The sequence below is a fragment of the Peromyscus californicus genome, unplaced genomic scaffold, assembly GCF_007827085.1.
Source record: "Peromyscus californicus insignis strain IS unplaced genomic scaffold, ASM782708v3 Scaffold_13__1_contigs__length_99412109, whole genome shotgun sequence".
Classification (NCBI taxonomy): Eukaryota; Metazoa; Chordata; class Mammalia; order Rodentia; family Cricetidae; genus Peromyscus; species Peromyscus californicus.
The window spans coordinates 97,176,789-97,465,146 of record NW_026294424.1 but is presented as its reverse complement, the minus strand read 5'-3'; the positions used below and the strand labels follow the sequence as shown (position 1 = coordinate 97,465,146).

Genomic DNA, 288,358 nt, shown 5'->3' with positions numbered 1-288,358 from the left:
GAAATGTATTGCCAGACAAATTGCAGTCTTGAGGGACAAAGGGAGGTGTCTCTGCTCCATCCACTGAAGCTTATTCTAAGGACTCTGTTGTAACTGTGCCCCACACCGGGTCTGACTGGGGTCCGGGTTTATGTGACACCTAGCCAATTATGCCTCTGTGTAAGTGAAGTCCCAGCAAACATTAGCTCAGGCACATTGCAAAGGGACACACATTCACTGCTTCTATTTTCAGAAAATTAATGAACGGCTTTAGTTATGGCAAAACAGCCCTGTAGAGCAAGGGTCAGTTTGCTCTTTTAATCAAGAAACTTTGCCAAATATTTACTAAAATAGGGCAGAGTCCTTGTAAAAGTATAAATAGTTTTGTTTCTTATTTAAAATAAAAAGGTCCTTAGCACCTTATATGGTCTGCTTCTTTGATAGCACTCAAGTGTCTCTATAGCAGGATTTCCATTGTGGCTTCTGCTGAGAAGAAAAGAAACAAAATCATAGCATAAGGTCTGAGAAAAGTGATGCTTCAGGCAAAACACGATAAAAATTGCAGAATAAACTGAGCAACGCCATCTCCAGAGGATGGAGCCTGTGGCCATGCATATGTGCACAGAGGCCATGAGAGCCGGGCTGAGTTATGTGGTTCCACAGTTGGCTCCTTCCTCACAGAACCTTCATTGTTCTGCTCCCCCCTGAGTGATGAACCCGGGGGCTCCTTGCTCAGCTCCAAGGGTGCGTTCCTCTTAAGCTAAGCATGGGAGTCTGAGGAACAGGCATGTGACTCGATTCTGTGCAGTGAGAAATGGGGGTTCTGGGGACATCTGGGAGACCTTGCTTCTAAGGAGAACCAAGAACAAGCAGACGATTCTGTCCTTGGCTGTCACACGTGGGCATGGCTGTGGTGGAGTCTATTACTTTCAGAAGAGAAGGAAGCTTGGGTGAGGTGATTGTGAGAATCGGTGAGAATGAAATCCTGCTGTATCACATCTGGAGCCCACCTGGCTTTGCATTTCTTGCCCTGTGAAATAATGAATTTCCTTAACTCAGTTTGGATAGGCAGTTCTTGCTGCCCAAAGCCTCCACACTGGCCTAATGCAGCTTCCACGTCCACATGAAGACTCTCCATCCATCTTTCTGTCACGCTGCCCTGAAAACTTCGCCCATTACCTTGCCAAAAAGTCTTCTGAAAGGATGAATTTCTTCAAATACTACAACAAAAAGCCGAGAAGAGGTCAGCAGGTCTACATGGTGATTCTCTGATGGCTACAGCCTAGTTTGTTTTCATAGCTCAAAACAGGAGAGTTGTGGTGGTTCCTGAAGCCTTTCCTGTGATAAAGATCATGCTAAGTCGGTAGCACACATGTTTCCTGGACTGTTGGGTGGGTCCACCCACACATGTTCCCATATACCACACGTAAGCAGCATCTGGGAATGTCAAGACAGCTGGTGAGGGCCAGGTTGGTGGGGAGCCAGGCCAGTGGGTCTTTCTTGTTTAAGCAAGATTCAAACCTCTGAGGAATCCCTCAGAAACAGAAGTCACAGATACCAGTGTAGGCTTCCTGTTCCCAATCCCCAAACTGGGATCTCAAGTCTTAGAAAAATCTCCTTTGCTGTGGTGATTTGAAAGATAATGGCCCCCAACGGGAGTGGCACTATTAGGAGGTATGATTTTGTTGGAGTGGGTGTGGCCTTGTTGGAGGAAGTGTGTCACTGTGGGGGTGGGCTTTGGGGTCTCTTTTGGTCAAGCTTCCCTCAGTGTGACTGTCAGTTAACTTGCCTATAAGATGTATCTGTCTCAGTTCCAGCACATCTGCCTGCACGCTGCCATGCTCCATCATGATGATAATGGACTGAACCTCTGAAACTGTAAGCTGCCACCCCAATTAAATGTTTTCCTTTCTAAGAGTTGCTGTGGTCATAGTGTCTCTTCACAGCAATAAAAACCCTAAGACAGGAGGTGTGGCTTTGTTGGAGTAGGTATGGCCTTGTTGGAAGAAGTGTGTCACTGTGGGCATGGGCTTTGAGATCTCCTATGCTCAAGCTACTCCCAGTGAAACAGTTCACTTCCTGTTGCCTGTGGCTCAAGATGTAGAACTCTCAGCTCCTTCTCCAGTATTTGCCTGTGTGCCACCATGTTCCACCATGATGATAATGGACTGAACCTCTGAACTGTAAGCCAGCCCCAGTTAAATGTATCTTTATAAGAGTTTGCCATGGGCCGGGTGGTGGTGGCGCATGCCTTTAATCCCAGCACTCGGGAGGCAAAGCCAGGCAGATCTCTGTGAGTTCAAGGCCAGCCTGGGCTACCAAGTGAGTTCCAGGAAAGACACAAAGCTACACAGAGAAACCCTGTCTCGAAAAACCAAAAAAAAAAAAAAAGAGTTGCCATGTCATAGTGTCTCTTCACAGCAACAGAAACCCTAAGACATTTGACCTGGGTGAAAAGTAAAGAATATGGAGTCTCTTAAATACAGTCTGAATATTCATGCTGCTGTTTTAGCTTGATCTCGAGTTTTCCCTTTGCGGTGAGTCAGCTGACATAGTTGGTAGCAGATGCACCTTTTACACTTAGAATTTATTTTCTCCTTCATTAAATGTCTTTGTACTTTATATAAAATTTTCCAGAACAAAACAACGCAGAAAAAGTAATCAGGATGAATTCTACTTTTTTTCCTAAAAAAGATGTATTTTATTTTTAGGTGTGTGTGTGTTTATGCGGGCATATGCATGTGAGTGCAGTTGCTCACAGATGCCAGAAGAGAGCATCATGTCCCCCTAGAGCTGAAATTACAAGCATTTGTTTGCCGTCCAACATGGGTGTTGGGAACCAAACTTGGGTCCTCTGGAAATGCAAGGAGCTCTCTCAGTCTCAAGCTCTTGGCCTCATTAACAATACCAGGTGCGGGTCCCATCTCACCGAGCAGGCCTTAAACCCAAATTTTTTACACAATGGTTTGACACACCCCTAATATGCATACCACTATGTACCAGTGGGCCTATCTTGTAAGCAGGCTGTTATTATAGCCACAGTGAGATTGCTGAGGCTCAATAGGTCACAGGCCCAACAGAAAATCTCCTGTTATTCTGCCTAAAGAACATAGTGATTAAATGACTCCTCATGACACGTGCTCTAACCACAGACCAGTGCCTCAGCCCACAGCAAAGAAGCTTCTTGTAGTAGGTGGTAATCAACACAGAGACCCACAGCTGGATGATGGGCAGAGCGTGAGAGACTTCGGGGTGTCCTTATCACACTCCTCCACTCACGGCTCAGGGCTCTCTGAAGAAAGAGGGGGCAGAAAGAGTTCAAGCGATACAGGTGGTAGGGGATTTTAAGGAAACAGCCTTTTCCAGGCACCCCAGAGCACGTGAGTGCACACATGACCTCACGTAGACTGCGACAGCACGCACAAGGCCTGCACAAGCAGGAGCCAGAAGAAATTGCCAGCACAGAGGAGGGGGCGTGGGCACAAAGTCCTACCCCTGGAGAAGAAATGACTCAAATCTGTCTGAAGGGAAAGAGAGAACCAGATTCCTCCAATGCAGTGAAGCTGGATAGATCAACCATGCTCCAGCAGGCCCCATACTCAAGAGCTGCCGGATGACACAGACAGGATTCCGTAATTTTCGTGGCTTTTTGTTTGTTCTTCTGTTTTTTGTTTTTTTTTTTTTAAGAGGGAAAGAACATTTAGTTAGATGGGTAGAGAGCAGGGACAATCAGAAGGAGCTGGAGACGGAAAAGAATATGATAAAAAATATTGTATGAAATTCTCAAAGAATACATACAAAGAAAAGTTAAAGTATGCGATAATAGTGATGATAAGCAGTGTTCATGCTCCAGACTCCTGAGCCATCTCTCTGGTCCAAGAAGAGTTAAAAGCTTTCTCCTGCCTATATCTGATTAGTGAAGTGGTCGGTCTTCAACTCTAGTTTCAATGATTCTGGATACACGCCGTAAACAGGACTTCTGGATTGGACAGCCATTAAGTCTTAACTTTACGAGGAACCTCTACACTGGTTTCTGCAGTGGCTGCCCCATTTGTATTGCTATCACAGGTGTGTGAGCATTTCAGTTTCTCCAGGTCCTTCCAGACCCTGTCTAACATCTGTCTTTTTCTTTTCTTTTCCAGACAGAGATCTCTCTGTGCTGCCAAGGCTGGCCTTGGACTTAAAATACTCCTGCCTCGATGTCCCTAGTAACTGGGATTATAGACTGCACCACACCAACACACACACACACACACACACACACACACACACACACACACACACACACACACACATATATGTATATGGCATCCTGACAGTGTGAGACAATTTCTCATGGTGATTTTGATTTGCATTTCCCTGATTATTAATGACAATGAACAGTTTTTCGGATACCCGTCAGCCACTCAGCACAACTTTTTTGGAGAAAATGACATTTTAAGCACTTAGCCCTATTTTTAAACTAGTTAGTAGATTTTTTTTTATTGAGTTGTTTGAATTGTTCATATATTTTAGGAATTAACTCCTTGTCAGGCATGTCTCTTTTTAAATTTTAACATTTGTATCTGTGCATTGCTCAAGCTACCTTCTGAAGACTAGTGTTTACACCCACAGACAAATGTTTCTCTCCCTCTTAATCACCGTTCTTCACAGAGAATGGCGGTGAATGTGGAGACATGTGACTGGGAAGGTACTCAATCCCAAACAGGACATTCATGCCACCACTTCTAAAGCTCAGGGAACAATGTGGAGGGCAGAGTGGGAAGGATGTGAGAGCCAGAGACACGGAGAAGGGCTGAGAACTGACCTCCTGCAAGCATGACACAGGCAATGTAATCACGCTCTCACAGCGCCCTGGCCACCTGCAAAGGGCCTGCAGAAGTCAACAGTCCATCAGAGACCAACGAGGGTCCCGATGGCCCTACTCTTCCCTGCTGAACTATGGCCGACTGACAGGTTCAGCAAGGGAGCAGACATTCTCTTCAGCTGTGTACCCACTAATGAACCCATCAGGCTTCAAGGAAAAGTTTCAAACCCATGGTCACACAGACAGCCCTGGTTACAGCACACAGTGGCCACAAAGCAAAAGGACATCAGTGTGAGAAAGGGGTTTGTCGGGAGGAAGATGAGGGTGAGAGTCATCACTGCACTCTCTACATATGTATGAAATTGCCATAGAATAAATTTAATAAGAGTTTTTTAAAAAACCAAACAGAAAATCTCACAAATCATAAACCGAATGTCTGCACTCCCGTAGTTAAAGTAGCCAGAGTCTCTGTGACTGCGCTGACATTTTGGTGCATGTGACCACTCTCCAGAGACTGTAAACAGTGTGGTGTGAGCAACGCTCAGAAAGAATTACGGCTCTATAAATGTAGGGAGGCACTGAGCGTCCTTCCCCTTCTCCTTCCTGGAAAGGTACACTGCCTTCCTTGTTTATTGCTCTGCACAGTATGACACACACACTTCATCCCTTAGCACATACAGCCTGACCCCAGATTCACGACTTCTGGGATTCTGCCCTGTGATGTGAAATCCAACCCCAGGGCTCATGAGCTGTGTTATCTGGGATTTCTGTCTATCGTTACATTTCGGGCAGAAGGAAAGCAAGTCAAAGCCATTACCCAAAGGCATGCAGGGCTTCTCCTGAGGCAATCATGTTCTCCAGGGCGTCCTTCAGTTTGCAAAACACTTTCCCGCATGTTATCTTAGGAGAAACTCTTAATCCCAGTGAGGTTCTATAGGCAGAAAATGCAGAGGAGAAATTTAAAAGCTCAAATTACTTTCTCAAGTTCACAGTCTGATACAAGGTTGGCACTTGCACACACCTCTTTACTCCAAATATTTTCCCCCATGATACCATCTTGGTCTTGCCCTGAGCATGGCAGATCTCTGAGTTACATCCAGTTCTGCTGTAGCACGGTGAACTGAGGGAAGCAGCTAAGCCTCGGGGCCTGGCTTGGCTTTCACACCTGTAAGACAAAAAACGACACCACATACGGCACTGGGTCTGGAGGTAAGAGAGTCGGTGCAGCCAGAGCACTGATCAACGCTGAGCACAATGCGTGAGGCTCGGGACTCCTCTGCGTACAGTCGCCATCAAACAAGCAAGAACTTGAATCTCGCTTAATGTGGTGGATTGCGTTGATTTAAAACGGCCTGTGAGCTCATTTCCTGTCTCCCCAAATCAAAACAACGGGGGCACAACAAGAAAAGCCCTAAGAATCGCTCTATATGATCTCTGAATTCCATATGAGGTTCTCCATTGTCTGGGGTACATGAAAGTGTGTGTGTGTGTGTGTGTGTGTGTGAGAGAGAGAGAGAGAGAGAGAGAGAGAGAGAGAGAGAGAGAGAGAATGTGAGAGAGGGAGTGTGAGAGAGAAAGTGTGAGAGAGTGTGTGAGAGAGAGTGTATGAGAGTATGAGAGAGTGTGAGAGTGTGAGAGAGAAAGTGTGAGAGAGTGTGTGAGAGAGAGTGTATGAGAGTATGAGAGAGTGTGAGAGTGTGAGAGAGTGTGAGAGTATGAGTGTGTATGAGAGTGTGTGAGTGAGAGAGTGTGAGAGTGCAAGAGAGTGTGTGTGAGAGAATATGAGAGTGAGAGTGTGAGTGAATGAGTGTGTGTGAGAGTGTGTGAGTGTGTGAGAGTGACTGTGAGAGAGAAAGTGTGAGAGAGAGTGTATGAGAGAGTATGAGAGTGTGAGAGAGTGAGTGTGAGAGAGAGTGTGTGAGTAAGAGAATATGAGAGTGTGAGTGAGAGTGTGAGAGTATGAGTGTGAGTGTGTGTGAGAGTGTGTAAGAGAGTGTGAGAGTGCGAGAGAGTGTATGAGAGAATATGAGAGAGTGTGAGTGAATGAGTGTGTGAGAGTGTGTGAGTGTGTGAATGTGTGTGAGAGAGTTGTGTGTGTGTGCACACACGTGTGGGGGTACACTAGTGTACTAATGTGTATGTTCCCTGGGTGTCTAGGGAGAAGGACTTGAGTATCAGATTTACTGGCACTTCCCTCATGTTAACATTTAGCCTACACCCAGCCAAGTTGTTAGCAATGCAGATTAAAGCGCAAAGGACATTTGGAAATGGCCACAGCTCTCTTGGAAAGTGTGAGAGCCACAGACAAAGCCACTGTTGATTTCATGGACTTAATTCTTGGACAGCAACACTATGATTTAGTAGATTTCTTAGGCTCACATCATTTGTTTAAAATACTGCAGGGAAAATAATAATAAATACCATGGGGACAAAGAAGCCAGCTGTGATATTCCAGCATCTGAACAAACAATAGGAAGATGAGAAAGTCAGCATGAGGGACGACTCTTACTCCAGTGCTGAAGAACCAGAACGTTTACAGCAGGGAGGATGCACTGTGTGCCACACAGTCACTCTCACCAAGGCCCAGGGAGGGAGCCACTTCAAGGGCCCTGGTCCTCAGTCCCAGTGCTTTTAAAGGAAACTTAGTATTTGCTGAAAGGAAACTTACTGCTTGCTGAAGGCCCACACAAAAAGAAAACAAACAGGACTTGGTGAAGATTCTCTCACAGGGCAACAATGATCCTTGAAGGATCAAGAATAGTTCTTGGCCAAGGGGACTGTCAGGGCTCAGCTCTTTCTGGGTGTGTGGCAGTGATGGGCTGCATCTGTGTGGCGATGATGGGGTACGTGTGGAGGGCAGCCACATTGTGAAAAAGTTCTTACCTGCCTCTTCTGGGGCAATGAGTGCCCAAGGCCTTAACACATAAGTAGGAGGGCCCAAAGAAGGCCTGCTGGGGTCTCTTCCCAAAACAGATCCTGCCAGCCTCATCCTACCAGCAGACTACCTGGTCAGTAAACAGCAGCTCCTGCGAGAGGACACCCTAACTTCCCCCAAACACGCCCCATTGCATTCACAGCACTGGCCACTGCGCTGGGGAGACAGTACTTGCAGCACAAGCGTGAGGCTTTGAGTTTCAGCCCCTGCACCTCATAAAAAGCCAGTTGTGGTAGCATGTGCTTGGAATCCCACTGCTAGGGATTCACTGCAGTTGGCCTCTACACACCCTGACCACACACACACACACACACACACACACACACACACACACACACACACACACAAAACCAAACACACACACATACCCAAACCTCATACACACACACACAACCAAACACACACACATACCCAAACCCCATACACACACACACACACACACAACCAAACACACACACATACCCAAACCACATACACACACACACACACACACACACACACACACCAAACACACACACACACCCCAAACACACACACACACACCAACCACATACACACACACCAACCACACACACACAACAACTCACACAGACACACCAACCACCCACACCCCAATCATACACACACACCCCAACCCTCCGACACACACACCTACAGTATGGTGCTGTGGGATGTTTTGTATGGCAAATGTGTTGCTGATTAGTCAATAAATAAAACACTGATTGGCCATTGGCTAGGCAGGAAGTGTAGGCGGGACAAGGAGGAGAATAAAGCTGAGAAGTGGAAGGCTGAGTCAGAGAGACACTGCCAGCTGCCACGATGACAAAAAGCATGTGAAGATGCCAGTAAGCCATGAGCCATGTGGCAAGGTATAGATTAATGGAAATGGATTAATTTAAGCTGTAAGAACAGTTTGCAAGAAGCCTGCCACAGCCATACAGTTTGTAAGCAATATAAGTCTCTGTGTTTACTTGGTTGGGTCTGATGGCTGTGGTACTGGCAGGTGAGAGAGATTTATCCTGACTGTGGGCCAGGCAGGAAAACTCTAGCTACAGTATGGTTTTCTTCCATTGGTTTAATTGATGTCTTCAGTGGTGTTTCAGAAAGTCTGCTCTGTTGATAGCTGCACAGTCACTTGAGATGTATGTTAAAATGCAGATTCCTAGACCCTCTCCCTGGCCTAATGGTTCAGAAGTTCTGGCAATCGGTCCAGAAATGGGCACTTCACCCGATTCTGATGTATGCTAAAGCTGACCATGGTCAGTGAGCACTTGCCTTTTCTGGTATTACCCATTCAGTTCCTGAAGACTTGCTGAACACTACTTATGCATCAGGAATGCTCTCAGCTCTGGAAGTGCAGGGGCAAGTAGACCCAGTGAGGCACATCTTCTAGATGGGGCAATGCTTGAAACAGACACTGCTGGGCTCTGAACACGGAATGTCCCTCAAAGGACTCATGTGCTGAAGAAAGCCTGGTCCCTGATGCAATGTGTAGAGATGAGACTTTTGTGAGGACTCTGATTTAATCAACGGATTAATTTGTTGGTGAATCCAAATTGTTTTTGAGCCCATCGGTGGTAGGGCACACCTTTAATCCCAGCACTCAGAAGGCAGAGCCAGGTGGATCTCTGTGAGTTTGAGGCCAGCCTGGCCTACATAGTGAGATCCAGGACAGGCACCAAAACTACACAGAGAAACCCTGTCTCGAAAAAAAAAATTGTTTTTGATTTTGAGACAGGTTTTCTTACAGCTGAGCCTGGCTTTAAGCCTGCTATGTGGCCAAGGATGACCTTACACTTCTGATTTTCCTGACTCTCCCTCCCAATCCTGGGCTCATAGGCCTTTGCCACCCACCATGCCCAGATGCAGTGCTGGGGATCAAACCCTGGGCTTTGTGCACACTAGGAAAGCATTCTTACCAACTGAGCCACATCAAGTCCTAGACTCATGTTCACATGGACCACCAAGAGGCATGGAGACTGAGAAAGATAAAGCCTGGGTAGAGAAAGCAGAGCACTGGTGATTAACCTCTGAAGGGCATATCTTGTCCCTGGCTCTTCCCGCTTCCTGTGTGTGCTTCCTGGCAGCCAGGGAGGGAGCGGCTTTGCTTTTGACGCCATCCCCACCATCATACTCTGCCCGCAGTCATGAGGCTAAGCAACCATGGACTCAAACTCCTAAAACCATGGTAACCAAACAACTCCCCCATCCCTTACGTTGTTTCTCTCTGGTAATTCTCCATAGCATCAAGAATTAACAAGATAAGCCATTTTAGTGTCAGGTAGTGGTAAGTATCATGAGAAAGATAAGATATGAGCACGGAGGCCACAAGATAACTGAACAATGACTGAAAGGTAGAAAGGGCCAAACACCCACATGGAGGGGACAGCCAGACGGGATGATGACTGTCTTGAAATGTAGGAAGCCAGAGGGAGTTGGGGACAGGTGTATGGGTATTGGATTGGAGAGGTGTGGGCCCACAAAAGGCCATGAGAGGACTTTGCTTTTCCTTTAAGGGTTATGAGGAGCCATAGCATGATCCAGACAGAGGAGAGGTGCTCTCCACATCTGGGCTGGAACAGGCTCTGCCTGCTGTGTGCTCTGCTGCCTCTGTGTCCTTCTCTTCTTCTCATCCAGTTCTGTGGCTGCTGAGTGAGGCCGGTTCAAGTGAGCAGAGTTCCTTCAGGACACAGGTCCTGCCATTTGTAGCCTTTGTCTACGTGTGGACGTGAAGCACCATCTCATTCAATTCTACAAGGCAGGCCGCGTGGCCATCCCTGGTGTGTTCATGTGGGAACTGCAACTTAGAAGTCACACAGCTTAGAACCAGTCGAGGCAGCCTTTAATCCAGTTTCTGATGTTTAACCAACATCTTGCACTCTCTTCCCTGACCTGCCACCAAGCCTTCCCTGCAATCCTGCAGGTAAAAATTAAGCACAAGAACAGAGGAATTCAGAAGGAAAAGAAGTGGAGCTCGATTCATGACCCCCCAGGAAAGGTTGAAACAAACATGCATTATCAGGACCCCAGGTTTTCAAATGAACCCAGGACATCATTTTACTAAACTCTTGTGTACTCGACTGTGAGTCATATAAGCCCAAAGTCATAGCCCAGAAAAGCTACCTAACCACAAGGAGTTGAATTCATCCAATTTCAGCCTGTTTGCATGCTCTGCCTCGGCTGAATCTGACCACATCTACATCCTGCTCTATTAACCGCAGCTCAGAGTTGCTTCCAAACCTGCTTGTTTTTCCTTTCTTCAAGCTGTCCTTTCTGCTTTTAGGGTGTTATCTCCCTACATAGCATGTGAGATTGGAAATCACAGTCTCTATTTGGTTATTCTCAGTTACCCAGGAGGTTGCAGAGAGCCCTGACCAGAGGCCATCTATCTCCATACTCTAAAAGACAGACCTCTGTGCTATGTGCCCAGGACACAGTCCTCTGTGCTATGTGCCCAGGACACGGTCCTCTGTGCTATGTGCCCAGGACACGGTTCTCTCTCTCTTTCTCCCTTCCCGTGTGTGTGTGTGTGTGTGTGTGTGTGTGTGTGTGTGTGTGTGTGTGTGTGTGTGTGTAGGACAGCCTTGGGTGTCATTGCTCAGGATACTAACCACACCTTGTTTATTGAGACGGGATCTCCTGCTGTCCTGGGATTCACCAGTGAGGCAAGCCTGATTGGTCAGCAAGATCTTGGGGTATAGGCCTCTGCCTCCTCAATAGTACATACCCAGCATTTTTTTTTGAGTCTTCTGGGAATAGAACTCAGACCCCTCATATTTGCAAGGCAGGTGGTTGCTAACTGAACTCTCTAGTCCAAGACAGCTTTTATACAGCATTCTGTAGGTGGCCATATTCAGCCAGTAGCTGTCTAATCCAAAGGCATCAAATATGAGCTGATAGTTTAAAACTTAAAAACAGGAGCTATTAAATGGTAAATTAATGTAACCAGCAGAAAAAAATTGCCAGGAAACATTCACCTTTACTAACACAGTGAAGTAGTAAAGTAGATTATTAGTCAATCACCTCCTAAATCTAATCCCTCAAATTCTGAATTAAATAAACTGCAGATATTTATATTTAACTTACTCAGATGTCAGTGAAGGTTTATATTTTCTTACAGCTGGTCCAAGAGCAGAACTTTTTTCTTTGTCACTTTTTTTTTTCTTGTCTACAGAGAAGGGAAAAGGTGAGAGAGGAGAGGACCTGGCTAACTCGTAGCCAGCTGCATTTCTTTCTTCTTCAGGAAGGGCCTCTGGGGAGGCAAGAGCTTGTTTAATCTCAGAAATGTAAACAGAAGGAAGCCTGTCACAATTAAGTTTGAATGTAAGCACTAATTGAGCCTGATGCCCTGTAACGGAGATTTGGATTTAGTAAATATTGATCCCAAGTGGCTCTCCCGTCTTTACACATCTCAAATTAACCTTAATATAAACCAAAGTGCATGTGATCTTTTCACAGTAAAAGTTGCTCATATCTACGTTCAAAGAGACATGAGATTGGAAACCACAAAGATTACATTTCCCAGGAATATCTGTGAAAGACCACAGCCTTGGAAACAGAGTTCTCTGTATTTCTACTCAGTTGCTTGGGGTTGGTCGGAACACACAGAGCAGCAAAAGATGGCTAAGAAATCCTGGGCAGGATTAAACATGCGCATAGGCACACACACTCGTGCACATAAACAAACCCAATGGGTTCCAGACACCAGGGATTTAAGACCTACTGACTAACTGGAACTGTGTGTTAAAAATATCTGAAAACAGTCGTATTAATCTACCCATGACTCCAGCTCCCATTTCAGTCACCCCGTGATGGAAGCCGAAATCCAGATCGCCTTGGAGAGTGAAGAGAAACACAGTTCTTGATAGTTCATCGAAAATCAGCTCTTTAAATGCCATTAAAGGAGTCGGTGGTTTCCCAGCTGACTTTGAGGCCATCTTTGCCACATTAAAAGTAAAGAAAATTCTTGTCAATGATTATTAACATGTAGCTTTGTTTTTATGCAGACATGATAGGCCTATGTTGTCTCCTTAAAGTTTAAAACAGTTGGCACCAGAGAGGCAAAAAAGATAAATGATTTTTCTCCCAAGACAGGAATTTTGTCATGCTAAATTGAATGGTTAGATCAAAAAATAATTTTGGCAATGGAATGTATAGAATCTTAAATTTTATATCAGAACTGAAAGAGCCATGCCCCTATTCTGGGGAGGACTATCTCTGGACACATTAGTATTCTGAACAGTTTAGATATAAACAAAAAAGCCAGACTCAGGTTGGGTGAGCAAGTGAAAGTGCTTGGCACACAACCTGGCAACCCGAGTCTGATACCCAGAACCCTCGGTGGAAGGAAGGGCCACGGCACACGTGATCTCCCCCCCCCACCTCTCTTTCTTTCACACACACACACACACACACACACACACACACACACACACACACAATTTTTAACTAATATGAATCAAAACAGGGGCATCTGTATGCTTCCGTTTCACAGACTGTGGCCACTTCTGTGAGCCCCTTGCACAGAAGACAGCTTGGATGAGACTCAGGATATGCATCTGCGCTGGCCAACTATACGTCAACTCAGTGCAAACTAGTGTCATCTGAGAGGAAGGAATCCTAGTTAGGAAAACGTCTCCATAAGATGTAGGCAAGCCTTTGGGTGCATTTTCTTGATGTTGGAGGGCCCAGCCCATTGTGGTGGTGCCATCCCTGAACTAGTAGTCCTGAGTTCTACAAGAAAGCAAGCTGAGCAAGCCAGTAAGCAGCAGCCCTCCATGGTATCTGCATCAGCCCCTGCCTCCAGGTTCCTGCTCTGTTTGAGTTCCTCCCCTGATTTCCTTGTATGATGGACTGTGATCTGGAAGTGTAAGTCAAATAAGCCTTTCTTCCCCAAGTTACTTTTGGTCATGGGTGTTTTATCACAGCAGTAGAAACCGTAACCAAAGGAAGAATCAATACTGGATGGGATGAATAAAGGAACCACTGGTGGTTCCCAAGTTTTGGGTTTGGGCAATTGAGTGGGTGCCAGAATCTCTTCCTGAAATAATGGTCACTGGGGGAAACAGCTGTGAAGGTGAGGACAAAAGGTTCCGATGGTTGTCTGTGCAGCAGTTATGCATCCAAATGGGGGTGTCAAGTAAGCATTAGAATGTGTGTTCTGGAAGCACAAAGAAGCTCAGGGCTGCAAAGAGAGCTAGGGAGGATTCCCGACAGAGGAGGGGAGGAGGGAGGGGCAGGCCTGAGGAGCACTGTCGGAGCAGCAGAGTAGAGATGCTCATATTTGGGGGATTATTTACAAAATATCATTTTAAAAAATTTAGGGGCTGAAGAGATGACTCAGTGATGAAGAGCCCTGCCTGCTTTTCCAGAGGTCCTGAGTTCAATTCCTGGCAACCACGTGGTGGCTCACGACCATCTATGATGGGATCTGGTGCCCTCTTCTGTCATGCAGACATACATGCAAATAAAGTACTTACATACATAAATAATTTTATTATTCATGTTGTGTGTGTATCTGTGTTGAGTATATGCCACATGTATGCAAGTGCCCTCAGAGGCCAGGAAAGGCTGTTGAATCACCTGGAGCTGGAGTTGCAGGCGGTTGTGAAAAACTCTACACAAATGCCGGAACCACCCTTGGTCCTTTGCAAGAGTAGAATGTACTCTTAACTGCTGAGCCATCTCTCCAGCACCTACAAAATATCTTTATTACTTTGTTTGCAGTTGTGGATTCCTAGGATAGAAATCATACCCACATTTAAACATGAACATAAACATTCCAGAGCCGCGTTGACGAATTTTGGAGTAATTGCCTTAGAGTTATTTTTTAAGCTTTACAAATCAAGAATTTACTGTAGCAATATTTTCATATCCATTTTAGAGTCAGACATCTAGGGCTTACATGCTAGGCAATACCAGTAAGCTGTGCGATCTTAGACAAATCAGTTATGGTCTGAGCCTTGTGTATTGGAGGAGCGAGATGATTTAAGTTCAAATACCTGGATCAGTTCCTAGCTCACACCTGAACCTCTCATGAAGTCATAGTTAAATGGATCATGCATGTTCTTCCAGACTTCCAAATCTGGTGAGGAGACAGATGCAACTAAGACATCCTTCAAGAAGATTTAAAGTAAGACTGAAAGAAATAAGCAACCTCCTGAAGACACTGGGACCTTCCAGCCAGCAGGAGTCGGGCCCCAGCCTGAGGGCAGCAGAGCTTCAGGAACCGTTTCTCTGTTCATGAAGGACATGGACTCCTCAGGACCAGGGGCTTAGGAGAGCAAGCTGGTGCCACCTTGGTCCCTTCCTGCTCTTGCAGGGATCAGCCTTCCCTCCTGCTTGCCCCTTATCCACCTTTGTCTCTTCCCAACAGGAGCCTTACTCTACCTTCCCAGGGGCACGCTTGGTTCTTGACATGCTGATGCTTCCTAAATAAGCAGCTTTGGTTCCAGCAATAAGGCCATAGCAACTCAAAGGCACCTTGTTCGGTCCAGCTCTGACTACTGGGTTCAGATTCTGCTGGGTCACCCTGATATACAGCCAGTCACTTGGCCTGGAGACACTGAGCTCCAAGGCTCTTGGGGGATCAGGGCTGAAATCCCCATTTTCACGGCCAACTCAGGTCTAAGGCATCGTCTTTTACTTTCACAGGTAAAGATTCCCTCCCCTACAGTGACATGGGCTTTTGTCCTTGCTGGACTTGGCTGTTTAGGCCACTGGCCTAATTCCCGCCGGACCCTAAAACCTCTCTGCTTTCTAGCCCTCACAGCACGCCAGCCGGAAGACCGAAGGACGAAGCCTAAGCAGGGACACCGCGTACTTCCTGACGTGCACTTCTGTCTCTGGCAGCCAATCTCGCTCCAGAGACTGAGGGCAGAACTCAGTGCACGGCTCAGCACGGAACTCAGCCAGTGCTGGGTAGCAAGGCAATGGGGATCCACAGCACTAAAGGCAGTGGGTGATGCGTGGCCCCAGGAATTTATAGCTTAGGGTGGGCACCGACAGCAAAATGCTCAAATGTAAAATGCTGTTTGCTGAAGGCAGCAAATATTCCCTCTAATAGCAGCTCCTAACTCGGTCCGTTAACATGACTGCCATTGGCTGGTTGACCGTCCTCTGGTTGGTATTGCCAGGTTTATTTTTAACTTCTGATTCTGATCTTGCTGCTTCGCTTTTCCACCCTGTGCTTGAAAAGTCAGCAGTGAGGCATCTCTGTGTGCCAAGGAATCAGGCCAAGCCTTGCCTCCTACCATCAGATACCATCAGACAAGGGCAGAGCTTGAGGAGGCCAGAGGTAGTTTTATTTCAAAGACAGGCTTAAACTTTGGACCCTTTTCTCTTGCACTGGCCTCTCCCCAGGCTCAGGGTCACATTTTATGTATTACAATTTGAGTTCTTTTTCTTTAAAGGGGGTAGAGAGAGCATGGCTTGAAGAATTCTGCTAGCCCATCCTGGGTGGCTGGGAAACCATACAGGGTGTGGTCTCCATGTCAACAGCACCCAGAGCAATGACCAAGAACCATATGGAATCCCAAGGGCTCAGAACTTCAGGGAAAAGTTTAAAATACTTTAAAACCAAGGGAGTAACCAAAGTGAAGTGCTTTTCAATAGACTATTGGAGCAACAAATTCACAGAAAATAAGTCTGTGGGCTCGTAATGTACCTTAGTTGGTAGAATGCCTGCCTGGCATGCACAGAAACTTGGGTTCAATCTCCCAACACCACATTACACTAGGCAGGATGGTGCGTGCCTGTAATCTCAGAACTCAGGAGGTAGAGGCAGGAGGATCAGGAGTTCAAAGTCATCCTCGACTATATAGCTAGTTTGAAGTCAACCTAGGACATATAAGAGACTCAGACCCAGGAACCAAAACAAAAATCAAAACCCAGGCTGTGGGGTGGTGCTGAACACCCACCTGCGGCTTTCAGGAACCTCTCCAGTGTCCCACTGGACCTCCTCACCTGGGAGGCCGACATTTAAGGTTCCTTGTTCTTTCTAAAACCCTTCGGTGTCACTGCTACTGCTGCTGTTTCTGCGGTTTCTGTATAATCCTAGTCATTTCCCCAGGACGCTTGCCAAGTTCCTAGCCCCGTGTTACCTGAGTGGAGAACAGGGAATGTAAATAGTATATAGATTCTGAACAACACCGTAAACGCTTTACAGACCATGTGTTCCAGGGAGTAGCTGAGCCATAAAATTGAAATTAAAGCAACGTGTTTACAGAAACGTGCCAATTATAAAACCTCTACTTTCTAAATGTAGTTTTTGTGATATGGGACTTTGGGTCCTCAGAGGGTAGCTCAGAGCTGGGAGAGGCAGGGGTCACTGGTAACTTTCTGTGAGCTCCCAGAAACATCTTGGTCCCATTTTTCCACAGCACTCTGGAGTGACTCTTCTTATGGGGCATTCAGTCTTCTGCGAATCTGTAATGACTTGGAGATGGCCCTTCTGATGTGCCCTTCACACAAGCAAGCAACTGCCTCCCTCTGAGTGACAAGCACTGATGTCAACCCCTGGAGCCATGGTCTCCACCTCCCCTCACCTAAAACTAGAAAGGCTTTCCTTCATGGGCATGCCCACAGGAAATGCCTTTGGGTTCACTATTACCGGAACTAGGAAAGGCAGCCTTCCTTCCCTGCTTCCTTCCTTCCCCTTTCTTCCTGTTTCCATGGTTCCTCTGAGTGCTCTGACTCATTTCCTACTCTCTATACTTCTGTTCATTCTATCATGGCTGGGCTCGGCTAGTAGTGTAAAAACTGAAAGCTGTCCCATGGGACACTCTCATACCCCAACATCTGCCAGAAATGGGAGATGGAGGCAGCTTTATATTAAAAAAAAAAAGTCTAACCATCCTAGCCTTGGCTGACCTTAGGCCAGTCACTCAGTCCCTCCAAGGCTCTAGTTCCTTCCTGCAGTGGATAATGGGGAAACCTTTGGATGCTAGTGTAGGACTTCAGGTCTACACGGTAGGTACCACCAAGTGGTGAGTTTGCATGATCACTTACATGATTTGGAAATTTTGTAAGAGTTCCAGAAGTTCAAGAGGAAACAACCCAGAGATGAGTTCTATAGGCCGGGCTTCTGATGGCTGCAAACTGGTGACAAGAAGCTAAACAGCATTTCAGGAACCAGCAAAAGCCAGAGGAGGCTCAACTCACAGGCCATCTTGGACTAATTTTGGCTGGTGACTCACTGAAGACCAAACCTGCCGAAGTTCATTCACTGGGAGCCAAACCAACAAACTAGGGTGGACACCGGCAGTAGCTGAGCCTATCAGATAGCCGGGTGTCCTTGTCTGTGGGTTTGTGGGTGCTGAGCATGCAGGAGCAAAAGCTCATGATGTTTTCTTGGTAGACTGTGTATAATAAAACTGAAAATCTCCCCTCCTGGCTGGAGTCTTTCTCCAGCAGTCATTCCCCAAAGGGAAATGCCTGCTCGTGGTGCCGTGTCTTCAGAAACACTGAAGTAGAGGGCTGCAGGGATACTCAGTAGTTCAAAGGTCTTGCTGATCCTGCAGAAGACCCGAGCTCAGTTCCCAGCATCCACACCACACAGCTCCCAACAGCCTGTAACTCCAACTCCAGGGGATCCAACACCCTCTTCTGGCCTCTGCAGGCACCTGCAATCATGTGCATATGCCCCCATATAGACATATGCATGATTTGAAAAGAAAAGAAATGATGTAGGAAACTTACAGGTATCTTTTTAGTGCCTTGATATAATTTGGATTTGGTTTGTCTCCCAAAGGTCCCCATTGTGATAATGTAAGAGCTGATGGGACCCTGAAGAGAGGTGAGGCCTAGTAGGAGGTCCTTCTATCACAGATGTATCCATCTACTGTGGTGATGTATTGTGTACCCCAATAAAGCTTACCTGGGGATCAGAGGACAGAGCCAGCCACTAAATTAGACAAAGAGGTCAGGCAGTGGTGACACACACCTTTAATCCCAGGAAATAATATGCCAGGACACAGAAAGATATATAAGGCGTGAGGAAACAGGAACTCACTCTCTTGAGGCTGAGGATTTCATAGAGGTAAGCTGGTTGTTCTGCTTCTCTGATCTTTCAGCTTTCACCCCAATATCTGGTCTGGTTTTTTATTATAAGACCTTTAATATTTGTGTTACAATCCACCTTCCACAGGAAACACAAGAGGGTTAATGTAAAACCTGGAGGCTGGCTTCATCCAGTTCACTGGCTTCCTATCTCAAAATGTGAATGCTTGTCCCTGAAAAGCCCCTGCTATCTCCATGAAGGATCCTCACCAGAACTGAAACAATCTGTAGAGGTGCCAGGGACCCTTGAAATTCCAAAGCAGCGGGCAAAACAAAACAAACAAACAGAAAAAACAAACAAACAAATAAAAACCTCCTATCTTTGTAAAGTCAATTGCCTTGGGTATTTTGTCATAGCAATAAGAGTTCACCAAGACTCCTGGCATGTTAATTATATTAAACCCTGGGTCCTCCTATCCTTGTTCGGGGCTTCCGTTGCCACCAAGGTGCTCACCTCTACATTCCATTTTATTCCCAGCAGAGAGTAGACCACACTAGGAAAAAACCTGGCAAACAAACCCCTAGGAAGAGATTAACAGTTAATAAAGACAGCATGGAAAAGCACTTTGCAGGGTGTGTTATTTTAAATATACACAATGATTCTGCTTAAGCTTTTTTCTGTATAATACTGTATAGGAAATTGAGAAAACTGAAGCACAAATGGGTATTTAATTTGCAGGCTGTACATCTCTAATACTCAGTAGAACTAAGATTTGAATTCAGATCCATCAGAGAGGGAGAGAGAGAGAGAGAAAGAGAGAGAGAGAGAGAGAGAGAGAGAGAGAGAGAGAGAGAGAGAGAGAGAGAATAAGAGAATACCTAGAGTCTTATCTAAAATCAAAGCTGCATGGAATAGAGATTGGTATAGTTACTAAAGAGGAATTTACATTGGATAGCCTAAAGTCCACTGTGGGGTCCTACAGTTGGCCTTCATGTCCTGTGGCATATGAACAATTGTATCGCTTTGGATAAATTTCCCCTCCTCGGTGCTTAAATCAAAAGGTAGAAGAACTCAACTTGGCAACACGGCAGTTACCATGGGCTATGGTCATGATGGCCATGTGTAGTGATATTTTATTTGTGCTGAAATGTGGTGATATTTTATTTGTACATTAATAAATAAAGTTTGCCTGGAGATCAGAGGTCATAGTCAGCCATAAACAAAAGTCAGGCGGTGGTAGCACACGCCCTTAATCCGATCACATGGCAGGCAGAGTCTCTGTGTGTTCAAGGACACACTAGGGAACAACCAACTGTGGTGACACACGTCTTTAATCCCAGTACCAACCATAGAGACCTGGAGGTCTGTATAGACAGGCAGTGACAAGGAAGTGAGGTGGCTGGGCTAAGAGCTAATGAGAAGGCAGAACAGCAAGGCAATAAAAGCGCTGGTTAGACAGGAAGAAGCTGGTTCTCTGGGGAAGCTATGGTGGCGTGGTGAGTAAGGTTAGCTGGTGACTCACTGTTTCCCTGATCTCTACGGCTTTCACCCCTGTATTTGGCTCTGTGTTCCTTATTTAATAAGACTGCTTAGAACTTCGTCTACAGTCATGAGGCATTAACAGGGACAAAAGCTGTTTCAGAAGGGATGCAGAAGAAATGTTTGGCACTCAAAGGAATTTCAGAGGAGTAAGATCACACACAGGAAGGTGGATCCAAGCCACCCTGGACGGCGTGGGCTTCAACCCCAGACACCTCCAGCCTAGATCCAGGTGGAAACCAAGATGCTTTCAAGGGTCCCCTTGCTGTTGCACACACGTTTTGTTTGTGTCTCCATGGGAGAGGAGACTAGAAAGTTGGTCTGGGGTGTTGTATGATGGAGCTTGATGGTTCAGAGGCTGGGGGGGTCCTGAATCTACTTTCAGGAGTGTGTCTGGGTAAGTTAAGCTCTTCTGCTAGATGTGAGTAATTTCAGTGATAATGTACCTGTATTTCCCTAGGGTCTGTGAGGATTAAGTGGCTAATATATGGAAACATTAGAGATTTCATATAACACATATCTCATATATGCCTAAAAAAAAAGAATGATGTCTTTATATAGTAGAGCTGTTTCAACTAGAGGCAATTTTGCAACACCTCCCACCCACTGTAGGACACTTGGGAATGTCTACTGGCATTTTGGTTATTACAAGTGGAGGGTGGCCGCATCTGGCCTCTAGTGGGTAGAGAGGCCAGGCCTACGATACACAGAACAGCTGTGGCACTCAAAGAATGGGTTATCTAACCTAAAAATGAGGCGGTCCATAAAAATCAAACTTTGTGGGGCTGTGTCTCCTAGGCGACTCTAACTCCCATCAGCCCGACAATGAAAACCAATGATCACACACCATCACGCCATTTCCAATGTTAGCTAATGCTAACTTCAACGTTAGCTTCATCTTTCAAATCTGCTTCACACTTTCACCTCCTGGAACTTCATCACTGGAGCTGGAATTATCTCTCTCTCAGTCTTCCGAAGTCTTTCTTCAAGGTCTGATCACACCCTGCCCTAAATGGAAGCAATCTGTGAATGTGTCTTTCTCCCCAACCTGCCTGGGAGCTGTTTAAGCTCCTTTTTGTATTCCTTGTAGCAAATGATGAAATAAAAATATGAGTAAATAGCCATACTGGTTCCCACAGAAACACTGCCCTGTCGCAAGCCACAGAAGTATAGTCGGGGGGACCTGTGCCCAAACACATTCCTCCACCAGACATCTCCATGGTACTATGTGTCTTTGACAAAGCCATTTTTTTCTTTTATTCTTTGAGAAAACATCCCAGACATGTGGGATAAAGGTCACCCCATCACGCAGAACAGTAACCAACTGAATTTATGTTTCTGCCCCCAAGTTCCATGGAGCCAAAGTGCAAATAGGGCGGGTCCCAGAAATACGAGGAGATTGTGGTGTGAATGCTAGCAGTGTAGAACACTGGGGACCCTGCCCTCTAGGCAGCCAAAGGGCACTGCCCAGTCTCTATGGGACTCTTGTTAAGGTCCAGAGAGTGTTGTGTAAGTGTCAAAGGAAAGCTCACATTTCCATGGAAGGCCCAGGGGCCAAAGAGAGAAATCAGACGAGTCTGTGGGGCTTCTTTCTAACTGTTCTTTGTCAAAACCCACATGTGGCCCTGTTTCAGTCTGGTGGGTATCTATCTGCATGTGTTCCTGGGTGGAGAGCATACTGTGCAGCTGGCCCCTGAGTAATGATTCCGGCCTTCGACCATGTCGCTAGACAGGGCTGCCTTCTGCTCTCAATTTCCAATCTGGCAACAGAAACTGCATATTCATCTCAAGTCCGGAGAGTTAAGGGCGTTGCCACCACATTCTTCTCCCTTCCCACATGTCTAAGCCGTGAGGGAAAGGTTTTGACTGCATTTTTCTGTGATGCAAATTCATGGCTGAGGTCAATGCCAGTCTAGTGCCTGGTACATAGTAGGTGCTGTTTTCAAACTCTTTACTGTGGAAAATTCCAAGAATATGGAAAGGGTGAGTGAAGGTTCGAAGCATCAGAAAAAGGCGGCTCAACCTGACCAGTTCTGGATTCATGGCTGACACTGCTTTTCATGTCCACCCCACTCGCTTCCTCTCCGGTCTGCACGATTTTGAAGCAATCAGCAATGCAAGTTCCTCTGTAAACAGTTCTGCATGAGACCCTAAAAGAGGTCTCTTTTAAAACATAGGTATGATGGATGTTATGATTACATCTAAAGACTAATTAATATACTATTCAGACTTTTAAATAGCTTCATAATTGTTGTGATTTAAAAAAAAAATTGCTTATTTGATCCAAGACCCAGACAAGGTTCATACATTGTTGACTAGCTGCTATGTCTCCTTATTCGTTCTCATTTTCTGTCTGTCTGTCTCTCCTCCATCCCCTCCCTCCCTACATTTCTGTGGTGTCATTTTAATATTCTTTATCTTCTACTTTTCTATAAACTGCTAATTGGATCTTTTTGAAAAAATTAAATTTTAAAAAAGTGTGTATAAGTGTTCTGCATACGTGTATGTCTGTGTACCGTGTGCCTTGTACCATGTGCATGCCAGGGAAGGTTATGCAATTGCCTGGAACTGGAGTCACATGCTGTTACAGACTGCCGTGGGGTCCTCTGGAACAGCAGCCAATGCTCCTAACTGCTGAGCCATCTTTCCAGCCCCAGACTAGTTGGACCTTGATACATCTTCCCCTCTTAATTCTGGAAATACTGCTTCAGTGTGGTGATGTGGTCCTCCATTAGCATGCAACACTTGGCCTCTCTCTTTTGTGATACTATCAACCATTGAGGATCACTTCCTAGGTCTATTGACTCATTAAAAGTTGATTTTTTATTTATTTATTTATTGCTGTGATCCTTATAGGAAAGAGAGAAAAGTCCCACCTATACTTGGTCACCCTCTGCAATTTTTCCTCTAGGAGAGGTAGAATAAATGCTTGTGGGGTTTTTTGTTGTTGTTTTTGTTTTTTGTTTTCTGATTTTGGGGTTTGTTTGTTTTTTTACTAATTAGTAGACAAAAAAATTAAAAAGAATCACAGCTTCCTATGAGAGTGATAAGTTATCTTTTTAGAATTGTCACAAACTCAAGATTTAAATTTTTCCTATCACAGTGAATGTCAATATTGACAGATTGGCCAGTGAGAATCTGTAAAGTTAGTCATTCAACATAGTTCTAGCTGTCTTTGGTCCCGTTCTTATAATCTAGGGCAGCAAATGTTTCAGGGACTTCTTGAACATTCCCTGCTCTAAAAGTGGGATCATATTTCTCCTGGAGTCCCTTAGTCCTGTTAGACTTGCAGTGGTTCTCAACCTGTAGGTCAAAACCCCAAAGACAAACCTCTAGCTCCAAAAATATTTACATTATGATTAATTAACAGTAGCAAAATTACAATTATGAAATAGCAATGAAAATTTTATGGTTGGGGTCACCATAACATGAGGAACTGTGTTAAAAGGTTGCAGCATTAGGAAGGTTGAGAACCTCTCACTGTTAGAAGAAGTAGTATTCTAGAACTCACTGTGGGCCACGGCTGCACGGTGTTATTGCTAGGTCTTTTCTGTAGGCTGAACTAGGATGCGTGTTTATTTCTCGCAATAAAACATACTGTGAGTTCAATTCTGATGACTTTGCTGAGCAGTTTCAACCCAGTTTTCTCCTTTGTCTGGTGGCAAAGAATATCGATGTTCAAATATACATTCTCAAATAATTGTGTAATCATCCTAAACACACACACACACACACACCCCTTTTGCAGAACCAAGTACCAACATTTTCACACTCTAACACAATCCATGCCAAGTGGGTTTTGTTTGGTTCTGTCCCCTTGTGGTCCCTGGGACTGAACCCAGGCATTGCTCGAGCTAAGTCTTCTACCACTGATCACTTCCTGTTTGGAAATAAGGCCTAAGTTTTCCAGGCAGCACTGAACTTGCCATCCTCCTGTATCAACCCCCAAGTAGCTGGAGTTACAGGCCTGGACCAGACCAAGCCTTGCTCTTGCAGTTCCTGTTGCCAGCAGGCTGCAGGCAAGTGGAAGTCTCCTGGAACAGCTCCCCTCAGTGTGTTATACTAATCAGATGTAGGTTCAATTGTTTCGTTATAGTTTTCGCAGACACACAAAACATAAAGTGTTCATTTTTAAAGATTCATTTTTTATTTGTGCGTGTGTGTGTGTGTGTGTGTGTGTGTGTGTGTGTGTGTGTGAGAGAGAGAGAGAGAGAGAGAGAGAGAGAGAGAGAGAGAGAGAGAGAGAGAGAGAGAGAGAACAGGTGTGGAGATTAGGTGTTGAGAACAGAACTTGGGGCCTCTGGAAAACAGTACTTTGATCTTAACAGCTCACTTGTCTCTGAAACCCCTTAATATTTTTAAAGTTTTTGATGATTACATGAAACATTTACGTGATTCCAAAGTCAAATCTACCAAATCCAGTTATAAAGAGTCTAAACGTTTGTTCTTACCTCATTACCCGATTTTTTCTTCTCTTACAGGTAATCATTTTTTTATTTTATAGTTCATATTTCTGGTCTCTAATTTTAAAATATTACACAACACGCACAGTTTCCTTCCCTGTGTGCGCACACACAGTGCTGTATAGTTGGCTCTTTTGTTTATTATATCCCAGAGGTTGCTCCATATTGATACACAGATGCTTCCTATTTCTTCTTAGCATGTACATGTGCAATCGTTTACTTAGTTCAGTTAACAACAAAAACCACTCAAACTCTTTGCATGAATTAGACTGAGAAAAGCCTGTGTCGTTAACTACATTTGAATGGTCTCTTTCTTGACAAAAATAAGAGACTTGTCTTCTCAAAATTATGGATTTGGGTCTGATTCCTGAAAATGGAATACAGAATAGTCACTACCTTAAAGGAAACTTACAATAGTGTTCACCTGCATGTTCACACAATTCTTAAAGGCAGGAAGTAAGCACTGGTCCATGCAGCCTTCTAACCTGCACTCCACTCAGCCTTCACCAACCCCCCTCTGAAGCCAAAGGACACCCGCATCCCAAGCTGATGTCACATCCCTTTAACATCTGTCCTTTTAAAACAGTTCCCTTGCTTTGCCTTTCATGACTTGATAGATTTGGTGGTTACAAATCAATTATTTGGTTGTACTATGTCTGTTCCTCGATTTGTGTTTAAAATAAGTTTTTTTGAAGATGAGTCGTGTTAATTCTGACCATATTACTATTAGGATTAGACCTAGGACCTTGGTGGAGAGGGTGGAGCAGGATGAAGGGAGAGAAATATCCAGAAGAGAGGGCCTGTCATCCTCTTTGTAAATGTGCTTATCTCACTGTACACAAAGGAAGGGGACTCTTTAACGGAGAGTGCTGGTGGGGAGAGGAAGCCCTGTAGATAAGAAATCTGGGGCTCTGTAAACTCATCGCTTCCGTGGACTTTTTTTTTTTTTTTTAAATCTTCTCTCCTTAGTTTCCTCAGTCCCAGTCAGATCATTCTGGGCTAGGGGAGGGGCAAGATCCCTCAGCGAACCTTGGAAACGGTCAAGACAGCTGCTTAAGAAACTAGGCTGCTGGGGTCAGGTGTGGTGAGTCCAGAGCAGCGCGTGATGGGCAGCAGCTGTGTGGACAGGGTACTGCACCCCTTCCTCCTGCCGCTGGCCTCTCCCACTCATCTCCCTCACACCCCTGCTGCCGGACACCCCCACTGACACTGCCTCCTGAGTAGGAGCTGGGTTCTTTCTTGTCAGAGCCAGGCAAGGGGAAAGGTGTGTCCGGATCAGCTTCACATTCCCAGGTTCTGAGAGGCCTACCCCTTCGGTGTTCTTCTGGGGCAGAGGCGCTTAGGGGGGACGCAGGAGCAGCCTGGGCATCTGGAAGGAGAGCCTGACATGCATATACTTGATGCTATTTTCAATTCATCCCTGAGCCCTTTCATTTCAACGGAATTTAAGGGGAGAAGGAAGAGAAAGGCAAACAGGAAGTTAAAGAATTTGTGATTGATTTCCCTTTCAAGACCAGGATGCTGATGATAGCAGAGGAGCCTAGTGTAGCCAGCCTTCTCAGGGGTCCCCAGGGCCCCAGGCAGCCAGGCTCACCAGGACTCCACGCTCTGAGCGCACCTGGCCCACACAGTTTGGTGAGGAAGAGAGGAATTGATCTGAACCGTCCACGCCCTTTGTTCAGCCCAGGTGTTTGTACAGCTTGACTCAGGTAGCACAGATTTGGTTCCCCGAGGGAGCAATGCTGGTAGTCTGGGGCTTGGGATTTGTGCATATCTAAAAGCCCCAAACTGACCAGAGGCCTCCTGTAACTGGGTTGGTGCTTCAGTCCACTCATCAAGGAAAAGAAACAACCCAAAGAATTCCTTCAAACAACAGCTTTGTGATAACCTCAAAGGTTCAAAGGCCAATATTTGCTCACAGGAACTCTGCAAGCTTTCCTCACACTTCATCCTCGGGTCTTTAAAACCCCTCTGTGGTGTCTAGCTTATGGAGCAATACTAATCAAAGGTCTGTATGGTGCCTCCACTTGCCCTGTTTGGGCTGAGCACTTAACCCTCTTGTGACTGGTATCCGGGTAAAAGTTGGAGCTCTCAAAGGTTTTGTTTATCATTTTATGAACAGGACAGCGATAGTGAGCACAACATTGCCAGGGTGGCTTGTGGATTTTGTCAAGAGACTCGATATTTGAAAGACCTTCTTGCTTTGAAATGAGCCTTTGAAAGGTGATCCTTTTGAGACCCTGTGGTTTCAGAGGAAGCGCTCAGCTTTGAGGAGAAATGATTGCTCTCTCCCCTGGTCCCACAAGTGAACATTTATCACATCCATGCACCCCTTCGCCGGAGCCCTCCGCTTCCTGACGCAGGAATCGGATCATTTCAAGGAACTATGCTGAGTGGGGAAAGTGGTTTTTCTGTGCCTGCCTGTGCTCTTTGGGATTACCTTGGAGCTTCTCACAGCCCAGTCTTTGACCTTCTGAGGGTTACTATCCGGAGAGCAGAGGTGGCCAGCCGGATAACGGACACGCTGTAACTTCAGCAGCTTTTACTAGCATGGGGAGGGGTGTTCCCCACATCTGTTACATTTGCTGAGCCCAGAACCTGACAACACGGAGGCAAACAGTCAGATTTATCAAATCTAAGTCAGATATTCTAATCTTATCGACTTCAAGGAAATCTTGCCAAGAAAGAGACGTGGGGGCAGGGGAGTTGGAGAGACAGCGTAAGAGGTGAAGTAATAACCCCAGAAGGCATGGAAAGACAAGGATGTGGTGGGTCAGGTTTATAATCCTGAGGAAGGGAGAGAGTTCCCTGGCCAGCCAATGTAGCCTTAACCTTTGAATTCCAGGAAAGAGAGAGGGAGAGAGCCAGAGAGCTCTTCCCTGCCCCCTCCCCCAAAAGGTGTCTTGTGCCCGAATAACTGTCCCCACTCTAGAGGCAGTGGGATGGGGAGAATGGAGCCCAGCATCATACAGTGTACGCTCTGAGGGTTAAGAGGTGCAACATGCGTGAAGCTCTCATGAGTTCAAGCTGTGTACAACCACAAGGACAAGCCAGCTGGCAAAGCACGTTCTCCACAGAGGGTTAGAAAGGGTATTTAAACGTTTAATTGAATAACAGCAGCAAGCAATAATGAGTGTTCTGAGGTAAACTCACTTCTATCCGCTACACCTGGGAGAAGCAGGAAAACACATTCCAAGAACAATTCCACATTTTGAAGAAACTGAGGCCACAAGACTCTTGTCTTGTTCTCTTGGAGTGTTCTCACAAGCACTCAGTCGTCTCCTCACATGACTCCACTCCTGGACCGTGTTCGGAGAAATAACACCTGACGTTGAAAAAAATCCTCTCCCAAATATAACAAAAGTAAGAGATGCTAAAAGGGGGTAAATCTGTGTCTTAAAATGAACGAGACCAATCACAAAGCAAAGTAGGAACTGCTGAGAGAGGTCTAAACAATTTGTGGATTGTCCAGAGCCAGGAGCACCGAAGGACAGCTGGGTGGGCTTCACTAAAGTAGGAACCGCGTCTGGGTAAAGCAGCTGAAGACCCAGTGGGGCACCTGCCACAGTCACGCGGCAGAGATCAGCAGTGTGCCTCTCTGCACACTCAAGCTCGACTCCTCGGACCCCACAGTGTGATCAGCCACCAGGAAGGTGAGCCACTCTCTGTGCGAAGAGATTAAGTGTGACTGTATGTGCCTTACCGTTTTGTGACCTGGATCCTGTATACACCAGGACGCACATATTCATAAACAGCTGGGATAAAAGAGGTTTCATCCCAGCTCACAGCTGGCGTTGGCGAAGGAGCGGTTCCTAAAGATCAAATCAGATTGATGGTTCTGAGATTCACAGAGTCAAAAACAGGCAACAGAAGGTGTTTGAAATCTGTTTTGTGTTTGTAACGAGAAGTGAAAATGATCTCTCTTGGGGAGGGTACAGTTAAAAACAAAAGTGGGGTCAGAGGGGCTGGAAGATGCGTCAGCAGTTAAGAACACTGGCTGCTCTTCCTGAGGACCCAGATTGGATGTCCAGCACCCACGTGGTGGCTCACAACCATCTGTAACTGTAACTCTAGTCGCAGGAGAGATCTGACGCCCTCTTCTGTCCTCCTTGGGCACTGCATGCACGTGGTGCACAGACAGACATGCCTGTAGGCAAAACAAACACCCACCCACTACATAAATATATATATGCACATATATTTTTTAAAGAGAGAGAGAAACTGAGCCAAACCAGTTTGCCTTAATTATTCTGCATAATACAAATATTTACTTGTTGCCTTCTCTTTGTAGGCCTCTATGCTGGGTTTGGGAGTAAGACAGTCCTTACCTGATGATAGAGAGGTAAGGAAATCATCGATCAAGTAATGACTCACATAACTAACTGTACTTGGTACTAATGATCTATTTTTTAAGCCTAATTTCAACTAAGACAGGATAGATGGGCCTGTGTGTACAGATCTGAAGATGGGCTTCAGCCCTACCGTGTTCCTGCTGAGGTTGCCCTAGGGGACAAGTGGAGCCCATTCATTAATACTTGGGCAATGAGCTGGTTCTTTCTGATGTTTCAGAGGACATGTGCTCCCTCTGGTCTCCTGGCTGGCCTGGAAGGTCCTTGTGCGCTCACAAACACAGGATTGTTTGCTCTCTCTGGCCAGGATAGCTGGGCTGGGAACCAAACTGGCCTACAAACTCAGGTTTTCTCATTTTATTTCAAGGACAGCCAACTTCAGGCCTTCAAAACAGGCTTATGGCAACACTAGAGTGATGCTGAGGTGAGCCAAAGTCAATGCCACCAACAGGACTTGCTGCCTTCAGAATGATTTCCCAGTCTTTGAAACAACTACAGAGGCATTGCCAGAGCCTCCCAGAGGGAAGGAGCTGGGATGGCATTAGCGAGGAAGTTGTGCATTGATATGATAAAAGTTTCCTAAGAATCCCTGACCTTGCTTATTTCTTAGCATGTGTTTGAGTTCTCCCTATAATTCTTGAGGGCACTGTGAATTTTAGCAAACCTATTAATCAGTTCAATACAGATACATGCTAATTCACTCTTTGATTTGCCTTAATCTTGGGTTGTGGTCTATACCCTTCTTTCTACCCAGACTGCTGTGTCAACCCTATCTAGATTTCCTAATGTGGGTCAGGAGAGGAGGTGGGATAGGAATGGCTATAGAACACTATAAAAGATGCATTTATTTTTTCTGAAATATACAGGAAAACTGCATTTCACACATTCCCTTGGAAGTTCCTTGGAGGTTCAGACCGCAAAACTAGATTCTAGCCAATTGACTAGAGAGAATATGGTGTATATTACTGCTAGGCCCATACATTACAATTCTCCATGTTCTCACTTTCCTTTCTGGAGTGACTCTGAGCCCAGAAGTCAACAATGTAAGATGACAGAAATGCAGACCCCTGAGTCAACACTTGAAGGAGATGCCCCAGGATGCTCGTGGCCTATGAATTATATACTCTAGCCTAGACTTGGTTTCTCAAACTGTGACATACTTTTTAAAGGTGGAGATCTCCAAGTTTAATGTTGAAGAACAGAAACAATAATCTAGGATAAGTCAGGCAAAATGACTATTTTAAATGATCCCTTTCCCACAGAGGAAAAAAATGATATGTATAATAATAATAATAAACCTCATCATCATCATCATAGCCAGCCTACCAGGCAAAATATTGCAATGCCATTTCCAAGTTTTCCATGAAGCCAGGTTTCTGCCTGAGTTGTGTTCACTAAGGTACAGACTACAGAAGTTTCTAGGAAAATTCCAATTCACAATTTGGAAAGTTTAAACAAGACTGGAGGAGGGAATGGATCTACATTCTCATGGTAACAGTGGGTCATCTAGAGCTGAAGATGGCTCAGTGGTTAAGAGCACTTGCTGCTCTTTCCAGAAGACCTGAGTTCAGATCCCAGCACCCCTGTCAGGCAGTTCACAACCACCTGTAAGCTCCAGGGGGTCCAGTGCCCTCTTCTGGCCTCTGAGGCTACCCATATACATTCAACACACACACACACACACACACACACACACACACACACACACACACACACACACACACACACACAAATAAATCTTTAAGAAAAGAATCATCTAGTTTTCTTTTCTCTCAAGCTCACAATTTAATGAGGTAAAACAGAAGAAAAGAGAAAGAACGTTGAGGTCTTTCAGTCTTAGGGCTTTAGACCTGGAATTTTCTCACCCAGGGGAGATTCTCCTTAAATGTGGATGTAAAGTTCACTGTAACTCAGGCTGGTCTCCAACCTCCTGCCTCAGCACCCCATGTGCTGAGATTAGTGGCATGCACCGCCACACCCAGATTAAATAGATTCCATTGAGTGGAACCTGTGAATACCAAACCTTTGCATTATAATATTTCTAAGGATGTATATGTCTTATATACAGTTTTTGCTATAGAAGCTAAAAGAAGCAAGTTCCACTTTCAAGAGAGATGAAGTCTTGGGCCTGAACCTGCTATACTTGACCTAACATCTCTGGTTCCTCCTATTGCAGACCTGAGTTATCAAGAAGTCATTAAGATGTGGCCAGAGACTCCGTTCCATGACCTGCGTTCAGATAAGTAACTACAATATCAGTTTGAACATTTTATCTGAGAAGAGTGTGAATTCAAAGGACATGGTTGCAATGCTGAAGACAGGAGCTATGATCAAAAGACATGTCCTAGTTAGCTTTGTCAGCTCCACACAGCCTGGAGTCAGCGGAGAGGGGCGTGTTTGAGGGGGGGGATTGTCTTGTTTATGAATTGATGGGGGGAGGACCCAGCCCACCATGGATGACTCCCCATCCCTAAGCAGGTGGTCTGGCCTGAATAAGAAAGTGAGCTCAGTGTGAATGAGAGTCTGCCAGAAAGCAGTGCTTGCTCCTCCCTGGTTCCTGCCCTCAAGTTCCTGCATGAGTTCCTGCTCTGACTTCCTCAGCAATAGACTGTGGCCTCCCTCCCCTGAGGTGCTTTTGGTCAGGGTGTTTTATCACAACAACAAAAAAAGAAACTAGAACATAGGTCAAGAAAAAAATACAGCCAAAAAATGCGAGGAGCTTTGGTAATCTAAGAATAATCTTTGCTGATCACAAAGCAAGAGCTTCTTGGGGAAACTGAGGGATTCACAAAGCCCTACCCGAGTGCCTACTATATGCCAACGACCCTACCGATGGCTTCACAGCCGTCGTTTAATTCCTCTCCTGTGTCAGTGAGGGAAGTAGTAGAGATTTCTAGCTAGAAAACTGAGGCTAATTGCTTTGGCCAAGTATCAAATTCAGATTTTTAGCTACAATCTCTCCAACTTTAGTGGTTTTTTTTTTGTTTTTGTTTTTGTTTTTGTTTTTGTTTTTCGAGACAGGGTTTCTCTGTGTAGCTTTGCGCCTTTTCCTGAAACTCACTTGGTAGCCCAGGCTGGCCTCAAACTCACAGAGATCCGCCTGGCTCTGCCTCCCGAGTGCTGGGATTAAAGGCGTGCGCCACCACCGCCCGGCTCAACTTTAGTGTTTTAATTCCCCGTTTGGAATGTTGCCCCCCTTAAACAAAACAAAACAACAACCAATGCTTTTAAAGTTGGGGAGAAAGGCAGCATGGAATAAGAAACGAGCCATATTTGGGATAATAGCATGCCCAAGTGTCTGTGTACTGCCTCATTTCTACGTAAACCATTAGCATGGTTCCTATTGCCCTCTTCTCCATGCTCGCTGGCCTATAAGTGGGACCTACTCCTGCCTTGTATTTCAGTCCTGAAACATCTGTCTAAAAGAACTAAACGGTGATGGCTTCTAATGTAGGTTGTCTAAATGGCTTTAATATTTTAACTTCTAGAATTCCACAATATAACCAATGTAATCACAATAGAATCTACAACCCATCTGCATGACAGGAAACAGAAGTCATTCTTGGTGCTGTGTACTATGCTCTGTGCCTTTGAGGATGAACAGGGAAATCATCATATATCCATATCAGCGTTGTGAAGGCAGCATGGGGTAGCCTGGAATTGAAGTTGGCCCAGGATCTCACTGGCAGCCACTGTGGGAAGCAGCTGGTGTGGTATGGCAGCCAGGATGAGCCTTATCTATCCACATATACGCTTCAACATCTTCATTGTCTTTGGTGAAAAAAAAACAAAAAACAAAGTTTTGAGATGCTTCTTTGCTACTTCCTGATTGGAAAGCTTCTATTAACTCCCCATGTCCTTTAACTGAGGCAGAAAGGGGTCCTTGTGTGGATGCCTTACCCTGAGACGCAGGGGTGAGTCGGGGTGAGCCTCAGACACAGGGTTAGGCCCTTTGTGTTGCTTATAGGTGCTGAGTAACCGTGGTCTTGAGGAGGCTCTGGGGATGAAGGGTGGAACCACAGAGATGATTCAAAACAGCATTTACTTCCTTCCATGGATGATGATTGTGTGGTAGGGGAAGACCCATCAAGGGTCCTGGAACCACAGTGTCTGGAGCACCGCAGTGAAGAAGGCATCTTCTATAGAGTGGTGTGCTGCTCTGTAAGGGGGAAACGCTTTCTGTACACAGAGTAGTGGCTGCCTGCTCCCCCTGCACTTCCAGGTTACAAACATCAGTTTCAATAAGGCAGATGTGTGAGGCACTCAGACTGGACTTAAGTTCTATCTGTGTCATACAGAGCCTCCGGTCCCGGGAAGGTTTACTTATCTGAGCTTCAGCTTTGTGCTCGAAGTGGGGACAACTTGGTTATGATTATGAAAATGGAGTGAGATCACATCAGTTAGCACTGAGCACAGTCCCTGACTGCACACACAGGCTGAGCAGGGGAGTGGGATGAGGGGACCGGACACAGACATGGACACCATTCAAGGCTGCTGACTCTCATGGGCCTGGGTTGTATCTTACATTGACTTTGAATTTCCTGCTTACCAGTATAGTAGCGATGTTAAGGGAACCGCCTGCTGAAGTTTGGAAGGATAATGGAAGAATCAGATAGGAGGCTGGGGAGATTCCCTTAGGGAGCAAGCTAAAAGTTGGGAACAGGACTAAAAGCTAAAATGTTAAGGTCTAGAATATTAAGAAGCAGGGCTGGAGAGATGGTTCAAGAGGTTAGGCAGAGGGTCTGGATTCAGTTTCCAGCACCCACCTGGCAGCTCACGAACTGCCTAAATTCCAGTTCCAGGGGCTCCCAATCCCCTCTTCTGGCCTCTGTTGGAACTACATGCACATGGTGTACAGGCATACATGCAGGCATTCACACATACACAGAAAATAGAAATAAATGTTTTTAAAACCTAGTAAAGCAGAAATGGAATTTAGGATGGGAATGCTCACAGAGCGAAAGCTACTGTGGGAAGGATTTGAGGAAGGCCTCTGCACAGAGTGGTGGGTGTATGGATGAGTATGGATGCATGAGCTGCCTTTCCCTGAGAGGCATGCTATAGCCACAAGGCTGTGGCTGACTCGTGTATGTAGCTGCCCACACAGGCTCTGTAACACTCCCCATGATCCTCCTAAATTTACTTCAGAACACACAGCTCAGCTACAGTCAGATGTCTGCCTACCTGCCGTGAAAAGTAGTAACAGATACAGACTCTCATGCCATGCTGGGTGAGAGGACCTAGAGTTGGGGCTGTTCAAACTTCTTTTCCCTCCCTGAGTTTCCTCACCTCCTTCTTCCTTACTAGAAAGGGGGCCATGGTTCAGGTTGCCCCAGTTTAGAGTCTTGTCACAAACACGCAACAGTTCTTATGCTGTAGTGTGTGTACTAGTCACCAAGGAGTTTCAAAATGTAGGCCTGTGTGAGGCCTTGATTCTGCATTTCCTAATCCAGAGTGATGCCATTCACCTGAGACCCACGCTTTCAGAGGAAAGGTCTGCCAGTGACTGTAAGCAGGGTCACTGCATGTCCAAATCACTTGATTGGAGTGTTTCCTTTTGTTGTTTGGAGGTGACTGGGTCTAGGGATTGAGCCTGGGCCCTGAAGCATGCTAAATATGGTGTTCTGCTGATGAGCTACACTCCCAGACCATGTGTTTTTTGTTTTTTGGCTATATTTTTCCACCTTATATTTCATCTTTTAAAAATATTTTATTTAATATTTATACATACATATTTGTTTGGATCAAATCCGCTCTCAATTCCCTTTTCTCCAATTCCTCCACTTTTTCCTCCCAACCTCATGTTCTATCTATCTATCTATCTATCTATCTATCTATCTATCTATCTATAGATTGATCTATCTACTATCTCCATCTATCATCTCTATCTATCTATCTATCATCTCTATCTATCTATCTATCTATCTATCTATCTATCTATCTATCTATCTATCTATCATCTCTATCCATCCATCCACACACATATACTGATTACACTTGGTGCTGCCTGTATGTACGTGGGTGCAGGACCATGTACTGGAGCATGGGTAGTATCATCTCAGGGCCCACATCCTGAAGAAAACTGACTTCCTCCCCCAGCAGGCATCAAGTGTGAATAGTACCTGGACTAGGAATGGGACTTCGTAGGCTCCCCACATTTTGGTTTTGGTTTTGGTTTTGAAGCAGGGTCTTGTTATGTATCCACAATGGCCCAGAACTCAGAATGATCCTCCTGACTCAGCCTCCTGAGTGCTGAGGTTTATACAAATATACCACCTGACTAAAATAAATAAGTTCAATTAGTTAAAGTAATAATCACACACTGAAAGGCACATTATTTGTTGTGCCTCAGTGACTTGGAAAAAACTGCACGGAACTTAGTCCTCTTCAAGAACCCCCACCCATCTTTTCCACTGATGTTTTCTTTGTTAAATGGGTAACACCAGGGAACAGAGGGCAGCTGGGTGCTGAGAACCTGGGGGCTGAAGAGGATGAGCTTAGAGAAGAGGCCCAGTCAATTGATTTGCAGGGGCTATCACAGGGGACTCTGGGTAGAGCTGCCCAGGGAAAGGAGGGGCCCCTATGCCAGAAGGAATAAGCCCCAACAGAGGCCTCCTGAAAAGACATCCGGTTTTAAAAATGGGAAAGAAATGCCTCCATTTGACAAGTCTCAGAGGACATCGTCCCCTCACAGCTTCACAGAAACCAGACCCATCCTGCCCTCTAGCCCGTGGCGGCACCCCAACACACCCGGTTGCAGATGAAGGGAATTCCCCAGGAGGGTGACTTTTGGTGGTTCTTGCTCAACCTATGAATTGCTGCAAAGTGTTCCAACTTCCTCCCTCCCTCCAGCATCCCCGTACAGACTGAGGGAAAGGTGGGAATAAGAGTCAGACACCCAGTTGTGCCTGGAACAGACTTTCTGCCCACTTCAGAGCAGGGTCAAGTGAAAGGCACAGTTGGGGTTCTGAGGGAGAGAGGGGAAGGGCGGGGAGAGGGCCGCCTCTCTGCAAGACACAAAGCCGCGGAACAACCCTGTCTTTGCTTCACTGACAAAGGAGAATGAGGGACTGGAGCCAGGCTGGCTTGAACTGACTGCAGAAAAGCCACTTTTGTAACTCACAGCCCTGGGGCTGTGATGGAAACACTGGCAGGGCAGCTAAGCAGGCCTGCACTCTCCAGGAAGCGAGACCGTGAACTGTCCCACTATTAGAGGCTTTGTGGTTGTGGACAGGTTGCCCAGAGCCTCGGGGACTTCCAGGATGTGGTAGGAGTAAGAGAGCCCTCCAGCCCCTGGGGTCCCAGGGTCCTGGGTATACCTGTCAAGTACACCTGCGCCTAGTGTCCTGGCAGTGAGGCAGTGTGTGGGCTTCAACAACTTCCTGGATTGTTTGTGGCCAGGCTAGCCAATGCATGGTCCCTCAGAAGATGTCCAGAAGGCATCAAGGTGCTCCAGGACATTGCTCGGCCAAGGAGAGGCACAAAGTCTAAGTCAGTCGATAGACAAGGATGTAGTGGGTGGTACACTCACTGCTCAGCACAGCTGATCCTTGGCTCCCATTGCCTTCCAATCCCTTTAATTGATACAGAATATGTCAGATCTGCCCCCAACAGATGCTATAAGAATTTCAAAGAGAAGGTGGCATCTGTCCTGTTGGTTGACAATGGATTTCTTATCAGCATTGGTAGGTACATCTTTGTATCCAAGTCATCAGACTTACCTACCTAGCACCACCCTGCTGTGGTCATGTGGTCAGCTGTGCAGAGATGGAGAGGTCTCTGGGGTCCAGGAAGAATGAGTTAGGTGCTGGCATATGGGTGGGATGTGGACAAGCAGAGGAAAATGGGAATGGGCAATACAACAAAAGACTGAGGTGAGTATGGTGGATTTGGGGGCTTTGGGGTTCAGCAGGTGCTCTGGAGAGGCAACTGGGGTATAGCTTGTGGCAGGACACCACAGTGCTCGGGAGGGCACTAGCTTGGCAGGACACCACAGTGCTCAGGAGGGTACTGGCTTCCAGGGTCTTGAGGCTCATCCTAGTTCCTCTGAGGTTAGGAAGATCTTTTATCAGGGTTCCAGACTTACAACCAGAATTTATAAAGGATTCTAACATGAAAAATGAAACCATAACATTTTCGGGAAAATGGATGTAACTGGAGAGCATTATGTTAAATGAAAAAACAAGACTCAGAAAAACAAACACTGGATGTTTTCTCTCAGTAGAAGCTAGATTTTAAAATAAATGATATGCTTGTGTACGCATGTGTATAAAAAGGAAGTCTAACAATTCAACTGGAGAAGTTGATAAAAATGGCCAGGGTTTGAATGGATATCACAGCAAAGCAGATCTGATGATCAGCATCATTATTTACCAAGGAAATGCAAATTAATACCACTACTATTCACCACTAGAATTCCAACAGCCTAAGATTGATGTTTTCAAGTTTGGGCAAAAGTTGGAGGGAACTGGAACCATAAAATGGGACATTTAATCTAGGTAATAGTTTGGCAACTTCTTAAGATGTTAAACATATTTGCCATATGACCCAGATATTCCACTTCTACGTATCTACATAGGTATACGAAGTCATATAATTACATAAAGACTTAACGTGCAAAAGTTCATAGTCATACAGTATAATAGTTCACACTGTAAATTTTTAATTTATGAACCTGTACATACATAAAGGGGATAGCCATACAATGAACTACTATCCGCAATAACAGCGGAACGAACCACTGATACAGGCAACAACATGAGTGAACTTCATGTCACAAGGTCAGTGTTAGATTTTATTGATTTGCCATCTCTGGACACCGAGAAAGTATGGAAACAGAAGAGCTCACAAGAGCAAGGGCATCAATAGTGATTGACTGCGTAAGGGTAGGGGAAACTTTGTGGGTGGTAAATGTTCTGGACTTGGATACATATTACTATTATACTGACTGTACAACTGTATAGATTTACTTAAGCTCAAGTATATCCTTATAATGGGTGACCTTGATACATAAATTATACTTCAGGAAAGGTACTAAAACAGAGAGCAGAAAATCCTAGAGGCCTTTGGGAGACAACGGTTGGTGTGTGTGTGTGCGTGCGTGTGTGCCTGCTCACAGGAGAGAAATCACCTATAGAAGATGGGTTTAAACCTGAGTGCTGTGGGAAAACAGACACCTTGCTGAGTCTGAATTTGGTTGTGCCATATGCTAACTGTATGAACTTGAGATAAACTACATATTGTGCACACTCTATAGTAGTAGTGAGCATTGACGGCAACGTGTTAAGTGCTAAGCCCAGAGCCTGTCACCACAGAAGGTGCTGGCTGAGGGAAAATTCTGAACTGATTTCTTCTACAAAAAAAAACTCAAGGATTTGTTGAAACCACAGACTTGTGGGCCCTCTGGCTATACTGTAGTAGATTCCAAGACACTCACTGACCTGATTTAGCAGCCTTAGTAATGACAAAGCCTGGCACTACTGTCCACAGACCAAAACTTTGGTTTCCAGTACTGGTTCTGCCAGAATGGCTACATGTGAGTATACCATAGTTCCTTACCTTCTCTGAATTCCCAAGACAGACCCTTCCTTCACAGTGGGGTTGTTAAAAGAAGTCACAAGTGTCCTGTGTAAGGTGATAATGGCACAGAACACAGGGAGCCCGGCACAAAAGGCACACAATCTAGCTGAGCACTGCGTCTATGGGCTGGAATATGAAGGGTAGCACAGCAGGAGGCCATGGAAATTTTCACAAACCAAAATTGGCATTTGGAGCTGAGCTGGAAAGTTGTGAGCACAGGATGTTGCTGAAAATGGTGGCGGGCAGGGCAAGGCTGCCACCTGAGGTCCTGGCAGGCTTCATCCCTGCCAGTTGATTGCAGGAGGATGTTGGGTCATCAGGAAACAGGGATTTGAAATAATCCCACAGGAAGGTGTGAACAACAGAAGTCACTGGGGGGCAGGGCGCCCAGCAGGCATTCAAAGATGGCATTGTGGTAGATTCTTCCACTTGCCCCCCCCCTCCACTAACCACACATCCTGGAACGGGGAGGGGGTAAACTCATTCCTGGCTCAGGATGCTGGCAGCCAGCCTTCCATGTAACTGTGCGTGGTGGACACTTGTTATTTATTTTGGATCCCCAGTACACGCTTCTACTTTTTCTTGTAACCTCACTTGAATTGTTTTGGGGGGAAATTTCCTCTTCCCCCATTATGTACAATACAGGAATGCTGCCCTCATCTGGCCAATAAAATACTCTCTTGGAACTCCAAATAAGGCTGAATCGTGGGCAAGAACTGAAGAAAACGCTAATGGAAGACCTGACGTCAAGGCCTTCACTCAACCTTTATTTCTCATGCTGGAATCCCAGATCTCCTCCAGTTTCCTAGCTGGTCTCACAGCCCATGACCTCTTGACACTAGTCCATCAACTTGTTTAGCTAAAGGGGGCTGTGGTCCATTCTGTTATGAAGAACAGACCTGGGATGGAGATGTGTGTGACATTTGCTTGGTGCAGTTTCCATGGGCATGCAAGGGGAAAGAGCCCGCCTCTAGCGACCCGCCTTCAAGCTTCCGATTCCTGACCTGGATATGTGAATATGGGTGAGCCGCTAAATCCTACTGAGGGTCAATTTCTCCTGTAAAATGGAAACGCTATTACTTCTCAGCATTGCCAAGATTAAATGTACTTATGCCTCACGTTAGTGCTATAGGCCCAGTGGCCTGGACACCTGTGAAGAAGCAAAAGAGACATGAACAAGATGGGCCTAGTCTTCATGGATCGTACGCTCTCAGAATGGGAGAGGGACACTGGAAATATGTTTGTAAGTTTGGTAATGTTAAGAGAGAAGTTCAAGGCACTGTGGTGGTTGTTAGCAAGAGGGCCTAAGGAGCCTGGGAGAAGAGGGCTCCTGAGGTCCTCTTTTCATCACGACATTCTACATCTCGAGAGCATGTTTTCTTCTTCATCGACCACTCATGCCCACATATTTGAGTCCGTGAATGAAGGCACTCCACGGAACTCCTGATTTCGCTCAGTGGCAGATAAGCAGCTGCCTATTGTACTTGAATCCTAGATTCAAACCCACTCCTTTTAACAGGTGAGCCTGTTGGCAGGGGAGGGCGGTCCTTAATCTGAGCTGAAGGAGAGTCAAGGTTCACAGAAGGGGAAAGGCACAGGAGACACTGAGGTCTTTAGAACTGACTTTCTCATTGACACGATCAAGATGGAGTCCTTCTAGAGTTGGCGCTGATAAAACCATAGTTAGAGTCAGAGCAGGTGGTTGCTAGAGCCAGGACACCTGCAACAAGCCTTTCTTCTGGGATACTGACTGGCACTCTACTGAGAGTGATGGCTGTAGGCAACAGATTTCCACCTGGGAAGGTGAGTTTATATCATAGGGGATATTGGTGGTAATAGGTAAAAATATCCCCCATTAGTGGGTAACTCTGCAGATGCAATAAGCCAATAAAGCTGAATTAATAAGTCCAACTTTAGTAAACGGAGCAAAGCAGCTCCCAGGTGACTCTCAGAAGGCAGACGAGGAAATCACTTGGCAGGTCTGGTGACCAGGTCTTAAATACCCTGTAGGCATGGTCTTGAGCAGCCCCAGGGGAGGAGCTGACCCTTGGTGGGCTTTCTGAGGGGCAGGGTCTGGAATGGGAGGAGTGAGACCTGAACAGAGATTGCCAACATGTGGCCATACATCTTTCTCCCCACCTTCTCTCCTGCCTCCAGCTGAGGAATCAGAATTTGGCTGAAGGTGTGTGCTGTGAAAACATTCCCCTCTGTCAGAGAGCTATAAGAAGGGATACCAACTCTGCCACAGAGCTAGAAGAAGGGATACCAACTCTGCCACAGAGCTATAAGAAGGGATACCAACTCTGCCACACGGGTCTGAACTCTCCCCAGATTCCCCACCACGGTCATAGCTCTTCTGACAGACCTGCCCCTGACAATCGGTCTCAGCACCCTCTTAAGCCCTGCATCCAATGCCTTTCAAAATTAAGGACAGGTACCCCCTGATCACTAAGCCAGCAGTTCTCAACCTGTGGGTCTTGACCTCTTCGGGGTCAAACAACCCTTTCACAGGGGTCACGTATCAGATAATCCCGCATAGCAGATATTTATATTACAATTCATAACTAGCAAAATTACAGCTATGCAGTAGCAACGAAAGTAATTTTATGGCCGAGGGTCACCACATGAGGAACTGTACTAAAAGGCTGCAGCATCAGGAAGGTTGAGAACCACTGTACTAGGCACTTCTCTAGCATCACATTTCAAAATGTCAGCACACCAGAAAACGCTCTTAGATGGTCCAGAAGACCCACTATTAACAGATGAGGTAACCATGGCTCACTGGAGTTGAGGCTCCTATCCATGTCCACGGTGTAATCTTGGGACACCTTTAGACCTCTGCTAGCATCTAGAGAGGCCAGATTATCATGTGATGAAGTCCTAGGGAATGTGCCCCTGGTAAACACCCAGAACCACGAGAACCAGAGGAGCGTGAGGCTCTGTGCTAAGCACTGGGGAAAGACAGAAGGACAGTGAGAGGCGAGTACTCTAGGGTTCTGGTAGAGCTGGAACATTGACACAGTGTCAGATATCACACAAGGCCCCATGAGCAAGAGCTGTCTGCCGAGTGTGGTCCAACCAACATGCCTGAAAACAAGTCCCGGGTTCCTGCCCACGGATCTCCAAAGCTGGAGGTACCTTATCCCCAGACACTTGTGTGTATTAATAGCAATAGAATCTTCTAGCCATAGATGCTTGAAACACTGCAGTCAGCTTTTGTTCCCATCTTTCCCTTAAGTCTACATCTAGTTCATTACAAGGTCCTATCGGTTCGGTCCTTAAATTCTACTCCACCTCATCCAGAAACACCAGAATTGCTTTCCTGCCAAACAGCTCTTGCTTCATTTCCCTGCTTAGAATTCCTGGGGTGTTGCAGAGCACCATCCATGGAACTGAAACAAAACTCCTTAGTTTAACATCTATATTCCTTTTTGAATTAGACTCAACTCCCATTTCCTCCCTCGTCTTGGTACTCTCCCACAGGAATGTGTTCTCCTCCCTCACTGTACTTTAACACCTGCTGACTCTCAGGGATCACTAATCATCCTAACAACAGCAAAGCACCAGCCTGGCGCACACCTTTCGGGGGACCTGTGCAGAGCCCACGCCTTCCAACACTGGGATCTCACAGTCAGACCACCAGCCACTTCCTCTAATCGGCCCAAGGTCGGTCATCAGATAGCTCACATTAGGGAATTCCTGGGCCTTTGAGCTGGCTGCAGGTATTCACCCTCGCCAGTCTGGCACCCATTCCTTCTTCCCTGCCCACCCTTTCTCACGCCCATCTCTTCTACTGTAAGGAGTCAAAGATTTAAGAAAATTATTGGGGAGTTTGCATAAAACGGCTCCAAAGCAAAGCAAGTTTTACACCAACAAATAGTCAATGAATGAATGCCAGCTCTAGGCAAAAGCTATGCTAGATACTAAGTGGGCAAAGGGATCTGAGATCTGAAAATTAACACTACCTGTCAATTGTTCAAGGATGATAGGCATGTAAACCATGTTGCTGCTTTGAGGCAAGATGAAGAAGGCTCTGTTCCTAAAGGGTACAAAAGTACTGCGGCTTCCCAGCACACACACATTACGCTGGAAATGGTGTAGCATGCCTGGAACCTCACTGGGGAAAAGCCTGGGGAAACAGTCAATAGCACAGCAACAGGAATCCTATCCCCAGAACCTGCAGAAGAGAAGCTGAGCATAGAGAGGTGTGGTGGCGCAGGCCTTTAACCTCCGCATTTAGGAGGAGACGGAAACATAGAGCTTTGTGCATTTGTGAGTTTGAGGTCAGCTGGTCTGCATAGTGAATCCTAGCCCAACCAGAGCTACATAGTAAAACCCTGCCCCCCCTCCCCCCAAATCAATAAATACATTTCAATTTGCCTGGTGTGGTGGTGGCATGCCATTACTCCCAGCACTTGGGAAGCAGAGGCAGGTGGACCTCAGTGTTCGAGATCAGTCTGGTCTACAGAGTGAGTTCCAGGGCAGCCAGGGCTACACAGTGAGACACTGTCTCAAAAATAAAGAAGAAGGAAGGGAAGGGAAGGGAAGGAAGGGAAGGAAGGAAGGGAAGGAAGGAAGGGAAGGAAGGAAGGAAGGGAAGGAAGGAAGGGAAGGAAGGAAGGGAAGGAAGGAAGGAAGGAAGGAAGGGAAGGAAGGAAGGAAGGAAGGAAGGCAGGAAGGAAGGAAGGGAAGGAAGGAAGGAAAGGAAGAAAGGAAAAGTAGTGAGCACCTTGTAATCTCAGCAGCAGGAAGCAAAGCCAAGCAGATCCTTTGTCAATCATCCTAGCCTACTCAGTTCCAGTCCAATGAGACAGCATACCTCAAAAGGGTGGGAGGGAGGTGTGTCACCCGAGACCTGAGATTGTCCTGGCTTCTCCTTGCACATGTACACATGTATATGCACAAAGAAAGAAAGGAAAAGAAAATGCTCTAGAGTTTATACCCAGCGAAAACTACAAAGCCAAAGGCCATATTTTTCTCCTTATTCCAAATTTCATCATGTGCTGGAATATATGAACACAGTGTTCTAATTCCCACCTACTGCATGCTTCCCAGCTGCCAGTTCTAACATCTGCCATCCCTTAAAGCATCAGGCTTGAGGGCTCGCACAGAATTGCTAAGCCCCTACTTGGACTGATTGTATAAATACAGTCTCTGGGGAGAGAAAAGAAATCACCAGAGGAGCCTTACGTCATCACAAATATTCTTATGAATATTACAGATGTCCATTAGGCAGAAACTTCTGAAAGTCTGTGTGCACAAGGAGAAAGTACTCCAGATTTCTCAATGGCAGGGTTAAAGCTAGAGTTCTTGGCTGATAACATTGCTATACAAGGAGAGTTTGCCGCAACATTTCATAACTCAAGAGTGCAGGCCCGAGGCCACACTCTTACAAAATAGTTGGATTCATCTCATATTGTGATGAGAGAGTGGGAGGAATTTAAACATTCTTAGCTTTGTTTGGATTATCAAAACAATTCCTCTTTGTTAAGTGCACCAAGGTGTATCTCATGACTTGTCAAGGGCAGAAGACAGGTTAGGAGCCGATGTGGAGGTAAAGGCTTTCTTCCCTTACGACATGGAGGCGCGAATAGAGTAGGGGCAAAGAAGTCCAGAAAGGGGAGGCTGCAAATGAAATGAGGAAGAAGGCAGGTGGGAGGGAGGAAAGCGGAAGGAAAGACCTCAAGGTGCTCTGGACGTCCTTGCTGGAGTTAGCATGGAGACAGTGCAAGTCAACTGCCAACTCTGACCACAAGCAGAAGGGGGAGGGGGAAAGGGACCTGCCAAGCCTCAGGAGCAGCTTCCTTCTAGCTGTGAAGGTAGGGCAGGGAAGCTTCTAGCATTTATGTCCATGCCCAAGGACTTAGAAAGGCACCTCACTGCCTCAACACATATAACGTATAGCTTTGTTCCTAGAAGTCAGCTTTCTTTTAGCTTAGTGTTCAGCCTCCACTGCTGGGTTAGAGAGCTTAGAACCTTCTATTTAGAGGTTGAGAGCACACACACACTCCCACACACAGGAACATGACACCCTTAATCCTGAGGCTAATGTCAGCACTGGAGTTGGGGTGGACTGTTGTGGAATATTTGTTTAACTATGCAAAGATGCCTTGCATTTGTTCAGCTATGTAAAGGTATGTTGCTGTTTTACCTTGTCTGCCTAAGGCACCTGATTGGTCTAATAAAAAGCTGAATGGCCAATAGCAAGGGAGGTAGTTATAGTCGCGGGAGAGTAAGGAAGAGGAGGAATTTAGGCTTGAAAAAGAAAGGGAGACACAAGAGGCCGGCCAGCCAGCCAGCCACGGAGGAAGCAGGAATATAGGACACACAGAAAGAAAGAAAGGCAAAAAGTCCCGAGGCAAAACGTAGATGAATAGAAACAGATTAAGTCAAAAGAGCAAGTGGGATAAACCTAAGCTAGGGCTGAGCATTCATAACTAATAATAAGTCTCAGTGTCTTTATTTGGGAGCTGGTTGGTGGCCCAAAGAAAATGCCAACTAAGGTGGACAGGGCTCACTTGGCCAGGTCCTTAACGTCACTAAGAGTAGGGCATAAATACACTTCTCATATTCATCTCTAAATGGACTACTGTATTAAAGAGCTACTGGGAGCATTACTGGCTGCTTAAGATGTGTCTTTTGAAGGGGTTCTCATGTTAAGTCTGGTTCTTTCTAACTGCTGCACTCAGCCTCCTTATAGCTAACTGTCTAGATCAACATGGGTTCTCCTAGTGGATATTTTTATATCACCCACAAACATCTTTCTATGGCCTCCATAAATTCGTGCTTTGCAAGTAATGTTTAACTTCCTACAAAGTCTGTGATGAATCCTTTAGTCACTGAAAATATAAGCCAGCATAAAATTCTATTTAGACAACCGCTGTTGTATCTTGCTTGACTGAGCATAGATGCTGTGGTAGCTAAGAAAGGCTGCTGCAGGCTTCTGGACCATTTCTCCTCTGCTTCACTGACCTCAAAGAACAAACCACAAAAAATATACCTCATTGCAGCTGTGCCATGTGCCGACGCAGAGAGAACCACATAGCTTGTGTGTGCTCATCTGTGTACAAGTATTTATTGAGGCCTGATTGTTTCAAGGGTTAGAGACACAAAGGTACATGAATAAGATGATAGAGCCTTATCATTGGGGTCACAGTCTTAAATGATAGGAGGGACTGGTAATACAGTCCTGTAAGTGTCCAATAGGAAGGGCTAGAGGCTACCCTGAACTGTGGGAACAAAGCCATTCCTTACCATGGGTTGTTTACTTGTGCCAAAGAAGAGATGTTAAATAAGTAACCAAGATGTTTGAGAAGGCAACATTTGAGCAGGGTACTGAACCACCGGCTTTGTGTTCACAAGAGGGATAGAAGGGGAGGACTGGGCAGGAATGGGTGTGAGGTCAAGGAAGTCTTCCTAATCACCATCAGTGATGCCCAGAGAATGAAGAATTCAGGGGCAGAGCCTACACCTGCAGTCAGCCAGGTGCAGGAGGCTGAGGTTTGGTGAAGCGCTTCAGGCAAAAGGCATCTGCAAAAGCCCAGAGAAGGAACAGAGAGGTGAGAAGCTGTGGATATAAAGTAGTTAAATCCTCACTAGGTGTTTGCCTGAAAACTTAGTTTTGTGTGAGAGTCCATGTTTTGTGTTTATGTCTTCAAAGTCTCACTGATACACCCATCCTAATGCTCTGGACAGCGGCCTCACAGAACATGCCAAAGGAATTCCTGCCATCTGGTGGACAGAGAATGTCACAGTACATAGCTCCAGGGTCATAGCATCCAGGATTCCATAAGAAGTCATATGTAGCTGGCTGCGGTGGCCCACATCTACAACCTCAGCACCTGGGAGGCAGAGGGTCAGGAGTTCAAGACTAGCTTTGCTTACACAAGCTCTTGTCTAAATTAAAAACAAACAGTGAGGGGTTTGGAGAGCAGATCGGCCACGCAGAGTACTTGTTGCTCTCGCAGAGGGCCTGGGTTTGATTTTTCAGTACTCCAGTTCCAGGTGGTCTGACACCTTCTTCTGACCTCTGTGGGAACCATACACACATGTGGTATACAGACATACAGGCAAAATATTCATATACATAAAATAAAATTTAAAAATAAAAAACCCTAACAATAAATAAAATACCCTGATGTTCTTTATTCTTTTATCATTGTTGTTAGATTTATTTTTAATTATGCATGTGTGTCTGCATGTGTGTGTCCATGTGCATGTGAACTTCAGTGCACATGGAGGTGCCCAACATCGGTGCTCAGAACCGAACCTGGGTCCTCTGCAAAAGCAGCAATTGCTCTTAATTACTAAGCCATCCCTGTAATTGCTCTTAATTACTAAGCCATCCCTGTAATTGCTCTTAACTACTAAGCCATCCCTCTAGCCCCTCAGATGTACTTTTTAAAGAAGCTAAGGAAGATGCTCTCTTGTATGAAAGCAAACAAGGGGGACGGAGAGGGGAGAAAGGACAGGGAGCCCACTACACAGCTGTGCTGATGCTGTACAGGGGCGCTGTAGGCACAGGAACCCTGCTTTGCAGCTGAGACTCCTTTACTTCATGATCCTCTTGTCATAGTTTCTTTGTCAATCAATAAAGGGTAAACAAGGAGGCATTAAAACCTTTCCCAGTTATGCCATTTATACTTTTAAATATAAATATAGAATTAGAACACTTGAGGCCCCATTCAGTGCCCAGAAGACACTCAGTGACACACGTCAGTCAGTCAGTCCCCAGCACAGACAGCTCAGATGGTTCAAAGTCAAGTTGGAATGCATTTCTAACAACTTTAATATACTCCCAGTTGAGGGAGACAGTTTTATAAACGCAACTTGGACACAGAAATGTTGATTTCTCAGAACAAACAAGCTTTTGGAACTGACACAGTACTTTTAGAATTGAAGCTATCTTAGAAAAATTCCAGAATAAGCGGCGTCCTGCATGTATGAATTATACTAGCAAGGCATAATCAAGTGTGGACATTATGCTTTTCCATGGTATTTTATACATGCTTGAATTTTTTTGTTATGGCATTTGACACATGAGCAAGAGTTAAGAAATGGGACTCTACTAGAGAATTACGGCATTTTTGCTCACTGGTATCTAATACAAGACTGTGAAGGGTTACTGTGGATAAAATGTCCACCAGCTGTTTCTCCTCTGCTGAGGTCAATGTTCTGGGAACAAAGTACCAGCAACTTGGAGAGGAGAGGAATTAGTATTGAGATGGATGGACTATGGGGGAGCTGGGAAGTCACGGGACAGACGGTTCATCACGGAAAAACAGTATAACCCTTTAGATGTCTAAGAATTAGGGACTATCTTTAGACTGGAGCTGTTCTGATGGGGCTTGCACTCTCATGGGATCAAGTTCCCAGGCAACTCTAAAGTTTAGACTGACCACTTGAGTCATTAGCAGCAAGAAATGTGAAGCAATGTTAAATGTGGTCTCTACCTTCACGATAGGTCTTCAAGGAAATTGCTGTTTGGGCTGGAGTGACCATGGTAGGCTTTATAGAGAAAGGTGGGCCTGCCAATGGCCAGCTATGAGCAAATGCATTTGGGACACACAGACTGAAGGGAAGAAATTCCAGGTAATGGTAACACCAAAGTCCAAAGGCCCCTTTGGTTTCTTCTGAACTGAAGCACCACCCTGGAATACTGCCTTGATTCAAGTTACATTTTTACCAGGAAGGGAAGACTATTGGAGCAAGCAATTTCATTTTTCTCTCCTTCCAGTTTCTTGTCTAGTGTAATCATATACTAGTTTTCAAAAAAGTTACAGAGGGGCTGGAGAGATGGCTCAGAGGTTAAGAGCACTGGCTGTTCTTCCAGAGGTCCCGAGTTCAATTCCCAGCAACCACATGGTGGCTCACAACCATCTGTAATGAGATCTGGCGCCCTCTTCTGGCCTGCAGGGATACATGCAGATAGAACACTGTATACATAATAAATAAATCTTAAAAAAAAAAAAGTGAAAAGTTACGGAGGGAACGCACACAAAGGATAAATGCCTCAGTGGAAAACATGCACTCTGGCTGAACATGGTGGGCATGCCTGTCACAGCAGCACTTGGTAAGAGGCAGCAGATCAAGGGCATCCTTGGCTACACAGAAAACTCAAGGCCAACCTGGGCTACGTAAGACTTTGTTTTCAAAAAAAAAAAAATCAAAACGGAACACAAACATAGACACTCTTGTCAAGAGAGGTTTGACAGACAAAGCAGGCTATAGTTATATATTTAGGAATACATATGCAAACAATTAAAGGCATGAATTTGAAGAAGAGCAAGGAAGTGAATGTGGGAGGGCTTAGAGAGAGAAAAGGGGTAAATGATAAAATTGTAGTCTCAAAAAACACAAGAAATAGTCTTTAAAAAATAAAAAAGAGAAGTTTCTAGTCTGGTATTATTGCCAAGAAAGCAAATTAATTAACAAGTGCATTACTTCAAGTAGTATTTGTCAAGCACCTAACTCCACATGTGCCTGGCTCCTGGCTCCTCAATGTTTGGACCAATGAAAGGATGCTTTCTCAAAAGCCAGGCGGTGGTGGTACACACCTTTGATCCCAGCACTCGGGAGGCAGAGCCAGGCGGATCTCTGTGAGTTTGAGGCCAGCTTGGTCTACAGAGAGAGATCCAGGACAGGCACCAAAACCCTGTCTCAAAAAACCAAAAAAAAAAAAAAAGACACAGAAAGAAGTGTAGAATGCTGAGGTGTTTTTAACTGTAACAGAACTGACTATGCTTCTTTCCTATAAACAAGCATTTGATAGGAGTATTTACTTACTGGGTTTTAAAGCAAATCGTGAAAGGTGCCAAAGGGCCATTGAAGTCAGTCCCCAGAACATAACTACGGAAGATTGTCCTCATGCACCATTTAAATAAACAAACACAATGATGAATTTTAAAGGTGTGCATCAGAGACACTACTCAGGCCCCAGCACCCATGTCAGGTGGGCTTATAACTCCTGTAATTCCGTTTCAGGTGACCTCTTTTGGACCCCTGCAGACACTCAATTCACCCACACTCAAGACACACAGAGACCGGTTGTGATGGCACAAGCCTTTAATTCCAGCACCGGGGAGGCAGAGGCAAAGGAAATCTCTGTGAGTTCGAGGCCAGTCTTGTCTACAAAGAAATCCTGTCTAAAAAAGAAAAAAAGAAAAGAAAAAAAAAGACATGCATATACATAATTTTTTAAAATTTTGCACTTGCGCGTGCATGTGCGCGCGCACACACACACATGCACATCAGGCATTTATTTCACCACCTTACAGAAAAGTGTATGTTAAGGAAACATTGGTGATACTTTCAGAGACTACTCACATACCTCCATCTGCAGTGTGGCTGGTTTTGTTTTTAATCAGAGCATTTGAGTAGAGGAAGACAGGAATCAGCAAAAACCACGAGAAATATAAAAAGAAGCATAACTCAGGGTGTCGAGACACGTGGTGGCAGCTGGGCTCCCCAGACCCTGCCCTGTTCTTGAAGACTGAGCTAAAACAACACCGTGAGGCTACGGAGCCATACATCTGCTTCCAATTCACTTTCACGGTCTTCTCCCAGTTGGAGTCACTTCTGCAACACATGCTACGGTTTCGGCAAAGTTACAGAAGAAATCTACACACAGGGCAAACAATTAAATAAACGCGAAAGCACATGATGGTGAGTTCAAAGCGGACACGGAGCATGTGCATCACTTCTGATTAAAAATAAGCGATCCAACAGTTCTTTCACATTCTAATGTGTGCTCCTCACCCACAGCTGACAGAATCTAGCTTTTACTCTTCTGGTTTGGGGTGTTCTGTCTTTTTGGCTCCCTGATAGTGGCACTGACATTGTCTGAATCTAGCACCAGAGGTGAGGTTATTAATTTTCAACCTTCTTTCATGTGTTGGGATTAAATTTTCTAGTGCAAAACTTATTACTTTTCTTTAAAAAAACATTTTAGGTTTATTTTCATGTGTAAGAGTTTTGCCTGCCTGTATGTGCACCACACGTTTCTGGTGCCCACCAAAGTCAGAAGAGGGTGTTGGATCCCCTGGGACTGGAGTTAGGGATGGCTGTAAACCATGTAGGTGCTGGGAACTGATTCTGGGTCCTCTGTAAGAACAAGGAACATTTTTAACCACTGAGCCATCTCTCCAGCCCTGTTACTTTTCCTCAAGCATTGCTTCAGTGGGGTCCAGGGTGGAACGAATCTGCTCCATGGTGTCACCTTCAAAAGGATATTCTGCTCACAGGATATGCTTAAAAATAAGTGCAAAACCATTCACACGTCTGTCTCTTAGTCACCGTTCCTGCCTTACAAAAGTTAGGAAAACACTCTTCAAATAGGTTTGAATGTTACTCCTCCTTTTGAACTCTTTTCCATCAAGTGTCAGTTTCTAAAGCACTAAAAACAAAGTTCAAGGACAATTTTATCTGTTTAATTTTCTTCCACTGAGAAAACAAATAGCTCATATCAAGCTCCCCTCCCCCCCGTGTGTGTGTGTGTGTGTGTGTGTGTGTGTGTGTGTGTGTGTGTGTGTGTGTGTGTACCATCTGCAGGGTTTATGGCCTACTTCCATCTCCACGTCTGTGTGATTCTCACCTGATCTGCAGTTGCTCTAAAGACCATACTTTTCCACTTGAGATATCCAGAACACCACTGGAGGCGGAAGCCTTACCTTATCGGTGACTCTGGTTATTCTGATGAAAGCCTCAACTACTTCTGATTGCTTATCTGGACCCCGAGGGACAGGCTACCCCTCAAAGAAAGATGGAAGTTCAGACACACACACTGACGAAAATCAGGGAACGGCCGCATCAATTTTAAGATGAGGAAAAATTCTGAAGCAGGATTTGACACGACTGTCTGGAGATAGTGCCCTTTAGAGACCACGGATGACATGCATACGTGTGGGTGGAATCAGCACATCTGCAGACGCCGGCAGGCAGCATTACTCGCCAAACGTGGCTTTTTTTTTTTTTTTTAAGATAACTTTACAGTGACGTGTTAGGCTGCAATTACATAAACAACAGAAAGTACTAGGACCTAAGCCTACAAGTTTTGTGGGTCTCAAGACCTTATGCAATCAATATTCTGACATCTGTAATGCACATCTGTTCCTACAATGCTCATGCCAGAAACTAAGGGATTAACATTACTTGATGAGTTTTATTCAGATTTTGAAACAAATTCAGTTGGACTCTTTAGAATAACAATCCTTGAGCCACTTTTTATTTTTCTTAATTTGAATCATTAAGAAAAGCATAATCATCTCCTTATTAGGGAAAGTTTCATTAAGAAGGTTTGAAGTTCAGCCTGTTTCAAAAACCAGCACTTGTAGCTTATGTTAATAGTTCTAAATGTCTAAAGGCCTATTAAACGAAAACAACCTTAATAACCCCAAGTTCAAGCAGTAAGAATTTTTAAAAAGCTGGCCATGAAGAGTAGTCAAATATTCCAGGAACTTTTATAATAAGGAAACATTCAGTCACTTTGAGAGTCTTGCTTACGAAGCCCAGGCAAACCTTGAGCCTGTAACACCATGCCAACACAACCTCCTTAATCTTCCTTTAGAAATGACTGTTTTGCCTGATTACCTGAGGGAAGTATAAGATGTGTTAACCACAAAGGCGCTGTAACACCATGCCAACACAATCTCCTTAATCTTCCTTTAGAAATGACTGTCTTGCCTGATTACCTGAGGGAAGTATAAGATGTGTTAACCACAAAGGAGCTGAGGAGACAACTCAGTGTAACGCTTGCCACTGAAGCACAAGGACCTGAGTTTGGATCCCCAGAACCTACAGACAGAGCCGAAGTCAGTGGCAGGCACCTGTAATCCCAGCGCTGGAAGGTAGAGAAGGGCAGACCCCTAGTGCTTGCTGGCCACTTAGCCTCACTGTGTTGCTGAGCTCAAGGTTCAGTGAGAGCCCGTCTCAAAATATAAGGTGATGCTACTGAGGAAGACATATGATGGCAACCTCTCTCTCTCACGCACACACTCACTCATTCACACACACGCATGCACAGACATGCACTCTTATTCACACACATGTGCATGCGTGCGCACACAGTCTGTCTGTCTCTCTCTCTCACACACACACACACACACACACACACACACACACACACACACACACACACACACAAGTATATACATCGCCATACGTACAGGTTCCTTACTAATTCTGATTAACATGGTGGGGATGTTTCCTCAAAATTGATGAAACATCCTGCAGATTCCCTGAAAACTAACCTGTAATACCGGCTGTCTTTATTAACATATTTTATCTTTAATTCTTGATGTCAATCAAGTCCTGTCCTAAAGTAAGTTGAAACGACAGCTCTGAATTCTAAGTTTCCTGAGACTGTTGCTCCCTCTTTTGGTAAATTCTTTTATCTTCTGACTCTCCTGATAGTCAATTTGTGAGTTAAAACTGTAGCTGGAATAGACTTCATTTTGACTATTAACACAGTGCTTTACATTTTGAAAAACCTGGTAATTAGGTCAAAGAGCACATTGCTACAGACACTTCCATCTCCTCTAGCTTAACTCAGCTAGGCCAGTATTTGTACATTTACTATCCACTGGGTTGCACATTAATCTCAGGAGTAAAAATAATTTTACTTATACTATATACACTATACAGCCCTCGCTGGCCTGGAGTTCAGTATCCAGTCCAGGCTAGCTTTGAACTCAAGAGATCTGTCTGCCTTTGCCTGCTGAGTGCTGGGATTAAAAGTGTGTACCACACCATGTCTGGCTGGAAAAAAAAAATGTACAAGTTGTTTCTTTTTTTTTTCTCCTCCCCACTCTTTGGCTCTCTCCATGGCTCAAGCAACCTGGGCAGACTACAGACACATACCACATGTGCCTGGCTAAGTTATCATTCTTTAAAAAGGAATAATCTGACATGAGAATCTAAAAGGAAACGTTTATTATTAAATACATATCCCCAAGACATTCAAGTTTAAAAAAAATACAGCATAAGACAAAATGTGTATACACCATTGATCTATCAGTGTTCAAAACAGGAAAGTGAATTTTCTGGGTGAGTAACAGTTCCCTAGAGCCTGTGATCATACAAAGGGGACTCCTCAGCAAGTCTACCCTCCCGACCCCTGGGAAGCCTGGCATGCTGTCACAGACACAGAGCAGGTGAGTGTAAAAATGCACAAATGCTGTGCACGTCCTTCGTTACTCTGTCTACTTCATTATCTTTCTTCCCAGTCCACCCGAGACTCCAGGAACCATTCTTCCCTGAGCAAGGTCAACTCAGAACAGAATGCAGAAATCTGGATGCTCCCGGCAGACAACACCCTCAGGTTCCCAGGTGTATGCTCACCTTTCCTTGTGGTAGCTACCTAATTAAATAAACTAAGATGGTGAGAAAAAAATGGTCACAAAAGAAAAAGGAGCACTTCTGTCTTATCAACAATATGCACATTATTAGGCTCCCAATATAAATACATGTAACACTTAAAAAGCACCAGAAACTCTGCAGTAAGCACCGCATGACTTACAATGACTGTCTGAAGTGGTGTCATTTGCCCACATCTCTGCAGTCATTGTTTGTGTTTATATATATGCACACCTATAGGAAAGATCATGTCTCTCCTACGCACCACCAAGAACAGTTCCCCATGCACACACAGCATAGACCACACCGATCTGGAAACAATCTTTTTCACTCTTTACTCCCTGTCATATCTGTGAATCATATGACTTGTTCCTTGAACCTGTGCCTCAGGCTAAGGCTGCTCCAGAAGCAGAGAAAACAGGGAACTAAAGCTCTGCCTCTACTTGGTGGTTTAACTAAAGATCATGTTAAGGACTCCCCTGGACATTTAATAATTCTTAATCTGTTTACAATTTGACACCAGAGCAAACACTATAATTTGAAAATAAGTTATTCATCCTCCCTGGAACCTGTGCTCAGCTACCCCACCTCACAACACATAGCAGACGTGAAAGGAGACCGCATCAGGAGCGCATATCCTTAAAGAACGGATGCAGTAAGGCTGCTTCTGCTGTTATTCTAGAAGCTGGGTTTAGATCCAGAAGTTTATCAAGCAGGTCATAGGCTTCATCAGGTACTGTGTCCCAGCCTTCCAAGTCGGCAGGACACTCCCTGGGACGACTCCCACAGCCATCACTGTCCCTTTTATTCAAGGAATCCTCTGAGGGCTGTGCTGGAGATGTCTGTACGTGGTAAGAAGCTTTATGGTCAGTGTTCTCTGGAGAAGTATAGCCTGGTGGATTGACTGCTAACTTGGGAGTGTTAGGGTCTAGACCCCTTAGTCTCTCACAGAGTTTCCTCAAGTCTTGTGCTGGGACTTCTTTGCTACACAAAATTGATTTGCCTAAAAGAAAAAAAAAAATTACCTGAATATATCACAAGAATTCATGAGAAACATGTAGGTCATGTGCCTTATGAATGTATTCAACCTTCACACTGAAAGCCAGATTACCAAGTAGGGGATAGAAAACAGAAAGCAGGGATTTATGGAGCTGTGCCAGGCATCAAGCTGACTGCCAGCTTCTCTCCAGGCCTCGGTGTGTTAAGATAGTCCTGTGTACATTCTCTGCTTGGCGCAATAATCGTATTTGTGAGGTCTGTATTCAGAAAGTCCCTGCTCAGTTTCTGTTCATCAGGGAGGGTTGAATTGTTACCTTTACTGTGTCTGTCTCACCTACAAGGCTGTGAGCTCCTTGAAGATTAAGATGTTATCCAGCTCCTGTAACCTATCCATTCCTGTACACACGAGATACTGTCTGTTGTGCTAGATCCTTTATTTACCGGGATATTCTGGATGCTATTCTAGAACAATCTATCCTGAAGAGTAGCCGAATCCTCTCCATACCCTTTCTTTTTTCTCAACACTTCATCTGTAACAGTAAATGTTTCCTTGGACTAGGCCTTAAGATCTATTACTGCCAGCTCACAATAAACAGTGCCTGGTACCCACCCCAGGCACGTTCATGAATAAATCAATCAACAAACCAGACCTCAGGTTTTTTCAAAAAGATAAATGTCAGGCTGGGGAGGTAACTCAGTGGAAAAAACACTTGCTGCACTAAGTGTGAGAACTGGAGTTCTGCTCCCCACAGCCCACACAGATGCCTAGTGAGTGTGCGGCTGCACTAAGTGTGAGAACTGGAGTTCTGCTCCCCACAGCCCACACAGATGCCTAGTGAGTGTGCGGCACATCTGTAATTCCGGTGCTCAGTGAGCAGAGACAGGAGACCTCCCAGGGCAAACTGACTTGTAAGACTAGCCATATCACCAAGCCCTGACTCCGTGAATAAGGAGAGCAAACGAGGAAGGCTCCTGGTGTCAACTTCAGGCCTCCACAAGCACACACAATTTTTTAAAAACATAAATGTCTTTAAAATAACCTGCCATTAGCTTATTATCAGAATGGGCAAAAAAGGACAGAAACAGGTAATCATGAACTATATATACTTCCTTATTAAGCAGAAATGCAGCTTTAAACAATGAGATGCACATGGAGATTCCCTGTTGAAGGATGCAGCTTGCCAACAAAGCAATCTTGGTTCTAAGAGCCTCCTTTACATACCCACGATAATTACTAGACAGAAAGAGGGTAAGTGGGCAGGAAGGGAGGGAGCAAAGGAAGCAGTTAGCACAAGCTGAGCTTAGTGAGAACGTAACACCCGAGTCCATTCCCACTTTCCAAACACACTTCTACTTTCCTAGGAGATCCCAGCCCGAGGAGGACAGCCATACAGTTTGATTCCTTAACCTATCGCTGGTTCTGATATAAGAGGAAGTTCAGCACGTCCTAGGCTCTGTACACACAAATTTTAGCACGTGACCAAGAGTACGTTTAAATAAAGTGTTGAGGGAAACAACCTAACGCACACACTCAGCCAGGATATACTGTGTCGGGCACTGTTTTCAGCTCCGAGTTTCTTTGAATTTATTCAGTACAACTCCACGAGTATTTACTGACCACCTACAAAGGGAGGCTCTGCACAACACTGGCAAGTCAGCACCGTCACGAAACAGCACATCGGTGGCACTGATCTGACTGCACTAATTCCGTAACTGGCCCTCACTATAATAACTTGGACTATCAATGAGGGAAATTCAAACTTTTCAACAAAATGTTTGGTACTGGCTGACAAACTCTGGATCCCCAACCTTCTTTTAAAGCTGCTTAATGGGAGGTGGAACGTTTTAAGTAGTTGAGAACGAATGTAAACATGTTCTATTTTTTGTAATGTGATCTGAATTTCAAGATAACCATGTCACTCTTGTGAGCACTATTTCAGCCTATTAGTGCGGAACAAAACTTTCTTATGATAGGTTGGCAGGCACAAACTGCAGAGTCAGTGTTGCTGACATACTTTTTGGCAAGTCTGTTTTGAGACACTCCTAAAGACCACCACACAGTTTTTCTGGCACATTAGACCTTGGCAACTGGTATTCCAAAGCAAGGGCATTTTTAAGAGTCATTATTCTAAACAGAAGCAGTCCTAATAAGCATTCCATTTTTCTAAATTGTATTTTCCATGTAGGCAGGGTAGGGACAGACGTATGCAGCTCTTAAAGCTTGTCAGTCAATCCTGATATGTATTCCTGTTCAAGGACCACTGGTCCTGGGGCTGGGCACACAGCAACTTAGTTACTCGTACCATCCACCGACAGAAGGGCACCTAAGCTGGGAAGTAACAACTACAATACTACCTGGAGAACAGACACATGGTGGGTTCTGAGTTTGGGCTACTAGAGCAAAGGATGAAGTAATTCTCAGGTACCCCATAGATTGTGTTATCTCAGTCTTAACCTGTGCTGTTAATATTTAAATTCAAGAGCTGGGTGTGGTATCACACATCTGTAATATAAGCACTCAGAAGGCAATGGCAGGAGGCTCTCTGTGAGTTCCAGGCCAGCCAGAGGTATACAATGAGACCCTGTCCAAAAACTAAAGAAATGACATACACATAAGACAATATGCCGTAAAGAAAGGTCTACCTGTTTTACTCTCGGCCACTCTAACCCAAGGAAACTAAGGACTAGTAATACACATTTCTATTATCTTCCCTGACAGTGGTCCTTACTTCAGTGCCAAATACCTGATGTTTAATAGACAACAGATTAAAATTTATTATTAAAAACAGTTATATAATAAATGTCAAGTTACAATCAAAGAGTTAAGATTACAAAGCTGATTTCTTCTAGCTAGTTGACAAAGAAATGTAAAGTCCAGCTTTTAATACCAGAGTCACTAGTACTCTGTAATAGCAAATGATTTTGTTTTAAAGAAAATAACTGTTTTCAAGCAAGTGAATAATTTCCTAAGAGTAGATGACTTTATGCATACTGAGCAAGTTTATTTGCAAGGAGAATTTTATAACAATTTATTTAGCAATTTATAGGTGATAATCAAAAGAATCTGCCTTATTCTAGGATATAGAACTTACCAAAAGCTTTAGCAGCCTGGATGGTTTCCCTGGATCCCCGAATTGTCATGATTTGAGCCAAAGCAGTTAAGTCATCGCTGGCCTTGTAAAATGGGTACCGCCCACTGAGCAGGGAGAGGAAGATGATGCCTGCAGACCACATGTCAATCGCTGTGACAGAAAATAAGCTTTAAAAACCAGCCTGAGGCCGGGCGGTGGTGGCACACGCCTTTAATCCCAGCACTTGGGAGGCAGAGCCAGGCGGATCTCTGTGAGTTCAAGGCCAGCCTGGTCTACAGAGTGAGTTCCAGGAAAGGCGCAAAGCTACACAGAGAAATCCTGTCTCGAAAAAACAAAAAAAAAAAACAAAAAAACAAACAAACAAAAAAACCAAAAAAACCACCAGCCTGAGCTTGTGAACGTGTGACCATCTAAGCCGGTAGCTGCAGACCTTTACTGCGAACTAGTATCATCCTAGGAGCCGTAAAAGTTAGGATACACGGGCTTGAATCAACAGAATCCCCATCAAGTAGTTCTGGAATAGGTATTTAAGTTTCTTGGGAGATTTTAATGTATAACCACAACTCTAATTCAATACTCTTCCTGCGAAATAGTTTTCTCTCTTGAACTAGAATTAGAAATATTTCATCATTAGAAAATTGTAGGTAAATGTACTTTTTATATGTTTAAAGGAAATTTAACAATTCAACATTCAGGAAGACATCCGGATACTTTTCAAGATGGCGCCTTGGCAGTGCAGGTGGCCTCCTCTCAGTGAGACACTTCCTCCTGACTGTCCCAGTACGAAGTGCGGCCACTCAGCACTGTCCTTCTTAGTTTCGTTTGTACCATGGTCTGCTCCCTCAGTGTCTTCTCCTCCACCCTGTGCTGAGGTTCCTCAGCATTCCAGTTTCTTCCCTGCATGTTCCCCTCAGGCTCCACCCACTTGACAGCGGCAGCTGTATATATATCATATATATATATCTCATCACCCACACACCGGTGCTCAGCTGCGTGTCCATTCCTGCTCTTCCCTGACTCAGACTGAACTGCTCCTCTGCAGGACATTCTACTGGATGTGCCATAAATCTCAAACCAGCTATGGCTCAGTCCAATTTTACCTGTCCCTATAAACCAGGCTCTCCGTATTCTCTATCTTGTTTCTGGGTACACATCTACATCCCTCAGGCTAGTCACACAAACACCCTGATGCCTTTCCCCTCGGTACCCCACACAAGTTTTGACAACCAACACCTACTAACGGCTGTCAATTCCTTACTCAATTTTTCCATTCCTGTGCCAATGCCATCATTCATGTATCCCTCACCCCTCACCTGGACCACTCCAGGATACTAGCCTCCAGAAGCTGCTCTTCTGCACATCTGCAGGGACCTAGAGCACAACCCTCACGGTCTTCCTTGAATGGCATCGACTGGCCCGCAGGCCGGGCGGTTTAACACACGGAATCTGTGTCTTCCCAGTGACTTCCAGTCACCTCCTGAATTCCACTTTACGTTACAAAACACTGAACTTACGGTTTCCTCTACAGCTAGACTATGTTGTTTCTGGAGTTTCTCAGGTCATGCTCAATGCCAATCTCCAACTCCACAGTATTTCCTCAGAGGTCATCTTTTCTATGAACTTGCTTTCATACCCCTTTGGGTGAGAACAGATGCCCCTATAGAGTTTTATCACCACATTCAACAAGTCATTTTGTAACTATGACCATGTGTGTCCTACTACAATGTAAACAGAGTCGTACTCATTTTTACATCATTGGCAAGCACAGGACAGGTACATAATGAATGAATGATTTCTTCAAAGCCCATGATCCAAGTGAACAGCAGGAGTCACCTCGTTCATCTAACATGGTGTCTCCAGGTCCCACCTCCACAACAGGAGTCACCTGTACATTGACAAGGTGTCTTCTAAGTTCTATGACTTTCTGGATTCTAGAAACCTTTTCTCTTTTTCAAAATCTGTTAACTGCTATTGCATTATTTTCGTGGTAACAAAATAATTAATCAAAAAAAATTATCTGTACCACAGAAAACTTCTGAGGTATTAACAGGTAAGTGCTATAATTCTGATGCTGACAAAAACTACTGAGCAAGCCTCCCTGATTGATATAGTATGTCATTTAAAAAATACAGCATTCAGATCAGAAAGTTGCATACAGAAACACATATCTCAAAGTGGGAAGTTGCACTAGCAGGGCTCAGCGTCAGGCACCAGCGATGGTGACGAAATAGTACACATCTGGGAGAAGCAGTGTGAACAGATCCCTACTTGGGCTGTGTACCTGTGGTCTGGTTAGGACACTTCGTCAGGACCTCCGGCGCTCTGAATCCTGGTGTGCCTGCCCGAGGGGCAGCCTGCTGCCGCCTGATGAGGAGGAAATAGGACACCTCGTTACGTTAGTGGGGCATGGTGGTGCACGCCTGTAATCCACCCGAGCTTGGGAGTCAGAAGCTAGGCTGCTCTACACAGATAAGAACTCCAGGACAGCCTGGTCTACATTAAGAGTTCCAGGACAGCCAGGGCTACATAGAGACCCTGTCTCAAAAAACAAACAAACAAACAAACAGAAAAACATTGAACTATGTTAAGTCCAAAAAATAAGCTATCAATTTAGTTCACATAAAATTCTGTGTCAATATAAATAAAATTCTTATAAGCACTGAAAACTGACTTCGATAAACATTCTGGATTTTTGGGGCTGGAGAGATGGCTCAGTGGTTAAGAGCACTGGCTGTTCTTCCAGAGGTCCTGAGTTCAATTCCCAGCAACCACATGGTGGCTCACAACCATCTGTAATGAGATCTGGCGCCCTCTTCTGGCCTGCAGGCGTACACGTATACATTGTATACATAATTAATAAATAAATCTTTAAAAAAAAACAAAACAAAAAAACATTCTGGATTTTATTCATTCTCCCCCCCAAGCCCCAAACACTGGCCTTATCCCAGACAATTTTAACACAAATTCCAAGTATAAAAACAGATGGTAGATAATAAAAACTGTAATAGAAAAACAGAACACAAAAGGAATTTATATAAAAATTGTTTTTTTGGGGATCTTGAGTTACTGATATACTTATTCACATGTAGATTTGAGTTAATCAGGAAGTATCTATAAAAACCAAGTCTAAAGGAAAAACTTTCAAGGCAGAGAGGAGTAAGAAGCATTATTTGGTCCTGGTTATTCAACACAGGCTGGAGTAAAGCTGACAGAAACAAGGGCTTCTGCAAGAGATCTCTCCAAGAGCCTCCTCCACCCACCCTCAGCTGCACGCGAGAGCAAACGTGTTTTCATCAAATGAATACATGGCAACTGTTACTTGTCTAATGGATTGCTGTGCACCAGCCCACATTTACTCGCTTTCACTCACTAAACCAATATCCCACCAGTTGTTTCCAGTTCTAATGTTGTCTGGCAACGTGCTGTGACTCTACAGAACGTCAACACCTTACCTCGACAGGCAAATGCTGCAGACTTTATCTGTCCCGTAACAGTCACAGGTCAGGACAGCCAGGCAAGAACTGGCAGTTTTCCTCATCACACTAGTCACAGCTTTTGTAGAAATGGCCACCTTTTTTGTTGCTAGCTTTCTTGAGATTATATCCACAGTCTTTGATTGCTTTATGAGCTAAAAAAAAAAAAAAAAGCTGTATTTTCTATTTCCACGACATTTAACATGATGCCTTCAAATGCTGGCATGGTAAAAGCATTATCAAAAGCATAAACTTCATTCAAAACTGCTGCAGGAGCTACCAGACTGCAATTCAACAGCTCTCTATTAAAATGTTTTAAGGCCACTGGGCATGGTTGTACATGTTAGTAATAGCTGAACTAGGAAAGCTGAGGCAGGAGGATTCCAAGTTTGATGTCAACCTAGGCTATATAGTAAAACCCTGTCTTTAAAAAAAAAAGGTTTGGCTTTCTGGGGTTTTCTGTCTAATAACCTAGTTAGCGTGGCAGGTATTTGAGACTGTTAGAACAGTTCTCGATATACTAGGAGCACTACAGCAGTACTAACAATGACTAATTACCAAGGTCTAACTCCAGTTCAGAACTGTAACTGCAGTACACTACGTCATCCATTGTTTGAGCTCTGGCTGTCACAGGGTCCTTAAGTCAACTTGAAATCACCTAACCTGAAGGCACTTTACAGGTACATTTACCGACTGTGTGGGGACTGTGAGGTGCTGGGAACTCGGGAAGTGTAACCCTGTTCTCAATGCTCCTCTAGAGAAAGAACAGCAACAGCTAATCAGAATTAAAAACTCCACCAAAAAAGTTCAGGAAAAAATTAAAGACTACTGAATTGAGTAAAAATACCTTCTGCCAAAGCCAAACTCTACCACATGCTCTAGTGCTAACTCTAGTGGATCCCCTGAGCTCCTCAGCGTGCGGCTGACTGACGCGTGACTACGAAGCTACATTACTTACTTTCTCTGCAGGGCTCTCATGTGAAATGGAGCTGTGTATATTGAAATTTCTTTCTCCAAAAACAGAGCGCTGGGCAGAAAGGCCTACAGATCCCTCCTACAATACCAACAAAAACAGGAGAATAAGGGTCACATCTGTAACACTTTCTGCCAGCTGTACTCTGCCGCAGCTTTAGAGTTAAGTGACGGTGACAAAAGAGCCGCATCCAAGCCATTCCCAGGCACCAAAATACTGTGAAAGGAGGGAATAGTCTAGACAACTAGTAACACACACACACACAATGTCACCACAGTCCACACTCAATGTCACCACAGCCCACACACAATGTCACCACAGTCCACACTCAATGTCACCACAGTCCACACACACAATGTCACCACAGTCCATACACACAATGTCACCAGTCCACACACAATGTTACCACAGTCCACACACACAATGTCACCACAGTCCACACACACAATGTCACCACAGTCCACACACACAATGTCACCACAGTCCACACACACAATGTCACCACAGTCCACACTCAATGTCACCACAGTCCACACAATGTCACCACAGCCCACATACAATGTCACCACAGCCCACACACACAATGTCACCAGTCCACACACACAATGTCACCACAGTCCACACACCATGTCACCACAGTCCACACACCATGTCACCACAGTCCACACACACAATGTCACCACAGTCCACACACAATGTCACCACAGTCCACACACAATGTCACCACAGTCCACACACACCATGTCACCACAGTCCACACACACCATGTCACCACAGTCCACACACACAATGTCACCACAGTCCACACACACAACCTACAGTCTCTAAAGTCACTTGCAGAAGCTTCATTCTCCTGTGAGGCTAAGATGGAGGCAGACACTTCAGAATTCCTGTATAATTTACCTCTTTCTTTAAAAAGGAGAAAGGACATCTAAATTTTGAACATACAGGGAACCTGCCCCCCTTTATCATATAATGTAACTTACAACTGCAGAGACTAAGTTTGTCAAGTAGGGTATTTTGGTCTGAAACAGAGTACAATCTCAGTGAAAAAACTAACCAACGGAAACATGCAACAGAGGTTTTTTAAATCTCAAGCACCACCCTAGCACTGCATCCCCTCCGTGGCTGGTGGACAGCACTCCTAAACGTCTGTATCTGAAAATGTAAAAGGCAGAACCTTTCCGTCTTTCCCTTGCTTAACGTGAGCCTGTGCGCTCTGTGTGTTCGCGTAGGGTCTCTTGACAGAAGTTTTTGCGGCACACTGCGGATCCAGATTTTTAGGTGCTGGGCGGCTCAGGGAGCCCTTGTGTCCAGTGACTCCATGGTACTTGTTTCGTGGACAACCTTCCTGCTGAGCCTCAGACTGAACAAACTTGAGAAGCTCTATCTTTGTGTCATGGGTTCCTTGGGCCAAACCAAAGTCCACCAAGGCATACCTAAGAAGCAAAATTAAGTATTATCACCCTGCTATAGCAACTTAATTAGTAACACTGTACTGCTCTCAAACCACATTCAGAAACTAATTGACTCCAGAAGAAATAAGAATGTATAATAGGGGATGGGGGCTGGAGAGATGGCTCATCGGTTAGGAGCACTGGCTGCTCTTCCAGAGGACCCAGGTTCAATTACCAGCAACCACACGGCAGCTCAAACTGTCTATAACTCCAGTTCCAGGGGATCTGACACCTTCACACCAATGCACATAAAATAAAGTTAAATAAATTAGTAAAAAAGAATTTATAATAGTCAAAAGCAAAAAACAAAAAACAAACAAAAAAGAAAGAAAGAAAAATTCTCAAGAACTTAATAGCTAAGACTGAAAATCAGAGAAAGATGAACCCTTAAAGTGACCAGTCAGTTAAGCACTTTCTCTCTACTTAGGTCCTGCAGAGACAAGGCAGAGGAGTGATGAGTAAGAGACAGAAAGCAGAATCCTTGGCTGTTCAGTATGAAAAAAGGGCATTACAATGGGTACTTTCTAATGGAATAAGTATAAAGAAATTACAGAAGACACAGGGCTACAGAATTAGTCTGAATTTCCTTACCATACTAAGTATAGCACATAATATACTGTTTTTAGCTTGTAACATCTCTTCCATATTTAATCAACAAAAATACACATATAACAACTTTGGTGTTAAAACAGAAAGCTGACTATGTTGTCCAGTGTCCCATTTACTAAAACAAGAATACGATGCCGGGCGGTGGTGGCACACGCCTTTAATCCCAGCACTCGGGAGGCAGAGCCAGGCGGATCTCTGTGAGTTCGAGGCCAGCCTGGGCTACCAAGTGAGTTCCAGGAGAGGTGCAAAGCTACACAGAGAAACCCTGTCTCGAAAAACCAAACAAAAACAAAAACAAAAAAACAAACAAACAAAAAAAAACAAGAATACGAAGCCTAGAAACAAGGGCTCCAAGGTCAGAATGGGCCAGATTCTAAGTTCTTTTATCTAATTGCACATCTCATGATGTACATTGTTATTAATATAATTTCATTTTCCTCATTGCATTTTCTCTCCCCAATCACAATAAAACCCTGAACAGAAACCACGTGAACACTGTGGTTGTTCACACTGTATGTCTGAGAGATGGACTCCACAGTGCAAATTCAACTGTGTTTTCCAGGATTCTTCCCACTTACTTTTTCAGGCGTCTATTATACAAAAAATTGCTGGGCTTCACATCACGATGAACAATACCAAACTGATGAATCCGTTTCAAAGCTATGAAGAGATTAAACATATACTCTCGTACTTCTTGAAAGGAAAGAGAATTCAAAATGTCCTAAAATAAAGTTATGAATGAAGTCACAAAACTATTCAACTAAACAATTAGCTAATTAAAGTTACCAAACTATTAAAACCTACCAAAAACGACTCATGTTCCAGATATGGCATGGCAATAACCACATGATCGTTTTTCCTGAAGCAGTACTTAACTCCCATGACGTTGTCCTGCCCCCTGGTGGGAAACGCACAGTGAACTTTAGAGGGAAAGTCAGATGCACTGTAACTTTATGCCTTAAGAAATGAATTATTTTAGCAATACACATGTACTTACTACCAGAAAATGCAAAATCACATTAGTGAATATAAGCATTTAACTGACATATAAAAGAAAACTTTCGAACAAAACCAGCACCAGTTACAAGGTTACTGTAACAATCCAAACATGAGGTAGCTGCAGTTTTAACTGGGAAAGTGGCAGATAACAAGGCTAACTGGCAGATAAAATATTTCCTGCAATAGGTTTTAAAAATAAATAGCTGGTAGTGGTAGCACATGCCTTTAATCCCAGCACACGGGAGGCAGAGGCAGGCAGATCTTTGTGAGTTGGAGGCTAGCCTGGTCTACAGAATGAGTTCCAGGACAGCCAGGGCTACATAGAGAAACCGTCTCAAAAAACTGAGAAAAAAAAAAGTAGCATTCATTGACCATCATTATAATCTGCCAAAGCTCTGAGAGATTCTGAAACACTGAGTCCTAATGGGATGCGTCCATCAACATCTCCTGTCAGGGCCCAGCGAACAATGCTCAGGAGGAGGCAGAAAGACTGCAGGAGACAGAGGGGGTGGACGACTCCAAAGATGCAATGCCTTCCACACAGTGACTGAGGCACGTATAAACCACAGGGCCTGCACAGGTTCAAGCCAGATGGGGTCCCAGAGACGTGGGGGAAGAGGGGCAAGATGCAGGCTCCCAACCCTAACCAAGGAGCTGTCCGCAACTGACACCCCCGTGCAAAGGAAAAATTAGTTCCCATAGAAATTAGATGCCAGTGGAATCTCATGATATATTAACCACACTCAGAGCGGCCCATGCCCAGCAGTAGATGGTTAACACAAAAGAAACTCAATGCATTTTTATAGACATTTTGTCTCATATTTGTGTGGGCATTTTTTTTTTTTTTTTGGTCTTACTAGCCTTTTGCCTATATATTATGGTTTCTATATATTATGGTTTCTGACCTTGAATTTTTGTGGGTTTTGTTTGGGTATGTGTGTGCATGTTTCTCATGATTTTTCTGTTCTTTTTCATTCACTCACTCACTCACTCACTCACTCATTCGGAGATCCTCTTGCTCTGCCTCCCAACTCCTGAGATTAAAGGTGTGCACCACCACCCCTGGCCTTAGTCTGTTCTTTGGTTTGTTTGCTTTCTATAGAGAGAGAGTGTGGAGTTGGGGGAATGGGAAGGTCCTTGAAGGAACTGGGGGAAAAGGAAACCATGATCAGAATATATTGTTTGAAAAATTTCTCAGTTAAAAGACAACCCCTACCCCCAAAAACCCAAAACCTCAGTCTCACGACACCCTCATGGAAAAAGTCGTCCTCCACCCCATTTTACAAGTGAGGAAACGAGGCAAGAACTTCCCAAAGGAGTTAAGGAAGGAAGGTACGATCAAATCCAGGCAGTTCCTCTAGAGATGTACTCCTACTCACTACTCCAGACTTCTCTGTAAAAGATGGGGAGGTCAATGTAGTCACCAACAGAGCAGAGAAGGAAGCATCCTAAGCCAAGCTGACCACACATTAACTACCGCATCTTTCAAGATGGGAAGCCAAGAAAGGCACTGAGGACGGACTTGCAGAAAAGATACCTTTTTTTGGCTTAGGATCTCACACTATAGTTCAGTCTGGTCAAAAAACTCATGGAGATAACTTCTGCCTTGGCATTGTTGGGATCATAGGCATGCCAGATTTGGGTGATGCCAATTTAGGAGTGAAATGAAGACACTGAGGTTGGTATCTACGTGCTGGTTTGAGCAACTGAGGAGACAGATGTAGTGCCTTTTACACATAGGCAGGTGAGAAATTTGCTGGACTGGTTGTTCTGGCTAGGCAAGACAGGTTAAACTTTAGGGATGTATGTACACATCTGGGTATGGGTGCAATACACAGAAAGACAAAAATTATCACATTATCTTATTCACATCTGGAAGCCAATAAAGAGGATCTCACAGAAGCAGGAAGTAAACAGGATCACTAGAGGGCAAGGTCAGTAGGCAGGGCACACAGGAGGTTGGAAAATGGTTATCAAAATACATCTAGCTAACAGCAGTAAGGCCTCGTGCTCGACCACACAGCAGAGTGACTAGAGTTCAGAGCAATTTATTTACACATTTCATCTGGGGTTTGAAATACAAAAAAAAGATACATCTTTAAGGAGACAGAATCATTACTGGACCTGATTGGATCATTATACATTATTTGCTTGTATAAATCATTATATCATACTGTATAAATGTGCAATTACTTTGTGTCAACTAAGAAAGTCAATTATGTTCAACAAAGAGAGCAACACTGAGTGTGCAGTCAAAGAGCAGTGTGTAGGTAAAAATGGCCCATGTGAGTAACTGAAGAAATCCGGCCATTGCAGAGCAAGGACAGCAGTGCGAGCAGAGGACAGGTCAGCTGCAGGCGGGGGAGCACGGTCACCACACCCAGATGTTGACAGGACTGACCTAGCAGAGAGAAACGACAAATGACTCCGTCCTAAGACTATCACAGGAGACAAGGCTGTCAGTTCTCGAGATGCACACAGTTCTTCCCACTAAGACAAGCCCAGGTCATAAGCCAAGGCTGACTATTTGCCAGGAAGGAAGGTTACAAGTAGAGGTGGAATACGAACAGGAGGCCATCCTGGACCTCAGGAGAAATCCCCTCTAAAAGGATGAATGGAAATTTAACCATTGCAAGGTATGGGGCAAAGCACAGGTGACTGGAAACTGTAATTTAAGCACAGCCTCATTATTCTTGTTAAACTACCGTAAATATAAACCACGTAGAGTCAATTCAGGTGAAACGCCTTTAAATTGCCTACCCCGCAACTGTCAGACACTGAAGTTCTGCTGCGATTCTTACAGGATGACTTGTTGGAATTAAGTGTTTCAGTGCAATTTTCTCTTCATGTCCTATTTGCAACTGTGCCGTGGCCAAATAAACAGAGCTGAAGGTGCCTATGAAGCAATTGAGTAGATTTTTCATATTAGGCTTTAAAAATGTTACGGTAAACAATGCTATAAGATTAATAAATATCTTAATGGAATAATACATTAAGTTATGACTGTTTGTTTTATCCTAAATATTTATTACTTTCATTCTTTCCAAGGGGGAGAAAATCTGTTACCATAGTTACCAACATTATCATGGTTTCAACAGTTTAACAATAGTAAAATACACCCTTAAATTACCTTCTCCGATTTTGTCCTTAATTTTGAACACACTGACAAGCTGTGGTACAGCTTCACAAAGCTTCTCAATATCTTTTTTAATGCCTATGAAGGAAGGAAAAATTTACAGTTAGCATCTGTAACGACAGGTAGTTAAGGTTTTTGTTGTTGTTCATGTTGGTTTTGGACAGGGTCGCTGCCCCTCCCCACCTCCCTGAGACAGACTTTCTCTGAGTAACAGCCCTGGCTGTCCTAGGACTTGCTCTGTAGACCAGGCCGGCCTGGAACTTACAGAGTGCTGGGATTAAAGCCGTGTGCCACCACTGCCAGGCTTGGGCAGGGTCTTGTGACAAGGGTTGTGATTCTCCCACCTCTGCTCTCAAGTACTAGTACAGGAATTTGCCATCACTGCCCAGCTTATAATTTCTTAGGTTCAACGATAAATCAATGAAATACATTTTACACCAAGTAATTAACCACAAAATGATAAACACTAAAACCTCAGAGTTGCTAAAAAGTTTCAAGTTGCAAAACAATAACTAGCAGGAAAAATAAAAAGACAGCCCCAAATTAAACACGGCACATTCCACTGTGTGGGAGCTACACCCTAAGAGATACACTGCTAGTACATGTTTGGCCTTTAAGATGAAAATGCTAAGTTTAAAGCAGAAAAAGACCTAAAGCGGGCAAGGTGGTGCAGGTAGTAGTCCCAACTGCTCAGGGCACTAAGGCAGGAAGACCATTTGAGCTCCAGGAGCTTAAGGGCAGCAAGGGAAGAGAACAGTGGAAAAGTTAAAAAAAAAATCTGTAAGGGGGGTGTGCTAGTACATGCTGGTACTTCCAGCACCTAGGACATGGAAGCAAGAGGATTAGGAGTTCAAGGCCAGCCTCAAATACATAGTGGATTTGAGGCCAGACTGTCTCAAAATAAACCCCCAAAATATAAAATGAAAACACTAAACACGCACTGTATGCTGTGATCACTAGATGGTACAGTGAGGGCACAATGCAATCATCTTGAAAACGACTTCCTCCATCAGACACAAAACCTTACAGGCGGGAAAGTGTTTGGCACAGAATGGTCAGTCTATCTTAGGAAGACAGTCTCCTAAGGTTCTCTAGTTTGTGGGGGAAAAACTCGTTTAATGTGTTCCCAAAGTTAATGGCATCCTCTATTTTTGACCCCAGAAAAACTGCTAATTTTAGCTAAATACAAAAGTACACATAGCTACAATAAGTGGAAGCAGTAATGTAAAATCTAATAAACTACTGATACAAAAAAGAACCACCTAAGAATCTTCAGACTCTACTGTAGAATCGAAGCCAAGCACGAGCCAGTTTCAGTAATTATTCATACTCAAAGCTGAAGGCATTTTCAAAGTGCTTTCACATGCATTACTTTCTCAGATGTTTTTTTTTCTCTCTGCAGCGGTGTGGCCAGAACTCAGGGCTCACACTAGGCAAGCACTACCCATCCTGTAGCTCCTCGTTTCTGACACAGTCTTGCTATGTAACTCAGGCTGGTTTCAAGCTTGCAATCCTCCTCCTACTTCTTCCGGAATGTTGAGACTCCAGGCACATGCCACTGCCTGGCCCTCAAATCTTCGTAACAGCACTATGATGTTGGCACAGTAAGAATGAATATCTGGCCAGGCATGGCGGCATAGCACTTGGGAGGCAGAGGCAGGCATCTCCATGAGTTTGAGGGCAGCCTGGTCTATATAGCAAGTTTGAGGCAGCTAGCTAGAGTGTGCAGAGTGAAACCCTGTCTAAAATCAGATACAGGTATCTAGTCAGAGAAGTTACATCATTTGCTCAGCATCAGAGAGGTACCACTGATGCCTACAGACACTCACTCATAATTACTACCTTTTAAAACGTTCTGCAACAAGTACACTTTTAAAATGAACACAGTGGTGCAGTTGGGCTCCCCCCTGATTTTAGTCTAGTAGAAGAGACAGACATTCTTACTCTCTTTTCTTGTTTTTTCTTTCTCTTTTTTTTTTTTGGTTTTTCCAGACAGGGTTTCTCTGTGTAGCTTTTCGCCTTTCCTGGAACTCGCTTTGTAGACCAGGCTGGCCTCGAACTCGCAGAGATCCACCTGCCTCTGCCTCCCGAGTGCTGAGATTAAAGGCGTGCGCCACCACCGTCCGGCTTTTGTTTTTTTCTAAGACAGGGTTTCTCTGTATAGCTCTGGCTGTCCCGGAACTCACTCTGTAGACCAAGATGACCTCGAACTCATAGAAATCCACCTGCCTCTGTCTCTTGACTGCTGGGATCAGAGGCATGTGCCACCATCGCCCAGCTGTGTTCTAATGTGGAAAAATGAAAGAGAACATTTGCTGTGTATGCAGAGACACTGAAAAAGGAATGAATGATTGGGGTGAGAAGAGTTAATGAAACACAATGAAACCTAAAAGGGCAAAGCAGAGAATAAGTGAATGCTATACAAAGTTTAAAGTAGAAAAATGACAAGTAGAAGGCAGATGTGAAGGGGACCATCAAGAGTCAGAGGTGACAGAGCCCAAGGAGAGCCAGTGCAGTGTTCTCTCTGCCACAATCACCCACTTAACGCACAACTTAGTCAAGCTGCCCTCACCGTGGTGAGATGGAAACTCCACACGATTTCAATACAGGAGGCAACGTAACACAACATTGGAGATGGGGACCTAAGTCGGAAACGTGGAGCCACTGTATACCATCTCATCTGTGAATCTAGGTTTCCTGTCTGCAGGTACACATATCACTATTATTATTATTGTGGTGTGGAGGATCAAACCTTGTGCGTACTAGTAAAGCGCTCTACCACTGAGCTACATCGCTCCATAGCTGTTTTTTCTTTTTTTTTAATTAAGAGATTTTCTATTCGTTTTACGATAGCTGTTGTTTTATCATCTACAGAAGAAAATAAAAGTTGGGATAAAAAGGCTGTAATAGTTTCCATGTCATTTGATTATTTAGAAGATTAAAATAAATGTGTACACACACTTTACACAAAGCTTGTCACACGGTAAATGCTAAATGTATGACTATAATAATTGTTACTATTCTAACTATAATAGTTACATTGGAGGGGCGCTTGAGACAGGGTCTATGCAGTCCCGGCTGTCCTGGAGTTTGCTATGTAGACCAGGCTGGCCTCAAACTCAGAGATCCTCCTGCCTCTGCATCCCAAGTGCATGAAAGGCTGTGCCGCCACTTCCAGCTATATTTGGCTTGAGAACATTAACTTATGCTTTAATCACTGATTTATCTCTGACATCTAGAAAAATGCCGGCATATAACAGATACTAAGTATCCATCACTTGGGTATGTTTTCGATCTCATCATGGAGTAATAGCATAGGAGTATGTCATGTTTATTTTGGGACTTTTATATACTGACTTAATTTCCTATACTTAGGGGATCATATAATTTCATACAAGCTGGAAATCTTTGAAGAATAAAAAGAGAGCATTTGTAATTATGTTGTGACAACAGGTATAAACTGTCATGGACAAACCAAGATGATGCCTGTACCCACTGTAAAAGCATGCACTCAGGTATCCTGTACCCACTGTAAAGCATGTACTCGGGTATCCTGTACTCACTGTAAAGCATGCACTCGGGTATCCTGTACCCACTGTAAAAGCATGCACTCAGGTATCCTGTACCCACTGTAAAGCATGCACTCGGGTATCCTGTACCCACTGTAAAAGCATGCACTCAGGTATCCTGTACCCACTGTAAAGCATGCACTCAGGTATCCTGTACTCACTATAAAGCATGCACTCAGGTATCCTGTACCCACTGTAAAGCATGCACTCGGGTATCCTGTACCCACAGTAAAGCATGCACTTAGGTATCCTGTACCCACTGTAAAGCATGCACTCGGGTATCCTGTACCCACTGTAAAAGCATGCACTCGGGTATCCTGTACCCACTGTAAAGCATGCATTCGGGTATCCTGTACCCATCGTAAAGCATGCACTCGGGTATCCTGTACCCACTGTAAAGCATGCACTTAGGTATCCTGTACCCACTGTAAAGCATGCACTCAGGTATCCTGTACCCACTGTAAAAGCATGCACTCAGGTATCCTGTACCCACTGTAAAAGCATGCACTCAGGTATCCTGTACCCATTGTAAAAGCATGCACTCAGGTATCCTGTACCCACAGTAAAGCATGCACTTAGGTATCCTATACCCCCGTAAAGCATGCACTCGGGTATCCTGTACTCACTGTAAAGCATGCACTCGGGTATCCTGTACCCACTGTAAAGCATGCACTCGGGTATCCTGTACCCACTGTAAAAGCATGCACTCGGGTATCCTGTACCCACTGTAAAGCATGCACTCGGGTATCCTGTACTCACTATAAAGCATGCACTCAGGTATCCTGTACCCACTGTAAAGCATGCACTTGGGTATCCTGTACCCACAGTAAAGCATGCACTTAGGTATCCTGTACCCACTGTAAAGCATGCACTCAGGTATCCTGTACCCACTGTAAAAGCATGCACTCGGGTATCCTGTACCTACCGTAAAGCTTGCACTCGGGTATCCTGTACCCACCATAAAGCATGCACTCAGGTATCCTGTACCCACTGTAAAGCATGCACTTAGGTATCCTGTACCCACTGTAAAGCATGCACTCAGGTATCCTGTACCCACTGTAAAAGCATGCACTCGGGTATTCTGTACCCACTGTAAAAGCATGCACTCAGGTATCCTGTACCCACTGTAAAGCATGCACTCGGGTATCCTGTACCCACTATAAAGTATGCACTTGGGTATCCTGTACCCACTGTAAAGCATGCACTCAGGTATCCTGTACTTACTGTAAAGAATGCACTTGGGTACTCAGACCCTCTACTTGAACACTATGAGGAAACACTTGGCATATATAATTTAAACTTCATTCTTTTTTATTTATTTATTTATTTTTTTTGGTTTTTCGAGACAGGGTTTCTCTGTGTGTAGCTTTGCGCCTTTTCCTGGAACTCACTTGGTAGCCCAGGCTGGCCTCGAACTCACAGAGATCCGCCTGGCTCTGCCTCCCGAGTGCTGGGATTAAAGGCGTGCGCCACCACTGCCCGGCTTAAACTTCATTCTTTCATCAAATATTTTTTTTGTCCTTAAACTTGGAACATACAACATAAAAAACAAGTTTGTTGAAACAACAAGCATTTAATCCAACTGCTGCCTGGCACCTATGCAGTGCAGCATTTTTCTTAGTAGGGAAAAACTGAAAATGATTCAAAGCTTCAACAATAAAAAGAAATGACAGCATATTAAACAATGAAATTTAAACGAAGATGTAGAATAGTTAAGTATCTAAGAAATTTTCAAAATATATACTAAGCAAAATAGAACAGAGGAGTTGGGTGTGGTGTTCAGAGGTGGGGTACTTGCCTAAAAACACAAAACTCTGAATCCTACTCCTAACACTGAGGGGGAAACAAAGTTAGAAATATGTTATGATCCCAACTTAATTTTAAAATATATATCCTAGGCCCAGGAAGATAGCTTAGTTGGTAAATGCTTGCCTTGAAAAGTATGAGGACCTGAGTCTGATCCCAAAACCCATGTCAAAAAGCCAGGCATGGTGGCCCACACTTTTAATCCCAGGGCCGGAGCAGTGGAGAAAAGCGGATCTCTGAGGAACGCCTGCAACCCAGCTTAGCCAAACTGGCAGGCTTCAGGCCAAAGAGACCCTGTCTTAAAAACAGAAAGGGTGGCAGTACTTGAGGAATGATGCACAGGCTGTCCTCTGGCCTCTACATACATGTGCATATGTGTGTTCTATCTACACGCACACACAACTAAAGGACTAAATACTGGAAATATTTTACTTAGGCTTTCTTATTTTCCTAAATTTTCTTCAATAAGCATGAATAATTTGTTGTTATTACAAAAATTCAACAATACTACTAAACAAAGACCTTTGCTATTCATCTGCTATACTAGGCATTTATTTTATATCATTTAATACTAACAAACCCCTACTGTGGGCTGGATCCTCTTTGGTTCTACATATGCAAAGATAGACAAAAAGTCCCAAAACCCCCACCAAAAAAGCTGAAACTTCAATAAGGAGTTAAGGTAATGTAGGCACATAACTGCTTCATGATCTATCTCATCTGACTTATGGTAAGCCTGGACCTCATCTACTAGTCTTTCCTAAAGTGGTATTTCTGACATGGCTTTCGCTTTTATTAAGAGTCACAGTAAAGAACTCATGGATAAAATTTCGGCATGTTTTATAAGTTATCATGGGCACTATTTGCAATGGCCTAAGTTGGGTTGCATAACAGCTACAAAACTTTTGAAACCAGAAATAAAAATCACCCCCCTAATTCATCCCATTTTCAAGATATCAGAAAAGGAGCATTCCTCTGAAAATAATTCTAGAACCAGATCAGATTCATGCATTCACACACTCCAGTCGATGAAAAATGTGAATGAGAGGCCAAAATGAATACGGAATGCTGTGATACAAGAATATGACTATGCTATTGCGTATGTATGTATGTGTATTTATTAATTAAAAAAAAAGCCAGATGCCGCGTGGTGGTGGTGCACGCCTTTAATCCCAGCACTCGGGAGGCAGAGGCAGGAGGATCTCTGTGAGTCTGAGGCCAGCCTGGTACTATAGGTCTACTGGTCCTGAGTGAGATTCAGGACAGGCACCAAAACTATACAGAGAAACCCTGTCTCGAAAAACCAAAAAAAAAAAAAAAAAAAGCCAGACTGAAAAATAAGTTATTTTAAAAAATAAAGGACAGGGGAAACCAGGCAACAGTAGTATTTTAAGATCAATCTAAAGCATATAAAATGGACTGGAAATCTAAGAGGAACGGAAGCAGACAGTTTAGGTTAAAGAAGTTAATGGTACTTCAACAAGGAAGGGAAGAGGAGCCTCAAGCTTTTAAATCACAGTAACAGTGGTGTTCATCACCATGGAGAGGGGGGACACTGAGAGGGGTTCTCATTGTGACAATAAATAACAGTTTAGTTTTAGTCAAGAAATCAAAAATACAAGCCCGGCGGTGGTGGTGGTGCACACCTTTAATCCCAGCACTCGGGAGGCAGAGGCAGGTGGATCTCTGTGAGTTCGAGGCCAGCCAGGTTTACAAAGTGAGTTCCAGGAAAAAGCTCCAAAGCTACGCAGAGAAGCCCTGTCTCAAAAAAAGAAACCAAAAATATGTGACATTATGCTTTTTAAGTGACATTAAAGCTTTTGGGAGTTTACAAACTACAGAGGAAAAAGTAGTAGGATCATTGTGTCTAGGATAAACATTAGAATGAAATAGTTGTTTTCACTGTATCTAAGGTAAACATCAGCATGAACAGTTGTTTTAAGTACTTAGACCTTAAAGAAATCAGTGCAGGAAACGGTGATTGTTTTCTGTTATCTCTAGAGTGTTTTTCTGAAGAAGCTTTGTGGTCTTGCATGGCTCTGGCCACAATAAGGCCCTGGCACACCTGGAGCGTCCTGCTTTACTGGGTACTGCACACAGTGCACAGTAAGAACTAGAGTTGCAAGGGTGTGATGCTTCTTTCAGGAAACATACAGATTAGATCAGGGCGTTGGTATGAGGAACTTGTCCCCCCCCCTACACACACACACACACACAACCTTTTGTGTAACAATCCATAAATACAGCTGTTCGGGGTTCAGTTCATAGAAACTGTTCCTCCCTGATGCAACAGAGCCTGAAGTTAATCTGGAGTGTCTCTTAGAACAGCGGACAACAAATAAAGTGCATACCATAAATCAAAAGTCAAAATTAGTATCTTCTTGGACAAGACTAAATTTTCTTAGGACAAAGAGGATGGCTAGATTTTAGGAAAGAATACAGTCAACTGGGACTCTTCTGCTTAAAAACACGTATGTTAAATGAACACTGACACATGGGCACTGTGCACAATTTTATGAAGACATACATTGTTTCTGGAGGTGGGGCTGAGACAGGGTCTCAAGTAGCCCAGGCTGGGCTTGAACTCCTGATCCTCGTGCCTCCACCGCCACCTGAATTTATGGATGTGTACCACCATGCCCAGCTGAAGGGGCACGTTTTAGTTCCTAAGATCCCGTACTTTCAGTCATCATCTTGAATCGTGAGAAGTGGTGTTCCATCACTGCTACAAACCATTCCATTCTGTGAATTGTTTCTGAATACTTAAAATTCCTTCCCTATCAGTTTCTAAAACCAACACAACCTGTTTCCCTAGAAAGTCACTAACATTTGGACCTAACCAAGTTCATCTAAAAGGACAAAGTTGGATTCCAATCCCTTTTTTTTTTTTGGTTTCCCGAGACAAGGTTTCTCTATATAACAGTCCTGGCTGTCCTGGAACTCGATCTGTGGACCAGGCTGGCCTTGAACTCACAGAGATCTGCCTGCCTCTGCCTCCTGAATGCTGGGATTAAAGGTGTGCACTACCACCACTTGGCTCAATCCTCTTAAAATGCAATCCAATCCTAAATCTAGATTTCATGAATCTACATGGACACATGAAGACCTAAGAGTCAGGTGTTCGTGTTTTGTTGTTGTTGTTGTTTATTTCCGAGACAGTAATTTAATTTGAAGGGAGCTTCTCTTTCCTCCTAGTTTTTAACGAATGAGAAAACGCAGACTCGCCAGCCGCCCGTGCATACCTGAAAGTTTCACATTCTGCTCATATCTTTTTAACGAGTCGACAGCAGGACTCCTGTCACAGCCAGGCAGGGAAGAAAACGCCATGGGCTCCTCCATCTGAGTACCCTAGGAGGCTCCCACCACACACACCTGGGGTGCAGAAGGTCAGCTACAACACAGGCATGTCCACCGGGGAGTGCAGCCGCTGTGGGAATCAGAACACTGTGAGGAAGGCGAAGTCACTCGCTGACCCAGGCACGGGCACCAACATTAAAATCCCCTCTCCCCAGGGGTCCCAATCCCAGCCCGGGAGGCGTCGCTGGCCCGGGGCTGGGCGGGAACTCCCGCGGGCCGGGGTGGGGACCCGCCCGCCGGCGGCTGTTGGGGAGGGACCGCGGTTGGACCCGAGAAGCCCCGGGAGGAGATTGCACGCCGGGAGGCTGGCCCACGGCCCCGCTCAAACCGGCCCAGGGCGGCTCGGTGCCAACCGCGAGCGCCCGGCCGGACCGCCGGGGCAGCGAAGAATGAATGGGCCGGCCTGGGCGAGCGCGGGGAACACCCGCACGGCAACGGGAAGCGCAGTGCGCAGGCGCACCTCCTGCCGCCGCGGGAGCCCGCGGAGAAGCTCCCAGGAGGCTGGCGGGGCGACAGAACCTCAGTCCCGGTCGAGAGTCCGCTCCTGACCCCTCACAGTCCAGAGCGGTGGCGCACACTGTCAGAGACTCACGGTTCACGGGAGCCGGGACGTCCACGGTCGCGGCCGCCGGGAGCGCCGGCCGAGCCAGTCCCCGGACGCGCCTGCGCGAGTCTTCCCGCGCCGCTTTGAATTGCTCATGCGCACTCGGCAGCCCTCGGCGCCCGCCGAGGGGCGCTGGCGGAAGAGGTGTGGTCCGTCTGCAGGCCCGCGGGTCGGAAAGGGCGGCCCCACCAGTTAGAGCTCGGAGTTATCCTGCAGAGAACACGCCCAGCCCAGCGTCCGTCCGCGGCGTCCGCCTCAGCCGCACAAGCTGACACCGACGCTTCCCGGGTCAAAAAAAAAGCACTTTGTGGAGTCCGGTTTTACTTTTCTCCACTAAAAACAAAAGAGTAACTGCTGGTTGTTTGTGGCTTTTATAGCAGGGAAGAACAGTGTCGGTCAGTGTGTGTTGATCATTTAGCTGTGATGTAAGCCAGCCTTCAGGGGCTGAGCTGGTAACAGCGGTGAACACGGCAGTCAAAAGCCATCCCAATTTCGCGCCTTTTTAAAACAGCCAACTGAGTCTACATGTGCATGGGTGTGGGACGACCATGCATAGGACTCCCTCCTACCACGGGTTACATCCTCAACGATCTTCTTCACCTGGCCATTTCCCACTTGCCAAGAGCTCAGCAAGGGGTGGGGCCCGGAAATTACCCGCCCACTCTGTGCTGGCACTTTGGCTGGTCTTGTGCAGGTAAGTGCAGCTACTGAACACCTTGCCATATCCAGAAGGGAGCATTTCACAACACTCTTTACCACCCCCAGCTCTTACATTCTTGGGGGACAGCCGACTTCCACTAGACCAGCCTAGCTCTTGCATTCTTACCGTTTCATCTTTCAGTAAATTCCCTGAGCCTTGGTGGAGGAGAAGGGTGTTGATACAGATTTCCCCTTTAGGGCTGATCACTTGATCTCTTATTCTCAGGACTTTGACTGTTCTGTATCTCCGTAAGGACAGCTGTTGGGCCAGATATTATCTAAGCATATATAGACAGATAAGTGAGCTCTGAGCGCTTACAGCATTTTCTGGTTGAGCAGAGAGGGCTAACAAGACTGAGAAAGAGTGGGCCTGAGAGATTAAAATAATCATAGAAATCAAGGAAGGAAGTTTTACAGTTACAGGGGAGTGACCAAGAGTAGCAATTGCTACACGAAAGTTGAGGACACGGATTTAGACCCTGTGGCACCTGGCAGTGGTGGCGCACACTTTAATCCCAGCACTTGGGAAGGAGAAGCAGGCCAGCCTGGTTTACAAAGTGAGTTCCAGGAAAGGTTCCAAAGCTACAAAGAGAAACCCTATCTCAAGACAAAACAAAAAGATAGACCCTGTGGCAGAAAGTTAGGCAGAAACATTTTATATTAAAGCATGATTTAAGAAGAAAAGACACCCGCTCAACCTTTCTATGGTCCTAGGAAAGGTCAGAGGGGCTACAGGAAATGAATTTTCAATATAGCCGCAGAATGGTGGCTCAGAGGTAAGTTGTATTTGATTCCAATGAATAAGGAAATGTGTCCTCTTGGAAGAAGCTAAAACTGCCTGACAAGTTCCTGGGACAGTGAATAGGCATGGGTGTAATTCCAGTGGGGCTTCTTGTTGATGATTTGTTCGTTTTCAGTGTTTCTGCAGTGTGAAGACTTAACCAGGGCTTCATGCATTCGAGGCAAGTTCTCCATCACAGTGCTACATGAACTGCAGTCAAGTCCTGTGCAAGGAGGGAGTGAGCTGGAGGGAAAACTAGCTAGTGTTCACTCTGAGCTGTGCCATACAGACCAAGCACCACCATGTTTATCCACTTGTTGTTAAATGTCTGTACTTAGTCAAAATAGTTGTGGGTTAGCTCTGCTGGGGTGAGGACAAAATCCACTGTATGTGCACTCTGAACCCCTCGGAAGTTACCCTAACTGCCTGGGATGCTGCAGAGGGAAGTTTCTGTCCCGCTAGCAACTCCCAAATACCCAACAGCTGTTTCCCACGTAAATGATTCAGAGGCCTAATATGAATTATAAATGATTGGCCAGTAGCTCAGGCTTATTACTAACTAGCTCTTACACTTAAATTAGCCCATAATTCTTATCTATGTTTAGCCACATGGCTTGGTACCTTTTCTCAGTATGACATGCTCATCTTGCTTCCTCTGCATTTGGCTGGTGACTCCTGACTCCGCATTCTTCCCAGCATTCTGAGTTTGACTTTCCTGCCCAGCTACTGGCCAATCAGTGTTTTATTAAACCAATTTGAGTGACAAATCTTAACAGTGTACAAGAGGGTTATCCTGAAGTAGGACTCTGTTTCCTCATTTATACAGTGATGATGACTAGTGTGTCTGCAGTTATCTCACAGATTGGTGAATTGATAGGCTTGTGTCACATCTATTCACCAAGAGGACCATGATGGTAAGATTCCTTAGCAGTCACTGACATGTTAGGAAATGGTCAGGACATACTTCTCAAGTGTTGAGTAAATGTGTGTGTATAACAAAATACGTGATGGGGAGAGAAATGACTAACTTTTTCTGAATTGAAGTCCAAACTGGGTTTTTGAGAAATTAATAGGAGCTCATGCAAATAGAAAAAGGAAAGGTACACTTCTGTAAACAGACATTTCACTGTCTTAAAAAGCCTAAGTTATTAAAGCATTTAAATGCCATATTCTGTTGGTCTTTGAAGTGTTTGAAGATTACCTATCTATCTGAAATATATTTCTGTATACCTAGAAAACCTAACTAACATGACCATAAGTTTGCTAGATATGGGTGACTATTATAGATGACTATTAATCTGTATTTTTTTAAGGTTTATTTATTATACAATATGCCTGTATGCCAGAAGAGGGCACCAGATCTCATTATTGATGGTTGTGAGCCACCATGTGGTTGCTGGGAATTGAACTTAGGACCTCTGGAAGAACAGCCAGTGCTCTTAACCTCTGAACCATCTCTCCAGCCCTAATCTGTATTTCTTAATTATACATTATATTTTTAATTGAGCTGCATAAACACAATACTTTAAACAAGAGTAGAAATACACATACAGTATAACAAAAGTAACTTTAAATTTGTATCAACCAACCAAAATCCATACTAATGTAGAATATATAAGATTAATAGTTGTTTTTTGGATTAAAGTAGATTCAATAATCTACCCTTTTATCCTATCACTTCTATTTACCCTTTTCTTTTTAGAATGAGATCCATAAATCTAATCTCCTTTGTTCAGCTTTTTCCATGACCATTATCAGTAACAACTTGTAACTAACCCCTCTTAAATGATAATAAATATCCATAACCCATTTTTTGGGAATGTGGGCATAGTTTTCTAGACTACTTCCTATTGATTGGGGGTGCTGATAATCTCTGGGGGACTTTGAGAAAATTTAGGATTATGGTCAAGTCCTGACTGGAGTATTCTGTGAGGCTGGATCATCTCAGCCAGCAGCCTGGAAGCTGTTCTGGATGTAGAACTCAGAGGAAATTGTAACGGAGGTGCTCTGAAACATTGGGTCATCTGGGCCATCCACTCCCATTGGAGATTTTTCAGGGAGTCATCCTTGATCAAACCTTAACCCGGAATGAATCTGCAGTCCCTCATTTCCTGTGGAAAAAAAAAAGCATAACCTCTCCCCCAAAGTAACATATCTTTTGACTTAAATTTTGAAGTCAAGATAATTTTTAAATATATAGGTCAGTTTACTATAGCAGTTTTCATGATCCAAGGTCTCTTAGCAGCCAGAAATTTTAAAGACAACACAATAATACACATAACCCAGACTCTGTGTTTTCCATCTTTAAATGGCTTATTATGTTTTTATTACCCTATTTCTTTTTTGAGTACTTTATCCTTTTTCTTTTCTCTCCCAAGCCTACGTATATTTTTAAACACTCTGTGACTCGTTTAGAGGCTCTTTTTGTCTGAATCTGTCCTTGTTGTACATCAGTAACCTTTTCTGTCTGAATGAGCAAAAAAAAAAAAAAAAAAACTGTTCTGTAACTTAGATCATGGCATCTGGTGCTGACTCCACCCCCTCAGTTCCCTGAGAGTCTGTTCTCATGGCAGAGGTATGTTTATTGCCAGCTCTGGGAGCCATGTTTACCACCCCAACTCGGTGAAATTTCTGGGTCCATGCGGCCACCAAGTAATGTGCTGCAGACTCCTCATAAACATCATGTAAGTGTTTGGTAGTAGGACCTCTTAAAAAAACCACCTGTTTTTGCCACTAGCACTGAGCCAAGAAGCTGTCTCTTAAAGGAGCTGTGCCTCTGCTCACCGCCAGCAGACAGAGCCTGCTAGAGAAAAGGCAGCTACCAAGAAGCCGTGCTTGACTCTGTTCTTCTGTGTCTAGACTCCTTTTTTAAGCTTTATCAGGTTTTATTTGGAAACTTTGGCCCCACATTGGGCACCATATGTAAACAGACATTTCCTTTCCCTATCGCCCAGTCCTGAATAACTTACTCAGAGGCTTAAAATGAGTTTTAAATGCTTGACCGATAGCTCAGGCTTGTTACTAGCTAACTCTTACACTTAAATTAACCCATACTTCTGCCTATGCTTTGCCACGTGGCTCATGGCTTGTTACCTCATTTTTTACACTGCATACTCGGTGGCTGGCTGGCATCTCTCTCGATTCCTTTGACTCCGCCCTCCTTCCCATCATTCTCAGTGTGGCTTTCCCGCCTAACTTCCTGAGCAGCTACCTGCCTGTCAGCTTTTTATTAACCCATGAGAGTAATACATATTTACAGTGTAGAAAAGGATTGTTCCACAGCACGCTTAGATGTTCTTATAGGGCTGAAGCAGATCAGGACATCTGGAGAACTCGCGTCAGAATCGTTTCTGCTCCAATAGTGGAGAAAGACTGGCCTGAGTTGACCTAGAGAATAAGTGGGGGCCTCATCTTGAAATTTCTGTGTGTTCTCTTCTCAAAATGATTGATGATATAGAGCATCTTTTTTATGTCTTCATTGGCCATTTGTATATTTTGTTGAGAAATGTCTATTCAGGTCCATTGCTGTTTATTGTTTTAATTGAGTGGGGTTGTTGAGTTTTAGGCATTTTCTACACGTTCTTAATATTAGTCTCTTGTTAAGATGTGTAATTAGCCGATAGCTCCTCCTTCGGGTAGATGCCCTCTTTACTTGGTTGCTAACATCTCTTTTTGTTGAGATGGAGAGGGGGCAGTCCTGGAGATTCGACCTAAGCATATGCCGGACAAGTGCTCTACCACTGAGCCATACCCCAGCCTGATGTGGTTTTTACATCCTGAGACAAAGTCGTGCGGTTACCCAGGTTAGTATTGAGCTTGCTGTCTAACTTGTGACCCTTCTGCCTAAGCCTCACAAACAGCTGAGTTACCAGGCTCCCGTGCAGACAGCCATAAAGTTTACAATTTTCATGGAGTTTGTGGACTTTTTTTGTTTTTATTTTGTTGTTATTGTTGTTGCCTGTGTTTCTAGTGTCCAAGAAATCATTGCCAAGTTTAATCCCGCCCCCCCACCATATTTCTTACTTTTAGCTCTCATGTGTAGTTCTTTAATCTATTTTGAGTAGTTTTTTAAAGGTGTGTGTGTGTGTATCTGTGTGTCTTAGGGTTTTATTGCTATGCAGAGACCATGCAATGACTATGGCAACTCTTATAAGGAAACCATTTAATTGGGGCTGGCTTACAGGTTCAGAGGTTTAGTTCATTATCATCATGGTTAGAAGCATGGTGGCACACAGGTAGATGTGCTGGAGAACACAGGTAGATGTGCTAGAGAAGGAGTTGAAAGTTATACATCCAGATCAGCAGGCTGCAAGAAAAAAGAGATACTGGGCCTGACTTGAGCATTTGAAATCTCAAAGCCCACTCCCAGTGACACACTTCCTTCAACAAGACCACATCTCGTAATAGTGCTCACCTCTCCCTGGTGACTAAGCATTCAAACACCTGAGTCTATGGGGCCATTCCTATTCAAACCACCATAGTATGTACGCATATTGCTTTCAGCTCAGAGGCACGTTCTTTAGTAGTCCCAAATCCAGGTTTATTTAATACCAGACATCTCCACCATGCTGTCCAAGTTAGACTCTAACAAGATCAACGCTGTGTACCTGAGGTGCACTGGAGGCGAGTTGGCACCACATCCTCCTTGGCCCCCCAAATTGGTCCCCAGAGTCTCCAAAATAAGTTGGTGATGACATCACCAAAGCAGCCCCTGATTGGAAAGGTCTGAGGATGACAGTGAAAGGGGCCACTCAGGACAGACAGGCCCAGATGAGGTGGTTCCCTGCTGTGGGATGGTCTGTATGGCAAATGTGTTGCTCTGATTGGTCAATAAATAAAACACTGATTGGCCATTGGCTAGGCAGGAAGTGTAGGCGGGACAAGGAGGAGAATAAAGCTGGGAAGTGGAAGGCTGAGTCAGAGAGACAATGCCAGCTGCCACGAAGACAAACAGCATGTAAAGATGCCGGTAAGCCACGAGCCTCGTGGCAAGGTATAGATTTATGGAAATGGATTAATTTAAGCTGTAAGAACAGTTAGCAAGAAGCCTGCCACGGCCATACAGTTTGTAACCAATATAAGTCTCTGTGTTTACTTGGTCGGGTCTGAGCGTCTGTGGGACTGGCGGGTGAGAGAGATTTGTCCTGACTGTGGGCCAGGCAGGAAAACTCTAGCTACAGTTCCCTCTGTCTCTGCCCTAATCAGCAAAGCCCTCATGGAGCCACCAAGAGACAGAAAGAAGCAGGAAAATGATAAACACGGTGGAAATACCGCTTTTAATGAGAGTTTTCAGCATTGCCCAACAGATGCAGCGCTGGGCTTTAGCCAGAGAACTTCCTAGAACTATTAAGGAGACACTGGGCACTCCCGCACGGTTCACAGGCAGCATTGTGTGGCCACCACCTCATGGCGTCCCATATGACAACAGCGGTGTAGTGGAGTGTCCATTCCAGTTACGAAACAAGAGAAAAATGGCTCAATTTAAAAATCATCTCACAGCACAAACGGCTTACTTTTTATTTACTTGCATGAGGGTTTGCCTGAATGCGTGTATAATCACTATGTGCATGCCTAGTGCCCAGGGGGGTCAGAAGTGGGCATCTGACCCCCTACAACTGGAGTCACAAGCAGTTGTGAGCTTTTGTGTAGGTACTGGGAACCAAACTTTAGTCCTTTGCAAGAGCAGCAAGTGTTCTTAACCACTGAGTCCTTCTATAGCTCTTGAGTCAACTTTTACATATGTTTGATAAGGGTCTAGTCTTGTTCTTTTTAAAAAACACTATTCTTTTGTCTGTACTTGCTCAGTTTTACCAGTACACTCACCAATGTTTTTGTTTTTTGTTTTTTTCAACATAGGTAGATATCAAAATGATTACCTTAAATTCCATTAAATGTACAAGTAACTTCATTCTCTATAGTTAGGATACTCATTTTTGTCTTATTATTTTATAACATGGTTGAAAGAGATACAAATCTCAGGATTAAGTTCAAAACAACTTGTTAGAAGGAAGTCCAGTTATTATAAAAATCATCTGTCTGCCTTGTTTGTTTATCTATCCTTTTATGTGACATCTGTGGGTAAATGTGACCCAGTTTCAAAAATTAAAAACATGAAGACTGGGAAGTTCTGAGAGAAACATCTAAAAATCTAGCAATGCAGAAAAAAAAAAAAAAAGAAAAAATACTGTGACTGCAATTGAAGGTAACTGTAGTTCACAAACTAAAAATAGAATGCTCCCCCCAAAAACAAATATCTCAAACACTGGAAAAATTATGTTATCATTACTAAAATTTAGAGATGTGATCAAATTCACATTTAAATACTCAAATGTAAACATGTGAAGATGGAGGCTGGGGTTCAAGACTGTTCCTCACACTCAGAGGCCAAGCATCAAGATCTGGAGTGGCAGGCCTCCTTCCCAGGTTCCCAGGGACTGAAAGTTGTTCCTCTGGCTGGTTCTGACACAGGCTGGCAGTTTCAGTTCAGTCCTTAGTGCGGTAAAACAGTACCCACTGCAGTGAACTCATCATGGCTTCACTTCCAAAGTGCTTGTCATCTTTAAAAGGGATTGTTTAAGTTTTTAAATATTCCTAAAAACTCTGAGGTGAAGGTGCCCTTTTGCTGAAAGAAATATGCCTTAAGGTCACATCTTTTTAAGCATATCAAATATTGTATTAAACTTTTAATATTCTTGTGTGTTTTCAAATTCTAGCTAACTTTAACTTATAAAATTTAAACATGTGGATGCCTGTTTATTAAGACAACTTATTGAAACACAGATTTATACAATAACGTTGACTGAGGCATACAGCTAGTGTTTCCCAGAAATAGAACAATTATCTTCTTGGTTTTAGCTTTTGAAAATGAAAAATTTCCCCAAAGAAGTTAGTCTGTAAATGTCTGCCTCCAAAACACTAGTACTGGATATGAAATGAAGACAGGGTGAAACTCACTCTGAAGCTTTACACAGAGAGATAATTCTCTTTAGTTTGTCATTGGGTGTCACAGAGGCACAGAGCTCTGAGAATTAGATCACATTCTTCCATGGCATTCCCAGGTTGCTGCCTGCTTCTGTACACACCGCAAGTAAGAATGCACATTTTTAATTGTTGAAGTTTTAAATGATTGGATTTTTATATAATCTTTTGTGTTGCATTAAAATCTTTTTTTTTAAGATTTAATTTATTTATTATGTATACAGTGTTCTGTCTGCATGTGTCCTTGCAGACCAGAAGAGGGCGCCAGATCTCGTTACAGATGGTTGTGAGCCACCATGTGATTGCCGGAAATTGAACTCAGGACCTCTGGAAGAGCAGCCAGATGCTCTTAACTGCTGAGCCATCTCTCCAGGCCCGTATTAAAATCTTTTGAAATCCAACCTTTAATATCCATAAAGTTTTACTGGAACACAGCCACACACATTTGTTGTACATACTTCCTATGACCACTTTTACCCTTCAGTAGTTGAGTTGAGTGCTTGTTATAGAGTTGGGTGGTCTTTAATATCAAATTCATAGTTACTATTCAATATCAAATTCATAGTTACTATTTGGCCTTTTGTGTGTGGGTATATGTGGTGATATTTTATTTGTGCTTTGATAAATAAAGCTTGCCTGGAGATCAGGGGGAAAAGGCCAGCCATTTTAAGTAAACAAAATCAGGCAGCACACGCCCTTAATTCGATCACTTAGCAGGCAGGGCCTCTGTGTGTTCAAGGTCATACTAGGGAACAGAGACAAGTGTGACACACGCCTTTAATCCCAGCACCAACCATAGAGACCTGGAGGTCTGTACAGACAGGCAGTGACAAGGAAGTGAGGTAGTTGGGCTAAGAGTCAAGGAGAGGGCAGGAAAGCAAGGCAGTAAAGGCACAGGTTAGACAGGAAGTAGCTTGCATTTGGAAGCTGCAGAGTTGGTGAGGTAAGGTTGGCTGGTGGCTCTCCCTATTTCCCTGATCTAAGGCTTTCACCCCTATATTTGGCTCCCTGTTTTTTATTTAATAAGACTATTTAGAAATTCGTCTACAGGTATACATGTCTGTGGGTACATTTATGCTCATGGTCGTGGAAGACAGAGGACATCTAAGGATGGCCTTCCTCGGGTACCATCAACTTTGTTTTTGGGACAAGGTCTGTCATTGGCCTTGGGGCTTGCCAATTAGGCAAGAGTGGTTGGCCACTGAGCCCCAGGGATTTGCCAGGCCCTTCCCCCAGAAGCTGGATTATAAGCATGTGACACCCTGCCTGACTTTTTCTTTTTAAAATATGGGTTATGATAATTAAATTCAGGTCCTCGTGCTTGTAAGGCAAGTACTGCCTTAGGTTTCTATTGCTATGAAGAGACACCATGACCAAGGCAATTCTTATAAAAGAATTTATCGGGGGCTTGCTTACAGTTTCAGAGGCTTAGTCCATTATTATCATGGCGGGAAGTGTGGTGCTGGAGCAGCAGCTGAGAGCTTTACATCCTGACCTACAGGCAGGGAGAGAGAGAGAGACAGAGACAGAGAGACAGAGACAGAGAGACAGAGAGAGACTGGGCTTGGCATGTGAAACCTCAAAGCCCACCCCCAGAGACACAATTCCTCCAACAAAGCCACATCTGCTCCAATAAGGCCACCCTTCTAATCCTTCTGTTCACCAACTGGAGACTGTATAACTACATGAGCCTGTGGACCATTCTCATTCAAACCACCCCAGGGACTTCATTAACTGAGCTATCTACCCCCCCAGTCCTACTATCTGGCCTTTCATGGAAAATTTTTGCTAGCTCCTGAAATATCATGATTGCAGTTTTCATGCTATAGATCATGTGCCCATGACATGCAGGTGTGCTTGTGTGTGTAAAGGCATACATAGTAAATGAATATCACAAAGGAGTGTAGACATATTATCACCATGCATTAAGTCAGTTGATGTGGAGAAAGGTCACAAATTTTTATTTTTACTTTAGCATTTTAATACAGAATTGCAATTAGTGTTTTCTGAGAGTTTGTCATTTCCTTCTTTCCTTCCTTCCTCTCTCTCCCCTTCTCCCCTTCCCCCTCCCCCCTTTCTTTCTGTTCTTTTTTTTTTTTTTTTTTTTTTTTTGAGACAGTGTGGTGGTTTGCATGGGAATGTCCCCATAGGCTCAGAATACTTTGATTCTGAATATTCTGTCCCCAGTTGGTAGCACTGTTTGGGTAGGTTTAGAAGGCGTGCTTTGAAGTTTCAAAGCTAACTGAAGTTCCCAGTTTACTCTCTGTTTACTGCTTGGGATTTAAGAAGTGAGCTCCCAGCTGTTCCTGCTGCCATGCCTGGTGCTTGCTGTGTGCATGGTGAGGGTGACGGACTCTTAACAGACCGGAGCTGTAAATCTAAGTAACCTCCCTCCTATAACTGCCTTGATCACGGTGTTTTATTACAGCAATGGAAAGTGACTAGCACATGGAGTCTCATGGGACTCAGGCTTGCCTGAGACTCATCAAGTAGCTGAGGCTAACCTTGACTTCCCCATCCAACTGTGTTCTCGGTCCCAAGTGCTGGAACTACAGAGAGTACCAGCATGCCTGGATTCAGTGCCTCTATCTATCGGAGGTCAGGGCAGAGATACACTGAGGCTTCCCTTGCTGCTGCCTGTGTAGCTGGGAGTAAATGCTAAAGCCGATAAATTGCTGCAATAGCAATGATTCTAAACTGTAACAATTCAAATCCTACACTGTTGCTTTTCTTCTGTGATAGTGACTTTATGAGTGTTTTGCCTGAATGTATCTTTGTCCCCCATGCCGCATGCAGTTCAGTGCCCATGGAGGCCAGAAGAGGGAGTCAAAACTCCGGAACGGGAGTTACAGATGGTTGTGAGCAGCTGTGTAAGTGCTGGGAATCAAGCCCGGGTCTTCTGTAAGAATGAGTGCTATTTCCCACAGAGCTGTCTCTCTAGCCCTGTTGCTGATATCTTCTAATACGTTCTCATTCCTCTGGTCAAGTGGAAATTGGAATGTCACATGATCTGACATTGGAGCTAAATTATGATGCCCCTTTACCATACCAGAAGCTGCTCTGCATACGACAAAGCTACACTTAGACTTTTGCTCCTAGAAATACCTGCGTGTGACTATTCCTCCAAAACAGTAACTTCGAGCTCAGAGAAACTGCTGTATATAATAAGGAAGCCAGTTGGGGGTCAGGGTCTCCTGGAAGATCTTGAGTTAAGTACTTTATATGTGAGTGTCTGCATATATGTGTGTGGGAGGGTGCATATTAGTGTGCGTGTGGGTGGAGGCTGGAGGCCATCCTCAGGGTTCATCATTTCTCTAGTTCCGTCTACACTTTGTTTTGGTGAGACTGGGCCTTTCACTGACCTCGAACTCACCTACTGGGCCAGGCCTGCTGGATCCATCTTCCTCTCTGTCTTCCTGGTATCGGGAACACAAACTCCCAACACAAGCCCTCTCTTTTGAATGTGGGTTCTTGGGATCCAGTTCAGGTTCTCCCTCTTGCAGGACAAGGACTTTACCCACTGAGCCGTCTCTCCAGCCCAAGCGACACACTTCAAGAGTATAATGACTTCCTGTAGTCATTACGTAGCTAAGAAAGGAGCTGTACATGGGGACCAAGCCAGAGGAGAAAACAGAGGCCCACAAGTGAGAGTTACTAGTGCCTTCTTAGAGACAGTGTATAAAGCAGAACATCTCAAATGTCAGCCTTAAAATTAAAATTAGAAACCAAAATACATTCTGGTTTTCAGACCTAGAAAGAGACGACGATTGTCTAAATACTCTTCTCTCTCCCAGAGGTTACGTCTCTGGGACGGTGTTAGGTCTCACGGTCTCAGAGTTTCTGGTCATGTGAGTCACATCTGGAACTTGTCAAAGCAAGTTAACTTTACAAGGTAGCTGCTTGTAGCAACACCTCTGGCCAGGGCCCTCCTTCTGTCACACTCCACTGTTTCCCCTTGAATAGTCACCATGAATATTAAAAATGAGGGGTAAATTCCCTTAAACCTCAGGCTGTGCTTGGAAAAAAAGTGGGAAATAAGGGTCTAAGAATTGGCATTACAAGTTGGTTTTTTTTTTCTTCTTTTAACAAATGTGTTCTTGTGATCTGCCCTCTTCCCTCTTTGTGGCATTTTTCCTGGTTATAACTGTATATTTGCTCTTCTACAGTGTGAGATTAGGAAATCCTCTGAACAAAAGCAATAGAAGGACTGTTCAGTTGCCGGGGCCCTGCAAAGCTGTCACATGCTGTAAGAACCCGGAATCCCAGACTGTTGGCACTAGACCCCTAAGTCCCAGTGTGGATGCATCAGTAACTCATCAAACACTCAGAATGTTAACTGTGCCTGCCATGAGTCAAGCTCTAGTTCACTCTTCTTCCTGTAATATTCTAGCAAGCCTCCTTCGCAGATAGTGCAGCATAGGGCAACAATTTGTAAGGTCGGTCAGGCCCAGGAGGGCCCATCCCGCGCATTCCAAGAAACCACTTTGTGGTATGAGAAGGGAACAAGGTATGACCAGGGACTCTGCCTGCTGTGGTTCGTGTTTATTCATTAGTATCAAAGACCTCAGGATCATATGGATCATAACTGACATGGAGGTCCTGAGGTAAAGGAGGAGGAGTTCCTGAGTGGAGTCCTTTTCCTCCTAATACAAATGGCGTCCAACGTGGTGGCAAGAGTTTCCACCTAAAAACTGAGAAAAAAGATTCTAAAATGGAACTAAAAACAGTTCCTAATTGTCTCTCTCAAATGAGCAGCAGCTGCCGGTTTGAGCTACTGGCGGGTTCCTGGCGTGCACGCTCAACCTACAGTATGGCGGGAATGAGGCCTCTGCAAGTGACACATTAAGCTGTGTGGTGGATTTAGACTTTGCTAGTACAAAATAGTACAAAACAAACAAAAAAAAAAAAAAAAGAGGTTTCTGGGCTACACGCTGCTTGGATAAAAGCGTAGACCCACTATTTCTGAGACTTGATGGCTCCCAGAGCTGGCAGAACCACCATGTTGGGAAGCTAAAGTGGGCAGAGCCAGCAGCCACAGTGCAGTTTCAGGCTTAGAAGGTTGCAATTTAAAGCAACAGGTTCACAATAAGACTGATTCAGATGAAATAGTTTCCAATGTATATAAAAATGTACGTAGGCTTCAAAAAGAGATAAAAAGAAATATATACAGTTATATAAACAAATAGTTTTTAAAAGTAAAGTCTTTAAAGAAACAATAAAGGTAATAAGGCACATAAAGATGGCTATCACACAGAGAATCTGGATTGTGTTGTCTTTGATATTCGTAACTGAAGAAAAACATTTGATTGCAAAAGCTGTTGAGTTATGCCAAAATGTATATTTTAAAGGTACCTTGACTTCAAAATTTGGATGTAAGGATATGTTGCTTTGGAAAGGAGGCTCTGCTTTTGTTTCCACAGAAAGCCAGAGGCTATGGATTTGTTTCAGATTAAGATACATCAGGTTTGACCAGCCAAGACCCCCTGAAAGGTCTCCGATGACACCATGGCCCAGATGATCCAACATCCAGAACCGTTTCAAGGCAACTGGCTCAGACGATATGCCCTCATGGACTACTCCATAATCCTAAAATATTCTTTGTGTCCCCATAAGATACAGCGCCCCCCTCCAGCAGGAAGTAGTAAGAGAAGCTACGCCCAAATTCCCAAATATACCAAGCTGACTTTGGAGATGTGTAAAGGTTAAAACCTTCCTTTTTAAGAAAAGAAAAGGGGAAGTGCTGTGGGATGGTCTGTATGTCAAATGTGTTGCTGATTGGTCAATAAATAAATCACTGATTGGCCCATGGCCAGGCAGGAAGTATAGGCGGGACAAGGAGGAGAATAGAGCTGGGAAGTGGAAGGCTGAGTGGGAGAGACACTGCGAGCCGCCATGATGAGAAACAGCATGTAAAGATGCCGGTAAGCCACGAGCCATGTGGCAAGGTATAGATTAATGGAAATGGATTAATTTAAGCTGTAAGAACAGTTAGCAAGAAGCCTGCCACGGCCATACAGTTTGTAACCAATATAAGTCTCTGTGTTCACTTGGTCGGGTTTGAGTGGCTGTGGGACTGGCGGGTGTCAGAGATTTGTCCTGACTGTGGGCCAGTCAGGAAAACTCAAGCTACACAGTAGTCTTTCAACAACAAGTGATAATAGAGCAGTATATCCAGTAGGTTTGATAAACACTGTACAGCTCATTCTGCTCCTCCTGTGCTCCAGAGCTGGTTTTGGGAAAGGAGGCCATAAGCATAACTCACTACTGATCCGGGAACCAGTTTACATGGAGTTTTTCTTGTTGCTTCACATCTTCCTGTTTCTTGGCTTTAGAGAAAGGATTGTTGGAGCCCTTTTCCAGACTTCATTTGTGTTTATACTTCTTCTGATATCCGTTCCCCTCTTCCTGACCAGGGTAATCTTTCTCCCTATCCACTCTTCTTAATCTCTTGGTTTTTATACCAGCGGCGTACAGTACAGTGAAGCACCAGATTCCTGACCACCTACACTCGGCCTCTGTAGAACTCGCTGTTTGATCTCATGTAAAATATGTAAAATAATGTGTAACATGATGAACAGCCCTCCCCCCCAACACACATACACACTGGTTTTCTACTGCTGTGATATTTTGTTGTTGTTTTTCAAGACAGGGTTTCTCTGTGTAGCCTTGACTGTCCTGGAACTCACTCTGTAGACCAGGCTGGCCTTGAACTCAGAGATCTGACTGTCTCTGCTTCTCGAGTGCTGGGATTAAATTAATGTATCACAAACAGTGATTTAAACAAACCAGACCTATTGCCTTATGGCTCTAGAAGTCACAAGTCCAGAGGGGGTGACAGAAGCTGTATTTTTGTTTTTGTTTCTTCATTTTCTACACTTAATCTTAGCTATGGGGCCGGGTAATTACACGTTTTTCCTTTTCTAGAGTCCACCTGCATTCGGTAGGGCTCTTCGCTGCATCCAAAGGCACTGGGCTCTCTAACTGTGTGTCCACGCTCTCTGCGTCTGTTTCCAGTTATATATCTCCCTCGTACTTGACTCTCCCATGCTCATTCTGACCTGGATAATCTAGGCTAATGTCCTCATCTTAAACTTCTGAGCCTAATTATATCTGCATACTTTCTTTTGATCCATAAAGTAACAAACGTATCTGCCATAGTTGGGGGGGATTAGGAGATGACATATTGGTGTGAGGCATTACTCTGCCTCCCCTACCATCTAACATTATTATTACGAGGAATGAGGTGAAAGAATGCATGCTAACACATGCTCTGCTAACACATGCATCTTCTCATCTAGGCCTGCAGTACTCAACTGGTGGGTCCTGACCTCTTTGAGGATCATGTATCAAATATCTTGCATATCAGATATTTACATTGCTCTTCATATCAATAGCAAAAGTACAGTTATGAAGTAGCAAGGAAATAATTTTATGGCAGGGGGTCACCACCACACGAGGGACTGTATTAAAGGGTCACAGCATTAGGAAAGTTGAGAACCACTGCCCTAGAGCTTCTTTTCTGAGAACGCGCTTGTCTGGGGTCTCCTGGCTTTTCTTTCTACTCTGATTTCCTCTTGTCCCTTCCTTCTCACCAAAATCCCCAAGAAGTTGTGTAAATCCTGGGAGAGACAGTACAGTCAGAGCTGGGTACAGTGAGGCGTGGCATCCTGAAAAACAGTCCCATCCCATCACAGGAGGGTTGCTTCCAATGTTCCTACCTTGGAGAGTGTAAGCAGTGAGGCGCAGTTGAGAGAGGCTGGAACTCGACCCTGAGCTGAGGGAGTCCTGCTCGTTCATCTGAAAAGAGCCACCTGGTCTTCCTGGGTCCTCGAGAGCTGTGCTGGCTTGACCCGGCTAAGGCAGGACTGCAAACCGTCAACTCCCAAACGACAAAAAGTGGGCATGGAGATCCGAAGGCCAGGAAGGAAATTCCTTTAAAATGCTGGGAAAATGTAAGAATGCATTCTCTGAAACAGGGCTGCGAAGTCCCCAGAGGGAAGCTATGTCTCATTTGTGAAAAGTCCTCTAGAGGTTAGAAGCCTGGGCCTCGTGGGAACCGAGGAGTGGCTCCAAGGCTTAGAGTGAACACGGAAGAAAGGTGTGGTTGCAGGGAAAGAAGAAAATCCGTTCCTGTACGGTTGAGCAGCTGCATGTGCTGTGGGATGTTCTGTATGGCAAATGTGTTGCTGATTAGTCAATAAATAAAACACTGATTGGCCATTGGCTAGGCAGGAAGTGTAGGCGGGACAAGGAGGAGAATAAAGCTGGGAAGTGGAAGGTAGAGTCAGAGAGACACTGCCAGCCGCCACGATGACAAACAGCATGTGAAGATGCTGGTAAGCCACGAGCCATGTGGCAAGGTATAGATGAATGGAAATGGATTAATTTAAGCTGTAAGAACAGTTAGCAAGAAGCCTGCCACGGCCATACAGTTTGTAACCAATATAAGTCTCTGTGTTTACTTGGTCGGGTCTGAGAGGCTGTGGGACTAGCAGGTGAGAGAGATTTGCCCTGACTGTGGGCCAGGCAGGAAAACTCAAGCTTCATGCGTGTCTCTAGGCCGGCAGAGATGTCTGGTACTCAGCACTGGTCAGTAAGGGTCACTGGTTAGACTTACTATGTCCAGGGCCAGAGGCTTGGGACTTAATGGCTTGTTGTTGATGGTTTTTTATTTATTTGTTTATTTATTTTAGGTAGGTTCTCACTATGAACACATGGTAATTCTCCTGCCTCAGCCTGTGCCACCATGCTGGCATTGTTTTATCTTTAATTCTCAAGACATTCATTGTGTTACAACATTATTTCGTTCTACGTGTGGAGCGTCAGCTGAAGTTTTCCTTGTCTTTAAACTGGAATGATCATGTTGTGTTGTCGTACAATATTGCTGGGATAACTGGGTCTGAAAGTATATGCTGACAGACTTGGTTTTGATGTTCTGTTTCAAAAAAGCACAATATTAGGAGGCTCACAGCATAGGGAAAACTACTTTAAAAAACTGATCAGATTATTTTTAATCAGAATTTAATGTTACATATTTTAGCACAGGATACTTCTTAAAAAGGGTACTTCTAGGCCGGGCGGTGGTGGCGCACGCCTTTAATCCCAGCACTCGGGAGGCAGAGCCAGGCGGATCTCTGTGAGTTCGAGGCCAGCCTGGGCTACCACGTGAGTCCCAGGAAAGGCGCAAAGCTACACAGAGAAACCCTGTATCGAAAAACCAAAAAAAAAAAAAAAAAAAAAAAAAAAAAAAAGGGTACTTCTAAAACCAGAATGGGCATTACATAATTAGTTCAGTGCTGAGGGTGTGTACTCTTTTTTTTTTTTTTCAAGAGTCTTGCCAGTCCTGGAGTAAGCTATCATACCCACCTTCAACACACTCTGAAAAACGGTGGGGAGCCTGGTCATGGGGTGCTTCCCCAGTGTGTGCATGGCCTTGATTTCTATCCTCAGCACTACAGAAAAAATAAAAATAAGGAGAGAAATGGCAATTGGGAAAAGAGATTGGTGGGGGGGCAGGGCGGGGTGTGTGTGTGTGTGTGTGTGTGTGTGTGTGCAGATCTGGTCCATCCTATGTGATCATAACAAGGAGGGAAGTCTGCCCATGAGATGGGAATCGAAAGCAGACTGTGAAATCTTACCAGCACCAAATGTGAGAGGGAATCATTGAAAGACTGTGAAAGTCTTCCCATGTTCAGATTTGTGGTTTAGAAACATTATTTAGGTGATAATATGGAGGGAAGAGACACAATACCCCATGTGGAGAGTCAGGAAACAGCTAGGTTACTGCCTGGCCACTGCACATAGGCAGGTCCAGGTTTCCTGGCTTAACTATTTTATGGCACATGGTAATAGACAACTCGTTTAGTCTGTTTATGTCTTGGCTTTCTTTTTTTTTAAAAAATAATTTATTTAACTTTTTTTTAAAAGATGTATTTATTTATTATGTATACAGTGTTCTGTTTGCATGTACCCCTGCCCGCCAGAAGACTGGTGCCAGATCTCATTACAGATGGTTGTGAGCCACCATGTGGGTGCTGGGAATTGAACTCAAGACCTCTGGAAGAGCAGTCAGTGCTCTTAACCTCTGAGCCATCTCTCCATCCCCTGTCTTGGCTTTTTTTTTTTTTTTTTTTGGTTTTTTTTCGAGACAGGATTTCTCTGTAGTTTTGCGCCTTTCCTGGAACTCACTTTGTAGACCAGGCTGGCCTCGAACTCACAGAGATCCTCCTGCCTCTGCCTCCCGAGTGCTGGGATTAAAGGCGTGCGCCACCATCGCCCGGCCTGTCTTGGCTTTCTTAACTGTGCAATCAAGATAAAAATATTGCAGACTTTATAGGTCCAGTGAAATTTGACAAGAGTTAATGAAATATTACAAATATTGCAGTGCCCGCTGTATTATGAGAGCGAATATGTTTTCTTACATTGTCTGTAGATTAGAACCGATGAGAATCTGGGATAAGGCAATGATGTGACTTTGGAAAGAAGGGGAGGGCTTCAAGGGAATGGAATTGAAAGGACTGGGGCTGAGCTGATTAAGTTGGCTTTAAAGGGAATGGAGAGTAAGGATCAGCTTCCTGGCTACAGTTGGAGTTTAAATCTGAGACTTTGTCTTAAAATAAGTAAAACAAAAACCTGGGGGACTGGAGAAATTGATTGGCAGTTAAACGCATTTGTTGATATTGCAGAGGACCTGGATTTAGTTCCCAGCAATAACATGGAAGTTCACAGCCACCCGTAACTCCAGTTCCAGGGGATGCAACACCTCTTCTGACCTCCGCAGCCACCAGGTATTTACATGGTGCACATACATGCAGGCAAACGTTTATAAACATAAAAATAAGATAAAGGAATCTAACTTTTAAAAGAATTATCTGGTCTATTGAACATATTAAAAGAAAAAAAGGGCTTGGATTTTGTTCATTGTTAGAGAACATATTGGGCGTGGCGGCACACACCTGTAATCTTAGCTTAGGACTCAGAGGCAGAGGAATCTGGAGTTTGAGGTCAGCTTGGGTTATGCAGTGAGACCCTATGAAGAAGGCAAGGAAGGAAAGAAGGAAGGAAGGCAGGCAGGAAGGAAGGAAGGAAGGAAGGAAGGCAGGCAGTAGGCTCAGGGGAGCTATTTCAATTCACTGGGTAACTGTGGGACTCTACTCAAAACTGTCCTGGTTTGTGGTCTTTTCCATACCTCTTTTTGAGTAAGTTGTACAATGGCTATCATCTTGCTTGAATTTTCTGTGTGTCCTGAGTTTACATCTCATCCACAAATATAGATGTGCACAATATTGAACGTTTTTCTCTTGCTAGATTCAGATATTGTTATTGTTGTTTATAGTCTTTTCCTTGGGTGATATTAGTCAGAGTTCTCTAGAGGAACAGAACTGACAGGATGAATCTAGATACATGAAAAGGGGATTATTAGAGTGGCTTACGGGCTGTGGTCCCAGTAGTCCAACAATGGCTGTCTCCTGATGAAAAGCCAAGAATCCAACAGTTGTTCAGTCCACAAGGTTGGGTATCACGGCTGGTCTTCAGGATGTTGGAATTGCAAAGAAATAGGTTCTAATATTGGTGAAGGAATGTCCCAGCAGTAGGATAGATGAACTGCCAGTGAGGGTGAGGATCAACAGGTAAAGAAGAAAAGCTTCCTTCTTTCATGTCCTTTATGAGGGCTGCCACCAGGTGTGGCCTGGATTTAGGGTTGGTCTTCCCACCTCAAATGATCCAGTCAAGAAAAGTTGCTCACAGATGTGCCCAGCTGCCTGGGTTTAAGTTGATTCCAGATGACAACCGGGATTAGCCCTCACAGGAGGCAAAAATGTCATTTCCGTTAACTTCCTTTTACCATTGCTATGCATGTACTTATGTTCCAGGATTGCCAGTGAATACTTTTGGGGTTGTAGATTAGCTCCTTGGCATTGTCTAGCCAGGCTAACACCCTCTGGTCCTGCTACGACCTTCAGGTTCACTGCAAAGCCCATTTGGTTAAGGCCTCTTCTCAGAGGTATGCAGCAATCTGTTTTTCTACAGCATAGTCAGGTGATCTGTGACATGCTCACTTAAAATTCATTCAGCTCCGCATCCTCCTGCCTCTTCCTGGGATCACAGTTGAGTAGCACACTCTGGTTAGTCTTTGGCCCTCTAAATGCAGTCAGAGTGTCTGCAGACCCCTCACTAAGTCTCAGTTCCACCTGACCAATGCGATAAGGAAGTCCAGGCCCCCTTTTCTCAAGGATGAGCACCTAACTCTCATGACCTCCCCCTTAGCTCTCCCTCCCTGAGTTTCCAGGCCTAAAGCCAGATTCCTGTGTTTATTTATTTCTTTGTTTGCCTCTCTCTGTTTCCAGTTGCTGCAGGTCTGTTCAGGTCCCCCCAGGGACTAGAGTTTGGAGTTCAAAGGTCATGAAAGAAGGGAAGTACTAACCGGGAGGGGGAAGTACCAAAGAAAAACAACGTATTAATTCTTCACAGGTGTTTTCTGTCTATATGACAGACAATCTCTTCAATCTTTTCTGCAGTTGACAGTTTGGCCGCTGTTTGACTTGTTAATGCTGAACATGGGCAGGGTAGAATGTTGCCAGTGAAGCCATCCCTCGAAAACAAGAAAGGGCCGGTCTTTGCATTAGAAGAAGTCAGTACTGACTTAGGGCCATGGGGTGGTCCAGCACTCAAACTAGGAAACACCCGTGGAAGCTACGATGAGACCTGTGTCTGGCTGGACCAGAGGGAGCCTTCACCCTGTTTACCAGGACAACACTAGCTTTTTCCTTTTTCTGTGAGCCACCTGGTTAGTGCCATCTCAAACCAGCATGGATGAGACCGCCAGTCTCTCTGTTTCTAGGTCATACAACCCTGTTCAAAGCTTGAGAGAAGACTCAGTCAGTGAAATGCCAGTCCTGCAGACATCAGGACCCGAGTCCAGACCTCCAGCACCCGCATAAAGCGGTGCTGACGTGTGTCTGTGCCCCAGCACTGGGAGCAGAGACAGACAGATCCCAGGAGCTCACTGGCCAGCCAGCCCAGCCAGTGCCAGATTCGGAGGTGGTGGCATCTCAGAAAATAAGATGGAGAGCAAATGAGAAAAATGCCATTGTTGAAAAAAGTCTTAATTTCCAAGAATTTTTCCCCCACATGTAGTGAAGTAAATGAAAAATATTTATATAAGTCAGCTATATAAATAATATTTTCAGTATAAACAAATAAAAGTATGCCATTGAGTCCCCTCTCTTTTGCATCATCATTATTTATTTATTTTTGAGACAGGGTCTCATGATGTAGCCCTGGCTGACCTAGAACTTGCTGCATAGAAGAAACTGGTCTCAAACTCCCAAAGACCTGCCTGCCTCTGCCCTCTGCCTCCTGAGTGTGGTTTTCAAGGTGGTCGCCGCCACCGCCAGCCGTCACGCACATTGGTTTTTGCAGTGGTTTAAAATTTCTTCAGTTGTCTCCTGCTGAGTGTTTCAGTCTTTCAGTTTGGAATTCTCACTGTCTGTGGTAAAGTGAAACAGACCCTTCCTTGATAAAAATTGCCTTTTCCACCACTGATGTGGTCTTTCACTAACACGGTTCCTAGCAAATGATCGAATTCCCATGTGCCAGTCTTGGGTTTGTATATGTGTGTGCGCGTACACTGCAGGCCCTGGGTCTGAGAGTCCAGCTCCCTGACTCTGTGTGTTTTGGGAGAGAAGATGAATGCTGTATCCTCACATGGTGGAGGAATGAGGAGGCAGAGATGATAAGGATCTCAGTCTCATCCCTGAGGGAGGATCCCTCAGGATTTAGTCTTCTAAAGGCACCGACTCTTAATGTTGTTACGTTTGAGATTACGTTTCAGCACAAATTTTGGAAGATTCCATTGCCTGACCTTATTAAAAATCTTTACTTTTGTCTAGAGAATGCTATTTTCAGCTGTATTGTTAGGAAATACGATTCTTTTTATCTTTTAAATGTTCTTTTATAGAACGAGTCATTATATTCTTAATAGCAATTAGGTTAGAGAGTAGATGGGTCCAGGCTTACTCCTCTTATCACAACCCTTTCCAAGAAGAATCAAAGGAGTCGCATGAGAGATACCTCACTCCCCATTCCATGGTCTGAACTCTTAAAAGGGCTACCACCTTTCAGTGGTGCCACCCCCAGAACCACGTCTTCAACCACAGTGGACCTTGAGGGCCCCAACTATACTCACCTCAGTCCATGAGATGGGAGAAGAAGCCTGGTCTTTTGTTTGAGAATTTAAGAGAAAGTTCATGAAGGCAAAGAAAGGGTAAGACTTCATGCTTATCAGAGCGTTCTGGAAGCAGGTTCTGGTTCCTCCGGCATTGAGTAGCTGAGTCTTCCTCCTCTGGAACTTGAAACTCAATTTCCTCTGCTTCCAAGACCACATATATGCCAGATTCTCTTTTGGTTTGGTTTTCTGGTTTATTTATTATTTGTTTGCTTGTTTGTTTATTTATTTATTTTGTATGGTTTCATGAAGCCCAAATCATCCTTGAACTCCCTATGTAGGTGAGGCTCCTGATCTTGCCTCCACCTCCCGTGCACTGGGATGTGTTGGGATTGCAGTATGTGTCATCATGGCTCACTATGACTGTCCTCTTTTCTTTCCCAGCTCCTCTTTCCATCTTTCTTTACACTCTTTATACTGTCTACTCATTCCTATTTCTAAATTAACTTCTCCAACATTCTCTTAACACATGTTTAGTCTGTCTTTATTATATGCTAGATACTATGTTAAGTAACAAAAACATAAATCTATCCAAAAAATACAGTCTAGTACGGAAGACATACTAGTCATTAATTATAGCATAGTATGGTAGGACCTGTGAAAGGGCAGGCTCAGAGTGGGCTGGACCAAAAAAGGTCAGAATATAAAAGGGTGTGTGCGTGTCTTTGTGTGTGTGTGGTGTTTAAAAAATCAACTTAGAAACTAAGAGAACCTTAGAGAAGGAGATCTTGAACTGAATTCTTCAAAGAAGGTTGGGATGAGACAAAGGCATGAAGGGCTGGAATGAAGACAGAGTGACACTCACTGAAGCTCTGTTACCATTTGCTGAACTAGAAGCAGGTCAGTCAGTTTGGGGTGTGTGGGAAGAAGTACTGGGAGCTTGTACAAGGGGATTCACAGGCCACAACAGAACTGTTTATAGAGGCTTTCCAGATAAAGCCAGCAACCAAAGCAGTCTGAACTAATTATACCGGAGCGCAGACTGGCAGACCAGAGGACACGTCTGCTGTCCAAACGGGCAGCTGCTCCTCATTCCAGCCCGATGCTGCCATTGGCTCCAAAACTGCCAGACTCTTTTTGTCGTTTTCCAAGGGAAGGCTAAAACTGCAGGTGCGAGAACTTCCCCAATTATTAAAGAATCATGGAGCCAGATAGAATACATCTGCTTGCAACATCCAAGTCAAATAATGACTTGTATGTGGAGATAAAGACAGTGCACTTCCTAAACACACCAGCAGGGCATCACTGGACATTTGAATGTGGGGATTGACATCTCAGACTTATGCTTTGCAAAGATGACAGTGCCTTGTACAGGATAGGTGGGAGAGAGATTAGAAGATGGTTACCTGCTACAAGCTTGTGGTAGGAACCCCAATACAGCAGTGAGAGAAGAGGCCTTTCTGGGGGAGAAGGCAGGTGTGAGGTCAGTGTGGGATCTGCAGTGGGTGGTGGCTGATTAAATAGAAAAGATAAAAAGAGAGGGATGGGATCCCTAATAAATCCTTTGCTCTGTGGACAGAAATCATTTGTAGAAGCCCATGGACAGTTCTTTTGGAAGAAGAATTGGAAGAAGAGATAGGAAATAGTAAAAATATTCCATAAAGTTGAGTCAGGGTTTGTGTGTTGAAATACCCAACAAGAGTATTTGTGAGTACTTTATGAACCCAGTGGAGGGACTTTGCTGGGCATAGTGTCTACTCTGCGTGGAGCTGATTATACCCACGGAGTCAGCTAATTTCCACTAGGCAGTTTTCCTTTCAGAAGGTCCTGGTGTCAGTTCGGTTGCTGTGGCGTATGGTTACAGTCTTTCATTGATAGAGAGGTTAAGGTAGAAACTCAAGCGAGTTAGTCACATGATATCCACAGACAAGAGCAGAGAGAAGCACATGTGCCCCTGCTGACTGCCTGCTTACTTTCTAGCTTCCTCTGCTCTTATAGGTTCAGGACCCCTTGCCTAGGGAACAGCGTTGCTCACCATGGGCTCAGTCTTCCTACGTAAGTGAACAATGAAGACTGTCCCCCACAGATAGGCACCCACAGGCCAACCGGACACAACCTCATTCAGACTCTTCCTAGGTGACTCTAGGTTGTGTCAAGTTGACAGTTAAAACTAAACAAAATAATGCCCTTTATTTTTTTATTTTTTTATTTTTTTGTTTTTCGAGACAGGGTTTCTCTGTGTAGCTTTGCGCCTTTCCTGGAACTCACTTGGTAGCCCAGGCTGGCCTCGAACTCACAGAGATCTGCCTGCCTCTGCCTCCCGAGTGCTGGGATTAAAGGCGTGCGCCACCACCGCCCGGCTGATAATGCCCTTTAATACTTTTGCTTAATTCTTTATTTCAGTTGTACTAGGTGTGGAGCCCAGAGCCTCACGTGTGCCAGACAAGAACTTACCACTGAGCTACATCCCTGGCCAGAATGTCTCTTTCATACAGCAACCAATTTCGTTCACATCCCCAGGCCCTGGTTATGACAGTGGCAAACTCATTAAGTCTTCTTGATTTCTAGTCTCCATGCTCTAACTAGTCTTCAATGTAAAACTTCTTTCTGATTATATCAAATTAAACTCCTTCTTCCGGTTTGCAAGGCCCTCCAAAAATCCAGCACTGACACTTCCTGTGAGTTGGGTTTTTTGTTTTTTTCCAGGGCTGAGGACCAAACCCAGGGCCTTGCGCTTGCTAGGCAAGCGCTCTACCACTGAGCTAAATCCCCAACCCCGTGAGTTGGTTTTCTAATTCCTCCTTGAAACTGTTTTCCCAACTGTGGCCTGATCTGTACTTCATGCTCTCTCTAGGCTCGGCTCATCAAGCCTGCTTTTGTCTTCATGACCTAACTTTTTGGTCTGTTCTCCCCTTGTGTGCAGAGTTGGATCCTTCTTCCTGGAAATCCTCTCCGTACTTTCTTCTTATGCGGCCTCTGCTGAGTGAGCTGCAGGAAGAGGCCCTGAAGCATTGAAACGCCAGCCTTCTTTTTCTCTCTGTGCACCCTGCAGCCATTTTAGAGGAGGAATTCTGTGAGCCCAACCCAGTGTCACAGTCATAGCTGGCTGGACCAGGTGCCTTCGGCTAAGCCGCCTCGGGGGTTATTTGCCATGACCTGACCCCATCATGGCCAGTCTTCTTTTAGGGAAGGATAGCACGTTAGAAGAATGGCTTATTTGCCGTTGGCGTATCATGGAAAATACAACATTCTTGATTCTTCAAGCAGCCACTACATCTCCTAGTACACGAAGAGCACCGAAGCCAGGTTCTCTGAATGGCCTCAGAAGCAATTCCCTCTGCTACTCCAGAGTCCCACATATCTTTGTTAATAATCTCGATCAACTGCAGTAAGCCTCTGCATGTCTTTTATTTAAGTCAACACATTTTTTTTCCTCAGAAATATTTCAAATGGAAAGCACATGGATAACTCCAGGCAAGATCAATTGGCTGCCTTCCAAGAGACTCCACAAGATAAATTATCTTGGTGGATTTATCACAGCCCATGCTCTGGTTCTCAGCCTACAGATTTAGATTTTTAGAAACTGGATTTTATCAACATAGCAGATCTATTTGTCATTACTGGTATACATTAATCAGCTCTCAAAGACTGATAGAAAAAGCCAGTATATCTATATATTAGTGGCTTTCCCGAAGACTGGAATGCTTGATGGAACATCATATTCAGCAAAGATTAGAGTAAGGAAAGCCTGTGTGTTATAACATCCATGGAGGGGGAGGTAGAGTTAATTCCAGGAACTGCTCGTAACCTTCAGCTGATATTACTGCTGGGGAAGCTGGTAACAAACCGCCCTCTACGGTAGGTCCGCTCCAGAAGTGATGATCTTTCTTCAGTTCAGTATTTGGCGATGGATCATCTGCAAGAGAGATCTATACATTCCAGGGACAAGGCTCTTGCATCTGTGTCCAACGGTACTCTCTCTCTCTCTTGGATGATGACAATAATAATAAATATAATAATAAATCATACCTAAGAAGTTGACTCAATAATTGGGTCCAGGAGATTGAGGTAGAGGCAGGAATTAAAGATGTCCTCTCCCAGTTACGTGATGACTCAAATATTTGGATGCATAACAGAGCCATTTTATTTATGTAGCGATAAGACTGTGGGTCCAATTTTGGACACAGAGTGATATAGGGGTGCCTTTGATATTTCCAAATTGAACTGTAGTGGAGGCAGTTCTCTATGCAGACCTGTTACTCAGAATTGGGAGCTGTGCCAAAGACAAAAATTTGGGAGTTGTCAGCATATACATGGCTGAAGTCATAGGGGTTGATAGAGGAGGCCATCATGTTTTCCTCGGGAATACACAGAAAACAAAGAGTAGAAGGCATGATTCCGAGCCCCCGATGTTTAACTTTTGGGCAGAAAATGAGAAGCAGACGTAAGAGACTAAGACAGAGTAGCCAACAAATCTGCTTTCATGGAAACAAAGGTCTGAGACTATTTCCAAAAGTGTATAGTTGTTTCGAATGGACATAAGTTCTGAGTACACAGCAATACCCAGGTACTGCCACGAATAGAGTGTCCTGGGTTTAGCACACCAGCCACTGTTATAGACCAGACAGTGCTGCCCCGCCGCACCATGATGCATCTGCCCTCTACAATGGAGGCCACTTCAGTTATTTGCTACACACAGACCGGAAGACCAGGAACTTAACAGGATTAGCAACAAAAGAGCAACAACAGAAAGAGATGTTGCCATTGGTGACCTTGCAAGAAGGAGCATCAGCAGCAGTGATGTGCTAATGAGGGTGAGCGCTGAGTAAGCTGAGGAGACCAAGGCTTGCCTAGAAGAAAGAAGCACATGCGAACCTGCCCCAGTGCATGTCAGAGAGACAGTCCAATGTTTGTTACTGAAGAGTGTGTGTGTTGGGGGACTAAATCAGAGTACTGCACAATACCCTTTTGATGGGTGGAAGTTGGTGTGGGAGGGTCTTGGCATGTAGTCTAGGGTGGCCTTGAGCACACTATGTAGATCAGGCTGCCCCTGAACTCACAACCCTTCCTGTCTGCCTCCTTGGTGCTGGGCTTACAGGTATACATCACCATGACTGACTCAAAATACCCTTTATATATTATTATCCAATCATATTATTTATTTATAGTGTGTGTGTGTGTGTGTGTGTGTGTGTGTGTGTGTGTGTGTGTGTTTGTGTTTGTGTTGTGTGAGGTGTGTGTGGTGGTTGTGTATGTAGGTGTCATTTAAGTAAACATGCATGAGTGTGCTTGGGAAGCTGGTGTCTTCTGAATCACTCTCCACCCTATCTTTTGAGACAAGGTCTCGAACTGAACCCAGAACTCACCAGCTGGCTAGACTGGCCTGCTGACTAACCCTAGAGACCCTCCTGCTTCTTCCCCAGCCCTGAGAGATCACACTTAGGTTGGGAAGCTTGAGCCACAGGCATTTTACCAAATGAATCCCCACCATCCCATAAAAATACCCTGTACGAACTTACTTTGTAATTTAGCTGTAGGAACTCTAATGTGTAAAGTAGAATTTGCTCTTTAAAACAGTGGATCATTAATCACTTTAAAAGTTAAGTCTAGAGATACTAGACTGTTTTCTGGAACTATTTGATGTCCAAGGCAAGCAATTTGGAACAGTGACAGCAGAGGACCTCAGAGACCATCGCTTTAAAGTGAGTGACTGCATCCTGATTCTCCTGAATAAATTAAGGTCAAAGTTTAAAACAGGGTAATATTGAACACAAACTTAAGATGACATTTGACAACCTCCGTGTGCAGCATGGAACGCCAATAAACTTAAGGGACCATTTGCCGCACTTGGCACACGCTCCACACCACTGCTATCCAGATCCGGCTTTCTGGGCTTGAACTGGCAAGCAGGGACATTGAAGCATTCTACTCCATAGCATTTCCTCTGGGAATAAATTAACTTGAAAATTTCCAGAGGTGCTATTCAGTGAGGACCGGGTAAAGAGAAAATGAAGAACAACAGGTTAGTAAGTATTTCTTCCTCAGAGTAGAGAGGAGAATGTCTCTTTAGACAGTAATCCCAACACCCATACACTCAACACAGACTATAATAACTGTAGATGTCACGTAGATTCTCTCTCTCTCTCTCTCTCTCGACAGTTCTCACTATGTAGCTCTGGCTGGTCTGGAACTTATTTATGAAATTTACCATAATTAAGAACAGCTAAAAAGCTGGGCAGTGGTAGTGCACGTCTTTAATCCCAGCACTCGGGAGGCAGAGCCAGGCGGATCTCCGTGAGTTCAAGGCCAGCCTGGTACAGAGTGAGATGCAGGACAGGCACCAAAACTACACAGAGAAACCCTGTCTCAGAAAAAAAAAAAAAAAGAAAAAAAGAAAGAAAAGAAAAAAAGAAAAGAGAACAGCTAAAATTTTTATTTATTTATTGTGTCCGGGTGGCGTGTTTGAGATGGCATATGGGATCAGAGGACAACTTGTGGGAGTTGGTGTTCTCTTTCCCCTGTGTGAATCTGTGGATAGGAATAAGGTGTCATGGGGCTGGAGAGATGGCTCATCAGTGAAACCTCTGCTGCTCTTCCAGAAGACCTGAGCTCAGTTCCCAGCACCCACTGCCAAGCATCTCACAACCGCCTGTAACTACAGCTCCAGAGAACCCAGTGATCTCTTTCTGGCCACTGCAGGCTCCCCCATACACATAAATAAAAATAAAATAGAATTTTAGAAAAGAAATCAAGCTATCAGGCTTGCTGGCAAGCTCCCATACCTGCTGCGCCAGCTCTCCAGCTGTCACAGCTGTTTCTGATGCTTTCTTGATCTGCGGCCATACCACCATGAATGTGCCCAGTCTTGCTAATATACACTTTCCTTTTTGTTTCATTTGTTGTTGTTTTAATGAAATCATAGATAGCATCAATGAACCTCAAATATAAAATTTGAAGGATCTTTATAGAGTTTGACTCTGATTTCTGAAAAGGTGAAAATTGAGGTTTAGAAGTTTAAAAGACAGCTACCACCACTCCAAGACCTGAGCTAGCATTTCCTGAAAGTTGATGCTGTATCTATTTTAGAAATTTGGTTGGTACTACATGTTACCGAGTCCCACTTTGTATGCATGATGATTATAGAATTAAATATAATTAATGATCAATATTCTATGACTAGAGATTTTAGAATCTAGAAGTAAATAAGCTTTAAAAATTATATGATAATATGAATGGTGAAAATTATTAAAATCAAAATTTTTGGAATATAATTTTGATTTTTAGTGAAGAGAAAAATATAATAGAATAAATAATAGAATAAATTTAATTAACACTATCAAATATTTTATTTTCATTAATTACTTAAAAAAATTAATTTATCAGACTCCTACTGCACTAATATAGCTGACATTGACCATAAATATGTAATTCTCTTACCTTCTACTTTATAATTTACTCATTTAATGAATATTTATTAACAACACTAAAGTTTGGTTAACATTTCTTGGGGCTAGAGAGATGGCTCAGTGGTTAAGAATGTACATTGCTCTTCCAGATGATCCGTGTTGGCTCACAGCCATCTGTAACTCAAGCTCCTGGGGATCGGATGCCCTTCTTTGGCCTTGGTGGGTATCAGTGCTCAGGCACGTGCGCGCGCGCACACACACACACACACACACACACACACACACACACACACACATAGAGATAAAAATAAATCTTTAAAAAATAGTGGCATTTCTTGGGGCAGAAAAATGGCTCATTCAGTTATTTGCATGTTGCACAGTATGAGGACCCAAGTTCTGATTTCCAGATGAGGCTGGGACCCATCACCAGAGAGGTACGGACAGGAGGATCCTAAAGGCTCCCTGGCCAGCCCATCCAGCAGAACGGGGAGCTCCAGGTTCAGTGAGGGCCCCTCAAAAAACAAGTGAGAGCGAGTAAAGAACACTTACAATGTTGGCTTCTGGTGCCACGGGCACTCGTGCACATGAAAATGTGCATACACACACCAAAAAAAAAAATAGTATTTCTTTGACAATAGTGTACTCACAAACTGGCAAAAACCTTTATGCTTTGGTGATTTTTTTAATGTTTATAATTCATTATGACCTCTCAAAAGGCAGATATAGAAGAACAAAGGTCCAAAGTACTTTGTATCTATGACAGAAAAGAGCTCCTACAGCACAAAAAACATGTTTTATCTCAGCACCAGCATTGTCCAGAGGACAAAAGCTCCTAGAGGCAAAACATTGCAGTTGGTCCCACAATTCAGCCCAAGTTACTGGCACCTAGGAAAGAAGGCTGGATTTTGGGATACAGAAAATTTTGTTTTTCTTAGATTCAAACCATCAGTTCATACGAAATAATTAGGATGTTTTTCCTTCCTAGTCTGGACTCTACTTTTAGGAAAGGAAACAAACAAAAAATACTCTCTTGCTGGTATTTTGGTTTAAATTTTAAACCAGGTCATGAATGGGGTCAGAACAGGTTTGGTGTGATTTCTCACATATCCCATACAACCCCACAGTGGAAATTGTTCAGGCTTACATAAATCAAATTAACCAAACCAAGCATTATCATGCATTCAGTATTACCAACAACATATGCATGTTGAGCCATTGTAAACAGGCTCACAGTGCCATTCTGTGCAGACCACTCGGACTGTGGATGGGGCAGGTAGGCTCACAGTGACATTCTGTGTAGAGCACTTGGGGACTGCAGATGGGTTGGGCCTTCATGGCATCTGATCCATGAGAGAAGCAGCGAGGGAAGATTCAGAGTGCTCTGGAGTCTGACTCTGAGAGGCTGTGACTGTCAGCTAAAGAACTGAATTTTGAGAAAAGGAGTGTTTGATTGTGCCATGTAGAAGCAGCATGCAGGCTAGTGCCTGCCTCCCTGTTTGTGGGACCACACTGCTAAACTGCCCTTCTTCTGAGACAGTCAAAGTAATTTGCAAGGCCTAGAAATATAAACTAAGTCACAACCATGCGTGAAAGTTGAGTTCAGTGTGTAAGGTAAGTGGTCAAAAGTAATAAAGTAGGAAGTGACCAGGGCACACACAGAAGCAAGAATGTAACCTCCAGGAGGTGATAGTGAATGAAAGAAGTCTGAGGTGGGATTGGAAAAAAAAGGAAAAGGGATATCCACCTGTCTTGCAGGCCATGAGGGGGTAGCAATGGGAAGGGAAAGAAGGGAAGAATGACCAGGATATAATGTAGGAGGTACCACTCAGTGCCCCTCACCATGTCTCTTTTCTTGAGAATGTAAGAAGGTCCCCAAGGTCACTGTATTTATGTTTCTCAAGTCTATGCCTATCCATAGGCAGCTAGACCAGGTACAAATCTCTGCTCTAAACTGAGCTGTAGTAGAATATTATTTTAAGGTGTGTTACTTTTGTTTCTGCTGCATTTGTTTAACTCCATGAAGCTGTGTTACTGTGCCTGTCTAAAACACCTGATGTTCTAATAAAGAACTGGCCAATAGCAAGGCAGGAGAAAGGATAGATGGGGCTGGCAGGCAGACAGTATATATAGAAGGAGAAAACAGAGAGATCTAGCAGCCAGAGGAGGAGGAGGATGACTCCAGGGGCCAGCCACCTTGCTACACAACCAGACATAGAGTAAGAGTAAGATTTACAGAAGTAAGAGAATGGGAAAAGCCAAGAGGCAAAAGGTAGACAGGATAATTTGAGTTAAGGAAAGCTGGCAAGAAAGAAGCCAAGCTAAGGCCGGACATTCATAAGCAATAATAAGCCTCTGTGACTGAATTTATTTGGGAGCTGGGTGGTGGGCCCCTCCAGAAGAGAAAAAACAATCAACAACACTGAGTTACATGTCTTGAAAATTTGGAATTTGAATTAAGACATCTAGTATGTTTGAAATCTTCCCATAAATGGAGGCAGTACTAATTTAGAGGCTTTATTGTCTATGTAGATAAAAAAAAAAAAAAACAACCAGGGAAGCTTTGAAAGAAAAGTTGTGGTGAGTTAGGTATGTCTTATTTTTGCTGCAATTTGGGGAACTGTGTCTTGAAGGATACTAAGATTGGTGCTAGGGAAAGAGGCAAAATCAGGGATACCATCTGTCTTAGGGTTTCTATTGCTGGGAAGAGACACCATGACCACAGCAACTCTTATAAAGGAAAAACATTTTTGGGGGGATGGTACGTTTTCATAAGTTTAGTTCATTATCATGGTACGACATGGTGGTGCATAGGCAGACATGGTGCTGGAGAAGTAGCCAAGTGTCTTACATCTTGACTTGCAGGCAACAGGAAGTGATCTGAGATACTAGGTATCTTGAACATAGGAGACTTTAAAACCTGCCCCTATGGTGACACACTTCCTCCACCAAGGCCACACCTACTCTAACGAAGCCACACCTCCCAGTAGTACCATTCCCTATGAGATTATGGGGGCCATTGACATTCAAACTATCACACCATCCATGGGTTGGGACAAGGAGGTATGGAATTAAGGTTTAGAATATAGATAAAAATGTATAGGGCCTGGAGAGATGGCTCAGTGAATAAGATTAAGGGCCGATCTTTTAGAGAACCCAATGCAGTTTGTAGCTTCCAAGTCCAGTGGCTCACAACCTCCTGTAACACCAGATGCAGGAGAGCCAATGACCTTTTCTGACCTCCATAGACATCTCCACTCATATGCACATACCCCCACACTAAGACACACATTCAAATCTAATTAAAAATAATATATATTTTTAAAGTGGACAGAGAGTAAGTTCTGGGCTAGCCTAAGTCTAACTCAGTGAGAACCTGTAAGTGTCTGGATTACTGCTCAACAGTAGAGTGCTTGGTTGGTATGTATAAGGCCCTGGGTTACATCTCTAGACACACACACACCAGCTTTATATAGTAGACTATATAAGAGTTTCTTTGATTAAACTAAATGTTAAAGCATGCAAGTTGCTTTATAATGGTTAAGTTTTAGTGTAACAGATATAAAATTTTGATTTATACATAGCAACCAAAAATATAATTCCAAATAACCAAGATTTATTAATTGAATATTGATCAAATAACTGTTAAACACTGGTTACTCTGTGCTGGGGACAGAAATATAAGCACTTAGCAAATAGTCTAAACTCAGTGGCTGGTAGACATGCAGTGGTTTTATTTTCTCTTTACCCTTGCTTTCTCAGTGGCATCTATGACAGAGGCATAGGCTTGTTGTATCAAACAATTGGCCTAGTCATCTTAAACACCAGTCTTTTCATCATTATTATTATTATTATTATTATTATTATTATTATTTTGCTTATAAACCTCAGCTTGTTTGTAACTCAACAACACGGTCAGAGAAGCAAGAGCTTCGTTACCTCCACCGTCTGCTCCCTCATCCTCTTCCAGGTTTCTGGGCTTGAGGGCAAGGAGGAGAAACGAAGCAGAAAAGGCATTATTATTTTTACTTGGTTGAACCCATTGCTGAAAATTCTGTGCATGATTGCTCCTCTCAGAAACGTTTCCTGGGCATCTGTGCCCTCTCTGCAGCAGGCTTCTAACAACTGGGAGACCCTCATGGGAATTATAATATCCTGCCCCTTACTGCTGGCATCCCTTCGTACCCATCTAGCAGGGATACCCACAGCATCACTCTAGTCCTTCCGCACTCTTAAATTTCATCCTTGGGAAACATGTATTCTTCTTTTTTTTTTTTCCATTTTTTTCAAGACAAGTTTTCTCTGTGAAACAGCCCAGGCCATCCTGAAACTCACTCTGTAGACCAGGCTGGCCTCGAACTCACAGAGATCTGCCTGCCTCTGCCTCCCGAGTGCTGGGATTAAAGGCGTACAACACCACTGCCTGGTGAAACATGTATTCTTGTTATGCCTTTGTGAACAACATCTCTCTGTCTCCATCAGTTGATTTATGTAGTTGCAGAGTGGGCTAATGAGACCTTGCCTAGGAAAGCATCCACCTGAAGAAGGAGATTCTAGTTTACCTGCTTTGTGAGTGCCTCAAACACTCAGGCTCTTTTCTTGGTACCCATGGCTTGGGTGGTGTGTGCATCATGAGAGTTTCGAATCCCAGCACAGGGAGGCAAGACTTAGATGGAAACTGAGAGTATAAGTTAAGCTTCACTCGAAAGAATTTCAGAGAGAAATGATATGGTGGGGGTAGGAGAGAGGTGGGGAGAGGGATGGAGGGAAGAAGGGAGAGGGAGAGAGAGAGAGAGAGAGAGAGAGAGAGAGAGAGAGAGAGAGAGAGAGAGAGAGAGAGAGAGATTCAGAGAGATGTGTAAAGGGTCCTTTCAAGTGTTTAGCTGAGTACTGATAAGCACAGTTATTGAAGGGAAGATGCACATTTGCCAGGGTTTGATTGAGAGACCCTGGCTTAATGAATAAGGTGATTGTGGATGATTTTTCAACATCAATGTCAGGCCTCCATGTGCATGTATACACACTCATGCTCCCATACATATGCAAAACACACATATACATGAATAGCACACACATGAAAATGGAAAAAGAAAATAACAGCTTTCTCATGTTCATATCACATGTAGAACTCTTTTAATATACATAAATGAATAAAGACATACCTTCATATCTACAGTAAAGCCTAAGTTTTCATTTTGAACATGTAATACTTCAAATATTTGATAATAATGCATTTAATAACATAACTACCCTCACAATGTAAGTTACTGTGCTAGGCTCTAGTTGGGTAATTGCAGTTTATCCACATTGTTTGAGGTAGGTATTGCTTCTTCTGTTTCATAGGTGAAGAAATTGGACACAGTGGCTTCTAGGAGCAATGAGTTCCAACATGGTCTAGGTATCGCCAGAGCCCACAGTCTTCAGTCACAGCCTGTCTCTCCCCACAGCCAATCACAAACTCGGTGATAAGTTAAAACAAATCATTTGCCCACTAAGCATTACTCCAAGTCCATAAGCATTCAAGGGTAATCTAAACACAATGATGCTTCTGTGAGGAGAAGGAGGAACTTCCTTATGGTCTCAGAGGAAGTTTATTAACATGAATTTGTTAAGCATCTACTGTGTGCACATTTTGGAAAATCTCATTTCAGGTTGTAAGTTCTCCATAATAGATTTTGGTTAACTTAACTTTCTTTTGTAAGAAATCAAAATCTATGAACTTTTCAGTCATAAAGATTATAGATTTCAAAAGATCTATTGTAGTGCTTAGGTCAAAAGTGAAGTATAGTAAGATTTCTACTTGTTTTTCATCCACTTCCAATAACAAAAAATGGTCTGAGGACTTATAAGAAAATTATTTTAAACCCTGAGATGAAAGAAAGAAGCACACTGAGAGAAAAACCCAAATCCAAGAGTTTCATAGAAGTGTACATGGATCCTGGCAGCACATATGAGATGTTCCTGTGAACCCAACAGACGATGAGCTGAGACCCCGGGACCTAAAGCAACCATCAAAGCAGGAGTCGTCCGGAGGGAGCCGAGTAACCCACCCCTCTCCAAAGGTGTTGAGCTTAAAATATTAACGCCGAGGAGGCAGTGCTTTAGGAAGGACTCTGCAGCTATTGTGAAAACAGACTTCGCTCCAGGCCTGTGCTTTAGCACACCAAAGCAGCTGCTCCCCGAAGCAGTTTTATCCTATGCTGTTCTTCTGCTCTGGGAACACTATGATTAAAGGGCTACAGAATCACAGAAAACTCAGGCTTGTTGGTTCCCCTTCAGATATCTCTCAGACAGAGTTGTGCAAGACATATTTTAGAATTAAAAAAAAAAGATTTGTTGAGACCCCAAGTTTCAAAGAGATTAGATGTAAATAACCATTACTTCATGACCTTTTCAGATGTACTATTGTTTATGTTATGACTCTCTCATACAAAAGTTGTAAGTATTATACTTTTTCTGTTTATATATATTATAGAAGAATTCATTGACACTTAGTGCTGGCGACTATACTGTGCATCTGATACAGCCCTTAGTGCCCCATTCTGCCTCAGACTCAGGAGGCTTCCCTCCCCTGTGACCCTGTGGAGCCTGGACATGGCTCTGTTCTAGCTTGGACTATCCATACTGTTGTACTGTTATTGTTTGCTTTTATTTTTCCCTAAAAGGCGTTGTTGCCCTCTGCACAGACCTGTGGGGTCACTGTAGGATCTAGCTGGTAGAAACTGGGTGCATCTTAATGTCTGAGTCAGACGCAGCACTTTCCACTTTCATCTGATTTAACTGGCAGGAGTTCAGGCACATCGGAGCTCCTCATCCCTTCCCTGGCATGAGTGTGTCCAACTCATTCTGCATCTTGAGGGCATTTCTGTCCTCTTCCTCTCTCTGCCCGAAAGTCCCGCTATCTCTCCTGCCTAGCTATTGGCCATTCAGCTTTTTATTACACCAATCACAGCAAAACATCTTCACACAATGTACAGATACTCGGCAACAAACATGGTTCAGACATCAAAGATTTCTTGTCAGAAGCCACAGTGGCCACAACATAACACACTAACACGGTCTTAGTCAGGGTTACCGTTGCTGTGATGAAACACCATGATCAAAAAGCAAGCTGGGGAGGAAAAAAGGGTTTATTTACATTTCCACATTGCTGCTCATCACTGAAGGAATCAGGACAGGAACTCAAGCAGGCAGGAACCTGGAGGCAGGAGCTGATGCAGAGGCTGTGGAGGGGTGGTGCTTACTGCTTTGCTCATCATGGCTTAGCTCAGCTGGCTTTCTTATAGCACCCGGGACCACCAGCCCAGGATGGAACCACCCACCATGGCCTGGGCCCTCCCACATCAATCAGTAATTAAGAAAATGCCTTACATCTGGATCTGGTGGAGGCATTTTTCTCAGTTGAGGTTCCCTCCTCTCAGATGACTCTAGCCTGTGTCAAGTTGACATTAAATGGACCAACACAAACATCTTCAAAGTGCTAGTAGAACAAAACCTGAGAACTCTATATCCAGAGAAAATGCTTTGGAGGCCGAGACAGGATTACAGTGAATTCAAGGCTAGCTACAGAGCAACTCTGTCTCAAAAAACAACAATATAATAATAATAATTTGAAAAGAAGTTAGAATAAATGTATTTTCAGTTGAAGAACCCTAAGGAAAATTCTCTTCCAACCTGTGGTACAAGAACTACTAAGGGAAACTTCAAGTAGAAGCACAAAACCTTGACTGTGGGGGAGAAATAAGGAGCAGGAAAAGTGCTGAATACGTAAGAAAATTTAGAAAACTGAGTTTTCTGTGAGTTCTTCTAAAGCATACATGATTTTGGGGAAGCAAAAATGACACCATTGTATAAGGAATTTAACAAATATATAGAAAAGGGGGTGGTGGTGCATGCCTCTAATCAAAGCACTTGAGAGGCAGAGTCAGGGGATCTCTGTGAGTTAGAGGTTAGCCTGGTCTATACTCTCCAGGCCAGGTCAGCCAAGGTTACATAGTGAGACCCTGTCTCAAATATGTGTGTGTGTGTGTGTGTGTGTGTGTGTGTGTGTGTGTGTGTGTGTTATGGAATAATCTTTTTGTACACTGTGAATATGTGTCACTCTGATTGGTTTCATAAAAAGCTGAATGGTCAATAGCTAGGCAGGATTTTGGGGGCAGAGAGGATGCTGGGAAGATGAAGAGTGGAGAAGCCAGATGTGGAACAAGTCAAACACCCAAAATGGGATAGAGGTAAAAACCACATGGTAGAACGTAGATTAATAAAAAGTATGGGTTAATTTAAGTTATTAGAGCTAGTTAGAAACAAGCCTAAGCTATTTTGTAGCTGGATTTTTCTGTCCCACTTGCAAGCTCCCAAATAACCACATGGAGACTTCTTATTAGTTATGAAATCTCGGCCAAAAGCTTAGGCTTGTTTTTAGCTAGCTCTTAAAACTTAAATGAGCCGGGCGGTGGTGGCGCACGCCTTTAATCCCAGCACTCGGGAGGCAGAGCCAGGCGGATCTCTGTGAGTTCGAGGCCAGCCTGGGCTACCAAGTGAGTTCCAGGAAAGGCGCAAAGCTACACAGAGAAACCCTGTCTCGAAAAACCAAAAAAAAAAAAAAAAAAAAACTTAAATGAACCCATTTCTATTCATCTATGTGCTGCCCCAGGCCTGTGTACCTCTTCTACACACCGCCATCCTGCTCCCTCTGCATCTCATGGCTTCTCTTTGCAACTCTGTCCTTCTTATTCCATAACATGTGGCACTGTGGCTGTGGAGATGGCTTAGTAATTAAAGTGCTTGCTCTGCAAGTGTGATAATACAATCTTCAGATTCCACGTGTATATTGGGTGTCTCAGCTGTCATTCAAGCCTTGGAAGGCAGAAACAGGAAATCCCCAAGGGAGGTGGCTAGTGAGACTAGTCATTGCTGTGGAAGGGCAATCAAGGATAATTCTAGCATCAACCTTGGACCTCCACATGCATTGCACTCAAGTGCATGTGCACCATAACATGTGCATACTGCACCACACACACACACACACACACACACACACACACACACACACACACACACACACACGAAAATGAAAACATATGTAGGAGTAATGCAACAACTATAACATGAAAAATGGTGGGGTTGGAAGTAAAAGGGCCTAGGTGGCTGCAAGCTCCTATATTAGCACTAAACAAACTGTATAAAATTTAAGAATCCGGGCTGGAGAGATGGCTCAGAGGTCAAGAGCACTGACTGTTCTTCCAGAGGTCCTGAATTCAATTCTGAGCAACCACATGGTGGCTCACAACCATCTGTAATGAGATCTGGTGCCCTCTTCTGGCCTGCAGTCATCCATGCTGTATACATAATAAATAAATAAATCTTAAAAAAAATTTAAGAATCCATATCAAAATACTCAAAGCAACTACTAAAATAATCATTAAAAAGCTAAGATATAAATTAAAAACAAAAACCCAAGACTATTTAAATAATCTCAAAGAAGGGAAAACAGAAAAACAATTGAGATGACATATAGAAATTAACAAAAGAGTAGACGTGGATACAACCTTACCAATAATTACATTAAATGTAAATGAACTAAATATTCCAACAAAGAAATTAAGATGATCATAAGAGGTTAAAAAGCAGAACTAACCATCTGCTGACTATAAGCAGTGTTATTTAAGTTCAAAGATGCACTTTGGATATAAATATATGATAAATATGTAGGTACATTAATAGAAGTAGGTCCCCAAACTGAACTACAAATAGCTTTTATCAACAGGAAAAAGGAAATAAACAAACACTTCTAGAAACATGGGATATTTGTATGAAAGCAATGACAAAGACAAGCTAGTTTTACTTTACACTGTGTAAAATTAACTCAAGTGCTTGGAAGACCTAAAGATCCACGTGACACCATAAACCTGCCAGAAAATAGAGTAGAAAATATCTTTGCCAACTTATGGCTGGCAAAACCCACAAAGTTAAACAACCATGAACCAAACTTTTCACAAACAAAATGTTTTCTCTTTTATAGAGGAAAAGGAAGCCACAGTGTAGGTGAAAATATTCTCTATCATACTCCTGTATCAAAGGACTGACTGGTATTCAGAAAAAAGACTCAACAAGATCACAACTCACTAGCAGCTCGTAAGGTTATGTTGAGTAAATGGATATGTCTTTAATTTCATTAATTATCTGAGACATGAAAAGATGCCATTGCAATCATTAGAAACATCCTGGTCTACAAAGCAAGTTCAGGACAGCTAGGACTGCCACACAGAGAAACCCTGTTTTGAAAAGAAAGAAAGAAAGAAAGAAAGGAAGGAAGGAAGGAAGGAAGGAAGGAAGGAAGGAAGGAAGGAAGGAAGGAAGGAAGAAAGAAAGAAAGAAAGAAAGAAAGAAAGAAAGAAAGAAAGAAAGAAAGAAAGAAGGGAAAGAAAGAAAGACAAAAAACAAGAAAGAAAAGGGCAAAATGAAAAAGCTTGACACTGCCGGGCAGTGGTGGCACATGCCTTTAATCCCAGCACTCGGGAGGCAGAGGCAGGTGGATCTCTGTGAGTTTGAGGCCAGCCTGGTCTACAGAGTGAGATCCAGGAAAGGTGCAAAGCTACACAGAGAAACTCTGTCTTGGGAAAAAAAAAAAGCTTGACACAAGAAATGCTTATTAGTTTGTCTTAGTTACTGTTCTATTGCTGTGCAGACACACGGTGACCAAGGCAACTCTTATCAAAGGAAGCATTTAACTGGGGGGGGGGGGTTTGTGTGTGTGCTCATTGCTTCAGAGGGTTAGTCCATTAATTCTGATCCTGGACCTTGCATGAGCTCTTGAAACCTCAAAGCCCACCCCAAGCAATACCTCATCCAGCAGGGTCACACCTCTTAATCTTTCTCAAACACTTTATCAACTAGGGACTAAGCATGCAAACATGAGCCCATGGGAGCTATTCTTACTCAAACCACCACACAGTTGAAGATTAACTGGAATGTTTTACACTTGAGGCAGGAATATAAAATGACATGACCACTTTGGAAAACAATGTAGAACTTTCTTAAAAAGCGAAGCATACACGACTGTACAATCATTCATTCTAGTCTAATGTAAACATAAGAAAAATAGAAACATATGGCCATGTAAATACTTTCACAGAGGGCTGGGGTGATGACTAGTGGGTATGGACACTTGCCATCGAGTCTGACTTATCTGAGTTTAATCCCTCAGACTCACATGGTGGTAGAAAGAGAGTAGAAGGAGAGAACAGACCCCTGCAAGCTCTGCTCTGATCTGTCTTCATACACGTTCAGGGACATGTGTTCATCCTCCCCCGACCCTGCACATGCACAAAATAAATTAATAAAAATGGAGCAAAAAATTTAAAAAAAAAGAAACCTTTGCAGCTTTATTCATAATAAGCCCAAACTGGAAACACCTAGCGGTGAATGGACAAACACACCAGTGTATCCATACGAGGACTGTGCTGGTCAGCAGTAGTAAAATGAAGAACACAGAACAGCAGTCGTCCAGAGGAATGAGATGCCGGTATACAAACAATAGGGATGGAGCAGAAAACAAGTAGACAGAATGAAAGAAACCAGATCCAAGACACAGATCCCACTGATAGAGAATGCAAAGTGTTCCTTATGGATAAGAAGCAGATCATGGGGTGCTGGGGGCCCAGGGCAGACAGGGCGACTGACCGAAGGGGAGGAGGATCTCAGGGGTCCTGGAAATGCTCTGTGGTGTTTTCTGTTAAAGTGGGGACTTTTGAATATATACAGCTGTTATAACTCATTGAGTCGTACTTTTAAATGGATATAGTTTGAGGTGCATAAATTATTTATCCATAAGTTTTATGATTAAAAACCAGAAAGACCTTGCTCATTACTCTTCTGGGCTGCAATCTATTTCTCATTCAGCCTTGGTTTTGACTCAGTGGTTCTGGGTCTGCTTTCAGAAATTGTGCCTATGAAAGCATGGCCAAAGAATGTTTATGCTGCTACAAGAGTCCCTTGAACATTTGAAAGAAGCCAGCTATTTCCTGAGTCTTTCCTTCTCTGTATTATATACTGCTGGATTTTGTCCTCCCAGCCCGTGTTTCAGATATTCTTTAAGCCTTGGGCTGCCTAGCTTTCCTATTTTCCCATGGTAGTTTGCCAACAGTTCTTATAGAACGACTCACCCAGGCAACACTCTGGGAATTATCTGCTGAGTTTTGCTCAAGGAGAGTAGCAAAGGAAGAGCCGGGGCTGGATAAAAAAAATGTGAGTTTTCTGGCTCTGCCCATGACTACTCTTTTTCCATCTTTATAATAATTTTATTTTAATATTTTATGTGTATGGGCTTTTTGTCTACATGTGTACCTGTGCATCATGTGCATGCCTAGTTTCAGCAGAAACCAGAAAAGGGCATAGGACTCTCTGAACTGGAGTAATAGACAGTTGTGAGCTACCCCATGGGTGCTGGGAATCAAGCCTGAGTCCTTTGGAAGAGCAGCCAGTGCTCTTAACTATTGAGCTATCTCTCCAGGTCCTAATTTTTTCATCTTAAAGAAATTAATTATTATAGAATTTTCTGTGTAATGAAGGAGTTTTAGTTATTCCTTTGGCTTAAGTTTTTACTCCATTTTAGAATCCAGAAATGAAAGTAGATAAGAAAGTTCTGAGAAATCTTCTCATTTAGGAAGTAGACTCCACAGAGATAAGCTGTTTATAAGGGAGGCCTAAACACTGGTTTTGTGGCTTGAAAAGGGTTGTTTAGCCTTGTGTGACCTGCCGAGGTGTGTGTGCATCCCTCATTTGCGACACAGCTCCTGCCTCTTGGAGCTTGACTTCCCTGCAGCTCGCTGCTCTTGCCTTGCTGCAGAGGCCAAGAAGCCATGACCTGGTGCTTTATACTGAGGTGTGCAAAGCAGTCTCCGTGGAAGGGAAGACTCAAAGCATATGGTGGCTTGGATGGTTGGCTGTGGAGAATAAAATATTAACAAATTTCAGAGGCTGCTGTGACACATGTTTTATGTGATCTGCATATGACTTGTTTGGTGAGCAAAGCTGCCACTTCGGAATAAAGTCAAGAGAAAAAGCACTTTGTATATTTAAATCTACCCCAAATAACAGCAGATGTTGCAAGTATAGTGGAAATCTGTTCAAAATTTTTAAACTTTTTTGTTTTGTTTTGATTTTTGAGATGGTTTCTCTGTGTAGCCTTGGCTGACCTGGAACTTGCCCTGTAGACCAGGCTGGCCTCAAACCTACAGAGATCCGCCTGCTTCTGCATCCCAAGTGCTAGGATTAAAGGCGTGCGCCACCACTGCCCAGCTTCGATTACCAAATATTTATTTCCTAACTTACCTCTGGATAAAATGTTTAAACTCAGTCGAGTAGCTTACAAGAAGCAAAGTCACTTCTTTATTTTGCTTTGTTTGTTTGTTTGTTTTAAAGATTTATTTTGTGTTTATTGGTTTTTTGCCTGTATGTATGTCTATGTGAAGATGCCAGATCCCATGGAACTGGAGTTACAGACAGTTGTGAGTCACCATGTGAGTGCTGGGAATTAAACTCAGGTCCTCTGGAAGAATAGTCAGTGCTCTTATCCACTGAGCCATCTCTCCAGCCCCATCTCTCTTCATTTGAGACAGGGTCTTGCTGTATAGTCCTGGCTGGCCTGGAGCCCACTCTGGAGACAAGCCTGCCTTTGCCACCTGAGTTCAGGGATTAAAAGCAAGTGCCACCATGGCCAGCAGAACAAATTAACTTTAGTCCGAACCTGCTCAGGGACTTATGATCCACAGTGTTTTACTGGAAGGCTCTCAGTAGCAAGCCTGTGTGAGTATAATAGCAAGTGTGAACAAAGGTTTCCCCACATGGCAAAGCTTCTCTTCAGTTAATGTTGTAATTTTTTCTAAGATGGCATATTTTAAGAGTACAATTAATTAAAAAACCAGGATATTGATGTATAAATTACTGATCATACTTTATAATTTGAGGGCTTTCACCATGGTTGTCCAACTTTTTCCCTTAATGTACATTGAATTATTGAGCTTTCACATTTACTAGTCTCTTTTACTTTACCGTGGACTTCTATGGGCTTATTTCACATGGAATGTTTAGTTTCCTCGAAGTCTTCCTTTGTCCTTTGGGGTGTGTTGGGCCATTCTTATCTCGGCTTGTGTTAGGCCTTCTGCTGCTTGGGTACAAACCCATTCTCTGTCCATTCGGTTCAACCCCTCTCCCTCCCCTGCCACCCGATTTAAGGCATCTGCTTTCTTACCCATCACTCAGGCAAGCACACACACCATTTATAAGAATTCTAAGGTATTTCTCACCATTTATTAAATGAGAAAACGTTGTAACTTGTTGAGGGCTCTCTCAAGTCCTTTTTGTGACACTGGTGTCTCCTAGGGTACCGATCTGAAGTAGATAAAGCCAGTAACAGTGGGGTTAAGTCTTTTGCTCACCAGAATCAAAGAAACCAGCTATTACTATGGGACCATGCCCCTTACTTGTTGAAATCCTAAATTCTCTGGCGCTGATCCCCAAAGACAGGCCCCCTAGCTTTCCAGATACCCACCCCCAGGGGAAGGGCTTGATGTGCTCTTGACTCCTGCAGCCTGTCCTTCTGTCCATCATAAATAGCATCTGCTTCCATAAGTCAGTGGCATCTCCCTGGTTGATTTCACAGATCCCACTTTTAAGCTGTGCTACACTCACCATGTTAAGGGTTGAACGCATAATGTCTCTGAGGCTCATGATTTGTCTGCATGGTGAGTAGATGGAGGGGCTTCTAGAGAAGTTCTAGAAACTTTGAGAGATAAGTTTCCTAGTTGGAAGAAGTAAGCCGCTGGGTGTGGGTCTTTGGGGATGGACCATCTCTACCCCACCTCTACCCCATCGCAGCTCAGTCTGTCCCCTGTCCACTGTTACATAAGGCCTTCTGAAACCTTCAGCCACAGTAACCCCTTCTTCCTTGTGAGTTGTCTGCGAAGGTCACAGGAGGGCAAAATGAACGAATATGCATGGTGACCGTTCATCACCTGCCTACTGTTATCATGGTGACCATTCATCACCTGCCTGTTCACGGTGACTGTTCATCATCTGCCTACTGTTATCACGGTGACTGTTCATCACCTGCCTACTGTTATCATGGTGACCGTTCATCACCTGCCTACTGTTATCACGGTGACTGTTCATCACCTGCCTGCTGTTATCACCGTGACTGTTCATCACCTGCCTACTGTTATCACGGTGACTGTTCATCACCTGCCTACTGTTATCACCGTGACCGTTCATCACCTGCCTGTTCACGGTGACCGTTCATCACCTGCCCACTGTTATCACGGTGACTGTTCATCACCTGCCTACTGTTATCATGGTGACTGTTCATCTGCCTGTACCACAGCCTTTGCTTCAGCAGTGTTTTCTGAGGCAGTGGGTTTCTCCTTCGCAGAACTTGACTTTGGAAGTTTTGGTAGCGGAAGCTGAAAGAAAGCCCACCGTTGACACCACCTCCTAAGCTGGCAGCTTCCTGGTGCTTCTTCCTTAGGATTCCTGAGCTGCTTTTGTTTTGTGTGCCTGTACCAGACGCCTTTCCTCAAAGAAGCTAGCTTGTGTTCTTGAGTCTGGTGTGAGCCATGGACAGCCAGAATTTCCAGAGACCCTTTCCAAATGTAGTTCTTTCCTTTCTCTGGTGGTGACCAATGCTGGCAGCTGTCTGAGAGAGAAATAGTCTACTTCCCTTGTGCTAGACTTACACTCCTCCAAGATAAGGACACAGAACTTCAGCTGTGCTCCAAGGCTCACCCAAAATGTTAAAATGTCTGCTGTTTTAGGCACTGCACTTTCTCCATGCTGTGACAAAATTAAACATGAGATAACTCATGCTTAAATACATTGTAACTCAACATATATCATAAGTGAAAATTATGTCAGTTGTAATAGCATCTCCCACTGCCCTCCTCTCTTCTTGAAAGACTTCCAGGCAAATGTGTTCTACTTGCATCTTCATGGAATTTCTTACTTATGTTATTCTGTCTATATCTCAATGCATGATATTTCTAAGCAAGTCCCACCTAACCTCTTCCTACCTAGCTATTGGCCATTCAGCTCTTTATTAAACCAATCAGAAGGCACCTTGGCAAAGACACATCTTCATAGTGTAAACAAATATTCCACAACAGACGTGGTGCTGGAGGAAGAGCGGACAGTCCTACATCTTGCAGGCAACAGGAAGACACTGGGCAGTATTCTGAGCATAGGAAACCTCAAAGCCCAACCCCACAGTAACATACTTCCTCCAACAAGGTCATACCCACTTCAACAAAGCCACCCCTACTAATAGTCACTCTCTATGAAATTAATGGGGGCCATTTACTTCAAACTACCACAGAAGGGGTTCTTGGGAATAGAGAAAAGTTCAGAGTTATATTTCTATATGGAGAAGCCCAAAGCTACCTATACATTTAGTAGGTCCTTAAATACCAAAGGGATGATGGAATGAAGTACAAGTCAAGGGATAGTTGTTAAGATGTAGTAATTATGTAACCAAGAAAATAGACAAAGATTAGAAATGATTCAGAAAAGTTTCACTGCTGAATGATATTGCATAAGACTATCGTACTCATATTTAATTTTTTCCCCTGGTAGAAATTTACCCCTCCTGTTACATGAAGTTAAAATATTGTCTTGTTCTGATGCCTATTATTCATCTTTTAAATTCCCTGTTTTTTCTGGAAATCATATCTTCCCCTCTTGATCAGTGCTAAGGACAGGCCCGTCTCAAACAAAATCAAGTGGAAGATTTTCTTCAATGTTTTCTTCTATGTTTAGGTTTGATCTATAGGGAGCTCGTATGTGCCAACTACTATGAACTGTCCATGGAGTCAAGTTTTTTACTCAAAAGAAATAGTCAGGCCAGGCATGATGGCACATGCCTTTATTCACAGCACTCCGGAGGCAGAGGCAGGTGGATCTCTGAATTCAAGGCTGGCCTAGTCTACAGAGTGAGTTCCAGGACAACCTGGGCTACACAGAGAAATCCTGTCTGGGGACGGGGGGAAGGTTATGAGTAGGTTTCTCAACTTACAAGGATTGATTTTTATAGTCCAAGAGAGTTGAAAGAAATTGATATTATTGAGCATTTGTTATGTATTGAATCTTTGCAAGAATATGAGTTAGGAAGTAATGTCATTGAGGATGACAAAGTTCAAGTTTTTTTTTTTTTTTTCCCAAAAAAGGTTCAGGTTATAGGTTATATAACTGTTAAGCAGTGGAGTCGTAAAGAAAAGGAAAAAAAAAAGGAGTAAGTCAGAAGAATTGTGTGGATCCTAGTGGACAGAGGAAGAGGAGTTTTTTAAAAGTCTAAATATCTCTGGGAGAAAAGTATCAGTGATATTTTACCAGCTACAAGATTTCCTATGAAAATATCCCCTACCAGTGGTCAGAGGACAACTTTGCTAAAGACATTTAAAAAGGTAAATTACATTTGTAATTGAGTTTGCAGCTTAAGAACACACCATTCTTGACTTTGTCATTCATCTTTAATCAACTCAAATGCACTGCGACTTTTTAACTTTTTATTTGATTGATTGATTTTGTTTTTTTGAGACAGGATCTCACTATGGTTGTCCTGGAACTCCCTGTGCAGACCAGGCTGGCTTTGAACTCACAGAGACCCACCCGCCTCTGCCTCCCGAGTGCTGGGATTGCCACCGCCCGGCTGCACTGTGACTTTTAAAAATATTTGTTTCTGAAATAAAGTTGTCACGGTAATAGTGACCTAATGGTTGTCATTTTAATCAGACACTTAGGTCTGAGAAACTGGGGTCCCAGAGCGAATGCTATGGCAGGCTGGGCTGTGCAGATGCCGCGGTTAGGGTGGTGGAGCATCTTGGCGTTTGACTGAGCGGGGCTTGGAGGTTTGGGGTCGTTGGAGGAGCCGGGGGATCGGCGCTCGATAGATCCGCAATCGATGGATCGGCGCTCGGCGTGAGGGTCAGTGAGTGGCTGCGGCCTGGACGCGCGTCGGCGTCGGCGTGGGGACCAGGGGAGCGACGCGGGTGGGTGGGGAGGGGGCGCGGGAGGGTGGGGAGGGGCGCGGGTGGGAGGGTGGGGAGGGGGCGCGGGAGGGCGCGGGCCACCCGTGGGGCAGCTTCGCCCGGGCGCCATCTGCTGGGCAGGCGGGCAAGGGCGCGCGACTCCTGCGCATTCCTGTCAGAGGGGCCTGAGGGAGGCCTGAGGAGCGGAGCTGCCCTGGGGGAGGGCCGGGGTGAGGGGTGAGGGGTGAGGGGTCCCCACGCGCACCACATCAGCCGCTAACCGGGAGCCGCGGAGTCCTGTTTGGTTGGTTTTTCCGAGACAGGGTTTCCCTGTGTACTCTGCCTGTCCTGGATCTCGCTCTGTAGCCCAGGCTGGCCTCGAACTCACAGAGATCCCCCTGCCTCTGCCTCCCAGAGAACCAGGTCCGTTTTGCCCTCACCTCGGGATGGGATGCCGACCGCGGGCGACCTGGAGACGCGGTCGTTTGTGGGGCTTGGCCCCGTCAGGGCTGCTTTACTGACCGGTGATTTCTTGTGAGTCAGTGTTGTGTGTGTTCGTTGTTTGAAACAGGCCCCCCACGGCTAGCCGAGGCTATCCCGGAATCGCCTTGCAGCCCTTCCTGGTTCTGCTCTTCCACCTCCTTCAGTGGGAGTTACTGTCGGGGACCACTCACATCTGACAGTGTACGTGTTTAATGTGAAAATGGGGACCCACAACCCAGTAATTTTATACAATAAGTAGAAGATTACGGAGAATACGATAGTAAAGTTGCCGACAGAGTTAGAGAGAGGTGTGTGCTAACTTCTGTAAGCAACAAACTGTACTTACGAAGTAAAACTACTTTGTGACTGATTACTTACTGAGTTTTGCACTGTATTTTGTGGTGAAACCTGTTTTTTGTTGTAGCCCCGGCTGACCTCAGCTGAGACCAGCCTTGAACTGACCCCCCTGCCTCCACTTTCCCAGGGCTGGATTTTAGACTTCTACTACCACGCCCAGCTCTGAAATAAGAACTTTGTGATAAATTTAAAATATCTCAATCTAAACCTAAAACTTTAATTAAAAATTTATCATCTTACATCAAATGTAACAAGGTTTATTTTAGATATTATATATATATATACTTTTTTTTTCCGAGACAGGGTTTCTTTGTGTAGTTTTGGTGCCTGTCCTGGATCTTGCTCAGTAGACCAGGCTGGCCTCAAACTCACAGAGATCCTCCTGGCTCTGTCTCCCAAGTGCTGGGATTAAAGGCATGCACCACCACCGCCTGGCTAGATACTATGTTTTTTTTTTTTTAAAAAAAAGATTTATTTACATGATGAAAGTTCTAAATTCATCATCTTTTAGAGCCTTAATGGTGTGATTACATGAATCTTGAGCTAGGAGAAAAATTCAAAAATTTAAACTTAACATTAACTGTGGGTAATCAGTTAACTGAAATTGTTTTATTTATAGTTGATTGCTAGTGCATTCATTCTACATTGAATTTTTTTTAAGATTTATTTATTTATTATGTATACAGCATGTATGCCTGCAGGCCAGAAGAGGGCACCAGATCTCATTATAGATGGTTGTGAGCCACCATGTGGTTGCTGGGAATTGAACTCAGGACCTCTGGAAGAGCAATCAGTGCTCTTAACCTCTGAACCATCTCTCCAGCCCCCCTCTGCATTGAATTTTTATGGATTATCTACACTGTCAGGAACTGTTCTAGGTTTATTGAAACATATAAGAAAAAAAATCCCTTCTTTGCTTTGCAGGGAGAAAGATAAACAACTAAATACAAAGTTCCAATTATAGATGAATGTTATAAAGAAAAATAATGCAGGATTGAGGGATAGAAAATTCTAGATAGTTTTTTTTTTAATCCAGAGTGTACACACACACACACACACACACACACACACACACTTTTTTTTTTGGTTTTTCGAGACAGGGTTTCTCTGTGTAGCTTTGCGCCTGGAACTCACTTGGTAGCCCAGGCTGGCCTCAAACTCACAGAGATCCGCCTGGCTCTGCCTCCCGAGTGCTGGGATTAAAGGCGTGCGCCACCACCGCCCGGCACAATGTTTTTATTCTGTACTAAAATAAGTTATACCACCTTTTGTACTAGAACTAGAAAAAACGTTCTTGTGACAGTATTTTCTGTGTATATGGGAGGTCTTTTTGTATAGTGTAACATTTAAAGTTAGTTTTAATCTGTTTTGTTGTCTTATTTCCACTTTCTTTTAGAATAAAGAACTTGATCATACATGTTAGTAATGCGATTTTCTACTTAAACACTGAGGTAGTAGAGCCCTGTAAACCTGGTTTGATGGGTTTTACTTCTTTAACCTTTTGTTGATTAAAATATAGTTCTGACACTAGACGGGAAGCATTTTGCAGCTTCTTGGACAATACATACAAAGTTGATTAGCATACGTTTTTCAGATAACTGTTTTCAAGTTCTGAAATTGTTTCATAAGTAGATGTAAAGATCTGTTAGTGTATTTCAGAATGATTCCCTTGTACCTTCTGCCCAGTTTTCCTTGGCTTCTGTTTATCATGCAGTCAAATTGTTTTAGGTGTTTATAGAATCATATTTACTTGTTTTAGTTTGGGCTACTTCTTTTTGTTGGTGACTGAGTGATTAATAAATTGAGAAGAGTATTAAAAGTAAATATAACCCAAATAACTAAAACAATGAAAAATCCACAGTATTCTGGTTCTGTAAGAACTGTCCTAAAATGTGTGCAGGATTTAGCCTCTTGTGTCATTTTGTCAAGAGCTGCACTGGAAATAGCCTTCCTCCTAACATCACCCTACATGTGTTTTATGTCTTCACTAGAGAACTCTCCATCTTGGTAACATAGATTCTAACTTGGTAATGCACTTTTGCTATGAGATGGTGTTCATGTAGTTTTTTAAATTTGAATTTCTGTCCTGAGGACAAATTTGCAGTATATTGACTATCACATAAGAAATGGAAATGTGGGCTGGAGAGATGGCTCAGAGGTTAAGAGCAGTGGCTGCTCTTCCAGAGGTCCTGAGTTCAATTCCCAGCAACTACATGATGGCCCACAATCATCTAATGAAATCTGGTCCCCTCTTCTGGCCTGTAGGCATCCATGCAGACAGAATAAATAAACCTTAAAAAAAGGAAATGTAATTTATGTTTTATGATTTGTGCATCTAATTTCATGCTTTGACCTATAGAACACTTCATTATGTTTCAGAATTTAGAAAAATGAGATATAGTTTTGATGTGCAGGGGGTGATAATTGAAATGAAAAAGGAGCAATGTATGCTTTTAACAATGGTGACCCACACTGAAGGATGTGTTAGGAGAAAAATGGAAGTACATTCTAAGCATTAGTGCAGCATAGAGAGGGATACATGTGGGAAAACACATGAATGAACGGAGAATAATGTGTTTCATAATGAGGCTTTTTCAAGGAATTTTCGGAAGACAAAGCTAAATAGTTTTCTGTGATTATATTTTAGAAAGCATTCTGGGAAATTAATGATTCTCATTTATTTGTCCAAAATTGTTTTTTTCCTGTAAATGAATATAAACTGCCTTTTTTTTTCTTGTAGATTTCAGACAAAGTCTGGTTTTCAACAATGCTGAAATCAAACAATTGCTTTTTTTCCATGGATAATTTGTTTTTCAGTAGCCCAGATGAAACTGAAAAGTAAGTGTGCCTGAAAGAAGGGTTATCTAATGTATTATTTTCAGTTTTATAATTTTAGGGACTTTTAATTCTTAATAGTTACAGGAATAATCTAGAATATAATAATAGTGACATTTACATGTTGATAGCCCATGATTTTAGGCGCGGTATGTCACAAGTAATTTGTTGTATGCAGTACTTGAAATGCTAACGTTTGAGTGAGGAGAAAATGAGGTGGCCTCACAGCTGTCATTCAGCCAGCGTTCCTCATACAGCAGTGTGCATCAGTCCTGTGACACAGGGGAAGATGTTGAGAGCCTTGCCGTACATGCAGGGATAAAGCAAAACCTGACAGTTTGTTTATGGAGTGTTTGTCTAAGAGTTTGTATTTGAGTAATGTTTAATAAATGGATGGTTTTTGATAGCCTGTCCTTATTAACATATATTTACATTTTGTTTTCTGTGTAGCCTTCCAGTTAAGGAAAAATCACTGGATTGGTTTCTCCCTCCAGCTCCACTGATTTCAGAAATTCCAGATACTCAAGAGTTAGAGGAAGAAATTGAAAGTTATAAACTATTAAGTAAGTTGTTGTGTTTCTTGTGGAGCCAAACTCATGTAGTTTATGTCAGTTTAAAAAAGTCTACTAATGTATTAAAGTATTAACTCCTTTTTTGCTTGTGCACCAAATCTCAAGGTCTAGGGCATTTACCTTCTCTACAAACACGTTCACACAGTGCATACTACATTATCACGTATTTGTCTGTACTGCTGCTCTGTGAATACTAAAATTTTGCTAATGCAGTTCTGTTTTGTCTTGTTCTTTACAAAAAGTACAGTTTTCTGAGAGCCAGATCTCTGAAGTGTTCTCAGTGAAAAACACCAAGATGCAGAAGGTTATGTATAATATGAGATTATTTTAAACATTGTTAAGCTAATGATGTAGCAGAACATGAGCTTATCATACAGGAGGGCCTCAGTCTTCCCCAATACTACAAAAAATTTCTCCCCCAAAACAAGCATGTTCAGTGTATGTTTCTTATATGATAATATTCAAAACTTTAATGTTTTATTATGACTCATAATTTATATATGTTTGCATATGAATTTGTATAATTATGTTTTTTATGCAGGGCCTCACTGTGTAGCCTTCGCTAGCCTGAAACTCACAATGTAGATGAGGCTGGCCTCTAACTCACAGAGGTCTGTCTGTCTCTGCCTCCAGAAATAACCATCTTTATTTCATGACTACAGTAGTACAGATTATCTTATTATTGTATTGATTCTTTTAATTTTTGTATTTATCTAGTAAGCTCTTTAGAAAAATTTTAATTTTGTTATGTTTATTTAGTATCTGTGTTTAGCGGGTACTACCACAGTGTTTGCGAAGTCAGAGCACAACTTGGAGTCAGTTCTCTCCGTCCACCATGTGGGTCCTCGGGGCAGAACTCAGGTTTTCGGGCTTGATAGCAGATACTTTTACCCACTAAACCACGTCACTGGCCCTCTTTAGAAACTTTTAATTGAAATTTTCTGTCATTATTTAGAAAATTTCTTTTCACAAAGAACATGTAATATGTAATAATTAATAATTAGTGTATTTCTCTTATCCTAGGCCAAGGAAAGATGCCAAAAATGATAACATCAAATCTGAAGATCATTAACGAAGACAAAAATTGTATTTCACCAACACAAAACTTCCATTTTCCCTGTAATGTGCGTAAACAGGATTACCTGAAATTAGGAGGATCAAGTATCAATGACTCATCCCGTATTGCTGGCACACTGTTCTGTGGCTCTTCCCAGAAGTATAAAGATCACATGGGCACTGAGAATCCACCTGCAAGGAGTGGTCCTGGGGATCTGAAATTCCCTGATGCTGCAGAAGACAGAGGAGCGTACACATCAGCACTCAAAAAAGGGTAACTAATTAGTTACATAATACGCCGAGCAAATCTGAGTATTAGGTGTACACGGAAAAGAATTAAATTTAATAGGAGGTTATTGAGAAAAACAGTAGCAACAAATAGTTTATGTGCCAGACACTACCAGGCCTGGGGTTCTACTCACAGGAGTCTTCAGTTATCATCTTTCAGGAGCTTTAAACTTACCGTAAAGGCAAGGATAATGAGCTGCTAAAACTAACTCACTGAATGTTTCATAATGTGACAGTTATTTTAACAACATACATGATTAGAGCAAAGATTCCCAAACTTTTCTTATTGGTACACTTTAATACTTAAAATTTATCTCAGTTTTTCTTTAGGTGGGTTATATCTGTTAATACTTAGCCATACTGAAAGTTATAACTGAAAGCTAAAATATGTTGGTTCATTTTAAAACAGAGTGAAACCTGCTTCTAGCTAACCCTACACACACACACACACACACACAGGTTGTTTTATTTTGAGACAGGATCTCATTGTGTAGGTGAAATGGAAATCACTGTGTAGACACAGATGAGCTCAAAAGTATAGACATCTTCTTGTCTTCACCTCCTGAGTACTGGCATTAAAGGCATGTGCTGCCATGTTTGGTTCTAAATGATGTATTTTTGGCTATACTCCAAAATGACCCTTTTCACAAATCAGTGGATGAATAGATTAAAAGTAATGTTGCAAACCAGGGACGGAGACTAAGTATGTATGTTGTATGATCTCACATGTGTTAGCATCCTACTGCTTTTAACATACATGAGAAAACAACATGAAAACAATAACAATTTACTTTAGCAGACCACTTTTGTCCTACTTTGCTCTTGGTCTTTCTTGATTTTGAGAGTTTCTCTGCCTTAGCCTCCTGAGAGCTGGAGTTATTTTAGATTATATTTTTGATTGTATTTTTTTTTAAAGATTGTATCTTTTATTGTGGTGATATATTTGTATCAAATAAAGCTTGCCTGAGGATCAGAGGACAGAGCTAGCCAGGAGATTAAACATAGAGGCCAGGCAGTGGTGGCACACACCCTTAATCCTCTCACTCAAGGAGGTAGAGGCAGAGATCCAGTGAGTTCAAAGCTACACTGGACTACATGAGATTGATTCTGTCTAGGAGAGAAGCAGAGCCAGGCAATGGTGGCACACACCTTTACTCCCAGCACTTGAGATCTCATGTCTTTGCTACCAGTATTTGGGAAGCACACACACCGTTAATCCCAGCACTAGGAAGGAAATGAAATGGCTGGGTGAAGAAAGGTGTATAAGGTATGAGGAAACAGGAACTAGAGTTTTTCAGCTGAGGACTCAGAGGCTTTCAATCAGAGGATTTGTGGAGATAGGATCTCACCTTCCATTCGGCCTGAGGATTCAGTAGTGGTAAGAAGTTTCTCTAGTGGCTTGTTCCTTTGTCTCTGATCTTTCAGCATTTACCCCAATATCTGGCTCCAGGTTTTTTATTATAAGAACCATTTAGGATTCATACAACATTTTATTTTTTGAGATTATAATAAATTACATCATTTTTCCTTTCTTTCCTCACTCTTAACCTTCCCTTTACTCCTTACTCTCTTTCAAAAGCATAGTCTCTATTATTTTCATTAAATGTTGTTATATGCATAGATGTATATGTATATATTTTCCTAAATACATAAATACAACTGTTGTTGTTTTTGCTCTTTTGTGGGGGGTCTGCCACCCAACTTCCAGTCACACACAGAGGCAATCATAGATGCCTGGCCTTAGCTTGGCTTGTTTCTAGCCAGCTGTTCTTAAATTATCCCACCTATCTTTTGCCTCTGGACTTTTACCTTTCTCTATTTCTGTATACCTTTTCTTTCCTTCTTACTCCATGGCTTGCTGTGTAGCTGGGTGACTGGTCCCTGGTGTCTTCCTCTTTTCTCTTGCTCCTTGATCCTTTTTCTATCAGGTTTCTTCTATTTATTCTCTCTGCTTTCAGCCCCACCCATTCCTTCTCCTGCTTTTTATTAGACCATCAGGTGTTTTAGACAGGCAAAGTCATACAGCCTCACAGAGATAAACAAATGCAACACATCTTTGCATCATTAAAACAAATGTTCCACAGTATAAACAAATGTAACACACCTTACAATAATATTCTACATACAACCTGTTCAGTCTGATTATGTTACTTGTATGTATGTTTTCAGAGCTGGCCAGTGAGTATTGGATGACCAGTTGGTTTGCCCTTGTCTGGGGAAGACTGTTTCTCCTATTCTCAGTATTCCTTAGTTGCCTGTAGTTCTTGGGTGTAGGACTGAGGCCTCCTGGGATCGCTCCCATATCCCTCTTAGCATGTCTGTTGTCCTTATTCAGCTCACGTTTTAGCAGTCATATTGGGGAGATTTTGTGGGTTGTAGCTTCTGACATTCCTAAGAAACAAAATCTCATGACAAACACCCTAATCTTCTGGCTCTTACAATCTTTCTTCCCCCCCTTCCACAGGATTTTCTGATACCTGGGTTTGGGAGTGTTTTGCAGATGTATCCATTGAAACTGGGCTCCACAACTCTGCATTTTGATTAGTTTTCTGTAATGGTCTCAGTCTGTTGCAAAGAGTTTTCTTTTTTTTTTTTCTTTTTTTTTTTTGGAGACAGGATTGCTCTGTGTAGCTTTGCGCCTTTCCTGGATCTTGTTCTGTAGACCAGGCTGGCCTCGAACTCACAAAGATCTGCCTGGCTCTTCCTCCCAATTGCTGGGATTAAAGGCATATGCCACCACCGCCCAGCTGAGAAGTTTTCTTGATGAGGAATGAGGACTACATGTTTTCTGTGGGTATAAGGACCAAAAAATGTTTTGAATGATGTTAGAGATTATGTTGATTTAGTAAAGTAGTGGTTGTGGGTTCTCCATCAAGATCCATGACTTCACTAGCCCTGGGTAGTTTGTTGGTTTCCTGTAACAATATGATATCCCTTCTGTTGAGCAAATCTTAACATCCAATTAGAGATGTAAGACCCACCAACAAGTATGAGTGCCACTAATGCACCCTTAGGGTTATCTGTTGTATGAATTCTAAAATGGTCTTATTATAAAAAATGTGGAGCTAGATATTGGGGTAAATGTTGAAAGATCAGAGAGACAAAGGAACAAGCCATAGCCACCTCTTACCTCTAGGACTCCTCAGCCTGAAAAAGCCTTCGTTCCTCCTTATACCTTACACACCTTTCTCTGCCCAGCTATTTCACTTCCTTCCTAGAGCTGGGATTAAAGGTGTGTGACTTCCCAAGCAAAGGCATGAGATCTCAAGTGCTGGGATTAAAGGTATGTACTACTACTGCCTGGCTCTGTTTCTCTCCTAGATTGAGTCAATCTCATTCCAGGCTGGCTTTGAACTCACAAGTGCTAGGATTAAAGGTGTGTGCCACCCCTGCCTGCCCTCTATGTTTAATCTAGTGTCTTGTTCTGTTCTCTGATCTTCAGGCAAATTTTATTAGTATACACAGTGTATCACCACTGTTATCATGCCATGCTGGTGTTGTTGGGGTTAATAGATGTCATAGCTGGGTAGGACTGATGGTTCCCTTGTCATAATCCAGCTCTGACCTGTCAAAAGGTTCTTGTTGGGAGGAGAGAGGAATGAGTAAGTATTAGATAGAAATATAGGCAGAGATGACAAGAAAGACAGAGACAGAGGATAGCTTCGGGAGGGCCCTGGGTCAATACCCAGCCTCCTTGAGGTTTATTCCAAAGGGCTTTTTATATAATGCTGAGGGGCGAGGCAAAAGACCTCCCCCTTTCAAGATCAAAGCACAGTGTACAGCCAAGTGTAGACCCTTCAAAACACCTGATAACCACACCTGTGGCCAAATCATCCCATTATTCAGCTCTCCTGGGTAAAGCAAGCCCAGATTCTCTGACCCTGAGTAAGGTCTTACTAGGAAGCCTCTGTGAGCCTCCACATTTCTTCCCTCCTATGGGAGTTTGTATGGCATCTTCTGGTACCAGGAAAGCTAGTCCTGGGGGAGGAGGATTTTGGGTCAGATCCAATTTGTATATTTCTTTATGCTTTTTTCTTTCAGTCTGCCTTTAGCCAGAGCTCCATCCTTGTTCCTTTTGTTACCTGCTTCTGTTTACTTTTACCTCCTCAATTTCTCTTTCTATAATCCTAATATTAACTACTTGTTTTCTCTTTTAGTTATCATACCCCAGTAACTTCTATCTTAATAAACACAGTACTATCAGTGTTTCTCTATTTCCTACAGTGATTGGAGTTGAGAAGATTCTTTTTCATTGATGATTACTGTATTTTCATATGGAGGCTGTGCTTTGACTCCCTGTGACATTTTATTTAAAATACTAACCATAAATCAAAGGCATAAAAAATAAACCTATCAGAATAGTAGCAGACTTCTCAATAGAAACTTAAAAGCCAGAAAGCATGGAATGAATAATTTTGATCTCTCAAAGTCACTAACTGCCAATACAGATTACTATATTCAGAAAAATTGTCTGCCATAATTGAAGGAGAAAGACTTTCCACAACGGAAACAAACTAAAGAATTCATACCACTTAGTCAGCACTGTATAAGATACTTGAAGGAATTCTCTGGATATAGAGAAACATAAGCATATCCATAAGGCTATAGGGATGACGGTGGAGTAGGAAGCAGCTGGGCTTTCCATGCCTCTGGCTCCCAAGTCTTTATTTGATAAAATAGAACAATAGAGACTTAGTTAGAAACAGCATGAATTAAATAGCATCAAAGATCAAAGACCTCACAAACATCTACAGAAATTCCATCCAAACACTGCTGAATATACATTGTCAGCAGCCAATGGAACATAATTTGAAATATGAAATTATTTCAAAACTGAAATAATTTCTTATATTCTATCTGACCATAGAACAAAACTATAAATCAATAGCAAAAGAAACTAAAGAACACACACAAACTCATGGAGATTGAACAACAGACAAAACATTCCTGAATCAAATGAAAACAAAATATTCTTAAATCAAGTGAAATGAAAACACAACATACCCAAACCTATTTAATACAGTGAAAGTGGCCATAAGAGGGAAGTTTATGCTTCAGATGCCTACATAAAAGAAAACAAACAAAAACAAAGATAACTCAGGCACTAAGTGACATACCCTGTAATATGAGCAATCAAGAGGCAAAGGCAAGAGAATCACCACATATTCTACAGAGCATGCTCTAAGCTAACCAGGGCTACACAGTGAGACCATATCTCAAAAATAAATAGATGAAAACCAGATTTCAAGTAAACAGTGATGAACCCTAGGTCCTTGGAAAAGCAAGCCAAAGTCAACATCAATATCTGGAAAGAAATATCAGGGCAGAAGATGAATAAGCAACAACATTCATTCTTAGAATCAATTAGAGTTCGTTCTTAAATAAATAAATAAATAATTCCTAGTCAAATTAGCCAAATAGAAAGGAAGGATGCTACCAAACTCTTACCAAAACCAGTATTTCCCTGATACCAAAACCAAAGACACTACAAGAACAAAAGAGCATAGGTCAGTTGTGTATACAGGCCTTAAGTGTAATGTATCACATAAATGGACTCAAAGACATAAATTACCATCTTTTCATTGAATGCAGAGGAGGCTTTTCAGCTAAATCTAACCTCTATGATGAAAACCTAAAGAAATTAGACTATCTCATCATAATGGAGGTTATACATGAAAACTGGTAGCTAGTATTATACTGATTGGGAAAAACCTCAAAGAATTTCCACTAAAATCAGAATCAAGACAGTGGTGTTCATCTTTTCCACTTTAAAAAATATTCATTGTTATTATTATTGTTATTATTATTGGTTTTTTTTGAGATAAGATTTCTCTTTATAGCTCTGGCTGTCCTGGAACTCACTTTGTAGACCAGGCTGGCCCTGAACTCATAGAGATCCATCTGCTTCTGTCTCCCTAGTGCGGGGATTAATGGTTCAGGTTCATTTTGTTTTAAATCTTGTGATGTGTGTGAGTGTATGTCATGGGTGTGGGTACCTGTAGAGGCCAGAGAAAACAGATCCCCAGGGACTGGAGCTACAGGTGATTATGTGTAGCTGAAGTTTTCCTGTATCTACCCGGCTCCTGCAGCCACTCAGACCCAAGTAAACACACAGAGGCTTATAAACTGTATGGCCACGGCAGGCTTCTTGCTATCTAGTTCTTATGTCTTAAATTAACCCATTTCTATTAATCTGTAAGTTGCCACATGGCTTGTGGCTTACCAGTACTTTTGCATCTTGCTTCTCATGGCAGCGTCTGGCAGCGTCTCCTCTGTGTCTAGCTGGTGACTCCTGATTCAGCCTTCCTCTTCCCAGAATTCTCCTTGTCTGTTTATCCCACCTATACTTTCTGCCTGGCTACTGGCCAATCAGCATTTTATTTATCAACCAATGGGAACAACACATTCACAGCATACAGAGCACCATCACCCATCAATTGTGAGTCACCTTGCATTGGGTGCTAGGAATCTAATTCTGGTCCTCTGGAAGAGTAAGAAATGCTTTTAACCTCTGAGTCATCTCTCCAGTCCCTCACTTTCTCAACTCTTATTCAAAATAGTGCTTAAAGCCTTAGCTAGGGCAATAAGACAAGAGAAGGAGATAAAATGATACAAATAGGAAAGGAAGTCATCAAAATGTTATTTGCAGGTGATATGATTCTCTATGACTCCAAGAACCCCACCAGAAAACTCTTAGATCTAATAAATACTTTCAGAAAAGTAGCAGGATACAAAAGCAATGTACAAAAGTTGCTTGCCTTCTTGTAACCACCAATAAACATGTTACTGGTAATGAAATCAAGGGGGGAAAATCCATTCACAACTGCCTCAAAAAAATTAAATACCTTAGAATAAGCTTACCCAAAGAAGTGGAAGATGTCTGCAGTGAAAAGTGGAAAATACTGAAGAAGAAACTGAGGGAGACACTAGGAGATGGGAAGACCTCCCACACTCACAGATCAGGAGAATTAACACTGTGAAAATAGCTATACACTCAAAAGCAGTCTATAAATTCAGTGTAATCCCAATCAAAATTCCAGTATCATCCTTCATAGAATTAATAATAAAATATTAAATATCAAACCTATAGAGCTGTAGCCACTTGATGTTTTACAAAGATGCTAAAAATACACATTAGCGAAAAAACTACTTACTAAACAAATGATGCTGGGCAAACAGGATTTCCACCTATGAAAGAATGAAACTAAGTATCTCTCACCACATATGAAATCCAACTCCAAATAGATAAAGACTTTAATGTTAGACTCTGAAACTATTAAAGGAAAAGGTAGGAAAAGCATTTTATGATGTCAGCAAAAGTACACACATTCTGAAAAGTCCAGTTGCTCATGAAATTATGCTCATGAAATAAATAATTGATACAGAGGAAACAATCAAAAGATGCAGCTTACAGAATGGGAAATTTTTGCTAGCTGTATACCTGACCAGATTAATAGCTAGAACATATAAAGAACTTAATCCAATTCTTTGGAACAAGCCATTCAGCAAATGGGCTAATGAAATGAGTAGTTTTCAGAAAAGTACAAATGTTTAATAAACATAGGAAAAGTGTACAGTACTAGCCATCAGAGAATTGCAAATAAAACTACGTTGAGATTTTATCTCACCCCAGTCAGAAAGGCAGTCATTAAGAAAACAACAAGTGGTGGCACTCGCCTTTAATTCCAGTGCTTGGGAGGCAGAGGCAGGCGGATCTCGGTGAGTTCGAGGACAGCCAGGGCTATACAGAGAAACCCTGTCTGAAAAAACCAAAAGAAAAAAAAAGCAAATGCTGGTGGAGATGTGAACAAAGGGGAAACCTTATACTCTGCTGGTGTGAATGGAAGCTAGTCAGCCATTGAACAAATGCCAAGTTAACATATCGGAGAGATAGTTCATAATGGCTGCTCATAATGGCTCTTAATGGAGCAAACCTAAGTGTCTGCCAACAGAGGACTAGATGTTTAAAAGGAGGTATATATACACAGGGTTTTTGTTTTTAGCTATTAAGAAAAATGAAATGTCATTTGAAGAAAAATGGATTCTGCTGGAGATAAATTATATTAAGCAAATTAAGTGACAACAGGTCACTGAAGCCATGTGAAAGAGGATGGATTAGAAATGAATTGCCTAAGAAAATGAGAGATGTATTTTGAATGTGTCTGCATGAATTTTGAAGTAATGGGACGATGGCAGATTATAGCATGAAGAAAAAAGATTCTAAAGTAACCAGAAACTGATATGTGGCAAACGCTAAAGATACTGATATTTATAGATAGTATAGACACCATGGTTAAAGTGGACTAAAGATCTAGATTTGGAATAGAGAAAACAAGTCTCAACCTTCGAGTACCCGAGAAGTGAAAGAACTAAGGGTTTCCACAAAGGATTTTTAAGAGGCAAGAGCTTTCAGGACAGAGCCATGTTTTTTAAGACTGGAGAAAATAAAGTATCAGTGAAGTTGAAGACATAAAGGACTGCATGGAGAGGCATTTTCAGAGGACTAGAAAGCTCCATAGAATGTTGGCAACTGGAATCTAAATAATACCTATATAGTTTATTAAACTTATTTAAAACTATAATAACTTTAAAATCACCCAGCTAAAAAAATGGATGAGGTTTGTACTTAATTCCAGATTTGCCTGGTTCCAGTCATTGATTTTAACCAATATCACGGTGTGGTGTATGGAGTCACCCTAGGGCATAAGTTATTTCCCATTCCCAGGATCATTTTATAATGGATTCTGTTTATCACCTATCTGTATTTGAATTTTCTGTCTTCAGTGATAGAATTGTCAGCAGTTGAGTATGAAATTTCACAAAGTTTATTCTAAATTTTTGTGTAGATTTTTTTGAAAGATTTAGTTTTTTTCTTACACAAAAAAAATCAAGACTAAGTAAAAAAAATTAAAAATTTAAAAATTCTGTCTTTGCACAGTGCTCCTTTGTATTTATTCCCTATAGATTTTTTTGTATGAAATTTTTTGTTGTTTTTCAAGACAGGGTTTTACTGTGTTGTGTAGAACACAGATTTAAAATTCAGAAATCTGCCTGCCTCTGCCTTCTGAGTGCTGGGATTAGAGTTGTACGCCACTACCGCCTGGCTAAGTATGATAAAACTTTAGTGAAAAGCTTTAGAAAACAACAAAAAGAATTTTGACATTTACAAGTACATATTTCAAAGTAATGTTGGCCATATTTACTTTGGACAATAGGAAAGCACTATTATTTCATTCTTTTCTCAATCCTTACTCTAGACAGTTTCTATAAGTTGTGAGTATCATATTAGGAACCCTGATGTTTACTTTATGTTAAGGCTATCATGAACAAACTATTTTGATCAGTTACATAACAAAGAATAATTGTAAAGATGGTGTCTCCTTGTTTTGAAGAATTTTATGAAGAAATATGGATGTGTGTATCAGTTATTTTTCTGTTGGGTAATAAAATGCCATGACCAAGGCAACTTACATAAAGTATATTTTGGCCCCTAGTTCCAGAAGAGTAAGAGTGCATCCTGAGAGCTAACGTCTTCAAATGTAAGCACAAAATAGAAAGAGAAACCTGAAGTGTCAGGCTCCAACAAGGCTGCATCATCTAAACCTCCCCAAACAGCTCCACAAGCTGGGAACCAAGGGTTCAAATATCAGAGTCTATGGGGACGTTTTTCATTCAAATCACAATAATATTTGGGTAGTTTGGTTTGTTAATATACTTAGTTCATGGAGCTAGAGAGATGGCTCAGTGGGTATGAGCACTGACTGCTCTTCCAGGGGACCTGGTTCAGCTCCCAGCACCCACATGGTAGCTAACAACCATCAATAACTCTAATTTCAGGGGATTTCTTCTGGCCTCCATGGGCGCGCGCGCACGCGCACACACACACACACACACACACACACACACACACACACACACACACCACACAGATACACATGTTGGCAAGACACCTGCACATACGAAAAATTTAAAAATATAAAAAATTCTTTAAATAAAAAAATAAGACTAAACTTAGTTTACTTCTTTTCCATTTGTAGGGAAGGTAAGTTGGGTATACAACACAGATTTGGTTGATCAGGAACTACACGTATGAATGTATGTATCAGCATCTTCTGGCATAAATGGCATGATTGATAGTTATCATATGCTTTACAAATGACAAGTTTTGCTTGTCAGTAATACCCTTTACAAATGTAGGTAACAGGCACCTTCTTTGTCTGGTCATGGCTGGGGAATCTCTCCAGAGAAAACACACACACACACACACACACACACACACACACACACACAACTGTGTTAAAGATAAAATTCTGTTTTATTAACCTAAAATCCTGTTTCAACCTAAGGCTGAAAAGTGAAAAGAAATATGACTGAAAGCAATTTGTAAAAATGTGAGGAAAAACTGTCCCCTTAGAGCATTGGTTCTCAACCTGTGGGTCATGACCCTTCTAGGGGTCGAATGACCCTTTCACCGGGGTGGCCTAAGGCCATCAGAAAACACAGTTATTACATTACAGTTCATAACAACAAATTTGCAGTTATGAAGTAGCAATGAAAATAAATGTATGTTTGGGGGTTACCACTGACATAGACCAAAAGCCCCTCCATCCATGCAGCTGTTCATAGACTTGCCAGTGAACCTGTCTGCTTTCTAACTTCAAGCTCAGAAAGTGTTGCTCCCTTTCCCTCCTCTTTCTAGATCCTTCCTCACAGTTGTACAGACAGCATTCTTAGCTGCCTTATTATTCTCTCCAATAAATCATCATCAGATTCCCTTCTGCGCTCCTTCTGAATCCTTTTATCTACAAGGTCAGGACCCTACAAAAGGACCTTTGCATCCTACAGTAACCTGATTAGAGAAACTGCTGTTATTATAATTTATTTAGTGGGTGTCCCACCTCAGCACTTAGCTGATTTCCATCAGTTTAATTAGATATCTATTGCTGTGAACAAATTACTCCAAAATGTAATGGCTTAAAACAACAGTAAGCTTTGTTAGTTTTGATAGTTTTTTTAATGAGTTAGGATCAAGTTAATTAGTAGTTTGAGTCTGGGGTCTCCCATGAAAAAACATAATTGGGGTTTTGCAAGGGGCCACAAAACAAAATGCCATGTTGTATGTGGTTACCTGACACTTCCCAAGGACTCTTGGTCTGTTTTTGTCAACTACTCATTTTGTCTGTCAAGTTGGTGTTGACTGTTGGCAGGAGTCTTCAGTACCTCTCCACATGGGCCTCTCCAGGGTTTTTAAATGTTTCCATGGTATGCTAATTAACTCTCCACAGCATGAGCTATCCAGAATCCCTGTGGGAAGGGAGAGTGTCTCTGTGACTTAGCCTTGAAGTCACCTACTTACAGTCCTACATACCAGGGTGCTCTACCAGTTACAAAATAGTTCAGTTCTGACGTAGTGACTCTGTTCGTAGACCATCAAAGCTGTATCTACCTGGAGACAAGGATCACTGGAGCCATTGTGGAGACAAGCTGCCACAAAAATCTTAGATGAGTTTTAGGAAAATGAAGAGACATAAATCCATGATAAACTGTAGTTATGGATGTTTTTAAGTGGATATCTTGTGCTAGTTTTTAAGCAAATGTTAGAAGCAGAAACCATGGTGTTTTTTTTTTCCAGATTATTTAGAACATGTGACAATATACATGAATGTGATTATGCTAATGAAAATATAAACTTGGATTCTCATATTAGCCCAGTGAAACTAGCCCAAACAAAAATAAACAAAGAGAAATCATGGAACAGTAGCAATAGTAAGCAGAAACTTCAATATTCTACAAATAAATTGAAAGCAAATGATGCTTTTTCTGCTTCTGAAATTGGAGAAAACATATTCAAAGCACCATCCTTTTCCGTTGCATCTCAGCCTCATGACATTCAAGGTAATTTCTTATTCAGTTGCTTTTTGTGAAAATACAAACTAATTTGCATTTATTAGCATAATGGAGAATACAAAATAGAGTAAGTTCTCTCTCCATGTAGAATTGATGCATTTATTATGTTGCATTGTTTTGTAGCTGTATCTTTATATCTTAACTTCTCAGTAAAATGTTATACAAAATTTATTGGAGCTGTTTTATGGAAATGGTTTAAAATATCCATATAAATATGTAGTATCTTTTGTTTTTAGGTATAACCCCAAATGGCTTGGGTTCCTTGAAGGCTGTCACAGAAATCCGTATCCTTCATTTTTATGAAATTATATATTTAAAATGTTTTGTTTCAGTCGACTCCTGTGTGTTTATTTTAGTTAGCATAGAAAAAGATGGAAAAGTAAATCTTTTGGGTCATGTTAAGAGATACATTGTATGATAGTCAGTGCTACTTCAAGTGTGGTCTGCAGGCTGGTCCAGTTTGAGAATTATTTCAGTCTGACAATTTAAACACAGAAATTTACTTACGTATAAAAAATTTCTTTTGGTGGAATAAAAATAGAGATATTGGATTAAATCAAATAGGAGAACTCAAAGCAAATGGGACATTTTGTGGATTTGAGGACATTTTTACTGTTTTAGAAGAAACTTCATTTGAGGGTTATGAATGGGCTGGGCAGTGGTGGCGCACACCTTTAATACCAGCACTAGGGAGGCAGAGCCAGGTGGATCTCTGTGAGTTCAAGGCCAGCCTGGTCTACAGAAGGAGATCCAGGACAGGCACCAAAACTACATGGATTAACCTGTCTCGAAAAACCAAAAAAAAAAAAAAAAAAAAAAAGAAAAAAAAAAGAAATGAATAGTCAAATTTGCATGTTTGAAGTATTTCTGATGTAAATACTTGAGTGTATTCAGAATATTCTGGTGGTAATATCCCTTTTACATCTGAAAAGCAGAAAGTGAATTTCAGATACTGAGCAGTGTCTTGGTTGCTTTTCTATTGCTGTGATAAAACACCGTGACCAAAGCAGTTTATAAAAGAAAGCGTTTAATTGGGCTTCCAGCTTCAGAGGGCTAAGAGTCCATCATGTCAGGGCAGAGTGGCAAAAAGCAGCAGGCATGTTGGTTGAAGCATCTGAGAGCTCACATCTGGATCAGCATGTGGAAGGCAGAGAGAGAGCCTGAGAATGGCTAGCGCCCACTCCCAGTGACACATCTGCTCTAACAAGGCCACACCACCTAATCCTTCCTAAACAGTTCCACAAACAGGGAACAGATCTCAGAATCCAGTAAAAGCTGGATTGGCACAGCAGCCTGTCATGGAACTAGAGAGGTGGAGACAGAATCACCAGAGCAAGCTGACTGGCTAGAATAGCCTGGAACAGCAAGCTCTAGTTTTAGCAAGAGAGCCTGCCTCAATGTATGAAGTAGAGAGCTAAGAAAAAGCACCTGCGGTCCACTTCTGGGGTGCCACATTGTGGTGGTTTGAAAGAAAATGGCCCCCAAAGGGAGTGGCACTAGTAGAAGGTATGGCTTTATTGAAAGAAGTGTGTCACTGTGGGGGTGGGCTTTGAGGTCTCCCATGCTCAAGCTGCTCCCAGTGTCACAGGTCACTTCCTGTTGCCTGTGGAACAAGATGTAAGGACTCTCAGCTCCAGTACCATGTCTGCCTGCACGCCGCCATGTCGCACCATGATGATAATGGACAGAACCTCTGAAAATGTAAGCCACCCCAATTAAATGTTTTTCCTTTATAAGAGTTGCTATGGCCATGGTGTCTCTTCACAGCAATAGAAACCCTAACTAAGACACACGTATGTATTTGCACCAGTAGAAAGGGAACATAAACAGTTTAGTAGTAGGCAATTAACTATTGTCTAGTTAGACCTAAATATCCCATCTCTGAGGACTAACTTTCATAGTACCAGAAAGTACATGCAAGCTTCCAAAAGAGGGAGCAACCAACTGATCAGCTATGATGTCTATGAACCACATCAATAAGCAGCATGGTACAATAATCATAAGGGTGCAGTAATGGCACATGTACCTTGGTGGTACCCAACAGCTCTCTAATTGGACTGAAGACCTACTCAATAAGAGGGAGACCATGCTGGTACTGGAAATTTAGCTCCCAGCTCAGTGTTAGTGAAGTCGTGGATCTCAGAGAAGAACCTGCAGCCATCACTTTACCAAACCAGCATGATCCCTGAGACTCAAAGAGTATTGTGGAATAGGAGGCATTAAAATTGTAAGAGCCAGAGGACCAGGGAGTTTCCTGTGCGAGTGTGACTCCTATTAACATTGGAAACTATACTCATGAAGTTTGGGGAACATGACCACCCAAACATGAGCTGAACAAGGATGGCACCAATGGACATGGCAAAGTGGACAGGGAAAAGTCCAGGAAACCTCAACCCTACCCAAAGAACTATAGGCAACTGAGGAAAGCTGGGAGTAGGAGAGGTGGTCTCTCCCCTTGGTTGTTCAGTGCCAAACAGCCCTGAAAACATACATATAAATAACATTATACAGACTGAGAAGGTTATATTTAGAAAAATATATTATATTATGTTCTATTATTTTCTGTTATGTTCTATTCTATTCTAGTATATATACATGCATATATGCATACAATAACATTGAAAAAGAGGCCATGAATTTGAAGGGGGACAGGGAGGGGTATATGAGAGGGTTTAAAGGGAGAAATGTAATTATATCTCAAAAATATAATTAAAATATTGTTTGGTTATTGAAGCATAAATCTAATTAATCTTTGTTTTTTAAAGATTTATTTATTTATTATGTATACAGTGTTCTGTCTGCATATACACCTGCAGGCCAGAAGAGGGCACCAGATCTCTTTATGGATGGTTGTGAGCCACCATGTGGTTGCTGGGAATTGAACTCATGACCTCTGGAAGAACAGCCAGTGCTCTTAACCTCTGAGCCATCTCTCCAGCCCCTAATTAATCTTATTAATAAAAAGTCAGGAGTCAGATATTGGAGTAAAAATCAGAGAGAGATCAGAGAAGCAGGGGAGCAGCCACAGTCACTTCCTACCTTTCCGATTCCTCCCACCAAAAGGGCTGAGATCCTCTCCCAGCCCTGCCTTACCACTTTCTATCTCCTCTCGCTACCGTCCTCCAAACCTCTATGGTCAGTTAGTGACTAGCTCCACCCTCTGACTCTAGGCAAGCTTTATTTGTCAGAACACAATCAAAATATCACACAGCAGGGTATCTGTATGATGGGATGTTCTTCTTTTGTTAGAAAAAATTTCCATAATTTAATACTAGCCTTTGAAAAGTTTTAAAGATTTTTCATGTTACAGCTCCCTTCAGTGTGCTGCACACTTCAGTGGTGCTACAAAGACAGATGTCTATACTTGTATCCATTGGTTTATTTTTTAACAGTTTCATATATTGTCAAATTCACTGACCTGTGTACTTTGTTATTTGAATGTGTTCAAAGTAGAAGACAAGCGTTTGTGGATTGCTTGGACACGGATCCTTGCAGGTCTCTCTCAGTGTGCTTCTCTAACTGAATCTTTAGGACATGACGAGTGCAGTCAGATTGCTGTGGTACTGCCTTCCTCGGTTGTGCAGACGCCCCCAGTGTAGCAGATAAGTGCAGCGGTGCTGCAGGGAGTTCACGGACCAAAAGGAAACTTGACTTCGAGTGTTGACAGTGACCATAGATGATGCAGTTAACGGCGGAGTGTGTCGTGTACTGGGAGACTGACTCTGCCTCTACTCTGAATCAAACACTCGTTTTTGTGAATATAAATTGATGCAGACCTGTCTAATGAGAGAAAAACCAGCATGATAGGCCACTTCTAGGCTTGTTATAAATAAATATTTTATATGGAAAAACATTCCTTGAGGGAAAATGTGGTTCTTTAAAAAGCTGATGGACTCTGACTAACTCTAAATTTTGTTTTTATTTTGTCACATAATTAAAATGTATATTTTAAAGTTTTTATTTTCACTTGTGTGTGTGCTTGTCTGTATGTATTATGACAATATTATGACATGCTGAAAGTCAAATGAAGATTTATAAATTAACCATGTGGTTTAGTAAGTGCAAACGTACATTAAGTTAGGCACTGTTCTGAACTTGTGGAATATGCCAATTAAGAACAGAGGTAGTGAGTCCTTGTCCTTGAGTTACTGCTAATCTTACAATGGAAGATGGGCTGAGGTAGATCTGAACAGTAACTGTAAAAAATGGGTCAGATGATATTTTAGAAGGTGATGGGTACCATGGGGAAAGAAAACATAGAATAGGTAAAAGAGAATTAAATTGAGACTGCTGGAATTGAAGGCTCAAGATACAGAATTCAATAAAGTAAACAGGGCAAACCTTCTTAAGATGTGAGACGTAAGCAATAAGATGGAAGAACAAAGGAGACTTGAGAGGAGAATGAGGCATAGAGGCAGAGGAGAGATGTCAGGGCAGGTCCGTGGCTGACATAGATGTCAGGGCAGGTACATAGCTGACGTTCTGAATAGCAGAGCCCGTTATAACTAGAGGAGAAGAGTTTGAGGTTAAAAGAACAGGATCTGAAATCAGAGCAATAAAGGCTGGTGGAAGATTGGAGGGAGAGTTGGGAGATAGGATGAGGGGCCTTGTAGCCATTTTCTTAAAGGGAAAGGGGGAAATTTAGGCAGAAAAGTCATATAATCCATTTTAAAGTTTTAAAAAGCGTTACTACAACAACCTGTGAGTATTTAAGTACATCATAAAAATAGAGTTTTTAGACAACTGTGTTCTTTCAAATATATATTTTAAAGTTTTTAATAATTTTCATTTGTGTGTATGGGTCTGTACCTGCTTGTCTATATATGCACTACCTGCATGAAGATGACCATGGAATCCAAAAGAGGGCAATGGATCCCCTGGAACTGGATCACAGGTGTTTGTGAGCTACATGATGTTGGTGTTAGGACAGAATTCCAGTTCTCTGCAAGAGCTGCAAGTACTCTTAACTACTGAGCCATTGTTCCTGCCCCTAATAAATCCTAAAGGCCTCACTTGTAGGAACTCATTTTTTTGGAGTGACTTAGATCTAGTAATAAATTTGCATATGGCGCTAATAAATGTAGTTGACCAATTGCAACTTCCTAAGAAGAGTGCTGTTAATATTCCTGAATCTGGCAATAGAGTCTCACTTTAGAGAATGGGGTGATTTACTATCCTATTAATATTTTTAAACTTTCTAACAGGGGAAGTATAATCCAAGTTCATTTTACTGAGCAAATATGCTGATAATTAAACAACACAAATAATATTAAAAATGCAGAGATTCAAGATTAACTGACCAGAAACACTTCTATTAATGAAATGAATCAGTCAAAATCAGTTAATAAGTGAAAATTTGAAAATTAAAGACAATATAAAAATGTCTTAGTCAAGACAAGTAAGAAAAACAGACTAAAAATAGCTCTTAGGCATGTCTCTATATATTCAGATCTCCTTCATCATATTTAACTCACAAGTTATATTCCTTATGTAACCTTTTGTTTTCCCACAGGGATTTTAATCACTTATTTTTAGAATAAGGAATGTGGAAGCAGAGTAGAATTATTTCCATTATCTTTTTTTATTAAAAAATCGTATTTTATTTGTATGTGTGTTTTGCCTGCATGTGTGTATGTTGTACCACATGTATACCTGGTGCCTGACAATGTCAGGAGAAGACATCAGATTCTGTGTACCTTGTATGAACCACCATGTAGGTGCTAGGATTCAAACCCAGGTTCTCTGCAAGAACAAGTGTTCTTAACTGCCTGGTCATCCCTCCAGCTCCCTTCCATTAAATCTTAGATGCTAAAATAGCAAATGTTACAGCCTTATCATTGGATACTGTGAGAGTCAATAGAATTAAAACTGAATTTTTAAATTAAAAGTAAACATTTTTTTAAAATTCTGAAACATTTAACTCCTTAATGTTATTCTAAGCGGCAAAATTTAGAAGTATATTCAAAGAATTCCCTTACTTCAACTACATACAATCCAAAGCCTTTGATGATGTAAGTATCTTATAATTATTTACTTACCTTTCTTTTCTCAATAACTGTGGCTCTCTGAGGAGAGTGAATTGTCACTACCACATTTAATTAATAGTGCATTTTAGGAGATTAGAGAATACTTGTTAAATGAGTGCATTTGAGTCACATAGGTGGATTGGCTTGTATTTATTAAATTTATAAGAATTTCTCTTAAGGGTAAAGGATAATTTTCTCTTAGGTCCAGCATTCATTTTGACAAAATAGTATGATATGACAAAATGTGTTGTTACTCAGGTTGAAATGTCTAGAGCAGGACTGCACTTAGGAATTATAGAGGTAAACACATTTGAAGCTATATTCCTAATCTTCTTAAAGTACATTTTCTAGAAAATTGAGAATGTATGTAAAAATTCTATATATTAATAATCAGTTGACTTTTTATCTCTTAGCTTCTTTACACAGATAGGAATTTTGTGATTTGTGCCCCCACTGGTTCTGGGAAAACTGTAGTGTTTGAACTTGCGATAACAAGATTGTTAATGGAAGTACCATTGCCATGGCTCAACATGAAAATTGTTTACAGTAAGTATATATTGTAAAAATGTTGATTAAGTATAGTCAGAGAGTGAAGCAGACATGAAGTCAATTCAGAGCATAGATTATTACTTGGTAGCTTGGTAGCTCATACATTAAAATATTATTAATTTATTTAGTTGTGGTGCTGTGACTGAACCTATAGACAAGTACTATGCCACCGAGCACTACTAACCTACAGTCTCCTGTTTCTGCTTATGTGTGTATGTGGTGCCAGACACTGAGCTCGGGGAGGGCCTTGCATACACTAGGTGAGAGCTCCACCACTTAGCTGTAACCCTAGCCCTCTGGGCAGTTTAATAAAGACATGCCACAATTGGTTTCATCTGTTACATTAAATTTGAAACACTTTTCCCAGAGTTGTAAATAGAAAATAATATATTTGAATTAAGGATTTGAACTTTACATTAAAAAAAGAGGACAGTCAAAATGAACAAATAATCATATATTTTACAGTTCTAGAATTTTACATAGAAACATCTGTTCTCATTTTTTGGGGATGTGTATTTCATAAAATTCCATGAAGTACTGTATGTACACAGTTTAAAAGAAATGACTAATCACAAAAGACTTCTTATGAAAAATCAATAATCTCTTGTTCCGTCTCTTCCCATGTTTAGATTCCCTGAGCAATCACTTGTGTTTCAGTTTTTAGTTCTTCCTGGTGACCACTTTAATAGCTCACTATGTTTGTGTTTTTAGCTTTCACTTTATCAGTGTTACACAGCAATAAGCATGTGTTTTTAGACTAATTTTATTAACTAGACCTTGAGAAAACAATTTTAAAATTACACTGGTGTTTAAAATAAATATTTTAGTGGCACCAATAAAAGCCCTTTGTAGTCAGCGGTTTGAAGACTGGAAAGAAAAATTTGGACCAATAGGCTTGAGTTGTAAAGAACTTACTGGAGATACAGTAATGGATGACCTATTTGAGATTCAGCATGCCAATATAATTATGACAACTCCAGTAAGTATTATTTATGTTTCTTATTTACTTGAGAATATTTGTTTGTCTTCATTAAGAGAGATCGTTAGAAAAATACAAAGTACAGGCATGTATTTGCAATGTAAACTAATTACCATAAAAGTACTATTATTCAGGATATGGAGAGAATATCCATAGATAAAAAGTGGAAGAGCAATTATCACATATATGAACAGTGAGTAAAACAAACCAGTTTGTAACTGTGGACAATCTATAACCATGTTCCCCTTATAGTCATTTATCCAAGCATATATTATAGAAGTGATGCCTTGATAGGGCTTAGAGGATGTAATCAGTGGGCTGGAGAGGTGGCCCAGTGGTTAAGAGCCTGGGCTACTCTTGTAGAGGGCCTGAGTTTGATTCTCAGCCCCCAGTCTCAGGAGATGTGATGTCCTTCTCTGGTCTTCACGGGCACTGCGTGCAGATGTCGCACAGACACAAGTGCAAGCAGAACGTCCACACACATCAAGCCTGAAGAGTGTGATTAGATTTGACTTGTGATTATTTCAAAGATGAAGACCTTGTGTTTTAGGACTCTTAAAATCATTTAAGTAACTTTTAATCCTCAACTCTTTGGGGAGATTTTAAAGAATCAACTGAAATGTTGCCCTTGTTTGTAATAGGTCTGATAAGGTTTATCAGTATCTTAAACAATGCTTGTGATTCCTTATTAGAATAAACCACTTGCATTTTTTCCTGTAGGAAAAGTGGGACACCATGACTAGGAAGTGGAGAGACAACTCTTTAGTCCAGCTGGTTCGACTGTTTCTCATTGATGAGGTAGTGAACGCATTCACCTTCAGAGACAGACACAAAATGATGTTTAAAATGGATGGAAAGAAATGACATTTTAAGTAAAATAATGTTTTTAGTCTTTCAAATTGGAAAAATGCTTATTTTTCTAAGTAAAAATATTAATGTTGTATATTTTAATTGATTAAATAGATCTTTTCTTTTATAGCTAATGATTCTCTCTTGATTTCTTACCTAGGTGCATATTATAAAAGATGAAAACCGTGGTCCAACTCTTGAGGTTGTAGTTAGCAGAATGAAAACTGTACAGTCTTTATCCAGGGCCTTAAAAAATGCCAGCCCTGTTCCTATGAGATTTGTAGCTGTATCTGCAACAATTCCCAATACTGAGGATGTAAGTCACAATCTTCACTTGTTTAATTTTTTATTATTTATGGACTATTTAGTCCAGATCTCAGAGAAGAAGGCATTTTCTGTCAGTCACTTAATAAATTTAGTGTATGTAGAAAGTTAGTGCTAGATTTCTGCTATTTGCTTTTATCTAAAATTCATAGTTTTCACTTATTTCAGACACTTTGTTACTTGGCTAGTAATGTGTCATGATCATTGGATGAGCTGACTCTTATTTATTGTTTTTTTTGAGACAGAGTTTCTCTATGTAACTGCTCTGGCTGTCCTGTAACTCATTCTGTAGACCAGGCTGGCCTTGGATTCATGGAGCTCTGCCTGCCTCTGCCTCCCCAGTGCTATGTCTAAAGGTGTACCACCACTGGCTAGATGAACTGACTCTTAATTGTATCAGTGTGGTGGAGAAAAAAAAAACAAAACAGTGGCTGGGGTGACCACCCACTTTCCCTCAGTTCTATGTGCCTGTATTGTGGTAAGCACTAGCGACTATTTCTAAAATGCAGATATGTGGACTTGTCCTTAATATAACCATAAAGATGATTTCATGGTTATTGGGGCATGAATGTGTAGGCCGACAGTTGTTTGGAGTATTATACTTTCTATAATAATATATGACTTTTTCTTTAATTCCTAAGCAAACTTCTTTTTCTTTTATTTTATTATCCGATTATGGGTGTTTTGCCTGCATATATGTTTGTACGTGCTTGGTGCTCTTGGAGGTCAGAAGGTGCTAGATCATTTAGAATTGAAGTTACACCAGGCGGTGGTGGTACACGCCTTTAATCCCACACTCGGGAGGCAGAGGCAGGAACTGTGAGTTCCAAGCCAGCCTGGTCCACAGAGTGAGTTCTAGGACAGCTAGGGCTGTTACAATGAGAAACCTGTCTCAGAAAAAAAAAATGAGAACTGGAGTTACAGATGCTTGTGAGTTGTCATGTGGGTGCTGGGAATTGAACTTAGGTCCTTCAGAAGAGCAACCAGTGCTCTTAACCTATGAGCCATCTCTGTAGCCCCTAAGCAAACTTCTTAAAAACAAGTATATAGTCTTATTCTTTCTCACTCCTGTTTACTTGTCAGCCTGTTTATTTGTTTTTTGGTACTACTTAGAAATTATTTTTGTACATAGTTGCTATATTGTCTGTTTCAATAGCAAATTTTGTTTTTATCTCTAAATTTCTTTTAAAAATTACAACTGGTTTTGTTCATGTTCAAGAACAATATAGAATTTTTGCTCTTTAAACATGTAGACAGGGTATAGATGGCAAAAACTCCTGTGCACAGAGACAAGCACTGGAGAAGCTAGGAAAAGTTAAGCACACAGGTTCTCTTCAAAGGAATGAGCTGCTTAGCTGTTTCTCCAGGAATGCTTTAGAAGAATGGAGTTTATAACCTGGTGATCCTTTGTTATCTGTTGAGCCAGGTTCTGCCCATATTCCCCTAGGCCCTTTCCCTCTAAATCTTGAGCATTACTTCTAGGCCATAAAACTCATTCTTATTGAAAAGTTTCTGTACCTCGATATTAAGCCTCTCCACCGATGCAGTAAATCAAATCAGGCCAAATTAATAAGTCCAGGTTTAGTCTGAGCAAAACATTCCCGGGCAGTCCTGGGGAAGAGGAGAAGCCAGGAGGGGAACCACTAGGGGAAGGCTGTAGGGCAGACCTTAAATGCCCTCTGCGGGAGGAGCTGCTGCTTGGTGGGCTTTCTTTGGGTGAGGTCTGGAGAGGGCAGCTCCAGAGAGAAGGGGCAGTGAGACGGGGCTGGGACAGGAGTGCAGAGCTCCCAAACCTGATGAGGGGCTACTCTGGATAAATTTTGTAGCGATTTGGGATCAGCAACGGTTCCCAAGCCTTTTCCAGACCTGAAGTCAAAAGTGCAATGCGTCGGTTGGGATAGGCTTTTGGGCTGTGTAGAGGAAGATCCAAGGCCTGGATGTCCCAGCATCCCAGGCATCCAGGGAGGATCGAATTGAGTGGGAAGGTGGGATGCCCCAGGCACAGCCACGTCTTGACAAGGATACCCCAAAATTGGGAGGAGGAGCGTCCTGGACCCCTAAAGGTAGCGACTTGGAAGGGGCAGCTCTCCAGGCTGAGAGACGATGTAGTCTGGCAGAGAGATGTATAAGTAGTGGAGTGGTTTTCCCATGTGGCCAGGGGCCAGTGCACCAGATGAAAAGTTTCTGTACCTCGACATTAAACCTCTCTGCCAACTTAGTAAATCAGATCAGGTCAAATAAGTCCAGGTTTTATCAGAGCTGGGATTACAGGCCTGCAGCACCAGACCTAACCAGACTCACCCTTTCCTAACAACCCACTCTCAAGAGACTTACTCTGTAAGGCCAGGGTTACTCTCCTCCGGGGCAGCGTCCTCCGTGACATACTCACCTTGCACTAGACTCTGTTCTTTAAAGATTCCCTCCCTGCGTTGTTGCTGCACTGGGGCCAGGTTCTAGCATGTAAACCCTTGGGAGACGTTTACAAAGAACATCTTAGCCATAGCAGCGTGGAATCATACATATTTTTTGTTGTTTTACCTATAAGCATTTCCATGTTATCAAATAGTCTTGACTTTTTGTAGTTTGTTTTTATGTATTTATCTAATCTCATAATATAGTGTTATTTCCATTCCTCTGTTATAAACAGTGCTGAAGTTAATATATCTTGGAGAATATTCATATTCGTTTTCTTAGCATACTATGATAAGTAAGTGAAAGGCTAGTTTAAACCTTCAGGGGACACTGCCTTCAATAAAAGTTATATTCATTTATTTAAGAAATCATTTCTCTATTCCCTGTTAGCAGCCATTTTTTGTATCCTAACATTAGATAACATAATAATGAAATTATTTTTATAGTAATAAATTTTTCTCAAATGTACATACTTATTTTAAAGATTTTTACTTCATTGACTTTTTTTTACTGAGTAAAGTATTTTAATATATTTGTCAACTACATAAAATTTTTTAACCAAGTCAGTGATGCCCTTTTCTTTTTTCATTTTACTAGTTTGTAGCAATTCTTATAAAAATACCATCACATTATTGAAACTTTCTTCAGTTGTGATAATCACTGGATCTGTGAACACTGGCTTCTTTTTGTTTTTCCTTTCCCTCAATATTCCTCTAAAATAATAATCCTTATCCTTGGCCACCCACTCCTCTAGAAATGCAAATTCCTGTGTGTTCGGATCCTGTCCCATAACAATCTTGCAACTATTTCCATATTCCTGCCTGTCCAACAAGAAACCTTCCCCCGACAAGAGGCAGTTTCATGGCAAGGCCTGAAGCCCAGTTACTAACTAGAGCAAGGAAGGATGAGGACCTCTTACCACAGACTCAGGCACTAATTAGTAATTCTAATACTGGGTCTGAATTACTACCATCTCTCAAGAGTTTATTTGGGGTCTGGAGAAATGGGTCAGAGGTTAAGAGCACTTGCTGATCTTCAGAGGACCACGGTTGAGTCATAGCACTCAGGTTGGGAACCTCACTGACTCCAGCTCCAAGGGATATGATGCTTTTTTCTGGCCCCCTCAGGAACCCACACACTCATAGCAGATACACACACACATACACACACACACACACACACACACACACACACACACACACACACACAAATAACGTAATTAAAATGAATTATTTTTACTAAATATTTATTAAATTATTTTTACTATTTATTTTTAACTTACTATTTATTTATTTTTAAAAAGCTTATTTGTTCTTCGGTTAGAAGACCAACATATTTTGGTTGGTAGCTCTGCTACTATGTTGCTAGTGTTTAGGGAAGTGCAAACGTTTCTGTCATTTCCAGGAATAGTTCTGAACAATAACCAGCAATGTGGTGCCATGGGAACTTTGATTTTTATGACCAATTTGATTTTAATTCTAGTTTGGGCTCTAATGGGGCAATGTCAAACAAAATACTAATAACTAGTCAGAACTTTACCATGAGAAAGTGTTTATGGTCTGGAAACACTGCTATTGGTAGCATTTACTAACATATCTATAGAGCAGTGTTGGTAAAATCTGTAATGATGAAAAAGATGCTTTGATTAAATTCTTTCAGAACCTGACTTTGACGTGGTCTAGAATTGTCTTGTTTTAGCTATAGAACTTGACTAGAAAAAGAATGTAATGCACACGCGTCTGTTTTTCTCAGATCGCAGAATGGCTTTCGGATGGCGAGAGACCTGCTGTATGTCTGAAAATGGATGAGAGCCATAGACCTGTGAAACTTCAGAAAGTGGTCCTGGGTTTCCCCTGTAGTAGTAACCAAACGGAATTCAAGTTTGACTTAGCCCTCAACTATAAAGTTTACAGTGTTATACGAACATACTCGGATCAGAAGCCCACACTTGTGGTATGGATTATTAGTTGCTGGTTTGTGTGTGGTGTTCAGTTTTTAACCTGATTGATTTAGAGTTCACTAATTCATTTTCAGTTTTGTGCGACAAGGAAAGGTGTGCAGCAGGCTGCTTCTGTTCTTGTAAAAGATGCTAAATTTATTATCACAGTGGAACAGAAACTGAGGTATGTGCTCTAATTTCTTCTTGAAAGTGGGAGTACTTTTGGGGATCACTTTGGTGAAATGAGAAAGTGGCTCCTCCCTCAACCTTGGCCAGGTTACTTGACAGCTTCAAGCCTAGCTTTTTACCTGTACAATAAAATAGCAGTGGCTTTACGGATTGAGTGAGGAAATGTAAAAGTGGGATTAAAAACAAAAGTGTAGGTACAGGGAGAAGAGGCCATGCGTAGTTGTAAGTAGTTTGGGGCCCTTTGCTTGTTGGGCGTGGACACAGTGACCAAGTTGTGCACTGTCCCCCGTAGTCACAAGTATGACCTGACCACTAAAAACCTTATCTCCTGGCTCGCAGACTAATTCTGAAAGCAGTTTTGGAAGATGTGTGAAATTCTTGTGCTATGGGAGACTCATTTGCATAGACTCTTGTCCTCTCAGGCAAACACTAACTGCTATGGGAGTGAAATACACAGGCGGTAGGCTCCCTTAGTACCAGGTCACATGTCACTTGCCTCCTGTCTGCCTGCTGCACACAGTGGAGTCCTTTATTTCAGATAATCTTTTTCTTGAACAGAAGCGTATGCAGTGTTTTAATTCCTCTTCCCATTCTCATTTCTCATCTCATTCTCTAAGGAAAGTTCCTTTCGATCTTTCCTCCCTTCCTTCCCTCCTTCTTTCCTTCCTTCCTTCGTTCCTTCCTTCCCTCCTTCCTTCCTCCCTCTCTCCCTCCCTCCCTCCCTTCCTCGCTCCCTCCTTCCTTCTTTCCTTCTTTTTTTTTTTTTTTTTTTTTGGTTTTCTGAGACAGGATTTCTCTGTGTAACAGCTCTGGCTGTCCTGGAACTCACTCTGTAGACCAGACTGGCCTTGAACTCGCTGAGATCCTCCTGCCTCTGCCTCCTGAGTGCTGAGACTAAAGGCATGTGCCACCACCCACCCAGCTCCCACCACTTTTTAATCTTTATTCCTTTTTTATAGTTTTGAAGTTTTTTCAGCAATGAAATGCCAGAATTAGAAGTAGTGTGACATTAGAGACAGACTTAAGTCACAGCACTCCACTGTCCACCTGTGTGCCATCGGGCACATTGTTTCTCTCAATTTCAATTTATGTCACTTTCTCTTTTCTTTCCTTTTTGCGTTATTTTTTTTCAGCACTGTAGATGAAGCCTAGGACCTTGTTCATACATGCAAGCAGGCTGTCAGGAGTTATATACTCGGCCTTCCAGCTTCAATGATTTTTTTTTTTTTTGAAACAGAGTCTGAGTAGGCAGCCCTGGCTGCCCTCAAATTTGCAATCTTGCCTCTGCATCCTGAGTGCTGGAATTACAGGTGTATATCACCATTCTTGGCATCAATTAGCTTCAGCATCTTCACTAGGTCTCAGTATGAGAATAAACTACCTTATCATAATTTGATAATCACATAAGGCAGCATTTCTAAAGTTCCTGTGTGTAGACAGTTTATGCCATGTAAGCATGTCTTTTTGCCTACTGTTCATTTTGTTGTGAATCCTTAAAGAGAATTGTGACTATGAGAAAATTATACCTCATAGTTTCATATCTGCAGTTAGAAAATAGAAAACAACAACATGGTTTTTCTTACACATACTTAAGAACCAAGCTTGCCAACTGTCTACATCCCTGAGAGTACCCAGAATTCCTTTCCAAAGTTATCAAAGCTCTTTCAGAACTTCCTTCTCCCTTTTAACTCAGTTTTCTTTACAAAGTAAAAATGTCTTTATGAATAGACGCCAATGGCAGGGAGAAACGTACAATGCAATACAAAGTTAGGTCTGTTTTTGTTTCACTTACTAGTGATGTAGTAGTATTAAAAGTTGACACTGGGGCCGGGCGGTGGTGGCGCACGCCTTTAATCCCAGCACTTGGGAGGCAGAGCCAGGCGGATCTCTGTGAGTTCGAGGCCAGCCTGGACTACCAAGTGAGTTCCAGGAAAGGCGCAAAGCTACACAGAGAAACCCTGTCTCGAAAAAAACAAAAAACAAAACAAAACAAAAAGTTGACACTGGGAATTGAAGTCGGGCCGTGTGTGGAAGGCAGGGCGTTACTCCTGACCGCCTCCGGCCCTGCCTTCGCTTTTATTTTGCAGCGCGGACGGGCACTGCTTGTGCATGCAGGCCTCCGCCTCCATCTTCCACGCTGTCACCAGGACGGGCTTGAAACTCCTTATTTCTTACAAGCATTACTAGACAAATTATGGGGTAGCTTTCTAGTTCTGACTCCGTGCACACAGTAACCATGTGTGGAAAATGAGACGTTTCCTTTTTTCTAAATTTGTGCTTTAGAAGTGAACTTAAATGTTAACAGCTAATACATTCTGAATAGGAGAGCTAGATATTCTGTGCTATCCCTGTTGGCATGTATTTGTAAGGGCATTTCATATAGTGTGCTCTGTTTCTTTCTCTCCCTACACCCCTCCCTCCCCTCCTCCCACTTCTCTGTGAGCCAGTCCCTGCCTTTAAAGACAGCTGTCAGGACTTCCACTGCTACAAGTAGCTGCCACTGCCCAGGGGAGTCCCTTACTGTTGGAAACATGCCAGGACAGACTCATAGAAAGGACATGGGGGAAGTTTTCCTTTAATAAACCTGTCAGAGCGTGGTTTTCTGTTTGTTTTTTAAAGATAGCTTTCAGATAACGGCATTGTGAAGATTTCTTTATTTTTAAAATAATAAACTATTTCAGAATTTCCTGATGTTACAGGGTATAGCTTATTAATTTTATATTTAATAGGTTACAGAAGTCTGCATATTCTATAAGGGATTCAAAATTAAAAGGTAGGTTTAAAGACAATTTTCTTTTTTTGTTCTGGAAACTGAACTTGGAGCCTCAGGCATGCCAAGCCAAACATTCTACCACAGTACCACATCTCCAGTCTAGAGATAACTTTTGAATAGCATGTTTAAATATAGACAGAAGGGTCCGTGCTGGTGAAGTGGTAGCACGCGTTGACAGGTGGTGTATTCCTGCTGAGGATGTCTTGGTGTAGGTGCTGGTTAGCATCGTGCTGGCATGGATGATGAAGTAGTAACAGTGGCTGACTGGTTTTAGTGTGTGGTGTTGGTCATCATCCTGGGTAACAATGGCTGACAGGTGGTGTATTCCTGCTGTAGATGTCTTAGTGTGTGGTGTTGGTCATCATCCTGGGTAGCAATGGCTGACAGGTGGTATATTCCTGCTGTAGATGTCTTAGTGTATGGTGTTGGTTATCACCATGCTGGGATGGAGCTGTCAGATAGGAAACTGGTTGAAGGACTATTTACTTCTGGAGATCTCCCAGTTCTTTGTAAGTAAAACATATTTCTTGTGTATATTAAAGTATTTTGGAAATTTATTTTTAAGAGAAAAAAGCTTAAGTATTCTCATTCATTTCTTCCAAGAACTGAAAAAGAATTGTGAATATATGTATTATATTAAAATCTTTGGCAAAGTTTAATTCTTTATCATTTCATTCAACTTAGTACAATTTGAAAAGATCTTATTAGCTACTTTATTTTTAAGGTACATTATTATTTTAGATTATAAAGTCCTCTATTCCTTTTTCTAAATTTCTTAGAGATTTTATTCCATTTACATCACTATATCTTTTATAAGAAAATGTCTTCCCAGGATAATAAAGTTCTATGGCTTGATTATTCTTCAATCTGGTAGTCACTACCAGCACTCTAGCTATGGGAGTGAACTTGCCGGCTCACCTGGTGGTGATAAAGTCTACAATGCACTACAGTGGAGGCATGTTTGAGGAGTACAGCGAGACGGACATCCTGCAGATGATTGGGAGAGCGGGCAGGCCTCAGGTAAGGGACAGTGGCTTTTCTTCTTAACATTCCAAATGTAGCCAAGAAAGGGGCTGTGTGTTTTTAATTTGCATTTTATAATGAGATTGAATAATGACATTTAAAAATCAGCTTTAATGGAGGAATAAACATAAACAAGACTCACTAACTCAGATTATAAGAGTATAATGTACTCTTCCCATTCCAACTACTCTCTGAATGAAAGGGTGGATGTGTAAATTAGTGTACTGGTAAAGGAATTTTAAAGGGATTTTTCATCTTATTTTTAGTCTGAATAAATATGTTTTGTCATTATGTGTGTTTATTTTAGAAACTGTATCTCTATATGTAGCCTAGGCTGGACTTGAACTTGCCATCTTTCTGTTTTTGCCTCCTAAATACTAACATTGCAGTCATATGTCACATGTCTAGTCTTGGCATTTTGAATGGGCAGTTTTTCATTGAAAAGGGTTGTTTTGCATTATGGATCATGTAACATCCCAGGGTTGTAGCACTAATGTTACAATTAAAAGTCACCCCTATCTTTCTCAAAATATGTCTCACAAGTGTTTGAATGAGGAAGTCATTCATTTAGATACTAAGAGAAAATTCAGGAAAATTTTTCAAAGTATCAAAATGTTATGTCACACAAGTTTTTAATTTTAGAGGATAAATTAAATATATCAAATTATGTAGTGTCCTAGTTAGGGTTTCTATTGCTGTGATAAAACACCATGACCAAAGGCAACTTGGTGAGGAAAGGACTTATTTGTGGTACATTCCACATCAAGGTCTATCATCAGGAGTCAGGACAGGAACTCAGCAGGACAGGATCCTAGAGGCAGGAGCTGATGCAGAGGCTGTGGAGGGTGCTGCTTACTGGTTTGCTCAGCCTGCTTTCTTATAGAACCTAGAACCACCACAGCCCTGGGATGGCACCACTCAAAATGGGCTAGATTCTTCCACATCAATCACCAATTAAGAAAATGTCCTACAGGATTGCATACAGCCCAGTCTGATGGAGGCATTTTCCCAGCTGAGATTCCCTCCTCTCAGATGACTTTAACTTGTGTCAAGTTGACATAAAACTAGCTAGCATTTATGGAAAGTACATTAAATCTTAAGTTTTTAATTCAGTTTAGAAGATTTGACATTAACATTGTCAAAATTATGTTATTATTGAAACAAAAGTGATATTTACAGTTATACTCTTGAGAATTTTTTTAAATGAAACTTTTTGTTAATATTAAAATTCAAAAGCAGATTTTAGTCCTTTTGGCCCACTATTTAAGGCAAAGAACCATTCAGTGTGAAATGAAGGTTCTGAGGAAAGGGTTGTCCCTGTAATATGGTCTGGTCTTTGCTAATCTCTGTGCTTTGGTTACTGTTCCAGTTTGACACTACAGCTACTGCTGTTATTATGACCCGATTAAGTACAAGAGAGAAGTACATTCAGATGTTAGCTTGTAACGACACCGTAGAAAGCAGGTAACAAAGGACAGTTCACAAAGAAAATTAAACTAATATCACTTGTTGTTTTTTCCTTAATACATGGGAAGGAAGTTTGGTTTGGAGATTTTCTTAGGTTGTTTTCTTGAAATAGTCTAACAATTAAACTATAAAGCATTTGTCATTGTAGGAATTAAATAGATTTATTTAAAGACAATAGAGTTTTATTTGGTGATGGTGCTTGTTATTAATCCTAGCCACTTCTGGAGTCACATGACTGCTCATGCGCTGTGAGCAGTCAGGCAGAATGCTTAGTCACTCTAGGACCTTACGTCCTACGTAATCCATGTGCAGTATGGTCATGTATGCACACAGCATAATCATGTAATCTACCGCATGCATGGCGTAGCTACGTAAGCCCGGATGAGCCCGTATGCTCAAGGTGACCGATAGAAGCAGGCTCTGCTCGCTCCCCTCTCTCTCCCTCTTGCTCTGGAGTAGTCGTCCCCGCTCCGCACCTGTCCTTTAGGTCGGCCTACCCACCCCCACTCTTTCCCTCCCTAATGACAAAATGTAGTGGGTTCCGTAGTACCTCGTGTTTCCTTGTACCTGGTAAATAACACGGACAAAAAAATAACAGTTGTTAGCACACAACAGGACATATCTTTGTTGTAAACTCCTTTATTAATTATCACTGTCTTATAATTTATGAGTATTAATTTTGTAATTACTCACTTTTAGTAAGAGAAATATTTTCACACCTTAAACTTTTGTTTTATAATGAGAGAATATGACTGGGATTGTTTTCAGTATGTCATAAGTACTCCTCTTTGGGGAAAATAGGACATTATCTACACTACTATCACTGTACTGACTTTCTTATACAAAAATGTATCTTCTAGAACTATGAAGTAAGGAGAAATCTCAATTTTTTAAGATGTTAAACTGACTTTTTAAGATTTTCTCTCATATTTTTTAAAATTACTTTTCATGAATTATTAAAGTAGCAACTAATATACTATATATTATTAAAGTTTAGAAAATAAGATTTATGTTCTTGAAATTCACATTAGTAACACAGAGTTTTTTCCTCATTAGTTTGCACAGACATCTTATTGAACATTTAAATGCAGAGATAGTACTGCACACCATCACAGATGTGAGCATTGCTCTGGACTGGATCCGATCAACCCTGCTGTATATCAGAGCTCTGAAAAACCCATCTCATTATGGTTTGTTACTTTGACCTGGAAATATAGTGATTTTTTTCAAACTAGTGGGATTTCTATTTATACTATTAAAGAATAGTTTACAGAAACTAATAAGCAACAGGAAAAATAGTACCAGTCACCAATGTATTCAGAGGCAAGAGTGTACAAAAATGAGAACACACTGTCTGCTCTACACCTAGTCTTTTGATATTTTAATATGAACACTGTTAAAAATAGACTCAATGAGAAAAAAAAACCTTAAGTACCTAAACTAATTTAAAGTAAGTTAAAGCTTTAAAGTTTTGAATCTTGTTCATGTTATCATTTAGCTACTCTCTTGTTCTAAATTTGTGGCTGTTCATTTTTCAATTTGTAAGAACACAAAGCAAATAATAAAAGCAAATAAGGTGTAATTTTATTTTCCATTTTTTAATGCAAACAATGTTCTGTTGTATAAGTTTTCCAAAAAATTACTTAACACATAACATCTTGGAACAGCCAACATTTATTCTCTCGTGTAGTCTGTGAAGCCAAGAGTCAGCCAGTAGCCCTGGGTCAGTCTCTTGAGGTGCTGTCAACATGCTGCTGAAGGCGGAAGTTGTGTGAAGGCTGCGGCAGGCCTGAGGAGTCTCATCCAAGAAGGCTGCGGTCTCATAGAGCTCTTGTTTGGAGGCTCAGTTTGTTCAGTGTGGACTTTCCTACATCTCTCTTCCTGCAGGATGAATAGTACAAGAGACTGACTGAATAAAACACTGCATTTCCTTATTTGTAACCATGGTCACACATTATCACTTATTTTAAAAACAAGTTAATAGTCCTGGCCACATGAAGGGGAGAGGAATTAAGGAATTCACTTTTTGGAGGCAAGAGTATCAAAATTGTTATGAACATTTTTTAAAGAGATAAGTTCTTGCTGTGTGGCCTGGCAAACGTGAATCCCAGAACTCTCCTGCCTTAGCCGCTCAACATGTAGAGCTGTGTGCCACTGCTGTCATCTTTGAGTGTATTTTAACTGCTACTATTCCGCTGTTCTGCACTGTTTTTCTAGTTTTCCCTAATATGTCCTGGAAACTTTCTGATTGATTAATTTATAGGCTAGCGTATGAAGTGATAGGCTTCACTATGACATTTTCATGCTTTTCTGACATTGTGTTCTTACTTTTCTCCCTTCTACTGCCCTCCCCTACCTCCACAGCCCCCTGTGACTGCACCTCTAGATCCCCACAAATGGTCCTCCCTTCTGCTTCATGTCACTGATTCATTACCTTCTCCCATCATTCTTAAAAGCTCTCCTTCTGCCGGGTGGTGGTGGCGCACGCCTTTAATCCCAGCACTCGGGAGGCAGAGCCAGGCGGATCTCTATGAGTTTGAGGTCAGCCTGGGCTACCAAGTGAGTTCCAGGAAAGGCGCAAAGCTACACAGAGAAACCCTGTCTCGAAAAATCAAAAAAAAAAAAAAAAAAAAAGCTCTCCTTCTCATAGTCTACTCTCTTCACGCATACACACACTTAAACCTGGATTACATACATGGTATCAAATGTGGTCTTTTTCTTTTTGAGTTTGGCTTATTTCACTTAACATAATGATCTCCAGTTCCATTCATTTTCCTGCAAATGTCATGATTTCATTTTCCTTTATGGCTGGAAAAATCCAGTGCATAGATTACCATGCTTTCTTTATCCATTCGTCTGTCTATATATGTCTGCATATGTGTCTGTGTGAGTGCACCTGTATAGGTGGGCAGGGATGAGTGCACCTGTGCTCGTGAGTGGAGGCTGAAGAGGTCAGATGGCCTCCTCTGTCACTCTTTGTACTCCTTTGGGGTAGGGTCTCTAACTGAACCTGCAGCTCATGCTTTCTCAGCCCAGTCATCTTCCTGTTCCCACCTCCCTTGGAGCTGTGTTTATGAGCATGTATAGGATGCTCAGCTTGTTAAGTAGATACTGGGATCCAAATTCCAGTCTCGTGACTGAACAGCAGGCATTCTTTTTTTTTGGGTTATTTTGATTTGTTCTTGTTTTGATTTTTGAGACAGAGTTTCTCTGTGTAGCTCTGGGTGTCCTGTAACTCACTCTGAGTTACAGTTCAGGATGGCCTTGAACTCTGCCTCCTGAGTGCTGGGATTACAGGTGTGTTCCACCACCTCCTGGCCAGCAAGCATTCGTAACTGAAGAGACATCTCTCTAGCCCCTTTGTTTTTTGAGGAACTTCCACACTGACTTGGAAGGTTTGAAAAGTAACTAATAATATTCTATTTTATCTGCATATTATTTTTATGTTTGTGTGTGGAGCATGGGTTGTGTGTGCACAGGAGTGCAGGTGCCCACAAAGCCCAGAAGAGGGCATCAGATCCCCTGGAGCAAGGGTTCCAGGCCTGTGAACTGCTGACGTGAGTGCTGGGAACCAAACCAGACCCTCTGCAAGAGCAGCTGATCTCTTAAGCAGCCCCATGGTCATCTCTCAGCAGTTCAGTTGATGCATGTTCATCTTAAAAATGATCTGCTGGTGTCAACCACGTGTTTTCACATGTGCAAACCCATTTGCACGCTAAATTCTTAGAAATGAAGTTTCCAGGTCAGAAAGTACATACATCTTAAAATGTAATAGCTGTTGCTAAGTTGCTGCCCTTAATGGCGTACATAGTTGTCGACAGTGGTTGAGTGTACTGCATTCACACAAACCCTGCGGGCATATACTGTATCTTCTTACCAGTGTCATTTATGTCTTAATTTGCACTTGTTTCTTCTCATGAGTAATTTATTTTTATAGTGAATTTTTTGTATTGTATTATCACAGTAAATTGCACAAATCTTAGGTATAAAGGTCAATTAAATATACACATATAGACACAGACACCCACGTATAGTCACAATCCAGTTCAGTATATAGAATGTTTTCCACAAGTCCCCTTGTGTTTTATTGTATCTTGAACCTGAGGTAATTGGAAGTATTTGTTCTTTTCTTCAGTTTCCCTCCTCCTCCTCCTCCTCCTCCTCCTCCTCCTCCTCCTCCTCCTCCTCCCCTCCTCCTCCCCTCCTCCTTCTCCACCTCCACCTCCCCTCCTCCTCCTCCCCTCCTCCTCCTCTTCCTCTTCCTCCTCCTCCTCCTTCTTTTTTTTTTTTTTTTTTTGCTTTTTCGAGACAGGGTTTCTCTGTGTAGCCCTGGCTGTCCTGGAACTCACTCTGTAGACCAGGCTGTCCTCGAACTCACAGAGATCACCTGCCTCTGCTCCTGAGTGCTGGGATTAAAGGTGTGTGCTACCACTGCCCAGTGTGTCTTCAGTTCCTTTAAATTCATAGTATTCATGAGATTGCTTCACAAAATTGAGTCTATTAGTAATAATTTTGTTATTATAGTGTAACCCCAGTTGTATCAGTATATCACAGTTTAATCAACTATTTTGTGGATGGAAAAATCGATCATTTACAAATTTTGACCATGTACACCTGCCTCAAGTGTATTTATCCCCACACAAATCCACATGCACATATTTAAAATAATAAAAATAGATCTTTAAAGCTGATTCTACATAGTTTTTGTTGAAATATTGTATTTCTGATTACTTAATACCATTTTAAAAAACAAAATATAGCCAGTTGATATTGAAAAGATTTCAAAATAGTGGTTGTGTTCCATGAATAATTAAAGCCTCTTTGAGCTCATTAAACTGTTATTAATATATATGAAATATAGATGCTCTTCTTTATGTGAAGTTTAAATTGAACCTATAAAGGCTGATTAAATTCACTCTGATTTTTTAAATAAAGTTTCATGACTTCACAGGTTTCGTATCTGGATTGAACAAAGATGGAATCGAAGCAAAATTACAAGGTTAGATGTATTTCATTCTAATATCTATATATATAGTGTATAAATTTTGAGAAAAAATGTCAGTTACTAAAGAAATAAGGATATGTTAATTATATTTAAAAGTTAGCTTATCTGGAGAAAAAAATATTAAAAATTATTTATTTTTCATACACAAAACTTGGCATGTACAGCTTTTCTGTATTTATTGATTAATTCTGTCAGAATATTTGCCCTTATATAATATGTTAACTTGGCTTATTTGGGTTTTGTTTTTAAAATGATTCTGATCTTTGAAAACATTACTAATAAACACTTTATTTTCCTTTTTAAGCTTAATTTTAATTGAAAATATAATCCTAGATTTATTGTGGGGGTCTCATCCCGATCTGTGCAATATTTCCTTTTCAAATTTTAACTTTTTAAGATTTAACTTTAATGTATTTCATTACCTGTATTTAATTATAAAAATTCAATAAGCAATTATTATAATTAAACATTATTATGTTTTCATTGTGTTGAGACTTTCAGTAAAAACAATGAATTTTGAATCTGCTAAAAATGTTAATTTTAATTTGCTCTCTGAATATTTTTATGTGGCAAATAAAAATACAGAGATAAGGGTAAAGTAATAAATTGCTCACTTGAAGAATAAATATGTTGCTGGGTGTGGTGGCATATACTTGTAATCTTTTATTCAAGAAGATGCAGGAGGATGATGGTAAGTGTGAGGCTCGCCTGTTCAATAGTGAGTTCCAGACAGACAGGCCTACATAGTGAGACCCTATCTCAAAACAACAAAAAGGAATAAATATGTTATTGAACATGGTGTTAAAATATATTTATAAAATAGTTATAGTATTTTCTTGAACCATTTTGTAATTGAAAATTTTAAATTAAATAGTACATTAATGATAACGACAAATTGCACATAAGAAATCAGATAGGTAAAATTAGGTTCTGCTGTGCAAATGAGGCAGACGGCCATAAGCCTCTTGTGAAGCTAAGCAATGGAGCTGTTACACTTTCTCCCTGCTCCAGCCTGCTTCCTCCTTGAAGTATGTCTTTACTTAAGTTCTGTTGCTTTTCTTGCTCCTATCTGCATGGCTCTGTGCACTTCTTTGATCTGGAACAGAAGAACCTGGAACCACTCAGGAGGTGCCCTTTTAATCCTGGTTTCAGCCAGTATTTTGTTTTTGTGTTATTATATCTTTGATAAAAGTTTAAAGGAGTAGCCAGATGGTGGTGGCACACACCTATAATCCCAGCACTCGGGAGGCAGAGGCAGGGGAATCTTTTCAAGGCCATCCTGGTCTACAGAGTGAGTTCCAGGACAGCCAAGGCTACACAGAGAAACCCTGTCTTGAAAAACAAACAAAGTTTAAAGGAAAAAACGTGTCACAATGGAGAACAGATAGTAAAACTGTTCCTCAGACCTGGAACAAGTCATTCAGCTCCAATTCATTAGTTTCCTCATGTGGGTATGTAAGTAATATTTTCTCATACTTTATAATTTTAGAAGTAACTCAAGTAATATATATCATTTCAAATGTTCCAAGTGCTGAATGGTATTTAGCATATTAATTGAATGTCATATTTCAAGTTTTTTTATGTGTATGGGTGTTGGTTTTTTTTCATGTATTTCAAGTTTTTTTCTTGCTTTTTAAAAAACTCAGTTCTTCCAGAACAGTTATGCTATAGCACACATCTTTAACATATTTAATAGTAAATCTCTATTTTCATTTCTTCCTTATTTTACTAAACTTAAAATGTGTTTTCTGTAATTGAACAGAATTATGTTTGAAGAATCTGAAAGATTTATCATCACTAGACTTGATAAAGATGAATGAAGATGTTTATTTTAAACCAACAGGTATTTTTCCTTATGATGTCATTGAGTTTAATGCTTGCTAAGACTAAAATTTTTTTTTACTAAAATTTAGACAGCAGTAAAACTAGATTGTGATCTTCGTTTTCAATAGCATATCATTTTTAGCTGTAAAGCGTCAGTTCGTAGGACTCCCTTTTGAAACTACAGCTTCTTGACACAAGACCTCACTGATTCTGGTAATTCTCTGCTGTGGGATGGTCTGTATGTCAAATGTGTTGCTGATTGGTCAATAAATAAATCACTGATTGGCCCGTGGCCAGGCAGGAAGTATAGGCGGGACAAGGAGGAGAATAGAGCTGGGAAGTGGAAGGCTGAGTCAGAGAGACACTGCCAGCCGCCATGATGAGAAACAACGTGTAAAGATGCCGGTAAGCCATGAGCCATGTGGCAAGGTATAGATTAATGGAAATGGATTAATTTAAGCTGTAAGAACAGTTAGCAAGAAGCCTGCCACGGCCATACAGTTTGTAATCAAAATAAGTCTCTGTGTTTACTTAATCGGGTTTGAGCGGCTTGGGACTGGCGGGTGAGAGAGATTTGCCCTGACTGTGGGCCAGGCAGGAAAACTCAAGCTACAAATGGCGTCCAACGTGGTGGCAAGAGTTTCCACCTAAAAACTGAGAAAAAAGATTCTAAAACGGAGCTAAAAACAGTTCCTAATTGTCTCTCTCAAATGAGCGGCAGCTGCCGGTTTGAGCTACTGGCGTGTGCGCTCGATCTGCAGTATGGTGGGAATGAGACCTTTGCAAGTGGCACTTTGAGCTGCATGGTGGATTTAGCCTTTGCTGGTGCAAAACAAAAAAAGAGGTTTCTGGGCTACATGCTGCTTGGATAAAAAGCATAGACCCACGATGGCTCCCAGAGCTGGCGGTAAGCATACCGCCGCCATGTTGGGAAGCTGAGGTGGGTGGAGCCAGCAGCCACAGCTGCTGCAGCTTAAAGCAATAGATTCACAATAAGACAGATTCAGATGTAATAGTTTAAAATGTGTGTAAAATATACGTAGGCTTAAAAGAGACAAAAAAAAAAAGGTGATATATACAGTATAGAAACAAATACATGGTTTTAAAAAATAAAGTCTTTAAAGAGACAGTAAAATTAATATAAAAAATAAGCCACGTAGAGATGACTATTACACAGAGAGTCTGGATTGTGTTGTCTTTGGGATTCTTAACTACAGAGAGATATTTGATTGTAAAGGAAGCTGAGTTAAACCAATATGCATATTTTAAAGGTACCTTGACTTCAAAATTTGGATATAAGGATATGTTGCTTTGGAAAGGAGATTCTGCTTTTGTTCCCACAGAAAGCAAGAGGCTATGGATTTGTTCCAGAGTAAGATACATCAGGTTTGACCAGCCAAGACCCCCTGAAAGGTCTCCGATGACACCATGGCCCAGATGATCCAACATCCAGAACTGTTTCAAGACAACTGGCTCAGATGATACAGCCTCACGGACTACTCCATGATCCTAAAATTTTCTTTGTTTCCCCAGAAGATACAGCGCCCCCCTCCAGCAGGAAGTAGTAAGAGAAGCTACGCCCAAATTCCCAAATATACCAAGCTGACTTTGGAGATGTGTAAAGGTTAAAACTTTCCTTTTTAAGAAAAGAAAAGGGGAGGTGCTGTGGGATGGTCTGTATGTCAAATGTGTTGCTGATTGGTCAATAAATAAATCACTGATTGGCCCGTGGCCAGGCAGGAAGTATAGGCGGGACAAGGAGGAGAATAGAGCTGGGAAGTGGAAGGCTGAGTCAGAGAGACACTGCCAGCCGCCATGATGAGAAACAACGTGTAAAGATGCCGGTAAGCCATGAGCCATGTGGCAAGGTATAGATTAATGGAAATGGATTAATTTAAGCTGTAAGAACAGTTAGCAAGAAGCCTGCCACGGCCATACAGTTTGTAATCAAAATAAGTCTCTGTGTTTACTTAATCGGGTTTGAGCGGCTTGGGACTGGCGGGTGAGAGAGATTTGCCCTGACTGTGGGCCAGGCAGGAAAACTTCAGCTACAATTCTCGGCAGAGAGTTTGAAGTCTCTAGGCCTGTTATAACTAGTACAAATAACCTTTGCCATTTGAATGCACAACCATGATTATCTGAGTGGCTACTTAGGCTTCTCTATGCAGGAAAGTAACATCATCTTCTGCCCATGGCAGGTTTGTTGACAGGGGCTGTGAGCTGTGCGTAAGCTGGAGTCCTTTGTCCTCCAGGCACAGGAAGGTACCTCTCTGCTTCAGGCAGTGCTTGCCCATGGTGCACTGTGTGAGTTCACTACAGCCTTGATTCTAAAGACACACATACACTTTGCACAGTCCATGATGTCACCCCATGCAACACTTACACAGCCTTAAAACACCTCAGATCTGAGACTTACACGTTACAAAATGTTTCTATATTTACAAAATTTTATGCTCCTATAAAATACAATTAAATTATGGAAAATAAATACTTTTAATATTTTTTTTCGAGACAGGGTTTCTCTGTAGCTTTGCGCCTTTCCTGGAACTCACTTGGTAGCCCAGGCTGGCCTCGAACTCACAGAGATCCGCCTGGCTCTGCCTCCCGAGTGCTGGGATTAAAGGCGTGCGCCACCACCGCCCGGCCTTACTTTTAATATTTTAAAAGGGGGAGGCACCAGGGTGTCATGCCTTATTCTATGGGAAAGTTACAAGTCCTCGCAATGCTGTTTCTCAGTGTGAAGCACTGAGTACTGCCCAGATGCCAGGCTTTCCTGAGCTCCCTCCCTCTTTCCAGTCTCCTTCTCTCTGCCTTTCTCTTTTTCTTCTCAGCTTAGTTTTGTTTAGAAAAAGAATTAAAGAGGGAAAGTGTTTCATACTTTTTAGGATTTAAAATTAGAACTGATTTTGGAGGAACATATTGACTTTATTATTTAAATTAATCATTGTAATTAAAAGTATATGAAATTTTTTATAAAATTCATAGTCTATTGACTTTTGGCATGTATCCTTCTATTTTTAATGAACATTTTACATATTTGTGGCCATATTCTAGGATGTGGAGTTTGTGTCATGCTTCATTTATAGTCAGTGTAAAGTTAGAGTTTTGAAACAGTTTACTGCTGAGTCTCAGCCTTGTGTTTTAAACCTTTCCTATTTTTTCTGGGTCTTTATTGGCTTCTGTGTTCTTGAGTATCTAATGAGAGGGACCATGAGAATTTCTAATGTAACTTCCCTGCCTACTCTTCGATATTTTACTATCATAAAAAATTCATATTCTCAGTATCATTTTTCTGTTTTATTGTTATCATTATCTGAGTCCTTTTGAGACAGGAACTGGAACTCACTCTGTTGACTAGGCCAGCCTAGAGCTTGAAGCAGTCATCCATCCGGTCCCTTCTGAATGCTGAGATTGCATGCCTAGCTTCTTGTAGTGTCCCTTGACACCACTGAAACCATCCTTTTTGCTATTAAACACATTTAATAAATGATCACGTAATATTTTTCTTCCTCAATTATCAGTGAATGCTACCTGACTTTATCTCCTGGACACTGCTGTGTCTGTTCTCCTGATTCTAACAGTGCCGTCTTGACCTTTCTCTTGACCTTTCTGCTTATGTAGACTTGTGGAGGCTTCAGACTTGGGATCTGTTTCCAGTTTATGCTTCGATTCTTTGTAAATACAATTCACCTTCACAGACACATTATGATTACTTTATATAAATTCATTAAGAATTGCAGTTTTGTGTGTTGGCAGCAGCAAAGCTGGACTAGGAAACATGGCTCTGTGCTCCCATGTGTAGCAGCTCAAGGAGTTCTCAGAGATCTCTCTCTGCTCAGGCGAAGCAGTATTGTTGACTTTTACTACAGTAGAGAATTTCAGGACAACAGTTTTTACATAGGTTTAGACATGACATTAAGGGAAAGAGAAAGGATAATATGCATACGTGGACGTGTGTTTCTCAAAGAGAGTCACACTTAAGTGTCTTTTGTTACTTTGTTGAAAAGATTTTTGTTTGTTTGTTTTGGTTTTTCAAGACAGGATTTCTCTGTGTAGTCTTGACTGTCCTAGAACTCACTCTGTAGATCTGGCTGGCTTCAAACTCAAAGATCCCCCAGCCTCTGCCTCTGCCTCTCTCTGCTGGGATTAAAGGTGTGCACCACCAGAGCTTGTTGAAAAAATTTCTAAGGAACTTTTTTCCTCCTATTTTTCTTCCTTTTTGGTAAGCTAAGTCATAGGGTAGTTTCACAGGTCACAAGAATCAAAGGAATCTTTTGGATTTCAGCCCTACCCAGGTAGGATATTCTATTAGTTCTCTGAGAGTTTATAAATGATAGCTGTATTTCTGTTAGCTGGTTTAGTTGACTTTGGCAGAATGCTATTTCATAATTATTTAGACTGCCATTAATGTAGCTAGCAGTTCCTAGCTGCTATTTCTAACTAGTTTCTTTGGGTTTTTAAATTGTTTTGTTTTGAATGCTGAAATTACAGTTCTTTTTTATGACTTCTTGTTCCTTCATGTTACTGTCTTGTTTTATCTGCTAGAGTGTATTATTTTATATATAAATTCTATCTGTTTATTCTAATAATCTGCTTCATATAGTTTTTGTTTTCTAATTTGTGATCACAATACTCAGATATTTGGATCATTTTATCTGTTAGCTTAACAAGGTTTTTTCCTATTTTAAGAGAGATTAGTTATTTAAAAACAGCTGGTATCTGTAAGAAGCTTGGCAGTCATTCCATTGGGATGGAGGTCATCCATGGAGGGAGGAAATAAAAGGAAGAATGCCAGGAGGGCAAATTTTAGCTTGCATTGTAATCCTAGGCTCAATTGACCAAAATGATGGGGAGATGAGTTGAAGATAAAGTTGTCTGTTGGGGCGGTCTCTTACCTGTATGCCTGCTCATATTAGTACTGTCATTGCACCGCTGGGAGGATCTTATGAAAGTGGGACTTGAGTGTTAACTTCATGGTGGTGGATTGATTCGTACAAATGGAACTGTTGGCCAGTAATATTCCGTGCCGTAAGACATCTGAGAGGTGCATTCTCACAGCTCCCCTGCCTCTGCCCTGCACACTTTACTTTGAACTCTGGACTTACTACTGTGAGCACGTCTATCCACTGATAACTATATTAGCAGCAAGTTTGCTTTGCACTCCTGTTTACTCTAAAGCCTTTTTCCATTTTGTTTCCAAACTTCGACTTTGGCTCTTTTTTTTTCATGGTTTCTTCTCTAGATTATTTTTTTCTTACCTAAGAAGCTTCATTCCAATTAACAAAGCAACAAATATATGGGTTTTTTTTTAATATTTTGTAGTAGGGAGATACTTTATATTAATTTTTGGACAGATGGTGAAAGGACCATTTTTAAATATATTCCCCAAATAACCTTATTCTTGTCGTCACATTGGTCTTTCAGAAGCCCCCTTCCTGACATTGCGTTACCTGCATTTTCATTTGCGTACTCAGCAGGCTCCTAGTTGGGACAGTGACTCTGAGCTGGTCTAGCTCTTTCTCAAGCTCTGTTTGTTAATTCTGTCCATTTTACAATGTCCTCAATGCCTGTCACTCTGTTGACATGCCAAAAATACTCCCTTCTTTGAGAAAACCTGTGGTTCATATGTAATACTGACTGTTCCCTTGAGACCAGGTGTGACACTCTGCTCTTCACAGCTGTTTTCTGTGTCTGTTTGTAAGGACTAGAACTCTTTGAGATACTTTTGGACAATTAACAATTAGATCCAGTAGGCTCTGAAAGAAATTTTATTCCATCAGTTCCTCATCCCTGCTTCATTCATCCCCCCTCCCAACCTCCCTGCTATTTTATTTTCAAAACAATTTATTTTGAAACTCCAATTTAACTAAAAATATTGCTCAAGCATTGTAAGTGGCCCTGTTGTTTTACAAATCTGATCCACAGTCTGAACTCCTTTGAATAGCTGTAGAAGCTCCTTGCGGCCCTCTAGTTTATTAGTCATCATTTCTTCATTTTAAAAATTAGGCAGCACTTACAAAGTATTAGGTGCTTCAACCAAACTTTGAGGCCTGTATTTCTGTTTTCCTGGCATATTAAGAAATGTACACATGATCTTCTGCCATGTACTAAATGAAGATTCATACTAGGTCAGCTGACTGGAACTCACAGTGATCATCAAGCCATATCCCTTTCTAAAGTAGTCTAAAGATAGTCTTCTTAATTTCTCTGTTTTGATAAATCAATCTTGATTCTCTCCAAGGTCATAATGGCCTTGTTTCCTCTCTGCCAAGTCATATTAGTCACTACTTAAAACTCATTTTTTTCTATTAGGTCATCCCATACTGACAGTTCTCTTAGGGTTAATTTCTTCCCTTCTTCAGCTTGTATGTAAATATTACTGTTCAGTGGACTTTGTTCTCTAGCTTACCTGTGTTTGCATCAACCATAAGGTCCACAGGTTGTGTTTTCTACGGTTTGTGGGGTGTCTTTGCTCAGGGGTCAGTACAAGCACACAGTGCCCATTAAGTAGATGGTAAGAAAATGCTTGTTTAACTGATTTCTTAAAAAGCATGTTGTATCAGCTAATATGGAAATGTTTATTTTTCCATCTTTTCTAACAGAGGCAGGAAGACTAATGGCTTGGTATTACATTACATTTGAGACAGTGAAGAAATTTTGTACAATCAGTGGAAAAGAAACTTTATCCGATTTAGTAAGTTTTCATTAGAAATTAATAGTTATAGAATAAAAATAATATTGGAGAGAAAACGGATTTATATATCTCCTATAATGTAAAATGGAATGAGCAGAAAGGAAAATCATTTTAATGGTTGTCTCCCTTTGATCATGAGATAGGGAATATAACTCCAAGGAATACATTATATTTTCATTTGTGTTTCTTATCAAAGCTAAGAAAATTTATATACAAATAGATATGGCTACTATTTTACAACTTACAATTTACTTGGTAATGATGCTTACCTCAGGAGTGCCTCCAAATATAATATGTGAGAAGGATTCCAAGAGAGTATATCATGATACATTAGCAAAGTGTGCATGAATGCATGACTGAGTCATAACATGACAACATGTTGCTGCAGTGCCCTATGTCTGCAACCCTTCCCTAAATCATTTGCCTAAGCACAGCAATAACAGTGGAAATAGAATGGTATTGTGATGGCCCAGGAAAAAGAACTGATTCTGGAGAAAGAGAGACCAATAAATAGATTATGCTTAAAAAGCAATGGCAGGAACAGTTTTGCAGCTACATAATGAACGGACCACAGGCATTCTGCTGGGATCTAAGAACGGCATTGGCCTTTGCCCGCCTTGCTGGAGACAGGAATATAAAAGGAGAGATTGGTAGAAAAAGATATTTATTCTCAATTTTAAACCCTGCACTTCTATTTTAATTATCAATTAATTACCACAATAAAGTTATTATATTAAAGACTGCACAGTAAAAATTCTGGTTATTGTTAAGGAGTCATGTGAGCAAACTTGGTTTGTATTTCTGTGTAGAAGTCAAGATTAACAAATATTCAGGTCAGCCCCATCTGGCTGAGTTTATTGTGTGAGAGATTTAGAACACTTAGTTCTATCCCAGCACTAGTCTACAAATCCAAATTTCTTAGTATTTAAAGCATCTTTCCTTTACTAAATTATTGGGATAGTGATTTGTAAACTACAGAAGGATGAAGAGCAGCAGTAACAGTTAATAAGAAGATCAGCATGCACTGAGCGCCTCTCGCTGCACTAAATGGAACATTTGACCTTGTTCATTGTTACAGTCTTACTGATATTATCCTAATGGCTGATCACATTGTATCTCACAATGTCTAGCATATAGAAACTTCTAAGGATTTGTCAGTGATCATATATTTAAAGAAGTAAAGTGTATAAAGCCATCTTTAAATTCTGCTTTGCTAACAAATAAAGCCAGAGTGCCCCTGGGCAGCATGAAAAATAAGTAAATTCAGAGAAAGGGGGTAAGAAAAAAGTTTAAAATGCAATTTGTTAAATTAATAAATGCTTAAATTTTATAGATTTCAATGATAGCCAGCTGCAATGAATTTCTAGACGTGCAACTGAGGATAAATGAAAAGAGAGCATTGAATGCTTTAAACAAAGACCCAAACCGGATAACGATCAGGTATAGAAATTATATTTACTTTCTATAGCTTCGGAGGTTATATTTAGTTAAATAATAAAACACTTCCATGTGTTTTATTTACAGATTTCCAATGGATGGGAAAATTAAAACAAGAGAAATGAAAGTGAACTGGTAATGAACATTTATTTTAATGTCCTAAAATACTGCATATACATTATGATTCCTATGTGTGAGGGCCCCCCTTTACGAGACAGAATCTCCGTATATAGTTCCAGCTGGTGTCAGAACTCAGTTTACTACCACAGCCTCCTGTGTGCCAGGACTGCTGATGTGAGTCACCAGGCCCGTTTCTTCTGCAGTGTTAAAATACATTTTTTCTTTAATTTAAAAAATAATGTCTTTATAGAAAAATAAGGAATCAAAATTTATATGTGAAATTAATTTCCAAGAACTTTCAGACTTTGGTTAAAATAAATTGTGAGTCTGGGGATGTAACTCAGTGGTAGAGTGCTTGCCTTGGTATGCACAGGGCCCTGCCTTCAGCCCCACTACTGTGGAAGGGAAGGAGAAGGGAGAGAAAAGAAGGGGAGGAAAGGCAGAGATGTAAAGAAAGAGATGAAAGAAAGTTTTTAGTTAGACAAGTCACTTGTTGACAGTATATTCTGTGGAGGCAAAGTAGACGATAGGAATACAATGTACTTATGCTTCTAAGTCAGCATGAATGAAACATGCGTGGAAACAATTGACATCATTAAAACATAACTAATAAGCACTGACTCAATAGTCATGGAATTCTAGGAGAGAAAAGTAGTAAAAAAAAAAAAAAAAACACAAACAAACCCCAAGTGCATGAATGCACGTGTGAGTGGACAACCATTCTGTCAGGAGCGGGGAGTTTATATAGAAGAACTGCTGGTTTATAAACTAAGGTAGACTGTGACCTCTGACTTTTGCCCCGTTTGTAATTGCAAATGCAAAGATTTACTTTTCTGATATGAAAAGTGATTTCTTGGATATTTAGGCCTTGATACTTAGGTCTTTTGATTTAAATGACGTGATTCAAGATAAAAAGTTTTTTGTTTGTTTTCTTTTGTTTTTGTTTTGAGACTGAGTCCCTCCCTCCATGTAGCCTTGGCTGTCCTGGAACTTGCTATTTAGACCAGGCTGGCCTCGTACCTACAGAGAGCTGCCTGCCTCAGCCTCCAAAGTGCTAGAATAAAAGGTGTGTGCCACCATGCCTGGCCAGTAAAATGACTTTTTTAACTTAGCTCAGTGAAGCCAGTTAACCCAGGAATTTTTTTCTTCTTTAGCTAGAGGAAGTTATTCTTTCTTTAGGATATTTTTCAATTTTATCTCCCAGATATTCATAAAAACAGTCTTCACACTGCAATTCTTCACACAGATCTATGGCTTGCAGCAGAAGTTAATAGGGTTTATTAACTATATTTCTGCAGCAATTCAAACAGCTTTGGAGACCTTAGAAATCATATGGCCCAATCTTGTTATTGCACAAATGAAATGACATTCACATAAGCAATGGCTTGGCCAAGTTGCTATGTGGGAAACTAAGCTACAACTGGAGCTCTTAACTTCGTGTTTTGTTCCCAGTGTACGCTCTTGTATCAATTACTAAGTCAAATCAAGATTTTTTTCACAGATATCTGTAGAATACTGTGTTTGTGTTTGAAGTGCTTACCAACCCTGCCGTAAGTTAGATATGTTATTTTGCAAGTTGGGAAAGGGAAGTCAAAAGTGACCTGCAACAATAATTAAATAAACAGACTCTCAGTACCATACAGACCAAAGGGGAGAGAAATTCTAAGGAATACTTCAGTCAGTCATGCCAAGTCCTGTGTGATAGTGATCTTTAAAAGGAAATAATGAAGTATGTTTTCCCCAGTCTTATTCAGGCGCAGTTGGGATGCATTCCTATCCAAGATTTTGCTTTGACACAAGATACCTCGAAAATTTTCAAAAATGGCTCACGAATTGCAAGATGTATGTTAAATCATTAATGGATCTTCATTTTTTCCCAGTAAATTAATATAGTATGTTTAATATTGGGAACTTTTTTTTTTAGGGTTGTCAGATTTTGTGGCTTCCCAGGAAAAGAAGTTTGTTGTGCTTTTAAACAGTGTGATTTTAGCTAAATGTTTTAAGTGTAAACTCTGGGAAAACTCTCGGCATGTATCCAAACAGCTGGATAAAATTGGTAGGTACTCAAGACAGACAAGTCATTTGTCATTGTCTGCAATTTCTTTTATATTTTACTATTAATAATATTATTTTATGATGATTATGTACTTTTAAGGAAAATATGCCTTTGTAGAGTACTATGCTTATATTTGAAAACCAGAGTTTTATTTGTTCTTGCTTAAATAATTACCAATAAGAGATGGTGAGATGGTTCTGTGGGTAAAGCTGCTTGCTGCCTTGCCTAATGACCTGAATTCAGTCCTTCAGACCCACATGGTGCAAAAAGAGAACCTGCTCCTCTCACCTCCTCCTGTGTGTTTCACACACACAAGTAAATAAATGAATGCAAAACAACCAATTATTATAAACCAACTGAATAATTAAATCAAATGCAAAAATACATGAGAAATCTAACTTTAAAGTTCTCATTTTGAAATTTGTTCTTTAATTGACTTTGTTTTAGTAATTATGTAACTATGTAATATTATCTATTACTTCTGTGATCAATAATTTACTGTGTCATTAGTGACAAGATATAAAACTTTCAAGATCAGATGTATCCTGATTATTTCTGTTTTCAATAATAGCAGGATATCAGTGCCCATTTTAGTGTTTCTGCAGACAGAAGGTTGTTCCTGCTTTCTGTTAGGACCCAGTGTAGGGTACACTTTAAAATACTACAGCATGCCAGTCATAAAAACTGGATCAGACTGAAGAATTCTGGTGTTTTTCCAGTTTCTTACCTTGACGTTGTTACCCTACTTCCTAAATAAGTAATATTATAAAAAGAGCTATTATCCAAAGATTGACAGCCTCATTAGTTTTGTGACTTTATATGTGTCTTTGGACAATTAAAAGGTATATAATGGAATCTGGGTGTGGTAGTACACTCCTATAATCCCAGCACTCAGGATACAGAGGCAAAGAATCAGGAGTTCAAGGACAGCATTTATTATGTAGTAAGTTTAAGGACAGCCTAGACTATTAATACATGAGACCCTGTCTCAAAACCAACCAACGAGCTGGGCATTGTGGTGAATGCATTTAATCCTCCTTAGCAGAGACAGGCAGTTTTCTGAGTTTGAGGCCATCCTGATTTAGGAGGGAGTTCCAGGACAGCCAGGGCCATACAGAGTAACCTTATCTAGAAAAGCATAGATACCCCTCCCCCAAAAAAACCCTAACTGATGGGCATTGAAGAAACTCCATATGGAGTTTGTTTTCTTTATGGCAAAAGCTAGCCATGTGGGCAAAGAAACTGCCCTTGCCTCAATTGCTCATAGTTACTGTCCAAACTGGACCAGCAGGACGAAAAAGAGGCAACTGCCAAACTTTACCAAGACAAGGTAGGACAGTCCATCAAAATTCCTTGCTTCACAGGAAAGTCTGTCAGACATTCTAGGCCTATAGGCCAGAGTTGGATGACCCAACATTGCAGAGGAACTTTGGGTGACTATCCAGGCAGCCTGATGTCCCTGTCATTAGGTAACATTCCACTCTTCTGGGGTCTTTGATGGAGCTGAAGTCTAAATAGTTACAGTTTTCCTTAGTTATAGGAGAAAGTAAATTAGATTCAAAACTTGAGACTCTCCAATAAGGTAATTAAGTATTTTCTCTAATTTTGCCAAATGCAAATGAATTAGATAGTGTTACTGTAATTCTCACTTAGTAACTGTTTTTGTTGTATATAATCTTACTATGTTAAAGTTAAAACCTTCCTTTTTAATTAGACAAAAAGGGGGAGATGCTGTGGAATAATCCTCCTGTATACTATAAAAATTTGTCACTTGAATTGGTTTAATAAAACACTAATTAGCCAGTATCCAGGCAGAAAGTATAGGTGGGGTGACCAAACAAAAAATTATGTGATGAATCTTTAGGGATTATCATTTGGCTGGTTTGGGTTCTTTTTTTTTCAGTGAGGGAGAGGAGCTAAAGATCAGACCAAGGTCCTTGTACAAGCTGCACAAGCATTCTACCACTGAACGACAACACCAACACCTGTTGTTTTGTGCAATAGGATCTGGCTATATAGTTCAGTCTACTTTGGGGAATTTGTGATCCTTCTGGCTCAGTCTCCTGAGGGTTGGAATTACAAGCATTCACTATCACAAAGCTTTTTTTTAAAAAATAATATTTTCTATATATTTTAGTGTGTGTGTGTGTGTGTGTGTGTGTGTATACCTGCATATCCACAGATTACAGAAGAGAGTGCCAGATACCTTAGAACTGGAGTTACAGGCAGTTATGAGCTGTCCAACATGAGTGCTGGAAAACAAATTCAGGTCTTCTGGAAGAGCAGTACGCTCTCTTAACCACTGAACCATCCCTCTAACCACAACTTTGTTGTCTGAATAAAGATCTCCAGCGGATCTTTTTAGTCCCACTGTTTTTTTGTTTTTTCAAACAAGGTGTTACTATAAAGCTCTAGCTGATATGTGCCTCACTACATAGACCAGGCTGGCCTCTAACTCACAGAAACCTGCCTGCCTCTGCCTCTTCCGTGCTGGGGTTAAAAGTGTGTGCCACCAAGCTCTGCAAGTCCTACTTTCTAATCTCTATGAAATTCAAAGTCAGTGAGGGTGACAGAAACTGGGATAGTGGTGGGATTGACTGGTGAAAGCAAGATAAAAATAGAGTAGAAATTCCTCTTGGAAAGGTTCAGTGCATTAGCTACTTATCTCATTGCTGTGTCCAAATAATCGAGGATAACAGTTTAAGAAAGGAAGAGTTTGTTTTGGCTCATGGTTTGATGGGATGAACTCCACAAAGGGGCAAGGCATGGCAGCAGGAGTGTGGTGTGGCTGCTCACCTGCATCTCAATCAGGAGACGGGGGAATGCTGGTGCCTAGCTTGCTTTTCCCCTTTTTATTTGGTTGGGACCCTGGCCTGTGTGACAGTACCACTGCTTTCAGAGTGGGGCTTCCTTCTTCAGCTAAACCTCTCTGGAATTATTCTCATGGACACGCCCATAGATGTGTTTCCTGGGTGGTTTTTATTTTACTTTTGTGTTCAGGGTGTTTTGCCCACTGGAGGCCAGAAGAGGGTGCTGGGTCCCCTGGGGGCAGCCACGCAGGTGCTGAGGCTTGAACCCTCGGAAGAGCCGTTGCTGCAGCTCCTCCTGGTGACTCCTAATCTAGTCAATAATGGTGAAGATTACTGTCACACTGAAGGCCTAGCAAACTAAATGTCTCAGTCACCGATTAAGGCAGGCACTCTAAACTGGGAAAGGAGGTTCCGTACAACATTTAAATTAGCTAAATGTCATCTAATAAGCTTTGCTCTGCTTCCGTTACTCCTCTTGCTCTCTAGAGTGCTGTTAGTCTGAGTGTCTGCTGGATTCTGTCTTTCCAGATTTATGAAGCAGCAGTCTGCCTTCACACATGACTCAGTACCGCTGAACATAAAAGAGGAAGTAGTTCTAAAAACCAAACTTGAGATAAACAAGGAATATGAAGGAGTTGTTCATACTAGAAAGTGTGCCTGAAAGAGTTAGAGTAAGGAATGAGATGTCTCACACCTTCATCAGTAATGCATGTTTTAGATAAGAAGGCCTTGTTTGGAATCACACAGTTCTTAAAGTACCCTCTAAACAATTTGCATAAATTTATCATAAAACATATGAATTTAAAATGATAGATTCTGAAAGTGTAAACAAATAGAGTAGTCCAAAAGTAAAATGAACTTGATGTATTTAAGGAACAAAATAAAAGCGAACATGACTGAGTCCTCAGTCAGAGGAGAGGGCAGGAAAATAGATGGAAGCGGTTAGGCTAGGTCAAGTCAGACAGCTAGGAGAATTCAGCCACAGAAATAATGTTGACACTTCATCCAAATGCATCCGAAGTTCTAGGCAGAGACATAAACTGTTACTATATAGGCTAGGTACAGAAACAGTGAGCTTTATTTTTAAGACAGAAATGCTCAGCGTGTTATAGCTTCATGAACATTCCTATCTTGAATTATGTCACCTTTGTTTACAATTCAGGTATGAGTATGTTTTCCTGTTGATGTTTGCCATGTAAAGAAATGAATATTAAGGAGTTGTAAATACTAGAGGTTGTCTTTAAAAAAATTACACTTATTTATTTGTGTATGTAAGTGTGAGTGTTTACACACACGCCACACTGCGTATGTGGAGGTCAGAGGACAGCTTGATGGAGCTGGTTCTCTCCTACTGTGTGGGTCGCAGGCGTCAGACTGAAGTCGCCAGGCTTGGCAGTGAGCCCCTTTCACCACCGAGGTGACTGTGTCTTAAGAGTGAGTGTGAGAATTTCCCAAGAAGAGATGAAAATTTGGGTAAGAAATAGGTGTGTCATACTTTACATGAGTCATTATATAGCCCAGGAAGACTGTGTTTCTTTTAATATATATGTATGTATTAGAAGTCTGAATCTTAAAAATAAGCTAGTTAGTTTTATGTTCCTATAACAAGACATTGGAAGCTGGGGGCTTTTAAAGGAAAGTGGTAATTTATCTTGCATTTCTGGACATTCAAGAGTGTGGCATTGCCATCCAGTTCTCACTAGTGAGGGTCTTGTGGTGGGTGGCATCAAAATGGCACGATGTTCATGTGGACAAGGTACATGGAAAGACAGGAATCAAAAGGCTGGGGGAGATGCCTGGGTTTTTCTTTATGCAATAACCCATTTTTTTTTATTTAATCTGCTCACTTTGTTCAGCCCCAAGCAGTTCCAAAACATTAGCATTAATCCATTTAGGAGGGTAGAACCCCCAGTGACCTGATTACCTTCCAGTAGGACCTACTTCTAAATCTTCCACCTGCTTATCCCTGCCACACTGAGGGAAAAGAACTTGAGCACACAGTCCTTTGGAGGACACACTCAACAGCACACAAACTGCAGCGTTAGATATTTGACTGTTTTAAGGGTTAATTAATGATGGATTGTTGCGGCCCTCAGGATTGGTACTAGGGTCTTACATGTGCTCTACCACCAAGTGCGTACCCAGCTAAAAGGGTTTTTATTAGTGTAGTTGCTTACGTTTTGATTCCATCTAAAATGGCTTAAAATTACTCTTTGGTTAATTTTCCACAGGCATATCATTGTCAAATACCATGGTAAATGCAGGTTTGACTTCTTTTAAAAAAATAGAAGAAGCAAATGCAAGAGAAATTGAACTGGTATGTAGTATTCTCTGTCCCCAATGTTACTGAATTCTATTTGAATTCCAAACCCCACTGTGTATGTCTTCATTTCTATTAAAACTGTTTGGATGTGGGAGGCGGCTCTGTCGGTAAAGTCCATGTCACACAAGCCTGTGACCCAAGTTCAGAGCTCAGCACCACATCAGAAACTGGACCTAGAAGCACACACCTATAACCCAGCACTTCGGAGGTGAGCGCAGGAAGATACATGACTTGCAGGTCATGTATTCTAGAGGAGTCAGTGGGCACCAGGTACGGTGAGGACCCCGTCTCCTGAAGACAAAGGTGGTGAGCAGTGAAGGAAGACAGCCAGTGGTGACAGTCAAAAGTATTTCAACTATAGATGCTTGGAGTGACAAACCTAATGAAATCTATAGATTCTAAGAAGTATTTCAATGAGAGTTTTTTAAGTGTTGTGTAAGTGTATAATGGTAAAATATGTTTAGATTTTAAGCAGACATCCGCCTTTCGGAACCCAGATAAAAGAAGCTGTGATGTATCTACCAAAGTATGAACTTGAAGTGGAGCAGGTGAGTATTCTCTTTCTTTTTCTTTTTTTTTTCTTTCTTTCTTTTTTTTTTTTTTTTTTTCCGGAGCTGAGGACCGAACCCAGGGCCTTGCATTTTCTAGGCATACGCTCTACCACTGAGCTAAATCCCCAGACCCCTTTCTTTCTTAAATAATCTGTCTTTTTAAAAGTAAAGCTTTCCATGACTACAACTGAAGCTGAGAATGAACAGTAAAATTATTTTAAAGCATTTCATACTTATTCTTTTTTTTTTAAGATTGCAAGATATAGTGATACCAAGGCGGAAATACTGGTGACCATTATATTAAGAAACTTTGAACAGCTGCAGACTAAAAGAACAGCACCAGACTCTCACTATGCTACCTTAATCATAGGTGATGCAGATAATCAAGTCGTTTTTAAGCACAAAATTATGTGAGTAATTATGAAATACCTATTTGATTTTATTTTTAAGTGTTTTGTACATGAAAATTTTATTATAAGATACAATAATTAGATCACCACATAATCAATTAAATTACAGTTCCCTGGTGTAATAATGGGGCAAGTTTTCCACTTGTCTGTTAAGGAGGGGTGATACTAACTCTGGGTGTGTTGCTTTAGGTCATTCTATTTAGAACTAGATGGAGATACTATAAAATCTGTCACCATTAAGAAACTTTGAACAGCTGCAAACTAAGAGATCAGCACCAGACTTGTAACAAGAGAACAGATGGCCTCTGGGGCCTTCCGATTTTTCTGTTTTCCTTCTTTTATGGCCTTACTACTCTTTGAATACAGTACTTTTTGAATATAGTACTCAATTCAGATTATACCCGCTATTATGGTGATATTTTATTTGTATTAAAATGTTATTTGTAGGTTAATAAATAAAGTTGCCCGGGGGTCAGAGCTATTAGCAAGCCATAGGAAAGCAGGGCAGTGGTGGCGTACTCTTGTAATCCCAGTACTTGGTAGGCAGAGCTGGGTAAGTCTCTGTGTGTTCAGGGATACAGCCATTATTGGATACACATGCCTTTAATCAATACCAATCATGGAAAACCTGGAGGCCTATACAGACAGGCCGTGACAAGGCGGTCATGTGGTTGGGTTTACAACCAATGAGAAGGCAGAACAGGAACTCTATATAAAGACTTTAACACAGGGGTAGCTCTGGTTCGGAGAGGTAGGACCACCGCAGGAGGAAGGGTAAGGTTTTAGCTCTTAGCTCTGACCTCTTGGCTTTCTTCTTTGCGTTGGTTCTGTGTTTCTTATTTAATAGGAAGGTTGGTTACATCTACACTCTATCTCCAAATTCTATCTCCAAATTAACATGTAAACAGTTACTGTAACTCCTTTGTAGGATACTGGCAGTCAGATCAACCATATAAGGAAGATATGTCTGTTCTCTAAAGTGCCTTTTATAAGTTTTACTTCAGTGTTTTCTAGATACTATTATTTTTTTTCCTCAAATGCCGTAAGTAAACTTTCAAGATACTAGTTTCTGTGATTGCTAGTTCTTTTTTAGTACTTAATACTCAAAATACTGAGTTACTTAATATTTGTATAAGATAGGTGCTACCATAATGTACATTTTGTAGAGGAGGAAATTGAAACAGGTCTTAGTCACATATGCCAATATCATGTAGCTAGTTGATAACAAAGGCTACATTGACCCTAACATCCTCAGGCCAGAGCCTGCATTCACTCTATTAATACAGTTTAGGAATGGCAGAGACTCTACAGCTGGAATCTGCTAATTGTCAGGATACAGGCGGATACAGGGAGATTTCTAAAGGAGCTGCAGCACCAGGATGCTCTTCTCACAGTCACTGCTCTCCTACAGCTAGTCCCGGCACACTTAGCAAGACACACCATTGTGCAAATCCATATTCCTGGGACTATGAGAATGAAATACGCTCAGTGATTTTTTTCTTGTCTGTGTCAGCATTGGACAGAAACTCTTTCACACTCAATTTAAAAGATTGTTGAAGTTGTTTCTCACAAAGAAATAGAACTTGTGCAAACCACATTAAAGTGGTATTGATTCAGAAACAACTCATGTCTTATTAATAATAATTGTATATTTCTGTTTGACTTCAAGTGAGTCAGTGCAGCTTGGGATCAACTACTGCTAAAATAATTAGCTCCATGTCATGTGTGGTAGCATATGCCATAATCTCAGGGCCTCAGTCAGGTGACGGCAAGAGGACCAGTAGTTCCAGTCATTCGTGGTTACAAAGTGGGTTTGAGGGGCAAACAAACAGAAGATCTCTGTGCACACTTCATTCTTTCTCCTCACAATCTGGTGAAAGTAGTTTTCAGTATTGTTTACTACTATTGAAGACCTATCTTAAGAAAAACTCATCCTTGAAATCAATATATTAGTTCATTTAGGGTTTGGATCATGTTAAATTATACATTACTGTTTTTCAGGGATTCTGTTTTGTTAAAAAGTGGAAATTGGGCTAAAAAAATTGATGTGAAGAGAGCTCTTACATCTGAAGATCTTAGCATAAATCTAATTAGTTCTGATTATGGTAAGTTAGTTGAAGTAATGAAGATATCAATACAAAAATGTGACAGCATTTAAAAATTATTTCCTTTATGCTAGCTGGTACAGAAAAATAATAAAAATAATATATTTATATGCGTAAACATTAAGGAAAATTTCATATATTTAGATAACATAATTCAATTTTGTTTGTTCACTAATAGACTTCTGTTTTCTAAGATAGTTAAATTTTAATTATAGAATTAAAAAATATTAAGATAGATATACACATGTTCATTTGTCATTATTTTAATCTTTTCAAAAATATTTGAATTTCCCATACTTCTTAGCTCTAGTGCCATAAGATATATAAAATGAAATAAATAGCCTCATGTAAAGACTGAATATGATTTTAATAAGCATTTGCATACATATTTTTCTCTTTCCAGTTGGTCTTGATATTCAGCAGAAATTTACAGTCTTTTATTTAGGACCCAGGAGGTTTGTCAATCAAACAGTTATGCACGGAAGATTAGAAACAGATATTTCTCGTTCTAAACTCTCAGATCGAGCTGCTATAGCAGGATCCAGTAAAGGTAAATAGCACTATTAATCTCTGCTTTCTATAAAACATCAGCATGGCCTAGGAGGAGTGTTACTACAGGATGACCTCACTCAAATTGTTGGTCTCTGGAATGAAATATTTAGGTTTCATTTAATAATAACATACTATACTAATAATATGTAGTAGGAATTATCTCTGATGCTTAATATTTTTTAAGTTGGTATATTAGTTGGGCAACAAATTATTTGATTGGTTTTTACATGCATTATTCCTTTTCATATGTACTTCACTTTTAGGACCATTCTCTGGGGAGGATGGTGAGGTGTGGGAATCCACATTCTTGATGAAGCAGACCAGAGTGAAAGTGGATCTAAGTTTTTATTGTGATTAATTTTTTTTTTTTTTTTTTGGTTTTTTTTTCGAGACAGGGTTTCTCTGTGTAGCTTTGCGCCTTTTCCTGGAACTCACTCTGTAGCCCAGGCTGGCCTCGAACTCACAGAGATCCGCCTGGCTCTGCCTCCCGAGTGCTGGGATTAAAGGCGTGCGCCACCACCGCCCGGCTATTGTGATTAATTTTAAACATACACAGAAATGTGAAAAGAATTCCTAGATACTCACTAGCCACCTTAAACAAGAATGAACTTGTAGATGTATCCAACCTTCCCATCAAACAATAAACACAGAACCAATGCAAAGAAGAAAGCCAAGAGGTCAGAGCCAAGAGCCAAAACCTTACCCTTCCTCCTGCAGTGGTCCTACCTCTCCGCAACCAGAGCTACCCCTGTGTTAAAGTCTTTATATAGAGTTCCTGTCCTGCCTTCTCATTGGTTGTAAACCCAACCACATGACCGCCTCCTCACAGCCTGTCTGTATAGGCCTCCAGGTTTTCCATGATTGGTATTAAGATTAAAGGCATGTGTATCCAATAATGGCTGTATCCCTGAACACACAGAGACTTACCCAGCTCTGCCTACTAAGTGCTGGAATTACAAGCGTACGCTACCACTGCCCTGCTTTCCTATGGCTTGCTAATAGCTCTGACCCCCGGGCAACTTTATTTATTAACATACAAATAACATTTTAATACAAATAAAATATCACCATATTTCCCCTTTTCTATTTTAATAAAAAGGAAAAAAAAAGAAAAAGCTTATAACTAATATAAGAAAAACTATATACAAAAGGACAATAACTATATACAATATATACAAGTAATAAATACCTAAACAATGTCTAGTCCATTTGTATTTGACAAATTCAGAGAAAATAATTTCATTATCTATCCTATTTTGGTAAGTCCAAAATGTATCCTAATTAATCTTCAACTATAACTAACTAACCTTCAACTATAACTAACTAATCTTCAACTCCCTCAGAGACCCAAGAAGGAAATAATATTAGCTAACAAAAATAAAAACAGGAAGTGCACATAAGCAACCTCCAAAAAATTTGTGAGTTGACAGAAACAGACAGCTGTCTGGACAGTCACCTGAGGTTTCTCCGAAGTGCTGGGGCATCATCTTCAGCCTATAGGCCCAGCATATCCGACAGACTCATTTGTGAAGCAGGTTGTACACAAGGTCAACAGTTCAACCTCACATTGAGTGAGAGTAGTCCATGTACCAGAAACACCTGAATTCCACTAGTGTCATGTCATGATTCAGGATTTCAAATTCTGGAAATTGCTGATGGTTTTCCAACTCAGCTGTCCATTCTTCCTGGCTGTGTATATATGGCTTCATCTCAGCATCCCATTCTTCTCCATATCCCTCCATCAAATGCCAGTCTACTATTGAGAGGCGTGAGCTTAGTTACTCTTCAAGAATAACTGTTTCAGCTGCTGTTCCATTGCACATCAGAGGCCATCGGCCCACTGCCTGTTCAGCTGCCTTCGAAGAAAAGGGCACTGTACCTTTTTCGAATTGCGAAGGCCACTTCAGGGATGGTGCCATATTGTCCTGGCCTCTGAAGATGCCTTTTGATAAAGCCATAACCACACTTGTTTTGGCAAGAATCAGTAATCCTTTGTTTTATGTCCTGTTTGTCCATTTTGTCCTGTTGATTCGAGGATACTTTGTTGTCCAGTGGCTAACTTTTGCCACAATGAAAGTTAACTCCATATGCAGTTTCTTCAATGCCCATATTTTCTGTGAAGTAGATTGGTACTGCCAGGAGTTGACATGTCTCATAGTCATAACAAAAAAGAAAAATTTTCTAAGTTATTAAAACATTTTAAATGCCATATTCTGTAGATCTCTGAAGGGTTTGAAGATAACCTGTCTATCTAAAATATGTCTACTCAATCTTGAAAACATACCTAATATAACTACAAGTTCTATTATAATATCTAACTACTAACTTTCATTTCTTTATATCCTAATAGTTGGTAATAACATTCAAGGATCAGAAAATTGCATTACATTGTTAGATGAACGGTACAATTAGAAAAATATATATAACATTTGCTAACAATATCAATTTCAATATATATAATTTGTATACAATATAAAACAATCCAATCCAATGTAAAGTATTTACATTTTTCTTTTCTTTCTTTCTTTTTTTTTTTTAATAAGAACCTTAAATCTAATCTCCTTTGCTTAGCCTTTTTCCTAACCCTTGACAACAACTTGTAACCAACCCCCCTAATCAATGAAAATTATCCCAGACCCAAAACCCATTAAAAGACCAAAAAAACCAACCGCCCCACACCACCTCTTTGGGAATGTGGGCGTCGTATTCTTGAAATTGCTTCCTGCTGGGTATGGGCGAAGGTATCTTTATCCTGAAAGAAAAATTTTAGGTTAATTGTCAAATTCTAGGAAAGGTAAATATATCCTTCGTTATCCAGTCTGTGTATAATGCCAAAATTCAGGGTTTATCTCAAATCCTTATTCAAGTAGTCTTTGAGATTGGATCATCTCAGCTAGCTCTTCTCAAAATTGCTCTGAGCACTTTGTAGTTCAAAGCTGATCTGTAGATGATGTTTGTCAGCTTAGTGATGTTATTATTGTCCACGTGGAATTGTTGTTGTTGTGGGGCCCCATCTTCTTCCTGGAGACTTCAGTTGATGTTAGGCCTAACCGTGATTTCCTGCAAAAAACTGATAAGAGACTCGAACACAAAGACTATATATGCGACTTTTTAGAATTAGTTAGTACTCTATATGACCATTTATATCTTAACAAAGTTTAAAATGTATATATATCTATATATATTGATCTTGTAAATTTTGATATAAAATTCATACTTTAAGAAAAGTTTAAAGAATCAGAATAGAATCAAAGAGTTGAGATTCGTAATAGAATAGTCCCTTAATTAATTTGGCTTTTCTCCTGTCCCATAGCAGAAGATGGCTCTTTTCCTCTGGCATGATACAGGGAGTTTGCATTTTCCTTTTAACAACATGCTTGAGTTTAAAGAAGGAGAGAGCCATTCTCCAACTCCAAAGTCAGCTTTAAATTTTAATTGAACTGGGACTATTAGAAGTTAAATAGTGTTAAATCTTTAAAGAAAAGCAGAAACAAACATTTAGGAAGACATAAAATTTTTTTAGATAACATACCCATACGCCATTTCACTCTGTTTCTTAGGATAGATGATTTGTTCCTTTTCTTCAGTTGTCTCATTTGTCCAGTGTTCTTCAAATTCGTTAACCTTCATTCTCCTAAAAGACAAAAACAAAAACCTTTCCCCAAGGTTTTTTGGGGATGTTCCTTTTTGACAAGTTATCTGATTAAATGAAAAGGCATGTGTTACTGGTGTAAGTTAGTTTAAATTGGATGTTTACGATAGTTGATGAACTATCACCTCCTCTAATTAAGAGGTCTCTCTTGTTCAAATCGAACCTTTATCAATTTTGATGGTACCCACAGCTTGTCTTCTCCTGTAGAAATAAAAGCAAAACCTCGTCCCCAACGTAACACATACCCTGGTTTCCATTCTGAGGTCAGCACATCCTTAAAGTATATAGGTTGATTTAATTCTGTAGTTTTTTCTATTATCCAATGTCTCTCTGCAGCTGTTGTTCCTTTCTCATTGGCATTGAGAAAATTCAAAGTTAATAGAGCATTATGTAGTCTATTTCTGGGGGTTTTTGTTACTCCTTTTTGTTTGTTTAGCATATCCTTTAGAGTTCTGTTTGATCTTTCTATAACTGCTTGACCTGTAGGATTATGTGGTATACCTGTAACATGGTTTATATTATAATAAGCAAAAAACTGTTTCATTTTAACAGAGACATATGATGGAGCATTATCAGTTTTGATTTGTGCAGGTATACCCATAATGGCCATAACTTCTAGCAAATGAGTGATTACAGAATCAGCTTTTTCAGAACTCAAAGCAGTTGCCCATTGAAATCCTGAATAAGTATCGATAGTGTGGTGTACATATTTCAGTTTTCCAAATTCTGCAAAGTGAAACACGTCCATCTGCCAGATTTCATTCCTCTGAGTACCCTTTGGGTTACATCCTGCTGGTAATGGTGTTTGATTGTAGAAGGAACAAGTAGGACATTTCTTTACTATTTCTTTGGCTTGTTGCCAGGTTATGGAAAAATCCTTTTTTAAACCTTTACTATTTACATGATGTTTTTTATGAAATTCTGAGGCCTCCAGCACATTTCCTATCAATAATTTATCAATCTCATCATTGCCTTGTGCTAGAGGGCCTGGCAGACCAGTATGGGATCGGATATGAGTTATATATAAAGGATGACTCCGTTTTCTGATTGTATCTTGTAATTGAATAAATAATGAAGTTAATTCTGAAGCATCGTGGATAAATTCTGCAGTCTCAATATGTAATACTACTCTTTCAGCATACTGAGAGTCAGTTACTATATTGAGAGGTTCTGAAAAATCCATTAATACCAACAGAATAGCATACAATTCTGATTTTTGAACTGAATTATAAGGACTTTGAACCACTTTACTTAAATTTTCTGATTTGTAACCTGCCTTTCCTTGTTTGTTGGCATCTGTATAAAATGTACGAACTCCAGATATGGGTTTTTTCCTCACAATTTGAGGCAAGATCCAATCAGCTCTCTTTATAAGATCAATTCTATTGCTTTTGGGATATTTGCTGTTAATTTCTCCCAAAAAATTACTACAAGCTTTTTGCCAAGCTTCATTTTCTATCCATAATTTTTCAATGTCCTCCTTAGTTAAAGGTACGACAATTTCTGCTGGGTCTATTCCTGCTAATTGACGAAGTCTCAATTTTCCTTTCCAAATCAAGTCAGAGATTTTTTCCACATAAGTTTTTAATTTTTTATTTGGTTTATTTGGTAAAAATATCCATTCCAATATAATATCTTCCCTTTGCATTAATATTCCTGTTGGGGAATGCCTAGAAGGTAAAATAACCAAAATGCAATCCAGCTTTGGATCAATACGATCTACGTGCCCTTCATGTACTTTCTTTTCTACCAAGGCCAATTCTTTCTCAGCTTCAGGTGATAATTCTCTTGGACTATTTAAGTCCTTATCACCTTCTAAGGTTTTAAACAAATTATTCAGTTCATCATTTTTTACCCCAACAATAGTTCTTAGATGAGAAATGTCTCCAAATAATCTTTGAAAGTCATTAAGAGTCTGTAGTCGATCTCTCCTAATTTGCACTTTTTGAGGTCTAATTTTTTGAAGTTCTATTTTATATCCTAAATAATTAATAGAATCTCCTCTTTGTACCTTTTCTAAAGCAATTTGTAATCCCCAGCAAGGCAAAATTTTCTTTACTTTTTCAAACATTCTTTCTAAAGTATCTGCATTTGAATCAGCTAATAAAATGTCATCCATATAATGATAAATTATAGATTTAGGAAATTTTTTACGTACGACTTCTAATGGCTGTTTTACAAAATATTGGCACAAAGTTGGGCTATTCAACATTCCCTGTGGGAGAACCCTCCATTGAAATCTTTTAACCGGTTGAGAATTATTATAAGTAGGCACTGTGAAAGAGCATGGGACTCTTAATCCCAGGGTCGTGGGTTCGAGCCCCACGTTGGGCGCCAAATGTAGATGTATCCAACCTTCCCATCAAACAATAAACACAGAACCAATGCAAAGAAGAAAGCCAAGAGGTCAGAGCCAAGAGCCAAAACCTTACCCTTCCTCCTGCAGTGGTCCTACCTCTCCGCAACCAGAGCTACCCCTGTGTTAAAGTCTTTATATAGAGTTCCTGTCCTGCCTTCTCATTGGTTGTAAACCCAACCACATGACCGCCTCCTCACAGCCTGTCTGTATAGGCCTCCAGGTTTTCCATGATTGGTATTAAGATTAAAGGCATGTGTATCCAATAATGGCTGTATCCCTGAACACACAGAGACTTACCCAGCTCTGCCTACTAAGTGCTGGAATTACAAGCGTACGCTACCACTGCCCTGCTTTCCTATGGCTTGCTAATAGCTCTGACCCCCGGGCAACTTTATTTATTAACATACAAATAACATTTTAATACAAATAAAATATCACCATATGAACTCATAGCTTTTACTGTGTCCCCAATACCTTGTTTCAGTTTTCTCTTTTTATAATCTGAAACAAATACCAACTAGCACACCATTCCAATGTAAATGTTTCATTGTAAGCTTGTAAATGGCAAAGTTTTTAAGGCTATATTTTATACATAAAAATTAATGCCATCCATTACTGAGTCAGTGTTCAAATTACTGTCTCATACCCATATAAGGAATATACTATCTTGACATTACCTAGATGTACCATGTTCTCTCCTGAATCCTTTTGGCTTGCCTCTAGTCATTTCAACAGTTCTCATACTGTGCCACAATAGGGGTTGCTATTTGAATCACAGGAAGTTTGTAGTGGAACTTGTTGCTGTATCCCAATGGACAGAACTAAGCTAACACCGGGACTGCTGGCAAACCATCACAATTATTACTTCAGTCTAGTGTTCTCCTGAACATACATCCAAGGGAAGACAACCCAGTGAGGAACAGTCACATTAAAAAATAGAAAAGGAGGGAGACTACAAACGAGAGGACACAGACTCCAGGAGATATGCAAAGCACACAAAGAAAATGTAAAGACATGAGCTAGCTTTCCATTATAACACCCCTACAAGCTGATGGCCTCTCAGTGTTGTTGTTTGTTTTTGCTCTTTTGGGGGCCCACCACCCAGCTCCCAAATAAATCACACACAGAGGCTTATTCTTAATTATAAATGCCTGGCCTTAGCTTGGCTTGTTTCTAGCCAGCTTTTCTTAACTTTAAATTATCCCATCTATCTTTTGCCTCTGGGCTTTTATCTTTCTCTATTCCTGTATACCTTTTTTTGTTTCTTACTCCATGACTTACTGTATAGCTGGGCAGTTGACCTCTGGAGTCCTCCTTCTCTGGCTCCTTCTTTCTCCTCCTAGATTTCTCCATCTATTTATTCTCTCTGCCTGCCAGTCCTGCCTGTCCTTTCTCCTGCCTTGCTATTGGCCGTTCAGCTCTTTATTAGACCATCAAGTGTTTTAGACAGGCAAAGTAACGCAGCTTCACAGAGTTGAACAAATGCAATGTAAAAGAATGCAAGCCGGGCGGTGGTGGCGCACGCCTTTAATCCCAGCACTTGGGAGGCAGAGTCAGGCGGATCTCTGTGAGTTTGAGGCCAGCCTGGGCTACCAAGTGAGTTCCAGGAAAGGCGCAAAGCTACACAGAGAAACCCTGTCTCGAAAAACAAAAAACAAAAAAACAAAAAAAACACACACAAAAAAAGAATGCAACACATCTTTGCATCATTAAACAAATGTTCCATAGCACAAACAAATGTAACACATCTTCAAATAATATTCTACAATATCTCAGTACCAGAAAAGGAAGATGAAGAGCTAAACATCAGTGACTAAAGGACTCAAATAAACAGATAAGGAATTTAATTCAGGGCCTGGTCAAGAATGTTATAATAAGTTGAACACTTAGACAACAAAGTTACTGAAGTAGATGAAAGAATCAACAACATGGAAGAAACTTTTAAAACAGGGATGCAAAATTAGCAAGGAAATTGAGATGCTTAAAAACCAAACCAAACAACAACAACAACAAAAAACAACTCCTAGAAGTGAAAGGAAAAACACAACAGCAACAGCAGAATCTGCAGCAGCAGACAAGATCAAACAGAAGAACAGCTTCTGGGGTGGAGAGCAAGGCTGAAACAGTAACACATACAGGCGTATATAGAGTGGGGGATGTTAATGAACATGACCCCAAACTTCCAAGAAACATGCAGTACATTCAGGAGACCAAACCTTAGAATCCCCAGGATAAATGATGTCAAATAGTTTAGACAATCTACTAATGAAATTATAACTGAGAATTTGAACCTACAAAAAGAAATGGACATTTAAACAAAGGAAGTATTTGGAACCCCAAATAGATTTGACCAGAAAAGAACTTTCCTATGATTTATCATAGTCAAGGTATAAAACAAACAAACAAAAAAAACAATACTAAAAACTGTAAGGAGGGACACAGAGGCAAAAAGATCAGAATGACATTAGATCTATCATCAGCAACGCTGAGCCAGGAAAACATAAAATGATACGTTTCAAGTCCTGAAAGTAAATATCAACTATCAAGATTGTTATATTCACCAAAGTACTGTATTAACATTGAGGAGAAATGGGAAAATTTCAAGACAAACACAAGCTATAAAGCAATTTATGCTAAGTCAGAAATATAGAAAATCCTTAAAAGAATAGTAAATACAGAGGAAAAGAAAGACAGTTTCACCCATTAGAACACAGGAAAGAATACACTTCATATGAGCACAGACAAGCATTGGGGAGCAGGGAGGGAATTAATTTTGTCTAACACAGCAAACCAGCAAGCACCCAATGCTACCAGGAGAGAGATAAAAGACTTACCGATAAACCAGCCAACCAGAACAACAACCAATAGAATATTAGTAATGGCAAACTCTTCACTAATTGAAGTGCTTTAAAATAAAACAAATTACAGGGATGGAGAGATGGTCAGTGGTTGAGAGCACTGGCTGCTCTTCCAGAAGACCTGAGTTCAATTCCCAACATCCTCATGGCAGCTCACAACTGTCTGTAATTCCAGTTTCAGGGTACCAGACACCCTCACATAGGCATACCTACAGGCAAAACACCAATGTACGTAAATAAAAATTGTTTATTTATAGAAATGAAAGAACCAAAACCAAAACAGAGCAGAGACCATCATCAGTACCTTGAATGAAAACACCCTTCACTTACCAGTGAAAAGACACAGCCTGTTCTACTTTGCTTTCTGTTGCAGTGATAAAATGCTAACCAAAAGCAAGGGAGGGTTTTATTGGCTAACGAGTTATGGTCTATCATATAGGGGAAGCAAGCAGAAACTTGAGGCAGGAACTTGGAGACAGGAACTAAAGCAAAGGCCATAGAGAAACTGATTACTGGATTGTCTCCTAGATTGCCACCCAGCTATCTTTTTAATAGGTCAGACCCACCTGCCTAAGAATGGTTCTACCCACAGTGGGCTGGGCCCCATTGAATCAATTGGCAATCAAGAAAATGTCCCCATTGATACTCCCACAGTCCACTCAGATAGAGACAATTCCTCAATTGAGATTCTCTCTTCCCAGGTATGTCAAATTGACAACCAAGATTAGCCATCACAAAGACTAAATAGATTAAAAAGAAAAACAAGATCCAATTATCCCGTCTCCCAAGAAACTCACATAACTAGAAAAGACAACCAAAAATTTATAGAGTCAAAGGTTAGAAATAAACTTACCAAGCAAGTAGAAGCCATAGACAGGCTGGATTAGTGATTCCCATACTGATAAGTAGACTTCAAACCAAAACCACTCAGAAACATTAACCACATATTAATAAAGGGAACCATTCATCAAGAGGATATAACCATTGCAAATATTTATGTACTGGATCTTGGGGCCCACAGTTTCTTGAAACAAACAGCGACAACATCAAAGGTCACATAGGTCCTGACACAGTGATAGTAGGAGACTATCACTGTGTCAGGACCTATGTCCCTAACTCACTCTCATATCCAGAGAGGCCCTTTCAAACTAAAACACAGCAAAGGAACTTTAAAAAATCATATTACCAGTCAACAGGGCTTAACAGATACCTACAAATTTACTTCACCCCTGACAAGACCTTGTAAACCTACCTTGAAATACTGGGGAACTCGCAGGATTCCTGTCAGGCTTCTAGACCTGTTAATTTCTGCTGAGGGGGCCGCAGGCGCATACACTGTCCTGGTGCACCATCTTGTGGCACTGTTTCAAAATGCAGCTTTCAAGTGTCTGATTAAGAGGCTTTATGACAAAAAACAATTTACAAGGCCTTTCCTCCTAGTCATCGCATCTTTAAGTGAATTAAGTGAACCTTTTGGGGGAGAATCAACACTGCTAATATAATTCAGGAGGTGGGATGGTCGAGAGACAAGGCTCTGGGAGTTGGCAACAGAGATCAGAATCTCCCCATTTCCTGTGTATTAAGCCCACAGTTTGAGCATGTACTCTGCATCTGCTGTGAGTTAGGTTCTCACATGCACAGTGGATGTACAGTAGAAGACAACTAAGGATGACCAGATAGTGGAGGAAAATGTGGAACAGGTAAAAATCCCAAAGTAAACAAAAGTGGACAAAAGAGCAATGGGATAATCCCAGAACATAATAAAATATTAAAACAGCAACCTCCTAGAAATTAAGCAACATATTGCTACTTTAAAATGTAATAATAGGCCATAACCGAAAAGAACAAGAATGGGCACATAGACGTCAAATCTGTGATTAGATGCATACACGGAGACAAAGTGCAAGCTATGTGAGAGCAAAACAAAGACCAAGGAAACGGACCGCGACAGCCCAGGAGCCCAGAGCTGAGTAAGTGTTCTAAAGAGAGAAGACAAAGTCAGGAAAAGGTGGAGAAAAGTTTTGAGACCTACCATGAGGTATAAATCTGCCCATCAGAAAAGAGCACTTCCTGTTAGGATGGATGAAAGAAAATCTGCTAATGAGGAGTCATTGCAGCATTTCAAAAAAGACCGTGAAGATAGTAGAGACAGCCCAGTGGTAAGGGTGCTTGCTGTCAGCCTGAGAGCCGAGTGTGGTCCCTGGGCAAGTTGTCCTCTGACCACACACACACACACATACACACACACACACACACACACACACACACACACACACACACACACACACTGTTTTGTTTTTCGAGGCAGGGTTTCATGTTTAGCCCTGGATGTCCTAGAACTTGCTTTGTAGGCCAGGCTGACCTCGAACTCAGAGGTGCCTGCTTCTGCTTCCCAGGTGCTGGGAGTAAAGGTGTGGGCCACCACACCCCGTCTTAACACTTTATTTTTAAAGTAGATTTTTAAGGTTAGTAGTCATCTGTATTAGCCAGAAGATGGGGATGTTCCATTATATTTGTGGTTCTAAGCATTCTTATCTCTAGTTTCAGAAATAATTACACAGAAGGTCCTATATGTCTTCCACTGTGGTCAACAATGGCTTTATCTTAGTGTTGTTTGTATTTTAAAAGTCAGGCTTAGTTGGGAACATTGTAGTGTAACTTTCCACTTTCAGATGCCACAGATTTATTATTATTATTATTATTATTATTATTATTATTATTATTACTTTATCAGCGACTGTGTGTGATGGTCATTCTTCACTGTGAACTTGACTGGGTTTACATTCACCTAGGAAACACATTTCTGGTTTCAGAAAGGTGTATGTCATTGTGTTTGGGTATGTGCACGTGAATGCAGGTGCCCACAGAGGCTGGAGGTGTTGAATCTCCTTGGAGCCAGAATTAGAGGCAGTTATGAGCCACTCCATGTGGCTTCTGTGAACTGAACTTGGGTCTTCTGCAAAAGCAGTACATGCTTTTAACCACTGAGCTGTCGATCTCTGTAGTTGTCAGACGTTTGTCACAGCACCAGACACGTGACTAATATACTGCCAGGCAGATTTCCTTGCTGTGACACCTGAGACAACATAACAGAGGAAGATTTATTTCAGCTGGTTTTAGTCCATGCTGACTGCTGCAGTGATTCTGTGCCTGTAGTGAGGTAGCTCACCATGGAGTAAAGGTGTAGTAGGACAGAGCTGCTCACCTGAAGGCATCTAGAGATAGGAAGAAACAAGTAGGATCCAGGGATGGGACAGGTCTTACAAAGCCATTGCTCCGGCAGGCTTATAGAACCAGACCCCACTTCCTAATACCTGCTATAATGGTGTTAGACTATAAAACCATGGATGGATTAGTCCACGGAGGAAGATGAGAGCCTGTAGGTATCAGTCACATTGCAGTGGTTGTGCTCAACAATCAGGGACCAACCCCTGAGCCTTTGGGGGACCTTTTATACCCAAACCATAATAGTGCCCAGCATACTGACCACCTCACTCCTCAAAGAGACCAGACACCTGCCTTTCTAGAGAAAAGCCTCATCCATTTATCCAAGGTTGCTACAGATATAAGCATCTAGTTGTGCCCTAACTTGAAAAAGATTGATTGAACAATGACACTGAAAATAAAAAGGCCAAGGACGGTTGTAAAGGTCTTCAAAGCTGTTCAGTATTTCCAGGTTGCTTAAAATTTGTGTTCCAGCAAAAGCAGGCAGGTGTTAGTTCCCATAATCTGGTTTGTTGCTGTTGAGTATCATGACCTCTATCTGGAATATCTTCTCCTTGTCCCCTTTCCATGCCCAGATCCTGTCTATCCTATAAGGACAATTATAATATTCTCCCCCCTCAATGTTACTAGTCAGAACTAAGATCAAGAAAAATGTATGTAAAGAATAGTAAATGTGGCAGGCTGGTAATTCTGTTTGGGGAATTGAGGCAGGAGGCTCATGAGTTCAAGGCCAGCATAGGCAATTTAGTAAGATGCTTTCTCAAAACAAAACGTAGAAAAAGCAGGCTGGAGATATATACATCTCAGTGGTAGAGTGCTTATTTAGCACACACAGAGCCCTAGGCTCAACCCCTAGTACTGTTAACAAACAAACAAAAAACAAAACAACAACAAAAAAACCAAGAAAACACACACATAGGTTGATATGATATTAATAAATTATATATTTGGATACATTTGTTATAGTTTAGAAACACTAACCTGGAAGCATTCTTTTCTTTCTTTGAATTCTTATAGCAAATTTTATGTCCCTAAAGAATTTATTTATAACTCACTAAATATTTATGACGTCCTGTCTACTAACTAGTCAAGGCATCATCACAATGATAGGAGGTTTGCTTGTTTCCAATGCTCAGTCTCGAGTATGGAACAAAGTTTTAAATCCCACCTTCATTCTTACTTCCGTAGGATAAATTTTGTTGCTGATGTTCTGCTGTATTTGGTTGTACTTAGAGAAATGGAAAGCAGCTTACAGGATGTTCCACATGAAAAGCTGGGATGGGGCTAATAGTGGGACAGAGAGTGCTATTAGAAATACCTTTTTTTTTTTTTTTGCTGTATAGGTTAATATTTGAGGAGGTATGAAAGTCGTATTGTTGCTACTACCTAGGGAAAAAAGAGTGAATTGAACGTGTTTGTATTAAATTATAATAGTGGAGGTAATAACAAATGTATTTCTTTCTCATATTAATTTAGGGATGGCTACCTGCAAAAAACCTGGGAACCGAGAATGCAATCATCATTGTAAAAATAAACATACGTGTGGACATGACTGCTGTGAGTTCTGTTGAGATTATTTCAAAACTGAAATGTCTTTGGTGAATATGGCTGAAGAGATGGCTCTGTGGTTATGTACTGCTTTGCAGAGGGCCTGAGTTTAGTTCCCATCACCCACAGTTGTCTACAACTTCACTTCCAGTGGCTCTAGCACTCTCTTCTGGCCTCCAAGAGCACCTGCACTCATGTGCACACATATACACACATATAATTAAGGATAAAAAATAAGTTAAAAAAGAAATATCTTGAGTGAATATTTATATCATTCAAATTAAAACTCTTCAAATAATTTTCCTTTGTGGTAGGGGAGAACAACATGAAAAAAAGTAAACATTAGATTTGACATTTCAAAGACATTTAGGTTTTTTGTTTTTTAATACTACCAAAAATGTAATACAAAAAAATTCTAAAATTTCACTTTCCATGTTGGTCAAATCTATTATCAAGTACTTGGGAGGCTGAGGCAGGAAGATTGTGAGTTGAAGGCCAGGTTGGGCTGCATAACAAGATTCTGCCTTAAAAAACAAAAAACAACAAGAAGAGAATCTACAATTTCTTTTAATAGGTAAAATTGGAGTTCCACAAAAGCCAGAAGTTAAAGAGTCAGCAATGTCTTCGTATTTGTCTGACTTAAAAAGCAGAAATGCTGTTTCTTCTTTTCCTCCAGTTAAACGACTCAAGGTTAGTTTTAATAGCATTTATCCTTTGTTCTGCAACTAAATGAATGCAAATGTCACTTGTCCCCTGTATCACTAAGGAAGGTAGAGATCTACAGTGTTCTTTAAAGTTATTTATGGGCTTGACTAGGAATATGATCATTATTTAGAATCAGTCTGTCAATCTATTTTTGGAACATAACTGTCCAGCCCTTTCCTCACCATAATCTAGTGTGTATTTAAGCCAGAGAACTAGAAAAAGAAAAGAGTCTGAGCTTGACTTAGTTTAGCAACAGTTGAAACTAAACAGTCTTGCCCTATGTCTTGGCTTTATGCTGGACTGGGTTGGAAATTCTGAAATTAATTTGGATTCTTGCCCCTAAGTATGTGAATGAACAAGAGCTTTCCTTCCAAGTGATGAAGAAATGAGTGTCTGTTGCTTGGTGGGATAGCCACGAGTAGACTTTCCTTAAGCCCAAGTCATCACATCACATCCATCACTCAGAGTGCAGTGAGGCTAAACAAAGAGACTATTAGGAAACCCTAATATAAAAGAGAACCGTGAAATATAATGTGATCACCCTTGTCTTCTGAGAATATAATTTTGTGGCTTGGGTGGTGGTGGCACATGTCTTTAATCCCGGCACTCAGGAAGCAGAAGCAGGTGGATCTCTTGAGTGTGAGGCCAGCCTCGTCTACAGAGTGAGTTCTGGGACAGCCAGGGCTACACAGAGAAACCTTGTCTCAAAAAAAAAAAAAAAATGAAAAACAAAACAAAAACAATGAAAATGATTTAAGTTTTCCCTTCCTCCCTTCTTTCCTCTTTCCCTTCCTTCATTCCTACTTTTCTTTTTTTTTTTTTTTTTTTTTTTGGTTTTTTCGAGACAGGGTTTCTCTGTGTAGCTTTGCGCCTCTCCTGGAACTCACTTGGTAGTCCAGGCTGGCCTCGAACTCACAGAGATCCGCCTGGCTCTGCCTCCCGAGTGCTGGGATTAAAGGCGTGCGCCACCACCGCCCGGCCCTACTTTTCTTTTATATTCTTGTTTCTTCCCATCTTTTAAAGAATCAAGGATATGCCAGTATGCCACATTTATAGTGATAAGACAAATTTAGTCTCAATCCTCATTGAATTGATAGTTGAATAGAGAATACAAATAAGCTAATAGGCCTTTTCAGTGTAATGTGATGAGTGGTTCTGTGACAGGAGTGTAAGACACTTGGTTTTAGATAGAAAGTGTACTCAATACATATTTGATGAGCCAGGAAAGGATCCTAATAGATGTGGTTGAGACTGAAAGGATAACCCAAGTATACAGAATGGGCACCAAAATAGTGATGGAGACCGATAGACTAAATTTTGAAGTTCTGGAGTATTTGGTGGTGGCCAAGAGATCTTCCAAGTAGCTGAAGTAGCATAGTATGTCTGGAGATTAATTGTAAATAGAGAGCAATGAGGCTGAAGAAGTGGATAGGAATTAGATCATGCAAATCATTTTGTTATTTTTAAAGAGTTATATTTTATCATCAAACTATTTTGAAATACTAAAGTGCTTTAATTAATGGACTGATCAGAGTTGGGTTTTATAAAGGACATTCTGGCTGCAATGACAAAAAAGGAATTAGAATATTAAAAAACAGGAACATGGAAAGTCATTAGGTTGTGTAATTGACGCAAACTGATGGTAATCTAGGTTAGTGGTGGTAGGCAATGGAGAGCAGTGGCTGGACTTTTTTCAGAGGTACTTCATTGGTTGTGAGAGGTGAGGTGGAAAAGTAGTAGGCAAAACCAATGTTCAGCTTTCCGGCTTGATCAACTGGGAGAAAAGTTGGGCCCTTCTAGGGCAGTGAGAGTAAAGGGAAATCAAGTTTGGGGGAATAAAGACAGAATAGATTCTATTTAAGAAATACTGGGCCGGGCGGTGGTGGCGCACGCCTTTAATCCCAGCACTCGGGAGGCAGAGCCAGGTGGATCTCTGTGAGTTCGAGGCCAGCCTGGGCTACCAAGTGAGTTCCAGGACAGGCGCAAAGCTACACAGAGAAACCCTGTCTCGAAAAACCAAAAAAAAAAAAAAAAAAAAAAAAGAAATACTGGATACAGGGCTGGGAATAATAAAGTGCTCAATTGTTTAGTGCTAGCCTAGAGAATGTGTATTAGTTACTTTTCTCTTGATGTGATGAAACATGACCAAGGCAATTCACAACAAGCTTATTTGGGTTTGTGGTTCCAGAGGGTAAGATCTATCATGGTGGGAGGTGTGGCAGCAAGCAGTAGGCATGGTAACCGGAGCAGAAGCTCAGGGCTCTCATCTTGAACTGCAAGCATGAGACAGAGAGAGCAACTTGAAATGGTAGAATTCTTTAAACTCTCAAAGTGTACCTCTAGTGACCTATTCTCCAGCAAGGCCATACTTCATAAACCTTCCCAAAGAGCACCACCAGCTAGAGACCAAGTGTTCACATACATGAGCCCATGGCGGCAGTGGCGGGGGTGGGGGAGGTGGGAGGGTGGAGGGGTGGGGGGAAGGGGGGCGGGAGGGGACTCTCATTTGAATTCTGAGTTCAATTTCCAAAAACCACCACCACAAAAAAAAATAAGATATCCACATAAAGATGTCCTAGAGGCAGTTGGCTATAACTGGAAATCAGAAGGGGAATTGAAATAGAAATACAGACTTGAGAGTCATCCATAGAAGGAAGATAATTTAAGCCATGAAAGTCAAAAGATCTTTTTTTCTGAAAACATCACATATAGAACGAGAAGAGAGGGCCAAGTTAAAACAAAAAACTAAAAAGCGAAATGAAAGCTGTCTATATCTCAGAAGGGCCTCAGAAAAATATTTGAGTTGAGAACTAGCCTAACACTCTCCTAATTCATTGATTTCTGGGCTTTGTTTACCAGCAGTAACTTTACTATTTGGTTTATTTGTAAAAGTGGTAGTTGAACTTGGATGGCATTTTTTTTATTAACAGATACAGATGAACAAATCTCAAAATGTGGACCTGAAAGAGTTTGGTTTTACTCCAAGGCCTTCCCTGTCCAGCATATCAAGGTACAAATACAATGTTAATATCTAAGGTAAAGTATTCATTTAAATGTTGCTCCTCCAGATAGCCACTTATTCCAGGGAAGTTAGTCACTGACTGCTCAGTGAAGATCACAGTAATCATTTAATTTCATTATATAGCAACACTATCATAAGGGTTTCAGTATCTTACACATTACCATTCCTTGCATCTCCTCTTCTAGGAAACTACCCATCCCTTATGTCATCCCCTGGTTCTCTGCTTCTGAGAGACAGGACACACTGTGCTTTACAAGGAAGCCTGTGTTGGTGTCTTTCCTGTCTGATTTTCACTGCAGGTGCTCACTTCATGCTAATAATACCTTAGGCTTGAAAATACTTTATAATTTGAAATTGTGCTTGTACAGTATACCTTTTGACCTTCATAACAACATAGCTCATAAAATTATTTTACCTTATGCTATTTTATACCATTTATTTACTGGTTGGTATTTTGAAACATCTTGGTATGTAGCCCAGGCTGGCTTTGAATTAATTATATAGTCTAGAATGATCTCAAACTCATAATCCTATTGTTGTAACTTCTCAGGTGCTGTGATTGTAATTGTATATCTCAATACATGATGTTTAACTCATTTTATTAATAAAAAAGCAAACCTCATATTCCCAGTTAATAAGCAGAAGACCTCAGATGATAATTCATTGTTCTTTTCTTATATCATGATTCAGAGAAAAGAATATTGCGTATATAATTTCCTATTCAGCTTATCCTATTCAGGATATTCTTTTCTGCATTTTAAACTAATTTTTTATTCTTTGGCAGTTTAATATTGCATATAATGAATTTTAGTATCTTCACTCCCTATTCCCTTCTCTTACCCACTTTCCTTCTCCCACTGAAACACTTCTTTCCGGCACACCCTCCGACTGTCTTGTCTGTTCTGTGTGTGATCCACTGAGTGTGATTAGAGCCCTTTGCATAAGCATTGATGGAGATTATTTACTGGAGCATGGGCAACTTACCAGTGGCTACCTCGCTGAAGAAAGTGGTACTCCTCCCTCCAGCCAACAGGAGCTGTCAATGTCTCTCATATAGGAGGAGGGATAGTAGAATCCTATCTACTGAGATGACATTCTGTTTATTTACCAACCAATATAGAATAAGAGCCGACCAATCAGAAGTCTAGATCCCAGCACTACTTCTAGAGATCTCAACTTCTGTTATCTAGCTGAGAGCAGCCTTATCAGTAGATTTTTAAAGACTGTAATGATGGCAGGTGTCTGCTGGGGCATATAAAGTTGACTCTGTATTGGCCTCTTCCATCCAACATTTGCCTTTACCCTTTACTACCCCAGCTAATAAATTTGTCACAGAATTTTCCAGTGAATAAACTATGCTTTTTTATTTATATGAATAAGTAGTTTCCAAGGTGAAATTCATTATACTTCTTTTTTATGGTTTTGTTATCTTCATAAAGGTCAGAATATTTAAACATCCCTGAATTACCAGTATTGGAACAGTGGAGTCAGCGTGAAATCTATGGAAAAGTTCAACAGGAACCATCTGAGTATCATGACAAAGGTAAATTGCTGTTGCTATTGACTGGTGAGGGAGTTTGATATCACTAAGGTTAACAAGTCACTTAAGTGAAAAACCAGCATCTAAAAAGATTATAAATATCAACTGAAAACACTTTTCTCTTGGATTTTTGAGCCAATTTCAAATCCTTAGGTTATTTCAAATTGTCTTATGTGTCAAAGTTTTTTTTAAAGTATCTTTCCTACAAAATGTTGACTGTTTTATTTAACAACAATATGAGGAAGAACTAGGAGAATTAGAAATCTTTGTGTGAACAAAGTATTAAAATAATGATTTACTACTTTTATATCTTTTTAGAAATTTAAATAATGACTTTAAAATTAGACCAGTTTCATAAAATAGTTGTGCGACCTTGGGGAAATTATTTAACCTTTCGGGGTCTTAGTCTCATCTTTAAAAGGAAAGTATTAGGAGCCAGTGAGATGGCTTGTTGGGTAAAGGTGCTTGTTCCTGATGACCTGTTCTCCAGAGCTCACTTGGTGGAAGGAGAGATTTCACTCCTGCATCTTGTCCTTTGATCTCCATGTACACACTATGGCATGTGTGCAATCACACACACGTGCACACACACACACACACACACACACAAACAAATAAACGTAAAAAATATTAAAATAAAGTATTATGCCAGGCAGTAGTGGCATATGCCTTTATTCCCAGCACTCAGTGGGCAAAGGGAGGTGGATCTCTTAAGTTCGAGGGCAGTCTGGTCTACACAGTGAGTTCCAGGACAGCCAGGGCTACACAAAGAAACCCTGTCTCAAAACAAAACAAAAACAAAGTATAAATGAATGAATGAACGAATAAATAAATAAATAAAATGAAAGTATCAAAATGGCTGATTACTAGTATTTCTTCCATTCTTAAATCTATGATTCTTACAATTTCTAGATACAATGAGATGATAAACTACTTTGAAAAGCATAGAAATTTTGTAATCTAGATTTGCTTTTATCTGTGTCTTGCCATTAAAAATGAAGTAATACATATGAATTCTTCAGCACTATTTTTTGAATACCTATATTATTAGTGTTATTTCCCTACTTCATTCTATTAATAGCATGTTATATTGAAAGATGAGAAATAGCCCTAACCTGTGAGTCATTTGTTCAAGTGGCTGTATGTAAATGTAAATGAAATGATGAGCTTTGGAGTTTCCTGAAAACACTTTCACATTTGGCATTGACTTCATTATGTTACTTCATGTTTCCTTTGGTTACAATTTAAGTCGCTAGTAGCTGTGTATGCAGCTTAGTGATACAGTGCTTGACTAGCATTCATGACATCCTAGGTTCAATCACAACATTTCAAAATAAATAACTAGATATATAACCAAGAGGATCTGCTAACTCTTATGACATCATGACATCCATTAGGCCCGAGATGAGATCAGGGATGTCTTCAAATCTCACTTGGACAATCAGAAAATTTGTCAAAACTAATCATTATAAAACAGGAAGCTTACATTTCGATCTTTTTATTTCATCTTTTTTTAAACCCACAGCCCTCTGACTTGTTTTTCTTTACTGCTACACGAGTCTCTACTCCTCCCATGCACAGCTTACACTTTCCCCTGATTGCTTCTTGTATGTTTATTGTTTCCATTTTTTCTACTCATTACCCAAACTCTAATTTATAGTGTGATATAAAGCCTTATCTAGATACTTTAACCCAAAGTTCTCGTTTGACTGAATGAGCCCCTTGGCCTCCCTCCCTCTCTCAGCCTCCCTCCCTCTCTTTGTCTATGTGATAGTGAAGCTGACCGGATCTAAAACAGTATTTGGAGGTCCATATTCTAAATCTGCCACTCACTGTCACCCTCATAGTATACTTATGGACTTTACCTCAACTCTTCTACCCGATTATTTCAGACATTTTAGTATTAAATGAGATAATGCTTATAAAGCTCATAAAGTAATATTTGCTCTTCTCAGTGATGGCAATTAAGTATGTTTATTATAGTTTCCACACATTAGTCTTTATTGTCAAAACATTTTAAGTGTTGAGAATGTTGTAAGAAAAACATGGCAATTTTATTATCTGTATTCCAGTTTGACAAAGAGAAAAAGAAAAAAGTATTAGAAATTATATGAGAAAGCATTTTGAATCATAAAATTTAATTTGGAAGGGACCTTTGTGCAGTTTCTCATTTTACAGTAAAGGAAGCCAAGATTCTAAGAGATTAAATGACTCGCCCAAAATCACATACCTAATTAATGGCAGGCCAGAAATAGATTCCATATCTCCTGATTCCCAGTCCAATGCCATTTCTAGAAAATGAAATTGACTTTTAGTTATCAGTAGAAAATTGAGTGTTGAACTTATAGTATATGAACTCTTTCAACTTTCTGCCATCTCATCCCAGCTCACCCAACTGATGTATTTCTCTGATTTGGCATCTATCATTAACTCTCTATTGTCTTAAAAGAATTAGTTTTTCTTCTATTCAAGGTTTAATGTGAATTCTTTCTAATCGTGATTTTTCTGGGAATTTAGAAGGCCAGTTATTCGCTCCTCTGTTCAATATTTTCATTGTCTACTTTTTGGTTTTGGTTTATTTTTTGAGATAAGGTCTCTCCATATACCTCTGTCTGGCTTGGAACTCACTATGTTAGCCATACCATCTTCTAATTTGTTATTCTTCTTCCTCTGCCTCCCAATGCTGAATTACAGGTGTGCACCCCACACCCAGTTCACTGTCTGCTTTCTATTGTCTTTTTTTTTTTAGCATATAAATATGCTTAAGTCTTTTCTTTCTGCAGCTGCTACAAGTTTCCATCTAGCTAACCATGACCTTTTGTGATAATAAGTGATTTGAAAGGGACTTATGCACAAAAGAGAAAACTGGTTATCTTCCGATAAACTGGAAGTCCAAGTAGGCATCTAGCTTTAATCTTGCTAGCTCCAGGCACTCAGATGATCTCATACCTCTGGCTTTCTTTCAGTCTTTTAGCTATGTTTATTGTTAATTTGCTCCACTTGTTAAATAGGCTTTCTCACATGGCAAGTCCTCCCAAATTTTCATCTGTCCAGTTTAATAATCTCTCTAGAGAAAGGTAGTTTTCACTTGTAGTTGTACAGACGTGAATTCATTTTAACTAGTCTATTTTGAGTAATGTATTTATCCTGGGTAAATCTCTATTGCTGGGGAGTGGTCATTCTGTCCCTGTGACCCCAAGAAAGCAGGGTATCATGGTCAGTGGCCTCATCAGGATTACCTAGAATGACAGAGGCATGTTTTCCCCAAAGGAAAAGAAGAGTGCTTCTACTGATAGAAAGTTCAGCAAGCCAGAAAGATCATCATCATCATCATCATCCTGTGATCTTCTCTATATTTATATCTTACTTTCTTGTCAAACTAAAAAGTACTGAGAGAGCAATTCACACTTATTTCTTCCATCTTGGTTACTACTCACTCATTAAAATTTGAGCTCTTCATCATTACTTTGCAGCTGTTCTTCCTTGGGCATTTAGTGACTGAGGTATTCAATCCTGTGAAGTCTTCTCTGGAGGATCTGACGCTTCTGTTCCTTCCTCTGGGAAGTCTCTCCTTTGGATCCAGTTCAATCATCCTATTGATTGCTTCTCAGACTCTTGTTGGGCTTTTCTTCTTGCTGATGTTCCACATGAATCCATCTATTTGTAGCTAGAGTTTTCCAGCCTGGCCCACGGTCAGGACAAATCTCTCTCACCTGCCAATCCCACAGCCGCTCAGACACAACCAAGTAAACACAGAGACTTATATTGCTTACAAACTGTATGGTCATGGCAGGCTTCTTGCTAACTGTTCTTATATCTTAAATTAATCCATTTCTATAAATCTATACCTTGCCACGTGGCTTATGGCTTACCGGCATCTTCACATGCTGCTTGTCATGGTGGCGGCTGGCAGTGTCTCTCTCCCTCAGCCTTCCACTTCCCAGAATTCTCTTCTTCTTGTCCCGCCTACTTCCTGCCTGGCCACTGGCCAATCAGTATTTTATTTATTGACCAATCAGAGTAATTTGACATACAGACCATCCCACAGCAATCTGTTCTTTTCCTGTCTGTCTCCCTCCTCACCTCATTCCCTCCTCTGCTTACTGTTCTTCTCTGTCTCCTCCTTCCTCTCTCGTTATTCTTTTTACTGCAAAACTTGTACACAATACCTCCTGAGCCATATCTTCAATCACCAGTTAACTCTCCGTGGTTGCTAAGTCTGTCTTTTTCTAAGTACAAATCCACTCCTATAACCACCCTCTTGGGTATAGCTGCCAGAAAGTTAGCCGTTCCTGCACCTGAGCTTGGATCTTTGTGCAGCATTCCATCCCTTCTCTTTCCTCGGCTCAGTGCGTGACTCTTCTGTGCTGCTACAGGCAGAGAAAGGAGGATTCTAAATCTCTTACTCTACATGTAGCTGAGCACGAAGACCTAATGTTTTGTGCCATACACCACTCCCGTATTTGTTCCTTCATCTACGATTCTTACTGATACTTAGACTTAAATGCTCATTTCCTCTCCTTACTTTGATAACTTTCTTACATTTCCCCTGCTTCAGTCTCATTATCCTCTGCTCCATAAATATCCCAAGTGATCAAACAGGTGCCTGACCTTCTCGCAGAAGCATTTTCAATAGTCATCTGTGCTGATAAGAAGAGAAAACACTTAGTGTGACAAATTACTTTCGGCATGATCTGATACATGCCTGCCTGTGCAGTTCCAGTGGGTCCTTCTTTCTCTTGCATTGTGCTCTGAATTCTGAAGACTCCTAGCTCCTGCCTTCTCTGTCTGCTCACGCTGCTCCTCACCTCTTCTGTGCTGTTCTCCTGGATAGAATAGTGTGCCTGCTCCACAGCCTGAGGGAGCTACCGCTGTTCTTTCACACATTTTTAATCTTAAAGGGGTCTTTTACTCCAGTTGTTCTTTTCACTGCATTTCCATGGCATTTAATACTATTTCTCTTTAGTCCATACCATACTATGTGTGTCAACATACAAAAGTGTAATAATGTGACTGTAATTGTAGGCACAGCTGACAGAAGATGCAGGTGTGAACAGATGAGGAAGAGGACAGGATATTTAAAGTGAAATTAACTAGGACTTACACTGCCTTACGAGAAGTTCTTGTTAAAGTGTCAGAAATCTTTCAAACACTGTTAAAGTACTAATAAATTTGATACTAAACATTTTATGATAAATAAATTCCAGTCAAATGAATTATGTTAAAAACAAAGATGACAGTGTGGAAATCTAAAACTTCTTAATCTACTGTATGTTACTATTATTGGTGTTCTTAATATTTTTTTCTGTATAGGAAAATACTGTAGAGTGTGGTGCTACAAAGTTGTTTACTGTGGGAATTAAAATCAATTAAAATTATGGGACTGGCAAGATTACTCAGTGGGTACAGGAGCTTGTGGTGGCAAGTCTAGAGACCTGAGTTCAATCCCCAGGATCCGTGTAAAGGTGGAAGGAGAAAACTGACTCCACAAGTTGTATTCTGCCCTCCACCCATGTCCTGTGGCAGCGCACCCTCATGCACATGTTACACACACACATATACACAATAGTAAAAATGATAAAAATTAATCCATTGAAAATGAATTTTAGTGGATCTCTCAGTCATGTGATCCAGTAAATAGAATTGTCTGGAGAAAACATTCATCAGTGCTTGACAACATGTGTTCTTAAAAACTGGGGATCAAGATCTCTGCATAGCAGTTGAAAGATGTGTCATATATCAGTTCAAAATAATGCTTATGTGGTTTAACAAGTGCCTACACTCTTGGACACGTGTGACAGATTTTCTTGGATGGAACTCTCGTACAACTTCAAATGGAAGGACCCCTCAAACAGTGATGTTCAGCAGACACACTAACATATCTGGAAATCACAGCGTTGCAGATCAAAACAAGTCTTCTGAAGTTTTGGATGTGAACTTCGAGTTGGGAAATGAAGTTTGGGATGACTTTGATGATGAAAGCTTAATAGAAGTTATAAGTTTTTCAGCTGATGCTGAGAAGACAGCTATATCAGGTAAAACTTTTTGCATAAATTCATTAAGAAGTTTTTGGATATTTTTGTTTGGTCCCTGAGACTGCTTTTTTTGTCTTTTTGTATGTATTTGTTTAAGTAAGATTAGAATTTTTATCAAAACTAAAACCCAGGAGCAGCCAGTGCTCTTAACCACTGAGTCATCTCTCTACCCCCCCCCCCCCCCCCCGTCTCTTCTTAAAGGTCCTATTTAAATCCTTATGTTTATTAAATTGTCCCTCATAAAACAGAGTACCCTGGCCTCCCTTCTGAGTTCACAGGGGGTCTGCTACTCTGTGAAATAAAAAAGTATTATGTTTTTTAAGAGTATTCATCTGCTTGCAAGAAAATAACCTTTACTTCTAGTGGAAATGCTCACTTTTCAGGTATCAACAAACAAGTAAGTAAAAAGGGCTAGTGCTTTATTAGAAGGTGTGTTTAAACCATAAATAAACCCAACATCATAGACTTACATATTTGGGTTACAAACTTGTTCTGTTTTACTAAACAGATAGTTGAAACTCTTAGCAGTTATTTGACTAGAGGAAAAAGTGGTGATACTCTTCCTATGTGGCCAGACAGAAGAAACCAGTTCCTCAACCTGCAGAGCATCTTCCTCCACAGTTGCTTCTTGATGTCCTCTGCCTCAGACTGTCTAAACAGTCAGAACACAAAGCAACAACTACAAGAACCAGTGAGAAGTTCAAATGCTGTTGACTTGGAATCCTAAAGAGCTCAAGCTTTTCTCAGAAAGATCAGAACTTGATCACCTGCACAGAATAGGCCTGGAGCTCTATGATGTGGGGTCCCTGGGTATATTTCTTCTATCACTGAACAACTGCTGATCCCTAACTTGATTGTTGATGAGTCCTGACAGCTAGAAGTTGGTGTATGCTGACCCTTTGAGGTGACCTAATCTTGTGAAGACACAGAGCCATCACTGGGAAAACCATTTTCAGTAAATACCTTTTTCTCCATGTGTAGAGTATTTAAAACAATTATATGTGGACCATTGAGAATACTGAATACGTTTCAATTTGGTCATACATTTGAATTTTAAAAAATAAGTAAATAGTATTGACTTTAAGACCTTTAAACACAGTGGCTAATAAACTCACTTATGTGTTTCATAGTTTTATTTTCTTGGCTTTTTACCCTTATATTCTCTATGTAAATCAGTTTTGATTATTGAGAATTAGCCATTGTGCTGGTTAGTTTTTGGCAACTTTAGACAGACTAGAGTCATCCAGGAAGAGGGGTCCTCAGTTGAGAAAAAGCTTCCAATCAGATTAGTCTTTGGACAAGTCTGTGGAGGTGTTTTCTTAATGACCAATGTGGGAGGGCCATCCTGTGGGCAGTACCGTCCCTGTGAAGGCGAATATCAACCGAATAAGCCGTAGGCAGCAACCCAGTAAGCAGCACTCCTCCATGGTCTGTGCTTCAGTTCCCACCCCCAGGTTCCTGCCCCGATGTCCTCATGATGATAAGCTGTAAGTTGAAATAAAGCCTTTCCTCCCCAGGTTGCTTTTGATGTTTCATCACAGCAATCAAAAGCAAACTAGGACATCCTTTTCTTTTTTTCTTTGTTATGGCTTCACCAACTGGATTGTGAGCTCATGCCCAGATTTTATATGAGTTCTAGGAAAGCTGAATGCAGTCCTCATTCCTGCATAGAAAGCACTTTAGCCACTGACGCACCTCTGCAGCCCTCCCACGTCTTTCTTAACCAGTCCTGGTTTGAGAGATCCCTTGTAAAACTTGTACCACACTTCCATTAACTGTCAACTAGCATTTCATTTCAAAATGTTCTCTCTTCTCATAGGATTTGGAGACACTTGTAGTTCAAGTCCCAGGGGAAGTAAGCTACCCTTCCAAAAGTCAAGCAGCAAATTCCAAAGAGAAACCTCAAACAGGCAAGCTTCAGAAACTTTGGTCTATAAGTCTTAGAACTTTATACTCTCTTGAAACATAATTGGAAATTGGGTTTAACTCTTTAGCTGTCAGAGAAGCATTACTGTGTTAACCAACCTAACCTTTGCTGACGTTAGAGGTCTCTCTCTCAACATGCTGCTCTCAGACCACTTTTATCAAGACCATCCAGCTTGTGTTTTGTGTGGCCATAGAAGTAAGGGTGAAATTGCTGAGTCTGAGTGTAAGGGTCTTGAATGCTGCAATAAGTACCACACCTAGTAGGACAAGATTCACAAACTCAAGTGCCGTCAGGATTTAGGGAACCAAGACTAATTATGAACTATCCCAATAAAGGGAAAAACCACACTAAGCTCTAGCTAGTTGTATGAAATACAGGTTTAGTATTGGCAGATATTGTGATTTTTCAAGGAAAGTTAGGAATGTAACATTTATGTGGCATTTCATAATTTTAAAATTTTGGCATCTAGTTCAAAGAAATTAGTGTTCTTGACATCACCTCCATCAAAGTACAACAGGGATCTCTATAGGCCAGAGTTAGCTTAGGAGTCTCCAGTGGTTCCCTCCATGACAGATGACACAGACATTCAATTTAATCATAAAAGAATTATTCCAGCAGCAGATGGAGAGTGAATCATAGAGGATAGGACCATCAGAAGTATTGTGGCCAATAAGAAAGACAGAACGTGGTGAGACCCAACCTGGGCAGAGATGATGGGGAAAAAGGGATTAGAGTTGGACTTTCACATCCCAGAGATGTTCCTGTGAGATGGTTGACTGAGGAAGTACTTGTCACCAAGCCAGATGGCCTGAGTTTGACCTTCAAAATCCAAATATTGGAAGGAGAGAGATGACTTCGACAACTTGTCCTTCAACCTCCATACTTCTGCCTACGTGTGTGTGTACACACACACACACACACACACACACACACACACAAAGTAAATGTAAAAAATTAATTTTAAAGGTGAGATTTTTAAAATCTCAGAGAAAAGTCCATTCAATTTGATAATTAATAGAATATGATAATGGAGGAGAGGAAAGAATACATTGCAGCTAGTTATATGGAAATATTATCTGAGAATACAGGAACTACAGATTTGGAAAAGAAAAAAATCATCTTAGAAAAGTTCAATTTAAAAGTTTTGCCAAAGTGCATTTGAAAATACTACACTTGATTAGAAATCAAGACAGGAGAGGAATTTTAGCCAAAAGACAAGAAATGCTGACAGCCCTTTATTTGGGGTTCAGTATTTTATATAAATAATCACTTACTGATTATGAGCATCAGTACTACAGGACCATTGGTTCCAGAGACCTGCAGATGTTGGCTTTGTCCACATGCTGTTCTGTTTTTCTGCCACTGGGGCCTTAGACCAGTGCTCTCACACCAGCGAGTCTCTCACATGTCTGCCAAGACTGCTCCATGGGCCGGGAGTTCATCCTCCCTAAGATGCTCTGGGTTTGATCTCCCAGACTATCTAACAGCTTTAAAAAGTTGTCTTCAATCCCTTTCATTTATTGATTCTAAGTTTGAGTCTGATAAAATAAGCAGATAGAAATAGCAAAAGAAATAGAAGAAAAAAAAAAAGCATGAAAACTGTTTTCTGCCCCACACATTAAAAAAAAAAAGCTGCCGGGCGGTGGTGGCGCACGCCTTTAATCCCAGCACTCGGGAGGCAGAGCCAGGCGGATCTCTGTGAGTTCGAGGCCAGCCTGGTCTCCAAAGCGAGTTCCAGGAAAGGCGCAAAGCTACACAGAGAAACCCTGTCTCGAAAAACCAAAAAAAAAAAAAAAAAAAAAAAAAAAAAAAAAAAAAAAGCTACAAATAATTTTGGAATAATTTAGAAGATAAATGGTTTAAAATGTGTGCTCACAGGAAGCCTGTGAAAAACGGTATCAGAAGTTGCTCCAGGGGAGAAGGCCTATGAGAGCTGAGGACCTGGGATGCAAGGCTGCTTGCTTTTCCTCTAATGCCCCCTTCACTCTCTTTCTTCTTTTCTATGTACATAATACTTGTTAATCAAAACTAAAAAGATATAGTCAGCTTATATGACTTTTCCTACTGTATCCACTGTTCATTGCTCTTTACATGGCTATCAATTTTAGTCTTTAAATGATATCTTAATTGTCGCCCACTCAGCAAGGCATTGATGACCATCTTTCAAAAATAGGTACATGTTTCCACACTGCTATTTCCCATGATATTACTCAGACAATTTTCTCACAAGCTTCAGAACCTGTAATTGTGTATATAAGTATGTAAACACATATATAGTGTATGTGTGTGTGCAGGTGCTTGTACACATTGTATGTGTGTGCCTGTGGAAGTCAAGGGACAATCTTGGGTCTCATTCCTCCATGCAGTACATCATTTTATTATTAATATATTATTTATTTATTTCTGTGTATCTATGTGAGTATATATGCACAAGTAGGGAAGGAATATGTTAAGCACATACAGGCCAGAAGAGGGCATTAGGTATCCTTCTCTATCACTCTCCATCTATTTCTTGGAAGTGCGTCTCTCCCTGAGCCTGGGACTCATTTTCTTGGCTAGACTGAGAGTCAGCAAGCACCTGTGAGCCTTCTACAACTGCCCTGCCCAGAGCTGGAGTCAGGTGTGGAGGGACGACACCTGGCTTGTTCTGTGGGTGCTGGGATCTTAACTCCAGTCCCCGGGGTTGTGCAGCCATCACTCTTCAGTGTTGAACCATCTCTCTGGTCTGTTTTGTTTGGGGTTTTTTTTTTGAGGGAAGGGGTTTCAAGGCAGGGTTTATGGTCCTGGCTGTCCTGGAACTCGTTCTATAGACAGTCTGACCTTGAACTCAGAGATCTGCCTGCCTCTGCCTCCCAAGTACTGGGATTAAAGGTGTGCACCACCACCACCCAGCTTTTTTGAATTTTTATTGTTGTTTTATTTTTTGTTTTTTGAGACAGGATAACTCACTGGTCTGGATCTCTCCAAGTAGGCTAGGCTGGCTCCCACAATCCACCTATCTCCATCTCTCTAACACGGTTACAAGCATGCACCATGACACTGATCTGTTTTTAATAGAGTTCTAGAGCTCAAACTCAGGTCTAAGTGCTTACAAGCCAAGCACTTTATCAACTAAACTATTTTTTCAGCTATGACTTTTATTTTCGCATATGGTCTCTTTCTGTGTTAGATAATGCCTCACTTTTGGCTTGTTTACCACTTTGTATCTAGCTCCTAGCTAATATATGGCATGTAATAGTAAATAATAAATGTATTCTAATGTATGAATTTAATGAAATGTTGTGAATTCTAGTACATAGTTATATGAAGGAAGATGGTAATTATGTGAGTCCAGAGTCAGAAAGGAGGATCAAGGTTAAGCAATGGAGTTTAGAAAAGATTTACAGGTTTCTAGGTCATAGAAAATTAAGCATAACACTGAATCTTAAAATTGTTGAATGATTACTTCTTAAAATAGGACTCCTACTAATTTGGAATATGCAAATTGTATTTGTTCTTAAGGAAAGAAAACAGCCAGGTGCGGTCCTAGCACACCACTATGAGTTGAGGCCAGCCTGATCTACATAGTAAGTTCCAGGACAGCCAGAGCTACATAGTGAGACCCTGTTTCAAAGAGAACAATGAGGAGGAGGAGGAAGAAAGAAAATATACCAAGTTCTCAAAGAGTATAGGAAACAATATCAACTTTTGTGTAATAAATATAAGCTTAATATTCTCTACAGAGTAACTATTAATGTAGAAGAGTTTGTTTTTCTTGTTTTTCATATTTCATAAATAATTTATTTTAATTTTTAGTTTTGTTTCATCACATGAGAAGCCAGATATTTATCCATCAGATTGTGCCATGTCCAAGTTTGGTCCATCTCTTGTGGCAGAGTTACCTCAACAAGCTGGAAACGAAAATCTTGTAAGCCATGTACTTTTTGTTTTTATTTTAAATTTTGCTTGAATACTTAACTTTCAGTGGTTGCTGTTTTTTACATTAAAACATAGGTCAATTCACAAGAGAGAAAACAGCCAACTCTCTCACCAGTGATTGAGAGGGTATGCTTTACTCACTCTAAGAAAACACAACAGTCCCTCAATTTTAAGGAAGTGGATATTTTTATTGGAAACAGTGACTCTAAAAAGGAAATTGATCTCAGGTAAGAACATTTATTTCAAGGCTTTACTAGCAAAAATTTTTATAAAGAAATTCAGCATTCTTTTTTGGTTCATTTTAAAGATTTGGGGGGGGGGTGTTTGCAAGTGAGTGCAGCAGTCGGGTCCTTCTGGGGTTGGGGTTACAGGCAGTTGTGAACTGTCTGATGTGGGTGATGGCATTGAATGCAGGTCTTTTGGAAAAGTAGTGCATGTTCTTAACCACTGAGCTATTTCTCCAGACCTTTCTTTGTTCGTTTTAAAGATCAAAGACACCTTTTACTTACTAAAAGCATGGAAATTTTAGATCTCCTGAGAACTGAGATTCCTAGAGCCATCAAGAGTAGATAGACTAATTTTTAAAACCTATAGTTTAATGCTATTAACTGTAAAACACTGAGTTGATAAAGTTGCTTTTACTCATTTGAATACAGTATGTTTTATTGACAGTATAGACTGTAATGTCATTGGAGAAATACCAATGACATCAGCTAACTTACAGAAGTTCAAGCTGTATTTTAGTCAGTCAGCTATTTCACAGTTCAACAGGTTCGATGTCACAGTCATAATAAATCTAATCAGTGCCTTCACTGCTGGCTTTTTTTTTATTAAATTTTTCATTTATTTTGCATACCAACCTTCTCTCTTCCCATTCTCAACCTCCACCTCCCTTCTATTCCCCATACACCACTCCTCAGTTCAGAAAGGAGCAGGCCTCCCATGAGAGTCAATAGAGCATGTCATATCATGTTGAAGCAGGACCAACCTCCTCCACCTGCGTCGAGGCTGGGTGAGGCATCCCTGCTTGGCAGATAGGTTCCAAAAATCCAGCTCGTGTGCCAGGGACAGGTCCTGATCCCGCTGCTAGGGGCCCCACAAACAGGCCAAGCTACAGAAGGCCTAGGTCGTCCCACACAGGTTCCCCAGCTGTCAGCCCAGAGTCCATGGACTCCCACTAGCTCAGGTCAGCGGTCTCTGTGGTTTTCCCCATCATGATCTTGACCCCTCTTGCTCATGTGATCCCTCCTTCCTCTCTTTGACTGGATTCCAGGAGCTCAGCCCAGTGTTTGGCTGTGGATCTTCTCTGCATCTACTTCCATCAGTTACTGGATGGAGGGTAGTCAGCAATCTGATAACAGGAGAAGGCCAGTTCAGGCACCCTCTCCACTGTTGCTACAAGTCTTAGCTGGGGTCATCCTTGTGGATTCCTGGGATTTTCTCTGGCACTAGGTTTCTCCCCTCTATCAAGATACCTCTTTCATTGCTCTCGTCCTTCGTCCTACCCCAAGTGGACCATCCCATTCCCTCATGTCCCCCCCACCCAAGTTTACCCGGGAGATCTCATCCATTTCCCCTTCCCAGGGAAATCCATGTGTCTCTCTTAGGGTCCTCCTGGTTACCTAACTGCTGGCCATTTCTAAGAGGGAAGCTCTGCAGCAGTTTTTTCTTTCCTTTGAGAGTCCAAGCTTAGAAACCCGCTCCTGCTTTTTATTAAGTAGCATTACTTCCGATGTATTTAAAGAAATAATCACAGTTTACAGTCTCTTGTAAACTTCTACCCAGACAAGGTTTTCATACGAAGTGTGTTTGTTGTAGTAGCCTCACAGTGATCTTCAAGTTTACCTACACTGTAATGTTACATTATTTACTCTGTGTTTTAAAATAAACTAGTTTACAAAAAAATCACTTTTACATTTGCTTTTTCCCTCCAGTAAGTATTACCCTGATGATGCGGATGAAGAAAGGAGGGCTCTTCTGGGAATATTTAATGGCATTTTCTAGAAAAAGAAAAGAAAGAAAACAAAGAAACAATTATTTTGCTAATGAACAAAGTATAAACATCTAATCCCCCCAAATGCTTTTTGTTTTTAAAAATAATTGATAATCATTCAGAATTTTTCTCAAATTCGATTCACTTCTTGACTTTCTTACAACAAAATATATGAACTGATACATTTTTATTTCTCTTGTAACTTCTTGAAGAATGGTTTCGCTTCAGCAAACTGATAATTAAGTTATTATAAGTAATTTGTTATTAAACCAATTTTAATAGAAACTAAGGGTTTTTTTTTTTATTTTCTTAAGAAAGGTATCTGACAAAGCAAAATAATGCTGCCCATGAATCTGCAGCTTATTCGTTCACATGGTCTCATGTGCTCTGTTCTGTTGTTCTCACTTCTAGGTTTTCAAGAACCCAGTAGCTTTTGAAAATGTTATTTCACTTTGAGCAGTAATAAATGAAATATTAATTGGTATGAGTTATTGTTTTATTTACCTTGTTTTCTCTTTTTTACAGTATTTTATTTATTTATGTGTCTATATATGATCCTACATGTGTTTCTGTGTACCAAGTCAGTGCAGGAGCTCACAGAAGCCAGAGGAATGTGTCAGATCCCCTGGAACTGGAGTTACAGGTGGTTGTGAGCAGTCATGTAGGTGCTGGGAACTGAACCTGGGTTCTCTGCAAGAACAGGAGGCACTCTTAACTGCCACACTATCTCTCCAGCCGTGTTTCCCTGACTTTGCAGAGCTATGAGATCTAAAAACTGTTATTCTGCCTTTACTATAGCAAAAGATAGTTTCTATTTTCTACTGTAAGTCTTATCTCAAGTTTATTTATTGAGAAGTAAGAGTTTAGGCTAGTTTCTAATTTACTGTATAAATAATAGGTTAAGTTGAAACCACTTAAATTTTAGAACAATGATTTGTCTCTATGCATAAAGATGTAGAGACCAGAGAAGGAAGAAGAGAAACTTGTTAGTGAAATGATTGTTGTCAGTACTAACAAACATTATTAGGAATATGTACTACACCTCCCTCGAAAGCCTAGACCAAAGCTAAGAAGTCTGTCTCCTGTTAAGGAAGTCTGCCTGCCTTTATGATTGGTGTCTCTGGATCTGAACCCATCATACGCAACCTTTAAAGATTCTTCAGATCTATTAAAATGAAAAATGGACACACTAAAACCTGTTTATCTTCTCCTTTGGCACTAAAGAAATAACAATTCATTTCAGTGTGATCTGTTAAGTGAAAAGCACTGTATTTGGTCCTGCAAAGGATGAGGCCACTGTTTCTGTTCTTACAGAATTTACACACTGGTAGAGACAGTAAGAGATGTAATAAAGTGCAGACATGCCTCAGACCTCTAGCATAAAGTGAATCTCACAGTGAAGCAAGTTGTATTAATTTTTTGGTTTCCTGGTGAGTATAAAAGTTATGTTTATACTATGTTGTAGCCTGTTATGTATGCAATAGCATTAATACCTTTAAAAGCAGTGTGGGCATCTTAATTTAAAAATACTCTGTTGCTAAAAATGCTAACAATCATCTGAACTGTTGGAAAACTGGCACCAATAAACTGCTCCTTGTGGGGTTGCATCACCTTCAGCTAACATGCAATGCAGTGTCTGCAAAGGACAATAAAATAAAGGAAGATAAGGTGCAGTGTGCCCATAGAGGGAGCATACAGAGTGCATTGGAGCAGTGCATTGCAGTCACTTGGAGAGATCGTTTGTAGACAGGATGCTCTGTGACATATGCAGAGTTTCTGACTTAGGTCTGGAGTGTTCCTAAGTGGTTTACATTTCCAACAATTTCCCTAAAGGCTCTGTGCTGCAGGTGCAGGGACCACACTGTAATCAAGGTCTTGGCTATGGAGTTAAGGTGGCCTTCAGAGAGAAGTTAAAACTTGACTTCTTAAAAAAATGGGTGATACTTTGTTGAGGGAAAATATAAGAAATGGATATTCTAGAAAGAGGTAACAGTATAAGCAAAGATCCAAGGAGGAAAGTATCTGTTTGGAGAATAGTGAATCAATGTTTTTTTTTTTTTTTTTTAACATAGGTTAATGCTGTAGAGGTTTAGACTGTAACAATGCCGGACTGTGAAGGTCTTGAAATGAAGCCTAGGTTTAATCAGTAGACTAAGTTTCTCAAATTTGCATTATCATAAAAAGCAGGTGTAGTATATTAAATATACAAATTCATGGACCTTACCTGAGATCTAGTGATTCCCTTCAGTGGAGGGATTAGGGAATCCCGTAGATTAAATGAGCATGTCAAATGATATTTTTTTGGGGGGGGGTTAGAGACAGGGTTTCTCTGTGTAGCCCTGGATGTCCTAGAACTTGCTCTGTAGATCAGGCTGGCCTGCTTCTGACTCCCAAGTGCTGGGATTAAAGGCATGTGCCACCACCACCTGGCACAAATGATACTTATAATCAGGTCAGTTAGGGAAGTCTCACACATTAAACTCTTATATTAAGTAATAAAAACTAGGGCTGGAGGGATAGCTCAGCCGTTAAAGGCTAGGCTCACAACCAAAAATATAAGTAATAAAAACTAATGTCAAGTTGGCAGTGTTATAGCTATGCATCATTTACAAGAGTTTCCTGGACAAGTGTTACTATGTTAAGTATGTGTAATTCCAACAGAAAAACGGTTATATATACTAACCCATTATAGGAGACCAATTACTGCTGTTCTTTTCATAAAATGAATAATCACCCTAAATATTCCTATTTACAAGTTAGATTTTGTTTATTCATTGAATGAACCATATGTTAGAGCTGGTAATAAATTCTCTTTGTGGGGCTGGAGACAGCTCGGTCATTAAGAGCCCTGGCTACTCTTGCAGAGGACCCACATTTGGTTCCCAGCACTTACATGGCAGCTCACAACCACCTCTAACTCCAGTTCCAAGGGACCCAACAACCTCTTCTGCCTCCACCGGTATTGCACACATGTGGTGCGCAGATATACACGCAGGCAAAACACTTATATACATAAAAAATAATTAATTAAAAATCTCTTTTGAGAGCTAAATGTTTTCAAAAGTTTTCTCATTTGAGATGTTCCTCAGTGGGCTGTATTTTACATCTTGTTAGCATAATGGCATCCATCTAACAGGTATGTTTTAAGAACTTAGTAAGTCATTGCATAAAAGCTTTTAGTTCAAAAATGGATGCATAGTTTGTTTCCAGTAAGTGGACACACACACACACACACACACACACACACACACACACACACACACACACACACGTTTCTAAAAAACATTTTAAATGTCCCATTGAGCAGTGAGGTAGGAGGAGATAGTGAAATATTCCTTTGAATTACATAAGGACTTGAGAAACAAACCTTCAAGAGATGTATTATCCATATAAGAATACTGTTCCTAAACCTCACTCCTGTACTTTCTTGTCCTTTCAGACATATCTCACTACCCATATCTGCTCCTCATCAACACTATTAGTTGGTGTGTAACCACAACATATAAATCATTATTATTAGCAGAGATAAAATGTAATTACAAAAGAGTTCTGGAAATTCTATTCTAGAACCAAATAACTTCAGTTGTTCGTTGTTCTAAACTTTGGCTTGATTTACTCCTTAGTAGAATCACTTCTTTGTCCTGAGCCTGTTTCTAGTAAATATCCTCGTCAGGCATAGTAAGAAACACTCTTTGAGAGGCCTGAGGTCATAGGGTCATATTTACTTATGGAGCTGTAGATACTAGCTGGTGTCTGCGATTAAGAACATTTGCTTTTATGGGGATATAAAAGGTGCCAGTGAAGACGTTAGGGCAAGGAAGAGTGGGGCATAGCATCAAACAAGATAATCAAGCTAGGACTCTCGTTAGGCTGTGGTCAGTAGGGCAAAGCAAACATCCTTTATGATGGGGGAGCCAGCAGATGGGAAAGCCAGGCCTCAGTCAGAACCTGAATGTTAGCAAGGTTCAAAGTGTAGGAAACTCCTATATATGAAAGACAGGAGGCAATATCGGAATTTTAAGAGAATCTGTTCCAAAAGACATATCTCAGAGTGATGATGATTCCTATTTTCTGCATGTTTCCTACTTTGTTATTGTTCTTTTAAGGCGGGTTCTCACTATGTAGCCCTGGCTGTCCTGGAACTTGCTCTGTAGCAGGCTGGCCTTGGACTCAGAGATCTGCCTGCCTCTACCTTCCTAGTTCTGGGATTAAAGGCGTGTGCCACTATGCCCTGCTTATGTTTCCTACTTACAGTATAATGACAGAGCTCTGTTTAATTGCCTTTCAGAGTAGGTGTTCTTCACCAACTGTGTAGTTACATTTAAAATTCTCGTGCATCAGCTGTGTGTGTAGTTTGAGGGGTACTCAAAGTTCTAAAGGCTCTAGAGTTCTGTTGTAATTAGCATAATAAAGGCAGATAATTCAGAAGAGTCATCTTCGTTTCAGTTTAAAAACCTCCCTCTAGGCCGGGCGGTGGTGGCGCACGCCTTTAATCCCAGCACTCGGGAGGCAGAGCCAGGCGGATCTCTGTGAGTTCGAGGCCAGCCTGGGCTACCAAGTGAGTCCCAGGAAAGGCGCAAAGCTACACAGAGAAACCCTGTCTCGAAAAAACCAAAAAAAAAAAAAAAAAACCTCCCCCTAGCCTAATATATCCCTCAGTGAGCCTTACAAACTTCAGCAAAACCCCATAGAAACACCAGGCGGTGGTGGTACACACCTTTAATCCCAGCACTCTGGAGGCAGAGGCAGGAGATCTCTGGCTTTGAGGGCAGCCTGGTCTACAGAGTGAGTTCCAGGACAGCCAGGGCTACACAGAGAAACCTGTCTTCAAAAACCAAAACAAACAAACAAACAAACAAAAACCTCATACTTGTTCATTCCAAATGATTTAGAAAAATGTACATTAGCTGGTATTTGCACATACATGTTAAAACTATAATTTTTTATTTAATAAAAGGAATTAGGGTGCTGGAGAGATATTTCAGCCTTCAGAGCACTGTCTGTTCTTCCTGGGTTCGGTTCCCAGCACCCACATGGTGGCTCACAACCCTCTGTAACTCCAGTTCTAGGAATCCAGTGCCCTCTTCTGGTCTCTGTAGGTATGCATGAGGTACACAGACATATGTGCAGGCAAAATACTCATGCACATAAAATAATAACTAATTTTAATAATAAAGGAATTATAGTTGATTATGTTACCTCTTTTTGACAGCCGATGGTTGCAGGCCTTTAGGAACTGCATATACAATAACGTGTGGTGATATTGTGTTCTCTCAAATACTGTGCACCCTAATAAACTTATCTGGGGTCAGAGACAGAACAGCTACTGGATACAAAGGCTAGAAAATGTTGGCACTCAAACCTTTAATCCTAGCACTCCAGAGGTAGAAATCCCTCTGGATCTCTGTGAGTTCAAGGCCACATTGGAAACAGCCAGGCATGTGACACATGCCTTTAATCCCAGGGAGTGATGGCAAAAACAGAAAGGTATGAAAGGTATAAGGCATGAAAACCAGAAACTAGAAGCATTTGGCCTGGTTAAGCTGTCAGGCTTTTGAGCAGCACAGTTCAGCTGAGAGTCATTCGGATGTGAGGACACAGAGGCTTTCAGTCTGAGGAAACAAGATCAGCTGAGGAACTGGAGAGGCGAAGTGGCTATGGCTTGTTCTGCTTCTCTGATCTTCCAGCATTCACCCCAATAACTGGCCTCAGGTTTGTTTTTATTAATAAGACCCTCTAAGATTCATGCTACAATAATGTTATTGTGTTTTGTTTTCTTTTGTTTTGTGAGCTGCTGTAGTGATCAGTTTGGAAACTGAAAGCCTTTTACCAGTTAGAAACTAGAACTTTACCCTTACATCTACCCTGGGGATTTAATCCAGGGCCTTGGGCCTTCCAAGCAGGTTCTGTACCACCAAGTTTTATCTCCAAAACAGAAACATTTCCTTTAGCCCAAATAATTTTACTACTATTTTTTAGTTAAAAAAAAACTTAACAAAAATTTTAAACAACCAATTTTAATGAGTTTTGCTTATAAAAATATTTTTATTCTTTTTATCATTAGCTGATATAATTCTAAGTAAGGGAAATAATTGAATGGTGTCACAAATGACACTTAGAAACTGTAGTTCAAAGCTTCAAATTAGGTGAGAAAGAACCCTTCAAAACACTAAATTATTTGTCCCTGGATTCTTAGCAAATAACTGGTAGACCAGAACTAGAAGTCAGGTTGGTTCCACACTTTTTTAACTTTAGTTCCTAATAGGCATATAGCTCAATGCTCACACTTACAAACTTGGTCTGAAATGAACTCTTCTGCTGTGTTGTCCTTAAAAGTGTGAGGGGATTGTTTTCTAGGTGTGACCTGTAATAAGTCCATTCTAGACACAATTTTGTCTGTAACCCAAGCTGTGTTTATAGCTTTGAGGTTCAGACATATATTATATATATAAGTATTTGCATATTTGAATGTATTTGATGTGCTTTATTTGAATACAGACAAACATGTTACTTTTCTTTTATTCAGTAAATAATAGTTAAACAGCTACTATACATTAGGCTAGACAAAACTGGGACTCGGCCAGCTAGAGCATACCTGGGCTTTCTCAAAAACTGGTGAATGGTGTCACAAATGACACTTAGAAACTGTAGTTCAAAGCTTCAAATTAGGTGAGAAAGAACCCTCAAAAACTGTGAATGTGTCAAATGTCAGGTAAGAGACAATCCAGACCAGGTTAACTATGTTTCAGGGTTTGGAGTGGGTGCCAGGATCACCTGGAAGGTCAAATGGCATTTATAACAAGATGGCTGTAGTTATGTCAAGTTGAATCCCTGCAAAGTCCTAGAAAGATGAATATGACCTGGTCATAGGTAATAGGTGACTGATCAAAATGTGATAAAGATATGGGTGACGTTATCAAGAGTTTGTTTTTGTTTTTTCAAGATAGGGTTTCTCTGTGTAGCCCTGGCTGTCCTGGAACTCACTATGTAGATAGACCAGGCTGTCCTGGAACTCACAGAGATCCACCTGCCTCTGCCTCCGGAGTACTGGGATCAAAGGCGTGCACCACCACCACCTGCCTAAGAGTTTTTTTAAATCAACATTATATCCATCAAGTTTTATTACCAAATTTTTCTGATTTAAGGTTTTTGTTCTAGATTCTTATAAGAGGTATGTCTGGACTTCTTAAGAAGACACTGTACAGACATGGCCAGTTTTTACAAGTAGCAAAGCTGCATAGCTCTAGACAATGGAGTATAAAGGGAACAAGAGGTCACTGAGGGACAGATTGACAGGTAAGGGAAGGGACTGAAAACAAATGAGGAATACTCATTTAGCAGGCTGGCAGTACATCATGGAAATATATTGATTAATAATAGTTGAAGTTTGAGCTAAAATTATATAAATCAATCACTTTCAATAGTGTATAAAGAATTTTTTACTTTTTATTTAAGATATTTTATACATTTTGATCATGTTTTCCTTGCTCCCTCAACTCCTTGTAGAACTGCCTCACCTCCCAACTTTATGTCTCTCTCTCTCTCTCTCTTTCTCCTCCAACCCTTCCCTCACTTTCTCTTAAAAAAAAACCCACAAAGACAAAAATAAAAAAGCAAGCAAAAGAACAATAAGACAGAAATGCTAAAACAAAAGTCTAAAAAGCAAAACATGGAGTTCTTTCACGTTGGGACTAATCCTGGCCATGGTGCCTGCCCTGGATAGTATTCTCAGTGATACTCTGGGAGAGAACTGATTTTCTCTTTGTAAGCAGGTCTCAATTACAAATAGCTTCTTGATTAGGCGTGGGGCCCTGGGCTGCGTCCACTTCCCAGTCTCAGCTGGGCCCCCATCTGCCTTGAACCTGTGTAGGTCTTGAACACGCTGCCAGTGAGTTCACATGTATGTCAGTCATGCTGTGTTCAGAAGACATTGTTTCCTTGGAAACGTCAACCATTACCTCTGGCTTACAGTATTTCTGCCTTTTCTTCTGCACAGATCCCTGATCCTTAAGGGGAAGGTTTTGATGAAAAGAAAATCCCATTTAGGACTGGGTGTTTCAAAATCTCTCCATCTCTGCACATTGTCCAGTTGTGGTTCTCTGTGTTAGTTCCCGCCTGCTGCAAGAAGAAGCTTCTCTGATGTGGGCTGAGTGAGACACTGTGAATATAGCAGAACATCATTTAGGAGTTGTTTTATTGCTATGTTCCCTTGGCAGAATACTAGTATTAGGTTTTTCCCTAGGCCCATGGCCTGTCGAGTTTCAGGCTTTGGGTCACTTTAGCAGCGTCAGGAATGGGCTCCATTTCATGGAGTTGGCTCTAAACCAATCGGTGGTCAGTTACTCCCGTGAAATTTGTACCACTGTTGCACCAGTATACCAGCATTGCACTATCGGTGCACTGTTACACCAGTGTATAACAGGTGGGTTTATAGCTGGTGATATTGGTGATTATCTTACAGTGCCATAAATGCCAGCAGTTGGGGTGAAGCTGCTGGTTAGTCAGTGCCTCACCTTCTCCATGTTCAATGACATACAAAGTGTTGTCTTCAGCAACGGGGCCCTTCCTTCAGATCTTAGAGAACAGCCACAGCTTTGGCAAGAGCTATGGTGTTTGGGAGGTTCCATGGAATGCCTTTGGCCAACAATGTGTAATCCATCCCTGGAACTGGAGGATTTACTTGGTGACAAAGATATTTAGTTAGGGCATCTAACTCTCCATTATATGGTGGCCCATGTAGATTCCTTTCATAGGTGCATATATTTTAGGCAGCTTCTATAATAATAAGTTTCCATATGGCTTTTCAAACACCCTTTAGCATTTGTTTTCCCCCCCCCATATCCCCTCTTTTACCTTTCTCCTCCCCCTCCAGTTTAATCCCCCTAGTTTCCCCTTTATCATTCAGAAAAAACGTATTCTATTTTCCCTTTCCTTGGAAGAGCCTCTCCTCTCTCTAGTCCCTTATTATGTTCCTAACCTCTGTGGTTTTTCAGATTGTATTGTAGCACACATATAGAAAACTTAAAACAACATCACATTAAGGGGGGAAAAACATACGATATTTGTCTTTTGGGGTTTGAATTACCACAGGATGACTTTGTCTAGCTCCATCCATTTACTTGAAATTTTCATTTTTCTTAGTAACATTGTGTAAATACACTGCATTTTCATTATCTGTTCACCAGTTTATGAACATCTCGGCCTTTTCCAATTTGTAGCTGTCAAGTAGCTCAGGAGTGATATAGCACAGAGCACGGTCTGTTCGAGTTCAAGGGGGTGGGGCTGCAGTGCCCTAGTAGAATACTGTGTGTCCTGTCCTAGCACAGTGGTGCAATTGCCATTTACAAGGAGACAGATGCTAGTAGCAGGCTGGGGTAGATCTCTCAATGCCCCACTCATTGGTCACCAAATCTGTGAACTTTTGGAAATGTCTAGAACATTCCAAAAACTAGAACATGTCCACTGAGGACAGTAGCACAGCCAGATGATGGCAGGTGGTCGTTCTGGAGTGTATGTGAAATCTCAGTGAAATGGGCAGTTTAGGCCATAATTCTGGAGAGATACCATTGTAGCCAGAAGCTTTCCTGTGTCCTGCAGCCTGTTGGTCCCAAGTAAACACACAGAGGCTTACACTACTTGCAAACTGTTAGCCTATGGCTCAGGCTTATCATTATCTAGCTCTTCCAATTTAACTCAACCCATTTCTATTAATCTATGTTTTGCCATGTGACTTCGTGGCATTACCTGTGTTCCATTACATCTTGCTCCCCCGACAGTGCTCTGCCTTCCTTCCACCTGTATCTTTGCTTGGACTCCCTGCTTGGCTCTGTTCTGTCTTGCCATAGGCCATAGCAGCTTCTTTATTAACCAGTGGTAGCAACACATATTCACAGTGTACAGAAAGATCGTCCCACAGCATACCATCCTGAATGTCCTAACTCTAGACATTGAAATCTAGAGATCAAAATTCCAAAGGTCTAAAACCCAGAAATATCAAAACCCTCAAATCACAACTGTGGCAAAAACAATTTGAAGTTATTTAAATGACATACTTAAGGTATTAACATTTCAAAGAGGATTTATTAGCGAAACTTAGAAACATGACAGGATGCAACTTTGCACAATTAAATAATAGTAGTTTACGTTTTTCCAAGTGTAAACACTCAGATGTATTTGTGGTAACTATACAGATGTAACTGTTAGGAGCACGTTCATAGTATTCATAAAGGAACTGGACAAAAATGGAATATATATGCATATCAATATGTTTGGTAGCTGTGTGCACCCTGCTTTTATGTGGCCCTCTGAAATACCTCAGGCAGCTACAGTATCCTGGTAGGATTCATCAAGCTGAGCAGTCACCATTGCACATGCTGAACTCCATGGAGCCAAGGTCTGGGGAATTTCCTCTCCCACAAGTGTGAAAACAGGACATGTCTTCATTTATTTAATTTATTAAGCTTTTACATTTTTTTTTTTTTTTGGTTTTTTTGAGACAGGGTTTCTCTGTGTAGTTTTGCGCCTTTCCTGGAACTCACTTTGGAGACCAGGCTGGCCTCGAACTCACAGAGATCCCCCTGCCTCTGCCTCCCAAGTGCTGGGATTAAAGGCGTGCGCCACCACCGCCCAGCAAGCTTTTACATTTTTATGTACGCAAACAGTGCTTACACACAAAGCCATCATTGTTGTGATAACATGCTCTTGTGGAGTCAAATTTGCAAAGGAAGTAAATTAAAACTCTGAAAGTCTTTCACAGCATTCCTCCAGTATTAGAACTGGTGTAAACATGAAATACAGAGCACAGCAAATTACAAAAATGAATGCTGACAGAATAGTGGGAACAGAGTTTAAAAAGAAAAAGACTAAAGAAAACCTGACATCTGAAAAAGTGTGTAGCTGGTCATGGTGGCGCAAGCCTTTAATCCCAGCACTCGGGAGGCAGAGGCAGGCGGATCTCTGTGAGTTCGAGGCCAGCCTGGTCTACACAATGAATTCCAGGACAGCCAGGGCTACACAGAGAAACCATGTCTCAAAAAATGAAAAGTGTGTTACAAAAATGGGCTATGGGCAATTATAAGGGTGTTGTTAAGAGCTGGCCAGCTTCCAGGTCCAGCTATACTTTGGAGCCTTGTGTTTCTGTTTTTCTTCATTCAGGGTGTGACTTCTTGCAGAACACACTCACATTTTCTTCCTATGTACCCCTCTCCTTTGAAATTCTGTAATGAGACTTCCATATTGAATTTCCCATCTGTGCATGCATTTACATATGGCCGTGTTTGGCTGTGAAGAACTCCATTCTTCATGTTCTGGAATGGAGACCACAGACTTGGCAGGAACTATCCTTGAGACAAAAAATAACACCCTTCACTGGCTTCTTTGGACAGATATTACTTTAATTGACTTAAAGTTCCTGGAATTTCATCAACTGAGAGGAACATCAATGAAGACAAAGTTGTTGTTGTAGAGATGACCAGTTTCTTCCCTAGGATTCCGTTTTTTACCCTCATGTAACCATTCTTCCTCTGCCCCCAGAGGAATTGTAGTCTTCAGGATTCCCAGTGTCAGTGTTTCAACATTTTAAATTTTCTGGAGTATGACTTGGAAAGCATAATTGGCACAGGCTGGGAGCCTCGAATTGGCCGAGGTTGTTTCCCAACATCTAGTACAATGGGGACTTGAAATAGCGTTTAAAATGTAACCTTTCTTGTGTGTTAGTAGTCTTGACAGTGCTATTGAAGTGGGGAATTCACAGCACATGTGCAGGTCATGGGACATGCCAGTTCTCTCCTTCCAGCACGTGCGTCTCGGGTCAGTGGAGGTCACCAGGCTCATGTGTAAGCACATTTACCCACTGAGACATCTTGCCACCTTGGAAGCCGGGTATTAGCAAAATACTCTTTTAGAGGGCAAGCTGGGATCGTCTGCCAACGTCTATGTCATGCAGCTTCTCTGCTGTGTAAGCAGGAAGGAAAAGAAAAGGGTCTTCCTGGTGTTCTCTGTCATCACGTCACTTCAGCAACGTCTGCTTTGACATGGAACTCCTATACCACCTTTTCCTCACAATGTTCAGTCATATGTGACTTTTAGACCTCTCATCTGAGTATATGATATTATCTTAAGAAAAGTTTGAAAGCGAAACTTAAATTGTTACTATTTGACATCTATGTTATGAAGAGTATGGCTGAATAAAGTTACTCTTGAACTTCTACTTTATCCTTAAATTAAACTTTAAAAAGAAAGGGATTAGCAGTTATTATTAGATTCTTAAGTTTAAAATTATGAACTTTCAATATATAAACTTTGAGATTTTCCCAATTGATTTCATTACTTCCTCTGTCTGTTCATTTTCCTATACTTGTCCATCAACTGTTTCCTACCCTTTGGGAATTTTCCTTAATTTTTGTTTGCATTATAATGTCATGTTTCTTTTATTTTACATGATATTAATTTCATTTTTCATATATAGTGAGGGCACACTATGATAAATTCATTTCACTGCTTTCCACTTCCAAAATAACTTTGTCCTTTGAAATTTTTGCCTCCTAGGATCTGTCAAAGACTTCAGAGTCTACATGGGAGAAATGTTTGCTTATTGCCCTGGATTTTCTACACCTACTATGATAGGTTTTATTTGTCACTAAGAAAGCAGTTAAGAGAGGAAGAATTTATTTTGGCTTAGTTTCAGGAGTGTTCGTCCATGGTCCTTTGGCTCTGTGGCTTCTGGGTCCATGTGCAATATTGTGAAGCAACTCACCTCTTGGCAGACTAGTGGCAGAGGGTCCGCGAGGAAGTCATGGGGGCAACATTACACACAAACCATAATGTCTGCATGAGACGCCTTAGCGGAGTTGTCTGTGTGGATGTGTGGGGAAAGTGTGGTAGGAGTTGAGTAATCTAGGTAGGAAGTGGATATAAAAGAGAATAAAAGAATTGTCAGACAATACAGAAATGCACAAAGGAGGTAAAACCACTCGATCCCAGGACTTGGTGATAATCATAAACCACCAAGATACACATGCACACACAAAGAGACACATTATAAAGTAATACAAGTTGCATTTAATCTTTATTTAGCAATATAGTATGAATGTATTCATATAGGTAATCATTATTCATGCAGTACTTTTATAAATATGCAGCATTTACTGACCGTCCTATTGACTTGTGTTTAATTATCTTGAAATTTTTATATAACCAGTGTTGCTATGGACATTGTTATAGATACAACTTCATTTTTCCTTTGCTGGAATGCACATTGCCATTTTCTTTTTTGTAGGTGTAGTGGTTTCAATAAGAATGGCCCCATAGGCTCATACATTTGAATGCTTAGTCACCAGGGAGTGGAACTGATTGAAAGGATTAGAAGGATTAGGAGGTGTGGCCTTGTGGGAGTAGGTAATGACTTGTTGGAGGAAGTATATCACTCAGGGTGGGCTTTGAGGTTTGAAAAGCCCATGTCAGGCTTGGGGCATTCTCTCTCTCTCTCTCTCTCTCTCTCTCTCTCTCTCTCTCTCTTTCTCTGTCTCTCGGCTTGTGGATCATATTGTAGCTCTCAGCTACTTCTTCAGCACCATGCCTGCCTGCCACCATGCTCCCTGCTGCCACACTTTCTGCCAGGATGAAAATTGACTAAGCCATTGAAACTGTAATGTTTTCTTTTTGTTGTTGTTGTTGTTTTGAATTGTTTTTTTTTTCCAGACAGGGTTTCCCTGTGTAGTTTTGGTGCCTGTCCTGGATCTTGCTCTGTAGACCAGGCTGGCCTCAAACTCACAGATCTGCCTGGCTCTGTCTCCTGAGTATTGGGATTAAAGGCATGTGCCACCACCGCCTGGCATAATAAGAGTCACCTTGGTCATGGTGTCTCTTCACAGCAACAGAACAGTGACTAAGGCAGTAGGTCATGCTAGCAATGCCTCAGCCTCCCAAATGCTAAACACATACATTTGCCACCCAGCCATACATTTACTCTTTTGAAACCAATTATCAAATTGCTATTCATAAATGTATCATTTTCACATTCCTAGTGTGATACTTGTGACCACTTCAAAGTTGTAAAGACTTTAGTGCTTGTTACAAAAGCTCAACAACCAGACTGACCAGCTAGTGTCAGGTCCAAAGGAAACTCTACTTCCCCGAAGTCTGGCAGTTAGACAAAATCCAGCATGCCTCAGGAACTTGTGAAGCCAGTTCCCATCTACTAAAGGAGCCATTTCCCTTATAGTGGAGGGACAAATGGCTATCTGTGGTGCCTGTTAGCTCTCTTGGGTAGTGAGGACTGTAGCTAGAGTTTTCCTGCCTGGCCCACAGTCAGGAAAATCTTTGTCACCCGTCAGTCCCACAGCTACTCAGACTCAACCAAGTAAACACAGAGACTTATATTGGTTACAAACTGTATGGCCGTGGCAGGCTTCTTGCTAACTGTTCTTATAGCTTAAATTAATCCATTTCTATTAATCTATACCTTGCCACATGGCTCGTGGCTTACCGGCATCTTCACATGCTGTTTGTCATCTTGGCGGCTGGCAGTGTCTCTCTCTCAGCCTTCCACTTCCCAGCTTTATTCTCCTCCAGAGGACCAGGTCAGGTGGCATGAAGCAGCTTGCAGTTGGTTCCCATCACCCTTGGGCAGAACGGAGGATAACAGCTGGATAAGAGGTGGTGTTTATTTCATTCTGTATCAGTGAGTGTATTATCCCCATTTTATATCTTAATAAATTCCTGAGATCCTTCTACAGACTCTTGTGTGTTCACATAACAAGTGGCACCCAACGTGGGGCTGGCCTTGTCCTCCTCTCTCTGCTCCCCCTCACTCTCCCTCTCTCTTTCCCTCACCTCTGCCCCTGCCAGGTCCAGTCTGCTATTTTCTCCCTCTGCTCTTGACTCTTCCCAGATGCCTCTGGCATTCTCTGACATCTCCAATAAAAACCTGCCCCTTAACCATACCATGAAGTCAGTTCATACACTAGCCATGCCTGTAATCTCAGCACTCGGGAGACTGAGGCAGGATACTCACCACAAGCTCAAAGACAGTCCGAGCTACACGGTAAGTTCCAGACCAGCCTCAGCTACATAGTAACAGTCTATCACAGCCCTCCTCCTGAAAAAACAACAATCAAAATCCAAATTACCTATATATTCTTAGCCATCCAAATACCCCGTTCTCAGCCACCAACCACTTACCCAGCACCTTTTCTGTTCATTGTTACGTGGAATGAAAGACTGAGAAACATGTTAATGCCAGTGCACAGTGGACATTTTAGCATTGTCTACATCCATTCTTAACATCTGGGACTGAGGAAAACTGAAAGGGGGTGCCTAGAACTTTATCCTGTCTATATGAATTTCCTTCACAAGACATGGATGTTTTTATCACTATTTCCATATGTCCATCAGAATCCTAGCATTCAAAAGGCAAAGGCTTTAACTACTAATAGGGGAAATGTTTATATTTCCCAACCCTTTCCTAAAGTGACTATTAATTTTTCTTAAGATTATAACTCATTGAGTAGTCTTGTACCTTACACAGTTGAATACAGTTTCAAATGTCCTGACCAAGCCAAGTTCCAATGGACCAGTCAGAGCAGTCCAATGGGATGAACTGAGTTATCACATTACATCAGTCAGACTCGGGAGGCAGAAGTCTGTTGCTCACACCTGCATGTGGAAGGGCCTTGGACAAATCACTTAATTCCTTTAATTTGGGTCCACGAGGATAAGAATTTCAACTGGTTGCAGCTACAGCTACTAGAGCAAATATTTCAACAAAAAATTATGAGTGAGCTGCCCAAGAAACAGGAACAACGAGTATAAATTCCTAACACTTAGCAAATGCTCAGTGTGTGGTGACCGCTATTGAGAAATGAAGGAGAGAAGCAGACAGCTAGCAATTCCAAATGTCCTGGCTGTTGGAGGCTGCACTTAGGTGAGGATAGTGTGAGTCTGTGATGTGGGAATTACTGTTGACAGAGGGATGTCCCAAGGCAGGCTGAGCATGCAGGGTCACCAACAGCCCCTTTGAATATGAAGCACCTGTGTGGTTCTTAACAGTGGTGGGTTATAATCAGCTAATCAAGGCAAAGAGCTTAGATTAAGCTTCAACTACCTAGTAAATATCACCCAAGCCAAAAGCCACACTGCAGGAGGACTGCAGAATGCATGTCCCTTAATGCTACTGTGTGGCTAGGCTGAAGTTGCTCATCTATTTTCAAGGTGCGTCTTTATTGAAAGGATAGTATTTAAAGCCATCAAATGGTAATGACTGTACAAAGGCTAATTGACCTAATTATTCCAATGTGGGCCTGAGGCTCATAATAGTACCTAAGTAATCCAAAAATAAAGGAAGAATGAAAAAAACTCCAAAAGGAATTTCTTTAAGTGATCATCCTTAATTTTAGTGAGTCTTGTTCATTTCTTACACTTAGATACCATATTGCTGGATGTTACACTGCTGGAGGGCTGAGATGGGATAAAAAGAGATGGAGGCCAATTCTCTGAGGATATGAAGGAATATTCTGTTCAGCACCCAGGGGAAGTCACCACATAAGTTATAACAACACTGCTCTTTCGATAGCAGCATGGAAAGAAGGGTTCGTCGTGACAAGAGGTCCGATTCACTGTCGTATTGTTCTGGTCCTCTTGGTGATGTGATAAAGCGCTTGCTGATGCTTTTTATTTGACTGACCTCAGCTTCACTGAGTGACAACTTCTCCCATGAGAAGTCTTAACCGGCAAATATAAACTGGGGTTGATCATATTTGGGCCCTACTGTTCTCAATCAGCTGGCTAGAGTCTTTGTGTTCTGTGGAAGAGAAACTGGGTAGACAAGAAGTTCCTCCAGCTCTGCTCTCTGGCAGCTCCTGTATCCCTCGGTGTTGGGCAGCGGTAGTCAGGCAGGAGGGGTGACAGCAGGTGCCACTCTCCAGCACTAGGGCTCTCATGCCGGCCTTATAGTAGGACCCTTGGCTCTAGTATTGCACTCTTGTGTGGCCCTAGGAAGTGGGAAGTCCTTAGTGCTGGGCAGCCACTGTTGTTTCAGCTTCTAGGCAGGCACAGGCGTTGGAGGCACCTGGTATCATTGCTCCTGAGCCTGAGGTGTTTGAGACAACTATGACAGATGGGAGGAATTAATCCTAGACAGAGCCCAAATGTTCAGAAGTGGAACCTCTGGACGGGGCTGAACGTCATAAGCCTTCTAGCTCATGCTGTCATGACTCAGGTTCATGGACTGAAGTTGGATAGGTGGTCCCGTCCTGTAGGTAGACTTTTCTGTCCCAGCAGTCTGCTCCCCAATAACCACAAAGAGGCTTAGTAGTAATTATAAATGCTCGGCCAATAGCTCAGGCTTATTACTAACTAGCTCTTACAACTTAACTTAAATTAATCTACATTTTGCCATGTGGCATTACCTCTCTGTCATCTTGCATTTCCCATTTTCTCTCTTTGTCTCAATGGCGACTCTTCTGACTCTGTCCTTCTTCTTCCTAGTGTCCTTAATCTGGTTCTCCCACCTAGCCTTATCCTGTCCAGCTATTGGCCAGTCAGCTTCTTTATTAAACCAATCACTGTGACATATATTCATACAGTGTAAAGGAATATTCCACATTTCCCCCTTTTTGTCTATTTAAAAAGGAAGGTTTTAACTTTAACATATTAAAATTATATATAACAAAATCCAGTCCATTTGTTTTTGGCAAAATTAGAGAAAATACTCTCATTTATCTTATCTTTGTGAATCTTAAGTTTTATATCTAATTTACCTTCTATCATAACTAAGGAAAACTTTAACTATGACTATCTAGTCTTCAACTCTATCAACGACCCCAGAAGGGTGAAATATTAACCTAATGACAGGCAGTCACTGAGAAGCACAAGGTTAACATTTTAATGGATTAGGTCAGCAGGAGCTCACCATGCTGGAGTCACTAATATCACCTAAGGAACTTAAAAGGTACCGATTCCTGGCCCCGATGAAGACTGACTGAACCAGGTGTGGTAATACATGCTACAATCCAGCATGATTGTAATTGTGGTAATACATGCTACAATCTAGCATGGGCTAGAGTGATGGCTCAGAGATTAAGAGCACATACTGCCCCTGCATAGGACCCCAGTTCAGTTCCCACACTGCAACTAAACTAAAACTCCCTGTCACTCCAGTTCCAGGGGATCCAATATCTCTGGCCTACACGGGCATTTGTATTCATGTGCCCATAGCCACATATAAGCACACACATATGCAAATTTTATATATATATATATATATATATATATATATATATATATAATCTCAAGAGTCTGAGGTAGGAAGATCAAAAGTTCAAGGCCAGCCTGAGTTGCATAATGAGACTTCAGCAGGAGACAAAGAGGGAACAGAAAGACAGAGAGGAGGGCAGGAGGAGAGGGAGGCAGGGAGAGAAGATTCAGACAGACAGACAGACAGATAGACAGGGAACCTTTGGGAGCTGAAACTCAAGTGCCACACAATTTAAAACGTTCCGGTAACTCTTATTCTCTGGATTAGGACGAACTGATATACATCAGATGTTTTTACAAGTGCATATGTTGTACATATGTAACTAGTGTAAGTTCATAATGAATGAAAAGCGAGGACGTGATTGCTCCTAGGTATGCTTGGGGGGAAGGTTTTATTGTAGATATGAGGGGGAATTCAGCCAGAGGCATCTGGAAGAATCCAGACTGAACATGGCCAGCAGACTGAACCTGAACCAGACCCGGGTGGCAGGTGGGAGTGGGGAGAAGACCAAGAGAGGAACCAGGAACCAAGAGGCCAAGAGCACCGAGGGGGTGTGTAGACAAAATGGCTGGGTTCTATAGGAGTCAGAGGAGCTGAGGGAAGGGAAGGGAAGCTCAGGGGCTGGAGAGGTTTAGGGTGGGGGTGCGTTATGCCAGCCAGGATGACCCTGTAACCTGTCCTTGTGAGCAGGGACTGAGGGAGACTGGCAGCCAGAGTCAGCTTTGATATGTTAAATGCAGACCTCAGTTAGCCGTTTGTCCAGGGTTTCTTTGAGATCTAATGACTCAAAGCTTTGTAACTTCTTAGGTATCACTATATAGAGAGGTAAATTATAGTCTATATCATTAGAAATATAAATAACTTGAGAAGCAAACTCTGCTTTGTGTGTGTGTGAAAATCTCAGTCACTCTTTACTATAGTTGCAAATGCACTCGGATTATTAGCATCTAAGCTATGCATAAAAAATTAATTCCAAATGTGAAACTTTCTTGATTCTATTAAAGCAAAATTTCTTGTACATTATGGCATTAGAAAGAAAACCAATATATAACATGTCACACTCATATGGATGATGAGAGTTGTAAGAAAAAAAAAACCCTTTCTTCCCCAAGTTGCCTTTTGGTCATAGAAGCCCTACTTAAGACAGTGGTTAACACCATAAACTCTGTGTTCTGTGTTGTGGCGGGAGGAGGGAGGCTAAGGAGATTCCGGAACCCGAGAAAACATACAGGGCTCAGGAGGCTGGGAAAGGCCCGAGATTGACAAGCCTATCCCACGGAACAGTTGTGCAGGGAGTACCGGGGTACAGGGCCGTGGGCTCTGGTGACAGAGCTGTCCCTGAGTCATCCAGGCTCACTCAGATTCACCAAGCTACACTTGGGCAGAATTTCTTCAGTCCGTATCTGGGTGACTAGGAACTGGCTCTTGTCTCCTGAGAAAAAGTAACATGACATATATTTTACCAAAAAAATTTTTTAAGAAAATAATATAAAGTCTTAAATATAGCAGGGGTAACTTCATTCAAGTGGGTGGACCATGGCTGAGGTTACAGCTCAATGGTAAAGTGTTGGCTGTGCAAGCGCATGAGTTCAGATCCCAGAACCATCATAAAGGCAGACGTGACAGCACACACATGCACTCCCTATGCTGGGATGGGAGGTGGAGTCAGAAAAATCCTGAGGAGCTCGTGGCCAGCTAGTCTGGTGTATGCAATGGCAAACAGGACACTCTCAAAACAAGGTGGAGAGTGAGGGTTAGCACCAGAGGCTGTGTGTCCTTTCGTCAGCGCTCACACACACACACACACACACACACACACACACACACACACCAGAGGCTGTGTGTCCTTTCGTCAGCGCACACACACACACACACACACACACACACACACACACACACACACCAAAGGCTGTGTGTCCTTCCATCAGCGCACACACACACACACACACATACACACACACACACACACACCCCAGAGGCTGTCTGCCCTTTCATCAGTACACACACACACACACACACACACACACACACACACCCCAGAGGCTGTTTGCCCTTTCATCAGTACACACACACCCACACACACCAGAGGCTGTGTGTCCTTTCATCAATGCTCTCTCTCTCTCTCTCTCTCTCTCTCTCTCTCTCACACACACACACACACACACACACACACACACACACACACACCCCAGAGGCTGTCTGTCCCCTGACCAGTGCTCACATGCCATGACACGTGCTCACTTGCACTCACACACACCTAGGACCTGGACAAGCACATCACACACTAGTACACGCAGGTTAAAAATAGGGGGATGAGAACTGGAGAGAAGGCCCAGCAGTTAGGAGCCCTGGCTGCTCTTTCAGAGGACTTGGATTCAGTTCCCAGCATCCACATGGTGGCTCACAACCATCCGTAACTCCAGTCCCAGGGTGTCTATTGTGACCTCCGCGAGTACCAAGCTCACACGTGATGAACATACATATATGCAGGCAAAATATTCATAATATATATGTAATTTTTTAAAAATAGGAGGCTGAGATATATTGTTAAATTTTCGATACTTGTCCTGGCTAGTTTTATGTCAACTAGACACAAATTAAAGTCATTTGAAAGGAGGGAACCTCAATTGAAAAAATGCCTCTATGAGATCCAGCTGTAAGGCGTTTTCTTAATTAGTGAGTGATGGGGAGGGCCCAGCCCATGGTGGGTGGGGCCATCCCTGGCCTAGTGGTCCTGGGTTCTATAAGAAGGTGGACTGAGCAAGTCAAGGGAGCAAACCAGTAAGCAGCGCCTCTCCCTGGCCTCTGCATCAGCTCCTGCTTCAAGGATCCTATCCTGTTTGAGTTCCTGTCCTGGCTCCCTTCAATGATGGACAGCAATGTGGAAGTGTAAGCCAAATAAACCCTTTCCTCCCCACCCTGCTTTCTGATCATGATGTTTCATGGCAGCAGTAGAAACCCTAAGACAATACTTCTATTGTGAAAAGGTAGGACAGATACAATCTGATTTTCAAATTAAAGCAACCAAGATTGAGAGATATAAGACAAGAGTACCGTGTATCCCTCCCTGTCTATGGGGCAAGGCAGCCTTCTCTTCTACATTTCCTTGAGAGGTGTGTGTGCGTGTGTGCGTGCGTGCATGCATGTGTGTGCTGTTTTTCAGATTAATATGTTGCCTGGATGCTTTTGCAATTATAAATTCCTCTGATCAGTTGACACAGCACGGCTGTTTGTGTAGCAGGAATCTTAGAGAGTCTTATTAATAAAATCAAACCCGTTTGGGGCCAGTTATTGGGGTGAAATGCTGGAAGGTCAGAGAGACAGAACAAGCCACAGCTAACCTCACCTGGCCAACTTCTCAGCTGATCCTGTTCCCTCAGACTGGAAGCCTCTGTGTCCTCATCCCAATGGCTCTCAGCTGAACTGTGCTGCTAGAAGCCTGAAAGCTTAACCAGCTCAAAGCTTAACCAGGCCAAATGCTTCTAGTTTCTGGTCCTCACACCTTATATACCTTTCTGCTTTCTACCATCACTCCCTGGGATTAAAGGCTGCTTTCTGGGATTAAAGGCGTGTGTCACCATGCCTGGCCATTTCCAATGTGGCCTTGAACTCACAGAGATCCAGAGGGATTTCTACCTCTGGAGTGCTAGGATTAAAGGTGTGAGTGCCACCATTTTCTAGCCTTTATATCTAGTGGTTTTCTGTTCTCTGATCCCAGATAAGTTTATTAGGGTGCACAATATTTTGGGGAACACAATACCACTACATTAAAGAAACCAAGATTGAGAGAGATAAGACAAGAGTACCGTGTATCCCTCCCTGTCTATGAGGCCAGGCAGCCTTCTCTTCTACGTTCCCTTGAGAGGTGTGTGTGTGTGTGTGTGCTGTTTTTCAGATTAATATGTTGCCTGGATGCTTTTGCAATTATAAATTCCTCTGATTGGTTGCACAGCATGGCTGTTTGTCTCCTTGCCAAGCTATGACAGTGTAATGATAGTATTGTTAACCGGTGTCTTCAATGATGACGCACGTTTTCCAGACAGTACATCCATCTTTGCTGAGCCAGTTGCTTACACAGTAGAAATGAAGCTTCCAGAAACGGCCTCTACCTGGACCAGGACAATAGGTCATTATTACCAAATCAGCAGCCGGTGCTTCAAAAGTACAAGTGAAGACCCTGCATCCAATCACTGTGTTTCATGGGTATCTAAGTCTTGTTGTGCATCTACCAGCCAAAGACAATGACCTATTATACCGTTCCACTTCCAAGAAACGTGACCTAAATGGTCTTATGCAGTCAATGAGATGTTTCCGGTGACCCCAAAGTAGAAGCATGGGTGGTTTTAAGGAGGTAGAAAAAGAATAGAATTTGTGGCCCGTGCACACCGAGTCCGCGGAACCATTTCTTCTTTCTTTGGTTTTGTTAGGGAGTGGGAATGTGACTCAGTAGAGAGGGCTTGTTCCCTAGCATTGTCCCTGGGTTCCACGTCCTGTACCACAGCAGCAAAAGGACAGGAAAAGAGGAAATCTACTAGGTGACATCACATGACGTTTGCTTGGGCAATCAGAGTAAACAAATGGTCCCCGCAGAGGGCTGCTTCCGTACAGCTCTCCTGAAGGACAGGTGGACTTTTCTACCAGGCGGTGGGGACTTTCTCAATGGACTCCTCTTACCACTGGCTTGGACAGCAGCTCTGCTGGCCATGGAGTCTGGATTAAGTCATCTCTTCTCCCCAGAAGACCAACCTACAGCCACGATGGGGAAGCACTCGCCATCCATCCGTGGAGAGGCTTTTTTTTTTTTTTTTTTTTTTTTTTTTTTTTTTTTTTTTTTTTCTGAGGCGGGAAGCATCTTGTTTCTTGGCAACTGAGAACCATCCTGTTAGGGGTGGCCAGTATGCTTTCAAAACAAAAAGGAGCTTGTCACTGTAAAGGGTGACTGCCGGCTCCTGTTCCCCTACCCACTCACAAGCAAAACCTATTTATGAGGTTTTATTAAGTGCAAATAAGTCCCCGGGCTTCAGCTGGGATGCGGCAGCTGCTGAGGATGTGGTCATTTGCATATAAATGACATGATTTCAGCTCAGAGGAGAATATCAAAAATATCCGTGTCGACAATGGAATCTTGATAGATTCACACATATTAAGGTCAGATTCTGTAATTTTTAAGGCTGCCGCATGCTGACGACTGCATCCTATCACACATGCAATTCTGTTTGGGTTATATTAGTTTTATCTTCTATGAAATGGAGGATTTTTATTGTGAATTAATTAAACCACTTTTTCCTCCCTAAAGATGAGAACATTTGGGTCAATAAGCTAAATGCTCTACAAATGCATAGACTGTGTGATAGCCAAAGTTACTGACTCCAGACTTGGTTCTCTTCCTAGCTGACAGAGGGTCTGTGTGCCCAGGTCTTCCCAGAGAGAGTACACAGATTTCCCTCATGTCAGTCTGTCTACGGCAAGGACGGCCTTCCTTCGAACAATCAAGGAAGTTTTGTTTTTACATCTTTGTACATGTGTGCACATGCTCCCGTGTGTGTGTGTGTGTGTGTGTGTGTGTGTGCGCGCGTGCGCGCGCGTGTGCGTGCACAGAGGTGTGTTTGTGTATATACATACACACACACACACACACACACACACACACACACACACACACACACACACGGGGCCACAGGACAACATTGACTGCCATTTCCTGTGAGCTTTCCATCATTTCTTTGTTTAAATTTTAAAGACAGGCTTCTCACTAGCCTGGAACTTACCAAGTAAGCAAGTTTGGATGGTCAGTCAGCCCCAGAATCCTGCTAACACCTCCTTAGTGCTGCGGTTATAAGTGAGAACTTTCTCTCCTGGCTTTTTTATGTAATTAAAATATAATTAGACATTTCCTCCATTCCCTTTCCTTCCTCCAATTCCCCCCATGTCTGCCTTCATCCCTCCCCCAAACTCCATGATTCTTCCTCCCTAATTGTCATACATAAATATATATGCACACACATATAGATACAACCTGCTGAGTCCATTCAGAGTTTCATGTACATGACTTCAGGGCTGACCACTTGGCACTGGATAACCAATTAAGGGACTCCTCTGTGGGGAAGACTATTATATCCCCCCAAAATCAAGGCTGTTGCTTTTGTCCTTGGCTGTTTCCCAGAGGGTGAAGATAAGTCCCCATTGCTGAAGACACCATGCACTTCAGACCCAGGGCTCAAAGGATCCAAGCTGAATCTGACCTGAAAGCCTTCTCCCAGGAAACTCGCTTCCACAGAACCAGAAGGCGCCGTGAAAGCTAAAAAGGGAGGGAAGCCCCATCTGCGGAGCCTGTGCACCACCCAATGGTCAGCACGGCAACATAACCTAATGGCTCTGCGGTGACACCCACAGCTCAGTGGCATCCAGCAGCTCTCTAATGAGACTCAAGTCCTACTCCACAGGAGGGAGTTATGCTGGTACTTTTAAACCTAGCCAACTACCCAGGGCTAGGATCTTGGAGGAGAACCTACTACCACTACTTTATTAAAGTAGCGTAGTTCCTAACTGCGTTCATATACTTACTAATTCCTATTCACATACCACACTTATCTACAGAGAAGTGTGCCTTCCAACCCTGACCAAAGAAGCTTCTCTTTGCTATCAGAAAACCACAATAGGCCAAACTATGGAGAACAACTGATCATGGGGTACCCAACCCAACGGATAGATTGACAGCACAGCTCCTATGCCTAAGGCTCAGAGGGCGTCTTGGAAGAGGAGCAGAGAGACTGTCAGAGCCAGGGGACCGGGAACTCTCCTGTGAGATTGTGTCTCCTAGAAATGACAGGGAAGCTTCACTTGTGACACCTCAACAGCATGGCAGCCTAAACAAGATCTGGATGGACCAATAGACGTGCTAACGTGTGAGGGGGAAGACTTGTGGGGCTCTTACCATAGACAAAGGACTCCAGGCAACGGAGGGATGCGAGAGCAGGAGAAGGACTCCTGGCTTTTTAAAATGCAAGTTGTCCCTGCAGGGAGGGACTGACATACGCTCAGGTCTTCAGGCTTATAAAGCAAGTCCTTTACCAACTGAGCTGTGTTCCCAATCCTCAGTTCCATATTACAAAGTTTTCTTTGAGCTTGGCTCCAAGAGCAGGAGGGAAATAGTATAGCTTGGGAATTTCCAGTTTCCTACAAGCCATTGTTTACTCACCCTGTACACTGTAGCTCAAGGTGTACTAATGTGAGGCCACCTCTGAAATCCCCACACTACTCCCAAGCCCAAATCCTGCACTGCTTAGGGAAAGCAGTTATCCTACCCCGAAAGATGTAAATCTCATCCTGCGTCAGACAAGGTGGGTCTTCACTCATGCACCATCAGCAGAATAGAGATAATTTATCAACTTCTTTCTGTATGTGAGCCACCAGGAAGATGCAATAATACCCACCCTGCCTCCACCCTGTCAGGCAGACCACAGCTCTCTGACAGAGAAAGATGTCCTATAAATGATGGCTACTACTTAAGACCCGCCCCCCCCCAAACAATAAAAGCTATTGCTTTTGCTCTTGATTACCTACCAGAGTTTGATGGTAAGACTCTTATGCTGAAGACACCATACACATTGGTCATAGGACATGGGAAAATCAAGTTGGTGTTTGTTGGTCAGGAGGCTTCCTCCCTGCTGGCTAGCTTTTACAGTACTGGAAGGTATTGAGCATACTGCCTGGGCAGAAACTCATTATCTATCTATTGAATCCTTTGAATTATAATAGTGACCATGTCAAGACATGTCCATGGATATAATAGTGGCATGAATGTTATGGAGGCAACCAACCACTTTCTGGAACTGTTGGATTGAAGGCCCACTCCACAGGAAGAAACACATTCTTAGTGTGGAAAATCTTGCCAAGAACCCATGGTTGAGGAGCCCACAAGCCCCAGGAGTGAACCAATTCTATTATTTTGCTAACTGGACTAGTTTCAAACTGTTCTCTAAATTCACATCTCTATCTCTAGATTAGTACAGCTCTCATAGAGAAGTTTCTTTGTGCAGAAACTCACAAATGGTCAAAATGCAAACAAGTGACTGTAATGCTCAGCCACAAATGGGCCATCGGTATCCCACCCTCTCCCCAAGGCTCAGAGACCATCTCAGAAGAGGGAGTGGGCAGATGGTAAGAGCCAGAGGTCAGGGAAGACTGGAGTGAACCAGTGTCTGGACATGACAGGACCACAGGACCGCTACATTCATGAACTCAGCAGCCTTACAAGATCAAACCACTTGATGCTCTATCACAGAGTGGGACAGAGTTCATGACCCCCACCCCTGACTGAACAGCTCTAGGCAGCTGATGGCTTCCAGGGAAGGAGAGTCTGTTTTCTCTAAGGCTTTGGCTTCTGTAGGTCCACCATGCCCCAGTGGAAGGCCCTACCTGTGAGTATACAGACAGGACTCTGAGATGAGTTACAGGGAGGAGTCAGGGTGAATATGATCAAAATATGTTGTATGGAATTCTTGAACAATAAATAAAAATATTTTAAATCTAGACTAAAAATTAGTATACAGTGTTCTGTTTGCATGTATCCCTGCAGGCCAGAAGAGGGCACCAGATCTCATTACAGATGGTTGCAAGCCACCATATGGGTGCTGGGAATTGAACTCAGGACCTCTGGAAGAACAGCCAGTGTTCTTAACCCCTGAACCATCTCTCCAGCCCTTAAATCTAAACTAAAAATTAGTGATGGCTACTTAAGTGTTAAATTCAGCTTTTAGCTTAGAAAATTGGTGTCTTGCCAAGCAGTGGTGGTGCAAGGCTTTAATCCCAGCACTCGGGAGGTAGAGCCAGGTGGATATCTATGAGTTCAAGGCCAGCCTGGTCTACAGAGCAAGACCCAGGGCAGATACCAAAACTATACAGAGAAACTCTGTCTTGAAAAAATAGAAAGAGCCGGGCGGTGGTGGCGCACGCCTTTAATCCCAGCACTCGGGAGGCAGAGCCAGGCGGATCTCTGTGAGTTCGAGGCCAGCCTGGGCTACCAAGTGAATCCCAGGAAAGGCGCAAAGCTACACAGAGAAACCCTGTCTCGAAAAACCAAAAAAAAAAAAAGAAAAAATAGAAAGAAAGAAGAAAAGAAAGAAAATTGGTGTCTTTGTAGTTCTTACAGTAACAGACACTATTGATGTTGATAGAAGGTTTACTTATTCAATGATTTATTAAAGAATTCAGGTAACTAATTCCCAATGTGTCTTTAAACCATGAATTCAGTTTCACTGGGTAAACAAAGTCCTCGGCATGCACACACTTTTTAAAAGAATTAAAGGCCTGACAAGGAAAAGGGAAAACTCAGAAACTCAAATGTTTCAACTTTGAGAACTTTATCAGGACAGCTTAGAAAGATGAACTTGACTGCGTTGGCCGAGATACACAATACGTTCTGTTGAAGTGATCTGTGGAGATACATGTGCTGATTTCAGTCTTTAAAAGACTGGAAGCTGGGCTGGAGAGATGGCTCAGAGGTTAAGAGCACTGACTGCTCTTCCAAAGGTCCTGAGTTCAATTCCCAGCAACCACATGGTGGCTCACAACCATCTGTAATGAGATCTGGTGCCCTCTTCTGGCCTGCAGGCATACATGCTGTATACATAATAAATAAATAAATCTTTAAAAAAAAAAAAAAAAAGACTGGAAGCTATAAATTTGAAAAGCTTGATCATGTACTTGGCCAACTTTTATAGGTAGACAATGATTGCACTATCTAATGTTGGTAGTCCCAGAATAGGGAAAGGTACCATAAGCCCCCAGGGGTGGACCTAGACATTGTGAGTCTAAAGTCCACACACACACACACACACACACACACACACACACACACACACGTGTATATATATGTGTGTATATATATGTGTGTGTATATATATATATATATATAAAACGATGTAAAGTTTCTCAGGGCCATTGCCAAACTCAGGAGCCTTCCTCCCTGTCACCTGTTTCCAGTGCAGTGACTGATCCTAATTAGGGCCACCCTCCGTACGTGCCTAGGGACACAGGTACATTGCTTTCCACCAGGGTGCTCTTGGGTCATGTTTTTTGTGTCTCAGAAGTTGTGTTTCTGGATGCCATCCCTGAATGGCCAGTAACCCCTCTGCCAGCAGATATGTCCATTTAAATGTATTCCTAAAAGAACGTATTTCCAACTCAACTTTGCCATGGGTGAAGAGGAAAGAATTTTTTAAGAATGAGCAGGGTCAAGTGGTTCTTTACACCTGCTTGGTCATTGCTGATTTTCCAAGTAAGTGTGGGATTTGTGATATGCAAAGAAGGGCAGCGGAAAGCAGGTATTTGAGCAGAGTCCATCTGGCAACATTGGTGAAAATTAAGTTTAAAAGGCTGGGACATGGCTCAGAGAGTAAAGTGCTTCCTGCACAGGCCCGAGGACCTGTGTGAGCTCCAGCACCCAGGTGAAAAGCTGAGCACGGTAGCAAATGCTTGTCCTGTTAGGAATGAGAAGCAGAGGCAAGAAGGTCCTGGGTGCTTGCTGGCCAGCTAGCCCAGCCCAGTGGGTGAGCCCAGGTCCTAACGAGAGACCCTGCGAGAAAAAAATGAAGTGATGGTTCTTCGGGAACACCACTCGAGAATGACTTCTGGCACATGCACACACAGTAAGTGATCAGGTTAAAAGTTAACTAAAACAAAATGTTCTCCTCCCCAGCTCCGTGGAACTGCAGCCGCAGACTCTCCCCAAGTGTGGCACCTTGATTCCACCAGCGCAGAACTAAACCCAGGAAATGCCCACAATAAAAAGGTAAGACTCCCCAGTGGATGCCGGTCTTTCTGGGGTGTGACTGATGGATCACAGCCAGTTTTCTAGCTGGTCAATAGCCATCGTCCCCTGGAAGAGCTTTGCTAAAAGCCATGTGTCCCAGAGCCACCAGAGATGGCATGAGCCCTCCACTCATCCTGGAGAGAGGATGGAGCTGGCAGTTTAGATCACCGAGAAACACTTTGAGATAAGCTTGTCGTTCCATAGAAATTAATCCAGGCCTCTAGACAGCACATAGGCCTATTGGAAAGCTTCTTCAATTCAAGCAGTTAATAATATATCAAGTCTTGTAGCTTAAGGGATACAATTTTGAAAATTATTGTACTGAGGGAATCATAAATCCCACCAAAGGGAAGGTTGGAGTCCAGATATTTTATTTTCGATTTCCATCCAGGGTGCATTATGACACTCTGCATGAAAGTCAAATCGTCCATGTAAAATGGTTTTCAGGTGATGTGTTTACCCCTTGGGGTCCCGTACAGTAATGCATTCAGAGTTATATCTGACTTTCACAATCTATAAAGACTAGTTATCAATTTTTTGAAAGATTTGATAAGCAGGAACAAAAAAATAGCTTATGGATGCTGACATTTGTCTCGTTAATGGGGGCAGCATACGAAGCCTGGGCTCCTTCTGGATTTGGCTGTAAATACAGCGCTGACATACATTTTGGAAGGTTGCTGTTTTGTGCTGGTGGGAATGTATTTGTCCAACCTCGCACTGACGACAACAGACAGGAGAATCGGGGAGGTGGCTGTCAGCCATGTTCAGCTTTTTAAAACAGGGGCACCCAGTCTGCCAGGCTCTGTCAGATTCCAGGCCACTGCATATTAAAAATTGTGTCCCATCAACACAGTCTGGCCTGGTCTAAGTTTTATGAGGAAGTAATTCTCCTACTATATTGGGGGAGGGGGCCCTTTGCACAACAGAATTCAAAGCAAGAATGACTGTCTCTGTCCTCAGATGGGAACAGCTACCACTTCTCTGGCCAATCAAATGCTCTTCTTCCCCCAGCTTTCGGTAAGAATTAATATTAGATGTAGGTGGGAGATGGAAACACTAAGAAACCGCATTTCTGGTCACCACCCGCTGCACCTCTCTGCCTCCTGCAGCATGATGTTGGCTGTGGGCTGTTCCTGTGTGGCCAGAAAGAAGGCCTAGACTCTCAGACGGCTAACATCGGTGTGCTGGCCAAAGCCCCTTATCATACTAGGCGTGTTGCCTGGCTTCGGTCGAACTATCAAATGCAGAAGGGCTGTCTGGGAGGAGGCTGCTGGCCTGTGCAGAAGAAAGCTGCCTCAAAGCCTCGGGTCCATCTGATGAAGTGCACGGAATGGCCCCATTGTTCACCTTCAGAATTTAACACCAAACACCGCTGGAAACCTCACCATGCAGCCAGGCATGGTGGCACACACACACCTTCAGTCCCAGCACTGGGGAGGCAGAGGCAGGCAGATTTGTGAGTTCGAGGCCAGCCTGGTCTACAAAGTGAGTTCTAGGACAGCCGGGCCTGTTACACAGAGAAACCCTGTCTCCACAAACCAAAAAACAAACCAAACAAAAACAAACAAACAAACAAATGACATCTCACTATGCCCTTAAACAAAATCAGGTAGTGGTACCTTGTTTATCTAATCCATCAACAAATAGAGTATCCCCAGAAAGTGAGTCGCATACCTGCATTGTATTTTTCTTTTAAACCCTGTACTGTAGCCACATTGCATTCCAGCCTTTCTGTGCTCCCCACCTGTGGAGCTGAGGGAGCCTGCTTTTCTTGTGAGAATGTCTTCCTGTTGTCCTGGCTCACAGAGCTACCCTGAGGCCAGTGGTTCCAGGACGTAGCTTTCAGGCTCCTCCTTCCCATTATCATTTTCTTTTCCCGCTCCCTGCTGGGTGTTGACCTACAAATCTCACTCACGTCTTCATACTTGAGGGCGGCTGATGCTGACTGAGGCCACCGCACACCACCTGGGTGACCTCGGACTCACAGCACCTCCTTTATAAGTGCAGGAGTGCCCACCCTCAAGGCTCTCCTGAGATGACACTACACTTCCAGGGGAGAGACTCCTAGGGGCTGGGCCATCAGTATGTCAGCTGTCAGTGTCCATCTACCACACACAAGCGAATGATTTCCCAGAGGACCCTGGGCTGTGTGGCAGCTCCTCTGCCTGATCTCCAGGGTCCTGTTTCTTCTCTCGTATGCTCTTTGCCTAAGTCCTGGCAGATGGTCATTGTAGGCATGACTGACCACAGAAGCATCCAGTACCTCCTTTTAGGAACAGGAATAATGTTTTTTTGGTTGTTGTTGTTGCTGTTGTTTTTGTTGTATTTTTTTTTTAACTTTATTGTATGGTGTTCTGCCTGCTTGTATGTCTGTATATTACATGTGTGTAGTTTCTATAGAGGCCAGAAGAGGGCATTAGATCCTCTGGAATTGGAGCTACAGATGCTGGGACTCAAACCCAGGTCCTCTGGAGGAGAACCAGTGCTCTCAACTGCTGAGCCCTCTCTCCAGCCCTAGGTTTTCCATGTAAAGGTTTTGATGTGTGGTACAGTAGTGTAACCACCAACTTTAAGACAAACCCTGGAATACTGAACTAGCAGAGTGGGGCCTGGCGATGGTCTCTGCTCGATGCCAAGACGGCCCAGGTCTGTTCTGATCCACATCCAGTGGAAGGGGAGGGCCTGGGAAGTCAGAGGACACAGCCTTGGAGTTCCCTGAGCTGCTGGACTCTAGGGCGCCCTGGGCACATGTAAACAGTAAAGGAAAACAAGGCCTGGGCAAGGACACAGCTCAGGCCTAGGGCGTGTACTTGGCACGTGCGAATCCTCGGGTTCCATCCCCACTATCCCTGGCACAAACCACACATGCATGCACACACATGTATACACAGGCATGCACACACAAATGCATAGGCACACACAAAGAGGTGCCAGGTGACTTCTGAACCCCCAAGTTATAATTATAGGGGCATATAATTATACCCCCAAGTAGATTATGAAATCAATAATTCTTATTAATTTTCCTTCATCTTATCCAGATTTCTCTAATCTGAACGAAGTGTTCATTCAGTCATCAATAGCTCCAAGTGAGCCCAGCTGTGGCCAGATGTTGGGACCACACGACTGTCAGAAGGCTGATCTCCAACACTGGTTGCTCCACCAGCCTCCGTGTCTAACCTAAACTGTGCTCTTCCCTGCACTGGTGACCCAGCTTTGCTCAGAGGGAAAGTTGACAGGGAATCACGTGTGTGCCAGTGCACGCACAGACACAAACATGCAGTCTGTGTGTGTGTGTGTGTGTGTGTGTGTGTGTGTGTGTCTGTCTCTGTTTGTCTCTGTCTCTCTGTCTGTGTCTCCGTGTCTTGCTCTCTCATCAGGAGCAGTCAGTAAAGCCTTCCAGGATCCTGCCTCCAGACCCTAATGCCTGATGCCTGGGGCTGGGATTGCAAGGCACAGGGGTTGTTCTATCTTCCCTTATAGTTTGAACAGCCACACCTGGTTAAGGTAATGTTGCTCTTCTCAGAGTCATTCTTAGAATATTTTTCTTTCTTGACTTAAAAGAGCTTCAAAACATACACAAAAGCACCAGCTTCCCGAAAGCCTCCTGTGATAGTCTGTCTCAAGCCTTTCATTTTGTTTTGTTTTAATGTTATTTTGCTTGAGAATTTCATACAATACAATGCATTTTGCTCATTACGCCCCCCCCCCCCCCCCCGTTTTTTTGGTTGTTTTTTTTTTTCAGTACTGGGGACTGTACCTAGGGCCTTGACCCTGTTAGGTAAGTGCTCTATTTTTCAGCTTCAGTCCCAAGCCCCCTTTTTACTTTTTATTTTCAGACACCAGCTCACTAAATTTGCTAGGATAGCCTTGAACTCACTCTGCAGCCCAGGAAGCTGTTGGACTTGCCATTCTCCTGTCTCAGTCTCCTGAGTAGGTGAAATTACAGGCCTGACTGTGCCCTTTGTTCTGGCTGGGACCAGAGAAGGCTTCGAGAAACACAGCCTGGTTCATTGTTATAGGGTCCTTGCCAAAGTCACTGCCACAAACAACTTAGGTGTCCATTCCCAGTCTTGTCCTTGCCATGCTGGGACTAGGGAAAGATGTCAGGACCCTGCAAATCAATTAAAACTCAAACAAAAGAGAGGCCTGGTACACACAGGTCACCTTATGGAAAAGAGACCCCCCCAGGGGAAAATAAAATTTGGGAGGCTTATTGAACCCACTGAAGAGCTGATCCAGAATTTAAATTGATTCCGTAATTTATTGCATTTTAATTAGCAATCACAAGAGACCAAGTATTGTTTACCCATCTTGTTAAGTGCTCTGGCTGGAAGCAAATACCAGGGGGGCTCTAATAAGCATGAGTTATATTTACTGTGTTCTATTGTACAGTCTTGTTATAATCATCACAAGAAGAGATTCATTTAGCACTCACCTGTTCTTGGCATGACATTTGTTGACCACTAGGGTGACATAAAATCAGAGCATAGCCCGTAAGCCAACCCTCACCCACCCCGAGCTTGCCCGTGCACTGCTTTCAATAGTGTAATTTAATGGGAAGATACTTCTGGCTTGGGTTCAGCGAGTTCTCGTGTGCCATTGTCACCCGAAATGCATCCAAGTCACTGCTGTGGTTATTTATTTAGGCAAATAATGCCACAAAGAATGCGTTTATAAGTACCACTCCAGTCTGGAAACACCAGCTGCATCCGTCTGCATTTACCACTAAATGGTTTCATTCTACAGTTAGTGTGGGAGGCTCACTGGATGTTCCTTCTTTTAATGAAATTTCCCCAGAGGCAGGGGAAGAGCGTCCAAACAGCTCTTGCCCTTGTTACTCAACCAGGAAGAGTACTGAGGCTGTAGAGTGGCCTCTCTGACTGTTTTCTCGGAGCACTGTGCATCTGTTCATTGCTGAGAACACTAGAAAGCTACGTGTTATTCCAGGATCCCAGTGTTCACTCTCCATCATGGGCTGCACCCGGCAGGAAACGGAGCTTTGTGACATAGAGGGCAGTCTCATAAAAAAGGCACAGGGAGATGACGCCAAAGGTCGCTCTCAGAGGATAGAAGGGACATGTTTCAGGGTCTCATGTCACTTGAATACACATACTATTTTTTGATACTTTGCGTTCAAAATAGATTTCTTTCTCCAAAAGTAGAAGCAGTGGCTGACATCATTTACTTACTTCTCTTTCTCTCTTTTAACGGAGTTGATCCCCCCACCACAGGGCACCCATCTCCTGCTCCTGTCTTAATTAAAATGTGCTCGCTGTTAAAAAGCTCCTATTGTCCTATCCATTTAAATAGGATTCTTCTTAGATCTTTAACGAGACCACGGAGGGGTGATAAATCTGATAAGTGTCCTTATTAAGAGGAGATTATTCTCACAAGACTGCAGCAGTCACCTAAGTAACTAGAACCATTTGCAGCTGGCACTTGGAGTCCTCCTGCCCAGAGCAGAGTGGCCCAGTCACACCCCCACCCCCACCCCCCACCCCCCCACCCCCCCACCCCCCTCTCAAAGCAGAGTGGCCCAGTCACACCCCCACCCCCCTCCCAAAGCAGAGTGGCCCAGTCACACCCCTACCCCCACACCCCCACCCCCCTCCCAAAGCAGAGTGGCCCAGTCACACCCCCACCCCCACACCCCACCCCCCCACCCCCCTCCCAAAGCAGAGTGGCCCAGGCATCTTCTCCCCCCCTCCTCCTGCCCAAAGCACAGTGGCCCAGTCACCTCCCCCCCCCCCTCCTGCCCAAAGCAGAGTGGCCCAGTCACCTTCTCCCTCCTCCTCCTGCCCAAAGCAGAGTGGCCCAGTCACCTTCTCCCTCCTCCTCCTGCCCAAAGCAGAGTGGCCCAGTCACCTTCTCCCTCCTCCTCCTGCCCAAAGCAGAGTGGCCCAGTCACACCCCCCACCCCCCCACCCCCCACCCCCCCTCCCAAAGCAGAGTGGCTCAGTCACTCCCACCCCACCCCACCCCACCCCACTCAGATTCAATAAGGTGACATTCTGTTTACTTTTCAAAGATTTCCCTAACAGAAAGTGGCTCACTAGATGTTATTAATCAGGTCCACAGAAAAGAGATGAACTCACTTGCTCTCCCTCCCTCCTCCCTCCCTCCTCCCTCCCTCCTCCTTCTCTCCCTCCTCTAGCCCCCCTCCCTCCCCATCCATCTTTCCCCTCCCTTTCTCTCTTCTGTCCTTTCTTCCTTCATCCCTCCCTCCCTCCCCCTTCCCTTCTTCTCGCTCTTTTCTCTTCCTCCCTCCCCCTCCTCCCTGGTTTCTTCCCTTCTGCCGCAGATGTTCCTGTTGTCACTGTGCCGAGCACTCTGCAGGCACCATTGTTCAAATATAGAAGCTGGGGTCCCTACAGCTTTTAGGGGGTAGAAGGGTGGGGAGTCTGCCCTCTTGGAACTTAAGCTATTTAGGCATTAGCCCAATGACTGTGTAGTTGACTAGAGAGAGTGATGGAGGACAGAGCACACTGAGTTAGACAGCTCCTCTTACTTCATCGATGCTCGGACCTGCTTTCCTGTACTGAAACTTCCTCTCATTTCCAAAGTTCTCGTCTGGTCAGCAGCTCCCGCCATTCTCAGTTTTCACTGTGAACCCCTGGCCTAAACCACCGTTCCCTGGTTAGAGGGAGTTAACGTTTCCAGAACAGAGGTGACTAGGAGAAATCTGATGCAGACACAAACACGTTCTTGCCCAAGGTGTGTACACGTGTGTAAGGGGGTAACCTGTCCTGAAAGGGGTTCTGGAGAAGAGAGCTGCTGTCTCAGCCTGTCTGCTCACGTTTGACCCCCAGTCTAGAGGGCACATCTTCAAAGGACTCTTCATGATGATTGCTTTGCATGGGAACTGCAAGTAAGAACTGATATGGTTCCTAATTTATCTAAAATTAATCTAAATCAATCTAAAATTGCTGTGGGTGTTGATCACAAGAGTCATTCCTCAAATGTAAAAAGAAAAAAAAAACCTCTCCTTACTACCTAGCATGTCAGAGACATCCTTGGAGAATACAGGCACCCATCTGACATGTGGATTCATTGTCTTCACGGCCTGTCCATGAGCTAGCCTGGCCTAGACCTGGACAGCCTATTAGGAGCAGGTTATTTATTTCTGAGTCGGGACTGTAAGAGGAGCCTGAATGTTTAAAAGTTCCATGTCTTGCACATTCTACTCCCAAAGTAGGGTCCCATGACCAGAAGCTTGCTGGATGGGGGAATGGGGTGTGGGGATGTAGAATGACAGGAACGGAAGATGTCCAGAGAAGATGAGCTGCCCTTCAAATGGCCGTATCCTAATTGTATAAACTGATAACATGACTGCTCCATGGTTACGGGGAAGGTTTCTATTGGAGATGTAAGAGAACAGCCAGAGGCACCTGGAAGAATCCAGAACAAAGAAAGTAGTAGATTGAACATGGCCAGCAGACTGGATCTAGCCATGAGAGAAGTGGGAACAGAGAGAGGGAGGGAGAAAGAGAGAGAGAGAGAGAGAGAGAGAGAGAGAGAGAGAGAGAGAGAGAGAGAGAGAGAGAGAGGAAGACAGTGTGAGCAGAGAAAGGGCACAGAGCTGAAATAGCAGGGTTAGAAGGAGAGTGAGTGGCTGTATGGAGAGAAGCTCATGAGTTGGAGAAGAGCTTGGATGCTAGAATGGATTCTGAAATGTGTAACAGGTACTTGTGATCCTGAGTGAGCCTGGAGGCCAGCCTAGGCTTTGGTATGCTAATAGATACCAAGGATTGCCATTTGTCCCTTCTGCCAGTGACAAGGGAAATGAGTCCTTTTAGTAGAGGGGAACTGGCTTCACAAGTTTCTGAGGCATGCTGGCTTTCCTCTAACCTCCAGAATTTGGGGGAATGGAGATTCCTTTGGCCCTGACACTAGCCTATCGCCAGTGAAGCTTCAGCGCCCCTGGAACCATTGTTTCCTTTTAGGAGCTCAGCTTCTCTCTCATTTTATTTGCTTCCCAAAGGGTGGTGTTATTTCCTCCTCCCCCAGGTACACAAAATCATGACTGTCACAGCACGTTTGATACTAATAAGAACAGAGGTTGAAGGTCACCAACAGCTCTCCTAACAGACTCAGCAGAGGGGAAATCACATCCGGTACTGGAGACCTAGTAACCAGCTGGGCCTAGTGAGGTCATGGATCTTAGAAGAGAGCCTACTACCATCACTTAAAGACAGCATAATTTCTAACTGCATCGTAAATATTTATCCTGATACCCACAGATAAATGTGGCTTTCACCCCTCATCAAAGAAACTCCTCTTTTCAACAGATGGAGACCATTCCAGGGACCCACACCTGATCAAAATGCAGAGAACAAGTGGTCATAGGTGCCTACAACACAATTCTTACACAGACTCGGGGAGCAGTCATGTTATCATAAGAGCCAAAGGACCAGGAAGTCTGCTGTGAGAATGTGTCTCCTAGAAATCACAGAGAAGCTTCACCCATGATACTGTCACAATATGGCAGCCTAACAAGACCTGAACAGGGACAACACCAATAGACATGTGAACATGGAGATCTCATGGGGCCATCCCTAGACAAAGAACTACAGGCAGCCGGAGGATGCCGAGAGTGGGAGACATAGCCTCTTATTTCTCGAGTAATTGGTTATTCAATACCAAATGGTCAGTCCTGAAATCATATATATACAAGCAACACTAAATGGACTGGGCAGTTTGTAGTTAGACATTTAGGGGTGTGCGTGTGTGTGTGTGTGTGTGTGTGTGTGTGATAATAACAAAGAAAAAGAGAAAAAGGCCATGATTTTGAGAAGCGGCAGGAGGGAGAGCAGTACATGGGATAGACTGGAGGAAGAAGTAAATGAAGTTACTGCATTTTAATTCTAAAAAAGGACAGGGGTTGGAGTTAGGCATGGACCAACATCCTGCAAATACATGTGTATGAACACACGTGCCCACCATCCTCTTGTTCTCAGTACTCGGAGGCTCAAATGGGAAGATGCTTTTGAATGAAGCGACAAAGAAGGAAATCACATTTTCACTGAGGTCCCCACTATGGCTTTCTTCAGGCTCAAGCTGCAGCAACCCTGACCGGTTGCTGCTCCTCAGGCCCTTTCCTTCCAATAAATTGTGCTGTGGGATGGTCTGTATGTCAAATTGCTCTGATTGGTCAATAAATAAAACACTGATTGGCCAGTGGACAGGCAGGAAGTATAGACGGGACTAACAGAGAGAATTGAGAGAACAGGAAGGCAGAAGGAGACACTGCCAGCTGCTGCCATGACAAACAGCATGTGAAGATGCCGGTAAGCCACGAGCCACGTGGCAAGGTATAGATTTATGGAAATGGATTAATTTAAGCTATAAGAACAGTTAGCAAGAGGCCTGCCACGGCCATACAGTTTGTAAGCAATATAAGTCTCTGTGTTGACTTGGTTGGGTCTGAGCGGCTGTGGGACTGGCGGGTGAGAGAGATTTGTCCTGACTGTGGGCCAGGCAGGAAAACTCTAGCTACAAGCTTAGCTGGATGGGGTCTTGTCCCGAGGGCACACGCCCCCGTATTCCAGTACAGATCAGGTCTTGCCTTGATCCTTCTCTCAAGCCTTGGCTCCCAGGCTGCGTTTCCTGGGGCTCCTTTTCTCTTCCAACTGTACATTCTGTGTTGCTTTTGTCCTGCCTGCTCTTCTTCATCGCAGATCTGCACGAGTACTCACGTGACATAGGCCCTGTCAGGCTGTCTTCAATGTCTTCAGTGTCCTCCACCATTGCTTTTTAATTTAGTCTCAGGAAAATCTTAGGACAAGGATGGAAACTGCCCACTTCTTTGCCGAAGTATCTCAAGAGTGGTCTTTAGCACAGTTGCTAACATTGTTCCCCTCTGAAGCCTCTTGAGCTAGACCTCCACATGGCTCTCTACCCCTTGTTTACAGTGTTCAACTGATTTTCTAGTCCGAAGTCCCAAAGTCTTCCACATTCTCTAAAAACCACATGGTTAGGTCTGTCATAGCAATAGCCTGCTGCCCGGTGCTGCCATCTGTGTTCCTGGTACAGAGGACTCTAAGGTACCAGAGTCAAATGCATGGTGCCAGTAGCTGGATCCCTGAAGTCACAAGCAGCAACACCCGCAAGGGACTTGGTGAGAACACAGTGGCTTTCACCGTGCTAAGTCATTGAGATGAACAGTCACAGGTGCCTGATGAGTGAGCACTCTGCCAGCACCGTGAGGACTGAGCCTCAGGTTCATCAGTTCCCTCTGTTCTAACGTATAAACAAGGTACATCCATCACTCATGACATTGTCACCCTGGGAATCCAGCCAGCTCCTTACCTTCTACCACAGTTAGTGCCTTTATTAAAGGAATATTCCCGATGGAAAAGCCTGTCTGACCTAATATTTTGTCTCCATGTAACTGGGGCCTGAGCAGAGTCTGCTTCAAGGATAGGTCTAAGCCAAAAAGGGACCAGCTCAAAGCTGTAATTGTAATCCAGCTCCCTTGCAGAGGGGAATCTTCATAGAATCTGACGGAAACACACACTATGTTAGAGACAAGAAAGAGACAAACTCAGGGGCTTTGAGAACAGAGCTGCTGCGTGGCAGGGAAGAGGTGCCTGGTCACAGTGTGTGGGCTGTTAGGTCACAGCTGGGGAGGGTGCTGATCATATGAGAGACTACGCAGTCTTGGGGATGGGGTAATCTGTCTTCTGCTGAATTGTGCTGTCCCCTGGTATACAGAATCTTCCACCTGATTAACATCCCTCACCAAGGTAGTATTGGTGAAATTATTAAGGCCACTCCACGTAGTTAAAAGGGAGGTTTATTTAGTGGCGTAATGAGGTAGTATTGTGTTCCCCAAAATATTGTGCACCCTAATAAACTTATCTGGGGTCAGAGACAGAACAGCCACAATATTTAAACATAGATAGGCAGTGGTAACACACGCCTTTAATCCTAGCATTCCAGAGGCAAAATCCATGTGTTCAAGGATACAGCGAAGCATGGTGACTCACGCCTTTAATCCCAGAAAGCCAGCCTTTAATCCCAGGGAGTGAGGCAGAAAGCAGAAAGATATATAAGGCATGAGGACCAGAAACTAGAAGCATTTGGCTGGTTAAGCATTTGGCTGGCTAAGCTTTCAGGCTTCTAGCAGCAGTTCAGCTGGGACCCATTCTGGATGAGGACTCAGAGGACTCCAGTCTGAGGAAACAAGACCAGCTGAGGATCCGGCGAGGCGAGGTAGCTGTGGCTTGTTCTGGTTCTCTGATCTTCCATTTCACCCCAATACCTGGCTCAGGTTTGATTTTATTAATAAGACCATCTAAGATTCATGTTACAGCGTAACTTACAAATGAAGGGATAGGTAGGTTTCAGGGTCTGGGAAAGACTTAGCACAGTCCGGCAGTGTTCTCTGGAGAACTCTGCTCGGTCTACCTCCGGCATCCAGGGTCCGGGAACCAAGAGAGGTCAGCGGTCAGTGCATCTGGATCTCGAGTCTTCAGGGCCCTCTCTTGGCCCCACCTTGTAGGCATGACAGTTACCGAAGCCTCAATGGGGGTTGGAACTTCCAGATCAAGGTTGAAATGGCTACCCACTACAAGGTAGCGCATCTGTTACAAGTGGTGAGCCTGTATTGGCACATTCCTATCACCCAGTTCCATGCTTTACAGGATGATCCCTCTTGGTACTGTACAGTCCACAGATTTGAGTAAATATGTAGTGAAATGTGCCCACCATTAGAGTATTACACAGAATAGTGTGACTGCCTTGAGTGTCAGAGGCGTGCTTTTTACAGTGGACATAGCTTTGTCCCCAGCTTTCTCCTGAGACATGCTTTTCAGCACACAGCCAGGAATTCTTCAGTTACCCATATGGGAACGGAAAGCCCACCCAAGATCCTGCCAGACATCAGTGGAGCCTATGATTCCATTCCCAGCATTCTCTGGAGTTTAACTTGAGAAAATAATAAGAACCCTATAGGATCAGTGATCTCACTCACTTGGACGACAGTAAATCTCTTCTATATTACTGCTCAGCCTCTGAGAATATTATATTGGGTCTCATTTTATTAAAGAAGGCCGTGCATACCCAGAAGTCACTACTTAATTTTTAGCTGCAAGATACAATTTCAAAAAACCATTATCTAGAAAGTGCAATAATCAAACAATGTAATCATGGATGTTAAACCTCTTTGAAATATTATTTTAAATGCTTGCCAGCCAGAAGGAAAGGTTGGGGAGGAAGGATCTGACTCGCCTGGCTTTCTAATTCGGCAGAGCATCTCCCCTTTCTAATGAGACACATTTGTTAAAATGTGTTTTTCTCTCTACTTGATTGTTTTTGAAACTACCAAAGAATGCAAAGCCCTTAAACTAGGAAGACAGATTTGCATTTTCTATTTGTTTCAGCCTAAGATTTAGGATTAAAGCCCTGTAAGAGGCACAATTGAATCCTTTCTCAGAGGAGCCAGGCCGTTCACATACATCACCAAGTGCCTCTGAGCTTTCTGGCTGTTCTGTGGGATCAGACTCATAAATTTCATGACATATGGAAAATATCAGAAAACCACAGCATGCATTTTAGGAAAGCCCGGAGCACCAGGCTGACAATGCCATGGCAGCCCCAGGTGATATCTGCTTTCTCCACTGCCAACCCCTAAGCACCCCAGGAAGGGTCAGTTTGGCCAGTGGCTGAGAATCTTGGACCTGATCCAGCTCTTGTGGATTGCATAGCCTTCCCGCCCAGAAGGGGTGAGGCAAGGTTATGGACTGCAGTAACGACTTCCAGGAAAGACATCCCCCCCCCCCCCCCCGCCCCCTCGGCTCCAGTTTTTGGCACAAACCACTCCCATCTGGAATGCCATTCTTCTCCTCCAACCCCGTTTCTTCTGCTGCTTTTCTGTTTCGTGTGTGTGTGTGTGTGTGTGTGTGTGTGTGTGTGTGTGTGTGTGTGTGTGTGATACTCATGTATGTATGGCTGCACATGTTGTGTGTATGTGCATGTACATGGTATACACCCATGTGGAGGTCCAAGTTAACAGTGGGTGTGTTTCTCAATGGCTCTCCATTTTATTTTTTGAGGTAGGATCTCTTGTAGAACCCAGAGTTCACCAAGCCGGCTGAGCTAGCCAGCTTACCCTGGGAACCCCTGGTTCTATTCCCCAAGCGCTGGAATAAAGTGGCCGCCACAGCTGCTCAGCTTTTCGTGGGTTCTGGGGATCAAAGCTGCAGTCCACATGCTTGTGTGGCAGTCTGCACACTTGAGTGGCAGTCCACACACTTGTGTGGCAGTCCACATGCTTGATGGCAGTCCACACGCTTGATGGCAGTCCACACACTTGTGTGGCAGTCCACACACTTGATGGCAGTCCACACACTTGATGGCAGTCCACACACTTGTGTGGCAGTCCACACGCTTGATGGCAGTCCACATACTTGATGGCAGTCCACACACTTGATGGCAGTCCACACGCTTGTATGGCAGTCCACACACTTGTGTACTCATTAAGCAATCTCTCCAGCACTGGAATGTCCTTCTACTCAGTGAATCAACACTCTGGTCCCCCACACTTCCCACCTCTCTTCTCCCCACTTGTCTTCCTGCTCTGTAACGTACATTCCCACACACGGACGCTTATTCCCTTATATGATCTGGAGTCTACAATTGCATGCACCTGGGTGGTCCATGCGTAGATGCATGATGCCCTTGCTTGGATGGGAGGCCTGAGGATAGAGCAGAAATCAGTCTTGACTCCTAGCTTCTTTTACTTACAGTTGTATCTTGGCCTTGAGTGAGATACCAGGCCGTATCTGTAAATGTGGCTAATGATAATGCTTACTTATAGGATATTGTGAATCCTGAATAGCTTAAACACATATCAATATTATACTTAGAAAGATGTCGTGCACTACTCACAGGGTCATAAACCACAGTTAACGCTCGTGTGTCATTAGGATGTCATTTTAAATGCTCTGACTCCAGTGGGTCCCAGGTCATCATGTAAATAAGTCAGGGCTATTGAAATTACTCAATGACGTGGTTTTCTGGGGTCCTGTAAACTGTAGTAATAAGGAAAAGGTTTGTTTTGACTATGTCCCTCCCCCAGTGACCTTTCTTTTGGAGTTTGATTGACTGAATACCATCATTTAATCATTGCTCCCAGAACCTCTCTAATGAGTGCTTCTGTGGGTCCTGGGGAACATGCCAAAGTCTGGGCTCTAAGATCAACAGAAGTCCATAGGCCCAAGAAGGAAGAGGGAAACACATGCTAGCCCCTCACCACCGAGTGCAGGCAGAGCAGGTCCCCTGCATGGTTCAAAGTTGGCTCCAGCACTGTGGTAAGTCCTCAGGACCTCTGACCTGGGCCCCATGCCGTCAAGGCTGCGTGCTGAATGTCTTCTCTGCATACTGTGCAGAGCCATGTGTGGGCATCTGTGTGAGAACCCAGGGCGAGGGCATCAAGCTAGCCTGGAAGCATGAGAGGAATGTGCTTCTGTGATGCTGGTGATCCTTGAGTTATACCTGAAGGGAGAAAGAGAGGAGACATGGAGTAGGGGAGGGGAGGGCAAGGTACTCCTTGTGAGAAGGAAGAAAATGAACCAACCTACCAGTGTGGCTAGGGGTTAGTGTGCCAGGAGTACTCCAGGCTGGAGATACCAGGGGCAAAGGGGTAGTCCTTGCTGCACCAACAGAACTTGCGCTTGGAGAATGGGAGCCATCACTGGTATTTTCAACTGAAGAACTGTGCAAGAATTTGGAGAAGGGATTCAGGGTCTCGCTGGGTGGAGGAAGGGCTGGGGTGAGCAGGTCTGCAGGAGCTTTTCTAGTGAGCCACTTCAAGCTCGATTTCACTGGTTCCTTGGCAAACAGCAGGACTTCCCAGAGACCCTTGTACCTGAGTCAAAATGACAGCCCACAAGGGCTACCAAACACACACACACCAGCACTCCAATACTCACGTTAGACACTTTTACCCATCAACCTCAACAACCTCAACAACACCATGCACTTCAGGGCAACACTGGACTGCACACCCCTGCAAGAGACTTTTACTCATGTATGAGACAACTGAGTGTGCCTGGTCCTAGCATTCGCTTTGAGAAAGGGCTAAGGAGGAAGAGAGATAGATTCAGGAGGGTAAAGTAACAGCAAGGATGTCTGGAAAGTCATAGGCAATCATACTGTTAATTTTCTACCTGAAAACCCTCATAATACACATAATTCTGCACAAAAATATACATTTTTAGCTTAAATGAAATTTCTCCATCTGGCTGATGGTGCTCCCTCCAAGAGCCAAAGACATCTAACAAAAACTCCAACACCACACATGAGAAGCCCACTGGAGTTGTTGGTCAGGGATGCCCATGAGACTCCCCAAACATTACAGGCTACTGCTGTTGCCCTTGGTTCCCCCACAAGTAGAAGGTGAGTCCCCATTGCTGAAGACACCATGCGCATCAGACCCAGGCCCAGAGACCCCTGAGCTGGAACTGACCTGATGCCCCCTCCCTGAGGACCAGCTTTGATGGTACCAGCAGGTGCCACGCAAGCTTCCGAAGGAGGGAAGCCACCAAGTCCTACCCAGCTATGACACCCGCGAACCACATCAAGGACAGCATGACATGATAACACTAAGGGTACAGTAGAGGCACACACAGCCTGGCAGGAACCAACGGCTCTCTAATTCGACTTCAGACCTGTTCAACAAGATGGATGCCATGCCTGGTACTGGAGATCTAGCCAACTACCCAAGGCTGGTGAAGTCAGGGACCTTGGAGGAGAACCTACCACTGCCTCTTAACCAAAGCATACCCCCCAGGTAAACGTAGTCCTCACTCCTCCTCCAGGAAACTTCTCTTTGTAATAAATGGAGACTGTTCTAGAAAGCTACAACCAGTCAAACTGCAGAACTGTGGTGTGCAGACCCAAATGGACACATCAACAAAACACTCCCACGCCCAGGGCTCAGGGAACACTGCTGAAGAAGAGTGGGGAGATGGTAAGAGCCGCAGGACGGGGAGTTTGCTGTGAGATGGTGTCTCCTAGTCATGTCAGAAGCGTCACCCATTGAGTCTCACCGGTAAGACTGTTCAAATGTGAGGTGAGCAGGGATGACACCAACAGACATACCAGAGTAGGAGGGGAGGCCTCGATCGTACACAGAGAACTACAGGCAACTGAGGGGTGCTGAGAGTGGGCGAGAGAAACAGTCTTCCCCAGGGAAGGACACACCAATTGGTTATCCAGTACCGAATGGTCAGCCCTGAAAATATACCTACAAGTGGCATATAACTGAGCAGGTTATAGTTAAGAATCTGTATGTATATACACATGTGCATGTAACAACAATTAGTGGAAGAAGAGGCCGTGAATTTGAAAGCGAGCAAGAAGGGTGTGAGAGAGCAGGACAGTGTGGAGGCTCCTCCATCTTCCGTTCTTGCTGAGGCCGTTTCAGGTTCAACTAGAATTTGATCTCCTTGATGGAGAAGCCCACAGAAAATTGCCCAACTCGTCTAGGAACCTGAAGCCAAGATGCCCCAGCTAACTCAGCTTCTGTTAAACGGTTTGCTTGTGCAAATCTCTCCCTGCAGCTGCTGAGCAAGAGAACAGGATGTAGTTTTGCTTTTGAAAGCCACTTGCTCTAAATGCTCATGGCTACACTTAGGTCCCAAATATCTGAGTGCAGTCCCAGCCAACTGGAATAAAGACTTTCAATCGGTTGTGGACTGTGTCTGAATGGTCATCTTGGTGGACTCTCCAAGTGTGGAAGGGTTTGGAGGGAAGAGAAGGGGGCAAGTGATGTAATTATATTACAAATCTCAAAAAAAAAAAGAGATTTTTTTTTTTGAAGAGAAAGAAAGAGCTGGGAAATGGTGGCACATGCCTTTAATCCCAGCCACTCGGGAGGCAGAGGCAGGTGGATCTCTGAGTTTGAGGCCAGCCTGGTCTAGAGAATGAGTTCCAGGACAGCCAGGACTACACAAAGAAACCCTGTCTCAAAAAAAAACAAAACAAAACAAAACAAAACAAAAAAAACGGGGGGAAAAGAGGGCAAAGAGTCAGTTCAGGCCACTGAAACCAAAGGAAGTGTGTTACTGGGAGCTGAAAAGTGAGGTGAATGAACGTGAGGCTGGCATTGCTGCGGCCGCTTTGTAAGGCGAGGCAAGGCTGCCCCAGGACGAAGCTGGCCTTAGATAGGAAGGAGAAAGTGAGAAAGCAGGACTCAGAAACCAGACCGACTTTCACTAGTCCTCCGACTGTCCCGTTTCAGGAGCAGACACACGTTTTCTGGCTCACACTCACAGGGAGTAACATCTCATCTGCCGCTTCTGGAGGTGGTTTTAAAAACCACTGAGACTGGCTGACGTCGTTGTTAATAAAAACTGTCCGAGCTCCGGGTGGACGGCCACGTCCTCCCTGGGTCCCCAAGGCGGCGGCGCGCTGCCACCTGCTGGCCGCGGAGCAGAACGGCCCGGACAGTGGCGTGAGTGGGTGCTGGGTCCCCGGCACCAGAGCTAGCTTCGGGGAGGGTCGTCCTCTGTCAACGTGCGTGTCTGAGCGTTTATCCTTTGGTCTCTGTAGCCCAATCCAGACCAGCTTCCAACTGCCGCACAGCTGACCTTGAACGTCTGCGCCTCCTACCTCCTAATCAGAAGAAACACACATCTCACTTTAGGGAACACAGTATTGCGTATCTTATGACATTGGCTCTTGGGTATATTGTATAAATTTTATATATATATACTGTTCTTGGGTATGTCAATAACCGTCTGGCATTTTCTTGAGCAGTAACCCCGCGACCACGGAGGTCCGATCCTGTGGTCCCGCTCACTCACTGATAGGCTCGCCCTGAGTCCCTCCAGTCCCCGGCCCCGGCTCCACCCACCAACCTCGCAAGAGTAGGACTGAACATCTTCGAAAACTCCCTTTGGAAATCCTCTTTGACTTTACCGAGTGTTTAAGGATTTTCGGAAGGTCTGTCCTAATCCAGACAATGCTTAGAGATCCCGGCCGCTTTGGAGTTTGGTGTCGGGACTTCCAGGAGAGCAAACGGTGCCACACTCCCTCCGCCTCGGGGGTCGCGGGCGTGCCAGGACGGCGGCCGTGGCCGGGTCCCCCCCACCGCCCGCGCAGGGGACCGCACCAGATGCCCACGCGGGACCCGCGTCTTGCTCAAGCCCACGCTCCGCTTTCCACCCGCCAGAGTTAAGTCCATCGGCGTTGGCTGCTGTCCCGGTAAGCTCTGAAACCCACCGAGGCCTGACCCCCATCCTCTGCGGCCGGCCCCTCCTCCAGGGCCTGGCGGGCACCTGCCTGGCTGGCTCCAGAGCACATCGGGTGATCACCTCTCATGCTCCATCTACTGGACAGACAGACGGCACGAATGGACACTGGGTTTTAAAACCACAGGGCGCATGAAATTGGAAGGGGAATGGGATGAGGAAACAGGCGAGGGATTGGAGGCTGGGGGATGAAGGGTGGATTTGATCAAAAGCACATTATATACTCATATGAAATTCTCAAACCAAAAACGCTCAACGAATCGAAAAGGCACACTTCTTGTTGGGTATTTCACCCCCAATGAATATCTGAGCCCCCGCTGTGTTTCGGGCACCATCCTAGGTGGGTACACAAAGTTAAAGGAAACTGATTCCTGTTTTAAAACGTAGCTTCTGTCCAGAAGCGAGTTAATGTTAGCCACACCTTTGGGTTTGCGGCGAGGAACTGGAGGGACGGCTCCCCGACAGCGCCTGCTGGAACTGTTTTCTGTGCTGTCTGTGGCACCCGAGCTCCACAGCAGTCCTAGGGTGCAGACACCCCATCAAGACCACGTCACAGAACGGCTGCCGTGGCGCCGAAGCGTTCAGTATCTTACCCGAAGTCGTGGAGTGCTAAGTGGACCAGCTGCCAACCTTCCTGCTATTCCCAGGTTCACCCACTTTCACCCACTCCGCTGCCGTGTAGAGTCTGGTGTTTGCCACCTGCTCCCGCGGTGTTTGAGAGCCACCAAGACCCTCGAAGGTGCCCAGGCCCTGTTTGAATCCCTGGAGAAAACTAACCCCGGTCCCCTAGCAGTCATCAACTGCCAGTTTTTGGATGCAGAGTCTCATGGAGTCACAGAAGGTCGCCAAGCTGAGGATGACGATGATGATGTCATGCGTCTTCTCCTGAATGCTGGGATTCAGGTGTGCACCTGTTCACCACACAGGCTATATGCCGCCTTTGTGTTTCTCTTGGCGGCCAGCACAGGATCAGGAACAGAAATGAACCACAGCGGGTTCAGTGGTCACGAGCAAAGAAGCCCCCAGGAGGGTCCTTCAACCCCCCCCCCCAAGACTACCCTTGTCCCCCAACACTCCACATGGGGCCTGAACAGGTGCAGAGTGGCTCAGTGGCAGAGAAACGGGACAGGGCCACAATTTGTGGTGTGGAACCTCAAAACACTCGTTGTTTTTAATAACTTCTTAAAAGTAGGTGCTACTCCCCTCCCTCAAAACCCATACTCTGGTTTCTCTTGAAAAAATAGGTGGCGCTGGTGAAGTTGGACCCTTTTGTAGAAGGCAGTGCTCTGTGGTGGATGAGTGATCGCTCCTGAACAACATGACCCAGTTTCCAACACATTTCAAACATTGTTTGCCCGTTAGCTTCTCACCTGGAAAGACATCAGATCTGGACAAGCCAGATTCCTGGGTACTCTGGGGTCAGCACAGGCAGCTAGCTGCCACATACCCTTCTCTTCTGTCAATCATCGCAGGCTTTTGCAAACTCCTTGTCCTGCCTGGTGGTGTTGAAAGCAGGTAGGTCCGTGCCCCAGCAACGTCTCTCTGGCAGTGCCAGGATACATTGTACATGGCCCACAGGCATCTCATCCCATGGCAAAACTGCCCTGTGCCAGGCGTGGTAGCATGTACTGTAATCCCAGCTCTCAGGAGGCTGAGGCAGGCAGATATCAGGTTGTAAGAAGCTGGTGTGAAGTGAGTGGTGGTGGCATAATGCAACACACATATACACACATGCTACACATCACACACACACATATACACACACACCACATACACCACACACACCATACACACACACAATACACATACCACATATATCACACACATACACACACACCACATACACCACACACATCACACTACACACACACACACACACACACACACCACACACCACATAAACCACACACACCACACACCACATACACCACACACATCACACCACACACACACACACACACACACCACACACCACATACACCACACATACCACATATACCACACACACACACACACACACACACACACCACATACACCACACACATACACACACACACCACATACACCACACACATCACACCACACATACCACATATACCACACACACACATATACATACCACATACACCACACACACGCATACACACACACCACCACCACCACACCACACAGGTGCTTGGCCTGGAACTAGGAGGTATACTCTAACAATACTTCCCCGCCCTCCTGGAGTTTGACTTCTGTGGATCTTTTCTTCCATCCTTTTTACAAACGCTTTTCTCACAAGTCACCTCAAAACTCAGACCAACCAGGTCTCATTAGTAACATCTTGATACCGAGAAAGAATTCAAGACAGTCAGTGAGCAGAAGTCAGAAAGGTGAGGGGCTAAAAACAAAGAAATTTGTAGAGTAGCAGGTTCAGGTTGGCTGCCATCCCCCTGAGAGTGAACCAGATACCACGCTTGCCCCTCTGAGATACTCGCTTTTATCTGCTGCAGTTCTCGGTGGAACAGAATCGATACAGAAGAAGCAGGCCGTGTTTAAGTGGGACCAGTGCGTTTGCATCCTGAGACCCAGGAAGGGCTGAGCGTCTGTGAACTTCCCGTCTGGGGCTTCACAGCTTAAAGAAACTCACATGTTAAAGCAACACAGAGCGAAAGCAGAGGGAGGCAGCGGCTCATAAGAGCCAACACCCCCCGAACACAGGCTGTGCTGTTCTGCTCTTCTGGACGGCAACAAGGCCTCCAAAACTGGCTATGGCTTCACAGAAGAATCACAGTCCCTTGACAAGGCTTCCTTGTGACAAACTTCTTTCTGTCATGTGTGCCAACCTTCTCCTGTGCAGCACCCACCTGGGCCTTGGCTAGCCCCCCTCTCCTCGGACCTTTACCTCACTCGGACAGCTCTTTCCAGCTTAGTGCCTGTGAGTGCTAAGACTCTTTGGTAAGCCACCACACACTGGCTTACTTGAGCACAACAGGGCTGGGCTGCAGCTCAGTGGTAGAGCACTCACCTAGCATGATCAAGACCTGGCTCGTCCATCCCATCACCATGAAAGAGCAGGACTCAGACATTGCATCAGACTCACTGATGGCCCTTCCCTCCAGACCCACCAGTGCCAGGAATCTGCCCCCATCTGATCTTAACATCTTTCTTGGCTCAAAATTCCAGAGGGAGAATCTGTTGGTTCCATTGTGGGTCACACGCCCTTCTTGCTGTGGTCGAAGGGTATCCTGTGTATGTGGCTGTGGAGGCTTGTCCGGCTGCTGGCCAGGAAACAGAGCGGAACCAGGAGAATCAGGCATCCAGGGGGAACTTAACAGGACTTGGTATAGATTAGTGTCTGCTCGGGTGCATACAGTTCTGAGGAGTTACTTCCAGCATGGGAGTGTGCTCTACGGGACTAGTTTTTAGAGTTAGGGGAGGGGATGTTTGAGTTTCCTGCTGCTGCTATAACAAATGACCACAGATGTGATGTCTTATAACAAAGTCTGGCACAGGCCTTCTGGAATCGAGGTATTGGCTGGCGTGGAGGCACCAAAGACGAATCTTTCCTTTGCCTCTTCCAGCTTCCAAGCCCAGCAATAGCTCTTGGATGCTGGTACCCTCTTCCCTCGTCAGTGTTTCCTATTTCTGATGTTGCTGTTGCCATGACTTTCTCTCACTGACCACAGATGGCGCATGTGACTGGATTGAGCCTATACATTACAGCCAGGGTAACCACCCCACTTCAGCGTTCTTCACTTTGATCATGCCTGCAGAGTCTCTTGTTTGAGGTTGAATTTTAGCCCCATTAATTCCTCACCCTCCCACTCCACATTGTGATCTTATTCCGAAATAGGTTTTGCAGGTGCTGTTAGTTAGGATGGGATCTTAAGGTGGTTCCTGAGCAAGTATGACTGATGTCCTTAAGGAAAGGGAAAGTTTATACACAGGCACAGAGACAGACTGCAGAAGGAAGTCGATATGGAGACATTTGGGAGGAAACATGCATTACAAGCCGGCCTCAGGGAGTGGAGTCCCTTGCTCGAGGCCCTTAGAAGGAGCTGGCACCGCTAACACCTCGATTTTAGACTTCAAGTCCACTTTGCGGCACTGTCTAGCAGTGTTCCTAGCAAATGACCACATCCGCTTTACGGTGTGAGGTAGCACATTCACAGACTCTAGGGGCTGCAATTTAAGCGTCTTTGTGTAGAGACTACCTGCTGCCTGTTAGGTTAGTCAGTGGATCCTTACCAGACGTTCACTTGACCTCATCTGGGTTCTGTGCTCAGTAGCCCCTCAGCCTTGAATGAAATGGCACTCTTTCAGGGAGGTCTAACTTGTGACATTTGCAACACAGCCTTCTACAAAGTCCAGCCGAAAACTGCACAGGGGAGTTTTAAAAATCACTCCTCAAAACTTCGTAATGTTTTAAGCATGTTTAAATTGTGTAGTGGCTGCATTTATAGCTGTCCTTGATTGTATGTGGCTGCATGTGGACACACCTCCCTCTACATAGAATGTAGGTCTATTGCTACACGCAGCCTGTCGGAACACCAGCAGACTCCAGATAACCGATGTTTGCTGCAAACACTGACCAGCCTCAGGATTTATAAACGACAATGAAAGGTGGTCGTGTTCTCTTCACTTGTGAGAAGGATTGCGTGTAGTGGGCATCGCTAGTTATTTCCTGGAACAGACTCAAACACATGTATGGTGTTAGTCTCTGAGGTGAAGGGTTTCTTTGCTAAAGCAAGCAAGAGTCTCACAGCTTTTTGAAGTAGCATCCTCATCCACAGGTGGACCTGTGAGAGCTGAATGGGGCCCTCTCATCTGCAGGTCCCCAGGCTGCATATTGGTTTAGACAACAGAGTCTGGGTAATGGTTGCTGAGACATGAAGAATGGCACAGAAAAGTAAATCTGTGTTTGATAATTAACAGGGCCATACTTACCACACAGACACATACACACACATGTCCCCTACCACTGTACTACCCTACTCAAGTTCAGACTCTTGAACTGGATTGTGCTACAGGCTGTCCTATGCTTCATTGTCTTCAGGCAGTCACTTCCTGCTTTTTATCTCCTAGCTGGAAGATCAAAGCAGCCCACGAGAGATGTGAAACCCCCCTTCACTACCAGCTCAGGCTTAAAAGCATCGGTGACTGCCCACGACCCACGAAGTCCGGGTTTCTGACTATGGCACACGAGGCCCAGCCTGTGTTTTTAATCTCCACACACCAAGCATCTCTTCTAGTTTTACCCCAAACATGGTTGTGACTCCCAGAATCAGTGTTACTTGTGGTACAAATGAAACACATCCTCCTGGTTCAGACTCTGCTGGCAGCTATCTGAAGCACGTTCTGTGTCCACTGTGGCTGGGGGCAGTGGCCAGGGCCCTTCCTCTCTCTGGCATGCCCTTCTCCTTGTCCTGTCTGAGGCAGTATTCACATCCGTTTTCTCCTCATGAGGCTCACCCTCACAACGCTGCTTTAGCATGGTCCTGTCTTCAGGTTCTCCTTGCCCGGTTGTCAGAAACGGACCTTAGTCATCACTCTTTTCCCAAGCAGCTGTGTGGACTGTCCGTTTTTACCAAAGGAGCTGGAAAACGACCATGTTTCCCTTTCCCCAAGGCCACCTAACGTGCTGAGAGTCCACATCCTGCTCAAGTACAGCCACCATGATGGCTCCCATTGGCTGTGCGTCCTTGCTCTCCTTTCCCTCTGGACTTGACCTATTTAATTTATTCCCTTGTTCTGAGTTTTACACACTTGCGTCTGGATTTTTATTTTATATGTTTCTGTCACAATCTGCCTCAGATCCTTCCTGAACCAATGCAAAAAAGAAATAAATTATTCATCTCAATATTCATACCACCTGGACGACGTCTGGCAGGCAGAAACTACTCAACAAGGAAGTTAAATTTAATCACTGCTTAGAAGAGCTTTTGCTGGTTTTTATCACAGTGTCCAGAATTAAGTCTGCTAGAAGGATTTCTTATTTCTGTCCTAGATCTCAGCAGTCCAAGGGCTGCAATTTCCACCTCCATCCAATGGCAACCCATTTCAGGAACGTGGGCTCTTCAAGGCAGGACTGTGATTAATTGTGAAATTTGGCGAATAGAAAACCAGGAAGTAAGAAAGGAGACAGAAGGATGTCTCTCAGGGAACATGGAGTAAAATGAAACTGCACAGGTACAGAGTAGAGAATAGGTCACAGGATCGGGTGGGGGACCCAGGCAATGCCAATAGGCCAAGGATGAGGGACCACATCAGATCAGGCTGTTGCCTGAAGACACAGCAATTTAATGTCCCAAGTGTGGCAAGAAAAACAAGTGTGCTCGGGCCCAGACTTAAAGACATCAACATCAAATTGCTGCATGATAAAACTGTGAAGTAAGAGGAGAAAAATCTTGAGTTAAGAAAAAAAATCAGTCTCACTTTTTATACTCATTTTTCTTCAATTTACATATAATGTTTCCTCGAGGAAACATTTTTCCACTTTTCCACTCCTATATTTTATGTCTGAAGAAATAGCAGCAGCGCCCACATCTCTTCACACTGAGGGTTTGTTTTTCCAGGAAACACACGAACGTGTGCGGTCTTGATTTCCATTGCCACCTCAGGTTTCTGAGGAGTCCCCACATTTCCAGTCAGCTATTTTCAAATTGGAAAATTCCACTCAATTGGAATTTTTCCCCCTGTGGAGGGAAAAAAATCAAGGTATGCTTACCGATCGATTGTTACACATATCCAAATACATATGACACCGAGTATCTAATTTAAATTTGTTTCAGATAGATTTATTTCCATCAAAACATCAATTCAATGTGTTGACTTTAATCATATTTTCTTCATGAAATCTTAAAGAATCTGAGAGAATTCTCTGAACAACATAAAAGAAAAGTGTTAATTTTAAATAGATTAAAATGGAAAGTTGGTGGAAACGAAGTTGGCTGTACCGTCACCATGTGGGTAAGCATGTATAAGAGATGAAAGTCTTGGTCAGTTATAGTGAAGTATCATCTTGGCCCAATGGGCTACTTGCACTGGCGTGGAGTTTAGTTTAGGTCTCAAGGGGTTAAATATTAATTACAAGGGAGTAACCTCCTCAGCCATGCTCAATCAAGAAGGTCAGTGGTGACACACACCTTTAATCCTAGCACTGGGAGGCAGAGATCCATCTGGATTTCTGTGAGTTCAAAGCCACACTGGACTACAGGAGATTAATCCAGCCCTAAAGAGAAACAGAAGCAGGCAGTGGTGGCATACACCTTTAATACCAGTATTTGGGAGTCACATGCTCTTAATCCCAACAGTAGGAAGGTTGAGACAGGAAGTGATATGGCTGGGGAGAGAAAGGGATATAAGGCAGGAGGAGACAGGAATTCGGCCCTTTAGGCTGAGGACTCAGGGGCATTCAGTCAGAGGATTCGTGGAGTTGGCGAGGTGAGAAGTGGCTGTGACTTGTTCCTTTGTCTCTCTGGTCTTTCAGCATTTACCCCAATATCTGGCTCCAGGTTTTTATTATAAGACTGATTAGGATTCGAGCAACAGAGTTCTGGTCCCCAGAGGTGGATGGGCTGCAGATATTAGATTGGGCATGGGGTTAAGGGTTATGTGCCAACCACTCAATGGCAGGGACATCCTGCTCAGTTGCAACTGAACTTAGACCCAAACAAGACCCTATACACCATATCAACACCATGTTCCCAAACCTAACTCAAAGTTCCTCTGTTGCTAGAGTTTTCCTGCCTGGCCCACAGTCAGGACAAATCTCTCTCACCCGCCAGTCCCAAGCCGCTCAAACCCAATCAAGTAAACACAGAGACTTATATTGGTTACAAACTGTATGGCCGTGGCAGGCTTCTTGCTAACTGTTCTTACAGCTTAAATTAATCCATTTCTATTAATCTATACCTTGCCACGTGGCTTGTGGCTTACCGGTACTTTACATCTTCCTTATCCTGATGGCGGCTGGCAGTGTCTCCTCCACCCAGCTTCCTGTTCTCTCAATTTTCCTCTCTGTTAGTCCCGCCTATACTTCCTGCCTGGCCACTGCCAATCAGTGATTTATTCATTGACCAATCAGCAACACATTTGACATACAGACCATCCCACAGCTCCTCCCCTTTTCTTTTCTTAAAAAGGAAGGTTTTAACCTTTACACATCTCCAAAGTCAGCTTGGTATATTTGGGAATTTGGGCATAGCTTCTCTTACTACTTCCTGCTGGAGGGGGGCGCTGTATCTTATGGGGAAACAAAGAAAATTTTAGGATCATGGAGTAGTCCGTGAGGCTGTATCATCTGAGCCAGTTGCCTTGAAACGGTTCTGGATGTTGGATCATCTGGGCCATGGTGTCATCGGAGACCTTTCAGGTGGTCTTGGCTGGTCAAACCTGATGTGTCTTAATCTTGAGCAAATCCATAGCCTCTGGCTTTCTGTGGAAACAAAAGAGACTCTTTTCCAAAGCAACATATCCTTACATCCAAATTTTGAAGTCAAAGTATCTTTAAAATATACATACTGGTTTAACTCAGCTTCCTTTACAATCAAATATCTCTCTGTAGTTAAGAATCCCAAAGACAACACAATCCAGACTCTCTGTGTAATAGTCATCTCTACGTGGCTTATTTTTTATATTAATTTTACTGTCTCTTTAAAGACTTTATTTTTTTTTAAAACCATGTATTTGTTTCTATACTGTATATATCACCTTTTTTTGTCTCTTTTAAGCCTATGTATATTTTACACACATTTTAAACTATTACATCTGAATCTGTCTTATTGTGAATCTATTGCTTTAAGCTGAAGCAGCTGTGGCTGCTGGCTCCGCCCACCTCAGCTTCCCAACATGGCGTTTTCCACCAGCTCCGGGAGCTATCGTGGGTCTATGCTTTTAACCAAGCAGCGTGTAGCCCAGAAACCTCTTTTTTTGTTTTGTACTAGCAAAGGCTAAATCCACAATGTAGCTTAATGTGCCACTTGCAGAGGCCTCATTCCCTCCATACTGCAGGTCGAGCGCGCATGCCAGCAACCCACCAGTAGCTCAAACCAGCAGCTGCCGCTCATTTGAGAGAGACAATTAGGAAGCTGTTTTTAGCTCTGTTTTAGAATCTTTTTTCTCAGGTTTTAGGTGGAAACTCTTGCCCCACGTTGGGCGCCATTTGTTGCTAGAGTTTTCCTGCCTGGCCCACAGTCAGGACAAATCTCTCTCACCCGCCAGTCCCAAGCCGCTCAAACCCGATCAAGTAAACACAGAGACTTATATTGGTTACAAACTGTATGGCCATGGCAGGCTTCTTGCTAACTGTTCTTACAGCTTAAATTAATCCATTTCTATTAATCTATACCTTGCCACGTGGCTTGTGGCTTACCGGTACTTTACATCTTCCTTATCCTGATGGCGGCTGGCAGTGTCTCCTCCACCCAGCTTCCTGTTCTCTCAATTTTCCTCTCTGTTAGTCCCGCCTATACTTCCTGCCTGGCCACTGCCAATCAGTGATTTATTTATTGACCAATCAGCAACACATTTGACATACAGACCATCCCACAGCATTCCTCTGTTCAGTTTACTTGGGAAAAGGACATACTTCATTATAACTGACCGAGACTTTCATCTCTTACACACACACATACCTACATGGTAACAACACCAGTAACGATACCCCATACCCTTGTCCAGCTCTTCCTCAGCTCCAGAACTTAACCCTTTCCTGGCTCCCTTGTCCTCACCCCTTTCCCATGGTCCCTTTCACCGCGGCTCCTGCTGTGACGTAAAGTCATCTCAGTGATGTAAACCATCATTTCTTTAGTCCCTAGCATGTGCCCAAGGGCCGAGAACTCAGCATGCATTTCCCAGCTCATTCTCACACTCATTAAAATGGCTATACTATCTTAATTTTCAGACAAGTAAATCAAAGCTCAGTGAAGTTAAGTGGTTTCCCCCAAGAAACCAAAAACTCACCATGAGCAGACCCCAGATGCAGACCCAAGACTGGTGGAGGGCAAAATCAGATTGCTCACTGTGTCCCCCACAATCGAGTAAGATGAAGAGGATGATTGAAGCCATGATTGGTTCTTCACGGTGTTTCACTAAAATGGGTTGGTACGCTCCGAATCCCTTCAGCCCCACCTGCTCCTCCAGCCACTGAAAACGTCTCGCGTGTGGCGCAGGCTTCCATCAGCTTCAGCATAGTCAGCCTCAGCAGTGGTTCGCCTCAGCTTGTGTTTCCAGCTCCTGTTTCCTGCTTGGTGGTTTTTGAAAGTCAGTCATACCAGCCACACTGTAGTATAGTGTCCCAACAGGGACACCTCAACCATAGGGAATTAAGCCCAGGGCCACTCGTGACCAGTGGTGTATGTGTGCTGATGAACAGATGTCCTGTGGGAACCCGTTCTTGGGTTCCTCGTGGCTTTACCCAGCAGGTCTGCATAGAGGATGATTAGACCACGGGCCTGAGTGCAGGTGTCTGACATGGTCTGCACTTGGCTGTGCTGGGGGAGGAGGCCTTTTGCTCCACCCCTTGGCGTCTCTATAAAAACCCTGGGGCAGAGACAGTCGGGCCGTTGGAATAGGTTCCAAGGCCCTCTCGAGGCTATCCTTTATTTTCTGTTTATCTCCACGATATTCTCCGCAATAAATCCTTCTATCTAATATTTCCTGCTGCTCGCACTCAAGAAAACTCTGAGGAACTGTGGGGGTGGTGGGTAAACACCCCACAATGTGTCCTTCTAACTCTCCCCATGGTGGACATTCCCCAAAACTCACGTGGCTCTGTGAAAAGTTCCACAAGGTCAGTCTGTGGCCAACCCGCCTACATGTCTACATTGAGCTCCCTTCCCTCTGTTTCGCTCTGGCTGGTCCCTCATTCTTACTCAGAACCATGTTTTCAAGTAAGCTGCCTGCAAGCCTTCTTTTCCAGGCAGATAGGCAGAGAAGCACAGCCTTCTAGAGAAAGTCAATCCATTTGTCCAGTTATAAGGCTGAGGGAGTGCTTGCCTAGCATGAGCAAGGCCCAGGGGTCAATCCCCAGTACAGAAGAAAAAAAGAAATAAAACTCTAAGTCATATATTTATCTTTATATGAATGGATGCTATAGTGGTGGGAAAAGTATTAAAATATTTTAAATAAGGTCCTAATGACCCCCAAAGATTGGAGTAATTGGTAAGGCACCTGCTGCACAAGGATGAGGAACTTAGTTCAAATCCCCACATAAAGCTCGGCATGATAGCTAATTTCTTCAAACGAGCAGACATCAGTGCAAAGCCAAGGATCATGATACATCAGAGACCTACAACACCATCCACAGAGAAACGGAAATGTATAAACTGCTTGACAAGAAATTCAAATTAATCACCTTAAAGACATCCAGTAAGCTAGAAAATAAGAAACAATTAAACAATACCAGAAAATGCCTTACCAAAATGAATAATTCAACGAAGAAACAGATCTTGCAAAGGAGCCATGCTTTAGAACGGGAGGCCACTGTGACTGAGGTGAGGGGTCCATACACAGTTGTAATAGCTAAGCAGACAGGCTCAACAAGAGGCCATTTGGGGGGTGGGGCAAAGAAGCACCATCCAATGAACCACAATGTATGTTACAAAGGCCCAAAAAGGAACAGAGAAAAATGAAAGGAATTAAAAGGTGATTTAAAGAAATACTGGCAGATCACACCCCAATCTGTAGGAGAAATGAACATCCAAATGCAGGAACTCTAAGAGCCTCATATCTATTAAACACAAAGAGTTCTCAAATAAGACACAATATAATCAGAGGCTCAAAAGTCAATAGCAGAGTTTTGAAAGCATCAAAAGAATACCACCCTGTGGATACAAGGGACCCAATAAAACAAAGAATATCACCCCTGTGGATACAAGGGACCCAATGAAACAAAGAAAACCACCCTGTGGATACAAGGGACCCAATGAAACAAAGAAAACCACCCTGTGGATACAAGGGACCCAATGAAACAAAGAAAACCACCCCATGGATACAAGGGACCCCATGAAATGCTCTGTGGTTTTGTCATCAGACAATTTGCAGGCCAGGAGAGAGTGGTATGATGCAACTAAAGGGATGAGAAAATAATTAATTAATAAAAGTAATAAAAACTGCCAACCTAGAAGACCACACCAGACAAAGCTGTAGGCATAGGCCAGACGTGGTGGTGCACATCTTTAACTCCAGCACTCAGAGGCAAAGACAGCTGGATCTCTGTAAATCTGAGGCCAGTTAGTGTAGGTGGAAGTTTTCCTGTGTCCTGCCCAGTCCCACAGCAGCTCGGTCCCAAGTAAACACACAGAGGCTTATATTAATTACAAACTGTATGGCCTATGGCTCAGGCTTCTTGCTAGCTAGCTCTTTGATCTTAAATTAACCCAGTTCTATTCATCTATATGTTGCCACGTGGCCGTGGTGTTATCATCTGCTGGCATCTTGTGGTTCCTTAGGCAGCCAGCCGGTGTCTCTCCTGACCCCACCCCCCACTATGCAGTGGGAGCCACGCATATTCACAGGACACAGAAAGACATCCACAGCAAGTTAGGCCTACACAGTGAGTCCCTGGAGGGAGGAGAAAGAAGAACAGACAGGCAAGATAAAGACGTCCCCAGAAAAACAAGAGCAGGGGAGAAATGCTGGTCAGGGCTTTTCAAGTTGAAACAAAAGGATGCGAACATGAAAACTGTGAAACTCTAAAACCCACGCGAAGGCAAGAACAGGTTCAAATCAGAACACTGTAAAGTGTGGCATTCACCATTTTTAACTCTAGTGTAAGCGTTAAAAAGGGAAAATATTGAAACTAGTTATGGCCACATTAATTTATTAATGATACATAACATGAGCTGTTGGCTGGGTGCAGTGGCCTCGGCCTGCAACACTGGCTGAGATGGGCAGTGCGTGAGTGTACAGCTGACCTGGGCCTCCCTCCTGGCTTCTTTGCTGGAGTAAAACACTCGCCAAAACCAACCTGGGGAAGAAAGAGTTTATTTCATTTTACAACTTCCAGGTCACAGTCCATCACCGAGAGAAGTCCAGGCAGAATGTAAGATGGGAATCTGGAGGCAGGAACTGAAGCAGAGGCCATGGAGGAACCCTACTTACTGGCTTGTGGAACCCCAGGAGCTGCACTTCCAGAGGACTGGGTCAGAGCTCCCTTCCCGGGCCTAGGCAGCTAACAGTGTAACTCTAGCTAAAGGGGATCCAACATCCTCCTCAGGGCACCCCCCCAAAAGTGACACACACACACACACACACACACACACACCTTAGAAAATGAAAATTTGTAAAGTATAAAGTATAAAGAAAAAATTTTACTTGGTCTTTATAAAAATTGAGAACATTGTTTTTTCAAAGGCCCCTGATTAGAAAATGAGAAGAAAGTTGCACGTTGAGGAAAACTGTTTTACAACACGTGCCCACAACACGTGCCTACCCAGTGCTGTAACCCTGCATCGGGAAACCAGGAAACTCAGTTGAAAAGGGCTCCCGGGTCAGGCCGCACCGGCGCTGGCTCCTTGAGCCGCCCAGTTATTGGAGCAACGAATTCCCTTTCTGCCTGGGCAACGTTGAGCGGTTTCTGCTGCTGACTTATGAGTGACTGAGGGGTGGTGCTGGAAAAGCCTTGACACTAACAGGGCGCCGTCGGGGCTTCTGCACTCCACCGAACACGTGGTGGTCCGGGACAGCGGCTTCTCAGAGCGGCCACAGGGACAAGTCCGGAGAGAGCTACCTGCTCCTCCTGAGACCCAGATCCCGACGTTGGGATTGGACATAGGGTTTGATGCGGGGGAAAAAAATGAAAATTCCTTTGCTTGAAGCCAAAGATTGTGTGAGCTCTGCTTCCGGAATTCCTGCATTCTGTGTGGTTTGAGAGGCTGCGGAGCACCGAGCATCGCTGTGGAGCACCGGGCAGGCTGCCTGGAGCCTGCCCTCAGCTCCACCCCTGCTGTGTGGTCCTGAGAGGGGAGGGGAGTGTGGGGTGCGCTCGCTTCTTTAATCTATTCATCTACAGAAGATGAGGAACAGCCTCAACCCGAAAGGCTTGCCGTATGGATTAACAATATGCACAGCGCGTTTCCAGCAGTTCCTGGCCCCCCAGGGTGAGGAGGACAGAAGACCTGACTCGGTCGGTGGCGCTGACTTCCGGCCTGCCTTTGTCAGCTCCCCCCAGGAGTGAGTCGGAAAAAAGAGCAAAGAGCAAATCAGGTCACCTGCTAGCGTGTCAGTAGGTCGAGGGCAGCGACAGCCGTGGTCTCTGCTCTTTATTTTCCGAACATAATCTTTTTTTTTCTAGATAATGACTAGCCCAAATGATACTTTTAATATGTTTAAACAGACATTTTCCTGATTATATTAGTAACACATATGCATCACTAAAAATTAGGAAAATGAATAAAAAAGAAAGCATTAAAGAGCGCATAATCCCTGGGCTGGAGAGATGGCTCAGAGGTTAAGAGCACTGCTTGTTCTTCCAAAGGTCCTGAGTTCAATTCCTAGCAACCACATGGTGGCTCACAACCATCTGTAATGAGATCTGGTGCCCTCTTCTGGCCTGCAGGGTACGTGCAGACAGAACACTGTATACATAATAAATAAATCTTTAAAAAAAAAAAAAAAAAAAAAAAAAAAAAAAAAAAAAAGCCGGGCGGTGGTGGCGCACGCCTTTAATCCCAGCACTCGGGAGGCAGAGCCAGGTGGATCTCTGTGAGTTCGAGGCCAGCCTGGGCTACCAAGTGAGTTCCAGGACAGGCGCAAAGCTACACAGAGAAACCCTGTCTCGAAAAACCAAAAAAAAAAAAAAAAAAAAAAAAAAAAAAAAAAGAGCGCATAATCCTGCTACCAGAGACAAATGCTATTAACATTTTGATTATTTCATATTTTAATTTGAAGTTGCTTTTCTTCAGATTCTAAGAGCATTTTAAAATGAATATGTAAATTCATACTTAAAAGTTTATTATATACATATTAGTATGTGTGTGATTTTATGTCTTTTTCTCAAGTGAGGTTATATTGTAATTTTCTACAATATTAAGTATTCTTTGGAAATAGCATTTCCATGACTTTTTAACATTTCATCACTCATCTCCACCATCCTTCTTTCCTTGTCAGAATCTCTATAATTGGACCTCTTAGTTATTCTCGGTTTGCGCTGGTATAAACAATGTGTTATAAATAGCATGGGTGTCAATCTTGGATGAGCTGATGGGTTTCTTGGGATGGTGTTCCTGGAAAGAGGATTTCTGAGTTAAAGTGTGTGACCATTAATATGGCTTCTGATGTGTGTCACCAAAGAGTCTTCAGGAACGTTATCAATCCAGGCGGACAGAGCTCTGTCAGAAATTCACTGCTGCTGTGGGGACCGGAGCGACCTGGGGATGTACTGACCTCATTTGAGGATTTGGGCTAAATTACTATTTCTCATGGAACATTTCCTTATAACGTTTATAAAACTAGGCTTTTGGGGCCCAATATGGATTAGATTCTTTTCTAAGCCTTTCGATGTAACATTTTAAAACTCACTCCTGGAGGACTATAAAATAAGAAGCCCATCTACACCACAGACTGGCTGGTCTCAAACTCACTGTGTAGACCGGGAGGACCCTGAACTCTTCCTACCAGGTACTGGGATTAAAGGTGTGCACTGCCACACTCTGCTCTAGACCCTCTCTTTTTAAAAGGATTTATTTCATTTTTTAATGGTGTGTGCGAGTGTGTATATGTGTGTGCATGTGTGTGAGGATGCATATGTGTGTGTGTGTGTGTGTATGTGTAGGGGTGTGTGTGTATGCATGCATGCCTGCATGTGTGTTAGGGTGTGTGTGTGAGAGTGTGAAGGTGTATGTGTGTGTGTGTAGGTGTGTATGCATGCATGCATGCATGTGTGTGAGGGTGTGTGTGAGAGTGTGAGGGTGTATGTGTGTGTGTGAGGGTGTGTGTGTGTGTGAGAGAGAGAGAGAGTGTGTGAAGGTGTGTGTGTGTGTGTGTGTGTGTGAGAGAGAGAGAGAGTGTGAAGGTGTGTGTGTGTGTGAGGGTGTGTGTGTGTGAGGGTGTGTGTGTGTGTGTGAGGGTGTGTGTGGTATGTGGTTGTGAGCTGCCTGGTATGAATGCCAGAAATTATTATTATTTAAATTACATCTGGACAAAGTCTTTTGTGTTCTGCTTCATAAAGGAGCAGCATCCCATCACTTAAATGCTACAGACAGAGAAATTCCCTCTCACCCTAAAATATGTAAACCAGTGGCCTCCGATTCATGAAATTCAAAGGTCTGAGTTTCAGTTTGAAAGATGATTTGAAAACATCTCTTCTGTGTCTGTCACTTGAGCCCCACATGGTATAATTGCTAAACTGGTTTCAGGAGGAACTGTCACTGACCCCAGGTCCTGAAAAGCAAAACCGTATCACCTAGAATTTAAACAAATTATCTTTGTTTTTACTAGAGTATATTATTAGATAAAATAATGGGTTTCATTATGACTTTGTCATCCTCCATGGATGGGTCTTTTTCTCCTCAAAATAAAGTCCACCTTCTACTCTCGTCTCTTGTTTTAGGTTGGCACAAAAAGTCATGAGTTTCATCGTGGCCTCTTCAACACATGATCCCAACTCCCCATCTTTTTGAAAAATCTGGATTCCCTGTATTAGAGAAAACATGGTTTTTGTCTTTTTGAGTCTTGATTATTTCACTCAACTTGATAATCCCCAGTCCCATCCATTTTCTGTGATGTTATGCTACTGTTCTCCTTGGTGACCAAATACAGCTTTGTGTATCCATGCCACGCTGGCTGTCTCTACACATTCATCTGTGGGTGACACCTGGTCTGACTGTATGACTTGGCTTTTGTAGACAGTGCCACATGAAGCAAGGATCTGTGGGGGTCTCTGTTGCATTCTGTTTGGTGCCTTTGTTCATGTATCAGGAGTGGTATAACTGATCATATGGTGATTATATTTTTAGTTGTTTTTTTTTTTTTCTTGAGGAACCTTCATACTGATTTCCATAGTTACTAGACTCATGTAAATGCCCCTCCCCCGGCTCTCACAGAATTTGTTGTTTTCTTGCTGATGGGGGTGGGAAAGAGTCTCAGTGTGGTTTAGATTTTGCATTTCTCTGATGGCTAAAGATGAACACTTTCACAAGTGTTTTGTTAGCCACCTGTACATATTCTGGGAACTGTCTCTTTAGTTCATTTGCCCATTTACTGATTGAATTGTTACTTCTCTTGGCGTAAGACAATTTTTCAATCGATGCTCCCTGAAACAGTGGGTGTCTCTGACTAGTTCCCCACATGACCTGGATGTGCAGTGTGACTGGTCCCAACCTCCATCTCTGTGCACCTTCACCATCGTGACTATTCTTTATAACTGAAGGGAACTAGGGAGAGTAAATGTGATCAGGCATCCATCCCCTAGCCCACCCCAGGATCTGATCCCCCAAGTGGATCATTCCCCTTCATCTTCCTTTCCAAGTCACAGGGCTCTTCCCACTAGTCTCTGGGACTTGCCCAGACCTTCCAATCTCTGCCACTGCGTTAGCTGTGTCCTAAGTTACAGAAGAATCAGAAACTCTTGACAGAGTTGTGATGCCTCATTCTTTCTTTTTTTTTCATATTTCTTGTGTTTCTATGCTGGTATTGTATATTTGTTGAGATGGATCTCTCTTCCACTTTTATGAGTCTTCCTAGAGAACAGCCTTCTCTTGGGGGCTCAAACCCAAGAATGAGAGAAGAAAACAAAGCACAAAACAAGTGAGATATAGAAATATAGCAAAAGCCGATTAACAGCGACCGCTACACCACCAGTAACAACAGAAAGAAGGAGCAAACAGACACAGAATACATACAAGCTTAAAACCAATAGAAGTAAAGTTAAAAAGAATAGCACATTGACAAAGGGGATTGGGACAGGAAAAAAAAAAAAGGTTTTTAGAAGGAAGAGAAAAGAAAAATGAGAAAAAGGGTGAGAGATAAAAATCTAGTTAAAATAAGTAAACAAAATTTTAAGTAATGATGGGAAGGAGGAAAGGAAGGAAAGAAAGGAAGGAAAGAAGGAGGGGGAGGAGGGAAGGGAGGGGGGAGGAGAGAAGGGAGGGGGATTGGGAGGGAGAAGGAATTCCTCCTAGCCAAGGCAGAATGCTTTGAAGACCTTCCCCCAGAGGGCGGCTGGGGAGTTTGCAAAGCACTGACTGGAGGGGGTTGTTTGCTCTTCTTTCTGGATCCCTTAGTAGCCACCATTGGTATGGGGGCAGGGTGGTGGGGCACACCTGAGGTTTGTAATCCTTTCTGTCCCCACCAAGCAGGTCAGTGCTGTACACAGGCTCATGTGTGTGCACGCACACACACACCGACCCCCCCCACCCCACACACGTACACACACACCACACATACACACCACACACACACACACACACACACACTCTCCGCCTCCCTCTGCCCCTCCCCCCCACACCTGCATCTCCTGCTGGGCCAGTTAAAGATACCTCGTTGGGGGATGGGCAGGGGCTGTTTTCAGAGACTTCTTTCCTACAAACCCAGTGACCAAAGGAAGAGCTTCAGTGGCGCTGGGCACCATGGGAATGAAGCAAGGCTCTGGCCTTGGTCTTGGCACTGTTAGGACTGGTCTCAGTAAACCGCTTAACCGGTCTTGCTCCTTATCACGCAGGACAACAGTCGCCAGCGCTGTGCCCTCCACAGCTCATGCCCCCAGGCTACCCTGTGCAGTCAAGAGGGTTAGCCTTGTCAATTTAACGGGATTTAGATTCATTCAACTTAGTAAGACACACCTCAGGGTGTGTCTGGAAGGATGTTTCTACAAATAATAGAGAGTAAAAGACCCATCCTTAAAGTGGCAGCACCCTCCGACCCAGGCTGCCTGGCTGCTCCTCCCCGTGACAAGCTATCTGCTGCTGTCACTGTCCTTCGCTGCCCTCAGACTGCGGCCTCTCACACTTGAGAACATCTGGCGCTCATCTGGAACAGCTCAGGTGTTGAGCTTCATGGACCTCAGCCTTTTGCCACTGCAGATAGCCTCTGTTGGACTACCAAGACACACACACACACACTCAGTCTTGTTTGAAGGTGACCATTCCTGAGACCATCTCCCACTCAGCCTCCTAGGGGACCTGAGTTGGATGATTTAGTTCTTATCAATAGACACCTTCAAGAGATGGCCCTTAATCATGGGGGGCGGGGATGGCAAGCCATGAATGGATTTCTTCTCCAAAACTAGCTTGCCACAGAGGAACAGTCCCTTTCAGACCCCATCCCATCCTCTACCTAAGACTTGTAAGAAGCAGGTTTCTCCTGTAGCTGGACTTCCAATCTGTGGGAGTGCCGCTCTTTCCGGGTTGCCTTGTACTTTGGCCATGGGTTCTGCTCCAAGCACTTCAGGTGTGGGGGAAAGACTGGAGGTGCCAATAGACTTGGACCATTCCCTCAATCCCAGTCCGGCTCTTAACACTGGGACTCTGAGCACCATTTCTCCATTTTTGTTATTTCAGAGAGTTCTAAGTTGTTAAGTCTTAGTAAATGAATCCTTCCTCAGCTTATTCTTAAGTGCTCTGTTACAGTGTGAGGAATGAGATTTCTGCACTTAGAATAGTACTGTGCAGACGCATGGTTGTCCATGCCCTTTCTCAACATGCTGCAAGGCTTCCAGTCTGCCTCACCCCCAGCCTAGGAAAATGGCAGTGCTTCTGAACTCTGCCATTTCCCTTCTCCCAGGCTCGGACTCAGGCAGCCAGGCTTGGACCGCTGCTGCAGATTTTTTTTTTTTTTTTTTTTTTTTTTTTTTTTTTTGTCTTGCCTCTGGAATCTGCCTCCCCTGTTGCAATTCTACCTTTGGACCCATAGGGAAGGGAGGGCAGGGCCCTTGTTACCATGGGGAAGAGTCTGGCCCAAGGTGCCCTTTGAAGTTACCCTGAGAAACTCCATTTCTTCATTCCTAGTCACAGTGTTTAAGTTGGGAGCTGCAGGTGGTGAGAGGGGTCAGAAGAAGAGGGGTAACAAATGCTCTGGGAACAGAGGTTCACTACCCATTTGCTTCTGACCCTCTGGGAGTTTGCCTGGTATTCTCTGCAGTTGTAGGGTAAACTGAGTTGGAGATAACTTCTAGGCTAGGGCGGGGTGTGTGTCCACCCCTCCTCTCAGCTCTCAGACCCCGTCTGGTGCAGAACTGTGCAGGCCCTGTGCATGCTGCCTCTGTCTCTGTGAGTTCACACATGCGTCGATCCTGTT

General features: G+C 42.6%; 2 protein-coding genes and 1 long non-coding RNA gene across 14 annotated transcripts; 2 read left to right on the top strand and 1 right to left on the bottom strand.

The window, feature by feature from the left end:
- Positions 1-53,561: 53,561 nt before the first annotated feature.
- Cdc7 (cell division cycle 7) lies at positions 53,562-78,166 on the bottom strand. Of its 3 annotated transcripts, none has more exons than XM_052735666.1 (12): positions 78,064-78,166; positions 77,357-77,541; positions 68,734-68,817; positions 68,364-68,499; positions 65,409-65,502; positions 65,183-65,325; positions 63,719-63,977; positions 62,524-62,619; positions 61,545-61,720; positions 60,374-60,456; positions 58,093-58,242; positions 53,562-55,004 (listed from the first exon to the last, which is right to left on the bottom strand). In XM_052735666.1, the coding sequence occupies exons 2-12, from the start codon at positions 77,451-77,453 to the stop codon at positions 54,625-54,627; spliced, it is 1,698 nt and encodes a 565-aa protein (XP_052591626.1). In that variant the 5' UTR covers positions 77,454-77,541; positions 78,064-78,166; the 3' UTR covers positions 53,562-54,624. The 3 variants fall into 3 exon arrangements, with proteins under 3 accessions (XP_052591626.1, XP_052591625.1, XP_052591627.1); XM_052735665.1 differs by having other exon boundaries at positions 77,932-78,128; XM_052735667.1 differs by lacking the exons at positions 68,734-68,817; positions 77,357-77,541; positions 78,064-78,166 and having other exon boundaries at positions 68,405-68,484.
- A 205-nt stretch (positions 78,167-78,371) lies between these two features.
- On the top strand, positions 78,372-107,050 carry LOC128108708 (uncharacterized). Its single transcript, XR_008217595.1, has 4 exons — positions 78,372-78,769; positions 83,236-83,358; positions 97,219-97,320; positions 103,624-107,050. It is a non-coding gene; the product is annotated as an uncharacterized LOC128108708 (long non-coding RNA).
- Positions 107,051-125,924: 18,874 nt separating this feature from the next.
- Hfm1 (helicase for meiosis 1) lies at positions 125,925-249,866 on the top strand. Of its 10 annotated transcripts, none has more exons than XM_052735662.1 (40): positions 125,930-126,073; positions 126,689-126,801; positions 129,698-129,795; positions 130,243-130,355; positions 131,388-131,694; positions 143,341-143,603; positions 143,852-143,899; positions 149,556-149,626; positions 150,055-150,187; positions 151,018-151,169; positions 151,890-151,967; positions 152,179-152,334; positions 156,507-156,707; positions 156,789-156,877; positions 159,612-159,655; positions 160,063-160,164; positions 160,530-160,675; positions 162,048-162,142; positions 163,202-163,335; positions 167,097-167,144; positions 168,913-168,993; positions 175,577-175,668; positions 177,002-177,108; positions 177,193-177,240; positions 178,970-179,067; positions 179,150-179,281; positions 184,323-184,408; positions 184,879-184,962; positions 185,218-185,375; positions 187,377-187,480; positions 187,884-188,030; positions 201,603-201,683; positions 202,249-202,364; positions 205,310-205,389; positions 206,841-206,944; positions 212,743-212,976; positions 214,796-214,886; positions 218,699-218,810; positions 218,897-219,048; positions 249,767-249,866. In XM_052735662.1, exons 3-40 carry the CDS (start codon positions 129,725-129,727, stop codon positions 249,831-249,833), a joined length of 4,425 nt encoding a protein of 1,474 aa, XP_052591622.1. In that variant the 5' UTR covers positions 125,930-126,073; positions 126,689-126,801; positions 129,698-129,724; the 3' UTR covers positions 249,834-249,866. The 10 variants fall into 10 exon arrangements, 8 of the variants coding, with proteins under 8 accessions (XP_052591624.1, XP_052591622.1, XP_052591619.1 ...); XM_052735659.1 differs by lacking the exon at positions 249,767-249,866 and adding an exon at positions 220,095-221,303; XM_052735657.1 differs by lacking the exon at positions 249,767-249,866 and adding an exon at positions 220,756-221,303 and having other exon boundaries at positions 125,931-126,073.
- The last annotated feature ends 38,492 nt before the right edge of the window (positions 249,867-288,358 follow it).

What these genes read in the sequence shown, in the direction of transcription:
- Cdc7 (XM_052735666.1), bottom strand. Translation starts at nt 77,453, where the DNA reads ATGGAGGAGCCCATGGCGTTTTCTTCCCTGCCTGGCTGTGACAGGAGT. An exon ending in CAGTGTCTGACAGTTGCGGG is followed by an intron (nt 65,503 to 68,363) that starts GTAGGCAATTTA and finishes GTTTCCCACCAG; the next exon opens with GGGGCAGGACAACGTCATGG. An exon ending in AGCAAGGGAAAGACGGAAAG is followed by an intron (nt 62,620 to 63,718) that starts GTTCTGCCTTTT and finishes TTGGTATTGTAG; the next exon opens with GAGGGATCTGTAGGCCTTTC.
- Hfm1 (XM_052735659.1), top strand. Translation starts at nt 129,725, where the DNA reads ATGCTGAAATCAAACAATTGCTTTTTTTCCATGGATAATTTGTTTTTC. An exon ending in AATCGAAGCAAAATTACAAG is followed by an intron (nt 167,145 to 168,912) that starts GTTAGATGTATT and finishes GTAATTGAACAG; the next exon opens with AATTATGTTTGAAGAATCTG. An exon ending in CAAAGAGAAACCTCAAACAG is followed by an intron (nt 214,887 to 218,698) that starts GCAAGCTTCAGA and finishes TTTAATTTTTAG; the next exon opens with TTTTGTTTCATCACATGAGA.